This window comes from Tachypleus tridentatus, chromosome 12 (genome assembly GCF_004210375.1).
Source record: "Tachypleus tridentatus isolate NWPU-2018 chromosome 12, ASM421037v1, whole genome shotgun sequence".
Taxonomy (NCBI): Eukaryota; Metazoa; Arthropoda; class Merostomata; order Xiphosura; family Limulidae; genus Tachypleus; species Tachypleus tridentatus.
Window position 1 is genome coordinate 94,098,540 of NC_134836.1, and position 237,569 is coordinate 94,336,108.

Sequence of the window (237,569 nt, forward strand, 5' to 3'; positions counted from 1 at the left end):
CAATATTTTCGCGGTAGTATCAAAAATTATTCTTCACGTTTGTTTGTTTTTAAATTTCGCGCAAAGCTACACGAGGGCTATCTGTGCTAGCCGTCCCTAATTTAGTAGTGTAAGAGTAGTCATCACTACCAACCACCAACTCTTGGGCTACTTTTTTACTAACGACTAGTGGGATTGACCGTCGCATTATAACGCTCCCACGGCACGAGCATGTTTAGTGTAACGAGGATTCGGACCCGCGACCCTCATATTACGAGTCGAGTGCCCTAACCACCCAGCTGGCGGAAAGTATATGTGGATCTATAACATTAAAATCTAGGGTTCTATTCCTCGTGATGTACACAGCAAATAGCGCAAATAGTTTTGCTTTAAGGAAAAATAGACACCTGCGAATTTTTGTATTTTACAATATCAGTTGCACATTATGACATTATGTATAAAATAATAGATTATAATTGGACATCACGAAGTGATTCTATGCAGCTTAGGAATTTCATTTTGGTATCATGAAACTACAGAAAAAACACGATTTATACAGTCTAGCAGTCAGCTATATTTTATTTTTTCAACTTAGGAACTAAACGTACAATACATATATTATAACAGATACGTGAAAATAACACATAAGTTACATCATTTAATTAGGCATTACCAGTTTAGTCATTAGACTTTATACCGTAAACATCTGGTTGTTTACCCTATTCTACCCCTATTCCAAATCATTAGATCAATGTTTAACTCCGATGTAGTCCTACATTTTATGAATCATAGAATATCCTGCAAGCAAGTGACTTGCATAACATAATACTAGAGTGCGCCAGACTTGGAATTTGTACGTATATGGTTCTGTTGTAGAACCTGTGAACCTTTTTTTATTGCAGGAGCAGTGGGAGAAGCTTCATGAACAAAGCATTCTGGCAATTTCTTCTCCATTTCTTATCCATCACCTCACTAATGACTGAGATGATACTGCTGGGGGTCACGCCCCACGCATCCCTCTCTATAAAGCTATCTGAGAGCTACGCGTTCCATGTCGTTTATTACTCAATTAGGAAACAGTTATCTGCCGACACAGGGAAGCTTGGCCCATCCATCGACAGAGGTGTGATGTTTTCAGTGACGTATCTTACGAACATACTCTGTTGACTAGGATGACGTCATTAGAACTACAAGCCAACAATAAAGCTGAGATTTCGTGTGCTACCCGTAGAGGGAGGATTCACAGAGAATTAGGGCTCTTCCTGCTGAAGGCAAACGTATGATTGGTCTTTAAACGCACAAGTCCTATCCAACTGAACAGTAGAGGCTTTCTCGGTGAAAGTGAAAAGAAAATATTTAGACAGTGCGTATACTACTCCACGATCTATAAAGCTCTCGGTTAGGGAACTATAAGCCAGACATCACCAAGCTACCGAACAGAAGAACACATTTAATTTTTAACTTAGCTAACAGTCGACTAGGTTCATATGCAATATTGGTACAATGGCTCCTTTAAACCTTATATATGTTGTATGTATCCTGGTGGGGGGCCTAAAGCCAATTACTTTCCTCTTACTTCAACCACTGGATACTAACAATAAACAAGAAGCCATTAACAAACTGTTTAAAATATTTGACATCAACAGTCCTGGCGAAAGAAACAGACACATGAAGCCCCCACAATACATGCTGGACTTGTATAAAAGCCAGGTATCCAGCAACGGTGATATCAAATCGTCAAACCCTTACAAAGTTAGCATAGTCCGAAGTTTTTCTGACAAAGGTAATTAATTTTTATTATTTCGTATTTCTGGATGTCCTTAAAATTTGCTAATATTATATCTTGAGCCAATTTTAACTTTACTTTGCAAAAACGGGTACTTGGTACTCTAGAAGCAAGATCTTGGAAACTTGAAAACAATGGTTTATAACTTTGGTATGTAAAAAAAATCTAAATCGTAAATTCTCTATTTCTATGACGTAGGCTTTTTAATTCACCACGCACACAGTCTATCAGGCAATAATGATTTTTTTTATCAAATGTTTCTGATGGAAAAATATTTTAGAGAGTTTTGTTGTTTTTCAACTTTGCGCAAAGCTACTCGAGAGCTATCTACGCTAGCCGTCCCTAATTTAGCAATGTAAGACTAGAAGAAAGGCAGCTAGTCATCACCACCCACCACCAGAGCTTGGGCTACTCTTTCACCAACGAATAGTGGGATTGACAGTCACATTATAACGCTCCCACAGCTGAAAGGGCGAATATGTTTGGTGCGACAGGAATTCAAACCCGTGACCTTCGGATTATGAGTCGAGCGTCTTAACCACCTGGCCATTTTAAAGAGCGATGTGCATATTAATTTCAAAATTTTAAAAACTTAAAAAGACCCTAAAAAACTCGAGTTTAGATATTAAATTCAGGTTTGACACCACCTTATATTTCCTCCTATTTACCATATTTAACTTATTAAGTTGGTTACATGACATAATAAAAAATGACAATTCGTTTTCAATAGTTTATTTTAAATTATTTACTGTTTGTAGTGTTGTCTTTATATATTTTATCTTAATGGCTAGGTAAAAAATAAATGAAAGCAAATATGTAAATATTTTAGTAAATGTCTGTAGAAATTTACTTCATAATATAATAAAATTTATTAAAATTACAATTCACTGCAGATGTTTTCTCACGTGACGTTTAGTTTGTTAGTTGTGTATTTTAAATCAGATTTGTGTAAAAATAAGAATTTGGATTTGTCTTTTTACGTCCGTCAAATCACTGCCCATAAGACATTTTTTTTCGAGACCAAAACGCTTTTCTGGGCTCGGTCAATGGCTTTTAAAATTAAACCTGGAATGCTCTTTATCTATTACTTGAAACCTAAACCGGCTTTTTGGTTTTACACCAATGCATTTATTTTATTAGCATATTAAATTATTAATTTGTGGAATTTTCGTTCAAGTATCTGTGGAAATAATTTAATAATTCGTATGTAGTATTTATTACATATGTTTCTTTGTTTTGGAATGAAATAGACACGCAGATAATCTTTGGACTAAGAGTTTGAGTTACATTTCACTGAAGTTTTATTAACCCTCAAACAGCGGGAATGTTGTAGGTAGAAGCATCAATTGATGATGGCCGTCGTTTAAGGGTTAAATAGGCTAGAAGACGGCATCATCAATTACAATAAGGATAATATGACTTTGTAAATATATATTCATTCTTTTACAAAATGCGATCTTCATTTGCTTTGCCGAAAATATTAAAATAAACTTACTATTTGCCCAATTTATTGATATACTGGTTGAGTCACACAAATTTTGAACTAAAATATTATCTCAGAAACGTTCAAAGAAATGTTTCAGCAGACGATGCAATGAACACTTTGGCAATTAGAGTTAAAGTGAAAAAAGTAAAAGTCAGCCTAAATCATTATGTTGCTATAAACATATTTTGTATTCCAGATCGGAAGCATCGTTTTCATTTTTACTTCAATATCACTGGCACCGTGCCTTCTACCGAGTCAGTTAAAAAAGCAGAATTTCACTTGTACAAGATGAAACCTAAACAGACAGTGAGAAGGAAGTCTGAGAACATGAAATTCAATTTGTTGGAGGTATGGCTAGAATAACAGGAAAGGTTCCAGTTTTTGGTGTTAGAACTATAAAAGGTTAGGTATATGCTTTGAAAGAGCCAAATAGTTTATAAAATGTTAGAAAAAACATTGACGAATCCGCGTTAACTCTTGAGACAATAGATCTGCAGAGGATGAAATCAGTCTTTCAAAAGTCCTGTAATCACCACAGGTATTTCAGATGTACAGTAACGGATATAACCATGGTGACCCACAAACGGTATACAGAATAAGTACTAGTAACTAGAAGATGATGTTATTAATTATGTAAAGTATTTCCACAGAAAAAACCACTGCAAATAAATAACGTGTACTACACACTGATGTTTTAAGTGTGAGAACTTCAACCAACTCGTTTTTCCATCTTCTAATTTTCTCAGTTTTTACAAAAGTCTGTACTTCATCATGTATGTTCGTATTCGAATGTTGTACAGGTAAAATCACGACCGTGGATATTCTATGGGTCTTTTTATCATTAAAATATCGCTACACCTCAGTTTTTGCATGTTTGGGATCATTGTCTTATTGGAAGATGAATCGTTGCCCAATAAATATAATTTATAAAGAAATGGCATGATGGATCCGAATCTTCCCGCAAACATGATGCCACCAGGTTTGTGTAGATCACTAGAACTGATCAAATGCGTTCCAAAAGTTCTGTTCGTCCCCTATCGTTGACCAATATACTATTATCTTCTATCCTATCACACAAACAGTTGTTGTTGCTTACCATACAGTTTGAACTTGTACTCACCTGCGCAAAAACAAAACATGCTGTGTGGTACAATGCTCATCTTAGTCTTTTGGTTTAGGTAGCTTTCTTTCTGCAACAACTTTCAACCTCTGACTGTCCATTGAGACTAATTAGGCTAAAATGCTACTTTTGCATACCTTCTTGAAATGTTAGCACAAGTTTTAGCATAGAGTGTTATTTACTAGCCAAACTTGACTTCTCTACCCTTTGCATGAGATATTTAAGACCTGAAATCCATAATATTATTGGTGGCCTCCTTTGCATCATGCGACATAAAATGTCTAGTATTCAAAAAGCATTTATTTATTCAGCAATTATTGCACCCTAATTTGGAATTCGCACAAAGCTACACGAGGGCTATTTGCACTGGCCGTCTTTAATTTAGCAGTGCAAGACTAGAGGGAAGGTAGCTATTCATCGCCACTCACAAGGCTACTCTTTTACTAAAAAAAGTGAGATTGACCTTTACATCATAACGTCCCCACGCCTGAAAAGGCGAGCATGTTTGGTGTGACCCTCAGATTATGAGTCAGGCCGATTGATTATTTGAAATTAAGCACAAAGCTACACAAAGGTACCCCGGGTATCGAAACCCGGTTTATAGTGGTTTGAGTTCACAGACATACCGCTGTGTTACTGGGGGGGGGGGTTAAAATTAGAAATATTTTAGCAGATAAAGATCCCAACAAACGAACATTTGTATAAATTGTTACTTATTTTTGTAATTTCATTTATCTATTAAAAAGAACTATAGTAAACCATTTATTTCAAAATATTTCCTGAGATATTGGTGTTTTTCTTTTATTTTCACATGTTATCAACGAATGTAAAACCAGTTAGAGTGAGAAAATCGTCCCTTGTTTATAGAATCACACTTTTACAAAATCCACATTATATCCTTCCTATGTATAGAGAAAACTAAACATTACTGAGATTAAAATTCATTTGCTGCTTTGACATCCAAATTCTAGTGTTGCTTGACTTTAGTCAAATCCACAATTCCCAGTTACGTTTTATAAGAAGACTGATTCACTCGTAATGTTCTATTTTGTAACTGCATGTACAGCTCCGTGTGTACCAAGTAATGCAGACTTCGAACTTGAACAAAGAAAACAACAGACTTCTGGACATTCGAAACGTCAGTACTCACACTGTGGGCTGGCAAGTATTTCATGTCAAACCTGCCATAGTGGACTGGCTGGATAACCCTAAACAAAACCTTGGTGAGTAATAGAGTATTTAGTTAACGCTCATAATATAATATTACTTTGCACGTTCAAAGTTATTCAAAATGTACAAGTTTTATTTCATTTCATTGGCAAGTGATATTTATACTTTAAAAAAACAACTAAAAGTTAAATATTTAGTTAATATATTTTTGTCGATTTCAGAACTTTCATGCATAGCTACGCCAAGGGATATCTGCGCATAACCACCCCTGTTTTTGAACTGATGGACTAGAATGAAACCAACTGGTCATACTCAACATCATTTCTTGGGCTATCCTCTGTCCGATCAAATATTAGAGTTTGACCCTCACTCTTATAAAGCGCGAATGACCACTAAGTGCAGAATGTGATATTGCGGCATCAGTATGCGAACCATATACTCTGGGACTTCTTGTTTCACTCAATAACCAATAGGTCAAGCCCGGTTATTTAAGATATAGAAGTGTTTCATAATTAACTACAAGTTTCGTTAAACGAAGTTAAGAATAATAAAGAGCACTTTGATTTGCTTCAGTTCCATTTGTTTCGTAATAGCAGTAGATATTGTGATATCTGTTGTTCAAATACATTTTGCCTGTATTTTTAACGGTATCATAATAATAGCAAAGTCCTTATTTATGACAGCTCATTTGAAAGCTCTGATTCAAGAAATTTGGGTTAGCCAGAGTAATACAAGAATCTTGGTTGAGTACATAAAAGTATTTACAGTAGCGACACCTTGAATTTTGTCTGAAGCTCTCGATCATCTGAGTTGTAACAAGTCAGTTTTGGTTTGGTTTGAATTTTACGCGAAGCTACACAAGGGCTATCTGCCCTAGCCGTACCTAATTTAGCAGTATAAGACTAGAGGGAAGGCAGCTAGTCATCACCACCCACCAACAACTCTTGGGATACTATTTTACCATCGAATAGTGGGATTGATCGTAACTTTATAACGTCCCCATGGCTAAAAAGGCGAACATGTTTGGTGTGACGGGGATACGAAACCGCAACCCTCAGAAAGATTATGAGTCGAGTGCCTTAACCACCTGACCATTCCGGGACGTAACAAATCGGATTATATGAAGTTCAAAATAACATTGTTACCAAAACTGATTAACCTGTTTTTGTTTTTCACGTATTTGGTGTTTTACATCTCATAGACTTAGTAATAATGATTTGTGTGAAAAATCTACAAATATTACTAGTTAAAAAATAAATTACTACACTACATATTCAGTATCCCAGACCATCTCTTTTTGGGGTGTAAACTCTGAAACAACTATTAACCACGACTCTTGTATGTTTAGAACTAGCTTGTTTTACAAATTAGTCCATTGAATTAGAATATAGTTCCTTCTATAGATGAAAAGATATATGATAAATTGTACCAATGTTTATCGAAATGCCCCCAACATACACACAGTGGCACAGCGGTATCTGCAGAATGCCCCCCAACATACATACAGTGGCACAGCGGTATCTGCAGATTTACTACACTAGAAATCGGGTTTTGATATCTGTGGTAAGCAGATCCCAGTCAGTCCATTGTATAGTTTTGTGTTAATTTCAAACAAACAAAAGAAACAAAACTTATCGAAATTTGTACATTAACTCAAAAATGATATAAACAACTTTTGAGAAATATCAACTTCAGATTTTAAATTGGTGATGATTTAAAATGTGATTTAAAAATAATGTACCATGTGTTTATTGTTTTTTAAACATTGTCAGGCCCGGCATGGCCAGGTAGTTAAGGCGCTTGACTCGTAATTCGAGTGTCGTTGGTTCGAATTCCCATCACACCAAACATGCTCGTTCTTTCAGCCGTGGGGGCGTTATAATGTTACAATCGATCCAATTAGTCGTTGGTAAAAGAGTAATCCAAGAGTTTGGAGGTGGGTGGTGATGACTAGCTGCCTTCCCTCTAGTCTTACACTGCTAAATTAGGTGAGGCTAGCGCAGATAGCTCTCGTGTAGCTTTGTGCGAAAGTTAAAAACAAACAAACAAAAATTTTAACTACACTGCATATAATAATAAAAGAGAAAGTTATAATTTGTAACATTTCAGCTATAACAAGGCAAATCCCAAGTGATTAATGATTCAGACTACGGTTATAAACGAACATTGAACAGGTGATGCTTTACACACATTCATAGTCACGACATTTCACTTTAATACAGATTATAGTCAAACAAAAGTAACCTGGATGGATACCTAAAGCTGTAGTATCAATAAATTTATGAAGTATTCTCGACCATTTATCTGATAATGTTGTTTTTAGGGACTTTTTAATGTTCGATGTCACTTCACTAGGCACTTGGCTTTATCAAAGAGCATGCTGTACTTATTAGATGAGATTGAACTCTGATGAACGCTTAAACCGGTCTATTTGGCTATTTCTCTTGTATTGGACGTGTCGTATAGTATATCATGACATATCTGTCGAAATAATATTGTTAAATATGTCGCTCGTCTTCTGGGCACATTTTTGGCACCATTGAATACGAGCTGTTTGGTGCCTTGGTGTTAGCAGAATACACTTTATTTCATTTCACTTCAGGTTAACCTTATAAAGTTTGTTCCTAATCGTTTATATACAGAGATTTAGTATCTAGATGTGGCACCAGATGTCTAATTCTGTCTCGGAGAAAGTAAAAAAACAATCAGTCATTTCTGGTGAGTGACTCAGATTCGATAAATGGTGGTCGTCTCTGAGTTATAAATGATTGTCTGTCTTGTGAAAATGTTCGAACAATTCTGCTAATAACATAAAAGCGCTTCCATTTTCTTTTCAAACAACACCCTGAGACAATTCTAGACAACTTGCGACACCCTGCTGTTAACATCCAGTTTCCATTTGTCCACTGGTCTTTCCTAAAAGTAAAACAACCAAATCAGCCCTAAGGAACACCTTTAACTTTGTGTTTGTTTTTAAAGTAGCAACAAAGACAAGATTCTGTAATCCAACTATTTATATAGCATAAGGTAAACGACTTATCATTTGTCTTTCAGATCACATGAGTAAATATTAGAAACTGGAGCTACAAAATAACGAACTGAAAAATATGTTTGACAGTATCTCACAACAGTTGCTTTGAGTTATTTAGTTTTATTTTAGTACAATATTACAGAGTTTGTTATCTGCGCTATAACCAAAGCGGGTATCTAACCCCGAATTGTAGCGTTATAAAACAAGTCCAGCACTGAGTCACTGGAGGTACTGTGTTGTCATAATACACATATTGCATGATCTGCTTACACTTTAATTAATTGAGTTGTGCAGTTAATTTGCTTTATTATGTTGTTTCTATAATAATTGCATTTTGTAATAAAAACTTCATAGTTAAGTCATATTATACCTCAGTAATTTGATGTATTTCTTTCCATTTAGCTGAAATATTTGATTTTATAATTTTTGAATTATTTTCTCCAAGCGTCAAAAATCTATATTTTTGAACGTATCGTGTTTAACTTTTATTCTGCGGTCTGTTAAATTTTAACGTGATACATGTGTTACCTTTTAAGATTTAGAACTCAGTAAATGTGGCTTGCTTGATATTTGTGATGTAGAAAACTCGTTTGTTGTAAAAGTGGATATATTTAAATCTTTATTGCATTACGGTCAAACTGTCTAAACGTGTATTTTTCTCTTAGTGTTAAAAGTTGGGATAAAACTTTAAAAGTTTTTTTTTCATTGCTGGTTTCAGGTCTTATTATCACAGCTCGGACAATTCCTGGTAACAAAACAAAAAAAGGTATTATACGTTTCGCTAAACATCATAATCAACACGTCAATAAACAACCAATTCTGGTTCTTTTCAATGAAGAAAAAACAGCAAAGCAGAGTTCATTTCCTGGTAAGTATCTGCAATCTGAATAATTGCTAAATTAGATTAGGTGAAGTGGTGATAACACCGTAACACCGTCTTTCAAGTACAATATTTGCAATATAAAACAAACAACACAATATTCGGTACTCATTGCGACCAATGCACTAAAAATTTCGTGTGTTTTTTCCACCAGGAACCTTGAACAACTAACTTAGTTATAGCAACTAACAATTAATACCGTCTAAAGTCCCCAACTGGTCGTGAAGTTAGTTGATTTGTGGGATTTCGAATAGCGACACTGGTCAAACCTAAGTCGAACGTCAGCTGATGAGATGTGTGTGCGTGTTTTTTTATAGCAAAGCCACATCAGGCCATCTGCTGAGTCTACCAAGGGGAATCGAATCCTTGATTTTAGCATTATAAGTCCGTAGACTTACCACTGTACCAGCTGAGGACAACAATCTAAGTTATTTGGAATTACATTCTTTGGCAAGGAAAATTATTTTGCATTTAACCTCTCCCCTCTAAAACGCGTAGCAAAAAAAATAATTAAAAACTCAACTAGAATACATTTCGTTTTAATATTCTGAATGCCAATATAAAGTGGTCGAGTGCAAAAGGATAGTTTGTCCAACTATAGATCAGAAGGTTCATGGTTCGCGTTCCATTACCGAAAAAAATTATGTTTAGTGGTTTGAGACAATTATAAAAATGAAGATCGAATCACGTGATTCAATTAGAGTGTCCTGATAGTTTGACGGCGAGTGCTATTGATTAGATGACCGACCTTCTTCTAGTATATCAGTTCCAAATCGCCCCCCGCTAGTACAGCGGCAAGTCTACGGATTTACAACGCTAAAATCAGGGTTTCGATTCCTCTCGGTGGGCTCAGCAGATAGACAGACGTGGCTTTGCTATAAGAAAAAACACGCAAACAGTTCCAAATTAGGTACAGCTGGTGCAGATGTCCCTTTTTTGGTTTTCACGAATTTCCGAATAAATCAAACAGTATTTACGGTGCTGTTGTTCAATATATACAAACGTAGAAAAACCTTTTTCTTGGAAAATATTCATAAAGACGGAACAAATCAGTGAATAAATAAAACTTCCGTAGTGTCCCAAGTATATCAGAATACTTTTTGTTAGTTTAACAACATGAAAAATTACTGATCAACTCAAAATAATATTGTTTTGTTTCTTACCCCATGTTTCAGCGAACGCGTTTTTCAAGGGTCTTTGTACATCACCTATGATAAAATTGATTTCATATTATAGAAACCGAAACAATATACTTGTGAAATGATATAATAAAACGATCCTTGAAGCGTGTTAAAAGTATTGTTAATAAGTTATAATCACTCGTCATAATAATAAATTCAAATGATAAGATAAAAACAATTTTTACACAGAATGATGCTCACCAGAGGCACAGTGGTATGACTGCGGCCTTATACCGCTAGAAACCGGATTTCGATATTTGTGGTAGGCAAAACACAGATAGCCTTTGTGTATCTTTGTACGAGTACTTACTTAACCAGAAGCCCAGCATGGCCAGGTGGTTAGGACGCTCTACTCTATATCCGAGGGTCGCGGTTTCAATTTTCCGTTACACCAAACATGCTCGCCCTTTCAGACGTGGGGGTATTATAATGTGACAGTCAATTCCTCTATTCATTGGTGAAAGAGTAGCCTAAGAGCTAATGATCAGTGATGAAGACTAGCTGTCGCTGCCTTCCTCCTAGACTTTCGCTGTTAACTTAGGGACAATGGTAGAATAAATGATCATAGTCTCTTAAAGTCTGGATGTAATAAGGTGTCTCGTTAATTAGTCCATATGAATTGATGTAACGTTCAGATGTGCCATATTTATGATTAAGTTTGTTCAGCATGTTACCTAAGGAATAAAAATACTGAAAGTTTTTTTAACATACTTTAAATAACCCACAAACGTTTCTTTACAAAATCTTAGCAAATTAATTTCTTGTTTCTGAGTCCGTTTAGTATCGAAAATGTTATTTCAACATAATACTGTTTGTTTAATCATTTTTACCCAAAGCTACACATAAGTTTATCTACATTAGCCGTATCTGATATGGAACTAAAAGACTAGAGGCGAGATATTTAGTGAATTACACCCACAGCCAACTTTTGGGTCGCTCTTGCTTGGCCAACTTGTGGAATTCATCCGTCAATTTTATAACACACCCACAGCCCCAGTATGCGAAGCGCTCTTTTATTTTTCGGCAGTGAATCACGAATCATAGATTACTAGATCTAAGCTCAAGGAGCCACCCACGAGGCTAAACCCGACCAGTTCAACCTAATAATACAATGAACAGAAGATAATTTGACGGCATAGTTTAAATGTTATAGGTGTCTTATGCTGGTAAAGTTCGTGAATTAAAGAAGTAAGGTATGCTTCTCAGTAGTTCAAAATAAGAGCTATATCTCGATTTCTTCGGATGTAAAATAACATACGAATTATATTACTAAATATAATATTTAATATATTTAGTTCTCATTATGTGAAATATATAAAATTTTAAGTGACCCAACATTCTTGGTGCATTTGAATACACTCTCAGCTGATACGGCCCCGCTCATTCAAACTCACTTTTTAAAGCATTATAAGTGAAACAACATTCAGTAAAATAAAAAAAAACAACAGCACTAATATATCTTTTCGCATTTTAGGACGTCGCGGTTAATTTAATTCGTCTTAAATTTATGTATTTATGATAAACGAATATTAACTAAACACATTAGTAATTTTATTAGGTTTGATTTTTTTTTTAATTCGCACAAAGCTACTCGAGGGCTATCTGTGCTAGCCGTCCCTAATTTAGCAGTGTGAGACTAGAGGGAAGGCAGCTAGTCATCATTATCCACCGCCGACTCTTGGGCTACTCTTTTACCAACGAATAATGTGATTGGCCGTCACATTATAACGTCCCCACGGCTCAAAGGACGAGCATGTTTGGTGCCACCGGGATTCGAACCCGCGACCCTCGGATTACGAGTCGAACGCCTTAACACCCTTGGCCATGCCGGGCCATTTAATTGATTGATAAAATGTTTTCATGATCTTCAAAGAAAGTGATACCAATGATTGCGTTATGTGTATATGTATATATTATAAATAAAATGCTAGTGTTTAGTATGCGGGGATTTTTTTTTTAATTTCGCGCAAAGTTACACAATTTAGTAGAGTGAAACTAGAGGAAAGGCAGCTGAATATCATCACCCACCGCCAAGTCTTGGGCTACTCTTGCCAACCAATAGTGGGATTGACTAACACTTAAAACGCCCCCCACGGGTGAAAGAGTGAGCATGTTTGGTGTGACGGGGAATCGAACCCGCGACCCTCGAATTACTAGTCGTGCGCCTTAACCACCTGGCCATGCCAGGCCCGTATGCGGGGATAAGCCGAGAAAAAATATGGGCGCTACTTTCAATTTATTACTCTATAACGCCTACAAATAACTGCTAAAGTTAAGTTATAGCCATATACGAGCACCTACTTGCCATTATCGAGTGTATCACAGCTTGTAACATTCAGAATATCATTGAAAAGTGCTACTAAAATGAAGAACTTGAAACTAGCCAAAGTTTTCAGCTTTCTTTCTTAGATTTCCCATGCTAGACGAAGAAAGCTTGAAGTTTTCGGAATGGCTTTATACGACCAAAAGTAATTTTAGTAGCATTTGAGAACAAGCTATCACTATGCATGATAGTGATTAGCACGAAGGGATGGGACAAAAGTGGCTGCTGATAGTGCTGAGCACGAAGGGATGGGACAAAAATGGCTGCTGATAGTGCTGAGCACGAAGGGATGGGACAAAAATGGCTGCTGATAGTGCTGAGCACGAAGGGATGGGACAAAAATGGCTGCTGATAGTGCTGAGCACGAAGGGATGGGACAAAAATGGCTGCTGATAGTGCTGAGCGCGAAGGGATGGGACAAAAATGGCTGCTGATAGTGCTGAGCACGAAGGGATGGGACAAAAATGGCTGCCTCATTGAATCTATTACTCTACGATGCTTACAACTAACTGTTAAAGTTGAGTTATAGCTTTATTTAGGTAACTAATTGCCCTTATCGAGTGTTTCACAGTTTGAATAAAGATAATATTACTCTGTTCTCTTACCACATGTATTTGTGTGGGGAAATAATATAAAAATATTACTACTTAGCAGTGAATTCAGTTTATAAATCTATATTATTCACAACTATTTTATGATAACGACCGTTTGTGACAGAAACATGATACCTGCCAAAACAATTTCAGGAGAACTAAATAAATAAAGAATAATCTAAATTAAAGTTCAAGGTACCAAAGTAACCAGGTAGTTATGCAACTGACAGATCTGTGTAAACGTTATTGATGCTTGAACTCAAAAAAGTTTTTTATATATCGGATTACTTTTCTTCAAATATTCAATGGTGCCGAGACTGGCACCTGTGTGTGTATATGTAATATCATATTTCAGGGCCTGAGATCTGTATGTTGTCTTCTTTACTAATCGACATGACCCTAACATGTGGTGAAGTCGATTGTATGCACATGCAGTGAGTTGAGGTGAAGTTGTAAAGCTGTTTTGTTGTTGTTGTTTTTTTAATTTCGCGCAAAGCTACACGAGGGCTATCTGTGCTAGCCGTCCGTAATTTAGCAGTGTAAGACTAGAGGGAAGTTAGCTTGTCATCACCACTCACCGTCAACCCTCGGGTAACTATTTTACCAACAAATAGTGGGATTTTCCGTCATATTATAACGCCCCACGGCTGAAAGGGCGAGCATATTGTAAGGCGAATGCTCTGTTATTATCCTATCATATAGTGATAGCAATGTTAAAGAGGTAAGGATGAATACACAAAACCATACAAAAATCACTGCATAAGTAGCCAGTAAGTACTGAGTCAATCTTACAAGTTTCTATTTGTTAGCAACTGAAAGGCTGTATCGCACTGTTCAGCTTAAATGACTTTATTCAAACCTAAATTCATGCAGCTGACTGGAATTCAGTATTTAGTTGTAAATAAAAGATATTCTTGGAAATATTTAGCTACTTATGTAGTAATTTTTGTATGATGTTGTGTATTTGTGTTCTTCTATACATTTTGAAATTGTCCCCCCTACACCATAATTTAGCCTTCCATTAATCAGTGATGTCGAGAAACCCACTTGTTGAGAAATTTATATGGAAAACGGCTCGTTTGGGTTGAGAAAATATTTTACATAGAAGAGCGAACCACGTTCACTTTTTTTGTGAACCTGACGATGACCGAAGAAGGTCGAAACGTTGTTCGCTCTTCTATGTAAAATATTTTCTCAACCCAAACGAGCCGTTTTTGCATATAAAAATAAGCCTTGCATTGTTTGTAATATGTGCATAATTAACATTCCATTCCTTCAAAACATATTAGACTTTATTTTGAGAAGAAATATAAAATGAAATAAAATGAAAAGAATCCAAATACCCTCTCCGAAATAATATGGAGAACGTAGCGATTATCTGCGTATCATATATTAGCAGTCATGTAACTTTTGTTTGATCTCTAAATTCCAAATTCGGACATTTTAGCCGAATCTGTTTGCATTCCTGTGCGCCATCTATTATTTTCCACTTAAACTTCAAAATTTGATAATTTGTTTTTTTTATTTCTGCAAATATGCAATGCTTTTGCATGTAGAATATTCTTATGAAGCTTAAGAATTAAGATTTTTTGTGTTTTGTGAAATTCAAATAGAGATATTGTAAACATTTGATTTCAAATTCTCATGAAAGAACACTGCACCAAGTCTGCGAATCAGGGATACATATTTGGTGATTTGACTTTCCAAACAACTATTTTTGGTGGCTGGTTTCTTAGTTATTTGATGTTTTGGTTTATTCATACAAATATTATCTTGTTATAATGTTTTCATTTTAAAGTTGATGTTTTATTTTGTAGAGACTTACATCTATATCTTTTTAAAATATACTTGACAATGTGTGTTTTCTTATTGCAAAGCCACATTGAGCTCTCTGCTAAGCCCACCGAGGGGAATCGAACCCCTGATCTTAGCGTTGTAAATCCGTAGATTTACCGCTGTTCCAACGGAGAGAATTCTTAACACACAGACAATTTATTATGTTATTTACTAGCATAATTAATGTTATATGGTGTGTGCATCAATATATTTTGCCTTGAAATGTTTCTAGTTATTGAGGTTCCCTCGCAGTACGCTTAATCTTGATTGGCCGGTAAGTCTGCGCTAAAAATGAAGTTTCGATACCCGTGATAGGCACAGCACAGATTGCTCATTTTGTAGCTTTGTGTTTAACTACAACCAAACTCCTCACAGTAGTTTAATACGAAAGAGTGTTACTTAGCTGGTTGATGAAACCATAAAACTTATCTCTTAAGAATTTCCCACGTATATAATTTTTGCCGATTTCACAGAATGAGTCTCAAGATTTGAAGTACAAAGGCTAACTCGGTTAAAACTTCTGGATTTGAAACTAAATTAGAAAGTTACAAGAATAATCGGAACTATTAGAAAATCATTAACAAAATAATTCAGATCATTTGTGGGTAAAAATGGAATTTGTCGTACAGGGATGATGACACAAATATGGCAGCACTATTGTTGTAAAATCAACACAGAAGCTTTTTAAAAACAATTACTACTCATGGTGTTACAAAACTTAGGTATAGAATATCTTATTATATGTCGTATATCACGATACAGTGATTCATTTTTGTTTGTCTTAGTTGGAAAGATGCAAGGATACAAAGTATTTTGGCCTTACACAATGTAAGCCTTACAATTATTTCCCTTGGTGTTATCCAGCCCGTGTTAAAGGAGCTATATTTACATTATTGTGTGAGTTGTTTATATGCAGAATCCTGCAGAATTTTTATTCTTCAGGTAATTCACACAGTCATATTAAAACACTTGTTATTAATTTGGGTATACAACGAAGAATTGTGACAAAATTCAACTGATCTATGAACATGAAAAGCAATATTTGAATTTTTTCTTTTATACAAAACTTTGTTTGTGGAGTTAAAAGTCTCTTAGTGCTTAATTATGTTACTTTCAAAAATTTATTGGCGTGCACAACTGTGTTTTTCTTTCGTCTTTACCCTATTATTTTAAAAATCATGTGGTCATTACTTTCTCTACATCAGCCTCCAGGGACACAGCGGAATGTCTTCTGACTTATACCGCTAAAAACTGGATTTCTATACCACTGGTAGACATACCACACATAAACCTTTGTATATCTTTGTGGTAAATAAGAAACAATAATATATTCTTTACATCAACTTAATAAAATACTCCAAGTATTCTAAGTCTCAACCTACACCTTATCAGATTGCCAATACTCCTCTTCTATGGTTCCATTATTCAAACAAGAATACAGCAAAGAAAATTCTAAAAAGCACAAAAGCACAGTGTTTTTGAGGTTAGCAATGATGAATTATATTTTCTGTAATAAAATATTGCTTAATATGCGTAACTAATACATTATAATCTAAAAATGGATATAAATAATTTTAAAGAAAAAATAACTTTTGCCAACAAACTGTAATAATAATAATAATATATATATACACGTATATTTCAGATTTCAAAAGTTATGACTTTCATGGAACGCCCAAACACAATCTTTTCCCAAGTAATTATCACGATTTGGTTCCTAGTCTTGGTCATAGTATGGACTCTCAGGAAAGTAAAGATTTCATAGCAAGAACCAGAAGATCAACAGAAAACCAAGAATATCTGTTTAATGAGACCTCAACAGCTACTAACCAGTCCTTAGGTTGCAATCGTTTTGAGATGTACGTGAACTTTGAGCAAATCGGTTGGTCAGATTGGATCATCTTTCCAAAAGGCTACAGCGCTTTCTACTGTAAAGGTGGTTGTGATTTTCCTCTTGGTCAAAATGAATACCCTTCTAATCACGCCACAGTTCAGAGCATTGTTAACACGTTGAACTTAATTGATGGTGTGCCCAAACCTTCTTGTGTGCCTAATAAATTGAGTCCTTTTCTATTGCTATACCAAGACGATGGAGGCAACTTTGTGCTCAGACAGTACTCTAACATGGTGGCAGAGAGTTGTGGCTGCCATTGAAGTCCTAAAAGAGAACTCAGTTAGTTGATTTACTAGAATTGCAACTGGTCAATTTCAGCAAGCAACTGACAGGTCTTATGTTTAAGTGAACAGAACCAACTGTGTCTAGAGCTCTCGTTTCTCATTCCTCTGGTAGCTAGGCTTGCAAAATCACACTTGGACAAATAGGTTGGTATATGTTCTTCAAGTAATTCGCCTACGACTGAGAGATTTATTGATTTCAAGTCATCTCGGCTTGTCAAAACTATAAGTAAATGATATGAGTTGATAGTGATACTGGTTTGTAAGTTAAACCTCAACTCATAGTCCTTCTCAAATTAAAACAACTTATTTTGTTTTTAAAACATAAAATTTACTTAAAACTGTAAATAGCAAATCAACTGTCACAAACATTTTTGTTTTGGCATGCGTAAGAAAATTGTTTTGTAGAACGCATTAGTATAATATACTTAAAACAGTTCGTTTGCCATCGCAAAATTTTAAAAGTTAATTTTAAGGGTACAATCGAGTGAAATAATTTTAAATAGCTTACCCATTTACCAAAATTTAATATCAAAATTAAGTTTAAAAGAATATCTAAGGAAACATATTACCATCCTTTATGTCGTTAACTCTCCTGTTAACAATACATTAAACGAACATATGTGGTTACAATAAATTAGATATGCCTCTTTTGGTTGTTTTGGGTGATATAATATATCTGAAATTTGCAGAAAAGCCACAAAAGGCTAATGATTAATTTTTAATTAATTATTGCAAAGCGTGGAACAAATTGTTCTCATCTCCGTAAACATGTGACTTAATTCAAAATATGTTTATAAGTAATGTATGTATCTCTGTTTGATAGTCCAAGGGCTTACGTGTTTGCTAAACAAATTTGTGTCTAACCTAAAGCACCTATAAATATTTCTTTGTAATCAGCATTTTATGACCTTGTACTAATTTTAACCCTTTCTAACAAGCAAATTTATCGTCCTTTACGCAGCTTTGTTTGTGATAACCAATATAAGCCAGAAATAAAGCAATTTTAAAGTTAAGCTATCGAGAATAAACACGCTCTTATGTTTTTCATAAACTTTGCCTGTTTAACACTGTACCAAGCCTTATCAAGGCGCTTTGGTCCCACTCTGGTACAGCGGCAAGTCTTCGGACTTACAAAGCTAGAAACAGGGCTCGATTTCCCTCGGAGAACACAACAAGTGTGGCTTTACTATAAGAAAGCACACACATATTCAAATAGCTTTGATGCTAAATAGCTGCAGTGTTTTGTAACGAAACTATACTTTTTGAACATCTTTCTAAGGCTAATTTATCCAAACATTTTATTATTGAACAATCCCTAATCGTCACACGCCGATATTTAATCGTGTGTAAGCTAATCATTTTTATCTACCACAAGGATAAGATTTTCATTTGCACATTGAACTAATAAGACTTCGGAAGAGTAAGTTGGATTGGAAGTGGAAGAACCAATACCAGGCCTAGCTCTGTTACTAGCAAAATTAAAAAACAAATAAACTGGAATTGCAGAATGGTACAACTGAAATGTAGAATATTAATAAATAGATTTTATTTCGTCGGAAACTATATGTGAAACCTATACAATTCTATGAATAACAAATAACGTGTAGTTAGGTAAAATTAGTATTCGAAAACATGTTACCATACACCGAAATAGGACAACTCATTTGTTCTATAACATTCTTTAAACCATGGTATATTAGATGTGTTCATTATTTCGTTATACGGTTCTTTTTCCCTTTTAAAAAAATTACAATTTATTATAGACTTTTTAACATGATGTTATTAATAGATCAAAATTGATTCCAATAAAAACCAAATATAAAACATTAACCATGATCTTCTAACTTCAAGCTACAACGATGACACTATTTGTACATATATATAATAAGTTTTGGTTTGGTTTGAATTTCGCGCAAAGCTACTCGAGAGCTATCTGCGCTAGCCGTCCCTAATTTAGCAGTGTAAGACTAGAGGAAAGGCAGCTAGTCATCACCTTCCATCGCCAACTCTTGGACTACTTTTTTATCAACGTTGTAGTGGGATTGACTGTTACATTATAAGGCTCCACAGGCGAAAGGGCGAGTATCTTTGGTGTAACGGGGATTCGAACCCGCCACCCTCGGATTACTAGTCATATATAATAGGAATCACAGTGTGCACCTACTAAAGATATTAAACAAGAAAATGTCGCTTATCTACAAGTTATAAATAAAATCAATCCTTGATGAACATGGTATCACCTCAGCTCTGAGGCATCAGGTACGCTAGCAGTTATGCACTGAGTAATTTTTAACTTATTCGAAAATAAAATAATTAAGTACAGAAACTTTCTAAAATCGATATAATATGTATAAAACATTTTTTAAAATATTTATCTTGTTTAATTAGATCTTATGAATGCAACTGGACAGTTGTGCAGTTTATAAGTACAAGCGTTAGCGCAACAGATTTTGTTATTATAAACCAGATATTTCAAGAGTGGTTGAACTTATTATTCTAAACAACATTAATGACTACTTGCCCCCCAGTGACACAGCGGTAAGTCTACAAATGTACAACGCTACAAACCGGGTTTCGATGCCCATGGTGAGCAGAATACAGATAGCTTACTGTGTAACTTTGTGCTTAATTACAAAGAACAAATACCTTCTTTATTATCGGTAGATAACAAAACAAGCTGCTCATCAGATAGCAGGAGGTACACAAACATATTTGCCAATTTTTTTTCCTGGTGATTCCCAATTGACTACTCGACTCGTGATCCTAAGATTGCAGGTTCGATATCTGAACTACTGTTGGGATAATTTATCCAACTTTGTTGCACAAAGATACTCGCATATAACTTGAAACATATTTTTATTTCATTTTCTTTTAATTATACGCTTCCTTTAAGTAACATGTAAGCGCAAATGAGCTCCAATCGAAAGTGTAAAGTTCTTGTGAGTGAAAGATAATTGTTCAAAGTGTACAGTTTTTATCGTGTTTATTTTTTTTTAACTTTTAACTACATGATCTCATAATATTTCTGTTCTAAATTTTTGATCATGAATTTTTTTTTGGCACAAATTATGCACAAAGTAATCTATTGCCGAGATTTTCCTTGCTGGTTGAAAGTAGCAGATCGATAGCTGAATTACATTTCATCGCCTAATATGAATATAAGCCCTAAAATCCCATTACTCAATTGCATAAAACGTAAAAGTACCGTGGAGATTCATTCCAGTGGTATTGAGTTGATTACTTTGTTCATAGCTATGTAAAATTCTTTAGTATTGTAACCAAACAAACTACAAAAAAAAACAAACCATAAAACTTTACATACTAGGAATAAGATTTTCTGTTTTATAGTACGGTAAAAATTAAACTCTCTTCTTACCGTATCAGCGATTTAATAATATTTAATTATCATTACATGTTTGTTAAATTCAAAACTCACCCATTATTTTTGTAAGGGATTTAGGTGTAGATTTAGCAAAAAATCAAAAAAGATAAAAGTTGTGCAAAATTTATGGACTATTTTACAGATTGCTATCAGAAAGTATATGTGTGTCCAAGTGGCCTAAAGTATTTTTTGTTTGTATAAATATATATATCATCACAACAATGTTGCGAAATTAAAAGCTTATGTAAACCAGTTCCTATGGTTGAATGAAAAATATTACAGTTGCATAAACACTACTAAAAAAACTTCAAAGTACACACCAATGTATGAAAATAGAAAAAAATATATCTTATAATAATAAAATACATTCTTGTATAAGTGAAAATAAAATAATGACGTGGTAATAAAAAATAAAATACTTTTTTAAAATTTAATCGAAATAACTGAAAACAAAATTCATTATAAGAAAAAGAAAGTTAGACATTTTTGTGATTGTGTTAATTAGTCGTTTTTTTGTATTCATGATTTTGAAGATTTAAAGGAAAAAGATAGAGCCGATTCAAAACAGTAGTCATCTCATTTCTGAGGTTTATTGCATCTGCGTTACAAACAAAATTTTTTCATAATGTGTTAGTTTCATTCTTAAACACAAATTAATTATTTTGAATAATATCTGTATATCTTATTCAAAATACGCTAAAGCTCTCGTTAAGTTAATTATTTGAAATAAAAGCAATTCTTGACTTAACCAAAAATGTGTCGGTAATTCTGCGAAAATGAAAATCGAATCCAAGCTTATCTTCAGCAATGTACAAATGTATTACTCTTTAGATACCATTTTTGCCTAGGTTTGTGTCGTCTGTTTTAAATTGTTGATATATCTGATACATAACTGATACATGGAATATCAGTTCACGTGTTTGTATTTAATATAATGAGAAGAATAGCTTTAGAAGTTATCACCAAGTTAACCACGCTACTTTTACAGTGAGACTAACGTTCAGGGTAAAATTCGATCTATAGTTCTTGATGTACCAAAATCTTGCAGCTCTCTATCCTCACTCTTTGGCTGTAGTGAAACTGTAGTAATGGATATTTACTACAGCAGCAAAAGTTTGACATTCTGGAGAGGATATCTCTGAGAAATAACCATTCTCTCAGACAGTCGTCAACCCTCAATATTGAATTCCTTTTATTGGTTGTTAGTCTTTCTACTTGGCCCGGCATGGCCAAGCATGTTAAGGCGTGCGAATCGTAATCTGAGGGTCGCGGGTTCGCATCCCCATCGAGCCAAACATGCTCGCTCTTTCAGCCGTGGGGGCGTTATAATGTTACGGTCAATCCCATTATTCGTTGGTAAAAGAATAGCCCAAGAGTTGGCGGTGGGTAGTGATGACTAGCTGCCTTTTCTCTAGTCTTACACTGCTAAATTAGGGACGGCTAGCACAGATAGCTTTCGAGTAGCTTTGTGCAAAATTCAAGAACAAACAAAACAAAAACAAATCTTTCTACTTGTGGAAGATGTGTATTCTCCTTTAAATACATTTAAATCTAACCTAAACAAAAGTTCACAAAAGAACAAAAAAGTAGTAAAATGCACTCGTCAAGAAAGTATAAAACTCTACACAAAAACCTTTCAAACTCATTAGATCACAATAAACCATGAATCAATCGTGGCTCCTGTGCACTGAGATCACTCCTCAGGAGAAAAAAATCAATAAATAGTTCTGAGTACACCAGATTATGATGGCTCTCTTTCCTGCAAACGGTAGCATATTAGGTAGGGGCTAGTTAATTAATTGCACTTTCCTTAAACTAGCGGTTGATAAAACAGATTATGGTCAATACATTAAAACTGTTTACTGTTAACCCTAAAGAAAGACGATAAGCAAGGAGCGTGTGTTTCTATACCACAACAACAAATTCAGGTTTTCTATTATATATCTTGATACTTCTACGAGAAAATCTACTGAAATAAAAATAAAACTTTGTAGTTATGCAGTGTGCAAATAATATAAAGTAGTATAGAGTATGAAAAATCAAATTATTCGGTGCTGTTTAGTGAAAGCGTTACAAATGTTCTGGTAGTGTTTAATATTTATACAAATTAAACACCTGATATTTTTTCATGAGAACCAGCACAAAACCAATTGAAGCTACCCAGATAGCTATGGATTAAGGAATGTATCAAATGTTTGTTCTTTTTTCATGTTATCCCTAATTATAAAATTGTATTATATTGGTAATGAAACTGAATTTGAAGTTGTTCACTCTGTCACTAGATTTAACATTTGTCACCAAGTTAAACCAGCTTTTTGTGGATGCACACCTTTGAAATAACTCTAGACAAGAACACATCCAAAAAGACTACGAGGATTTTCCACAATGATGAGCTGTAAATTATATTCATATATGTCTTATATTGGTACACTTTAAAACGGAAAAGATAAAATTAGTAAAATTATTTACTAAATCTTTCATAATGGTATGATATATTCAAGTAAAAAGTGATTTTCCGACAAGTGCAGATAAACAGACCAGCTAGGAACGGCATATTCGTTCCAGAAATAAGGAGGGTTATTCTGAAAATGATAACTGAGTTTTCCTGGCGTGTGCGTGAAACTGAATAATAAGAATAGTTCTGATTGGTAGAAATCAATGCATTCTTTGTTATAAAACAACATGAAAACATAGCATACGTACCGGTACACGAGAAAAGGCTGTCGTTTCCACTAGAGTGGAAACTTAGATTCAAAACTTTCTTTTTCTAGATTAACTTCCGTTGAAAAAAACATGACTGCCTTGTGGTAAGCCTTTACTGGAATCTCCAAGTAGAACTGAACTATGAAATGGCACTTGAAGTTAACAAGTTTCTTCATCTAATCAACAGTGTTACTTTATGACTTTAGTTATTTCCTACAATTGATCGCCTGTTACAGTTAGACAACGATAACTTCGCCAGCAAAGAGTATTCAAACTAAATGCTATGTGTTTCTGCAATATCCTCTCGGGCAGAATAGATATTATCTACTGTAGACAAATAATTGAAAAAAAACTTTTATAAACTAATGCAGGTAGAAAACATTTAATATAATGTACATGCATATTATGATGGCTCAAGGAAACTATTTATATGATTCACACCAATAATGTTATTTTGGTTTTATACATATATTAAATGTCAATGTATTTTCCATGTTTACTTGCCTTGTTAATTTCGTTATATAACTTAGAATACATTTGCAACCAGATTATTTCAGTTCGAAAGTTTATTTAGTTTTGTAAATTTCGAATGTTTAACATCAAAGTTCAAATTCTCAAAATACTCATTTAATGTTCTTCGACTTTTATTATACACAGCTAGTCAAAATCTTAAGGCCGATGAACATAAAGAAAAATATGCATTTTGCGTTGTCAGACTCAAACACTTATTTGAGTAGAGCTTCGAAAGATGAAAATAAGAAAAGGGAAAATAAAAAACTTTTTAGCATTTCATAGGGAAAATGTGAACACTATGAAATTAGCTTAAATACTAATTAGTCAAAAGTTTAAGACCATACTGAAACAAAGCGTTAATCGGTAAACACGTAACAAAATTTAGTCATTTGTGTTCAAGCATTAGCGTTGCCAACATCTCCCACTGACATCTCCTTGTTACATTGGGTAAAAACGTGGCAAAGGCTAAAACGTTGACAGAGTTTGAACGTGGAAGAATTGTCGAGCTGCAAAAGCAAGGTCTCTCTCAACGTGCCATCTCTAGTGAGATTGGGCAGAGTAAAACTGTTGTTGCAAATTTCCTAAAAGACCCTGAGGGATACGGAACGAAAATTTCAAGTGATTGGCACAAGAAAGTTTTGCCGGCGTTGATTTGGAGGATTCGACGTGTTGTCCGGCAAGACACCAGCCGATCATCAAACTAGATTAAGGCCCTTACGGACACAGAATGCAGCTTAAGAACAATAAGACGGTATCTACGAGAGAAAGGCCTTAAAAACCGTAAACGTCTTCAAAGGCCACGCCTCCCTCCACACCACGAAACAACTCGGTTAAACTTTGCTGAGAAACACTAAACATGGGACAAAGAAAAGTGGACGAAGATTTTGTTCTTTGATGAGAAAAAAATTTAACCTGGATGGTTCAAATGGCTTCCAACGTTACTGGCACGATAAGGATATCCCACCGTAGACATTTTTTACACGACACAAAGGAGGAGGTTCCATCATGATCTGGGATACTTTCCCCTTTCATGAAACAATAGAGCTTCAGGTTATACAGGGGCGTCAAATAGCAGCTGGCAACGTTGGCATGTTGGAGACAGCATTCTTATTGACTGAAGACACTCGCTTGTGTTGAAATGACTGGATCTTTCAGCAGAACAACAATGCCTGCAGGACAAAGGACTTTTTCATGGCGAATAACGTGATTCTTTTGTACCATCCAGCGTGTTCGCCCGAACTGAACTCCATTGAAAATGTTTGGTGGTGGATGGCAAGGGAAGTTTATAGAAAAGGATGTCAATTTCAAACAGTGCATGATCTTCGTGAAGCTATTTTCACCACTTGGAATAACATTCCAACCAGCCTTCTGCAAACACCATACCAAAGCGAATGTTTGCAGTTATTTGCAATGACGGCCGTACAAGTCACTACTGAGACCTGTTGTTGGGTATTTCCTACCTTGTTTAGGACTTTTTTTTTGGTTTGGTCTTAATCTTTTGACCAGGTAGTATTTTGGCTAATTTCATAGTGTTCACATTTTCCCTATTAAATGCTTAAACAGTTTTTTATTCTTATTTTCCCTTTTCTTATTTTCATCTTTCGAAGCTCTACCCAAATAAGTGGTTGAGTCTAACAACGTGAAATGCATATTTTTTCTTTATGTTCATTGGCCTTAAGATTTTGGCCGGAAGTATATATACTGTTATCAAGATACGAAACAATTGATTCAATTTTCACTACAAATTATTTGAAATAAATTATATTTTTTTTCGATAGATAAAAAATTAAAGCCAATCGTAAGTGTCAGGAGTAAAATCTTTGTTGAATAAAACGTTTAAAGATCTTTATTGGTAATTAGTTATGATAATTTATAATTGAGATATATTTCATCTTAGAGCATAAACAAAATGTAGTAATATAAGAAATTAAAGCCTATCGCATGTGTTAGGAGTAAAATCTTTGTTGAATAAGACATTTAAAAATCATTAATGGTAATTAGTTATGATAATTTATAATTAAGATGTATTCCGTCTTGGAATATAAACAAAATGTAGTAATATAATACAAACATGTGTTGTTGTGTTTTTATCAGTTTTGTTACTGCAGGTAATACATTTTTTGAAATGACCAAAGACATAATACCAAGGTTTGATCTCTCAGTTACGTTCGTTAACTGATAATAACTTGTAGAGCTAGACATGGCTAAATAGTAACATGTTATACTATAGGTTCGATGGTTCATGGTTTGCATTCTGTTCTGAAATATCGAGGTTTCACCTTTTTTCATCAGTGAGTACGTTATAAAACTGACAGTAATTCCATTATTTGGACAGAAAATAGAAGCTCAAGAGCTAAAGGATACTGTTGACTACGTGCCTTAATATATTATTTTGTTTATTAACTTATGAATAGCTAGCACACATAGTCCTTATGTACGTTTGCTTGAGTATTCAAAAGCAAAGCAGCAAAAGTTAATTTATTTCTATTTCTGTTTTAATAGATGAATGTTGGTAAAATTAACCTTTTCAACTTTCTGAATACGGTAGATACCTTTTTAACTCAAGTAATAAATGTTCACGATTTATTTTTTAGCTAATGCTTTATAAAAGAATAAAGTTTCGATGAACAGCAATTATAATTGAACTAAAAAGAAGCTTTCAAAGTGACAAAAGCTAAAATTTATTTGATTTACGCGCCATCTACTAATCATGCACGTTCTCTCAATTCACGGTAAATAATATAACCGTGTCGGTCGGATGGTAGTGTAGAAAAAAATCTGTTTTCATCGCAATAACCACGCTTAAGAAATTATCTAAAACATGACTGAGGGACTTTATTTAAAAGGAACGTTAAGAGGACACAATGGATGGATTACTCAGATTGCCACAAATCCAAAATATCCTGAAATGATTCTATCGTCGTCTCGAGGTGAGTAAGCTTATCCTATGCGTCGTTGAGAACTTTGAGTGCTTACGCGTTGTAGTCTAGTAGTATAGGTTCACCTGTGTTACGGTTATTTTGTGATCCGACGTTAATTTAATGACTGAAGTTCTTTTAGTAATTATAGGAGAAACATTTCTAAGTAATTGTTATGTAATATTGATATTACAAAAGAGCAGTTTTTTTTATAAACAAATCACATTTGTAATTAAACATGCACTGCTAGTGACGTGGTTAGCACACCTTGTAACTGTAACTAGTGTAAATTGTATTATCAGTGTTAAATGCTTCAGTTAATTATGAGCAAAGAGTCGTCTGATTTATTGTGAAAGTTGCAGGAACTGTACGAATATGTGTGTGGAATACAGTCTGAAGTCTAAAATAAAGTATTGTCATGTTGTTAAATTTAGTAATAGCATAATTATCAAGGGAAGCATTTTGTAAGACGGATTTTTATTCCTCTCCAGGTCTGTCCACTACTCCCTGACAGAAACAGTTTTAGAGGTGGCTTAAAATGGCTGTTTTCTTTTTCTTAAGTACAACTTGAGCTTGTAGCTCTGCCATCTCTTGACCAATTTAAGATTTACTTACAGTTTTTGATTTGGGAGGTCATACCCTTTAGATTGATGTATTTGACCACACTCTGGGTTTCATAGATTAATTTTGTCTAATCTTGCGTAAATGAATTTCAGAGTGAAGTTAGGCTGGTAGTGTTCGAAATCATGTTGAGTAATAAAATTGACTGAGTATATGCTCATTCCATGGTTAGTATTGATGACACACAAAAATACAACTAATAAAAGTGCAAATACAGTACTGATAGTTTAATATGCTCTAATCCTGGCTAAAAGAATTTCAAATATTGTAGCTGTTGAAGATTTTCTTTTATTTAGAAGTCTAAAGTATATGAAATCAACCTTTTTAAAATTATTGCAATATACAGTGTTACCTATGATGAAAGAAAGCCATTTTACTTTTAAAAAATTAAAAATATGAAAAATATTACTGACACCTTAGTATGCACTAGTTCAGTTAATTGGAACAACTCTGTATTGGAGAGGGGATGTTGATTGTAGTTCTCAAATTAATGAATATATCTAAAAAAAGATGTAGCAAGACTTGTACATGAGAAACCAAATTTTAAACTTAATGCATTTGCACTCAAAATATGTTTGTAAATTTTTGACATTGGTTTCACTTGGACTGACAAATTATAATACAAACTAATGAAGTTCATCTAATGAACTAACATACCTTTTACTCATTGTATAGTTTGTAATGTGCATATACAGTTTTTCAGTACTTCTGTATATTATACCTGATATTTATTCTCTTCCAAGGAGAACTGTTGTTAAATTAGCAATGATAATTGATAATTCTAACATCATATGTGTAATGTATGCCATGTTTTTATGTTCATTATGATAAGGGGGTTTTTGGTGAATTATTTTTTTAAATAATGAAAAGAACAAAGTATTCACATTCCATTGGATTTTGCTACTAAAACTTAGTTGGTTTACGTTGCAAGCTCATTTATGTAATTCATTATTAATACAAAACAAATATTAAGCCTGTAAATCAACCTTTTGAACAATGTGAACTTCTCATTGGAATAATGTTTAGCAATATGTCAATGATAAAATATTGTTTTACCGGGTAACCTGAAACTTCATGAAACCTGTCAAGGCAAGGTAAAATGTAGTCCTAATAAAATTTATAAATTTGAAACTTGTAAATGCAGATTTATGTTGTAAACTTAAAATACTGTGATTGACAGATACGTACTGTTAGTAACCTCTACCTGTTCTATGTCATATTATGAGGTAATTGGTAAATTGTTCATACCACATTTATCACATTTTTTTTTTCCCTTTAGTCATGCCATAATGCCTAATGATGTGACCTACAGCAAACTTGTTAGGATAACATATTGTGTGTTTATACCTGATGGGGCATAAAGCAATTTGTCACCAAGTCAACATATAGTCTGTTTACAATCTCCATTCATCATTTTTTTGGTATGCTGTTGGTTCAATTTCAATAGATGTATCTTTATATTGGTTTTGCATTATATAATAAGCACCACATTGTTTATTGTGTGGCTTTGTTTCTACAAGACCAAAGCAGAGTATGAAGAGAGCTATTGTTTGTATTACTGATCCTTATTTGTCCAATCAGTTTAATCCATTGCCCTGTTTTTAGTTTTAACATTCACATGCTGGTCTCTGCAAAATGGACAAAGGTTTTAGAGATCCTCAGTATGTTTCTGAAGCTGATTTACAACTAGTAAAATTAGTTGCCTTGAAATACATCATAGACTTAGCATGTATTAGTACTGTATAGATTTTTTCATTTGTTGTTTGGTGTACAATAATTGATATTTTGTTTATGGAAGGTTTATATACTTCAAACTGTGACTTGCATTTCCAGGAACTATAATTTTCTAGGACTCTCTATTATAATTAATTGAAAATTGTTACCAGATGGTACACTTATCTTCTCACGGAATGCAAGAGATTTGATAGGCTATACATCAAACCACTTGTTTTAAGTAGAGGATAGATCTAAGAATTATGCCTCTTTTATGATTTGGGATTTGGCTCCTTTGTTTCTACGAACAACTATCTGTTTACACTAAAATATTCATCAAGCTTTCTCTTGAATTCTTCCAATCCTCTCTGAATATTATGTCCAAAAGCAATGTGTTGTGAAGGTTAACTATTCTTTTTTAAAGTATTAATGTTTTGATATCTTCCACTCTGCCAAATGTTAGGTACATATTTGTTAGTCCTAACACTAAACACAAAAAGTGATGTATTAATCACATATATTCCTTTTATAATTTTGAACACTTCCATCAAACCCCTGCAACCATTTACTACATATTTGTAGAAGTTTAAGAAAATTATAATTTTAATACCCATCCAAAACAAATATATTGATCAATCAGTTAGTACAGTGGTTTTCAAACCATCCCTTTCATTCAATAAAGAAAGGGTTGAGGGGGAAGTACTGCCAGTCACTTGCTTTCTTTATATTCACTAGATCAAGAAGCAAAGACAAATATAAATAGTTGGTAATAAGTGCTTCAAAGTAATTGCTTTTCATCTCATCATCCTGAGTAGCTTTGCCATAATAGACAGCATATCAAGTTTGATGGCAATGGAAATTAAATATGAAGCCCCAAAACCACTAAAGCTGGAACCAACTTGAATTTAAAAAACAACAAACTAGGAAGAGCACAATGATCCATTGGGTAGCTTTGTGCTTAATGGCAAACATAGCAGCAATATTTTGACTACTTGAGTTTGAATAACAACTGGAAATCATAATTTCAGTTAATAGATTATTCTAATAAACAGTAAGGGTGATTAACCAATTTTATTATAGCTTTGATCAGACAATCTGTGACCTTCAGTGTAATCCATTTCTCATCCAAATAATTTCCTTTTAAATTAAAATACATTGTATAGCAGTTATAATTTTTATGGCTTGTCCAAAAAAATCAAAGTGCATCCATTGTTTATTTTACAGAATTTAAATGCAATATATTTTCTAGTCTTTTTGAATATATTAAGATATTATAGTTCTATTTATGTATCATATTTACTTCAGAAAGTATAAATTATCTTCCATTTCTAGTATTATAAGAAATTCATTCTGTGTTAACACTTGGGTAGAAAAGGTTTTTTGTCATGTGGTTAATTTGTCTTAATTTCAGTTAGTGAGTTACCCACAAAAATTAACATACTTTTATCATTTTATGGTAGTAGTTAATTTCTTATTTGTAATACACATACAATAGTTATATTAATGTCATTAATGCTACAAGTGTGCAAAATGACATTGTAAATACAATGTTAGTCAAGATGTAAGTTACAATGTTTAATGTGTATGTATGGTCTGATAGCAAATTCATTGTAACACAATCGTTGCTAAGGTAAAAAGACAAATCCATTAAATAATAGGCTTTACAACTACAGTGTAATTTTGTAGAATCTTATGACCACTTTGTCAGCTTTTTTGTTTGCCAGTTAGCAAAGTGGAAGTATCATAACTGTTGCACTTCTTTATTCTATAAGAATTAGGGTATTGTTTTAGTAGTACCCTCCTTGAAGATTATGTGCAAAATAGTGTATTAATAACTGAGATGCTAATTTCATTTTCATTGGTTTGCTGATGCTGTACCTAGTTATAGTTTTGGCATGAATAAATATTTAATTAGGGAAGTATTTGAGTTTTTTTCTATACCACTCCATGGAGTACTATTAACATTTTATTGTTTATCCACTATAGAACAGTAGTGCAAAATATATATTGATCAGTATAATAAAGATTACTCTTATAGTTAAGGTTTGGAATATTTAACGATGCACCAGTCTTATTACAAGCAAACTCTCCTTCTGTAGGAGATTTTGTACTAGTGTAAAGGATAGTTTCTTTTTAGTATTAAAAAAATATCTTTCTGCTTTAGACAAAACTCTCATTATGTGGAAGTTGACTCGTGACGACACAAACTATGGAATTCCTCAGAAACGTCTGAAGGGTCATGGTCACTTTGTAACTGATGTGGTGATGTCTTCGGATGGCCAGTATGCTCTGTCTTGTTCTTGGGATAAAACTCTGCGTTTGTGGGATTTGTCTGTGTAAGTAAGAGAACTGTGACTCTAGGCAACTCATCGTTATGTTTTGTAAGGATTATAATAATTTTTCTTTTAGCTGTTTTTAAATTATTCTCAATATAAGCAAACAATATGCAAAAACTTGAAATTTATGCATATTGTTTGGCCCATAGATGGTGTTACCTATTGGGAAAACTGGACAATTGCCTGGAGCCTCACACATGGAAGGGTGCCCAAGTTTTCTTAATGTTATGGGGCCTCATTTACTGAATTCTGCTTGGGGCTCCAGAATGGCTAAGACTACCCCTGGTTTGACCTTTAAAAATTATGCAGAGACACTAAATACCAGTTTTGATCGTGAGATGGTAATTGTGATACTAAATTGCAATAATATTGATTATTATATCAAATTATTGATAATTTGATCACACCCTTCTTCCCTGACCAATTACAAGTTTTCAGTAAATATAGTTATCTGACAGTTGGTATTTGTATCATTTAGAGCTTGGAACAAATATATCTTCCACAAGTGATTTTTACATTTCCATTTGATACATACGGGTTTTCCATTCTTACAACAAAGCCAGAGATAATATAAATGTATCATCCTTTTAAAAATCTAATGTTTGGGAAAGTGTATGTTTTAAAATAATATCCAGATGCCAATTATTCTTATATGTGAATAACTAATGAATTCTTGGCACAATACAAATTGGAATTATTTATTATTATTGTCATCAGGGTAAATATAGTTATGTAATTAGTTGTGGCTGGCTTTCATCTTATTAAATCTGTTAAATTGTAGTTTTTAAATAAAAATGCTGTTAACATGTTAAAAGCTTATTATCTGGCCTTTTAATTATTATTGAGAGCAGGTCTAGGTATAAATATCTTGATTTGTTTAGTTTAAAGACCTGCCTTAGGGGTAGTAGCAATGACCATGTAGCAAGATGAGTGGTAATCCATGATTACGAGAAAACCCACTTGTAGAGAAAAATATATAAGTAAAAATGGCTGGCTTTACATAGAGCTTTCTCTACCCATACCTGCTGTTTTTACATATATAAGATGAGTGGTAATTTTATACAATTACTGTCACCAAGTATAAGCTACTTAATGAATTAAACTGTCAAGTGTTAACATTTCTTTAAAGTTATTTTTGCAAAAGTGATTTCAAACTATCTATTTTCTTGGATAAAACTTGCAAATGACAACAAGTCGTGAGGTTTAAACTACATAGTGAAAGAAATTTCATGGATTTGACCTAAGCTTTAATAGCTCACTGATTACTGTCGTAGTTTCTTGGAAAATGTTTATAGAAATATCGGCACCATTAGAATGTTTGTGTAAGAGATGAACATATGCAATGTATATAATATTAGTTAAGTCATTGGTTTGAATAAAATAATGGTTAATGTGAAGATAATGGAATATGAACTTTGTTCAGTTTATATGATATTGATGGCATATATAAAATAATAAACTGCCAAGTTTACTGTGCATGCAGTTACATTTTGTTTGCCAATTGTTTGTCCTCCCTTGGTAGTTTATACTCATGCTTATTTGAAAATGTATGTTGTTAATATAATCCAGAAGAATTAATACATACAAATGTACTTGGATTAATGAAGTTTTACTGTCTGTTAAATGTTGCTAGTAATCTTGGTAAATCATTGAATGAAATTTAATGATATTTACTATATTTAAATATTGTGGAAACATATTTTGGCATGATATATTCAAGACATTTATATGATTGATGAGATCAGAATCCAGCTTGTTTGTGTGTGTATCAAAGTGATTTATGCATGATTTAAATTGCATAGTGTAATTCATTTTGCTCTGTAATATTTGGTGTTTTAGGGGAAACACAACTCGCCGGTTTGAAGACCATACTAAAGATGTCTTGAGTGTGGCTTTTTCTGCTGATAACCGTCAGATCGTGTCTGGATCTCGTGATAGAACCATCAAACTGTGGAATACTTTGGCTCAGTGCAAGTATACTATTCAGGTTAGTTAGAGAAAATGGCTCTTGGGCTCTTGAAATATTAAGGATGTTTTTCATCTGAGGTTTTTATTTTTTCTTTTATAATTTATTTTTCCTATCCTAAATGTGTGTTTTTGAACATTGTAATGCCTTTTATTGTGAAAACGTGTCAAAGTTATAAGATACTTATTAATTTAAATAGTATAATGTTGCTAATTTGTAACTGTCATAATTTAAAAAATGGTGTTTAAAAGAAGTCTTAATTTTGTTACTTCTTTGTTAATAATTACTCTAAATTCAGTATAGAAGTAAAGTTAAAAATTTCTGGATTTACACAGAGTTCCTTAAATAAATCATCTATGTAGTTCAGTATTTGTGATTTATGTTTATGAATTGCAGTGTTTTATTTAATCTGTCACTTCAGTACATACACAAACTTATTTCTGCAGGATGATGGTCACAGTGATTGGGTCTCTTGTGTAAGATTTTCTCCAAACAATAACAATCCTATAATTGTATCATGTGGTTGGGATAAATATGTTAAGGTGAGTTCTTTATTTCAAAGTATTTGTATAGTCCATGGAACCAGTTCTTACCTTTACAAAATTCTGCACAATGATTATCATGTATTTATTTTTGATTATGTGTGATGACTTGTTCTGCAATGATGAGTGTAGTTTTAGTACTGGTATTGTAATTTAAAAACAAAAACAAGTGTTCATTGAATATCACCTTTCATCAAGGTATGGAACCTGACCAACTGTCGACTGAAGACAAACCATATTGGCCATACTGGCTACCTGAACACTGTGACGGTTTCTCCAGATGGATCATTGTGTGCATCGGGTGGAAAAGTGAGTCACTTTGCTTAATGTTCAACTGTAATACTGGTGTTTTCAAGATTTGTTAGATTTTCAGGTTTTACAATAAGTATTACATGGTGAAATGAGTATCTGAAATGTGTTGGCTTCTAGTTGTGAAAATAGTACTTAATAGCACATATAATCTATCTGCAACAAATATGTTTCAACATATTACTTAGTATTTAAGTAAAATGTCCTTCTTGTGGTAAAATTTTTATACATGTTCTAAATTTTTAATTTTCTTAACAGGGAAAGAGGAATGTGAACTTTAACATACCCTTTCTTGTTAAAGAATATTAATATGCATATTTCTTGCTTTTAGGTGACCTAGTGTACTTATTCACATGATCAGGACATTTTGTATGTTTTTGCTCACAGGTTTTTATTTAGGTAGAATAAATGCCATATAATAATCTGCATGTTGTCTGAACAGTATATTCAATATTAATAATAAATTACCTTCTGATATAGACGCTATTTGATAAATATGTATTTTGTCTAACTTATCTTTCTATAGTTTAAATAAACATTCATTGCTATTGCAATAGAATAAATCTCACTACCTATCTCCAACACTTTCTGTCCTGCTGTTATCAATTGTACTTTGAAGTTGCATCATCTTTCTCTCAACTATTTTGTTTTTATCTTCAGTCAGTCCTCTTTTTAACTCTCTAAACCTGATGTGATGAAAGGTCAACATCTCCAAGTCTAAAGTTGATATCTGCATTTCCAATTTCAATGAATTGTAATTCTGAGCATTTTCATAATGTTGTATTTGATATTTAAACAATGTAATGGCTTTTCCAGTTAGCTTTACAAGTGTCTGCTATTGTTTGTAGGGGTACTTGGATAAAGTCATTTCAATAAAGAAGTGCTTGAATTACACTCTAAAATAATTTGATTATTTGTATATATAAATTAAAACCTGTGAACGTAATACTTATTTTGATTTATTTTCCTGTTATTTACAATAAGTGTTCCTTTATTTGTTATTGAAATTTATTCATCATACTTAAAAAGATAAGAACATTTTTCAATCATACAGTCAGAAACAAATAGAAGCACAGAATTATTAAGAACTAGCTAATTTATCCCATTAGGATTGTAAAGCTATGTTGTGGGACCTTAATGAAGGAAAGCATCTCTACACCCTAGATCACACTGACATTATTAATAGTCTATGCTTTAGCCCCAACCGCTACTGGTTGTGTGTTGCTACTGGCCCAAGCATCAAGATTTGGGTAGGTGAAATTTGAATTTATTATTCTTTCATAAATAATCTGTTATTTATACTTAAGGTAACATTTCTTTTGCAATTTCTAAGGCTTAGTGGTATGTAATTTAGTATTCCAATTGGTAGTAACACCATAGTTGTAAATATGTGATGGTAAGTTGGTCAGAAAGTTTTTGTGACAGTAATTATGTTGACTTCTCAGTCTTGCATCATTTCTGTTAATAAAGCTTTTACAAAATTCTTGAGTCTGATTAGCATTAATTCGATATCATATTTATTAATTTACCGTTTATGAAATTCAAAAATACACTTTTGAGAGTTAATTGCTACCATTGATAATTTGTAACTGTTCTGTAACTGAATTATGTAACAAATTGCAATATGATATTTATAAAAGTTGATATATATTTTTGATACAAGTTATTCTACAATATTATTTATAACAAAATTTCAGACTAACTTCATTGCATGGGTTATTTTAAATAAAATATCTATGATATATTACTTTGTCAAATAAGGTGTAATATTTTATAATACATTGGCAGATCTTACATTTAAAATTGTAACCAATAGGTAAAGTTAATTTACTTAACTGACTTCACTGAGAACTGAAGTATTACTAAAAGGTAATTTAATAATTATGGTGCTCAACAACCATTATTTAATATTAAGATGGGTCTATTTGTGTTCTTACGAGTGAAAAAAATGAAATGTTTTTAAGATAATCTTGTGTTGGTGGTTTGTGTGTGTTCAAATAATTGCAATTGATGATTTAAAAGTTTATGCAAGACAAGTTTATAAACAAATGTTTTAAGTTACCCTATCATTAAAATACTTAACTTTGTAAAATATCTGATTAATTGCTGAGACAAAATTTAAGTATCTTTTGTTAGAGTAGAGCAGTTTGCTCTAATATGATCCATATTCCAGAACTTGCATGTTTTTTTGTTTAATTCAAAATTCAAAATTCATAAGTATATTGCATTACATTTCCAACTAATTACAAAATTATCCATTTTAAAATAGTACCTAAACTGTTATTGTCAAATGTAAAACAAGTTACTTTTGGACAAATATTTGAAAATGAACCTCTAACAATTTAATTTGAACATGAAGCAGTCAAAACAAATGCTGAAATGATGGTTCTCTATTTTTAATATCTGCACAAGTCTACTACACTAACACTACACAAAGCATATGAGAAGGTTCTTATGCAACTGTAAAGTGTTAATTTAATAGCCTAAAGATAAGTTACAAGATATTTGCATTTTAGCTAAAAGAAAATTATCCATAAACTATAGTATACATGTTACACTTTTGGCTGTGTGAGGTAACCAAATGCTTTTTAGGTGCACAGAGTGATTTCATAATTAGTGGATTAAATGTTATTCATCTTCCTTTTTCCATAAGTATTAAAAGCATTATTGTCTGAAGTAATACCAATTCCCACATGACAGTGGTTTCCCTAGTGGAAAAGCTAGAATTTCTGAAACTGTTGGCTAGTAATCTAAATGCTGAGGAACTCTGATAATGCATGACAAGTAATTTATAACTTGTGGATTCATTTTTCTTACGGTATTAAATTCACATGCATATTTTTAATCAAATTGCATTGGGTGGTTAAGTGGATACATTTATATATTCCAGAACCATATTTTAGTGAATTGCTCCTTGAAACCACAACAAAAAATATGAGCTGAACTCACAATTAAAAAAGGAAGCCTTGTTGGCTTGAGCACTCTGAAATGTCTTGCACTTTCTCTTACACAGCTTTAAGTTCTGTGCATGTTTTAGGGTCATTCCATGTCAAATCATCCAGATTTTGGAAAATTTTCCAGGTGACCTCCTCAGAATGCCTTGAAAAAAATTCACATTGCCAAAGATTAGATCAATATCTCTAATAGTTTCAGATTTACAGCTTGTAAAATTTAGTTAATTTTGTTTTATTTTTGGCGAATTCATTTTCAGGCAACTGGCTGCTTAAAGCTGCAAGAGTAATGGTGGTAGAATGCTGAAATTTGCTGCATTGACTGAATTAATCTTGCAGAATTCAAAAATGGTCTCAAACCAAGTTTATCTCTACTTAGGATTTTCATAGTAAGACTAAAATCACCTGAAAACCCAAAATCATAAAAGAACATTGGTTTATTTAATAAGCCATAGCTCTAAAACATAATATGATACAAAGCTGAATTTTGTTTTCAAATTTCCTATAACAAATCAGTTGATAAATCAGCAATTGTTGTAATTAAGTCTATTAGATCTTCTGTAAAAAAAATTAGTTGCATGCAACTTTTTATGGTGTAGCTAAAAAATAGCCCTATTTCAGGCCACAGTTTGACCATGTCACCAGTTATTCAGCCTTTTCAGGTTTTTACCGTATATTCTTACATCTCTGAATATGATCTGCAAAAAATCAGGATGGTGTTCAACCTACTCTTTGAGTTATAATTTTTAAAATATTCTCTGACCATACGTTGTTTACTTGACAAAAAACTTCAATTCAGGTGTGTTACTATGTGCAAATATATCCATACAATTTTGAAATAATTTATGAATCCCATTGAAATATTCTAATCAGCCTTTACCATATATTGTTACATCTCTAAGCATGATCTTCAAAAAAAGCAAAGTTGTGAAAAATAAATTATCAAATTTTAAGTGTGTCTGATATGTACCATTGGGCAAAGGACCACATTCAGAGCATTCAGTTCGTTTTTGTCAGTCAGGAATCAGTCCTGCAGAATTGTGTAGTTTGATCTACTTGAGCACTATGAAAAGTGCAAACCTGTGGCAGGTATTAGGTCACATCATAACTTTATTCTACCAACATATTGTATATGAGAAGGCTATCAGATGATGATGTGTACACAGTTGTAACTGTTGGTAGTAGCAGTGAAAGTGATGCTGCAGCAGCTCAAATAGGGTCTAATGATAGCAATGACAATTATCAGCCATGGAAATATGTGGCATGTATATACAATCATGAATGGTATGTGGGAAACATAAAAGATAGATCAGATGAACATTCTGATGTGTTGGTGTCATTTGTGAAGAAATCAAGAAATGAACTGTTTTCATGGCCTGCAAGGTCACGTAAAGATGAAAGCTGGATTCCTTTCCAACATATTCTTTGTCAGATAAGTGCACCTACCATGCAAGGCAGTAGTGCTTGCCACTATGTTCTAAGTCAAAGTGATCACAACATAATCAAACTCGAATTTCAGAAATTTATTCAAGCTGTCTGAACAAAGCAATGTTTATTTGATGTTGTTAAGGCTAATTTATTGTCAAAGCAGTTTTGAAACATTTCATTGTCACGATTATTGCAATTTATTATAACCATAATCTTTCTCAGTTATCCTCTATTGTAGCACTGTGCTGTTTGTGTTTGATTTACCTTTGTATTTATTATATTATGAATCTTCAACTCAGCCATATCTGCATGTAATTCATACACAATATATGTGCAATGCCATGTGATCTAACTAGTTATGCCAATAAACTTGTTCAGAAATGAATTAATTATTTCTTGTTTCTTACAACTTTATTATTTAACATTGTGAAAGGCTGGTTAGAATATTTTAGTGAGATTCATAAAATTCTGATGGGTATTTTGCAAAATTGTATGAATATATTTTCACACAGTAACACACCTGAACTGAAGTTTTAAATAAAAAACGTATGGTCAGAGGATACTTTAAAATATTATAATTTAAAACGTAGGTTGAAAACCATCCTGATTTTTTTTGTAGATCATATTCAGAGATGTAAAAATATATGGTAAAAATCTCAAAAGGCTAAATAACTGGTGACATGGTCAAACTGGCCTGAAGTAGGGCTATTTTTAGCTAAATCATAAGTTTCTTGCAGCTAAGTTTTTTTACAGGAGATCTTACAGGCTTTTAATTACAACAATTGCTGACTTATCTATCAACTTATATGTTATAGGAAATTAGAAAAAAAAATTAGCTTTGTATCATATTAAGTCTTAGAGCTATGGCTTATTACATAAACCAATGTTTTTTATGATTTTGGGTTTTCAGGTGATTTTACAGCCTTACTATGCAAATCCTAAGAGAGATAAACTTAATTTGAGACAATTTTTGAATTCTGTGAGATTAATTCAGTCAGGGTAGCAAATTTCAGCCTTCTACCACCGTTACTGTTGCAGATTTAAGCAGTCAGTGTTGTCCAAAAATGAATTTGCCAAAAAGTAAAAAGAAATTAACTAAATTTTACAGGGCCGTAAATCAGAAACTTGAAGATATTGATCTAATCTTTGGCAGTTTTTCATTATATGGGTAGATGAGCACATGTGAATTTTTTCAAGGCATTCTGTGGGGGTCACCTGCAGCCCCCTGAATGATTTGACATGGAATGATCCTTTAATAATGTTTGGTTTTTCAAACAAGGATCTAAGTACTCAGTTGTAAAGCTGTGTTTCATACTAATTACTGCACTAGAAACAAAACCTGATATTTTGGTATTTTAGGTCTTAATCATCTTAAAAGGTGCTACAAAATATGTTTCGTCTTTTTGTTCATGGCAGGATCTTGAAGGTAAGAACATGGTCGACGAACTTCGACCTGAAGTGATTACAACCAGTTCCAAAGCAGAGCCTCCTCAGTGTATTTCTATGGCCTGGTCTGCTGATGGACAAACTTTATTTGCAGGATATACAGACAACCTTATTCGAGTTTGGCAAGTGTCAATTGCTACCCGTTAGCTAGGTAAAAAATTAATGGCGTAATTCCAAATGTTTGTAGTTTATATGAATAAAACTTGGGCCTAACAATTTGTGTATGGTGTTGTTATGATTTAAATATACATATAATAATATTTCTAAAGATGTTCACCTTGTTTCTGGTGTCATGGAATAATGTTAGTCATAGGTTATTCCTGGGATGAGTGGAGGTTAATTTAAAACAACATTTTGATAAGTAATTTTGATTGTAAATACTTAAATGAGGTTATCTTTATTTAATCATTTGCTTTGAAATAATCTTATGCAAGGTATCAAAAAATTACTTTTATACACCTAGTGGCTCAATAAAATTTGGAAGTTAAGATTCATTTTAAAAACAAGTCTTGACTGTATTGCTGAAAATCTTGTAATCTCTATATAATGGTATATACAATCTACTTGGCTGTTCCAAGATTTGTAGAAACAGAATTTTTTAAAGTTGACTTGGGTTTTGGATTTTAAAGTACCAAGTTTAATGTTCTGGCACATTGATTGGATATGTTTACATCTTGGCACTTACAAACACATGAGTGTTATACTAGTCAAACTGGAAATAATGTCTCTTCTCAAAGACTTTGTAATTTTGTATGAAAAATATTAAATTTATTCATTTGTATTTATGACAGAGCTATTTGCTGCCTTCCCTAATATTGAACTATTCACCAGAGGGAAGGCACTCTTATGATGCACCTATATGTTGAAGTTTTTTATGGTATCACACATTCAAATGTTTCTTGCTAGCTCCAAAATCCTGAATTTTATCATAGGGTCTATCCATGCTCTTAATTTATTAATTACATTATTTCTTTTGATTTAAGTTTTGTGCCTCTAGTTTGTTATATCTTGGAATAGGCAGCTAAACTCATTGAATAACAACCACTTTAAAAAAAAAAAATCTGAAACTTTGCTAGTAATCTGAAAGCTGAGAAACTCTAATGCAATAACAAGTAATTTTTAACTTATGGATTCAGTTTTCTTATGGTATTAAATTCACATATACTTTTAATCAAATTGCATTGGGTGGTTAAATGGATACATTTATATTCCCCAGAACCATAATATTTTTGTGAATTGCTCCTTGAAACTGCAACAAAAAATATAAAGGAGCTGAACTCACAGTTTAGTTAAAACCAGTTAAATGCACATGCAATTTCTATTCATTATCATTTATTGAGAAAATGTATTTAAGTTAACCTCAGTAATTAAATGTAATTCTGTTACTACTTCTGCACCTTATTTACCTGTTGACACATTCGATGGTTTGTATCCATTAGTGTTTACTATTGAATGAGAAGAAATAGTAACAACCTAAAAATCACAAATGATAATTACAACATTAATCTCAACTTTCAAATAAGCTATGCAACAACATTCCCCACTTTTTTTTTTTTTTCTGAATATTATATGTAAATCAATATTCCATATTTCTAAGCTTTACTTGTACATAAGTATTAATTTCCAGTGCTTTCCTAATAATTGTTATATGCATACTTATTTTTTTGCCAAACTCCCAAGTTTTTGTGGCCAAGAAAACAAACAGTTTGCTATGAAGATAAACTATATCTTTTTCTTAGTTTAGAGAATAAATTTATTAAATATCAGTAAGATTCATTGACTTTTTAAAATAATATTTCCCTAAACTGTTACAAGGCTATGGTAAAACTCCAGTCATAAGAAATTACCCATCAGGATTGTAATTGTTAACATTTTTAGTCATGTCTTTACAATGCCTGTTTAAACAGACAAAATCATGGTAAATCTGATAAAATGTGAGTAATGAATTAATCAGTCAGATTCATAAGTTACAATAATAAAATTACATTTGGCTTTAACTTATTTCCAATAGTAATCTGAGAAAAAATTAACTGTTATTTAGTCAAATTTCTTGGATCACATTTTAATGTTTTTTTTAATACATTCCTTCATCTAAATGCTTCTGTAAATGAATATAAAAGATATTTAATCTGATAATGGAAAGCTCAAATTTGACAATTCAGCTAGAATACCCATCTAATAATAGCAGTTTGTATTTTCTTCAATGTACAAAAAATATTATTGAAACATGTCCTCCTGGTACAAGACTTTGATTTTGTTTTTATATATATAATTCTGAATTTTAGAATGACAGTAAATCCCTTATGGACACATTTTCTACAAACAGCAGTACAAAATTGGACATTCAAAATTTATTTACATCATTGAGGTCTAAAGATTCTACAGTTACTTAATATACTTGTGTTCAAGGAACCAGTTAACAGTACCAGCCACATGTATCTACTGGTAACAAAATAACTATTGTATATCATTTTTACAATATATTAGTATTTAATACAGAGCATGTTCAACAATTTATAAGTTAAAATATTTTGATACTTGAAATGCATGACTTTATCACCTTATTAGATACAATAAAGATTGCCAGTCACACACACTATGTAGGAACTTTTTTCTGTTTCTTTGCAGTGAGTTCAGTTTCTGTGAAATAGTGAATAAATTATTTTGTTACTGGCAAATATTAAAAAGCAACTTACATTTGATCTTACTTTTAAAACTATCTTTATATTTATCAATTAAAGCCACCAAGAGGAGAAAAAAATCTTCCCAAATCATATATACATGTAAATTGTTTTTTATAAATAATAATACACACTTTTTTCTACCATATAAATTCTTCTGTAGCTTAGACATCCAAATAATGTTAATTATTTATACATTTCACAAATGATATCAATTAAAACTATTGTTTTAAAGATATATACAATAATTTCAATGTTTTTAAAGTACTCCTTTGTTCTATTATAGGGTAACCTAAAAGTTATTTATTCTACATTATTATATTGATTCTTCTTTGATAAAGTATTCATGAGTTGACTGCAAAATGAGCAGAAACTGCCTATTAAAGAAACACTTCCATAAATGTATTGGTAACTATAAAATCTACTGACACAGCTTAAGTGTAGAGCAGTATTGCCCAACTGCCAGCATGCAAAGTCTTCAGCCCTAAAAATGTTTGAATGCTCATAAAAAATAAAAATTCCAAAATAATTTATAAAACTTATCTGTTCCTGAAATTTTTGTCACAGAGGTGATTCAAAATGCTCACGTTATATATGCAAAATGAATTTCACAATTAAAAATCGATGCACTGAAACAGCATTTAGCTGTTAATCTTACTAGAATAGCAAAAAAAGCTCATTTGTTCCCACCTGCTTCACAATCAACACTGGTCAACTGAGTTAAGTGTGTGATCTTTGGAAAATTATGTATGTGCTTAGCCTTGTCAGTATCTACTGTTGGCAGCAAATGTGCTTCAACCTGACTAATTTTTGTGCTTTTGAAGTAAACAATTCAGAGTGAATTTAATAATTACAATTAATAATTGTTTTTTAAAGTAATGAGTATACAGAAATCAAATGTATAAAGAGGATTATTTGTACACAAATTTCAAAGGAAAACGTGTCCTGTTTGTTTTAAATTCCACAACAAAAGACTATAACCTTTGGTGCCATTATGAAACAAACCACAGCAAAATGTATAACATTTACACTGGTGAAGCTAGAGAAACTGTGGTAAAAGACATTGTCAAAGTTGAATAAGTAGGAAAATGTCTTTCCCAAGCAATGATAATTCAAAAATCAAGTTTACAATTTTAGTTTTTCTCAGTTAAAATGAAAACAATTCAGAAATACTGATGTTACAACAGAATACATGATTTAAATGGCTAATGATTTCAAGAGATAAGAAAATGGTTAGAAAATTTTGGTGTGTCCTCTTTATCTTACCTAGCTGCTTCATGAAGAATCAATGAAGTTAGCAAAGTGCAATTCAGGTTAAAAGCATCTGTGTCAAAATCTAAATATTTCTTTCTAGAACTTGATGAAATGACAGACATAATTGACATTCATAAACTTATTGCATTGTCAATTATGAGTTCACTATTGCAGAAAAGATTCCAGGTATACCTTTAAATATAAATTAGTACTACTTTTTACAAAACACACACTTCAGTGGTTATGAAATACTAGAAGAAATGTCCTAAAGGCAGCTGTTTGTGCTAGCACTTATGGGTTTTTATACCTCATTGATAAAAAATTTCTAAAACAAGGGTTTTCCTAAGAAGTACTACACCAGAAGAGTGTTAATATAAACTGTAATGTTTTTATATACAAATAAGTGGTATGCTTTATTTGAAAATAAATATTTAAGTACTCCATTTACAAATTACATTAATAAAGATATAATCAAATCCTCACAAAAAGTCCTAGTGAAACTTGCATTCTTGTTGTGAGAATGGTACTTTTATTTAAAATTGAGTTCTGTGATAAATAAATGGTTGTTACACATACCAGCTATTTTTCTTATTGTATGAATTTTGAATATCAAAAGTGTGAAATGAAATGTTTTAATGTATTTTTGTGGTGGCATTGTATTTATTATTTTGAACATGTACCAGTACTGTGTGTGTGTGTGTGTGTGTGTATATATATATATATATATGCTACATTCATTATAGTAAGAGACAGGGTTTGAGAAGTTTTTCTGCCTTGTAACAGATGGTTATTAAATATCTTTCATTAAATGAATATATGAAAGATGTCACAAAACTTATAAAACTTAATCAAAAGTGGCAATTATGCTCAGAGTCATAGGAAATTTACCTCTTTTTCTTGAACAATTAGACATGGGGGTGTGAAGATATTTCATTATATTCTGGTATATGTTGACTTAGTAATGCTAAAATATTTTTTACAATGAGAAAGGAAATATAAGAATTTTGAGAGAAAAAAAAAAGTCGTGAATTCTGCTGTATTTGAGCTTTCTTCACAGGTATTACAGAGCAATTAAACAACCTGACCTGAATCTTAAACTTCAGGGCAAGAAGCAAATTATTGTGCTCCATTGAAGCTTTTCTTAAAAAAAAATATTTTTAAATAACTTTCACAGAAGAATTTGACAAATTTTTAAGATTCTCAAGAAATCAATAACAAATTTGAAATTGCCGAATTCAGTCATTTTCTGGGACCATGAATAAACAACTTAAAAAAAAGAAATTTTCAAATACATTGAAAGTAAAAATAAATGAACAAGATAACCAGTTTTAAATGGTGTTATGTGAACTGTAGGATAACATGTAAATTTCTGTTATGCAAGATGTTAATGGAAATTTTTTGAAGCATATCAACTGAAACTGATTTTCAAACCTTTGTAAACTTTGCTTTGGAAATACATTCAATGTTTTGTTTGGATGTGAATGCACTTTTGCTACTTTGAAACCAATAAAATTCCAGCAAAGAAACAGATTTACTGACAACAGTAGAGTAACAGTACTAAGACTAGTCACAACACAGTCGGAAGTTGCTATTTCAAAAGATCTTCCTCAGTGCTCTGTGATTTCAGATTTTGTAACTTTACTATAGTTTTTCATTGTATGTATCAGTTTCAGAATAAAATTGGTAATAGGCTTAAATTTATAAAGTTGTCTTTCAGTCTCCACTTTTCTACTATTTCACATCTGATTGTTAGGCCCATGCCTTCAGAATAAACACGCATGACATTTCAAAATGACTTCCTCTACATTTGAGCTGCACACTTACATTGTACATTCACTTGTTTCTATAAGTTGCTCTGATAGGCAGTTGATGCCCATTTCACAGTCAATTCTTTTATCGTTTATGTGTTACAATAGTGAACACTACACATGCACAGCTGTCTGGAAGCAAGATATTTAAATAAAGGAAAAATTGAACTTTTGGACAACTCCATGGAAAGTTTCACAAAATTAATTATTCCTATGAAAAAATAATTATTTATTTTAATAATTTAAACAAATTCTTTACCTGTTTACTTTTGGTAGTAATTACTTTAATTAAACTTTGATGTAATTTAAATTTCTTTAATACAAGGAAACCAGGTGATATTAAAAGAAACAATATGGCATTGAATAACTTAACAGAAATAAAGAGAATGTCTGAAGCAATTCAGTGAATTGTCTTACAAGATATACAGACAAGTATTTATATAGTTGACAACTTAAGAAACGAGTCTGCTCCTTTAGTAACAAAACAGTACTATTGTCATCAAGTTCAAAAATCACATTCAGAATAAAAGTAGGTACTGGCTATTGAAACTTACACCTCATCACACTTTCTGTTGATTATAACTTCTCATAGCAAATGCTTCAGGTCTGACTGTGCTTATTAAAATTATGTAAAGGAGATAAGGTTATAATATATAACAATAACAAGAAACAGCATGAGCTGAATAATTTGGAAGTGTACCACTTTCAGGTACATAATTTTTAAAACGTTACACATTTTTATCCTAAAACCTTTTTATTGTGTAAGAAAACTGTTTGTAAAGAACACAAATTTAGTACATTAGATAAAAATTACATTTCTCTAACACTTAACTTCACCAAACTTGCAATAATGAGAAATACAAAAAAGGGAGAACTGTCTTATTCTGTTGATCTTTGTATAATCTTATTGTTGTACAGTAAGACATGTCATTTCACACACTGTATGCATTATGTCTGTATTTATATTTATGAGGTCTGATCGTAATTCAAAACTGTAACCTTATCCATTCAATGTTAGAGATAAATAACTAAGATTATGTATTCCTACACCTAATCTCAAGTAAACAGAACACATTACACATGCTGATCACCATCATTACAATAACTATAAAAAGATACTTAAGTTTCTTATACAATTAACTCATTGTAAAATGGTGATTTTCTTGATTATTTTGTAACAACAAAATGAAATCATTTTGACTTCACTAATGATGAAGAATAACACGATAATCCAAACTCAAAAGTATTATTTGTAAGAAAAAAGATGGGAATGTCTGTAGACAATGATTTTTATGTTTGTCAATTTTTTTAAATAACTTAGTGAATGTGCGAAAATATCATCCGAATATAAAGAAAATAAATATCACATATTCTAGGTGACAGTGCTTGTCCATCAATATACAAAATAATACACTTAAAAACAAGGTACTGCACAATATCCTTTCATAATGCTTTTTTTAAACACTGTGCATTATAAAATAAAAGCTGGTTACATACAAGGATACTGAATTTATCCAGTAGTAAATATTATTTTCTGAAAGACAAGTTCTAAAAAAAAAGGAGTTAAGCTTTCACTCTAAGATGTTATTTCTCGTCAAGAATCAAGTCCTGTATCCAATCCTAAGTACTGTTTCATGAGTTCATACGTAGCAAATGAAACAGCCATCATAGGTATGGCACGTAGATAGTTGATACTCATTCCACGATAGAGTCCTTTTACGATACCATCTTCTTTGAATATGAGAAACAGTGTTGAGAACCAACTTTTACTGTAAAAAAATAAAATAAAAAAGTCATGCAATTGTGTTAATATAAACAACAATTAGATTAAAATATGCTTCAAGAAAAGTTTGTAAATCATTGCTGGTACTATATTGATAGAGTTACAAAATTTTATTATTTTTTTTAATCTTCTGTGATCATTTCAAAAAAGGATTTGAAGAATTAGTAAATGAATATTTTTAAACTACATTTGTAAATTTATACTCCTAACTCATATTTATGCTTACAAAAATAATAACCAAATTTTGACAAATATTATAGGCTACATTTTTGTAACCCTTTTGGTAACCTCTGCTAAACAAGATATTTGGAAAGTGTTCATTAATTTTAAGAAGACATGAAAATGAATGTGCACAGGCCAGTTCAATGGACCAATACTGTGCTGGAGAAGGAATATCAGATATAATATTGATTTTACTAATGGTATTTCACTGAAATGTGATAAGCTTTTAGTAAAATATACAAGTCTGTTGTGCACAAAAAATCAGATGTAATACTAATGTATTGTGCTTGAGATGTGTCTGTGCACTAACAAAATCAGACTGACGATTCACAGTGCAAGTTTCAGTGATGTCGAGAAAACCCACTTGTAGAGAATTATATATGCAAAAACGGCTCATTTGGGTTGAGAAAATATTTTACATAGAAGAGCGAACAACGTTTTGACCTTCTTCGGTTATCGTCAGGTTCGCTAAAAAACAATCTTACAAAAAGAGACATTAATTCCATTAAAAACCTAAAACAAGACAAAAACATAAAAATTCTAAAAGCAGATAAAGGTAACGCTATAGTCATAATGAACACGAATGAATACATCCAAAAAATGAAGAACATCCTCTCATAAAAGGAACAAATTTAAACCAATACACACAAATCCAACAAAGACACACGAGACACAACTGAACAAATTACTACTACAGATGAAAAAAGCCAACACAATTTCACAAACACTTTATTCCTACCTACGTAAAACCGACTCACACACACCACAAATATACGGCATCCCCAAACCTCATAAACCAGATTGTCCATTAGGACCAATAATGTCCACATATGAATCGTTTAATTACAATCTTGGAAACTACATAGCATGGGCATTCTCCAAATATGTAACATCAGCCAGCTCATTCATCAAAGACTCTTTTAATTTCAAGTCTAATGTAAATCAACTTAATCATAAAGCCTTAATGGCCATTTTCGATGTTATATCCCTCTTTACAGAAGTTCCAACCACTGAAGCCTGCAAGATGGTCTTAGAACTCTATATCTGAGACCCTAACCCAACTACAGACATTCCCAGTAACCAATTAGCAACCCTCATAGAATTCACCATGATAAAGACAAACTTCATGTTCAACAACCAAAACTATATACAAACAAATGGCCTAAGCATGGGCAACCCAGTATCACCAGTTCTAGCCAATATTTTTATGACACAAGTTGAAACACAAGCAATTAACACAGCATTACATCCACCACTATACTGGTACAGATATGTATATGACACAGTTGTGGGATTCAAATCTACAGAACACATACATAATTTTTTCAATCACATACATCCCAACATTAACTTCACATGTGAACAGGAAGAAAGCAGTCAAATATCATTTCTTAACCTCAAAATTACAAGAACCAACACACAATTCAAAAGAGAAATCCACCGAAAAATCACCCATACTGGACTATACATTCCTTGGGACTCAGCACATGAAACAAAACAAAAACTCAACATACTAAGAAACCAAATAAACACAGCCATAAAACTATGCTCACCAGATAAAATTAACGATGAATTAGACAAAATAAAACAATACTTCATCAACATCAATAAGTTTCCTCCACAAACAGTAGAAAACATTATACGCACACACCTATACACAAAGCAAAATCAACCAACAAAAGTAAATATATCTCACGAATCAAAAAATCACGAAACCATATACTGCTGTATACCATATATTCCTGACATCAGCAGACAAATAACCAACATTTGGCAAAAACTAGTAACAAAATATGACATTCCAGTTAATACCAAATTTATTCAAAAACCAGGCACAAAACTGAGGTCTATACTATGTTAAAACTACACTGACAAACACCACACCAACATTATTTATAAAATACAATGTGATAACTGCCACGACTTCTATATTGGAGAAACAAGTAGAAAAATGGAAACCAGATTCAAAGAATATAAAAAGTCACCTTCACACGTTTTCGAACACTGCAAGTCAAATAAACACAACATAACCATAGAAAACACTCAAATACTAAATAAAGAAACAAACATAAACAAATGCAAAATTAAAGAAGCCTTACTTATACAACAACTTAAACCCAAAATAAACCAATATAAGGGAATTCCTTTATACCTATATTAAATATAATAAAATAAAATTATATATTCAAACATCTAACACCGCCCTCTACATTCCGACACTCAGTTGCACAACCCCTATTTCAAACTTGTGGTCAGCTTCCGATCAGTTACCTCTTTCTTTGTGAACCTGACGATGACCGAAGAAGGTCGAAATGTTGTTCGCTCTTCTATGTAAAATATTTTCTCAACCCAAATGAGCCGTTTTTGCATATACAGTGCAAGTTTATTTTTATGTGAAGAATAAAAGTAATTTGAACGAAGTGCATATTGAACATACAGAATTTCAAGATATGTATCTAGTTTTTTCAGTATTCCTGTATATTGTATTTGGTATTTTCTCTAATACAAAAACAATGTCACTAAATCAGCAATGTAGGGTAAAATGAATAAGATAGAACTCTTGCATCAAATACATATGTTGAATGGCACTCTGTAAAACATGGCATGCACAATTTGAATCCATTCCCACATACATAGTGTTAAGCATTTGAAAGTTTAAATTGCAATATACTACAGAGACCTAATTTTTTTGTTAAATGCAATGATCCACTTAATAACTAACACCTGAAATGATTTAAATGGTACCAATGAAAAATCTATTATCATTTTATGTATTTTAAAGACAGCTAGATATGGGTATTAAAACTTCAAATGAGGTACAGCACAACATTTCAACCTTCTTAGGTCATCTTCAGGTTAACAAAGAGAGCTGGCAACTTTTTTAAATTGAAGATGACCTAAGAAGGTTGACATACTGTTCTGTACCTCAATTGAAGTTTCAATACCCATGCCAGCCATCTTAAGAATACATTTTTTTTACTTCAAGTAGGTTTCTGGTCATCATGAATTACCATTATTATTTTGCTTGTTTTCTATTAAACAAATTTGACAAACAGAATATTTATAATACTATAATGTGAATAAAGCTGTTAAAGAGTCCATAAAGGCTGTTCAAAAGAGCCATTATAAAAATATGTAGCACTGATATATATTCACCTGAACTTTTGTGTTTCTGGACTCATCATACTCAGCTGCATCCTTCGTCGGGTAACATCCAAAGGATAGCTAAAACATTAATGCAAAATGCAAGTATGGTAAACTATCTCTTTGTACAACACATTATTTGAAAAAAAAAAAAAGAAGCAAGATTAAGTTTTCAAACCTTTTTGATACTTAATATCATATGCTTAGAAACATGATCTAGTCTTGTGCAACCCATTTAAATTACACAAATCTTTTTCTTAACAATCAATTGGCTAGTCTGGATAAGTTCAAAGACATATAATAATATTCTACATCTTTAGAACTAATAAAAATGCATATAGTTTTTGTTCAGCATACCTGTATATTATGTTTGTTTTCGTTAAGAAGGGTGGAGTGCCTTGTGTTTAATTCCCATTGTCACTACACTTACTCATCCTGTTAATGTAAAGCTATTACAGCTATCTGCCACTGTTATTAATTTATGGACTGGTGACTAAAGTGAAGGCAACTAATTGGCAGCATTCACTAACTGGCTAATTAAGTATTAAATAGTGTAACTTTACATTACATATATAATTCTGTTCTTAAATAGTTGTATAAGCAGATAAGTATCTATGGGAGGGAGTTCAGACCTCCCCTCTCTTCTATTTTTCATAAATTAATAACTTTTGTGTAAAGCAGGCACAGACCTAGGGGTGGGCCAAGCACCCTCCACCCTCCATTTTTTTTCTTCCCAGAAATTAAGTATATTATTTAACGTTGTATAAACAATCACAGACACATGAGGAGGTCAAGAACATCTAATTATTTTAGCAGACAATAACTGTATTGTTTAATGTTGTTTTATGCAGAAATTAAGAAAAAGCTGCCAGTCTTCCTTCCCTAACCATAAATGACCAAACAGAAACTTTGGATATCACTGTATTTGACTGGATGGTTATATTATCGTCAAACTTTGAGGTTTACTGAAATCAATACAGGACGAGTCTTTAGTATTCCACTTATGACCTAAACCAAAATATGATTTTTTGTTTAGATAATAATGACAACATGGGCTTCAATTAAACATTGTCATGGTAATTTTCAAGCCCTGATTGTTTTCAAACACATTAATAATGTGTCAATGCTTTAGAATTAAAGTACTGCTTGAATTAAGTTAAAGTAATAATTATTTAATACTGCTTGGAGCACTGATTTGTGTTTTCATGAATGCCTCTGAAGAAGCTGTATAGCAAAACACTGACTGTCCAATTGAATAACAACATTTTTGTACAATAAGTTTGTTAATTTCTAGTACTAATATGTCTTCTACACAGCAATGTGGTGCTACAAAAATTAAATAAAACAAGATACTCTTATATTAAAACTTTAGTGAACAGTTTCAGAAATATTTGAAAGGTCTTTAAGATTTTAGTACTTTATTTTTCATTTCAGATGACAAAAGTAAATTAGGAAGTTTAATGTTTATCTCATATCACTCTTTCACTTTAGATTAGGATTGTGTTAGTTTCTTAACCACTTTGCTATAGTTTGTTTCACTGAAAAAGACAGCTCAGTAATCAATTTGACAAATTTTGCCAGCTGTTACTTGAAAGAAATTAAAGTGCACCACAGTGTGTTCCACAGTTGCTTGTCAGTTTACAATGGTGCATTCTGCAATTGCTTGTCAGTTTACATTCACACCATGTGGCATGTTCTGTAGCTAAGGGATTAATATAAGCTAATGTAGTTGTAACAATAAACCTAAAGTAAGTGAAAATATTTAATCATTTATTTGAACAAAAAAATTAACCTCATAAAGATTGGTTGGTTGGTTGATTTAGTGTTTTATGGCACAAAGCAGCTAGGCTATCTGCACCAAATATCCAGTAAAAGTTGAAAGTAAATTTAGTAAAATTCATAAAAGGAAATTAATGTAAAACAAAACAAAGTTTCTATCTAGTCTACAACTTTAAGAGAAAAACTACAGTAATTCAAGTTGTAAAGGACTTTCTGTAGTGTAACTGTAATTATCATAACTCACCAGGAAGACTAACAGGTAAGTATAAAAACCACCATCAGTCACTTGAAGTTGGCCTCTCCAGTTGAGGTTCTGAGTTATTTGATGGTATGGCAATTTTAAAAAGGTGGACAAGTGTTACTATCACCAATAACACTGTCTAATGTTATAGACAAACATGTTTAAAATGGTGCCGTTGTTGAGAGTCATAACGATGACAAGAAAGTAAACTGTGGCTTATTGTGATCTGAGTGTTACAAAACAATGATTTTAAGAACTGTGACCAATGTGTAGTCTAGTTAGAACAACTTCCTCTTTTCGATCCTTGTGGAAGCAAGATGGCCAAAGTCCAGTATAGGGATTTATTTGAAAAAGCTTTTATTCGTCTTGCTCGCTCCAAGCGTACTGACAGCTGGCACGGAGCCAAGCCTTGAATACAGAACCATAGTCCATGTATGGGACAGACACAGCACTGATAGTGCCAGATCAGATAGACTTAGCTGCGATGTCGGCAAGCTTGTTCCTGTGAATATCAACGTGGCCTGGTATCCAGAAAAACTGGACAGAAGTAGATGTTAAAGAGAAATGGACCAGTCAGTTTTAAATATCAGTGAGAACAGGGTGTGAACCAATGTGAAGCAATTCAAGGGCCAGTAGAGAACTAAACGAGTCAGTATAAAAAGTGCAGTTTGAGTACTGCTTAGCTTCTATGTGATCCAGGGCAAGAGAAATGGCATACATTTCAGCAGTGAACATAGAAGCTGTAGAGGGGATTCTGCATGCAACCACCGAACCACAATGAACCATGGCAGAGGCCATACAGTCACCTGATTTGAACCATCTGAATAAATAGAAATGGAAGGATGGTTCGAAAGATGTTCAACAAATAGCAGACAGTATTTCTAATCAGGAGTGTCTACTTTTCTCAGATGACTTAAAGATAGGTCACAACTGGGGATTGTAAGAAGCCATGGTGGGATGGGCTGACCATTGGATACAGCAATGTTATCCAAGGACAGAGCCAACTCATCCAACTGCACCTGGATACGAAGGCCAAAAGGAGCAATGGCAAACTATCTGTTCTGAAAAAGTATGGCCCATCAAGGAAGGAAAACACAACCCCAGGTGATGTGCTTTGGTAAGGAACAAAGTTTTGAAGCATATAGTAAAGACAGTTGCAAATGGTGGAGGTGCAAAGAAGGTTCATGAGACTCTATGTATAAGTTCTGAACTGGGAAAAATGCAGAAAGCCCCAGTGCAGAGCCAAAGTCCTCAATGATGAATAGGGTCTAGCATCTTTAAGGCCGATGGTCTGACAGAGCCATAGACCAGTGATCCATAGTCAAGTTTCAATTGAATAAGAGAGGAGGTTGTTTGATTTGAGAAACCAAATAAGATGAGCATTAACTATCCTCTCTAAGGTCTTAGAGAGACAGCTCATCAATGCAATTGGATGGTAGTTTGAAGGAATCTTGGGATCCTTCCCAGGCTTAGAGAAAGATAGGACAATAATCTGGCATCAGGCATCAGGAAGAACATTCTCCGCTTAGATCCAGTTAAAAACAATCAGAAGAATAGCAAGAAAAGCAGGAGATAGATGGCACAGCATATCATAGTGTATATCATCAGGTCCAACCAATGTACTGCCAGACTGATGAAGGGCCAGTTTGAATTTCACCACTGTAAAGGTAAAGGGATGATTCTAGTCATAGAGACAATCAGCTCGAAAGGAAAGAGGTGATTGCTCTGCCAGAGTCTTGATGGCTAAGAAGGTGGAAGAAGAAGCAAAAGTGCTAGATACCTAGCAAAAGCTTTCACCTAGAGTTTCGGCAATGCTCTGGGTATCAGCTACTTCCTGGCCATTAGAGAGCAGGATCGAGAGGGAGACAGAATTATATTGCCCACTGACCTTTTGAATCTTGTCTCATATGACTTTGGAACTGGCAGTAGATATGCCAGTTGTGAACTTAATCCAAGATTCCTTCTGGCTTTGACGTCTTACCCACTGAGCTGTGCATGGCCCTGCTGGAAAGCAATGGGGTTCGAGAATGTGGGATATCTACAGAAAGTATCCTAGGTCCGTTTTTGAGCCTTCAGTGCCATGTGACAGGCATAATTCCACCATGAATGAGGATATAGTGGAAAATGTGTTGAGGTTTTACGAATACATTGAGCAGCTGTTCGTATAATACAGTCAGTTACTACTGTCATACAGTTGTCTATTGATGGCAGGATCAAGTTCTGCCAATTTGAAAGAGTGAAAGAGGGCCAATTTGCCTGATCCAGCTTCCACTGGGGCAAGCAAGTCAGGTAGCATCGATTATGGCCAGTCTCTCTCAAAATGACAGGAAAATGACCACTGCCCCATGGGTTAATGTAATGTAAACCCTCCATGAAAATTGTGAGAAAAGTGGAAGGGAGCATACCAAGAGATCAACAGCAATAAAAGACTGACTAGGTGCATGAAAATGAGTATAAACACCAGTATTTAAGAGAGAAAGGTTGTGATCAGAGAGCATATGCTCTACAGAGCAACCCCTCCTATCAATATCAGCACTTGCCCAGAGGGGATGATGTCCATTAAAGTCCCCCAGATGAAAAAGGGAGACGGCAACTGTTTAATGAGAGCATCAAGGTATGATTGATTATATTTATCTCCAGGCAACAGGTAGAGAGAAAAAACAGTGATGGTATGAGCCAAGGAAACACGGATGGCTACTGCCTCCAAGAATGTGTCGAGTGGCAAAGACAGGGTGGGCACATGCTGATAAACCAACAGTGCCACCCTCCATGCAATCATCCATCACACAACCTGCCATTTCTGTGCAAAAAAAAACACTAAAAGGTGACTGTATCAGCAGGTTTCAGAAATGTTTCCTGTAAGGATAGACATACAGGATGAAAGGAAGCAATCAGTGTTTTGATGTCATCCACATTAGAATGTAAACCCCGACAGTTTCATTGTATCAGTGTGGCCATTTTTATTTACATGTAGATGAATTGGGTGGAGAACCCTTCTGCTTATGACCACGTCTTTTTTCCTTACAGTCCTTATTCGAGGGAGGTCTACTGACCTCCATGGATCCTGCCCTGGGTCAACTGGGCAGATCTTTGCTGTTGGAAGGGGATTCTAGTGACTGAGGATGTGAATGAATGAATGTTTTGTATCTTGGGTGGGAGAAGATGGATCTGAGGAAAAGCCTATACCTGGAACCAAAGGATGTGGATCTTGGGGTTTGTTTGAATGTATGTAAGGGACAGAGACAGGTGTTGAAGTAGATTCTTAAACTTTTTTAACCATGGAGGTTGAAAGACTTTTCATTTGTTTGGAGAACAAATCTTTTGGAGGCACAGAGAGATCTGTCTGCACTCCCACTGTAGTTGTGGAACGAAGTGCAGCAGCATACATTAGAGATGAGGTGGTAAACAGCAATTTTCGAGCCTCAGGATAAGTAATATTATCAATTGTTCTCAAATGCTGCACCTCTTTTTCTTCCAACCATTTAGGGCAAGAATGAAAGCAGGACAGGTGAGAGCCATTGCATCTGATGCAATGAGGGTCCGTTTTCACACTCGTAGGCATCAACAAGCACACATCAAGGAATCACGACATGACATCTTTGAGTGACCGAACTGCTGACATCAAAGAGGGTTTAGAATGCATGGCCTTACTCTGCAATTAAGATAATCTGCTTTGATGGTGGCAGGTGGGTGTGGTGGCATAAATGTGAGAATAAGGACATTGGTTAGCACCATAATTACATCTATGCAAGTGGAGATATGCCTCACTGCAGTAACTCCTTGGGTGGAGAAACCAGCAAGAATCTTTGACTCTGGGATGTTCTTCAAATCCCTCTCAACAATAACTCCTCATGATGAATTCAAAGTAGCATGAGGCATAACCTCAATAGGTATATCCCCAATTGCCTTTGAATGCAAGAGGAGTTCACTGTGTTGAGATGTGGATGTTTCCACCAATATGTCACCAGATCGAAGCTTCTTTACTGACTTTGGAGAGCCAGCACGTCCCTCCAGTCCCTTCTGAATGAAAAAGGGAAACATTTGCCATAAAGGTTTGTCTGAAAGTGAAGGCAATATAAGAAAATGAGGCATAACAGGTGGTACAGATAGTGAGGATTGCTGCTCAGAATCTTCAAGACGTGGTCATTTACCTATAGACTGTTTTTTCACTATTTTATTAAGATTTTTAATTGGAGTATCTATAATAAAGAAAGGGAAATTTTGGTGCCCACTAACCCCACCCACCATGGAGCCCTACAAGGGGATGCACTACAATGTCAAACAAGGACATTGCAGCAACACCAGGGTTTCGTGAGCACTATACCCAAACACCAGCATCAGATATAATGTCCACAACACCTGTTGAGAACATCCAACACTGGTACTTGGCTGACCCTAGCCCGACTGGACCAGCCAACTGACCCAAGGGGGAACACCCCAAGACTGTCCATCTACAAGAATTCAAGGCCAAAGTGGTGTGTTAGGGTTGGACCCCTCAACCACTAGGATCATCTCCTCCTCTTCACGGGTTACCACACATGGCAAACAGGAGTGGATGTTCAGAACCCAGAGGAGATAAACTGAAAGAGCAGAACCTTTCCTGGGAGGTCCCCTCACTACATACAGAAATCCACAACAAGGGGCCTAATAAAGAATATTTCCAGACTGTATTTTATTTTAATGGTACGACATTCACTAATCTACAAATTCAATTTAAGGTCCACAAAGATAAAACTAACAAGCCTGACTAATTAAAATAATTTAAAATACAAATTCCATGAACAGAAACATGTTAGTAGTATTTCTAAATCAACAAAACAGGCACAGAAATAGGAAGCTTATAATGTATAGAGTATGACTATTTTTATTTATACTGTCTCCTTTTCTTGAATATGGAAGTGTATAACAATAGCATATATCCTGATTATAAAAACATTTCTTTGTGATCACCTTAAAATATGTTGTGTTATTTACAAAGTAATATATGCAAAACAATTCTGTATCTATATAGTATGCATTTAGACCAGTTGGTGTCAAACTTCATATAATCTTTTACAAGATAATTTTCTAATGATTTTAGTAACTGTCTTCACACAAAATTTATCAAAAAAGTTTGAATACAAAAATCAACTTGTAATCTTTGTAAATATCAGATATAAAAGTTAATTTGATTTCTAAATTAGAAAATATGTACAAGTAAACAGTATCCTTATGTGACTTATAAGACAATATCTGTGATGATAATAATTAATTTTGATATTTCATGAAAAACAATCTCACTTTTATCACTTTTAGGAAAAAATTTAAAAAGGCATGTAAGCCATGAAAAATATTAAAGATGAGAAAGGTACATAACAAACAGTAATCTATGTTGAAAATAAAAAAATGTAATAACAGAATAACTGTAGACACAAATCCATTTCATAAAAAGCAGTAATTCAGCATATATTACAGATTATGGAAACACATCCAAGTAGGTTTCATTTCCCAGTGAACAATAATACAGAATTATGAACATGTAATAGATAAGCATCCATTCCACATATGAAAGCATACTGTGTTGGTCCAACTTGTAAGGTTTCTCTAAAACACTATCTGTGGATGGAGGGATATACGAGTGTTCTTTCCAAAGATAAATATTCAGACATCAAGATTTATATGATATACAGCCAATGAATAAAGACAGGAAATTTAAAATAACAAGATATCCACAAAACTTTATAACTGGTAGTATCTTTTAAATTGCTTATAAATATGATTGTTATTAAAATATTTTAAAAGATTTTACTTAGAACTTTTGTCAGTTTTCAGAATTTCACTGAGAACAATTTGCATGTTTATGTATGTTATTTATGGTTTATTTCCAAAATAAAACAAAAAAATTCACATTTTCAAAAACGTATTTTTTTAAAGAGGTTCAGTGAATAGCAACATAGCTACAAATGTACAAAACAATTACAAAACACAATAAGTAAACCTGTCTATGGGACAAAACTGGATTTAAAATGGAAGTGACACTTACGAAACACTCTGTGCAATTGCTCCAGCAAAGCTTCCACAAAGCAGTTTAGCTGGAACAAGAAGTACTACTCCCCCAGAGTTACGGGGACATGGACGGCCACAAGTTGTAGGAAAGTATTCTAAGCATATTACTTTCAGTCTCTCAAAGACATAAAAAGATAACCCTAATGAAAAAATAACAAGAATGTAATGAATTATTATTATAGAATTCATGACTTTGCACATATGGAGAAACAAGTCATTTCTGTCTCAATAGATAACTGAGTATTCACTAAATAAAATTGAGTGAAATTTTTGTATTAACATAAGATACACAATTGAGTATTTCAAGAATAAAAATTCATTATTAATGATACATTCCAGAATTCACTTCAATGATATTTTTTGTTAACAAGATATACAAATGTAAATACTATTTCCAAAAATCATCTTCCTTGCCAGATTCAAATTCTGCTTATTTGTAATTTATTCCTCAAATCAACTCAGAAATTTAATCAATATTTTTGTTTTCATACTCTTTCATTGTAAAGTGAGTTTAAAACTGCAGTGTAGATCAAACAATTGGATTTACATTTTCATCACTGTGCATTATTGCAAGTTGTAACATTGAAAGATCTTAATTTCCCATTAGTTATGATCTCTTATTATGACCACCTGAAAACTACAATTTCAAACAACAGTACGTTTCACCTGGAATCAGAGCCATACAGACTTGATGTAAATTACAATAACTATTATTATTAAATACAAATTTGTTTTTAATTTTTTTGTACTGAAAAATCAAAACAGTTTCACAATCTCCTTCAATTTCATATTTAAAAATTAAAACACTTAAAAACATTTTTAAAAACTGCAGTAAGTCTTACTTAAAGAAATTTCTTTAACAGATGATTTATAGATAGGTCAAAGACAGCATGTCACAGTTTTTTCAAATTACTTCCAAAATGTAATTAAACTACTTTATTAACAAGGCGTACAAATAAATTTAGTACCAAAGTGTAGTTAATAAATCAAATGTTAACATAAGTTATATGCTCTTAATTATACAAGAAAATATTTTAAAAAATCATCAACTCTCTCAGGGTGAGAATTGAGACAGTCCTCCAGTTCTTCACCCTACCCTCATATTTAATTACTACCCTTCACTAAAGTGTGAAATTTGATATAAACTACCTATTATAACACAGATATTACTAGAGCAAAGTAATTTTTGTAGCCTTCCGTCTTATAGTCATAAAACAGAAAATCAGACCAACTTGCTACACCTACCCATCACATCCTCTCTTTTACAAATTGTTAGAAATTCTCTCCATTTTTTAGTTAAATGAAAAAAAATTGAAAATATAGAAGAGCTTTTTATATTCATAACTTTTAATGAATTTTGTACAAAACCAACAAACAGTTCTGACATAACTTAATATTCCTGGTGGCTCAGCATTAAGTTCAGCAAATTATAATACTGAAAATTGGCTTTCAGTGCTCATACTACACAAACAAAACAGATCTGATGGGTTTTAGCTAAAGTAAAATTAATACATGTTGTATCTCAGTAAACTACATATTATGCAATTTTCTTTTTATCAGCTCAGCTTTATACTGATCTATCAAAACTCAAACTGGAACAAGACAACACATCCAATTAAGGTGCCTTATAGTGTTGGATTGATGGCAGCTTTTTCAAAAGTATAGTGAAAGAATGAAATTAATATTTACTCAGTATTTTTCCATGATCAACAGATAAATATATTTTATTTTTACAAACATTTGAAGACACTTCACAAATATATTATAAAATTTAAATATACAGTATTGATGTTAACCTGAAAAAAAAATGCTACTTTGATTACAAATGTTATTCCAAACATAGTTACAATTTACATGCATTCGTACAGTTACTAACATGTAACTTATTAGTGATTAAGTTATTAAAAAAATAAACAATTAACCGAGCTTGACATGCATTTTAGTTTTGTTTATATAAAGTAAGTTCTGAAAGAAAATTAAAGATGATATACTGGGACCAAGTTTGACTTCTGCTCAATTTTAATTTTCACTCCAAAAATAAATTGTTGAAGAACTAACATTAAAATATGTCAGTCAAAACAGTTAAAATGAAAATTTAATTTATAAATGTTTGTATCAAGCACATATGTATTATCAACCATTGATTTTTAATACCTGGAATGTCTATTATAAAATAGTTGTATTTGGAAAAAATCAATAAACAACAAAGCTAGTTACGGTATGACTATACGGTTAATTCTTTCAAAACATGAGGGACATCAGCGGTTTCCCTTGATTTGGTTTTTTCCTTCATAATGAAAATTCTTAGCTAAATTGTAAGAAACTTAAACTTACAAAATGGTACCTAGTTTTGGCTTAAAAATCTGTGTAGTTTGATTCAGTGTTTATATCATTTTTAGATCATGAAGCTTAAAAAAATTTTCTTGTGAAAAACAGTTTTGAAAGTTCTGTTTTGTATACTCAGTTTCATCTCAATTACATGTTCATTTTCATATTTCTTCTGTTACTTTATGTTACTGACTGCAATAGGCACCACTTTTGGCTGTAAATTAAAGATTCTCTGTAAGATGCATATTAGAAATAAAACAATGTAAAAGTATAAAGTTTTATTGAAGAACCTGGGGGTCAAGCTGTAAATGCAAAGGTTCTTTTACCAACTGTTTTGATGATAATCTTATGTCAACTGCACTTGCAGTTTCTAAACAGTAATAAACTTACAAGTAGTTACACTGTCCTCAAGGAAAACTGTTTGAAATAAATTATAAATATTAAATCAATGTTATAACTGTTCACTGGTTATACAAGTATAAGGCTATCACATTTTAATACTTGTTATAATTATAACATGCATAACATCTCTCAGAAAAAATAAAATAAACTGACAACTGCTTTGTAAGTATAATTACCATAACATTATGTCACTAGATATAAGATTTTTATGTACAGAAATAAAATACAAAAACTTTACAATACTGAATTTAATACTAAATGGCATACCTGCATAGGGTATCATACCCATGATAGTAGGAGACAGTCCTTTGTAAAGAGCTCTGATTCCACCTTCCTACATACATACATAGATGTATATACACACACATTATTGTACACAATGTTTTTGAAGACTACATTTAACATTAAAAGAAAAAGAAAAACTTGTAAAGCAAATAGTTGTTTGTAACAATTTAAAAATTAAAAGCAGGACATTATTACATACTTTTTAAAGATTATATATATATTTAACAGCACTCCAGAAAATAATATATATGTTTAACAACACTCCAGAAAATCACGTAAAAGAATTTATGAACTCATTGATATGTTAATAGAAGTATTTTTCTCCTATTAATACATTCCAAGGAATAAATTAAATATACAAACAAAATACAATCCAATATGAAAATTTAAAAAATATTGTTAATAAAATCCAATTTGATGAAACTTAATCTCCAATAATGAGAAACTTACTATAAAAATATATATATATAATTTAGCAGAATGGGAAAAATGATACTGCAATACTACTTTGTGATACTAACTAGTAAAGTACTTTACAAACAAATAAAGCATTTATCGGTAAAATGTTTTATAAAAGAATTAAAAGTACATTTGTGTATATATACTATATACACACTAAAAACGTATGGATTAAAATACTAGTACAATAACTTACTGATTTGAATATACACACTAGAGTATGCAAGATACCATTATACATATGATCTCCTGCAACTTGAAAAGCAAGTCGGGCTCTGACAATATCCAAGGGATAGGTACACAAAACAGCTGTAACTCCTGTTCAAGTAAAAATTATACTTTTGAATGAAAAAAATTAACAAACTCTACAGCCCACCTACAATTATAAAAGCAAATACATGGCATCATATGACAACATAGATTTGAGCATTTTTCTGTGAACTGGATTTCAACTTTTAACTTGTGTGCATGTGGGCTAAATAACCAGGTTCACGACCCCAAAATTCAAGTACAGCCTTCCAATATTTGTGAATATTGACCAAGAAAAGGCAGTTAGCTAGCCATTGCAGTGGTTTTTATCAAGTTTTTTGGACCAAATACTGGGATTAACTGTCATTTTTCTTGACATGCTATGAGGGTGTGTGAATGAGGTAAAGCAGTATCGACATCTAATCCACAGTCAAACAGGTCAATCACTAAACTGCATTTGGCTCAGTTTTTTTTTACATAAAATTAAAATAATAAAATCAAGTTTCACTATTACTAATGTTTTAAGAACTCTGTCTGATCCATTCCTAAGAAAAAAAAATCCTCAAAATCACCACAAATTATTTGTTTGTAGTTTTGCACAAAACTACAGAATGAGCAAAATATGTTGTACCTACCATGAGTATCGAAAACCCAATTTTTAGTGTAATAAGTCTTCAGACTTACTACAATGCTACTGACAGGCATTCCTTGAAATACTTTAGACTTTGGCAACAAGCTATGGAACTTTACTGGCAAATCCAAAGTATCATAGCCTCATTTGTTTTCAGGGAATGTTAGACAAATGAGTTTAAATACATTTACTGATCTCTGTGCATACCACATTAGTTTTGCACAACAGTCATTAAATTAATCCACAGCCTAGCAAATCCTAAAAATTACATTTGGGCTTTTAACAAAGAAATTAATCATGCAATAAAACACTGTGTACATGTTTCATTGCTTAAGGTTGTTGTTTCTATTGAAATATGACTTTGTAAAAAATAAAAGATGCAGAAACAAACTGCAAACCATATAATATATAATCCAGGGATGAGTCTCAGCCTATAAAGCCCAGGGATTAGAGAGCTTACACGCATTCTAGGCTAATTTGGGGCCCTAAATATTCACCTTATTTGCATCCACAATGATCAGCAAAGACTGGTAATTTCATAAAATATTTAGGCAGATACATGTTTCTAAGTGCAATAATTATATGATTAAAGCAGTTAAGTACCAACTGGTCATTTCATGAAATACTGAAACAATACATATAAAATGTATAAAATTGTAATACAAAATTTATAAAATAATAAAGGTGTTTGACTGATTTCTAAAACTCAACATTTTCATGATTTTTATCTTCCCACTTATAATACGACTAGCAAAATCAAAATTAATTTCAGAATCTGGGATACTTAAAACATTTGTAGTTTATCTGTAGCTGCAACAAAATGTTCTTAATTCTTGAAAACAATTTTAAGAATTTTCTCCCCTTTCCATTTCATCAGACTATGTCTATCTCTATCCACATAAATAATCTTGTACAAAAAAATGTCTGGCAAAGGAAAAATGTCTATTCTATTTAATTATGCAGAAATAAGGTGAAACTTGGGCATCAATAACATTCATGGGAAATATTTAAAATTACCATGGTAGTTTCAACATCATTAATGAATTCAAAAATAATATGAAACTCCATATTTCTTAGTACTGTATCAAGATGATTACAATATTCATTTTGATGATTGAAACAAGTACTTGTGAAGTTGATATCAACAAGCTTAAACAAGAAAATAAATCTGAAACATAAATTGCCATAACAGTAAAATGTTTTATTAAAATATTAATGGACAATTAAAGTATAAATTGTGTTGATACGAAAAAATATATAAAAAAATGCAAAATAAAAAAACTTCCATCTAACAAATTTAAGCTTGTAAAAAGAGTAGAAAATATTTATTTGCATTTCATTGAAACTAGCACAAATTTTCACACTATATAATGTACAAGACTTTGTCAATTTGATTCAGCTGTAAACTCTCCTAAAAAAATAAGCACAACCTCTCTTCTAAAATAACTTTTTCATCATTGGTTTTTAGCTAAGATTTTAAAATTATTTGAATGTACAACCATACCACACACACCTAAAGCATGGTCCTATACACTTAATTTATTCAATGTTCTTAAACCTGCACATTATTTCACTTGAATCTATAGCCATCTCATGGCAAGTTTAAAATAACCATGTTTCAAAAAAGACAAATTTATGTCATATTTAGTGAATTAATTAACAAGATTCAACCTTTTATATCTAAAATGGCATTGTAAACAACATACTGGTTTAAAAACAGTGTACATGTCAGGTCCACTGATAGGGCACTGGAGTGAGCCTTGCACCCCAAATTTCACTCTGGTTATAGTTCATTTGCCCTAGCAGTTAAAAACAAAAATCATATTACCAAGAGTATGATACATTTCTAACTATAAAAAAAGAGAGTCAATTTGGGTGGAAAAACATTTTTACTATATTACCTTTCCTGTAAATAAATATCATTGTATGACATTCCCCACCAATGGAGAGAGGCAACATTTAGGCCTGTGTTGATGCACTTCATAAAGTGAAATAAAATGCAAATTTAAGGGCACCAAACATATCATGTGTATTAGAGCTTGTTTTGGAAGGATGCAATGTGGTTATCCATTCAAATTATTTTAAAAACTATAACTATAGTCAATGTTTAACATATAAAATAGATATTTTGTGGCACAAAGCACAGGCTGAATCAACTTGTCACATAATTTGCTGTTCACACTAAAAGCACAAAACATTAAACAGCTTTAAATATATAATCAGCTGATCAAACAGACCCAAAAATAAATCACCATTGGTAAGACAAAGAACTTGTTTTAATACATTCATAGTATAGGGCAACTAAATTTTAAAACCAAAAAATTGGGACAGGTCAGATCTTACACTTAATTTTAAAAGTTATTACAAATTTGAAATTATTTAATTTTTATTTAATTTACCTTGAATTTATTGAACTATTCCACACTATTTCCAAACATACTAACATTGAAACTGTTTTTGAAATAATTTCAGTTATTTGTTTTTGTGATAGATCAACTGCTATAGTTCTGTTACAGTACCATTAGCTAAGATGTTTGCAGACCCAAGTTTCTCACCATGGACAGATGAGTAAGTGTTACAACAATGGGCAAGTCAAGGAAGCTTAAAACATTTGTGACTTGATTTGACTGATAGTTTTATTATGTCCTTATCACAAAACTTCATGTTCCGAAATATTTCTCAAGACACTGGGACAAAGTATGAAAAAAGGGATATTCTAATTCTGTGAATTATCTTGGCAAGTAGACACTTTGAAGAAATAAAAACATCTCTATTCAGAATGTAGAGTCTTTAATTAAAGGCCAGGATCTTATTTAAGAATCTTATCACAAAAAATATTTTATAACAGATAGTGATTTTCCTAATCATCTCAGTCAGGAGGAAGAATATTTTAAAAACATGTTAAACTCATTTTGATTTTTTGACAAGGCTAAATAAATGGATTTAATGGTTCTATAAATTAAAAGAAACACATTAATCATACTGAAAAAAAAAACAAAAAAATTATAAAAAATGAAACTAATTTTCAAATTACATGTGTATTTTTATAATCGTGAATTAATATTTGCTTGCTTGTAAAACAAAACATGTTAACATTTTAAATTAATTTCCATTTCATAACTTTTCATTATGTATGTTTTCACAAAACAATATAAACAGTTATCAATGTTTCATATATACATAAAATAATAATTGCATTTTGTCAGTTTGAGATGCCACAGTTTCACTGAAATTAGTTTTCCATTTGAATACACTATTATTAAGTGAAACTGCTAAATATTCCATAAACTCCATATATCACAATACTCCTGATTCAATAAATATTCAGTAGTCTCAAGATTTCCTGATCTTTCCAATTTTATACATCATATCTATAATCTTTGTTTCAAGGATTAACAGGAATGGAAACCTTGAATGGCTATTAGCATGAAGCATTAATTATAACAAATGAGATATATACCATAATCACATATGTTTTACTTTCAGCCATAGATAATACATGTACTGTTTCATCAGAGATTCAGGGCATTTTATGAAACTAAATGCATTATTGTTCTACAAAATAGCCCCATAATTATAAACATGTTTTGTTGTTTCATTTAAACACAAAGCTGTACAATGGGTTATCTTTATGTGGTCACCATAGAGATTAAACCCCAGGATTCAGTATTGGAAGTCCTCAAACCTACCAACAAGTCAGCAGAGGGCAAAACAAACACATTAACCTAGGTTGAAAAGAATTCAGTGAAAACAAAACAGGGACACATATTCTCTAAATGAATACCTTGAAACCATTACAGGTGTATGTATGTATCTTGTTTTATTAAAAATGTTATCTCTTATAGCAAAAACAAAATCTTAACACTAGAAGTACATCAATGGGTATTAAAACGTCAAGACAGAAAATTGGAATGTTTTCTTTTAGAATGGTTTTTGAAAATATGTCCTTTTTGTTTAAAAAGTTAGAATTAAGTTTCTTTATAACCTTAATTGTCTTTAGTTTTCAATAGTACATTGAAATGTATTTAAGTATTGAGCACTACCACAGGAATTGCTGTTTATTTAATACAATGTAACAATAAAACCTATCAGGCCTTTCCACATCAAACAAATATTTCTCAATAAAAACCTGTACTAATGAACATTTTCATAAGGCTTGTGTGAATTTCACAAAATGAAATATCATTATTATAAACTACCTAAAAGAAATAGTTAAAAATATACCTTAAAACTTTCACAAACACACATAAATATACCTATGTAAAAATGGTGACAAACAATGCTACAAAATTTTTTATCCATTGTTTGGACTACTGTTTTCATGATAATAAGACAGTTTCTACTACATTCAAACAATTCAGTAATGAAGAATTGACATTGAAATCTGAAACCTTACATTTCTTGCACATTAGACAAGCCAAAAAGTATTTATTTATTATTTTCAAAAGTATTTTTTACCTAACTAATAAGTTTGTAATTTATGTACACAATACTAAATGTACCATTTATTTATTACTTAAGGACTGAGGACTTTTGCTCTTAGATGTCAGCTTGAGTTTCCCTCCTGAGTTTGTCGTTCAAAGAATAATTTGTGATGCTTTCAAACATGCTTTACCACACAAACAATAATTCAAACAGTACAGAATAATTCCCAACATACTATAGTTTATCTGGTTTTCTAAGAGACCAATAGAAAAAGTAGTAAAACATTTCACTACTTATTAAAGCACCAACTTTGGTCTTCACACAACATTTTCTTGTAAAATGGTGTCTTTTACCAAAATAAATTAACATAAATAAATCATATCAATTAGTTTACAAAATGGCCTTTCTAATGATCACAAACATGTACTTATGATAAGTAAATAAGTACGAGTAAATAAATAATTATTGAAGTATGAAGAATTAGAAAGAGTTTCTGTAGTGAGTGTAATAAATTTATTGGTCTCTCAAAAAATAAAGTGTGAAGGTTTTATTTTAAATTCTGACCTATCAATATCTATAATTTTTGTTTCTAATTGGTCAACATTCTAAAACCCACATAAGGAAAAAAACAAAATCTAAAATGGAAAAATCAGAGCAAAGAGACATCATATGTCAATAAGGATGAAGGTTATGAGTTTATTCAAATATTTCTTTTTATAAATGAGAAATTAAAACTTATATAACATTAAGATTTGAATTATGAGCTACATTTTCATGCCACATTAATTAATATAAATAAATTGATAATAAAGTTTTGTAATTAAAATTTGAATGTAATGTGACATGTACACTAATCCTCATCCACACACAAGATATGTGGTGAAATACTTTATAAAAACAAACATGACATCTAAGACACAGTATACAGAGTAAAATAATAGCTTAGTTTGTTACCTGCCATAGAACCTGCAGCAAACTTGCTGAGATGAGAAGTGTGTCCAACAAAATTACGAAGTGACTAAAAAAAAAGGGACATACATGAAATTAACATACACTGCATGCATGCACTGATAAAATAAATCCAAAATATACATTGTTACTTAAAAGTAAACATTTTCTTAGGGATTTTACTTTTTAAAAAATTATATGAAGCCTAAAATTTTTTCACATGCTCAAATGAGTAAATGATGCACATTTGACAATGTTACATATGCATTTTTATGTCATTCAACATGTAAAGGTCAAAATGGCTTTGCATTAAGATGAAAAAATGTATATCACCATTCTATTTTAATAATTCATATTACAACTGTGTATAGAAACTACCACTACCTTCATACATAAATGTACAAACAGAATGCAGTGAATACCACAAAACTAGAAGCTGCATAATTTTAACTTAAACATAGCTAATAAATATACAATGAACTCTTGTTAGTCCAGATTATTCATACTACTGATGATTTTTTTCATATTAACAGAATAGGAAACAAGGTAATAATTACTGATGACAAACAACCATTACAAACAAATGACTATTTGTTGACAACAGGTTTTCTAAGAACAACCTTCACAAACAGATACACAAATGTATAACAGATATCCAAAGGTCATCAGTGTGTGTAATGTTACAGCTATGTTAAGCCACAGTTCTCCAGAACAAAGAAGCATAGAAACATTAAAATAATGAAAATATAATGTTTGTTTATACAAGAAAGCAAATTCAAGTGCAGGTAAAAAGAAATATTCTCCTGGGCTAGTCAGTCACACCTGACATTGTTTCCAGTATAGAAAAGTGGAGAAATGTTTTAGAAGTTTTATGTCAACAACAACAACAAAGAAAAAGAGCAAGAAATTCAATGTATGCAACCATGGAGCAAGATGTATCTACAGAATTCTGACATTACATCAAGAAATGTATTATTGACAAAATACTTATTGAAGAACCTTATCAACACAGACAATAGTTTAGTGTAACAAAGTTTGGATACATCTAGGATGGCTGCAACAATTCAAAGGATGTTTTGGAATAAAAAAGTTGGAAGTTAAAGCAATGAGTGCCAATCAAAAAACTATTACTGCAGGCAGATAAGATCTAGGAAATATTTCAGCAGGATATAAACTGTCAGACATATCAAAATTATATGTGGCTGGTTTATTCTACAGTTTGAAACCTAGTCATTCCTTGACAAGCCAGCATGATCAAAGTACAGAAACAAATACCTATAGGTCACATAACAGTTGTTCTGTGTGCCAAAACAAATTGTAGGAACACATTACAGCCCGTTATGATTGTGAAATCTAAGTAGTCAAGATGGTTTGGAAGTGATTCTAGCTCTGTTCTCTATGCATGATACTGGTGGAATAAGAAATTCTGGATGACATTTACATTGTTGTCAGACTGGTTGGAGGATTTGCAGATGTGCTCAAAGAAGAGAAAAAAAAAATTTTGTGGACAGCAGTGCTGGTTATACTTCACCAGAACAAAAGGTGTCTAATGTAACCAAACACCATATCAGTGATACAGCCTCTGTATACTGGCAAAAATCAGGACAAGCAAGGCTTACTAGTGCCATCAGCTGATTAGAAAAGTACACACACAGTGTTAAAAATAATGACCCACAGACTATAAATGTCTACAAGGCCTCAAAAACAGTAAGTTTTGCTTGGTCCGGTGTTACTATGGAAACTATTGTAAATTGCTTAAAAGTTATTTAAATTTTCTCATAGCCTAAGCAGGATGAAACTGTCAAGCCTGTAGAGGTGTCAGTGAGATTACTTATGGAATTCATACTTTAATCTCAAGTAATAATGATGTTGTCATTAATGACCCAACATTCAACTCAGAATTAACTGGTCAAGAGTCATCTAATGATATTATTATTTCTATCTTGTTTCTTCAAGATTGCAATGAAAGTGAATCTGATCTGCAAATGAAGCCAGTCGGTCTGAATAAATCAAGGTCTAGCCTTAGAGACATCATTCCATAGTTCAAAACAAATCAATGATTTACGTAAGGATGAGGGTGTAATGTTTTATTTTCATGTACCTGCCAAGAAGCTTCAAGATAAAAAAAAAAAAAAAAGTTCAACTGAAGGTTAATTATATCCTTCTTTGGAAAGCACTTTATTGTATGCTTGATTAATATGCTGTATTTTATATTCTGAATTGATTTGAAGAAGTTTATGTGAAGATAATGAAATGGCATTTTGATTATTCAATTTGTGTAATTACTGATGTTTAGAACAATAACCTGATAAGTTAATTCTACAGGTAGTTACCTTTTGTTTATCAAATGTATACCTATCTGTATTACTTTGAACCTTAACATTTATCAATCAATAATAATAATGTCCCCTATATTCAAAACAACCACTTTTACTATTGGGATGTCTTAATAATTTGGACAAACTGGTGTGCTACAAACGTTTTCATATTAACAAGATTTCGCTGCATATTCTTTCAAATCAAATAGTATTTACCATCCATCATACACAGGTTCTAAAGAGTTTCCCTCAACTTCCATAATTCAGTCTAACACTAAATGACTTTTAGTATAACAATTCAGGATGTTAAAAAACATTTGCCAAGACTCAGGTTTGAATCTAGAAACCAGTTCTGCCAAAGTTTCAGTTCCATACTGTTCCATCTTAGCAATGACCATACCCACTCTTCAAAGTTTTCACCTTAAGCTTACAACTGACAAACTCAATAGTCCAACAGCTTCAAACTAATAATGTAAGACACAAATTCATGACCATAGTGTAAGTGTACTCTATACATCCGAAGCTGACAACATACACAGCAAAGACTCAGTTGCTGAACCAAGGATACACACAAGACAGTTTGATTTTTTTTCATTTATTCAGATCAGTTGACTCTCAGTGATGGGATGGATGACCATTATTTAGAGCCAATGAATATAACAAATCATAATGCTACAAAACCTACCATGTCTGAGACTTGAAACTGAGACCTTTGGCCCACATTCATGTTTTGAGACAGATTCTCTACCACCATTGCTACCATGGCTCATGCCTTAAGAAGATAACTCCCCATGTACAAGCTTAATACTGTATAAAAGTAGAAGACAAAAAATGAATATAATTATCAATACAATAAATTCCATGTAAAAATACTTGATGAGGTGAGAATATTCTGAAGTTACTGACACTAACTACTGTTCACAGAACACCACAATGCTTTTCTTGAAAATGTTTTCTTCCTTTTTTTTTCCCATTAACTTCACAGAACTTTTTTCAGGATGAGTTAATAATATTTGTAGATATTTTGATCAACTGTCTGGTATTTATGACTATTTTTTGGATTAAAACTTTGAAGAAGATATTCATCGAACATTCAAGTTACATTGAATACTTAAGTTATAGACGTATTTCCACAATATACCCAAGTGTCCTATTTCAAGAGTAAATAACACCAAAATTAAGAGTAACAACTGTTTTTATTTCTTACTTCTAAAGTGTGTATGCCATGTTGTGTTGTAACATACAGGGTGCACAGTTCTTGCAACTGATATGAGTGCATGTTTTACCAATATCCTGATAGTAAATACTGATTTAAAAGTACAAAACTGCACCTGAAATTTAATTTCCAATAAATCAAACGTCTTTATTCTTGCTTTATATTATTAATATCAGCAAATAAATGATATTACAAAATATGATAAATGTTCACACCAATTCTAGTACTGAGTTTTAAATTAAAACAAGATGGCTATGAGCAGAATGCCCATTCTAATAATTTATTTTTATTAAAAGAGACAATTTTCTATTATATTTTTAATCTTTATGTAGCTGAAAGTTCCAACAGAAATATTCTACATGAAGTGGAGTAAATTAGTGTGATACTGTTGGATATACTCGACTGTTTTATTTACTATAAGAGTTATGATTTAGATATTTATTAAAAATGAGTGGTTAAATTTAGCATTTTTAAAAGTATTAATCTGTTGCAGATTTGTTTGTGTAATTGTATATGAATCATATGTTGTGGAACTGACATCACTCAAACTTTCTAAGTTTATCTTGTTTTCAGAGTATTATTAGTCTTGTAGTTTGTAGAAAGTTTGAGGCCTTAGTCAGGCAATATGTAGGCAAGTAACTGTGATAAAAAAAACAACAAAGTTAGTGAGAGGTACAGTCAAATAGAGCTAAACTGCATTTGCAAGTTTAGTCATAAAGATCGTATAGTGGTGATTTTTCAAGTGTCAAAATTCCTGTTTTGTAATAAAGAGTAAAGAAGAATAATCACTCTAATCAATAAGGATTTAAAGTAACTGAAGCTTTAAATACTAATGAGGTAACCCATGGGACAATGCAAGTTGGATTTATTTCTGATTGTATTGTAACAACAAAGTAGAGGAGAATAATATACCTTGTCCAAAGGTGTTATAAATAACCTGCTTTTAAGGACTTTGACAAAAAAACAGTGACAATTATTTAAAGCTCTACAAACAACTGTAATAACCCATTATATAGATAACTTTTTTTATATATGTTTGTCATTTTAAATAGACTATTTTAAAACAAGTAGATTGTGTGCTCTCTGTTTATTGTTGAAATTTATTGCCAACAGGTCACAGACACTTACTGTTAAAAATCATAGCCTTATAAAACCTGACAGACATCGATACAACTATGTCAAGATTCCTGTGATGCTTATAACAAATCTGCAATGGACAATAAGGTGAAAGCTAGTTTGAAGCTAATAAGCAACATATCACTACTACAATAATCTAAACAACAGATTTGAGTCTAAAGCACCAAAAACAAACAAAGACCCCCTATAACAAATATTAATCTGCTAATTATATCTAGAAATTCCACTGAATGTAAAGAAAAAAATAACAGCTTTTGAACAGACAACAGAATCACTTAATTTCAGACATCTTAGTAATTTTTGCACCAGTCTCCTTAATGATAAAATTTAAATCTTTTACCAACAATTTCAAAGTTTTTAAATAATTTTAGTAAATCAGTGCTTTGCATCAGTAAACACAGAAACTTCTAAAAATACTACTCATAAAAATTACCAGTTTCACATTAACTAAATTCTTGAAGGAAAGATATTTTTACTGAAAACACATCTGTATAATTCGGCTAATAAGCTTTCAAACAAACAGAAAGAATTTTAATAAGAAAGTAATTTCAGACAAATTGCAGGTTTATTCAGAGTGGAATTTTCATACTTTACAAGCCTGAAAAATAATAGTAAAGCTTTACACGTCAGTTGTAGTTGTAGATATATTAATGATATTCTCATACTCAATTATCACAATTTCCTTAACTCAGCAAAACATACAGATATATCTTATCACATCTGGATTTATATATCTGCATCACTAAGCAAACACTGAAGTTTGAAGTTATACAGTCCATTTGCAAGTAAGCTATATTATAATATTTATAAGTTCATGTATAGATGGCAGCACTGATCAATAGCTAATCTTGTGAGTCAAGGTAAGTACTATATTGAAAACATCTGTATTTGACAGTACTGTTGATAACATCAGAGTACTTCACTCCACACCTTAAAAATATCATGTGTTGTGGTAATCTATCTCAATGCCAAGTTCCTCTACAGTTACCATAGGAGCTGTTTAATAGGTCTTCACTGGTGACATTTTCAGGAAAGGCTGTGGAAATTTCAGTTTATATGCAGTTACATAAATGTTACACTGTTCAATGAGCATTAAATCCATAACAGTAGTTGAAGACAATAGCTAGCATATACATGTTCTATGAGTAAGGTACACTCTATTATTACATTCATTAAGAGAGCACTGGTTACAGTGTTCAGTGTATCTAATTTCATTGTTTTTTATTTTTTCTATTATATTTTTTTTACAGAGATTGGTTCACACTGTTAACTTAAATGAAAGTATTTAGGGCTAACCAGGACAAATAGCATATTATTAGATTTATGGCTGAAAATATTGTCAACAACAAGGGTACACAACTGATAAAACAATTAATTCTTTGTAAGAAAAGAAACTGGCACTGTTTGAGAAAGTGCAGGCTTAGAAATGCAGAAAGTTCTGTTCCCCCTTTATAATTTAGCTGGTCTCATAAAAACGAACAAATATTTAGCCACTTTTACAAACCTATTTAGTGTAGAATTTACATAAATTTTATAAATTGTTCTGTTACCTGTGAATGAAAAACAAAAGAAAAAACCCACAAGACTCAAGTTTTTAAACAGAAAGCTATATTTTATATATCCAACCAATATTAACTTTTATGTTTGCAATTTTTTTTATTTAGTATATATTTTTTGCTCACTGAAGTAATTACACAACCTAAACAAAAGCATAATGTTCTCGCTTAACTGATAATTTTGATAATGATTTACCATTAAATATTATTACGTAACATAATTCAGACCACTGTGTTCCTGAGTGCTAAGTATTGTTATATGATTGATTGGAGAAGTATTTTTCAACTTTCAAAATAAAATTATACAAATAAAAATTCAATATCAGAAAGACGAAAATCATCTAAAGAAACAATAATAAATTCCTATGCTTCCAATTACCTAGGAAATGGTTTTAAAATCACTGTATTCAACCTCAAAGTATGGCTTTATAAGACTACCCATTGAAAGCCTGTAAATGTTAAAACTTCCATTCTGAATGATTGGCAATTTGAACTCCTCCCATCACAGTGAAAGTTTAAAATCTGCTCACTTTAGATTATAAACCTAGAAAAGATACTTATACAGATTTTAAGTTAAAGAGCATTGTGTGCAAACTCTCTTGTACCTTACTAAAAACTGTATCATAGGATGAATATCAGATTTTGATATGTCACCATCATATGTGATATATGAAACAAAACAAAACTGCAGGTTTATTTTGTATGTATACTGGATTACAAATTGATTATCTTATTTATATTATGTATACTGTCACTAATTTTTAAAATACTAGTTTGTCAGTCATGAATGTGAAATAAATATGTATAATTTTCAAGAGCTGGTTTCATATCTATTACAAAGTTCCTTAAGTTATGACAAGGAACCTTTATTTTCCATAGTTATATAATTCAGTGCTCAGATCCTTATTATCCTCTTGCTATTACTTCAGATAACCATTCTTAAATATTCTCTTGTGTTCATATACCCAAAAATTAAAAAATATGAACTTAGAGAGTTTTGTAAAACAGAACAAAAGACACCATCAGACACTCAAGACTTTACACAGTAACTATGATTTACAACACTAAATGCGGTAGAAATGTTTAGCCTACAGCAGTTAATGACTAAGGATTATTTAGATAATTTTGACTAGCTTTTATTGGCATCCCTAACAGTTTGACATGTTGACATACGGTAAACTAAATACGATCATTTGAATGGAGTAACACTCTTTATACTTCTATAACTTTAACACATCATCACAAAAGAGGGATCAAATTGTGGATATATGAAAACAAAGTTCTTGCAAATTACTGTCTGGATTTATGAGACAATAACCAACACATTTTTCTTCACTTCCAACCAACACCCAAAGTTTATTAACACTAGACAAGAGTTCAAATAATTTCAAAGCTTTCATTTTCACATGAAGTGCCACAAAAATCCACAAGCATCCATTTTCATAAACTTCCATTCAGAATAGAATACACTATACATTTTAATAAACCTATGTTTAATTTAAATTTAATTTTCTCACCTTTTTGTAGATTTCAAAAGACAAAAACTGAATAGCAGCATATGGAAATATCCGTATCATTTGAGCCCCATTACCTTTGTACAGTCCTAGCAAACTTTCTATTTTCACAATTCTTCTAAGGCCAGTAAAAACACCTGCAAAATATTAACTGGTATCAATATTATATCATGAAATGTTTTATTACTCTTAGCTTGTTTTCAATTTCACTCAAAGTTACATGAGGGTTATCTTCTAAAGCTATCCCTAATTTAGCAGTGAAAGACTACAGGGAAAGTAAGAAGTTATCAAGACCCATTGCCAAATCTTAGACTATTCTTCTACCAAAGAATAGTGGGAGAGGGATTCAAAACCACAACTCTCAGATTGCAAGTTGAACACCCTCACCACTTTGCCAGGCCCTTTGTTAGTCTTATACTACATACTAAGTTTAAGTTTCAGAAGAAATATAGTTGATTGATTGATTGATTTAGTGTTTTATGGCACAAAGCAGCAAGGCTATCTGCGCCAGACATTTGGTAAAAATGTTAAAAAAAATAAAAAAATAAATAAATAAATGTAGTAATAGACATAAATGGAAATGAAGGTAAAACAAAAAAGTATAAAACCAATGTTGACACCTAGTCTACAATGTTAAGATAGAAGGCAGAGTATAAGAAGTTGTAAGGTATTTACTCTAACAAAAAGGTAATGATCATAACCCGCCAGGAAGACTAACAGGTAAGTTCAAGAACCACCGTCAGTCACCTGAAGTTGGTCTTTCCAGTCCTGGTTCCGGGTTATGTGTCATAGCAACCAGTATCAAAATGTAAAAGAATAGAAGTTTTAAAAGATACATAGCAAAGTTGTAACAATGAGTAGCCAAATGTCCAGTAAAAAGATAAAGTCAAGTAAATGGAGTAAAATTTGTAAAAGTAATTGAAGATAAAAGCAAAACGGCAATTAAAACAGAAAATGGCGTAAAAACCAATGTTGACATCCAGTCAACAAAGTTGTAAAGAACTACCTGTAGCAGAATGGTAATGATCATAACCCGCCAGGAAGACTAACAGGTAAGTTCAAGAACCACCGTCAATCACCTGAAGTTGGCCTTTCCAGTCCTGGTTCTGGGTTATGTGTCATAGCAGCTATTATCAAAATGTAAAAGAATAAAAGTTTTAAAAGACACTCCGCAAAATCGTAATAATGAGTAGCCAAATGTCCAGTAAAAAGATAAAAGTCAAGTAAATGGAGTAAAATTTGTAAAAGTAATTGAAGATAAAAGCAAAACGGCAATTAAAACAGAAAATGGCGTAAAAACCAATGTTGACATCCAGTCAACAAAGTTGTAAAGAACTACCTGTAGCAGGAAAACTGGATTGAAGTAGCTGCTAATGAGAAATGGGCCAGTCAGTTTCGAATATCAGCGAGAATAGGATGTGAGCTAACGTGTAGCGATTCCAAGGCAAGTATAGAACTAAGCGAATCAGTATAAATAGTGCAGTTGGAGTACTGCTCAGCTGCAATATGATCCAGGGCAAGAGATATGGCATACAGTTCAGCAGTGAACACAGAAGCTGTAGAAGGGATTCTGCGCGCAACTACTGACCCATAGCAAACCATAGCAGAGCCCACTGAATTACCTGATTTGGAACCATCTGTATAAATGGGAACTGAATGATTGTTTGAAAGATATTCATTGAGTAAAAGACGGTACTTCCAATCTGGAGTATCTGCCTTTTTTAGGTGACTGAAAGAAAGGTCACATTTGGGGGCTGTAATAAGCCATTGTGGGATGGGCCAACTTGTGGAATCTGCAATGTTATCCAAGGACAGACCCAATTCATCCAATTGCTCCCGGATGCGAAGGCCAAATGGAGCAATGACAGATCGTCTGTTCTGAAAAAGTACTGCCCACCGAGGAAGGAAAACACATTTCCAGGTGGGATGCTTTGGTAAGGAATGAAGTTTCGAAGTATATTGTAAAGATAGTTTCAAACGGCGAAGGTGTAGAGAAGGTTCACGAGATTCAATGTATATACTTTGAACTGGAGAGGTACAGAAAGCCCCAGTGCAGAGTCGAAGTCCTTGGTGATGAATGGGGTCCAGCATCTTTAAGGCCGAGGGTCTGGCAGAGCCATAGACCATTGATCCATAATCGAGTTTCGATCTAATAAGAGCATGATATACCTTTAACATTGAACAGCGATCTGCCCCCCAACTGGTAGAAGAGAGAAACACGGAGGATGTTCAGTCCTCTTGTGCATTTGACCCGAAGCTGCTTTAAGTGTGGTATAAAAGTCAGTTTACGATCAAAGATAAGCCCCAAGAACTTGGTCTCCGGGACCACTGGCAGCAAAACTTCACCGATATGAAGTTCAGGATCAGGGTGAATACCCCGTCGACGTCAAAAGTGCATGCATACAGTTTTGGAGAGAGAGAAATTAAAGCCGTTCGCCAGAGTCCACTTCCATACACAATTGAGGGCGGTTTGTAGTTGCCGCTCAATATATCTCATGTTTGACGACTGACATGAGATGTGAAAGTCGTCGACATACAGCCCATTCGCAACAGTGAGAGGGAGTTGTTCAGTGATGGCATTTATCTTTATACTGAAGAGTGTAACACTCAATACACAGCCTTGAGGGACTCCAAGTTTCTGTACAAAAGAACGGGAAAGTGTCGAACCCACACGAACTTGGAATCTCCTGTCCATTAAAATTTTTTTAATAAACATGGGTAGATGGCCACGTAACCCATATGTATGGAGGTCTCGCAAAGCGCCATACCTCCATGTTGTGTCATAAGCCTTCTCTATGTCAAAGAATATTGATACAAGATGTTGGCGGTTGAGAAAGGCTTCTCTGATAGATGTTTCAAGACGAATTAGGTGGTCTGTGGTGGAGTGCTGTCGACAGAACCCACACTGGGTGGGCGAGAGGAGGTTGTTTGATTCAAGGAACCAAACAAGACGAGCATTAACCATCCTTTCTAATGTCTTACAGAGACAGCTCGTCAAAGCAATTGGACGGTAGTTTGAAGGAATCTTGGGATCTTTCCCTGGCTTAGAGAAAGATAAAATAACAGCCTGGCGCCAGGCATCAGGAAAAACATTCTCCTGCCAGATCCGGTTGAAAACAATCAGAAGAACATCAAGAGAAGCAGAAGATAGTTGGTGCAGCATGTCATAATGAATATCATCAGGTCCAACAGACGTACTGGCAGACCGATGAAGGGCCATTTTTAGTTCCACCAGGGTAAAGGGACAATTATAGTCAAAGAAACAGTCAGTTCGAAAGGAAAGATGCTCTGCCCGAGTTTTGATGGCCAGGAAGGTGGAGGAACAAGCAGAAGTGCTAGATATCCGGCAAAAGCTTTCACCTAGAGTGTTAGCGATGTTCCGAACATCAGTCACCTCCTGACCATCAGAGAGGGGGATAGAATTGTAGTGTCCATTAACCTTTCGAATCCTGTCCCATATGATCTTGGAACTGGTGGTAGAAGATATGCTGGTTGTGAACTTTATCCAAGATTCCTTCTGGCTTTGACGTCTTACCCACCTAGTATGTGCACGGGCCCGTTGGAAAGCAACCCGGTTTGAAAGTGTGGGATATCTACGAAAAGTATCCCAGGCCCGCTTTTGAGCCTTCCGTGCTAAGTGGCAAGCAGGACTCCACCACGGACGAGGATATCGTGGAAAACGTGTCAAGGTTTTAGGAATACACTGAGCAGCTGCATGTGTAATACAGTCAGTTACCGCTGCTACACAGTCGTCTGTTGAGGGCTGATTTACGATGGCAGGATCAAGTTCTGTGAGAGCAGTGAAAGTGAACCAGTCTGCCTGATCCCGCTTCCACCGGGGCACACAGGTAGGGTGGCATTGACCACGGCCAGTCTCTCTCAAAAGGATCGGAAAATGATCACTGCCTAGTGGATTACTGTCAACCCTCCATGAAAAATGGGAGAATAATGAAGGGGAGCAAACTGAGAGATCAATAGCGGTAAAGGACTGACTAGGTGCATGAAAGTAAGTGGAAGAACCAGTATTGAAAAGAGAAAGATTGTGATCAGAGAGCATCCGCTCTACAGATCGGCCCCTCCCATCAATAATAGCACTTCCCCAGAGGGGATGATGTCCATTAAAATCCCCTAGGATTAGAAATGGAGATGGCAATTGTTCAACGAGAGAATCAAGATCTGATTGATCATATGTCTCTCCAGGGGACAGGTACAGAGAACAAACAGTGATGGTATGACCCAAGGAAACACGGATGGCTACAGCCTCCAAGGGTGTGTTGAGTGACAAAGACAGAGTGGGCACGTGTTGATCAACCAACAGTGCCACCCCTCCATGCACTCGACCATCACACAACCTGTCATTTCTGTACAGAGAAAACTGCCGAATGGAGACAGTATCAGCAGTTTTGAGAAATGTTTCTTGTAAAGAAAGACAAACAGGATGGTGGGAAGCAATCAGCGTTTTGATATCATCCAGATTAGAACGTAAACCTCGACAGTTCCATTGTATCAAGGTGGCCATTTTTAAGAACGGGTAGGTGAAGTGGCTGGAGAACCCTTCGGTTTACGACCACGTCTTTTTTCTTTACTGTCTTTAGTCGGAGAAGGTCTATCAACCTCCATGGATCCTGCTCTGGGTTGGGTGGGCAGGTTTTTGTTATTGGAAGGGGAATCCAGTGACTGAGGACGCGAATGAATAATTGTTTTGTCTCTTGTGTTGGGAGAAAAAGATGTATCAGAAGTAATGCCTGTATTTGAAACTGAAGAACGTGGACCTTGAGGTTTGTTGTAAGGTATAGGAGGAACAGAGATGGGTGTGGAAGTCAATTCATCAACCTTTTTAACCACGGAGGTCAAAAGGCTTTTCATTTCTTTTGAAAACGATTCTCTTGGAGGCACAGAGAGATCTGTCTGCACTCCCACTGTAGTTGTGGAATGAAGTGCAGCAGCATATGTCCGAGATGGAGTTGTGGACAGCAATTTCCGAGCCTCAGGATAACTAATGTTATGTGTCGTTTTCAAACGCTGCACCTCTTTTTCCTCCAACCATTTTGGGCAAGAATGAAAGTAAGAGGGGTGAGAACCATTGCAGTTTACGCAATGTGGGTTCATGTCACAGTCATAGGCATCGTGGTCCTTGCCTCCACAACGAGCACATGTCAGGGAACCACGACAAGATGTCTTTGAGTGGCCGAATCTCTGACATTGGAAACATCGAAGAGGGTTTGGTATGTATGGCCGAACCTCTGACATTGGAAACATCGAAGAGGGTTTGGTATGTATGGCCGAACCCTGCAAATGAGATAACCTGCCTTGATGGTGGCAGGTGCATGTGGTGAAGTAAATGTTAAAACGAGGGTATTTGTTGGCAGTGTAACTCCATCTTTACGAGTGGAGATGCGCCTCACTGCAGAAACTCCTTGAGTGGAGAGACCAGCAAGAATCTCTGACTCGGGAACGTTCTTTAAATCCCTTTCAACAATAACTCCTCATGAAGAATTCAAGGTAGCATGGGGTGTAACCTCAATAGGTATATCCCCAATTGCCTTTGAATTCAAGAGGAGTTCACTGTGTTGGGATGTTTCAACCAATATGTCACCAGATTGAAGTTTCTTTACTTATTTTGGATAGCCAGCAAGTCCCTCTAGTCCCTTTTGAATAAAAAAAGGGGACATTTGTCCTAAAGGTTTTTCCTAAAGAGAATGTTATATAAAAAAATGAGGTACGTGTGTTACTGATGTTGAAGATTGCTGTTCTGAGTATTCAAGACGTGGTCGCTTACCCATTGACTGTTTTTTTTACAATTTTATTTAAATTTTTTAAAGGATCCATAGGAAAAAGAAAAAATTTTTGTACCCACTGACCCCACCCACCATGGAGCCCTACAAGGGGACGCACTACAAAGTCACGCAAGGACAATGCAGCAGCGCCAGGGTTTCGTGAGCACTATACCCAAACACCAGCATCAGGCACAATGTCCACAACACCCGTTGAGAACTTCCAACACTGGTACTTGGTTGACTCTAGCCCAAGTGGACCAGCCGATTGACCCAAGGGGCCACCCAAAGGCCGCCTGTCTACAGGAATTCGAGGCCAAAGTGGTGTGTTAGGGTTGGACCCCTCAACCACCAAGATCCTCTCCTCCCCTTCACGGGTCGCCACGCACGGCAAACACGTGGGTGGATGTTTAGATCCCAGAGAAGGTAACCAGATAGAACAGAACCTTCCCTGGGAGGTCCCCTCACCACGTACAGGAATCCACACCGAGGGGCAGAAGAAATATAAAATGCATCATAAGAACTGTTTACAATCTTAGTTAGCATTACTAATTTCTCACTACTTCACTCTCCTTAAACAATCTTCCACAGAAAAGTGCAAAAATCTTTATCAGGCACTATATCAAACATCGTCAAAACTCAGATACACACCTGTAAGTTACAACACATCTAGTGTGTAATAGAGATAATTTATAACACATTTGTTTATATTTCATATGCATGCCTTATAAAAAAGTGATCTTCATTTTCATTCAATGTTAACAAATTTTTGGCAACATAAATACCGGTCGGTTTTAAAAGGCAAGATCAATTACAGAGATTAAATTTAGGTTCCCAAGCTAGATGTAAACCACATTTCTGATCTACCTTTGAACAGTACTATGTAAGTCTTTGTAACTTAAAGTTATGTTTTTGTAAACATTATAATCGGTTTATCACTTTATACCTCTGCTTCATGGAGGTTCTGTGAGTACACATGATGGTATCAAGTCTTATATCAATGGGCTGTTAACACTGGTTGATCAGTGCAAGTTACTTTTAAGGACAAGAATGATAAGAAATATCAATATTCATTGGTTATACAAAAATGGTTGTGCTGTTTTTACCTGTAGAGACAACTCTGGGAGAAACACTCTTATAGTATAAACAAAATACTGCATCCTATACCTACAATGGAAGATTCTCAGGAGGAGCAATGAAAGGTTCTCAGGAGGGCAGATGAGCCAGAATTATATAAACTGACATACTCCTGTGTCTTTAGACTCTTTCAAATGCATCTCAAATTACAAGTAAGTCAGAAAACTGGCCAAATTAGTGAGCAAGTTGGAAGACTTGAATACATATATAAAACTTTTATGGATAGGGCTAAAAAACTTAAAAATGGTGCAAAGGGAATACCAGACAAAATAAATCTGTATTTTACTTATTCTGGTCAGAACTATGTGATGCTCATTAAGTGCAGGCATTCCAATTTCAGATACTCTGATGTCACACAAGAAAATGTGAAAAAGTACATGCTGAGGTATCATCAGCCATTAAATGGCATTCTCTATCTACTTCAACTTTTTTTATATACAATGAGACACCAGAGCAGAGGGACAAATTGTGTCAAAGTAAAATACAGAGGTTTAAGGAAAATCTTAACTAGATGAATTAAATGCAGAATCTGCTGATAAGAGGAGAAATTACAAATTAGCTACACATCACAAGGACAAATCCAGGAGCAGATAATCTTCAAAAGACCCATTCTATAATGAAACATACAAGGAAATCTCAAGACAGGAGAGACTAATTTTTTTTTTTTAATATCATTCAGCTGAATGACTCTACACCCCTAGGCACCCATATAACTATTAATTGGGGTGTAGGGTATTATAGAAATATATGGATTGCCATACACATCATAAATGTTCCCCATATAGTTAAAAAAAAAAAAAAAGCAGGTAAGAGAACAACTCATTGGCTGCAGTTTTTTTGTTTGTTTTTAAAGTAAACACAAATAGCAAACATAATCCCAAAGCTGAAAAGAAGCAGAGTAGTAGAAGTATTTTGGAAATGTATTTAAATGCATACCCCACCAATACCACTTTGCATTCCAGCCTATACTAACAATTTTTACATCTGAAGAAACCACTGACTTTTTTCTTTGTATGGTCATTCTACATCTATCATACAAAATATTTTTCTTTAAAGCTAGTTATAAACCCCACATAAATATTCTTGAAACACTGTCTGCAAATCAATACTGACCCAAAAGGTATTTTTTATTTTTTCACTGAATGTTTGAGCTACATACAAAAATTGCTTCTCTATTTAATCTCATAGCACCTATATTTTACAATGTTTTTCTTGGAGTCATATCCCCAGACCCTCATTGTATCACACAATATGTGTTGGCTTCTAATCTCAAATCAGAATCCCCCGTTTCAAATACTCAGTATACAGGATTGGTCTGATAAATGCCCTGAAAAATAACAATGACAAGGATTTTATTGGAGACTATGATTTGGATTAATTTCTAACTGTTGTCTTCTACTTTACAAATTAGAATATTAGTAATAATTTTATGGATGCAATTGAATTGAATGATATAAATATTAATCCATTAATAGTAAGGGAAAGAAAATTACAGAATAAAAATAAAGCTTCAAGGCCAGACAGACAATGTTTATCAAAGAGGTCAAAGATCATAATAAATTCCAGAGATAGCTGATATGAATAATATAAACTTTTTATTGTGGAGCATATACAAGTACCCACAGAACCCCATGTTTAATTTGATGGTTCTCTATTTAATATATCTTATGATCTATTCACTTGAACTGGGTTCTTTATAATATAAAGATTGGTAATTATGGTAGGTCAATGGACATTGGACATGTGACTAAATCAACTGGTTAGTTGGATAAATATTCAACAAATAATCTTGAATTAGTAGTAAGACTAACAGAACTTAATTACATATTTATAAACACATAATAATCAGTAAAACAACTTAATTATATCTTTATACAAATCAATAACTATACTTCATTTAGAATTGTGTGCACAGTTCTGATTTTCTTATCAAACTAACAATGTTGGTTTATTGAAAATAACTAGGAGGAGAATACGATCATTCTGAAGACAGAAGGATTATGTCATGGAGTTAAGATTAAGATATCCGATTTATCTGTTCTTCATAAACGGGTGAAAGAGGAAGTTATTGAAAATAACAATATTTTCTGAAAGATCAATGTAACATAGAACTCATTTCTTTGTACTGTATCATGAAGTCAATATGATGGGATGACACAAGCTTAAATTAAAGGTTTTATTTATTTTTTAACTGGGTGCTTAGTTTATTGAATGAATTGTTATCAAGAGCAATAAAAACTAGCACCTTGTGGGACAGTCTTGCAAAATGTAAAGGTACCTTGTTATACAAACACATTATGTTACTGACATCACACTGGTGAACTGGTCTGTTACAATATGCAACTCAGAACTGGCTCAAATGTTGTGAATGAATTGTAGATGGTATGCTAATTGTACCTGCTCAATACTCACACAATAAAATTATTTCAACATATGATACAATTATGCTATTAAATTATATTTTTAATAATTAGAAATAAAACAATTTAAAAATAAGAACACTAAGGAAAATTATTTTATTTTTCATCAAACTAACTTTGCATATTTGTCTAAAAGATTATTATAAATTTAAAGAAAAACTAACATACATGAAATATTTAATTGGCAGGCAATTCTTGCCTGTAAATTATAGAATTTGAGGAATGTGATACCAAGCTATATATATCCAAATATTCAGAGTTGTCACAAAATGCCTCACTAGTAGCAGCTACAGTATTAAATATTTAGCTCAGCTAGCATACACTAGTTAACATATTAGTGAACTTGAAACCCAGAAGTTATTGGTGTTAGGATTCCAAAGAGTCCATATTTACAGCATAACACAAGATCCTACATGTATTTATCAACAGTGCATGTCTCATCATAGTAGTGAATACAATACACATCCAGACATTGATGTCACAATACAATACATTTATAAATGCAGATGTTTTACCAGCAGTTTGTTACAAAGTTTGACAATCTTATCTGTAATTCATTATCAAGATTACTAACACCGTCTTCTTTACATACTTTATATTTTACAATGATTTTTTTCAAACTCTCAGGTTTCATCAGCTAAGTTGCAGCTGGTAAGACAAGTAAAATAAAACAAAAGTTAATATCTGTTAATCAGTTTTGTTAGTGTTTACTTGTTATGCTACTTTTCATGTATGTTTTTGATAAAAGAACTGAAGACAGCATGTAGTACTCAATACTCATCTTCATTTATTTAACCAATAAATTTTAGCAATATAATACTTTATTAGAAATTCTGTTTTTTCTGTATAAACAAATTTTGTGAAGATAAGTAAATGGTATGATATTGGACAGTGTATTGGCTTCATGATACAACACAAGTACTGTATCACTCCACTACCACATGTTTAGTATTCACACTTTCTGCAAATCATTACTTTTACCTGCAATACTATAAATTTACAGGAAACTGTTTTGTAAAATAAAAAAATTGTCTTGTTTTAATATTTTTTGTCAACAATTTTGTCAAAGCACAAGAAAACATGGCAATATTTACATTGTCTTAATAGTTTACATGTTAAAAAACCAGTTTGCTTACCTAGATGTTTATAATGATTGTTGTGGGCTTGTAGAAGGATCTTAATTCTATCCAAAGGAGCAACTGCTGTCTTTGAACACATACCTGCTACACCTTTAGGAAAACAAATTCTCCTTGTTAAATGGTGGTACATTTAGAGCATATAATAAAATCTGACAATAACAAATGAAAAAAAATGAGTCTAATTTTTCTAAGAGAATAATTTATATGTACTATTGTTTGACACACATTATTAGTCATTACAACATAATGTACTTAAGACACTGTGTACCATGTGAACAACACCCAAACTACACACAGTTGATTGACCTAACTAAGCAACTGCAACATACAACTGACAGGTTCTATAGTTTGCTAATACAAAATTCCTAACCCTATATTAATGGCCTGCTTGAGGAAGAAAAGTTGTACAATCTGGGTTATTTATTTCTTTATCTCAACAAATTACAAAAAAAGAAAGAAAAGCTTTCTTGAAAACAACCAATTCTTATGGCATCATAAAATAACACTGATATTTTACCACATGAATATTTTAAGTTTCACAGAAACAGCAACCATTATAACCAACTTATTTTGAGTAACTAATATGATTTAAACATATAAACTAAAAGATGATCTTTGTAACTTACACAGTTCAAAATAAAATTTTTATACTATACAGGAAAAAGTTTAAAGGTCCTTGATAAATCATGAACTATGTTATGATCAAACCATTAAATTCCACTTCTACTGCTATTACAAGTTCAACACTATATTTCATTTAAATGTCTCACCAGTAATAGTATTATTAACCATTAAATTTTCTTAGACCAAATGATAGAATGCCATGCATTCTTGCATACCATTATATAAACTTTCCTTTGATAAATCTTATTTAGTTAAGTACATGATATATCTTCAGGAAACATTAGGTCAACACTCCAACTTTCAGTCTACAACAAGCTGATTTACCTCTCTTAATTTTACACCTTTTACAGACTTGTCTCCCATATATGACCTTTCTTTAAGAAACCATACAGCAGATTAAAAATGTAAAATTCAAAGGGAAGCATGTAAACTTGATCTTAATCTAACAAACATGCTAACTCAGATAATAAATGGATATATATATAACACTTTTTTTTTAAAGAACTTTCAGTTTTAATAGTGAATTATCATCAGGCTATTTCAAGAGTTTCCACAAAGCAAGCCTTACATTGTTATTATAAAATAATAATGACAATGTTTCACACTAGATCAGAATAATTGTTTGAAAATAGCTGAAAATGTAGATATGCTACTTTTTGTCTGGGTAATAATACTATTTAAATACATATCATGAGGATTACAGGGCATTTCAATGATGTACTTGCTTCAAAATATAAAGAATTCTTTGAAACTTATTATCCAACAGTGAGTCTGTGCAAGAAGGAATATCAACCCCTCTAGTATTACCATTAGCAAATCACAAGCACGTTAATATCAAATACTCGGATATTGGTTGCACCCTTAAAAAATCAAATGTTCAATTCATCATTTTTCATAATTTCACACTACCAAACTTAATTAAAAGCTATTTATTTCATCTGCTACATGTACTATGAGTTCACACTGACTTGCATTCAAATATTTTACTTCTAATTAATTCTATATTGTAATACACGTCATCTGCAAATAGAGGTATGCTATAAATTCTTGCATAGCAATTAAAGCAAAGTTTAAAATAATTAAAGTTAATGCAGTTCATTAAACACTGAGATACAAATTGCCTGTTGTTTATTCTGATTGATATTTAAAATATGGTCCAAAAATAACAATTTATTATCTGAATTATCAGGGATACTGTTGCCAATAGTATTGGTTAAAAACAAGATTTACCTTTGGTTTAAGCAAATTTTATTTACGTTCAATGAGGTCTGGATATTTAAGAAGTTTATCAGACCATTTTGTTGCTTCTCTGAACGTCATTTGTGATCTAACATTAAAACTATACTACAGTCTATATATACTAGTGCAGCAAATATATTTAAAAATAGATTGTAATTTTTCGTATACTTACCACCTGCTATAAATGATTTCACCAAAAAATCCCGAGATCTTCTAACGTTGCTATCCTGAATTTTGCATTTTTCTGTTAAAACCACGTTCTGATTTGTTCCTTTTTGAGTTGATACTGTCATTTCTGTAAAGAATTTATAAACAAAGAAAGCACGTGCTGCTTGTCAGTATTACTGTTAGTCATTCAAGGTCAACGGTGCAACTGACTAAATAAATCATTGATTTGCTTACTTTTAAGTCAAGACAACGCACTATTCACTAGTTTTCTGATAAAACAAAATCCAAATAATACACCACATTTTATTTTTCAGCTGCCATTTACAAGTACTACTTTTACTACTAGGCCTATTAATCGTAAAATTTTAGATACAATTTACACTATAAATACAACTATAAAATTGTTATTAACCATATTATTGATACTAGTTGAAAATGAGGTGTCATTTCGTTTTTTGCTAAAACAAAACTTATAATATCTAATACTTGTACTACTGATATTGCTCAAAGGTTGTACTGCAAAGGCCTAATAGATAGTACAAGAGCTACAGTAAAGAAAGATTGCGCATTCGGTTTGAGCATATGCCACGTTCACGATATTCAAGCAATATTTTTCTTAAAACTTGTTTCAAATGCCCCAGATAAAGTCATATGGAACTAAACGGTATTTTAACACTTCTTCCACTGTAATCTTGTAAGTTGTAACTTGTAATATTGTATGAAACTGAAAAAAATCAGAAGGATGCGAGCTACTACAAACTTGCTTTTACCCATTATCAAATACTTAACTTGTAATAATAGAAAAGGCCACCAACCTACCGTAACCCAACTTTACTGACCTAACTAATCCCGCCAAACTAAAGGGTAAATATATTTGGTAAGAACAGTTGGGGAAGCACCATTATTTTATAAATGGCAAAAAAAATCAAATAATTCATTGTATGTAAACATGTAACTACATTTCGGAAAGTAAAAATGATATATAATTCATATGTATATCGCGTATAAGTTCACTGTTGTTTTAAAAGTTAAATATCTGTCAAAGTCATACCATCCACCTAACAAACTATTCTTGCAACAGTACATGTCAGTAGTAAAGGGCTAAATTTAAAGATGATAAATTGTCATTTTATCCTTTATCCCCAGTAACGGATTAACGCTTCGCTTCTTCTTTGTGGGTATTTGGTTATGTTTAATTTTTGAATACCCAGGAGAGTCAGGTGCACAAAATCTCTTCCTCCATCCCTAACTTTCATGTCGGCTACTAGTAAGAATTTGTTGTTGTTGTGGATTTTGGGCCAGAGTATCCCACAATACTCCGGCCCTTTTCAGGGCAATGTTCATGTATTGTCTTGATTTGCCCTTTTTTTTCTTTATCCATTTTTTCTTTCTTTATCCATTTATTAATATTTTCTATTCGTTTATATATATATATATATACTTATATGTATATATATTCCCTTTTTCCATATATATTTATCGGAAAAATTAAAATAATAATAATAAATAAAAAAGCATAAAAATAAAATAAAATTAAACTAGTTTTAAGCGTCTAGTGCATGGTGGCCAGCTTGATTTATATTTCTTAAATATATATTTATAGGAGGAGGTACTTAGGACTATGTTCATCATGTACGTAGTATCTGTCGAGATCACACTAATAGTCATTTTTTGGCCAATTCTTATTAAAATAATTTAGTGCATTATGCAAGAGTCTTATAAATATTGTCTCTATGTTTGCATACTTGTGCATGAAGTACTACGTGGTACTTTATAGGCTGAAGTTAAGATTGAATTTTGTACTTTTTGTAGTTTCTGTAATTGTTTTTGTGTTATGTTTATCCAGACAGGAGATGTGTATTCTATTACAGGTCTAATGTATGTTTTGTAGATTTTTTATTATATTATCAGGTGATGTTCCTTGATTTTTACCTGAAAGACTTCTTGCGTAATTTGCTCTTTTCCAGGTTCTAATCATGATATTGTTTGTATGTTAACGGATTAACGGGAAGGTTTGTTTGTTGTTTGCTTTTGAATTTCGCACAAAGCTACTCTATAGATATTTGCGCTAGTCGTCCCTAATTTAGCAATGTAAGACTAGAGGAAGGCAGCTAGTCATCACCATCCACCGCCAACTCTTGAGCTACTCTTTTACCGACGAATAGTGGGATTGACCGTCATATTATAAGTTTCCCACGGCTGAAAAGGCGAGCATTTTTGGTGCGACGGAGATTCGAACCCGTTACTCTCAGATTACGAGTCGAACACCTTAACCCACCTGGCCATGCCAGGCCTATCGGGAGGGAAGATGGAGTTGCTGTCCAGGTGTCCCAGTATAAATGGGGAACGCAAACATTTTAGTCAAGCATACTACATATTGACATGTGTCTTATACCTCGATTAAAGTTGTTGTAATTTCACATTAACTTCGAAGTTGCACTGTGATAAAAAATGCCAAGCATTGTTATGTTAACCGTTCATTCCTATCTCTGTTTCTTACTTCCCACTTCCTAAATTTGTACACTTGTTTGAAAGATAGGACATTGTTATATGCCACTTATGACATTATTATTGTTTCTTAACATCTATTTTTATCATGGTATGTTTTGTAGTTACAAGTGCTCACACATACATACACCAGTAATTTAGTCCTGCAAGGTTATCATTGAATACAGACCTCATGTGCAGAAGCTGAGAACCACGTCCATACTTTAAATAAGATTACTTTCTTTACTGTTTTCTCAAATGGTTAAGTATGAAAAGTTGGAGTTGTGGTCATATCTTTAATGTTGAACATTTTACATAATATGAATGCTCGTTTACCTCCTATCTACTGCTAGGCTACAATAAAATAATACCTCATGCAATTTGTCAGATTTTCAAATTAAGTAATTAACACAGCAACCATGTTAAATAAGAGGGTTGCAGAAAGTGGTGGATGATTAAGATATCTCGGATTCCCGCGACAGTGAATACCATACGGCCCCCTCGTGTGTATTATTTTTGCTGTACAAATCATGAAAGGTTCAGGTACTTACTAAATCCGGTGTTAAAATTATGATTTGAAATCATATTTGAACAAATCTCGTTGAATGGGTTCTAAAAACATATAGTTTAACAAATTTTTCTATTATCTAATAAAAGATATAACAAATTTACAATACTTTTAAAGGGGAACACTTTTTTGTACACTCTCTGTAAATATGTTTATTTTACATGACCTTCATATATATTTAAGAGTTAGCATAGTCTGGTGGATAGTTTTAGACTCGTAAACTGCGAGCCGTGGGTTCGAATTCCCGACACTGAACATTCTCGCGCTTTCAGTCATGAAGGTTTCACAATTTGACGGTCAATTCCACTATTCGTTGGTAAAAAAAGTAGCCCAAGAATTGGCGCTGGTTAATGTTGACTAGTTACCTTCCCTCTAGTCCAGTGCTGTCCAATAGTTTTTCGTAATCGCCAAAATTGTGGACAATGTATTAACGCTAGCCGTTTCTAATTTAGCAGTATAAAACTGCAGGAAAGGCAGCTAGTCATCATCACCCAAAGCCAACTCTTGGGCAACTCTTTTCCCAACGAATTGTGGGCTTAATCGTCACATTATAACGCTCACATGGCTCAAAGGGCGAGTATGTTTGGCGTGACGGTGATTCGAACCCGCGACACTTGGATTACGATTCGAGTGCCTTAACCACTTGGCCATGCCGGGTCTAAGAAGAATGCTACCACTGCGAAAGCCTGACATAAAAATAACAGTATACTAAGCTTGAAATTCCATGATTAGCAAAAAATCACTATTTAGAGTTAATAACATTAACTTTTATACATTAATTTTAACTTGTGGAAGCAATTTCCCATTTTTAATAGCAAAATCGGGTGGAACTATAGAACCAGCGTTAAACAACATACTGCATGGCTTTCCTTCAGTAAGCCAGTTGATTCGTGGACTGTTCACTTTAAATAACATACTCTTATTTCTGTTGGAAGTAGACAGAGTATTTTCATTCTCAATATACCGTCATCTTGGTGTTATTAGTCTTTGATGTACCTATAGCAGTTTCTAGCAACTTGTTCTTTTTGCTATAATTTAAACATCTCTGTGGTTTACCTTCTTTGTTCTAAGTAAACATCTCTCCAATTAAAAGCTTTTTTAACACAACCTGACAAGACGTCCTTTTAATTTGCAATTCAAATACTTTCTGTCATACAATTTACTTTTTCAATCAGAGTTAACCGTTGTATTATGAATCGCGCAAGCTTTTCTATACCTTTATCAGAGTTAATGTTGTTTCTATACTATATTATTTCAAATTTTCACACTTTCTTGTTTATCTCTGACTTTAACTGATTCAAGTTTCATTACTAACTGTACAGATTCTTTTCATGAAGTATATTTATTTAGCTTTAGCCTAATTTACATGTCTTCATTCATTGTGACATTTATGGACCGGTCACATGTCATCAAATCTACCATATCAGGAGATAATAAGGGTGAGATAACTGGTTATGCCTTTTCACATCTTCTACAAGCTCAAGTAATGCCTCGTTCGTCTTCTTTACCCTACTCCTAAGCTTTAAATTGGCAACTTATTGTAAAGTGTCACTCCATATCTGTTTCATAAGACAAAAAACAATCCTTAACAGCTGTTACAGCTTAAAGAATGCTTAAAATTAAGGCTAGTCGTTCTTAATCATAACAATAGAAAGGACTGTAATCCATGATTCTACCTAATCGTAATATAATCGACACGACAATGATAATTATTAAATTGTCTTGCTATCGTTTTGGTTGTTTTCTGTCCTGTGGTTCATGGTACAAAGATTGTATTATTTCTCGTCTGAAATGGCTACAATATGTGTTCTATGGTCTTTTTCCATCATAATGTGTTGTTTTTTTCAACTGTATAATGCTGTTGAACTGGCCAACTAAATTCTAGTTTTTGATATTCGTCTGGCTGAAGAAGCCCATACAGATTCTACAATTATAAGTGATACAACAATTCTAGTGACGAAGTACTGATGGTTAGCTTGTCTGTGTTTGAATGTTTGGGCAATCCAGATTCATAGTTAGTAAAACCTATAGTGAGGTGGACGGTTAAGTCTTCTGACATTAGCTATTGAACGAACCAATGAATGATGTCTTGATTTTGAACATTTTTCTCTGAGCTGACGAGAAAAACATAATCACTCTTAGCTTTTCTAAGTTCTTTTCTAACATTCTGATTTAAAACAAGTAACACTTCACGACCCTTCTTATCAGGAAAGTAACTCAGGAATGTTTTTTTTTTTTTTCAGTTTGTTGGAGTGAACACCCCTATTCATTTTATTCTCATCTTATCTCAGGGTACTGAATGTCTCTAACATAAGACAACAAAATGCAGCAAATACTATGCTGTGGTATCCTGTTCCTTAAATACACTTGTTTATTTCACTTTCTTGCCAAGAGAGATCAAACACTAATGTTTAGTCTCTTGTGTTGTCAAGTTTCTTCTACTCAGTTTAGTTAGCACAGGTTTTTTTTCTGTACTTTGAAGACACTTTGCCTGATACAGGAATCAATCTGAAATGTTCAGGGTGTGCGAAATTCCTCTCTAGCTGAAAGTCTGTCACAGAGAAACGTGTTTCCGTTAACGGAACAGTGTGTCCCGAGCTTTGGTAGACATACATTTTTAAGACATCTGTATGTTATTTATATGATGTTTTTCTTTTCTCTGTCCACTGAAAATTTGTTCTATTGCACTTCAGGTCACAGAAGTCATGCCATTTGGCATCGTTATTTCGGGAAATTGCCTTGATGCCGTCCCCATTATCTGTTAATAACATATCTAGTGCATTTAGCAAACAGCCAATCTTGGGGAAGCCAAAGATATTTTCAACAAGAGACATGTAGCATGCTCCATCTATGCCATATCTTGAACCTGCTGGATATTAAGGCACCTCAGGTGTAGTCTTCTAACATACAAACAATATTTGTTCTAATGTGTCACACATTATATCTGATGTTCTACACTTTTCGTAGTCAAATACTTCATATACCATAGCTATCTTCATTAATGTGAAAGGACATTATACAAAAGAGAACAAAAAAGAAAACGCAGTTAGAACACAGTAACTTTAATATCAAATATATTTTGTTGTTATTTGTATTGTTAGCAGCCCGAAGTTTTCATATTAAAATCCACATATGACAGGTTTATTAAACCATAATTGAAAGACTGTAAATGACCATTGTGATTCATTAATAAATCAGAAATACCGAAAAATAAAACTATGAAATTCAGTAAACACAAAACAAATATGTCATAAAAAAGACATACTCGTAGCAGTCGTTGGTGGACATTTTGTTAAATAGCTGCCATGGCCAACATACAACATATTTTTAGTGGCCCTATAGCCTGTCCAGTTGTTTACGAAATTTCTTTCCTTTGCACTAGATGCACAGTTCTTCCATAATTGCCCCCCAGTGGCATAGTGGTATGTTTGCGGACTTATACTATTAGAAACTCGGTTTCGATACCTATTGTGGGCAGAGCTCAGATAGCTTTTTGTGTAGCATTGTGCTTAACAATAACATTTACCATAAATTTCACATATCTACTGAAATAGTTGGACAGTAGTACACTTCTGTACTAGTAATTTACAAAATCACTAGCGAATTTATAACTTATCACAGTTAGCTTCTATTCCATCTGAGTGCTTTATTTAAGACGTGTGAGTAGGGATGAAAGCATTATGGTCATTTCTCGTGCCATGATTTTGCTTGTAAAATTCTCTTTCGTTTGGTAACTATAGTTGAGGGGCATCTTTCTCTGTGGTTTTTATTATGAGACATTCTGATATATCAATTTTTCATCAAAATATTTAGTTTCCCGCTTATGGTTTTACACTCTTTTTCTATCGTAGTTCTATTGTCCAGTTGAGCGCAGTCAACCCCGAAAGCAAAATTCTACTTTTTAATGAAAAAAAAAGAATGGGAAAAGAACTTGCACATATTAAAAATTCTTCAGCCTCAAAATTCATTAAATAAAAAGTTGTTGCTTAATTTTATGAGTAAGCGTATTTAAATCACAGGCTGTGAATTTGAATCGATTTTAGCGCAATCCCAATTAAATTATTAGTATTTGTGAATTTTCTCAAATTATTCCGAGCATAATATATAATTATCTACAAGAAAAGTCATAATAGGTTTGAACAAGTTAGGTCTAATTTGTTTTTGAAAGTTGATTACAAGTATAGTTCTATTATTTTAACCGCTGACTGTTTCTCAGCATCAATGATTGTGAAGGGACTGTATATATCCGAGCTTTGAGAAGCCATACTTTTCTTTTAACAGAGTTAAACAACATGCTATTAGTCCTTTCTTCACAGCGTTGTATGCCTATAAACCTACTACTGAGGTATAATAGATTAGCGATCTAAGCAAATAATGAAAGCCTCAAGACCAGAATAAAGTGACAAACGTTTATTAACGTTGTGTCGTTAGAAGAAAAGGTATTTCTGAAAAAAAAAATTTGCAGTTTTAGTTCCGATTGTTTTTGATTTTTTTTTCAAAGTTTACGAAAAGCTTTCCGTTACTTTTGGAGACTTCTCTTCTGGAATCTCATATTTTTTTTGTTTCACTACTTCCCTTTTTCTGTCTTAATTAAGATGTTGCTATGATTGTTAAAAATCTTTATTTTCTTATGAACGTTTGACTCTAGTTCCTCTTATAGAATTCGATCTTAATAAAAAACTTACATTCAGCTTTAGACTTTTAAAACTTTATACTCAATTTTTAGAGGTATTTTATTTCTCTTTCTCTAATTTATATTTTTCCTATACTCTTATGTAGCTATTAAGAATGATGTCATTGTTGTTGTTTTTTTATATTCTTCTTTGCCATATGTTTTTCATGAATAATTTTGTATTTCCATCCCCCTTTCACTCCACATGTCTTGTATTGAGTACTTACATGATTTGTTAAATACAGTGTTTTTTTCTAAATAGAATAAATAGAAGTTTAATTGGATGAAAGGAAAGTTCCACTTGTCTTTTATGGGTTGTCTTAAGATCGTCTATGAATGGCTTATCCACAATCTCGACAATAATTGGTGATGAATAATTATCAGACCTATTAATTATTACATTTCTTAGTTTGTTTCTTCTGAGTAGTTTGAAGTTTGGGATCTTACAATGTATTGTTGCTTTCACATTTTCCATTCTCTTTTCTCTAATTTTCTTGTGTCTCTGATTCATAAGTTCAGCATAGTCTGTCCGACAAGTTAACTGCTTATTTTGGTGAGTTATGTCTAAAGGTATCATTGATTGTAAAAGGTTTGTAATTCACTGACTATAGTATTTGAAAGATATAAACCATCAAAGTTACTAATGTATAAAGTTCTGGGAGATCCTTTATGGATCACCCATCGTTTATATCTCCTGTGTCCTGTACTCTTTCTGTTTGTCACTTATAAACCTCGTGCCTTTCCATATAGCTTCTATTACAAGTTCCCAACTGTTCGGATACTTATTTATAGTGCGATATGTTTGTTGTTTGCCTAATATAAAGAGGAATTGGGATGATTCTAATACATATTGAGTTCATATCTATGTTTTATTCATCACTAGGCTATGAGGCGGTCTCCCAAAAGTGCTCGTGTGTCACAACACTATACACTACTTGAGCAATTATCTTATTCACACATTATGAAATTTGCACACCCAATGTTCAAGTAAATATTCACCTATGGATATGCACAATATATTCTTTTCTTTCCTATATTCAATATCACTAGTGACACGAAACTGTGGATTTACTGATGAATTTGTGCAGATAGATCAGAACTTTATATTGGTGGAAATCAAGACGTCTTCCAATTTGTTATAAAACTTTATAAAGTTTCAATTTTGAAACAGCATTTTGTACATTAGTTAGGTATACAATTACTTGATGTAAGACCTCAAGTCTCAAATAATTATAGGAAAGTTTATCGTAGGTAAGGTAAGAAACGATATATGTTTGTCTTGAGTTTATTTGTCTCAGCTCTGTTTTGTTTATCGTTATTACTGTCATACAAATTGAATTTCAGTGAGTATAACTCAAACTTTACTAATTTTAAGTCACACACAAACCTCATTCTAATGATGAAAATTGATTCCATTTATATTTGCCGTATAAATTTTAAAATTCTTTACATGGAATCAAGATGGCGGCGTTTGGAGTTTAGAAAAAGTAATGAAACGTGAAGTGTATAATTTTTTTCTCTATTTAGTCTTGATCGTAAGACTATCTTATATGCTAGTGCATCATCAGTGATTTTCGGGCTGGTTTTATGGCGTCCAATTTTTCTTAAGGGTCTAATTTAGCAGTGGAAGACTAGGAGTAATGCAGTTAGTTATCATTTCCCACCCTCAAACATGCTCGCCCTTTCAGCCGTGGGGGCGTTATAATGTTACGGTCAACCCCACAGTTCGTTGGGAAAAGAGTAGCGGAAGAGTTGGCGGTGAGTGGTGACAACTCGCCGTCATCCCTCTAATCTTACATTGCTAAATTAGGGACTGCTAGCGCAGATAGCTCTTGTGTAGCTTTGCGCGAAATTCAGAACAAACCAAACCCACCACCATTATTTGGCTACTCTTTTGCCAATAAGCAGTGGAACTGATCGTCACATTATTAAGCCCCAAAGAAGCAAACAAAGCTATTGACTAAAAGGTTTATCTCCCATAGGATTTGCATACTAAGAAACGTGATAAAAGATCAAATCTCAACAAAAGTATGTTTCTCCAACTGATTTATATATATAATATTATACAATATAACACAGTGGAATTAAGTATAGATCAGGTGTTGGTTACTTCAAATAATGTAAACAAATCTTCTATAAATAATAATTCTTATGGTTGACATTAAAACCGGTGAAAGGCAAACAGGTGCAAAAAACCGAGTAATTATCGTGCCATAATCACTCCACAGAAGTGAAACGTGGAACATTATAAAACTAACACCAATGTTATGAGTGAATTTCAATGTGTGGTACTAGTATTATCAGCCGTGGCATAGCGGCTCATTGAATGGCTCTAAATTGGTTTTTTTCTTGTTTTTTTCCCTTAAAATACAAACTTTTAATTCGTAGCTCCGCCATCTCTCGACCAATTTGAGATCTAATTATAGTTTTGTATTCAAAAGGTCAAGCGCTTTCGGTTGATGTATTTGATCCTTTCAAAGATTTTATAGATTAATTAACTCCTACCTAAAATAATATAGCTAATAGAAAGGATAAGAAAAGGCCTCACTGATTGATCTGCTCTAAAAGCATTTCAAGAGCCGTGCTATTGAGGATTCCATGTTCTTAACTGTAACATAGTGCTCTAGAATGGCGCTGAGTATTTTTTCAAGAACAAACTTTGAACTCCTAGCTCTATCTCTTGACCGATTTGAGATATAATTACAGCCGTGGCTATTGAGGAGTCCATCTTGTTTTAATATATATATTTTCTAGTTTGTGAATAAAATATTTAAATAGAACATTCATAGATTCAAATACAACAAAATTTATATTCATATACACAATAAGATTGTTTTATAAAATGTGTTTACCCTTAAGCAGCTATTTTCAATAGTCTTCAGAAAAACGTTTACAACTGATTCAACTAGATAATTTTGTAAGTCTTAAATCATTGGTATAAAACATATCAAATATAATCTATTGGTCAAGACGTTCAGGTTGAAACTTACCTGTTCTATAAAGTGTAGAAAAACAACTTGACATTGAAAAAAAATGTACTCTCATTCAGTTAAGAGGACTTTAACTACTTTGCAAATTAAATATAGAAAACATTTTATATCAAGAATGTTGTTTTAGGCACAGATAGGAATATATTATACATTTTAAATAGAAACGTTTTGTAGCTAAAAACAGAGAAAGAGAGAAAGAAAATCTTTGGATATACAAGACAAACACTTGATTATTTTGACATTTGTATCCTACATTTTTATGAGTCTCTTGGCACAAAATCCTGCATAGATTTGTTGTTTATAAGCAATGTTCAGAACTGCTTAACGCTTTTACTTGATGGTTTGGTCCGTATTACCTTATTTCCATTGTAATTTAAACATGGCTTTGAAAGTATATACAGTTTCTTACACACGTGAAATTAAGAGCAGTATTTGTGTGACTACTATAACAGAACAATTATTTTTTTATAGCCAAGGTCCACATTCTTTTTCTATTATTGCACAAGCATCATTACGTCCCATAAGCCTAAAGAAATTCATAAGATCAGATATCGCTGTAGGTTCTCTATGCTTTGCTTCCCAGAGATCTAGGATGTGTTCAGTCGGGCTTGATTTACTTGCAAAATAATTTAAGTACCTGAAAAGAATAAAAAAATGTAATAATAAACTACCATAAAAAGGAATAAAACAAGAAAGTTTAAAAATTCATTAGATGGAATGTAGAATGAAGACAGTTTATGTACAGTTACGACAGAAAGTGTTCGTACACCTGCGTGGTGAGTAGTTTTTTCTTCATAACTTAAAAAGTACCATGATTAGGATACGTAAAGTAAAATATATTATAAATATTATACTAATACACATCTACATAAATTTTTATATAAATTGAACGACAAATAAAGTGTTTATAAACAAATAATCAAACATAGGAGGGCAGAAAGTGTTCGTGCGTCTACTTTACTGGTCAGTTGTGTAGCCTTTCAGGTGAATTACTTGGCGCAATCTCTCCCCATAGCCCTCCATGATCATTTGACAATATTCGACTGGTATTTTTTTCCATTCTTCTTTACCGAAGGCCTCCAACTCTTGAAAGTTTTTGGGATGACGCTGATGAACCCTGGTCTTCAACTCATGCCAACGTTTTCAATTGGGGTTGAGATCGGGTGACTGCGATGGCCACTCCAGAACGCTTATATGGTTCCTCTGCAACCAGGATTGCATATATTTCGATGTGTGCTTAAGATTATTATATTGCTGGAAGATCCAACGACGCCCAAGCTGCAAGTTCCGAGCAAGTGCCTAATATATCAACGTACTCTTCTTTTTTGATGATTCCGTTGACGCGGTGAAGGCTGCCTACACCAGAAGAGCTGAAGGAACCCCATAGTACGATCGAGCCATCTCCGTGTTTAACTGTAGGGATGGTGTTTTTTGAAAGGTTACGTTACCCCTTCTTACGGAAAATATTGCGAACATCATTGTGGCCGAAAAGCTCGATTTTAGTTTCGTCTGACTAAAGAATACTCTTCCAATAGGTAAAGGGTTTATCTACATGCTTTCTTGCATACCTCAATCGTACTTCTAAATTAACAGGCTTTAAATATGGAGTTCTAGGAGGACGGCATGCTTTGAACCCAGAAGAGCGTAACATGTTCTTAACTGTAGAGGTGCTTACTTCAATCCCAGTTTCCCTTACCAGTTTCTGTATGTCATTACGGTTAAACGAGGGTTCCTACTAACTTCTCTGAGAACCTTCCTCTTGGTTCTCTCTGGAATTATCGTGGGGCATCCGGAACGAGGAAGGTTAGCAGTTGATCCTGTGAGCTTAAACTTGGTAAATATGCTTTGAACAGTAAATTTTGGCACATTAAGTTGTGTAGCAATAGTGGAAAAAAACACACGAGACTTGTATATCACAATAATTCGTTTTTTTAAATCACTGGACAGTTGTTTCCTGTTTGCCATGATGACCAAGCAAATAATGACGGAGACGGCGCTAAATTGCCGGAAGTAAATTTTTTGTTGGCTAAATTCCAATAATTATGAACCAAGTGTCTAGTTCTGGAATGGTATAATGTAGTTTATTCGCCAAACTAAACAAAATTTTCACGGGAATATCAGTTTTTTCATACATTCTGAAATGTACGAACACTTTCTGCTCCTCCTATTTTTGGCTATTTGTTTATAAACAGTTTATTTGTCGTTTAATTTACATAAAAAATATGTAGATGTGTGTTAGTATAATATTTATAATACAACATATGTCTATTAGCCTAATCGTGATACTTTTTAAGTTATGAGCAAAAAACCACTCAGGAGGCAGAGGTACGAACACTTTCTGTCGTAACTTTAAGCTGTGTTACTATTGTGTCATCAACATTTGAAACTAAAGTTTATTTGCTATTAAAATATTTTATTTGAATGATTTTCAGATATTTGAATATGCATATATATATTATTTTACTTAGAGAAATTGCTCAATGTTAACTAATTATAGAGAACCATAATTTTCCTCTTATTGTTTGTTTGTTTTTCTTTTAGCAAAGCCACAAAGGCTATCTGCTCCACCCACCGAGGGGAATCGAACCCCTGATTTTAGCGTTGTAAATCGGGAGACATACCGCTGTACTAGTGGGGGGTTTTTTTTTTTCTCTTAAGTATGTGTTATTTCAGTCTTCAGTTGCTGTTTTTTTTTAATCAATGCCTTCAAAATAACAATGCCCCTAATTAATCTCTCACTTTACTTTACTTATTTTACCAGTTTTACGGTTGATTCTAAAGGCATTTTACCCTTAAATATTGAAATAATTATCATATAAAATATCAAATATCATTTCTTATCAACCTTGGTTTATCTGAAAATCTTATTCAATAACAACAGAAATTTAAAATACCTTAAGTTCTATCACTATTCTTATGAGTTTAATGTGAAATTAATTTTTACACAACACAAACTAAATATAAGAATAAAATCTCCTGGGACAGTTTTTCCAACACTCGACTGAAAGAAGTATATTTTTATTTCGTTAAAGCATACAACTATATGAGGTGTGTCTACTGCTGGGATCAAACTTTGAATTTTGGCGTTACAAACCTTACAGATTATCGTTGAGCTACTAGTGAACCAGAATTAAAAGACCAACAGCTCCAATGGCAAGGCAATGCTTCCAAACACTATTTAATGATAGAAGGATACACCTTTAATGTATACCTTTTAGCCTCTTATCTTCATCTCCTTACTATAAGGTTTGAATGTTCTAGGTACAAAAGAAAAGTGATATTACTGTGAACGCTTAGGTACTTGATTGTTTTGGTTATTTTGGGCAAAATTACACAAGATAGATTTACGTCGTCCCTAATTTTGAAATAAAAGATTAGAAAGAAGTTACCTAGTCAATAGCATCAAATTCCAAATTTTGGACTACTCTAACCAAACAGTAGATTTGATTGTTACTTTTACAATGTGTTCATACCCTTAAAATGCGAACATTATAGCATTTTTATTTATAAATTTCTATATATTCTTATCGTGAATTTTGATAGCATCCTTGTAAAATAGTGCATATTTAACTTTAAAATCAATTATGCTTAAATACAAAACGGATAAAATACGGGATAAAAATAACAGCTACTATTGATAAACATACGTTGACACCTGTGTCATTCAGCAGTTTTGCTAGAGAAAGTTTATTTTTATATATAACATGCAACTGCAACTTCATTATATTCCCTGTTTTCTTTCAGAAATAATGGTATTTGTTAGAACATAAAAGCGGTGAGTTTGGTTTGAATTTCGCGCAAAGCTACAAAAATGCGCTAGCCGTGCCTAATTTAGCAATGTAAAACTAGAGGGAAGGTCATGACCATCCACCGCCAACTTTTGGGCTATTCTTTTACCCACGAATATTGAAATTGGGCGTCACACTATAAAGCCCCACGGCTGAAAGGACAAACATATTTGATTTGATGTGGAATCGAACCCTCGACCCTCGGTCGGATGATGAGTCGAGTGCCTTGACCACCTGGCCATGCCGTACCAAAGCGATTAGTGATGATAAATTTTACTAAATAAGATATTATATAAATCAGAATATATCATGCTAAGTTTTTTTACAGCTATCGATTTCAATGAGCTATCCATGCTGTGATCGCCACGAGTATCGAAACCCGGTTTTTAACGTTGTAAGTCGGCCGATATACCGCGGAGCCACTGCTGGGCGATTCTGTTTGAAATAATAAAGTATATAAATATAGGTAGAAATAAATTAACCTAGAATTTCGAGAGTGTGTATTTCATCCAATATTTGAAAGTTAATACAAAATAAGCTATAAACAAACATCAGTGTTATACTAAAAAAGAATTACAAACATGGCAACACAGAATTGCTGGACTGGTTCTCTTATTAAGAATTTTTTACTTATGATGGAACTACAGAAAAATATCAAATATTTTATGAAATTTCCATTAATTAGAACTTCAGAGTTGATTGCTTTACTTTTTTTATCATAATATTAAATATCATTTTATCCATAAACATTTTTTTTATTTGGCGTGATTTTTATATTGTTTTTGAGAGTGCATAACGTAATAGATTTATATTACATTTTTCACGAAGTACAGCATAATATCTAATAAACCTGTTCACTGGATTTACGATTTATATAGAATTATTCCTTACCTGTCTAACCCTAACTCTTGAGCTAACCTCCTCCAGTCATTACTTGTTGTATTAGGGGGGTCCAAACAGGCACATAGTTGTTTGCAGATTGTTAGAGAAATCCTAATAAGAAAAAAGTAGTCACCTTATTGAGTTCAAATAAAAGGACCCATATATAGCACTTTTGTACATTCACACTTCTTATACACAGGGAGGTAGTTTGGAGATTCGTATAATTTCAATAAAAATAAACCGGCATTCTTTAAAATTTTTCTTATCTTTATTTGTCATTTTGTTTTCTACTGTCAATAAAGTATGAGTTTATATGACCTTAACACCAACAAGAAGAAATTAAACTTAAAAAAAAACTTGTGAATATTAAACTTGTAATGATGTTATTCATGCGTTTGTTTGAGAACCCTAATGGACTATAACTATCCGTTGAGAAAGTTTGTTTGTTTTGAATTTCGCGCAAAGCTACTTGAGGGCTATCTGCGCTAGCCGTCTCTAATTTAGCAGTGTAAGACTAGAGGGAAGGTAGCTAGTCATCACCAACCAGCGCCAACTCTTGGGTTACTCTTTTACCAACGAATAGTGGGATTTAGCGTCACATAACGCCTCCACGGCTGAAAGGGCGAGAATATTTGGTACGACCGAAAGTCGAACCCGCGACCCTCGGATTACGAGTCGAACACCTTAACACGCTTGGCCATGCCGCGCCCCCTTGAGAAGAAGATGACGTTTCTGTTTTTATACTGAGGCCTTTAAGTATCTCTCGTTCATACGCTACGCTTTAAGTATTGGTACCTGCAAAACATCAAAGATGGCGCCACAACACAGTAAACACCTGTTTTTGGTTTCATTATTACTGATCTCAAAGCTACACAACAGGCTGTTTGTGCTCGGCCCATTATAGGCTATCTATCACTATCTTTAGCTTATACTCCTGCAGATTTATTGCTGAGCTACTGAGGAAAAGTAAAAATATCTTTGCTAAAAAGCTATTAATGAGTAATAAAATATGTTTTTACGATAAAACATAATTTAAATATTGACCGTATTTTAAGTGTACTAATGCACTACACTACCGCAAAGAATAAACTTTATTGTATCAATTCACAGACAAAACGAAAAAATAAAACAGAAAACAAAGACTGATTTATTCTACCGGCTAGAAACGACCACTCTCTTGAGAGAACTTTACATTTTTCTTAACTATTTACCCTCGAATACACTAAAAATCTTGATATCAACGTCCCTAGAATTTTTCAGTCTTATCTGATTTTAACGTATTGTTATAACCCGCAGCTTTTTCTAACTAAAAAACTAAAACAAATTATAACATTAAAATATTGCTTGCAGCTATCTAATATGCAGTTTATCCCTTAGCCAGGATTTTTCTCCCTGGGCCTAGCTAACGTCATAGCTATCTAATATGCAGTTTATCCCTTAGCCAGGATTTTTGTTCCTGGGCCTAGCTAACGTCACAGCTATCTGATATGCAGTTTATCCCTTAGCCAGGATTTTTGTCCCTGGGCCTAGTTAACGTCATGGAAAAAATTATATAGATAATTAATATGTGATTTATTTTAAGCATATATTCGTCATTGTTACCTGAATCCTTCTGAAGGGTTATCCATTGGATGAGTGAAGTTCACATCACCAGTTGTATTGACAGAAGAACAGATAGATGGTGCTAATACTGAAAGTGATTCCGCAGGATTTGAAGAAAATTTCTAGAAATATATTTAGAAATTTCCAAATAAAACTTTGCTTATGTAAATCAACATAAATATGGCGCTTATATTTAAAATAAGAAATAGTAATGACCAGTAACTCATTGAATAGCCTCGAAATTTTTGTTCGTCATTATATTTTTCACAAAAATTTAGTATTTATTGCTTTTAATTAAGTGGTACTCTTTATACCAACGCAGTTAATGATATTTTGCTTGAAAATTAAATAAATTGAGTGTAAAGATATAATTTGTAGTTAAATATAATTTATTTACAATAGGTTTTATCATTCTTAGTTTTAAAAAACAATACAACAACTTATTTCGATATATTTGAATTTCATACGTGCCAATTTGTTTTTGAATTTCACACAAAGCTACAAGAGGGCTATCTATGCTAGCCGTCCCTAATTTAGCAGTGTAACACTAGAGGGAAGACAGCTAGTCATCACTATTTGGGCTGCTTTTTTTTATCAACAAATAGTGGGAGTGACTGTTACGTTATAACGTTCCACGGCTGAAAGGGCGAGCATGTTTGGTGTGACGGGGTTTCGAAACCGCTCGGATTACGAGTCGAGTGCTTTAACCATCTGACCTACCGGACCAACTACGTGCTAATCATCAGTGGTTAGAGTTTACATGTACAAACTAACGCTAATGGCCTTAAAATTATTTTTTAAATATATATAATATATAAAAAACTTGTACAAAAGATTTCAAATTTCAAAACTTCTGGCAATTCGTGAATCATTTATTAGTCTAGTTGATGTCTAGCAGCTCACAGAGATGCTTTTACGTGTGTTTGTACTTTTCTCTTGTAAAAGGTCAGTAGGGAATAATAAAAGGTTTGAGAAGTGAAAGCACTTTGTGTATAAAAAGTGTATGATATAGGTGAATATGCTTAAGTTATGCCTTTTTACAACACTAATGTTGCAAAATACCAGTTTTGCTTGGCTGGAACTGTATTAAAAATATTTGAGCAAAATTCAAGAGAGATAAACTTTTTTTTTTCCAGCTTGAAACCTGAAACTAATTTATGGCAACCGTCCAAACTGTAAATGATCTTCGGATTCTGAAGGTCATTTTCAGCAGGAATTTTAAAACACTTCGCGGTTGATGTGAAAATTATTAGTTCTTTTCGTTTACACTTTATTTCTCAGTCGCTTTGAAAAGAATTTGCTCTTTTAATTTATTATTAAGCAAAGACCATATCATGAAATATGGCATTTCAATGTTATTTCAATTTGAACTCGTGAGATTCTGTGCACAGGGGCTTTTAGGTATCGTTAATTCGATGCACTAATGAATCAATTATATTTTAAGAGTGTGGACTCACGTCACGAAGGTCTGTATTGATTCGTAGTAACTGGCGATGTGCCTGAACTCCTCGTTGGTAAACCAAAATATGACAGCGTATTTTTTGAAGTGAGCGATCAAGGTGCTCCAACGTGAAAGAGCAATGGAGTTGGTTTTGTCTGCCGCTCCATACGTGTTGAAATGGAATTTCCTGTGCATGATAAGATGGAGTTATTGATTAATTAACAGAAAACCATAATTATAAAGGTATTTTATAACGTGTAGTTTTAAAATACCGCTGATAAGAAGAAACAAAGATAGATACAGAAAACAATTACATAAATAATGCTTATGTTAATGAAGTTAAGAGGTATGTTACTAACGAATTAGATCAAATGGAAAATAAAATACTACACAGAACTTTCTAAGGAAACGTACAATTACATTAAATATCGACTGTAATTCATATTTGAAAACTGGTTTACAAGTTCATTGACCGGTTGTTAATACCGCATTGAAAATATAAACGTATGATAATTGTAAGTACAAAGCTAAAAAAATGCACAAACTCAGAAATTAGAAGAAGCAAATTCAATATGATTTTGAGTTGGAAACATTTTCTTATTTCTTATCGTTTTACTTTTTTTATTAATTTTTATTGTTGCTGTTGCCTGATAAATCCCTTATAGAGATCTGTAATATTCATAACTCTTCTGGGATCAAAATTATAATTTTTAACTCTAAATTTGAATTAATGTATTTAAAGCACATACGTACAACTTCAATCTCTTATAGAATATGTATAAGAATTAAGTTTCTGCTCAAAATATCTGTTTAATGAAATGAGTTCGCACTTTGATATGCAACATTAAAGTGAGTGCCCAGGAAAATATCATATTTTGACGTTCATAGGTATTTAGCCCAATTTTAGGTTAATGGGTACATGTATTCTTTGCTAATTCACTCAAAACCCGGTAGTTACATCCAAGAGGACACACCTGATAGTTAGCTCCGGGTTTGCACCTCCAGCCTGGGCCTATGTCTTCAAGACACAAGCAAAGGTTCGAGCCGCCATCTTGGAACCACATTGGCTTGGGAGTGTCTAATAACTTTCCCCCCAAGTTTTTCTCAACTTCAACTACGCCCTAACAAAACAATAAAAACTCGTAAATGAACGATTATTATTGTGAAATATATAGTTATAAGTGATCATTAATAAACAACAATTTTTTACCTAAACATCAATGAGTTAAGGCAAGTAATATTACATATGTAGTTGAGCGAAAAATTGAATGTGGTTAAGACCCAAAAAATTTACAGTTAAAATATTAACAGCTAAATAATTAATGTATCTTTTATATTATAAGAACGATTTTTTCTCTCTATTGGAACATAAAAATAAGAGCTGTGTTCTTAGACTTAGTCAATGTTCACATAAATGAAAATGGTCATAAAATTAGTCTATTGAATGCATACAAAGTAATAAAAGTTTGGTGTGTCATGATTTCTTGTACCACATTTTTTTTTGTTATTGATAAGTAAAAAAATGTTTCACATTTAAGACGATAAATCAGTAATCAGTTATATGCTTTTAATCTGTTATTATATTTACAATAATGATTGAAATTTTTTGATTCACTTAAAATTTTAAAAATTTAGAATACTTTGTCCATGAAAAAAATAATTAAGTCTTTTCCTTTTTTGTCATTTCACGATACAAAAGCTTGTGTGTTATAGTCTTAAGTATTTATTACATTTCAAACAGAACGAATCAAAAGATTAAAAGAATGATCTCGATTCAGTCTTAAAAGAGATGGATTTAAAAACTCTAGAATGTTTAGAAATAGTTATAACACAGATAATTATATAGATTTAGCATTTCGAAGAACGTGCTGACTTTTAAAGATGCTGTGTGAGCTTTATTCTGTGTTTATATGTGCGTATTTTTAGGTAATTAATGTATGTCTAAGAACACTTGTAAGCCTACCAAGACCACACTACAAACCTGCAATGCAGCACACGTGTTTTCCACGCAGTAGAGACGTATGTTGTAGTCTACGGAGGAGTGCAAAGATGGCGCGAAAGCTGCCAACGTAAGTGACTTCACAGCCTTTTGTTTCGTTACTGATTCTCCAACCAACACAAAGCGGGCTAAATGATCCGTCACAAAGTGACACTGCTGTCCATCTAGTTGACAGTAAAGTGGAGTGTTGATTGTCTCCTGACTTAACGTAATGAATTCCTGAAGAAACAAAAAATTTACACATCGACATTGTTGGTACAAGAAAGAAAGCTGTTTAAGTATTCCAAATACATTACGTAACTGTATATGATGCTTTAAAATCTAACATTACTATTACAGTTTTATATACAACAACATCATAACCCATTTGCAACACATTCCTCATTAACTTTCAAGAGAGTTTATAGTTTAGCATTTAAGAGAGACCCAATCTTTGGATATCGTCCTTGCCACTGCTTCAGTGAACGCCTTATAGGAACCTTTTGTTGTAAATACGTCAGCATCTACATTATACATAAACTATTGGTCCTGCTTTTACTTATTATAATATAACTTCACAACTTGTAACCTTCCCATTTAAAGTGCCAGTTATTTTTAGTAAGGGCGCAAAAGTAAAGCCACTTATATTCTTTATTGATAATTGCAATTTTCCAAGAACTGGGAAAATCGTCTGTTTGTAGTTAAGCACAAAGCTACACAATAAGGTATCTGTGCTCTGCACATCACGGGTATCGAAACCCAGCTTCTATAGGTGTAAATCCGCTGAGCCAGTGGGAAGTAAGCTCATTATTGTGTGCTTTACAAAACATATTTATATTTGGGGTTTCAGGGTTTCCCAGAGGTATTTACGTCTGTGACATGTACTAATTACTACATTTAATAAATAAATTAATTTTAATTTATTTATTTTTATTACTTAAGTAATTTAATTGATAAAAGCAATTAATATTACACGAGTAGGAGCCAGTAAAAACGTACTCTCCATGTTAGACCTTCCTCGTCTCCAATACATGCATCACTACAATAGAGACTGACGTTCCATTTGCGAGGGGTAAGATTGGCACAGTGTTGAAAACTGATTATTAATGGTTTCTGTAAACTGACACCAGGAGGCCCAATCTGCATCACTGGACTGAGGATAGTTTGTTTATCTACGAAAGAATAGATCATTATTACCATGTAAATGTAACAATCTACCTAATTTCATAACAATAATACAACCAGAATATTTATAAATTTATTTTATTTAATCTACAAGTTTTGTGAAACAAATATTAAGTTACTGACCATTTTCTATTAATTGTTTACATTAAATAGCAAAAAAAAAAAAGGTTATATCTGTTGCAATGCAAAAAAACAGTTGCGGTTTTTATTAACAGAAACGATAATAAAACAATACGTTTTTATCTATACGCTTCTTCAAATATTAAACACTTGCACGACTCGGTTCCACAATAAACCATAAAGAAACACGCTTCGCACGTCGAAGAATACAGTGACAAAAGATAATGCTATTGACGCTTAACTACTAAAAAAGAATACTTACCACTTAACTTAGGCCGATCTTTGTCTTCTCTCAAGAGAGCCACATAAATTTCTTCTTTCGTTCCTTTTTTTACTGCACCTTTGGGTGCAGTGACAACTATTCCTGAGAAGGGAAAAAAAAAAAACCTAACAAGACACACATTTAGGAAAAACCTGTTTTTACTCTATTTTCATAAATAAAGCAAACAATAAACAACGTATAGAAAAGTTTATTATTGTTTTGGTTGAATCCTTTACAACCGAGCCAACAACATTATATATCGCTGATTTTTATGAGATTTAAAAAGAATGAAAGCAGTATATATTTTGTAATAACATTAATAGTAGAATAAACAAATCTATCTTTTTTCCAGGTAATGTGGAGAATATAGCGTAAGATTTCTGAGGAAAAACTACTAGTCGCTTTTTATATGATGATTTTAATAATACAACTTCGTGTTCCCCACAGTGTAAAGTACTAATTAGTTAGTTGAAGCTCGAGGTTATTGAAAAAAAACCCGTTAAAATATCATAAGTAATCTTACCCAGATGCGGCAGTGATATTCTAGCTCCAGCTCTTGTAACTACCTTCCATGATAAGCATTCTGTATCGACACCAGGTGGCAGCAAAAAAGATATCGTTGATTTACCGTTTGTAATTATACCTGAGTCACACTTCGAATCTGTTTGTGCTTCTGTAGTTAAATTACAAATAAATTATTTAATGAACGCTAAGAAATTTCTAAAAATACAAATTAGTTTTGTACAGTATATTGCAGTTGTGCTTTAATATGATGTTAATATGAAAAACACATACATTAAGATACAAATTATTATGGAATTAAATGCATGCTTACATATACATAAAGTTGAATACTATTCAGATACTTTTCGAATATATTCTCAAGGCTCAGCATGAGAAGGTGATTAAGACGCTCGACTCGTAATCTAAGGGTCGAGGGTTCGAATCCCCATCGCTCCAAACATGCTCGCCCTTTCAGCCGTGGGGTGTTATAATGTGACGGTTCATCTCACTATTCGTTGTTAAATGAGTAGCCCAAGAGTTGGCTGTGGGTGGTGATGACTATCTACCTTCCCTCCAGTCTTACACTGCAACGTTAGGCAAAGAGCTCTCGTGTAGTTTTGCGGAAATTGAAAAACAAAACCAAGCGAGGTTTAGCTAGGGCTATTGTCGGATGATTCCCAGTTCGGGAGGTGGTACTGTTGGTACGCACTGCATTTCAGTTGTGTGCGCAGATAGCTTTCGTGTAGCTTTGCGCGAAGTTCAATAAACATATTCACAGGCGCTTAAAGTTACTACTATTCTACATACGTTGGGTTAATATTTCACGAATTCCTCCAAAAAAAAATGATATCAATACAATACAATAGCTACCAAAGTCAAGATTTAGGTATGACAAGGGGAATCCCCCCCACCGTGTTTTATCTAATTGTTCGAACAATACATATATACTAAATGTGTAATTTGCATTATCTGTAAGGTTGATAAATCACACGGGAAATCGTAAGACTAAATGCTTTCAAGGTAAACAAATTTTTACACTTTAACATTTAAAAAATCCAATAACATCCAGGGACCTAACTCCCCTTGACCCCCAGTTAAATTTACCTCCTTTCCCTACACTGAGATCTGAAATGGTACTCTTTGTAGTATTAATGGCATATACATTTCTAAGTCTAAGCACATGTAACTTATTCTGTACCTTTTATCCCTCTTTCTAACTCAATGTAGCTCTTAGTTTCTTTTTAAATAAAACAGGCCTGCGAATTTAAACTTCATAAAGGTCGTTTTGGTTGTAAGAACTGATTTTACATAATTTAGCTACGCAGGCTTCGAAAGTAAAGGTCATTTTCTTTCTACAACATCACACCAAACATGCTTGCCCTTTAAGCTCTGGGGGCGTTATAATGTGGCGGTTAATCCCACTATTCGTTGGTAAAAAAGTAGCCCAAGAGTTGGCGATGGGTGGTTATGACTAGTTGCCTTCCCTTTTGTCTTACACTACTAATTGGGGACGGCGAAAATTTCAAAACAAACCAATCAACTACGTAAGGGTCTTTTATAAATCGGGAATAAAAACAATTATGCTTAGATTAAAGTATTATTTCGTTTACCACAATAAATATTTATTTATTATTATCTATGTTAATAAAAATACAAACAAACTGAAGAAAATGTAAGAACATCGATGTCAAACGAATGTGTATACTCATTCATCCTGATTTATGTGTATGTGTGTGTGAAATTTGTGCCTTTTAGTCTTAAAATTAAGTGTTATGTTTTTCTATTATATATTGAACCTAAAGCTTCTCGTTTGAAAGGCCATTGGTAGTATAATAAAGATCAGCCAAATCAGAAAGAAGAAAAAGAACTCTTTCTTAGATCAAATAATTACTTTGCTTACCACAATGAACATTTTTTATTATTATGTTTGTTATGTTTGGGTTCTGGAACAATCGATAAGACTCTCGCGTCGCAATTGGTCTAGAGAAATCTATAGCCTTAGTTGTCAACGTTTTAAGCATAATAAAATGGGACTCAATTTCAATAAAAACGATTCATTTGTGTAAAAATACTATGACGTTTTGTAAAAATTCTGTACGTGATGGTTAAAAGTAGATATCATTTTCGAATTCAGCGCACAGGAGTTACTGTAGAACATATAAAATATTCAAGATAATAAAACCATCGCAGACCTGTATTTCTTGTTGAAATACTAACATAGTTTCTCTTTTAATATTTTCAATTAAAACCAACTCACTCTATAGTTTAACTGAAAAAAAATATTGAGCTATCATGTGCTTACCTGAAACTGACGATAATCCAGAAAGTGGAGATTCTGTGCGAGATAGTATTTTTGTAGAACAATTGGTGCTGCATGTTTGGGAGGAGTTGAGAGGGGCCCTTGGTGTGGGGTTTTTATTGCAGGGGAGGAGGCCCAATTTTTCACCGCCGTTTAACTCATTGTGAGTTCCCTGACGTAAGTGTGGTGAAATACTTACAGCGTTCTGGGTCAAGTCAGGTTGAAGTGCAACAAATCCTGATAAATAACAGATGAAAAAAGCACACAAAAACTACAGTCTCGTGTAAAATTTTTCTATGCACTCACAAAACGTCCGATTTCTCTTGCTGAATAAAGAAAACTAATTTATTTAAGAGGATATTGTGGTGTAGAAACTGGTTAATCAAAATAATTTGATAAAATTTAAGTTCGTTTCTTAAAGAACAACTTTTCATTTCACTAGATATTTAAGAACTAATCCCTTAATTGCTATAGTGTTACTAATAAAGAAGTGTTTAAGGGAATCCTGAAAAATTTTAACGTAGACGTGACTTGGAATCTATCTGTCACCATTGGCTTGCTTTAGAAGTATTAATAACTAAATTTTACAGTTCATTCTTAATACATTATACAGCCGAATTGTTTTGTTTCTGAAAAGTGCTTTTAGACAGAGCATTTTAGGCTTACCTGTTTATGAAACCGAAGTGTGGAGTCTCGACAGTCAGAACTTTTCGCAACGTTAATCATAACGACAGAAAGAAAGAGATAAATAAAGGAAAAAGTGGATTGATTGATTCAATCTATAAACATTCTGTAGCGGTACTATACTATATAGATTGTAGCCTTTGTACACAGAGTTAGGATTAAATACCATTCCGTGTCCATCTCCTCAATCACGAGGAATAGGTGATTGATTGAAAAGCAATAATTTTTTAGCTCATTACATTTTTCGTCTCGAGATGTCAAGTATATTCATGAGAGTTCATCTTTATGCTTAGTCCATATTTCTGCCTAAACCAGTAACCTTCATTTCCTTTTTTTTTAAAAAAAAGTATTTGCGAGATTTTACATAACAACTGCATTGAATAGGCTATCATTCCGTGGTTTACTGATTTATAAATACGATCAACTTGGAAGCATAAAATCTGATTTTTTATGGTTTCAGTTTCTAAGAACAGTTCTTAATACACTGAAATACGAATATGATGTTCCGCTCCTTGGATCTGAGTACTTTGTTCCTTTTCACAATGAAATATCTACTTCTGCTGGCAAAACGCCATAAAGTAGTGTTTCAAACCAAGTAAATGACACGGAAAATGATGTAGGATATTGTAGTCGCTAGAGGGCGAAGTTAAAATACTTCTCAGGAAACTGGAAATAATATAAGTTTCCTCTGTAAGTATAAAAACGTAGCGAATTTTTTGTAACTGTCTAACATATATAGTACTGTAAATATAAATACTTTTTTAGTTTGTTTTTCTGTATTCGAATATTTTACAAGTAATACCTCGAGTAAATGTTAAACCCATTTTTGTTTCTCTTTAATTGCGGAGGCCCGGCATGGCCAAGCGTGTTAAGGCGTGCGACTCGTAATCTGAGGGTCGCGGGTTCGCATCCCCATCACGCCAAACATGCTTGCCCTTTCAGCCGTGGGGCGTTATAATGTGACGATCAATCCCACTATTCATTGGTACAAGAGTAGCCCAATAGTTAGCGGTGGGTGGTGATGACTAGCTGCTTTCCCTCTAGTCTTACACTGCTAAATTAGGGACGGCTAGCACAGATAGCCCTCGAGTAGCTTTGTGCGAATTACAAAAACAAACAAACTTTAATTGCGGAAAACGTGACCTATAATACAGATGCACCGATGATGTAAACAAGTATTTAGTTTTAATCGATGTTTAATGAACATAACAGACTCGTCTAAGAGGGAAAAACGAAGAAAGAAATATAATCACATTTGTGCTCCACAAGCTATTCTTCCCGTCACACCAAACATGCTACCTCTTTCGGCCGTGGGGGCGTTATGATGTAACGGTCAATCACACTAGTCGTTGGTAAAAGAGTAGCCCAAGAATTGGCGGTGGATGATGATGACTAGCTGTCTTTTTTCTAGTCTTACACTGGTAAATTAGGGCGGCTAGCCTTCATGCAGTTTTGCGCGAAATTAAAAAATAAACAAACAAACACAAGCTATCCAAAGCTAAGAGTGCAAACGTGCACTGATCAAGAGATAACTAAATATTATAATCAAAGTCAATGCTACTTACAATTCTTCACTTTTTCTCCGGATCAGTATCTTTTACATATCAATTTGAGATTAATAAAAATCAATTAATGTTCACCAGTTTCCAATATTAATAAATATAGATCATTTCTTTTTGTGTGTGTGTCTTATTTTTCAAATAATGCAGCCTTAGCTGGATCAGCTGTCATATCAATGTCACAAACTTTATCTATTCATGTTACATTCTGCTTTGTAACATCACAAAGTGGCTTGTTACATTTGGGTAAGCTGTCAGAAGGTTTAGGAGTGTATGCTAATACCTTACCATAAATATACGAAATCATATAGGGTGACCACATGTTATTTGTCAGATTCTTTCCCTTGACTTTTCATTGAAATTTTCAGGTGTTCTAGAACACGCACACTCGTCTATATGATACACTGATATTTCATCTTTTCCTCCCGAACCAAGACAACTCTAAAGTAAGAGGCTGATGACCAAAACTAGGTTAAAATATATTGACGACTAGCATAACTAAATAACTTGAATCTTTTTTAATCTTTTTTTTTTTCAAATTCTCTAACTTTTCCCAAGTTTTACAGGTTTGTAACCGACGAACTTTCGTTTGAACACTACTTCGAGCAATAAATGAAAGCGACACCTACCTGTTTCGCTAGTGCTATAGAAAGACAGATCTCTGCCTTTGATGCGACGAACTACAAATATGATAGTAATCATTGCCGTCAGAAACACAGCCAAGGCGACAAAAACTCCGACGTAAAGAGTGATATTGGCATTTGTTATTGCTAGAAAAAAACAACAACAATTTAAAAGTTAATACTCACGAACAGGCAGAACAATAAACCATATAAAAATGTTAAATTACTAAAAAACTAAATTGTAAAAGTAATGAAACATCCAAATAAACATTCTCATATGTGTATTATTATTTGTTCTATTTTGTATACAAAAGCACTAAAATACAAGACACAGAAATATCTCATGTTCAATGCTAAGATCGTTGTAGAGAATCATATGTTGAAATCAAAACGACGTGTGTTCCGCTTCTGATGTTCGTAGTTCAAAACAACAACAGAACCATTGTGAGCTGAAAGGCGTGTCAGCTGATGTACACCCTTTTGTTCCATTTTATGTAGTTTACGTCATAACATGAATGTGTCTACACAATAAAACAGTATACTTAACTAAGAGCTGTTCTTCTTGATGACGAGAAAACCACTTGAAATAAAAATGTATCTCAGAACAGCTGGTACGGGTATTAATTAACACTTTTATTGATAAGGAGAGAAGAATGTTTCGACCTTCCTTGGTCATCTTCATTTCAAGAAAGGTTAACCTGAAAATGACCTAGAAAGGTCAAAACGTTGTTCTTATCTTACCATTAAAATTGTTAATTCCCATGCCAGCGGTTCTGAGATACATTAAGAGCTGTTCTGAGTTGAAAACCACGTAATTTTGTATTGCAAACAAACAAATTCTGTATTTATATTGCTACAGCAGTCAACTGAGTTACAATTTGCAAACGTTTGCGTTTGAGGTGCTCAATCTGTGTTGTGGAATAACATAGTGTTTTTGTCAATTTACGACAAACGTTTTAACAGTGCGTAACAATGTACAATCTTATGTTTATCTAGTGATTTAGGAATTCAAGATTGTGCTCTGACTATTCGGTACAATCGCAAATGTTTCGTTATATTATTTTGGAACAAACCACGATGAACTAAATTTAATGGAAAATTTATATGAACAAAATCACTTAAGTCAAAAATTTGTACTGTTTGGATGTATCCTGTCTTAAATTTGTTTCATCACGTTTTTGAACATCCGAAAACTGCGTGAAATTAGGAATTTTATGTCACAGTCCAGTAAACATGCTATAACGCAACGTCACGACGCGCGAAATGAACAATCCATCATTTTAAGCACGAGCGTTCAAGAGCTGATTAAATATTTAAGTACAGGTCAAGACCCGTGTCAAAACATTGGGGACGTATAAGCTACAAGTGTTAGTTGAGGAAGTTAACTTCCCACCAGACTGTGCTAAAATTAAGCAGTCCCTTACTTACTACTGCCGGTTGGAAATAACTTTAACATATCACAGCGAAACATGCCCATAAGCCGTACTCTTGCCTATTCAATATTCAGTGATAGAAATCGAAAAAGATATCAAACTGAACCTTACTTCTGTAACACAAAGAATTCGTTTTAGTGTGAATACAAACTAGCGTTTTTAAATAATGTGTTGCATCAGCGTATACAAACGAGAGATTGAGAAGTTGAATTTGTTGTTATTGAGTTTGCAAAATTAATGGTAATGGCTGTTTAGTTTTAAAACTGTTATGATATGCCGAGTTTAAATATTTATAAATCTGCTAATATACCACAATAATTTGGTTTCATTTGAAACTTTCATGTTGTTATATGGCTTGGGAGGTTAATATTGACCGAATACTGTCACGTTTCCCTCTAGTACAGCGGTAAGCCTACGGATTTAGAACGCCTTAAAATTAGGTGTTCGTTTCTCCCCTTGGTGGACACTGTAGATAGTCCAATGTGGCTTTGCTATAACAAAACACACACACACACTACTTATATATGTGTGTGGTGGGTTTAAAGGTTTATAAAACAGTATTAAACGTATAATTCAGTAAAAATATATATAAGCATTTGACATCTTTAGGAAATATAAAACCATAATTGTCATGTGTAGTTTTCATGTCACACTGCGAAACATTTTCAATTTTTTTCTTTTTAGTTTCCATTATCTCAGCAATTAAAGCGAAAGTATATTTAGCACATACGTATAAATTACAAGAAAAACACAATGATAAACTACATTTTAGTTTTTGATGTTGTAGTTTTAGGAGAGTTGACTTTATATATATTATATGGTTTCGTCAATTCACTTTAGACACTGAGTCATCTGGTTTGGTAAATCAAAAATAATTTGATAAGTTTTTCTTTTTACTGATAAGTAATAAAAAAATAATTTTGAATTGATTTTAGACTAAAGAGTTTTAGACCGAAAATTGCAGATATTAGTCTGATGTAAAGTAATACCTTATTAGCTTAAATACTTCTATGAAACGTGGTTTGAGTGAATTTTCTTCCTCGCAATGTATCGTCAAAGTTGTCTCGAACAAGATAGTTCATGGATATCATATTCTATACTATATTTACCAACAAAATTATTTTTTTACTGGTAGGTATTAAGTAAATTCAACAAGTGAAATTACGTAAGAATTTGTGCTCTTACAGACAAAAAGAAAAACGTATGCTTCACTTCTGATACGAAATGTTTGCTTGTTGTTAAGCGCAAAGCTACACAAAGGGCCATCTGCGCTGTGTCTCTCAGCACGGGTATCGAGACCCGATTTTAAACGTCATAAACTGTCAAACTTACTGTTCAGCCACGTGGGAGTATCAATCCTGAACCTAAAATATATTAATTTAAGGAAAATTAAAAAAAATATATATTTCGTAAAATCTCGTATATGTAATATTTGATTAACTGAATTGAAAATTAAAATATAAATAACGGCTTATAAATGTGGTAACCGACAGTGGTAAGTTTACGGTCTAACAACCCCAAAATCCGTGGTTAGATTTCCACAGTAGACACAACAAAGAGCATATGGCTATATTCAAAAACTATCAAAAATTATTATGAATGTGAATACATTCCTCATTTTAAGTAGATATATTGTTTTGCTTTCTAACTTGAACTCACAAAATTCGATACTAGGACTAACTAGAAACCAGCAAGGTGAAACTTTAGAAGAGTAATTCTGACGTCATATGACCCAAGAAGACTTCGTGACTCTAGAATTACCGGTGGAGTACAGGGACCCTATCAGCCTTTCAAGTAAGATTTGTTAAACAATAGCTATTTATGCACCCAAGATGTTTAACCAATCTAACATAGTTGTTAATAATGGAAAAGTGGCGTGCGCTATCTATTCTATATCTTAGACGCTTATGGTTTAGTGCCCTGATTAGGGTTATTAGACTAACATACTTGACCGTTTTGTGGGCTGTGGGCTTTCTTAATGAAAACTATACAAGATCTGTTTTACATAGTAGGAATATTAAATTATATATATATGATGGAACAGCAGTAAGTTTATAGATTTACAACGCTAAAATCAGGAGTTCGATTCCCCTCGATGGACAGATAATCCGATGTGGCTTTGCTATAACAAAAACACGCATACATTAAATTATATAGGAATATAAACTATCAGATTCCACATTAAGTTAACATACAGATTTACTGTGGTAAGGGAGGTAGGGTTTGGCAGTAATAATATATATTCCAGAAATAGCCATGTTGGTCTCGTTTCCATGTCTACTTGTACTTATAACAAAGCAGCTAAGACAATCTGCCCGTACCTAATTGTGGGGAACAACCAGATGTAGACCAGACAGTCAACAGGACCTTGCCGATCACGCTAAAGGGTTAACTGTCATTCTTATAATAAGTAATGCATGTACGAGGAATATTTTGTGGTATCACCAGCTCCAAATTTCAGAACTCTATCACAGGGCCAACGCACGCCTTTTTAATCACGTTAACTTAAATGGAACAATAGAGCTGTACATAGATTGAAAATAAGCTACTGTATAATAGACTGGCTGTCAAAGCTTAATTTTTTGTTCACGTTGACTCAGTGGTAAGCTACGGGAATACAAAATTAAAATACAGGATTAGATCACTGCAAAGGCATAGAGCACATAGCCCATTTTGTAATTTGGGGCTAAAACAAAACGAAAAATATTTCTTCCTTTTGAAAAAAATGGATTATTTAACTGGCAAGCGTAGGCTTTCCTCCTTTTCCCGACCTCACTTAAAACATATATTATACCAGACTGTACAAGCTTATGATACGTAAGAACAATTCACTTTGGTAACGTTTTTATAACATAGATTAAAACGTGTAATAATATGAATGAGTTATTTTTACTGGCAAAAATATAAAATAATTCATTTTAGGAATAAAATTTCTGAAATGGTTTTAGTTTAGAATATTGCCATAACATAATGAACCAAAACAAATAATTAAGATATCTAAACATGAAACAATGAATGTATATAAAACATTAATTAACTGGTAGTTTAAGTTTAAAATGTTCGATATAACTTTCTTTCTGATGTGACGTCTGAAATGACAATTATTTCCAACATAAAAGACAAAAAAAAACACTCATTAGTTTGAAGTTTGTATTTCTCGATTACATCCTGACATTTCTCGCTTTCTTTTGCGGCATTACAGAGTAACGGATATGATTTTTTTTTTAATTAAATAAACAATCTCAATAGCCTTAGACTGTTACACTTTCTATATAGGCTTTTCCTGTGAATGCCTTAACTGCGGAACAAATTTTGTCATACAACTGATAGGGACACTTGAGTCACAGTTCCTGTTTCTGTAATTGACAAGCGAGTACTAATAAGACTGGGGACCTTGCTAGGCCGTAAAGTTTCGTGGAACATAAATACCGAGTTTAAGAATACGAATTAGTGAAACAAGATGTTCATTTCTGCTTTATTTTTGTGTCTCATAGGCTACAGATACAGACATTACAAGAAGAAGTACAAATAAACGCCCAGATTTTAAATGGAATTTCGAACACTAAAATATTGAATTGATAGCGAAAACTAATAGAATTTTTCTCACCTTCTTTACTGTGATTTCGATCGTATGAATGGAGGTTGTCTGTCTCTCGACCAGCTAATAATAAGCAAGATGAAATAACTTAAATACATTTTGATTATTAATTTAAAACATTTGGAGCGTTTTGCATTAATAATCAGCTTCTAGAATAGCAAAATAATTCCTCTTTTTGTATTAATACTTCTGTGCTTATAAAATTTCACCTGGAAAGAGGGTAAGATAAGTGAGATTTTTTTGATTACATTAAAGTATAAACGTAAACCTGAACTCTACGTATTTTGAAGCCAAATGATTTTGCATGTGTGATTACTTCCATTTCAAATCAACAAAAAGACATGTAACCCAGTCTATTCAAATGTATACTTGAGACAGCAATTGAAGCTTTCCGTTTCTAGAATTGCAAATATTAAGTTATTTAAAGCCGTAGAAAATATAAATCTGTCTTAGTCTAACACGTGACGAATCTGGTTATTGAATCTAGAGATCGAGTTACAGAAATGTTATAAAACTCACTTAACTATGATATACACTCCACTGTAAGGGTTTCGTATTCTTATCATATCAGAACGTTGGTTACAAACTGGTATTTCAGTTATTTGCTAAACGGCTAGTTGCTTTTTACGTTGAACACATCAAGTTTGTTTACTTGTGTCTCGCACATGTTGATTTGAAGTTTTAATTTTTAAAATCTAGATTTTAATTTGCATTAAAATACCCAAGACCGGCAACTTTGAGGTTGATTGTCTTTGATTAAATTGAGGTTGATTAAATTTTTAATATACAGTCGCGTGCAATTTTCTAATCTCTGACAAGGTGTTTAACTGTTACAATTAATACATGTATATAAATAACCTGACATCGAAACATCCGGACAATCAGTTAACTGATCAACTTATTCTATTTATCCACTTACCAATTCAAAAAGTGAACGATTTACAAAATTAAAGAAACAGGATTAAGTTCTTCTATGTAATTCCACATTAATGTATTAAAAAGACAAACGTACCTCTGCACATGCCTCCTGTGCAATTTCCTGTTGACAAATCCTTGCCCTCACAGTAACGGCCCCCATTAGCTGGCTTAGGATTGGAACAGGTTCGACGACGGTGGTGCCTGCAGTCTAGACCGCAAGTTGACCACGAGGACCATGAGGTCCAGCGACCATCAACTGCTGTAAAATTGGAAGTAGACTATGTTGGACATAAGAGTGCCCTTTACTGACAATATATAAGGATATCTCTATATTATTAGATCTGACTTTGTGACGAAAATTATATAATTTTATATGAGTATAGTTTTGTCATAAAGAAATAGTTCCTTGGAGGAAAATAGATTATCTTTTAGCGTAATTAGGAATAGCACTAATATTTTTCAATACGTTGTATCACCAACAGGAAGCTGAAGTGTTGTTGTTCTATAAATTTTTAGCCTTAGCTTTATGTGACTTGTACGGAAGAAAGTTGAAATGTGATAGCCTGTTCATTTTTAGCAGTTAAAATGTTTTACTCAGTTGTTAAGAGTGCTTCTCTTTTCTCATTCTAATGGAGCTGGAATCGAATATCATAAGATGCTGGATTTGGGATACCATAATAAAACTATAATTGTGCATTGTAGAAATTCATAACTACAGACCATTGAGGTTATCTTATGGAAAATAAAACTGATGGTTCTGTTTCCACTATTCTCGTGATGTTAATTGTGATTGAAAGTCTGTCTTATTTTTTGGGTGTTGGCGACGCACGGCCCAATAGTTTGCATACTAGGACTTGGATTTGAGAATTTAAAGTTCGCGTCTTGTTGCCGTAACAAATCCACGGAATTCACTTTGAAGCCATAAGTGTGCTATAAGTCAACTCTTACCTTTCGGATAAAAAGAAATATCCTAAGAGTTGTAAGAAGTGTTATTGATTACTTGGGTTTTCTTTAGGGGTTGCCCATGTACAGAAAACTCTTTGCTAAACTCTGCAATAAATTTCTATACAACAACAACAAACAAACAATAAGCTCTTGAAATTGTCTGTTATGGACTAGCAGTTTCAGTGATTCAACTTGGCTGTAACATTACAATGTTTATTAAGTCACTATATAAATACAGCTAGCCATCGTTATTCTCGTAAAAGTGTTCCTGAGTACCACATTAAATAACTAATCCATTGACTTACAGTTAAGACAAAAATGTGGAGTCTTTTGTGCAGCATCATTTGCATGTACGTCTTCTGTTTGTTGGGTCAGCTTTATGAGGTCTTCATTTATTAAACTCTCTCCACGTGAATTTATTAACTTCTTCATATCACCCTTTTAACTTTGTTGAAACCAACCTGTTTTGCAAGCTGTGCAAATGGTATTGTGAATTTAGGACAGATCAGGTCCAAAACTAATAAACTAATCTGCACAGTTTGGCCACAGATCCACACACACACATTTCATGCACTTAACTGTCACATTCGTCCATGACTATCCGATGTTTTTCACTGCCTTCATAAAGTTAGAACTGCATCAAAATTCCATGATAGATATGCAATTGTCACCATCAGTCTCCATTAAGCGCTGTGAAAATATGTGTAACAGGCAGTGTGCCTTGAAAACAATGATTACCCTTATCCACGGGTTGTTATATGGATGTCATGCTGAGGAAAAACAGAATTCAACTTTAATTTCTGTTGTTAAGGGGTCCAAATTTATTGAATGACTATTGGCATGGTCGAGGAGTAACAGTGCTTTCTTAGGGAAGTATTGACTTTCACAATATCGCTTAACAGTTGGGTAAAAATCACGAACAAATCGCTCTTCAAAAATATTCTGAGTAATCTATGCTTTTTGGTTTCAACACCATATTACAGGAAGTGTTTCTTGCTGTGGCTCAGTGATCAAGGATTTTCAAAAATTTAGTATTTAATAGGGAAAATGTGAACACTATGAAATTAGCCTAAATACTAGCTGGTCAAAAGTTTAAGACCATACCAAAAAGAAATCCTAAACAGGGTAGGAAATTCCCAACAAGAGGTCTCAGTAGTGAGTTGCACGGCCGTCATTGCGAATATATTTAACAATTCGCTTTGGCGCGGTCGATATAAGCGTTTGCAGAAAACTGGCTGGAATGTTATTCCAAGTGGTGAAAATGGCTTCTCGAAGATCATGCACTGTTTGGAATTGACGTCCATTTCTATAGACCTCACTTGTCATCCAGCCCCAAATAGTTTTGATGGCGTTCAGTTCCGGCAAACACGCTGAATGGTCCAAAAGAATCACGTTATTCTCCAGGAAAAAGTTATTTGTCCTGCGGGCATTGTGGATTGCAGCGTTTTTCTGCTGAAAGATCCAGTCATTTCGACACAAGCGAGTACCTTCAGTCAATAAGGATGGTATCTCCAACATGCCAATGTAACCAGCTGCTCTTTGACGCCCCTGTATAACCTAAAGCTCCATTGTTCCATGGAAAGCTTAACCGAACTGTTTCGTGGTGTGGAAGGAGGCGTGGCGTTTGAAGACGTTTGCGGTTTTTAAAACCTTTCTCTCGTAGATACCGTCTTATTGTTCTTTAGATGCACTCTGCATCCGTAAGGGCCTTAATCTTGTTCGATGATCGGCTGGTGTCTTGCCGGACAACCCATCGAATCCTCCTGCTCAACGCCGGAAAAATTTTCTTGTACCGGCTACTTGAAATTCTCGTTCCATATCCCTCAGGGTTTATTAAGAAATTTGCAACAACAGTTTAATGCGCCCAATATTACCAGCGATGGCACGTTGAGAGAGACCTTGCTTTTGCAGCTCGACAATTCTACCGCGTTCAAACTTTGTCAACTTTTTAATCTTTGCCAAGTGTTTACTCAATGTAACACAGGAGATGTCAGTGGGAGATGTTGACAACGCTAATGTTAGTTTTTGACTCACTTGTTTGGTTAAATTGATAAAATAACATAAGCAAAAGCCTTTGATATCTTTGTAACATTTTTTGTGACAAATGCTTCTTTGAGTGTACCAACAATGAAGAATGACAGAAGATGCTCGAAACGACCTTTGATATTGTAAGAAAAGAGTTTATACAACATGTTAATCACATTTTTATTGAAGTAATTTTTATATGCATTTCAATGGTGTGTCACACATGTTATTTATTTTGTTCATAGTAACTCCCAGCCTTTAGATAATGCTGTAAAGGGTAGAATTATAACTGGAAGACTGTATCGCATTCTTGTCGACAAAAATATTAATGAAGCCAGCTTGTTAAACGATGTAGAGTCAAAAAACAAACGTTTCGTAGAAATGAAAATCATATTTCTGTTTGTCATAAAACCAGAGCAATCGGGTGTGGGTGAAATTCGAGGGTAGCTTTTAAAATGTCTTCACACAAACAAAATATCTCTTTCATCTACCTACGGATTCTCTTTGTAGCAGCGCATGTATTTTCAACATATTTTTTGTCGAAAACCATCACCTCGATCGTATTTAGGCTTTAAGGGTGTTGGAGGTAGTGGAACATAGCCGATTTCTCGTTGTTTTTTTTTTTTTGGGGGGGGGGGTTGAAACTCGACCCAGAGGACAGTTTTCGACCTAAACTAGAAAACAAAAATACTTGTGGCACTACAAAGAGAGACATATTTTCGTCTGAAGGCATTTTTAAAGCTTCCTCCGATTTTTACCAATTGCTTTTTCAGCCACGAATTGTAGGTTATGATAATGGAAGAGAATCATCCTACTTAAAGAGAAGTCACTGTAGTGAAGTTAGACATATCTCCTGACATGTTAATTAAAGAATCTGGAGTTTATGGATGCTCACAAACTAACTTTTTACGAATTTCCAGACACACCTTGAAATCAGTGACAGTCTTCAGACGAAAGGTGGCCGAAAAAACTGGAATCACAGCAATCTCTTTCAACAACATACCTCTCAGGTCCTCCATTTGTACAGCGGTATGCCTGTGGACTTACTACACTAGAAATCGGCGTTCGATACTTGTGATGAATATAGCACAGATAGACCTATGTGTAGTTTTGTGTTTAACTATAAACAAAAACTTTCAGGTCCTCTGATGCAACTGCAATGAACTTGTGTACATCTGGACTGCTTAAACGTGGTCTTGTAAGCTGAATTCTATGTCAATTTGTGGCTTAAGTTTGTATTCACATGACCTTCTCGAAGCTTGTTACAATAGAGATTACGATATCGGACAACACTCTGTAACTCAGATCATCAGACTGACCAGATGACAATAGAGGAAGTAATTCATTTGGCACCAGTGTACATTACTTTTATAGAGTGAGATCAATCTTACATCACAGTAAAACAAGTACACATAACTGGCATGTATATAACCACCTATGATTTTCATAGTAGTTACAATTTGAAATAATAACAACAGCAAACAAAAGTAATACTAAGGATAAGGTACTGTATGAAAATAATGGCGACTATTTTACACCTTAAACTTTTGCCGCAACTCACCATCTACTCCCGTAAAGGAGTATTTCGCGTTGTTTACTGCAACCTTAAAATATACGTTTATAACGATACAGAAAGGGGGCGACTGGTAATGGGATTGAAAGCAATTGTGTATCGTCCCTACACTGCAGGTTGGTTTTCGTAATTTCTAATAGATCGAAGTTGTATCTTTACTAAAACGTATACCAGATGGTGGTCATCTCTTAAACACAAAAGAAAATTATCTTTTGAACTCCTTTTGAGTATACTTGGGCTAAGGTTTGGAACATAAATCGTGTAATAAGAACAATACTAATAATTTCACTAATATTAACAGTCTCGTAAAGATATGGTACTAACAACACAATAAACTAAGTTCTTGATGACTTTATTCAAGTAATAAATTAAAACTTTAAGTTTTTTTCTTGCCCAAATATTTTATGCATGGGTTCCTTTAGCACATTACAAGACTTCAAGAAGAAATGGACCTAACATAAGAGCACTCTCACAATAATAACTTCAATTATTTCTAGAAAAGCAAACAAACAATACACGAATAAAGTACATGTCCCGTTATATTAATTTTAGATCAACTTACCAGCATGAAAGCACTTGATCTAGTATATGTTCGTACGTAAAATTAAGAAACAACTCTTGTTTAGAAAGATAAAAACTCAAGAGAGAATCGAATTACCTTTAGATCTATTCCATGGTTTTACGTAAGAAATGTTTAACATGACAAGCACGGAATCGAAAAGAACATAATTCATTTAATTCCGAACTGAATCATGCACTATCAAGTCTTATCACGTGCATGTTTGAATTAATCAGTTGTAACTAACAAACAAGTTTAATTAGAATTTTAAACTTTGGTTTTTATCTCCTCGACCAAGGACTTAAGTTTTGCTTTCAGAATAGTTATTTCCACCGAAACAGTTTGTCTACGGATATACTACTTTTATCAAAGGAAAAGAGGATAGATAAATTTTCAGCTCCATGACTTATGACGCCGATAGAAGATATATATAAGCATGAATTTATTTAGTCTGCATTTCGTACAAAACTATACGAAGGTTATCTGCCCTACCTGTCCCTAAATTAGTAGTAAAATACTGGAAAAAAGGCAGTTAGTCATCTCCACCCATCCTCAACTCTAGGGCTAACTTTTTACCAACGAATAGTGGGATTAACCGTAAAATTGTAACTCCTCATGGCCGAAAGGGGGAGCATGTGTGATGACATGTGGATTCGAACCTTCAACCATCTGATTAGGTCCCTAACCACATGGTCATACCAGATTACAAGCATGAGAATGTGATATAATAATGGAAATATATCCTTAACATTATAGCTTATAAACTCAGAAGGCAAGTTGTCAAAGATCTCAGATTTATTTCGTTCTCAAAAGCTAATAAAATTTTCTGATTTCATGGTTTATATTTAATATTTTGCTTTTACTTCTTACTTGTGCTATTTCGTTAATTTATTTAGAATTATTGTATGCATGATAATTCCTAATTGGAGGAATATCATCGAAGAACTCGGGTATACTTTGTTGTTAGTTGTTTTATTTTAGGTATAAGTTGAAGAAACGTCCTGCTGATGTTTCATGTGGTTGGAAAAATAAAAATAAAAAAACTTTGTAAAAGATTTTACTTGAAGACAGCGTTAGGCTAAACATTACACAGAGATTAAATCAAATAGTATGGTAAGTATTGTTTGTTTGTTTTTTAATTTCGCGCAGTTACACGACCTGCGCAAGCTGTTCCTAATTTAGCAGTGTAAGACTAGAGGGGATGCAGCTAATCATCACCACCAACTGCCAACTCTTGGGCTACTCTTTTACCAACGAATAGTGAGATTGACCGCCACGTTATAATGCAACCACGGCCGAAAGGGTGAGCATATCTGGCGTGACGGTGACCCTCGCATTACAAGTCGAGTGCTTTAAACACCTGGCCATGCCGGGCCGTATAGTAAGTAAGCTTGTTTGCTCGTTTCACACAAATCTAAACAATGAGCTATGTGTGTTCTTTCCATCGGGAATAATCGAACCCAGATTTTAACGTTGTAAGCCTATAATCTTAACACTGACACCACGGGAAAAAAGAAAAGTAGGATAAAATATGAATGCTAGCAGTGTTAACATCGAACAGAAAAAGACTTGGAGAAAATAAATAAATAAAAACTATTATAATAACACACTAATAATGAAAACGTAAGTAAAATAGATAATTAAATAATAAAGAGTATGAGTCAATGAAACTAACAGAATTAAAATAAACAGAGGATTTTAAAATTATGTTTAAAACTTTTAAAACACTTAAATAAACTAAAAATAATTTAAAGAAATTATAAATATAAAATCACTCTTTTAAAAAAGAGGTTAACATAAAGAAACTTTTATACTAGTCATAAGACGTAAGGTTAATTATATTTCTAGACACCAAGTTCTTTTTCTAGTTTTTCTTTAAGGACTTCAGAATTAGAAGGATGTATAATAACAATAGTATTCCAACCGCACTAAATCTGTCATATGCATTGCCCAATTCAGAAATCTTCAGGCCAGCTGGGATACAACAAATAGACTAGTGGTGGGTACACTACTCATGTAAGCCATTTGAAACAACATTTGTTACGATGTGTACGCCTTTTACAAACCGGCAAAGAATGAACTGTAATCATGCTTGTTATAGTACATTATTATTAGGTCTATTACATTTTTTTAAAGAAGATATTAACATGATGCCACTTTAAATATAACATTTATATAAGGGCATTTTTAAAGATAGCGGTAATGTGAAGACGCTATGAATTGAAACAATATTTTTAAATAAAATAAAATATTCCACTAATTCCATTGGAGAATAAGGTTCCAGTAATTGTGTCGGTTGTGAAGAGTAGTAGGAGATTTTATAGTGAATATTGGGACGTCGCAGTGAATTGTTATATCAAAAATTCCATCTGGACGGGCGTTATTAAAATCTCCCTTAAACTAATTACATAATTATATCTTCTGTTTTCATTATGAAATTTGTCTTATCTGATATGAACTTCAGTCCAGGTGGTTAAGCTTTGCAGCTCTTAGTCTTTCTTTTGGATTAATTTCGTAGAGCAGCTGAGACCATGTTATTACAGATATTGGCGTCTATTAACCTGTTAAGAAGACGTAATTAAATTTTGTTAATCACGTTTCATTATGAGCTAAATATCATTAACTGTACTTACAATATTGATGACCAGACTGACGTTCGTATTTTACGTTCTTCTTTTAACATACAGAAAATAACCACTTAGGTTCATTCTATTGGATGAACTTTATCTCTAAACATGGTCAGCATAGACATCCACAGATAACACTAAAAATAGCTTTGCAGAAACATTGTGCATATTTATTCAAGTATAGAACACCAGGGTAAGTGTCTGACTGATAGCATCGTGTGGGACTCGTTCTTGTACATTTATTGAATGGAAATAAAAGAACAGCGTGCACTTATTGTTACATATTCTTTGAGATATCAATCAATAAAACATATATTACTGGTTCTTGTTTTGGTCTTTCATAGCTAACGTGTGCTTTATTAACTTTAGCACTTAAAAAAAAAGATTTTTGAGTAGTTAGAACAGAATGGCAATTCCATTCTAATTACTAATAATCATTCTATAAGTAATTACGATAGAGGTCTCTAACGTTAATACAGAAAAATCCTAAGAATTTAGTAACTTATATTTTTCTGTCTTCGGCCTCTCGGATGACTAGCTAAACAAAACATGGCGACTAGAATGAATATGCTGCTGACGAATATGTAACATAAAGAAAATGTGCCATAAATATTTGCCCCATAGAATCCTCACATACCCTCTCCTGTAATAGCGGATGGAAACATTACCAGAAAATCTACTAAAAAGGCATTTTCTTTCATCACAAATACGCAGGAAAACATAGTAAAATGGTTATTTAAACTATAATAAAATTTTTTTTAGTTATAAAATACACAGTGGTAACGTACTACAGATATAGCCTTTTAGCTAAATCTTATCGTAACACACATACATTGTGATGTTTTATGTTGAGATGTTTAATTTATCTAATGTGTTATTTTAAAGATATAACTATGCAATTAAGCTAAGAAATATTTCAACAACACTTCTTTAGATGGATTCGTGATCCTACAATCCACTGTAAAAACCTTGTGTTGATTTTTTAAAACATCTCTTTGTGATTTAAAATACCAAAAAATTAATTTATTATGGCATAATAATGGAAAACGCCCAGAGGACTAGTAGGCATATCTTGTCGGTGTGTTGTATTTTATGATCATTAGAACTCATAAGTGACGATCGAGCCGATACAACAGGTATTGACAATTTAAAAATCATATGCCTTCTTGATATTCTGTTAGCTGGTAACATGAAATCAGGGATAACAATGAGTAATGGGACATCATTTTATAAAGTACAGTCTCAGTATAAAATATGAGAGCATGAAGTTACTTCACATACAACAGGAAATTTGCGAGCACAGAGAACGTGTTAAATCAGCAACTAGCATAGGCTTAGGTAATTTCGTAATTTCTTCACGGTTTGACATCTAAGAACGACGACGCCAGTTTTAATTGGCTTACAAAGTAATGAGCACAAAGAGTTAATTTCACCTGCGAAGAAAGCGTGACATACAGATGCTGCAGTTACGATACAACAACAGAAATAGGACACTTTATAAGTAAAAAAGCAATGCCGTTATAAGAGACGTGATCATAGAGTAATATGATTTGAATATAAATGAAAGCAGTATCTCAGATTCTGCAAATTGCAGCGACATATTAAAAAGCAAAAGTAACAATAATCACCTTTTGTATGGTGTAAATTATGAAGCACAATTGCAATGATAGAAACACACTAAAAACATATACAAAAAAGCAGAAGTTTTAAAGTGATGTTAGTGCACGAGGATCGACTATACTACTTTAGTAGTATACGAACTAACGTTTCCCCGTCAGTTCAATAGTAGTTTGTTTGTTGTTGAATTTCGCCTAAAGCTACATAAGGACTGTCTGCGTTAGCCGTCCCTAATTTGGCAGTGTAAGACAGATGAAGACAGCTTGTCTTCATCACCTACTGCTAACTCTTGGGCTACTGTTTTATTAACAAAGATTGACAGTCACATTATAACGCCTCCACGGCTGAAAGGGCGAGCATGTTTGGCGCGACCGGGATGAGAACCCGTAATCCTCAGATCACGAATATAGCGCTCTAACTACTGGATCATGCCGGGGTGTTCGAGAGTACAGTTCTACCAAAATTTTTAATATATCAAACATAGATCATTTGGAAGATGAACGATACTTTGATCTTTCATGGACGTAATATTTCTACAAAATTAATAAATGTAGTAGACGTTTACACCTCTCCATGAAAAAAAATCTACTTATTAGCATATATATATATATATATATATATATATATGTACCAGTTGGTAGATAAAAAAAATGGTATTGTATGATGTACTTTTTCTTATTCTCCTGTTGTGTTATAAGTTTTCATTAAGCAGAGGGTAACAACTCACAAAAGAAATTTAGAATAAGATGTTTGAGATACTTGGATGAAACTGCTTCAGATAACGAACCCATAAAAAACCACAAGTGAAGGTAATCAACCAAATGGTTTCTAAGTTTTTTAACTTGAAATAAATCGGAAGCTCTTGTTACACATATAACAGAGAATCGAAGAATTGTAAGGTTAAGTTTTATGGTTTCCAGTTAAATTACAAGCTTGCCGTTTCTGTGAAATATGTCTAATTCACGTGAAATTTGCGAAATTTACATTTATTACTCTGTTTTTCAAATTTGGTATTAAACTACTAGCAGAATAATGTGTCATTTAACAACGTTTATAAACTCGAATAAAAACGCATCTGTTGAAATTATATAGAGGACTGATTATATAAATCAACAACCGCACAGTTTTGATGATCAAAATTAATGTACTCCGAAAGCACAGGAACAAATTAAGGAACATAACATACATTTCTGTTAAGTTGCTCGTAATGTTTAACATTCTCTTGTTAAAACATCACAAAAAGCATTCTAGAATTCCGCTGAGCGCTAACTATTAGTATAAACTGATGACTAAACAATATTTAACTTGTTATAAGTATAAATAAAAGAAATGGTTGGCTCACATACTCCTGGGGATTTAGTCCTTTCATTTTTATATGGGCATATGGGTAAACTGATACTAAACGAATAGAAAGTCTATATATATATATATACTGTTAATATTTTCGGCCTTATTGGAAATATTTCTTTTTGAAAAAGAAAAATTCAAGAGTGGTTTTCATATTTGTTTGTTCTTTCGTTTTCGTTGTCCTATGCACTTGTCAGTTGTATTGATTCAACAAAACACGTACTAACACGTATAAATACACGTCTCTATGTAAACAGATAGATATATTGTCTGAAGAAATAAGTAACAAATCTAAGACCAAGTTCCTGCCATACTAGGCCATTTTTTTATAATGCGTGACGAGCACACAAAAAATACGTTCATAAAGTTTGCTTCCAATTTTTGGAAAAGCATTTTTTAATGTTCAAAACTGAAACGTTTTAATATATCTCCTCTCCCAGTAGCTCAGTGACAATTCTCGAGGCTTATAAAAAAAAATTGAGTTTCGATATCTATAGTGGATGAGCAATGTATTATTGTATAACTGTTCTTACCAATAAAATATATATTTTATATAACATTTTTAAGTTGTCAACCACACCTACCACCAACGTACTTGTTACGGACGGTACTATTCTATTACAGGTATACTTAAGTACGTTACATTTACTTCAGAAATTAGGCAGTATATAATTCATAGTCTGTTTAAAAAATATTCCTGTATTCTGTTACGAATATGGATCAATAAAAATCTAAAAACGACGTAAATTTGCGACATTCTAGTATAATAAGTTAAGTTATTTTATAACTTATGTTTTAATGTTCTTGTTTACTTATTATGATACATTATCTTATCAAGATACCTACTGTTTTTCACTTGCGAATCTCGTTAACTGCGGTTACATCTTCAGTTATTGCCAGTCTAGGTTGTCTCTGTTTTCACATTGGAATATTTGGCCTCGACGACCAGTAAGATGACCATGTAAAGTAAATGATCTGACAGTCATTTAGGAAGACACAACTGTTGCGAAACAGGTTTACCTAATTATGACTGACACAACTGTTGCGAAACATGTTTACTAATTATGACTGATACAACTGTTGCGACACAACTGTTGCGAAACAGGTTTACCTAATTATGACTGATACAACTGTTACGAAACAGGTTTATTTAATTATGACTAACACAACTGCTGCGAAACAAGTTTACCTAATTATGACTGACACAACTGTTGCGAAACAGATTTACCCAATTAGACTGGCTCTACTAGCAGACAAGAAACCTTCTGTACGATCAGTTGGCCTGTTTTCAATCAAATTTGCTGTGGTCTTTATAGAATCTAGCTGTGTTTGACATAAAGCTGAGTTATTTATATGGTTGGATTACATTTTAGTCCATTGTATATACTTAATGGAAGGTTTCTGAATATAGTTTCCTCAAGAATTACACTGGTCGTCAAAAATATCTCAAAAATAGTTTCTTGGCACGTAGCTGGTAAATGGTTTAACAACTATTGGGTATGAAAGGAATCTAGGTTCTCTTCCGCAGTGTTTAACCTTAGTTATCTGGGGGAATTTCTAATAGGAGTTCATTTATCTAAAGAGGAACATCAATAGTGATGTTCCAAGTATGAAAACTAGACAAAATGAAGGACACGAATGGTAATGGCACCATTATTCAATCTCAAATAATTGTCAATCTAGAACTGACGAAAAGAAACAAAACAACACTTGAAAGGTGGTTATAGAAAAATGGTGAAAATCAGCTGTATAGAAAGAAGGTCTGACCTGGTATCTAAGGTGCTCGATTCGCAATTTGTCGGTCAAATATTTGAATCATGGTTACTGAATATGCTTCTTATTTTAGTTATAGAGCTGTTATAATGTTGCGGTCAATCCCACAAATGCGTTGGGAAAAAGTAGTCCAAGAGTTGGCAGTGAGTGGTGTTATTAGCTGTCTTTCATCCAGTCTATCACTGCTAAATTAGGAACGACTTGTGCAGACAGCCTTCGAGCACCTCTGCGCGAAATTCACAAGAAACCAACAAATAGATAAAAAACCATTGAGAGAGTATTAAAGCATTAAAAATAAAACTGTTGAACAAAGTTAGTTAATGAAGAATACGCTATTTATGACAGATATCATGATGAGTTAAACTGGAGAAAGAAGATCGAGCAACAGGTTCGACGCCATTGAAGATGGATTAAGGATGATAATGTTGAATTAGGATATTTATGTACAGAGAGCGAGGAATATACAACAAAAACCTATAATTGTCGACACATAAGGCTGGGTTTATTTGTTTTTGAATTTCGCACAAAGCTACTCGAGGGCTATCTGTGCTCGCCGTCCCTAATTTAGCGGTGTAAGACTAGAGGGAAGGTAGGTAGCCATCACTATCTACCGCCAACTCTTGGGGTACTCTTTTACCAACGAATAGTGGAATCAATTGCAACATTATAACGCCCCTACGGCTGAAAGGGCAAGCAGGTTTGGTGTAACAGGGATTCGAACCAGCTACTTTCATATTACGAGTGGAGCACCCTAACATCCTGGCCATGCCAGGCCGTGGGCGAAATCAAACAAAGTAAACACACCATCGTAAAATCAATACTGAGTTTTTGAGGCGATTCAAAGAATTTGAATAACTAAGAATGTGCATTTATCCATGTGAAAATTTCACAAACTGACACCTAGTGTTGCCTCGTTAATGTTGGCGAAACGTAGTAATTTTAATACGTTAATGTTGCAGAAGTGTAAGCTGCATTCAAGTTGCTTATAAATATGTGTAAAAGTATGGATATCTCTTTCTTATTATCCAAGGTGAACGTGTAGGGGAACGCGGAATCTATGTTTCGTCTCACTTGTCGTTAAAGTGGATAGACCATGTAATATGAAATTGGATTTGGCGAAACTCTGAAAATAAAATACACTACTCCTGTATTTAAAATTGATTTTAACACAAGACAACGTGTTTCTAAAATTTTGTTTTACGGTACTTCCCGCTAGTACAGCGGAAAGTCCACTGATTTACAATGCTAAAATCAGGGGTTCGATTCCCTTCGGTAGGCTCAGTAGAGAGCCCGATGTGGCTTTGCTGTAAAGAAAACACACTCTCGTTATATGGTAAACTAGATGGGCGTGGCAGGAACCCTTTTGTTTTGTTTGTTATCAAGCAGAAAGCGACACAATGTACTATCTGTGCTTTCTCTCCCCTCCCACACGGATATCAAAACCTGATCTTTAGCGTTATAACTTCACAGACATACCGTTGTTCCACAGAGCGGCAGATACTTTTCATCGTTGATTCTGATTGAAGTATTATTGTGTTGAGCACAACACTCCGAGGCCATCTGGTGCTAGAAATTTATAAACTGAATAAGGTTGGTTTGTTTTGAATTTCGCGCAAAGCTATACGAGAGCTATCTGCACTAGCCGTCCTCACACGAATGGTGGGCCTGACCGTCATAATATAACGCCTTGACGGCTGAAAGGGTAAGCATGTTTGGTGTGACAGGGATTCGAACTCGCGACCCTCAGATTACTAGCCGAGTGTCTTAACCACCTGGCCATGGCGGGTCAAACAAACTGTTAAAAGTCCCAGAGCATAAGTAACAAAGAATGTTGATGTTCATTGTGACAGAAAATAAATGTAAAAGCACAGTAATACAGTAGTTGTTTACAAAAATAAAACAACAACAATTAACACATTATTTTCTAGTTCAATTAATCTGGTTTTTAATTTCTAAGTTTTAATGTGATTATCGTTTGTTTTAGCTCATCGCTAGAGATTTATTTGCTTAGTTTTTGGCCACTTTTGCGAAGATTCTAAAGACAGTTTTAGAAAAAGAACTAGAACTTTTTGTTGAACTCTTCAGTTTTTATGTCAGTTGACGAAAAGTCAGATGTCTGTCACAGTTATACAAGAAATATATTTCCAACATCTGATTTTTATAGAGTTTAAAAAGAAGAACATGATAGAGTGAAAATTCCAGAGAGCGTCAAACACAAAGATTTAACAACCTAAATGTTATTTTTTCTGTGATTTGTATCCTGCTCGAAATAATAGGAGAGACTTTCAAAAGCATACCTCGGAGAGATGTTAGAAGGAAACTGTTTTAAACCGTATCTAAAAGATAAATGAATATGTAATCAAAGACAACATAAAATGTTTTTATCTATTAGTTTCTTGAATATTTCTTGCATATTTTATAAATTTTCTAGCCTTTTGCATCAACATCTTTTTTTGTTTTTACTTATGACATATTAAACTGACATCCTAGAATAAATGTCACCGGAAAATTTGGTTGTAAATACACCTAAAATACCATAACGAAAGATTATGACTAACATAAAATTTCTATAGAACTTAAAAACTATTTCTTCTTTTTCACATTTCATACACCCAGTACTCTAAAAACTATAGTTTTTCACCAAAGGTGTTATAGCTGTAATGTACATACGATACATTCGTAACACTGCAGACAATTCCAAGTGTAGAAATATAAATTCTTATTTAATATAATGTTCTACAATTTTTGAAAGTTAATTCAACATTCGAAATATTAACGAAATGAGCACGTGGTTGTTTATTTTCAGTAAACTTTTTTGTCTAGCGAATCAAAAACATATTTCGGTTTGAAAACTAATAAATATTTCTTGAAGTTCAAAAAAGGTACAAAATTTTAATTGTTAAGAAAAACGAAGTCACACTTTTGTCAAACTCTCATGTAAACGACATCAAAAATATACTTGAATTATGAAAATTGTAGAATTGTTATTTGAAGATAAACATTACTTGTAAATGCCAGTATACTCTCCAAGATTTCTTTGAGCATACACTGTTTGGATATAGTTATTTTGAGCCTGATTCAAATATAGTTTATTTTTCTTAATTTATAAATAATGCAACTGAATTAATATGTACAACGGAGGAGGGTAAAGCACGTTTCGCGCATGAAACTTCTTTTTTATTGTGATAGTTTATATTTATACGCACAAAGCTTATAAAATGTAAAAGCAGTGCTATGTATTTAAAATAATTCAAACAGTTAAGTGATCTGCATAAACTATTCATGTATGAAGTTGGGTATATTTATTTCTGAACGAATCGGAGGCCGTGTGAGGCATCATGAAGGCTGAGAGGTTAAATTCAAATGCATTAAACTTGTCCTATCAAACACCTCTAGTTCAAAAAGACACTTCGGATTGAAATGAAAAACAACAACAAAACACATCGATTTATCAAATCAGAGACACCAGATCTCGTTACACTCTCAAAACTTGGGTATCGGAGACAAATATTAAGATTCAACAAAAACACATTTAACGGCATTTTTCCAAAATGGTAGATAAATGAAAGGAAAATTACTTATTGACTTGGGCGTATCAGTTAAAAAACAATTTGAAGCCAACTTAGGAATTATTCTCTTTCTTTTTTGTTTGTTTACAGTTGTCATGTAAAGTAAAAAGTTACAAGAGAATGTGTCCATGTTATAGAAAATCAAAGAAAGAGGTAAACATTGTTGAAAACGTAAGGAAGACACTTGAATCACAGTAACCAACTGGCAGTTGGATCAGGAGCCTCAAGCGGGATTCACCTTAAAAATTAGCCTTCACAGTAGATGCTATTTTTACTGAAATTAAAATGATTTTGACATAGTTAAATAGTAAATTTCAACTATAATAGATATTCTTTGATAAATTGTTCGGACAGAGTATTCATGATGTAATTTTGTAGAATTGACGGCAGACCTGAAGACGAAAGGCGGAAGACTTTCGAAACGTGGTCCTCTACACTTGTGTCTCCACAACTGGCAGTTGCCGTCCATTTTACAAAGTTTTATTATAGTAGATATTATTTTACTGAAATGCTTTAGAGTAATGACACGATATTCGTGAATATATGAAGTGGGTATGTATAGTTTCAGAAAGTTTATGTCAAAACTTCTATTAATCGGATTCTATTACTCATAATTTTTTGAAGCACGGACAAGATTTACATACATAAGCGACTAGTAGATATTAAGACACATTTATATAATGCATAATAAGTAAATATCAGCTTATAACAAATAGGCGAATTATTAAAATTCTGCAAGAATCAGATGTATTTATTGACATTCCTTTTATTTAGAAGGTCGTATCCCCGTCACAGTAAACATGGTCGCCCTTTCAGCCGTGGGGATGCTATAATGTCACGGTCAATCCTACTATTCGTTGATAAAAGAGTAGTCCAAGAGTTGGCGGCGGGTGGTGATGACTGCTAAATTAGGGACGGCTAGCGCAGATAGCCCTCGAGTAATTTTGCGCAAAATTCAAAACAAACCAAACCTTTTATTTAGTCATTTCTGTGTTTTAGAATCAAAATTTTATCAGAACAAAACTGATGTTTTTCATGTCATTTTTTTACCCGTAATTGAAATACGTGTGCAGGAAACTGTATGTTTTACAGCATATTTAAAATGCTGTCTGTATGTGGTACAAGATATTTAACACAATAGAACCATTAAACACTAGTCAACAGAAAGATTAAGAATATAAAACGTCTATAGTCAACGGCAATTTTAGGCCTGAAACGCCTCAACACTTCGGTAATTTAGGCGTTTTAAACTATTAAAACTAAGAGACTTGCTTAGTGATGGAAGGAAATTGGTATTGACAATTTGGGAACTTACTGAACATGAGCAAAATTGACTTCGTATTTAAAGTCATCTGTGGCTGCAAATAAAGGATAAGAAACACTGTAATTGTACCTAATGAAGCTTTCACGATTATATTTTACCAGTGACTTAAAGGTTATTGACTAGATTAATACAACTCTTGTTAAAGTATTGTATTGCTATATAAAGTGATTAATAGAATAATTTGTTTTGATTATATATATATTTCATATGACCATAAAAAAAACGCACTAGCATAATGTTCTTCATACTAGGAATCCAATCCTCAGAGTTCCCTGAACATAATACAGTACAATCAGACCTCTTAGTTGCAGCCGGGTGGTTAGGGCGCTTGACTCAGAATTGATGGTGGCAGGTTCCAATCCCTGCCCCACTAAATATGCTCGCCTTTTCAGTCGTGGTGAGCGTTATAATGTGATAATCAATCCCACTATTCGTTGATAAAAGAGTAGTCCAAGAGTTAGTGGTGGGTGTTGATAATTAGTTTCCTTCGCTCCAGTGTTTTGATGTTAAATTAGGGACGAATAGCGCAAATAGCCGTCGTGTAACCCTGAGCGAAATTCAAACCAAATTACTGAGTGGCTTTCCCTATACACTAGTGACCATTGTGAGGAATGAGCCTATCGTGGATTCAATCCTCAAAATTATCTGGACATAATACTGTACAATCAGACACTTGAGTGACTTTTCCTTCACATTTTTGAAAATTATTGGATCAATTCTCGAACTTACCTGGACATAACACTGTGCAATCCGATCTTTGAGTGGCTTCCCCTACACATTGGTGACCATTGTTGAGTGGAGTTGGGTTAGTGCACATACGACTTCGGAGTTTCGACCCTCTACCACAGCGGCGAGTACACTCACTCCAAGGACTCCAGGTAGACCATCCTCCATTTACTGCATATTTGAACAATAATGAAGTTTGGGAATAAAAAATATGACACAAAATAAAACTGTAACGGATAATTAGTTCTCAATGTTTGGTGGTAGAAAACATTCGATACATGTTATTGTAGCTTGACAAACTTTCGATACATGTTATTGTAGCTTTACAAACTATTGGCAATTTACATTGGGTGAGGTGGGTTTTGGGTTTTCGACACGTCAGTTAGAGTTCTAAGTCCTGTTGTGGTTTTAATTTTAAGGCTTATATTAAGAACTGTTTTATATTTTACTACGTAAGAATGTAATTAAGAAACACCTAAGCTGGGCATAGACAAGTCAGGATCTACCACTCTTAGAATCGTTCATGCAATTAACTTGCTTAGTTCTCAATAACGCCATTTTGAACATCCAGAATATTATAATCACATGAATTATGTACATAATTTCTTTATACCTGATTAACTTCAACCTTTTGTCCATAAAGAAAAACAACTATTAAATACTCATAATATGAAAATGATTTGTTCACATTGGACAATAAAACTGATGACAAGTTGACATTGACCCAGACAATGTAGTAAAGGATTATAAGTATTAGTATATCGCTTCGTAGAACATTAAAGCATTTAATCAAAGACAAAACTTCCCTGTGAAGGACTGAGTGTAGTTTAATTCTTAACGTGTCGGAATCTGTCTTAAGTATCTATGGGTATTAAAACTTTTGTTAAAATAAAGTAGAGAACAACGTTTCGACCTTCTTAGATCATCTTCAGGTTAACAAGATATTTAACACAATAGAGCCATTAAACACTAGTTAAAAGAAACGTTAATAATAAAAGACATATGTAGTGAAGTGTAATTTTAGGTCTGAAACGCCTCAACACTTCGTTAGTTTAGGCGTTTTAGCTAAACTATTAAAACTATTCCTTGTTTAGTGATGGAAACTGGTATTGGCAATTTCAGAACTTATTGAAAATGAACAAAGTCGACTTAGTGTCGAAATGTGTGTCAGAATGTCCAAGATTCTAGGTATCTCGCTGAAGACACTCTGTGTTTTCAACTATGAAAGCGTTATGACCGTGAAAGTTAAGCCTAATTCACAGATATATAACTCTTAAGCGATGTGTTAGCTAGTTTGCCTCAGAAGCCTTATATTAGAAATATTCGAGTCGGCCATTTAGCTCACTTCATATAAGTTTTGTACAAGTAGGAGAAGACATATTATGAAGAAACAAATTAAGAAAATTTTATGCCAAAGCTAATTCAATTAAATCTTTTGAATTCAAATTAATGATAAAACATGTTTCACTTTACGTGCCAGGTTAGTTTCAAGTTACGCTCTCTTGTTATTGAAATTGTTCAGCTAGTAGATAAGAGCTATGAAACAGTGCTACGTTTAGAATAATACACAAGGTTGCATTTCTGTTTATATTATATACATATGAAGAACAAATGTTAATGAAATTAAGACTAAAGTTCATCTTTTGATCATCGTAAGTGATCATTTAATATTACTTTTAATATTACATTTCATATTACTTTTAATTTTACATTTAAAATTACTTTTAATATTACATTTAATATTACTTTTCATCTGAGTGTAAATGTGATATTATTCTGTTGTCGAAATTGTTTCGCAATGTAACAATTCTATGAATAACAAACCTCGAATTTCTACTAAGCCGCCAAAAGATGTACATAATACATAATATCACTGTTGAGTTGAATTTTATACACTAGTTCTCTCAGGGTAAGCGCAACTTCAGACGAAACTAAAAATAAAATTGTAATACATATTTCAGGTATTAATTATGTGTTTTCGAAAAGCTGAAATAAAAGTTCCAAGTCAACCTTTTAATGTGGTTTAAACATTCCTGACACACTGTTATTATTCCATGAGTTCCAAACTGTCTAATAAAACTTAAACATCAGAAAGAAGGTATAATAGTCAAGTTCATGTTTTATTTATATATATTATTTAGGTCTGGTATAAAAGCAATGGTACATTCTTAAGGTTAAAAGTCTTACTTAAATAGACTACAATAAAAGCAACTGATAAAAGACTGATCTTTTTTAATTTCTGGATTTCTACATCTATCAGGCCTGTCCCGACGCTGACCATTTTACTGTCTTCCAAAGCTGGTTACTAGTTGTGGCATCCACTAATGAACGTTCTAGTGTAGACAACCCGAGAGAAATAAGACCGTCTGAAGAATAGACAAAGATAGTAGGTACTTAAGTTCTAATTAGCATTTACCCTATGGGATGTAGCCCAAAGACAGACGTTCCTACCCCATACTGGGGAATATGGTTTTAGAATGTTTTTACTTCAGCAGGGTGCCCTCTACCGGCACATATCGGTTAACAAAGTGTCTTTTGTATTCCTTTATTCATATTTTAATTTACTGAAGAGTCGGCGCCCACCCAGTCTCAAAAGAAAGATACGTTTATTGGCACGACATCCCTAATTTAGAACAATTTGATTGGCTTGTTACTGTTGCGAGTTAAATTTCATACAAGCGCATTCTACAGGAAAATAAATCTCGCCTAATTACATAAACCTATCCTTGAAATCCTTCTCCCCATAAAAAGACAACAAACAAACAAATACATTAAACAGTAATTGCGCTTTTATCTATTACAATCGAGTGTGTTTTGCTTGGAAAACTGGTATATCAATTATTTTAAGTTCCTCTAAGACTTGAAACAATAAGAATAGGGCCGTCAGCACATAAAAACGTTTTAAAAACATGTGTAGAATTACTATGTACTATTAGAGAACTTAGAAGTGAAGATTTCTTTCAATGACTAACCATTACTATGCAGCCCTTTTTGTTTGTTGATACCTTCAGTGAGTCAATTGTAAACTTAAGGACTTCAAACGTTAAAATTCGGGGTTCGATATAAATTTGTGGTGGACATAAAGTAGATAGCTTATTACAAAGCTTTGGGCTAAAATAAACTTTGTATCAATACAAAATTAAAAAAAAAACATTCCTTTGACTCTTGAGATTTGTTTTCAGACAGGTATCAGCCATGGAATCAATAAATTGTTTCAGTAGGAATATTGAATTTTGAGAGACTTAAGATAGAATTAATGTAAATTCTCAGCTTACTGTAGGTAGTGCTATAAGTCAAATATTTCGCAAAAGTGAGTGAAATATTCTGAAAAGTCTATCTATTTGTGCAAGGTTTAACTTACACCCCATACGAACCTCCTTTTTATGTATCTTTGATTTGGTTTAGTTTGAATTTCGTGCAAAATTTAACCTAGATTTAGTACAATCCTGTCAGCACCGATGTTGCTCTTGGACGACTAAAATTTCACTCTAATTAACAACTGAAGTTATCTAAAATGATCCGCATGATTATAAAATAGTTGATGTGGACGTATTTTACCTTTAACTATAATTCTTATAGAATGAGTGCATTACCTAAAACTACCAGAGAGAAACGTTACATATTTACATATAAGGGGTTTAATTTTGTTTTACTTAAATATAAATTATTTTTATAACGAGAATTTTCTTTTGTTTGTTTGTTTTGGAATTTCGCACAAAGCTACTCAAGGGCTATCTGTGCTAGCTGTCCCTAATTTAGCAGTGTAAGACTAGAGGGAAGGCAGCTAGTCATCACCACCCACCGCCAACTCTTGGGCTACTCTTTTACCAACGAAAACTGGGATTGACCGTCACATTATAACGCCCTCACGGCTGGGAGGCGAGCATGTTTGGCGCGACTTGGGCGCGAACCCGCGACCCTCAGATTACGAAGCGCACGCCTTAACACGCTAGGCCATGCCAGGCCCTGAATTTTCTTTTAACGAATACTTTTTTCTCGCTTGTAAAATATTGAAAAGACTTTCTTTGTGCGAGAGTTTTGTTTGTTTGTTTTGAATTTCGCGTAAAGCTACTCGAGGGCAATCTGCGCTAGCCGTCCCTAATTTAGCATTGTAAGACTAGAGGGAAGGCAGCTAGTCATCATCACTCACCGCCAACTCTTGGGCTACTCTTTTACCAACGAATAGTGGGATTGATTGTAACATTATAACGCTCCCACGGCATGTTTAGTGCGACTGGATTCGAACCCGCGACCCTCGGATTATTTGAGAAACAATTTATCAGTTTTCATATCTTTACATCGAATTCCTTTAGAATATTCAACATTGACTCAATAGAATATTTAACATTCACTCAATAGGCTGGGAGTAATTAACCAACAGATTTTACAAAATTGAAATGAGGCTAAGTCTAATTTAGAGATCATTAGGACATTTCCTGTAGTTCATAGTGTTCACACGCAAATTTTTGCTGAGGTTGGCTTAATAGGCTCGGAGGATTTAGGGTTAAAAAATAGTGGCACAGCGGTATGTCTGCGGTCTTAAAATGCTCAAAATCTGTGGTGAGCAGAGCACACATAGCCCTTTGCGTAGCAAATATTCATATTTGTCATTTATAAAAACAGCAACTTTCGATCACACGAAAATGTTACTGTGAACAGCCTTTTAATTTATGTGTGTATGTGTGTTTTCTTATAGCAAAGCCATATCGGGTTATCTGCTGACTCCACCGAGGTGAATCGAGCCCCTGACAAATCCATAGGTTTACCGCTGTACCAGCGGGGGGCCTCTTTATGTTATACTAGGTGAAGAACTCATCCAATGGACGTATGATATGAAAAATCTTTTGCAACAAAGGACAGAAAACTGTTGCTTCCATTCTGTTTTTAATTAACATAAGAATACTAGAAGTGCAAAAAAAACTACATAAAGGTAGTAATAGTGAACTGAAAGACAATAAAACTACATAAAGGTAGTAATAGTGAACTGAAAGACATACTGTTTTCAAGAATTTTATTACAGTGGTTTCGTAGTTCATTCTAATGCCAAGGAGTATATAACATTAGTAGCCTTCCAAAATTAAAAATTAAATCAGAGGGAGGGTCCAACCCCCTTATGACCTTTCTCGTGTCATCTTGTATCACTATGTCAAGTTTGATGATGATTGATCAAGAAATGTGGAACATATAAGAAACAGATACACACACAATTATTGACGTTTATTTATATAGATTTCAAAAGGTCTAATAGTATTTTCCCATATAATTTAAAAGAACCATATTGTACTTCAAAATCTTCAGAGGCACCATTGTTTATTTATTTATTTATGTTTTACTTTGGGTTCAGAAAACCGGGACCAGTGGCAGCATGTACACTATGGGCACCAGTTTATTTGGGGAGGGTGGCGTATTTTCTAAATGGTAATCAAAATGAATTTGCTCCTATTCCCTGCTGCTACACTTCACTGTGGTCAAAGTAAACAAATCAATAAATTCCTCTGATAGCAATATTACGAGACATCCATACAGTTTTGGTTTGGTTTGAATTTCGCGCAAAACTATTTGAGGGCTACCTGCGCTAATCGTCCTAAATTTAGCAGTGTAAGGCTAGAGGAAAGGCAGCTAGTCATCACCATCCACCGCCAACTCTTGGGCTACTCTTTTATCAACGAATAGTAGTGGGATTAACCGTCACATTATTACGCCATCACGGCTGAAAGAAGGAGCATGTTTGATGTGACGAGGATTCGAACCTGTAACCCTCAGATTACAAGTCAAATGTTTAATCCCCTGGCTATGCTGGACAACCTATACAGTAGAAATTACCACAATGTATGTTTTTTTCAATTGTTTTTTGTATTTTAAATTGTTAGCAACCTGTTCGCTTAAACCGATTAAAAGAAAGACGCCCCCTCGTGGTATATCTGTGGACATATACTGTTAGAAACCGAGTTTAGATACCCATTGTGGGCAGAGCATAGAAAACCTTTTGTGTAGCTTTGTAGTTAATAACAAACAAACCAATTATTGTAAGGTAACGAATGATTATTTTGCACATAATGATTATTTTTTCAATTAACTGGACACTCTTGCTCAGAAAGATACATAAGCAGAAAACTTGTAAATAAACAACTTCATTTATATACAATATTTTTATCCATGTTAGCTACAACGTTGCTTATAAATTACTAGTTTCTCTTACATTCATGAATCAATAAATAAATGATATATATAGCAAATGATATTAAATAGAAAGATAATTGTCTAAACTTCTAACAGTTACCAATAAAAGACCAATGTAGATTATAAAATGTCATTAATCACGTCTAATGAGATTCCATAATTGGATTCTAACGTGCGGTATTACAAGTACTAACTAATTAGGATATTTAACCCCAGGAATTTTACAGAGAAGTGCTTTTTTTCGTTAATATTATTATTATTTACATAATTTTAATTTCACTGATAATTTATCATTTACCTGTTCATATCAGATTCGAACTTAAAACTGGGAGGGCAATGTCCCCTCTCAACCCTTGTTGCTAACCTTGTAGAAGACTAAAACGCGCAATGTGCAGTATAGAAGTAAAATGTTCTCACGTATAGAGAGTACTTTGTGGTCAAAGGACTTTATATGGAACATTTATGAGCTTAGAATCCTCGTTATGTTTGGAGGCGCCTGTGCCGCTATGTATCTATTATTGTTTTTAGATCGAGAAAACTAAGTTTTCAGTTTTTCTTTATCTCACCCTTTCGTAAATTACATTTAATCTGTTTTCCTTGTCCCGTGCATGGCTCACGAGTGTAGTTTATGTTTGAGAATTAACGACGTCTCTGAATAACATACTGATTAACCCTCTCCCTTTCTTTCTCATTGATTTCCACAACATCCCGCCGTTGGCGATCAAAATTCATCTAGTATCTTTTCAATAGACCAGATGCACATGAAGTCATGGAAATATCTCGATTGATTTACCAGATAAGAAAGTATTTAATCTCGTGCACATAATCTATTACTTGACTTCAAAGTACAAATCCATCTATTGCTGACAGCAGATATTTGAAGATTCGATTCTGAAACAGACAAAGGTATTTTGATCTTTTTCAGAATTTGCATGATAAGAAATTCACAACCGTCACTAAAGCTTTCAACCTCTTCTCTTGGCATTACTTTACTCATGTAAACAATAGGAAATTGTTTTATTTATCTTTGAGTAAGACATTTAGACTCACAATAACAATATTGTTATAAGTTTTCACCAGTTGACCACTAGGTGGTGTTCATACAGTTTAAAGGCTCTGATCTTCTGAATGAGCGCTTTTTAATTTCATGTCCAACTTGCGAGATATAGTTAATTCTGTGAACCATCACGAAGTACATTCGGTGGGTTCTAATGTTGTTCTTATTGGTAAAGAAAGAAAGATCCTTCATTTTCTTATTTAATAAGGGGCTGTCGTAATGTTGTTGTTCATTGCGTTTTTAACATCTCGTGCTTTCACACATCACCTTTCAAATCTTAATGCATTATTCATATTCTATTTAGCGTATTAGATTGTTCTCCTGAAAGTTTTTGAGGAAGATTATTTGATTAGAGACTTTAATGTGGACTGCATTTGCTTCAGAAGTTTTGGATGACGTTTCGAGCAGCTAATGCTTTCCTCGTGAGCATTATTGCCAAAATTCTTTGAAAAACGTGAAGTCGTATTAGTTAGTTTGAGGAGGTAATTTAGTGCTATACTGCCCCCCAGTTATTTAAATCTCTATGTGCTATGACATGGTGACGATCATCAAACAACTTTCAAGGAACCTAGGAATTACAATACATAAGGCGTTATTCAAATTATTTAATCCGTGTATAAATTTTCGAAAAAGTATTGCAGAACTACACCACTTAGCGTGTAGATTTTAACTAGTACAACAATTTAATCACGCTTTTTCCAACAAGTATGACGAAAATAAGTTTTAGAATATTAAATAGTTTTGAATTATATGTGAATTTTTAAAACTTCTATATTGTGTGATGTAAGAGCACACGGGTAAAACAATAACATTTCATGACGAAGATTTTATAGTGAAAGAATAGCTATTTATAGTTACTTCGTTTTATTATTATTTTCGGCTCGGCAAAGCCAGGTGGGTTAAGTCGTTCCACTCGTAATCTGAGGGTCGAGAGTTCGAATCCCAGTCGCACCAAACATGCTTGCTCTTTCTTTTTATCACTATTCATTGATAAAAGAGTAGCCCAAGAGTTGGCGGTGATGACCAGCTGCCTTCTCTCTAGTCTTACACTGCTAAATTACGTGTGACGAGAATTTGAACCTGAGACACTCAAGTTATGAGTTGAGTGCCTCAACCACCTGGTCATATCGGCCTAATCGCTGTATTTTGATAACTAATGATCAAACTTGTTCAGGCATAAATTTTTCATGAATAACACGCTTTATCTTTGTGCCTTTTGCATAAGTTTGGTTTGTTTTCGCATTTCACACAACGCTACACGAGAACTATCTACGCTAGCAGTTCCTACTTTAGCAGTGTAAGACTCAAGAGAAGGTAGCTAGTCCTCACTTCCCACCGCCAACTCCTGGGCTACTCTTTCACCAACAAATATTGGGATTGGCCGTCACATTATAACGCCACCATGGCTGAAAAGGGGAGCATGTTTGGTACGACGGGGGATTCGAACCCGTGACCTTCGGATTATGAGTCAAGCGCCTTAACCATCTGACCATGCCGTGCCTCCGAGTATGTGAAGATCTTTCCTGTCATGCAAAACGAGAGCGTGATATTAATATATACTCACGAGTTTATGGCCAGGAAGAACTATATCATAAACACTATAAATTATTTAAAATATTTTTAACAGCTTCAGTGATTTATTTGAATTTCTGTGTACAAATACACTTTATATAAAATTCACATTATAAACAAAAAACTAAGTTAACGCAAATATAACTCTTTCTTTCCAGATCATCTCTTAACTTCTTAACTGATAAAATAACTGAAAAATAAGAGCTACAAAACCTTAATTAGTTCATTGTATTCCAGAAACTTTCGAGTTCATACCGTCTGTAACATGTACATTGTTAACAGGCATTAACAAGGGTGGTAATTGAAATAGATGTAAATTATTGTATTTTATTTGAATCAGTTTACACTATATAAATCAACCATACTAACGTATAAAGAAAACTGGTATATTATATGCTGCTATAAACAGTATACCATAGTATATTTAACCTTTAAGATGCGATGCCTTGGATGAGTTTTTACAACTGATATATACGGATTTCAAAATAGACTGTTACATATTTTTATTTGAAATGGAACGAATATACAAAATATATTGTTGTGCAAGGCATTAAACTTATATTCCTTGTGTAAAGAAACCAAATATTAAAAGTGTTTCACATTTTGTATCCCTTAGTTAGTCTTTAATCTCATGCGAAATTGTGAAATACGCACAATATGTAGTTTCCATACCATTTTTCTGGTTTATTTTCTTATGCACTTCATTTTAAATAGATACTTATGTCCAAGAAAACTTATCGTATTATGTAGCCTTCCAATTAGTGACTTATTTATATGTCTCTGCCTTTTATAACTCTCAGTGGAATGAAGTTCCCCTTCCGGAAATGAATGAAATCACCCATTTTATACATGAAACACATTGATACTCACAGTAGTAATTAGTGCGCTTTGGAGAATTCCCTCTTATTGTTTAATATACTGCCCAATGCTAAAAACTACCTTAGTCACTGAATTTTCTTGTCGGTTTTCAATAACAGGCAGATGAATTTAAAAAAATAACAACGCGTAACAAATGTTTACTCTAATTATGATTTATTGCAACATAAATAAAAATAAATCGATAAAGATTACGATTTGCCAACTGAGTCCAATTCACACCGTAATAGTCGTCAACCGCGTAACATCTCAAACATTATTATACGTGTCGTTTCTTGGCTAGCCCAATGAGCCTTAGTGTTACGAAATCCTCATTACGAACATAGTTTGGTTGACACAGTATTATAGACTCTTTCTTTACTCTCAATTAGAAGTTATTTTCTGCACTTAACACAGGAGTTTAAATCTTTAAGAGTCAAAATGATGAAGAGAAAAGAGAAATAGCAAAATTATGTTCAAAGTTTTCAGCCTGTTATCATAAAATGTTCGCGTAAATTCATTCACTGAATACATCGAATTCAATTTCCTAACCACTCTATTTCCTGAATATAAAAGTAAAGCAGTCGTCTCCTATTTCAACTTGGTATTTGAAACCAATTTCCTGCAGAATGAGAGCACAGATTTTGTTCTCCACAGTATTTGACATTTCCAGTGTTAGTTAAACTGTGCTATATGGATTTATACACTCAGTGAGAAAAACAACAACAAAGACATTGATAAGCCACTCTAAAAGTATCAAATTTCTCCTTCAAAATCCTTCCAAAAGTAATATACAATTTTTTCGTTACAGCGTAAACATCTTTTTTTCTTTAACAACTGCAGCAGTAAGAATATTTCAAGTTTTACATAGTGAACATGGCATAAGTTACGTTGTAGACAGATATACGTGTCTAAGTATATTTCAGCGTTGTAATTATATAATAACACAGATTTGAGTGTATAAATTATAACCTCGAGGGGGAGACACAAAATACGTGATCGCATTGTATAACAACGTATTTTCATAATTTGTTAAAATAATACTTTGAAAATTAAATACAATAGATACATAAAAATACACTGAGTGAATTATATGATTTTTCTTTTTTCTTCAGGAGAAAAGCATATCCCTGTATCAATGAAAAGATTCGACTATTACAGCGAATTCTCTGGTCAATTAATAGTAACAGTAACTCTGTTACAAATATTAGTATACATTTTCTGATTTTCTTTCAATGCAGTGTATTTTAGAGTTACAAGTGTTCTAAGCTTCTCTGATGTTGTACGATGGAATTAAATATATTAATATAAATACATTATCCGAGAAAAAGAAAGTTCAATAGGTAATGCAATTCCTGAAACCATATAAAAAAATAGAAATAAGAACAGGACAGAAAAGAAAACGTTAAAGAAATGGGACTTCACTTACCATAAACAGTTACTGTGGCGGTTTCACTGAAGCGTTGATTGGCTATATTTTTAGCCCCACAAGTATAGTTACCCGAATCTGCTAATCGCACTTGGCTTATCAACAGATTACCTTCGTTCGAGATTATGAAGTTTGTTTCTCTACTGGTGTCTATAATCTCGTCGTTACGGAGCCAGAACACTTTAGGTGGTGGCACACCCTCTGGCGGCAAACAGTGAAGCGAAATCTGGCCATCTATTTCAACACTGGTGCTTAGGGGCTGGTTGATGAAATACTTCTTTAAGTCTGTCGAAAAATTTGCAGTCAAAAGAAAAGTAAGTTTTCCGATGTCTAAACACCAAAGTTAAATAAGTTGATGCGAAAGCAGAATTGAAATATGAATATTTCTATCACACACGTTAGACAATTTATATCTGAGCACGTTTTCAAAGCATAGTAACAATATGCATGTGTTTCTCAAAAGAAAAATACACCCATATCAGCACTATACTGTAACAGTTGGCAAGGTTTGACACCGACCAGGAACAATGAGCTATGCACATATGAACTTCGATGTAGATAATACAGAAATAAAGACAATGCATGTTTAAAATTGAAGTTTACTAAATATAACCAATAAAAACTAATTCACAAAAATGTATAAGGCCTCGTACATCCGTGATTTAATGCACCGTGGTTCACTTATCCATAGTGTTCTCTTTTGAGCCTTGACCAGAACGGATAACTTTCTTACTAAAGTGTTACTGATTATAGTCACGGTTAAAATAATCACAAATAGAAATTCATTTAACTGACTCATTTATCTTTATTCCACTGTCTCTTCATACGTGCACATATGGAAGATTTGTTTGTTATTAAGCACGATGTTACGCAATGGGCTATCTGTGCTGTAGCTATTACAGATATCGAAACTCGTTTTCTAGTGTTGTAAATCCGCAGAATTATACTGTGTTATAAAGAAGACACAGATATCATTCTTATGTATTACAAACATAATCATTAGTATGTACATTTATTTTTCACTAATCCCTTTAGGCGTGGCATGGCAAAATTAATAGAAAGCTAGATTCACAGTACCCGTACTACCAAACATGTTCGCTTCTTTCAGTTGCGAGAACGTTATAATTTTATGGTTAATCTCACTATTTGTTGTCAAAAGAGTAGCCCAAGAGTTGGCGATGACGAGATAACAAGTTGCGTTTTCGCTAGTTTTCACTGCTATATTAGGGACGGCTAACTCAGGTAGCGCTCTTGTACCTTTGCGCTATATTCAAACCAAACACACTAAAATCTTTAGTTTGATAGCTGGCACACAAAATATTTTATAGATATACTAACAGTTTAACACACATATTGGTTTCCCTCAGTTATTAAATGTAAGTAAATAACAATGGGAATAAAAATATAGATAACTTTATTAAAAACTTTTATGTATACACTTAGTAAAAAAAATACTTGATTATAGTAATGTTACAGTTTTATGTTTTTTCGCCTGGACAGTTCAAACAAGTGACAGCTCCCTCCATCAACCGAGTTGGTTGGGGTGACTTATTACCACTTCCCAGTAAAGCACTTTTTAACAACTCCATCTATTACATTGTTCTGCTCTCTAAAACAAGGCAGTGTCCTCGACTGATACTTTGGAATCTTTTTTTTTTTCCTTTGTGGTAATCACCAAGGCTCGGTATTGGGTCCGAAACACCAAGCGAATATTCTAGCAACTGAGTTACAGGCTTAACCTTCTAGTAGATGCTAGTAAAGGCGTTTCTAAACATTTAAAACTTCCACATTAGCTTGACGACAACGAAATTTATTATCTTTTTACTTATGTAGTGTTAAGGATTCAAAGGAATCACTTCGCATTGGTGAAAAGTATTAGAAACGTATAATTCTCAACCGATAAAGCTGCATTTTAATAGAGAAGTTTCCACCATTGCAATCATAATCATAATAGAGCGTGTCGATCACATTCTACTTCTCCAAATTTAATGAGTTACACGAGTCCAACTCCATTTTTTTAAATCCTAAAATACCTCTTCTTTTGATTGCCTGTTCCAGTTTCAGTTGAATTCAATTGCTAAAATAGACGTAAATAACTCCTAGATTTCGGCACTTTTTACGTTATATAAAAGCTTTCAATGAAGAAATGTTTATACCGAGGATTTATTTAACACCGACTGAAATTAATCTGCCGTTTGTTGTGAAGCGAAGATTCTGAGTGATGATCGAGTGTTCACAAGAAATGCAGTTTTAAGAAAACTACTGCAGTAATACGATTGATGTGGTCATTGAATGCTGAAGCAAGGATCAATGATGGGAAGAGAAACTCCATAGCTATGGTTTGAATTTCGCGCAAAGCTACATGAGGTCTATTTGCACTAGCCGTCCCTAATTTAGCAGTGTAAGACTAGAGGGAAGGCAGCTAGTCATCACCACCCAACGCCAACTCTTGGGTTACTATTTTACCAACGAATAGTGGGATTGACCGTCCCATTATAACGCTCTCACGCCTAAAAGAGCGAGCATGTTTGATGTGATGGGGATTCAAACCCACAACCCTCGGATTACGTGTCGACTGTCTTAACCACCTGGCCAAACCGGGACTCTCTACCTGAACTGTACAAGTTCCTATAATTCATCAGCAGTGAAGGCATTTTAATGACTTATTATTTCTAAGATTATTTCATGCTAATATCTATATTACCAAACATATTTAGACGTGGCATGACCTAACAGTTAAGGCGCTTGACTGACAATCTGCAGGTCGTGAGCTCAAATTCCCGTCGCCAAACATACTCACTCTTTAAACCCCAATAACATTATAATATAACAATCAATCACCCTATTCGTTGAGTAGCCCAACGGTTAGCAGCGGATATTGTTGACTAGAATGCCTTCCCTCTAGTCTTACATTGCTAAATTAGGGACGGCTAGCGCAGATAGCACGTGAGTAGCTTTGAGCGAAATTCAAAAGCAAACAAAGAATAATATCTAACGCTGAGAATGGAAAAGCATGCATAATAAATCATTTGTTCTATAAAAGTAAATTGGATGTAATGGTCACATTTCTTACGGATAGTGAGAGACCTTACTGCAAGAAAGCTCAGCGGTAACATTGAGGGCTTATAAAGTTAAGATTCGACATTTGATCTTTCAGTAAGTATATAACATAGCCTTACGTAACTTTTTATTTATTTTTGTTTAAAAACAACACCAAATAAGAACTAATAGTGAGAGACAGAACTACTTCTTCAGTTGCTTCGGTCGAATGTAATTTAGTTTAAAGAAAAGAAGTTTTATACTTTGTGGGAATATAGATTTATCTACTTCGTATCCGATAGGTCTGGAACTATAGGTGATTTGCAGTTTTTCTTAATTTGAGATACGTGACTGTTTAAGGCGCTGTAGGTCGACTTTATCCTGCTGTGTGTCCCAGCAGAAGGCTGAAGTTGAATTAAACGCACGCCATCCAGAAGAAAATAAAAACATAACTCACACTGTTGTTGGAAAATTTCTAGACAAATTTAAAGAGACTGGCAGAATGGACAATTGACATTGACACGAATATACTCAGTTCAAAGGGAATTGAAATACGAGACGTGAAAACGTTCTGTAAAATTTGTTCAAGTGCCCATAGTTCTAGACTATTCGAACCCCTGGATATTTTCAGGTAACTATTGTCACATGATAAATTACTAATTATTTTATGAATTTCCAACTTTCCAACTACTTATGTCTCAAACAATTTACTTGTAGAATATCTATAAAAGTAAATGATGGCGACTGATTCTATGAAAAGAATATAAAGAGCTGCATAAACCCAACTTCCCATGAGCGTTTCTTTGCCCTTCCAAGTCATATCAAAAACTCATTTCTAGTAATCTAGCCTCACTGTATGGTGCCTAACAATGAAGACGGTTTAATAACAAATCTCACTGGATTGTAAGCTGCGTCCGATCACAAGCCGAAAATATCTTTCCCTCAGTTACTAAATAAAATACATTTACGACTATGGCAAGAAATAGTTGCAATTATTTCCCAGAAAAAATGTACATCGTTTTTTAAAGATATTTTTCTTGCACACGTTCAACATGAATAATGTGTATTTTTAAACAGAAATCTAGACACACACGCACGTACAGCGGTATGTCTGCAGATTTACAATGCTAAAATCAGGGGTTTGATTCCCCTTGGTTGGCTCAGAATATAGCCCGCTGTGGCTTTGCTATAAGAAAACACACACACATACTCGACAAAAACATATTTAGGCCCGTCGTTCAGAGTATCTAATTTACTTGTGATTGAAAATTGGAATCTGGAAACTTCCAAAACAATTATTTTTTTGTCTTAAACTAAGCTACTGAGTACATCATTAAACATCCATATAGAGTTGTAGTTTGCCACGTGATTGAAGAGTGCACTCACTTCTAAGTGAAGTTTTGTTTTACACTTCTTTCACTGCTATTACGCTCACTTCGCCGTATGAGAACGGAGTGAAATGAGGTAACCAAACCCATCAAATACATTAGCTCCAGAATTGTATGAAATGAGTGGAGCGATGAAAAAACACTTGTTGTTGTCGTTTGAACCATTAATACACAAAGAACTACAGTCACATAAAGTTGACAAAAGATCATCTTACGTAATTATTTATAAATATTCAATTCCAGGTCCTAAAGGACAAAAATATTATTTTTCATTATGTGGTATCCATCGACGGCTTATAATTTGCATTGAGTGTTATTTCGTTTTAGTAACCTTAGGTACTTATGAGGTAGTAGTTACATTGATGATACATTTTATCAATTGACTTCAACTGACTGATTTATACGCTACAGAAGTTTGGCACTGCTCAAAAAACAGTCTCTCTTCCCTCCACCAATATTATCACTAACCAAAAAAAGAGGATCTCCTTTCTCCAATTATGGAGTACCGTAGTATTAGCGCCGACCGAAGAATAGTTTCTCTTTCCTCCAGTTGTGAAGTACAATATTATTAGCACTGACCAAAGAACAGTCTCTCTTCCTTTCAGTTACGGAGTAAAGCATTATTAGCACTGTTAAAATAAAACAGGCCCTCTTCGCTTTAGTTATGGAGTATTGTATTATTAACACTGTCCAAAAAAAACAGTCTCTCTTCCCTCCAGTTATGCAATACAGTATTATTAGCACTAACCAAAAAAAAACAGGCTCTCTCTCGCTCTAGTTATGGAGTATCATATTATTAGCACTGTCAAAAAAAAAAAACAGTCTCTCTTCCCTCCAGTTATGAATTACAGTATTATTAGCACTGTCAAAAAAAAACAGTCTCTCTTCCCTCCAGTTATGCAATACAGTATTAATGGCACTGGCCAAAAAAAACAGGCTCTCTCTCGCTCTAGTTATAGAGTATCATATTATTAGCACTGTCAAAAAAAAAAACAGTCTCTCTTCCCTCCAGTTATGAATTACAGTATTATTAGCACTGTCAAAAAAAAAACAGTCTCTCTTCCCTCCAGTTATGCAATACAGTATTAATAGCACTGGCCAAAGATCTGACTCTCCTCCACAATAATTAATTTACACGTTAGAGAAGTTTAGCACTGCTCAAAAGACGTTATTTTCTCTCCAGTTATGAAGTCTCGTAGCATTCCACCTAAAGTGACGCAATAATCAATTCCAAACGACAAACCACTCTGCTGGCAACAGCAATTTGTACTTTTTTACGTTATTATTAACCATAATATTGATCCTATTAACTTGACATCAAGTACCTAATGTAATGAAGATGACTTTGATACTATTTTAATATGACTGTTATACGTTGGAAACCTAAAATTATAAAATTTTAACTCTTTACTTATCTACTTCAATAATTTCAATAATGAATAAGTAAAGTATTTATTGGTATCAAACGTCATGCACTGTTGTGTATTGTCTACTCCAGACCTTAAATATTTGATTTATTTTAAATACAAACAGAATCATGTACACGAACACTTTAACTTATTACTTTAATTAAATTTAAGTCAAACACGTTGCTTACAAAAATTAATGCAATTTCTCTAGTGTAATTGAATAAACACACACGAAATCAATAATATGGATTTAGTTAGCTTTCTAATCAAAGGCAAAATTATCTGAACAAAGTAATATATATATATATTAGAGGTACTTATTTTGGATCGCTAGAAATTGGACTTATAATTGTTTAGTAATGTAGTTGTGATTCAATAAATGTGTTTTCACAAATGTTGTTATCTTAGTTTTCTATCTTAAACAGCTAACAATGGTTACGAAGAATTTGACAAAAATTGAAATATTTTGTAACTGTTTGTTAACTCTGTACATCACTTTAAATTATTATTCATGAACCGTGACTGGACATCAACAAAGACATTTCACTCGTACGAAAAATTCTCAGACGAAAAAAAGCCAGCTAATCAGAGGAGGGAGGCTGTTACGGATTAGCTATGAGCCACTTAATTGTTTACAAGCTAGTTATACCTTTGTTCCAATACCTGAAGAAAGCATGCGATCATTCACAATACAAGCAGACGACCGAAATCTGTCTTTTCTACTTTTCCCTCGCAATTCTGTCAGGTCGTGTTACGTGTTGTAATTTATCTCGAATGAGTTTCCAATTTATTACATTACTTACGTTTCGTATTACGATCTCAAACAGCCAGAGGTTTTAATTTTAATTTAGCAATTATTTGAATTTCGATGTGAATCAAAATTTACGATATTTGACACCAAAATTTATACATGTTATTTTCTTTCTTAACACAAATATATTTTAATATATAGACAATAATACAATTTATAATAACGGTTATTACAAATGATGATTTATATACAACAGTTTTAAAAACGTAAAGACAATACTGAGTCTTATATCTAGTCCAGAACTGAATATTTTATCGACGATTCAGGTCCACGACGAGCATATTAATTCTGAGTTGATACTGTTGCACCTCGCTTAATTAAGCTAGCTAGCTTGGCTGGCCTCACGTCATTGACTTTTTATTGACGAAGATATTTAATGTCCTCGTAAAAATGCTAACGTCCAAAATTAATTCACTAAACTTGAATGGTTTGTAATATTTGAAATCTATAAACGTTTCTGATCAAATTCTGTAGTTTTCTGTTTAATAAGCGTTATTCACAATTATAGCTTCCGAGGCTTGTAGAATACTGACTGTGATTGACAAATACTATTATGTCTCTCTGCGCGCTGGTTTATATAGTTTAAGGTGAGATTCTCGAATGTTCAACAATGTTCGAAAACACGTAAACCACATATTGTTGATTCTTGCTCTCGGGAATTTTCTACAAATTTAGAAAAACAGGCGGGATTTGCGCAATACACATCCAACACTATATGAATAAAAAACTATATTGAAACAAACGTAGGCTCTAAAATAAATGAAAGACAGTAAATATGTTACAGTCACCATTTCGAGATTGAATCAGAATTCAGATGCTCGCGGCTGTAACTAGATTCCCTACCCTTTCAGTGGCACAGCAGTATGTTTGCGGACTAACAGCGATAGAAATTTTGTTTCGATATCCGTGGAGGGCAGAGCACAGATAGCCCATTGTGTAGCTTTGTGCTTAATTCAATCAATCAAACAAACAACTAAATTTCATTTCAGAAGTTAACATGGGCTACATGTCAGACGTCCAGTGAACTACTTTCTATTTATAGTAAGGCACAATACCAGCTTGTCTATAACAGTATCAAGACCTCATCTAGTGGATCAAATGCATGAGAATGTATTTTTTACAGCTGCATTGTGCAATATAACAGACGTACACTCATTTGGAAATAATCTATAAACAGATCCAACGTTATAGCCATGTAATAACATAATGCCTGTGTAAGTAATAGAAGTATAATATGTGCTTCAATTAACCCAGAAGCTAAAGATGTTTTGGGTAAAGGAATGGCCAATGAGGTGTCAGGATTTTATCGACATTTTAGGTTTAATGATTCAACATCAGTCTTGCTCTTCTTGGAGCTCTTACTCTACATTGAAATAAAATGTCGTAAAAGTACTTTACTGAATGTTCATTTACCAACGTAAGCTGAATGGCTAACCATTCACACTTCAGATCGTTGACAGATCGCCAAATGTTTGACTTGCATAAACATTTGTGTAAGGATGTGATTAGCATTATTTTAGGCCCAGCATGGCCAAGCGTTTTAAGGCGTGCGACTTGTAATCTGAGGGTCGCGGGTTTGTATCTCCTTTGCGCCAAATATGCTCGCCCTTTCAGCCGTGGGGGCGTTATAATGTGACGGTCAATTCCATTATTCGTTGGTAAAAGAGTACCCCAAGAGTTGGCGGTGGGTGGTGATGACTAGCTGCCTTCCCTCTCATCTTACACTGCTAAATTAGGGACGGCTAGCACAGATAGCCCTCGAGTAGCTTTGTGCGAAATTTAAAAAACAAACAAGCATTATTTCATAACAGCAGTTTTGTTACAGTTCAAAATATTATGCATTTAAATTATAATTTAATTGTTTCGTGTAATGTATTTTACTGTACTGGCTCTTGGCAAATCTCAACTAAACACTTGCACTAAGTATTTTTACAGATGCATGTATAAAATTAGTGTTTTCTGGTGGCTCAGCTGTAAATCTGAAAGTTTCAAACACTAAAAAAAAAACAACCAACACGAAGCAACAATAAACAAAACATTTCCCTGTGACCAGACAAAATGCAGGCCCGGCATGGCCAGGTGGAAAAGACGCCCGACTCGTATTTTGAGGGTCGCGGGTTCCAATCCCCGTCACACCAAACATGCTCGCTCTCTCAGCTTTGGGGGCGTTATAATGTGACGGTCAATCCGACTATTCGTTGGTAAAAGAGTAGCCCAAGAGTTGGCAGCGGGTGGTGATGACCAGCTGCCTTCCCTCTAGTCTTATATTGCTAAATTAGGGACGGCTAGCGCAGATAGCCCTCGAGTAGCTTTGCGCGAAATTCAAAAATAAAATAAAATGTAACAGTTTGTGAGTAATCTGACGATAATGATTTTGAAATCCATGTTGAAAACTATTACTGACCACCTCGAGTCTTCGGATTATGATACACTTGTTCTAAGTATTTTTATCTATCGTAAAAATAACTTTTCGTTATTAGCTTTATTTATTCATTGAAAATTGTATTTACTGATGTTTAAAAGCAGTACCTAACAGCAATATGTATAATAAGGTTATATACTGAAAACATTCAGTTTATATTCAAAACTTTTATCATGCTATTGCTTTTTATTTTCTGTTATAAAACAAATACTTGACTTATTGCATCTTTTGTGTATGTTTTTAGTTTCACATTGTAAAAACCAACAGTAACCTCATATCATCACAGGATTCATCGTTTTTGATATCGCTGTTTCGTTGTAGAAATATCTTACTCATCGCTTGCTGCACCAAGATGATATGAAAAAAGAAAAAAAAACTCTGAGTGGGAGTGTAAGGATTTGATCGTTAGTGGTATACCAGATCACATTTTCTTATAGTTTTCTAGTATATCCCTAATAACAACAATATACCTTTCATCTCTGTGATTTGCTAAAAAAGAATTTGACAATCAGTTTGAATGATTTCTAGGTAGCAAGTTTTTTTTTATTGAATACTGATTCAAAATTATAACCCATCAGCATCTCTGGCCAAATAAAGGTATTTTTTGTTTCACTGATGTTTGGAAAGTTGTCAGACAGATACCTGAAACTATTACCATCTTTGTTCGTCCCTTTTACAAAATTTTTCATGAGTCCCAATATTAATATGAAGTAGGGCAGAAACACATTTTTTAGGATTCACTCCTAGTTGACATTATATTTTCATAATTGTTTCTCATTGGCCATTCCACCTTTTTGAAATGACTTTTTTATCATCTCTGCTGTTCTAGAGACACAAAATGCAACAGTGTTTGGTATACTTATTCGGCAGGCCTAGCAGGGGTGCAATAAATCTTATATCATCACATATGTTCGACCTATGATTATCATAATTGATGAACTCAAAAATAATCTACGAACTCTAATAATTTTCTTTCATGTTCACAATATGAGCAACAGGAACCAATTGTTTACTGTTCCCGTTATGCAAAAGTGCAACTTTCAGGTTAGCATAAGACGAATTCATAAAATACCTATTTCTTCTATTAGTGCATCAATATTTTTTACAGAAACACAAAGTATCTTGCATGTTGTAATGAGAAGCGAGACTTTGATGGAGACTTCGGAAAATTGAAACTCCTGTTTCTAGTGCTAATAAGTTTCATTGCATAAAACGAGAACCAAGAAGTTCCCCACAAACCTGCTTGGAAATAAACAAATCACGAATCAGATCATTTAGTTTTTTTTGTATGATCAGATAAGGCAGTTTATGTTGAGGTACCACAGGAATATAATTACTAGATGAAGATCATACATTGTCCTCTTTGCAGGATAACTCTTTTGTTTTCCAATTCGATGGTGGATATGGATTTGGAAAACCATCCCCACAAGGTACAGGTTTCACTGCAGATGCAATATCTGGATATTTCATGTATTGTTTAGTTTCGCTTGAATATCCAGAAACATTAGTCATGCAATAATAACAGCAAGTTAGATGTTCTTTTGGCTCATACCATATCATGAGAACCGTAAGTTTCATACTAGACCTTTTACTCAATCACTACAAGAACCGAATGTTTTTCTTGGTCACCAATTTTACATCGTGTGTATGTAACATATCTTCCACAAATGTATTAGAAATTAGTTGGTTTATTTTTGCACTTTCGTACTTTACTTGAACTGGAGGCAGTCGTTAGTTTAAATGGTTTTAAAATAATTTATTTATATTCACAGAAATAGAGCTTAAAAGAGTTGAGAAAACAAAGTTTTGTAGAATTTCATCACATCACATGTGTGACGCAATTCGTTAGTCAGTGTCGATATTTAGGTCGCAACGTTTTTTTTTGTGTTTTTTTGGAGGGGTCAGATTCAGTTTTGACATCTTATCCCCTCCTGTATGATCTTTAATGCTCATTGAAGGATTTCTCGAATATTCTAGTAAACTGAGCAGTTGAGAGTATTGCGTCTCCTTGACTGAGCTGGTGAGCGACGTTTATAATTGCCCCAACATAACAAGGTGGTTAGGACGCTTGACTCGAAAACAGACGGTCGTGGGTTCGAATCTTCTTTCCGACAAATATGCTTACCTTTGAAGCAGTGAGGGCGTTATAATCTAACATTCAATCCCGCTATTTGTCGGTAAAAGAAGAGTTGGCGATGGGTGGTGATGACTAGCTGCTTTCCCTGTAGTGTTTCACTGCTAATTCAGGAACGATTATCGTAGATAACCCTCGTGTAGCTTTGCGCGACAACAACAAACGTTCGTAATTTTGAATCAGTTGTTATAAACTTGAACCATAATATTTCCATAGTTTTATACATTGAAACCAAATATTTATATTACATTTAAATCTAAGGGAAAAGAAATATCATACAGAGGTATTCTCATAACTTGTAGGAAACATTAAACAATATACATGTGGTTGTCTTGGGCCCTATGTATTACGTTGAAATAAATACACATTTAAAAGCATTTCTAATTCAGGTCAATATGTGGCTTCCAATAAGCTGACTGTTATAGTCAGAATTTAAAATGATTTTAATTGTGTATCTATTTGAACGTTATGTGCTTTTTTTTTGTTCTAATACAAGTATAGTGTAAAAATTGTTTGTTTGTACTTCACAAATATATACACTCAGTTATCTATGCTCTATCAACAAAAGGTATCGAAACTCAGTGTCTAGCATTATAAGTCCCCAAACATACCGCTGTGCCACTAGGGGGCCTTATAAAAGTGGGAACGGCACACTATATTTTGTGAGAAAAATACCTATTGAAATAGAATGCATTCAATGTATAGGGAAACAGTCTCTCTGGTTGTAAGCTATATACATAAACAGTATTAATCTGAAATTATTTAAGTTGAACTTTAAGAAACTGTTGCTATATCAACAATGCCCTCCTTCCTATACTGTCATTTAAAGTCAAGAATCTTTTACAGGAAAGTAGCTGTAATAAAGCAATTTTTACTTTGTTCATAAAACTTAAAAATTCACTTCTACGATATACAAAAAAAACATACACATATATATATATAATTTTTGTACTATTTTTTGGCCATGATTACAAAACAAAGCAACGTACGTTAATTTTATTATACTACAAAACTGTAGCTTACATTTACTCGCTTTTGTGTTGTGATATACAGAAGATCGCTCTACGCTGTTTAAAGCAACCTAAAATTAATTTCTAGAATAACGGTAGCTTTTACTTTATATAGAAACTTTAACAGTTTAAAAATGGAATGGCACTATAATAACTGGGACAACTTTATTAATGATCATGGTATTAGTGCTAGGCCTAACACAAGTTAAATTAATCGATGTGAATATTAATAAGGAATGCCATTCGAATGAAGCAGCTCAGTAAAGCATGTTTTGGCGAAAAACTTCGAGCATGCTTCGTCATCGATTAATGACAAGACGTTCTTGATTTTCCAGTGGAATAGATCCCAGTTTCTCACACACATTTACGTTCTGTCAGCTTAAAGTTGAGGCTTACACGTCACGAACAGGTTCAACTTTAATTTGCCATGGCTGATGAGATCTCGATCACTAACTTTAATTAAACGAGTGTGAATGATATAAAGTGCTTTAAAAGTGTTCCACGATAGCAAATTAGTAAAATAAAAAAAGGTTGCTGTACCTATTAATATCAGAATATTCAAAGTAAAAAATACATAACATGAGAAAAAAACGTTTAGAGACGTATCATGGCATCAGCAGTAAGTAATAGAAATAATAGTAAATAATAGAAAAATATATATGTATTTATAAATCAACCACAAAATGCAGTAGATAAAGTCTGGAAGTGCAAAACGTTTCGTTTTCTGCTTTTTTTCAAAAGCTAAATATCTACCGTTATTGTATTTTTATTCCAATGGATACTTTAAATGAAAGAAACAAGAGAAAATCCTCAATAGCCATAGCACTTGAAATTCTTTCAGGCAAGACTAGAATGAATTAATCTGTGAGACAATTTCTTATTTTTTTCTTTTTATTAGTTATATTTTGGTGCCTCAGCAATACCAAGCTTGGAGCGCGCGATACCCGATTTGATTTTATTACTCAGCGAGACCTCTACCACCTACCCTCAAATTAAAATCAGTTTAGGCAGGATTAGAATAAGTTGAGCAGTAAGATCTTTTGCGTGTTCAAATGCATCAATGGAAAGGATTTGATCTCTTATGTTCAAAACTCTAACTGGATCTCAAATTGGTCAAGAGATAGTAGAGCTATGAACTAAAAGTTTTTACTTGGAAAAACAAAACAAACAACAAACAAAAAAATAAACTCAAAGTCATTCTATGAGCAGTTATGCTGCGGTTATAAAGTACAAAAATTGAATATACCAACACGAGACGATGGAACGTGATTAAATTGAATATACTGACACGAGACGACGGAACGTGATTAAATTGAATATACCGACACGAGACGATGGAACGTGATGAAATAATTTTCGAAGGAAAAGACACATTACAGGAGAAAAAATAAACTGAATACTAAGTAGAAAGGTTAAACATGTTAAAAATACTTACTATTAATATTACTACATGTACCTTAATATACCAAATTTAGTAAACAGGAAAAGACAGTCTTATGTGGTTTTGTAGCTTTTTGCAAACCTAAACAGTGGGCTAACTGTACTCTGTTTGCTTAAGGAAATTGAACCCGTATCTCAAAGTTACATGTTCGTAAAATTATCCCTGACTTAAATAGGGGAAAGATTGTAAAATAAATAAGAAATTAACTTTATAAGATCTTGTACAATGAAATGATAAGCGCGATCAAAACCACAAAGAATAAACTTGTTGAGTTAAATGGTTGTCATGTATCTAATCCGTGAGATTGTATAAATTGTCTAGCTATGACTTTCTTTTGCACGTAGGTTTTTCCAATGTGTGTCTCAGTACTGTGTATATTGTACTTTATGCATAAAGCTTTTCATGGAATAAGTGTTAGTTAGAGCCTATCCTCCGCTAGTACAGTGGTAAGTCTACGGATTTACAATCTTAACATCAGCTGTTCAATTCCACTCGGTGGACTCCGCAGATGGTCCCACGTAGTTTTGCTGTAAGAAACACACTCATTAAAACTCATGTCTACATTGTTATCTGTGTAGAGTATAGTTCAAACATCATAAGCAGCTGCATTGTTATCTATGTAGGATAAAGCTCAAGTGTCATGAACAGCTACATTATTATCTGTGTAGAGTATAGTTCAAGCGTCATAAGGAGCTGTATTGTTATCTGTGTAGACTGTAGTTCAAGTGTCATAAACAGCTCCATTGTTATTTGTGTAAAGTATAGATCAAATGCCATAAGCAGTGCATTGTTATCTATGTAGGATATAGCTCAGTTGTCATGAGCGGTTACATTGTTATCTCTGTAGAGTATAGCTAAAGCGTCAAAAGTAGTTGCATTGTTATCTATGTTGGATATAGTTCAAGTAACTTAAGCAGTTGCATTATTATCTGTGTAGAGTATAACATAAGTGGCATAAGCAGATGCATTGTTATCTATGTTGGGTATGCCTCAACTGACATACTGGTTGGCATATTTTTGTTTGGAAACTGTGTAATCGCCAATAGATTTATATTGATTAATTAATCCTAAAGTATAGTTAAAAGAATAAAAATATTATTAAAATCTTCAATATTTATATTTGTAGCTATTTTTCCTTGTGTCAAATGTTGTCAAAGTATTTAAGGTTACCTAAAATAATACTATGTTTAAGAACAGGACAGTAATGATACTCATATTGTAAAATAATAAAATTTTATATATACATGCAAGTCATAAATTATATGATTATATTCAGTAGTAGTAGTATAATTCCAGTCATTGAAAAGGGTGAGTGAAGTTGACGTTATGAAAAACAGAAGTAACTGAGATAAAAGTATAAAACTTCACAAAGGAAATGTTAAGTATCTAAGGTTACAGTGTTTATGAGACAGATAACAATTGACTACGGATCTTGCCAGCGACTTCGTTGTGAATACTGATGTGGATGCTATATTGAGAATGGTAATAATAGCATGAAGTGGTCTCAGTGGACTCGTGACTGCTTGATACCACTGTTGAGAGGATACAACAACACCAAAAGGTAGAAATGGACATCGACTCGCAAACTGTAGAATGATCACGCTAGAAACGTGTGCTCTTTACAAATGGACCCAAGTTTGAACTATTCGACAGCAATCATCAAAGTTTGTTTGACGGAAAAGAGAATGTTCTCTTAATTAATGTGCGTTGTCTATACTCAGGCTTGATTGGTGAATAGGGAAGGAGGGTGTGGTCAGTACAAATTAAGGGTTGAATTTCAAGCTGCTGTTTCAATAATTTACGGAAAACCACTGACGAGTATAACAGATTCTCATAACTTACGTACACTATTGTTTTAAGAGACCCGGCATGGCTAGGTGGTTAGGGCGCTCGACTCGTAATGTGAGGGTCGCGGGTTCGAGACCACGTCACACCAAACATGCTCGCCCTTTCAGCCGTGGGGGCGTTATAAAGTGACGGTCAATCTCACTATTAGATGGTAAAAGAATAGCCCAAGAGTTGGCGGTGGGTGGCGATGACTAGCTGCCTTCTCTCTAGTCTTACACTGCTAAATTAAGGGTGGTTAGTGCAGATAGCCCTCGTGTAGCTTTGCACGAAATCCTAAAAACAGACAAACAAACACTGTTAACAACATAACAAAGTTGGTAGAGATTCGTCTTCCATCACAGAGCAAATGTGGCAAAACAATATCTTGACGGTAAAGGTACAGTTTGGAGCTCTCACAGCTAGGATTTGGCCTGCACATAGTCTCGAAATGAACGTCATTTGGGTCATATGGACTTATGCAAGAAAGTAAGATCAAAAGCATATCAAATACTGAATTGTGGGAATTAATACACGAGACGTAGTGCAATGGTCAGCAGTCGTACATGAATAAACTGTGTTGAAGCATGAATTTGTTTGCTTTTGAATTTTAGCGCGAAGATACGTGAAAGGTTATCTATGCGCAGCTGTTCTTAGTATCGAAATTACAGATTAGAAAAAAGGTAGCTAGTCAACATCACTCAATGCCTACTCTGGGGTTATTTATATCTGATATAATGGGGTTCCAAAATTCTGATCACTTTCTTGTGCCAAAGGGATGCGAACATAGACATCCCGGTTTCACAGTCCAAATACGATAACCAATAGGTCACACCTGGTGTAGGTAACATGGAGATAAAGTGTAATGCTCTGTGTAAAGCAAATGACTCATAAAATAGTAATGTGCTGTACAATTTATTTGGCTTGGCAGGGCCTGGTGGTTGCATTGTTTGACATGCATTTTGCGGGCTTGGAGGCTCGAATCTAGTCACAGAGATGCTCGCCCTTTCAGCTGTGGGGGCGTTATAACGTTATAGTCAATTAAACTATTTTTAGTAAAGAGTAGCCCAAGAGTTGGTGGTGGATGGAGCTGTCTATCTGATTTCACCTAATCTATCACTTCTAAATTAGAGACAGCTAGCACAGATAGCCCTCGAGTAGTTTTTATTGTTTTTTTACTTTTTTTTTGTCTACGTTCATCTATGTTAAAACAGAAACTCTAAAATGATGTCTAAATTATCTTCGACAATTCTCATTTTATCTACGAGCTAAAGAAAGTAGATCCGTACACATCAACGTCTAAGGATAATATTAAATGTAATTACACAGGGTGTCATCCAAGGATAATATTAAATGTAATAACACAGGGTTTCAAAATAATATTTTAACAAAGTTTGGCAATCGAAGATCGACGAATTGCGGATCATTTGTAAGAATTATCGTTATTGTTTGATATTAAGCATAAAGCTACACATTTGTGTTCTTTCGAGATATTTGCTTATTTATTCGGATTCGTAAGCATTTGATTTCACAACAGAAGGTCGCTGTTGACATAAGCCTGCCATATAAATGCAGATCAGTTCTAAGCTACTCAAATACCAGTTACAGTTTTTTTCACTGTGACAAGGAAGCAACAGATAATTATAGGTTAAGTTCTCTTCTGGTAGAGTTACTAGAGAACAGTTGATATAACTGTTGTGACAAGTACAACATACGACACGAGTCGAGTCCTGAACTTCCGTGTTTAGAGAGTGTATAGTGTTTAATAATCGCAGTAGACCAAGCACCTTATGCCGTACGAGTTCATCTAAACAATGACCACAAAAATTACTGGACTAAATTATGATTTTTCTGTGGCACCGATGGTATTAACAACCTAGCTAAAGCCAAGAAACGTATATCACATATAGAGGAATTATACATGCTAACAGAGTGCGAAAACCTGAGGAGCGAAACTGTGTATGCTAAGTGTAACATTAGAAGTAAAGAAGTCCAAAGCAGTTGTAACGAAGAAGCGTCTGGGAAACGCTTCCAATGTGTCTCTAAAACGCTGCAAGTTGTCCATTTTATCAGAACTAGTGACCGGAATTTTATGTGGCTTTAGATATTTGTTGTGTTATAACGTATGTTATAATTTTAACTCCGTTTGATATTGTCTCATTACTGTATTACTATTTTTACTGTGTGTTGCTTTTATAATTTTCAACAGTTGTTTGCTCACTTTTTGTATTTTAACAGCTTAATATTTTGATTATCTCGTCCGTAACTTATTGTGATTATTAGTTAGTTTTATTTAAATTTTATATTATTTATTATGCCAACTCCTTTCGCTCCTTATGCCTGGATGCGGTTTTAATAACTGCATAAATTTTATAATATAATTGGTTTTAAATGAAGAAAACTGAGGACGGCGGTGAGAGGAGCTTGTGATGGGTGAAGCTGCTTTAAAGTGTGCTTTAGTCTTTCTTTCCTGTGGCCACCACACCGAACGAAAAGTGTTTGTTCTCAAAGCTAGTTCACTTCCTAGTACTACAGTAACTGCCTCTAAGTTTTTGTTTGTCCAGTCTTCCGAGTGAAGGGGCTAGTGGGGTCTCCATATAAAGATAAAAACATGTGACAACGTACATGTTGGTCTAAAAATACTCATATTTTACTTATTTCATCTCGCTAGTTTGGACAAAACCATAGCTAAAAAAACTCTGTCAGAAAAATAATAATAGAATAGGAAGACAGTTCAGAGAACGTAGAATTAACTCTTGTTGAATCAATACGATGTCAATTACATTATCAAACAGTGGAATCCAAAAACACAGGATTTGTATATCTAAAGGAGATCACTGACGACCATAGGCAAGTAAATACATTGTATTTTGAGTAACTGAACCTTTGGATTTACAAACTTGGACATACTGAAGGTATTTCCCTTTTCGTAGTTAGAATTCCATGTGTTATTGACGCGTTTTCCTTTCAGAAAAACGAAACACCTTTCCATTTTGCACTTTGTGTTTGTGGACAAACTGTTAGATTAGCACTGCAGTACCTTCATCCTGTCCACTGTACTCTCCAGATCTAAATGGAATCTTGGCTATCGGAACACATTTAGTTTATGGTTCAGACCTCACACCTAGCTAATCATGATCGCATCACTGAAGCGACTTCAGACCAAGAACATGACAATACGTTTGACAAATGACCAATACTTTTGCAGAAATGTCTTGAGATTGAGAGAGGTAATGATTATATACAAGTAGTAATAATCTTATGAGTATCTAGATCAACACGTTAATATTTATCTTCATTGAAGAGCTATCACCTTTTAAAATGTGTGTAGTTATATTCAAACTATATACATATATGTATAATTTAACACAATTAAACAGTCTCTGCTCTATTTATATTTATATTTTCATAGACCTTAGATCGATCACAGTATATTCTGGCTGCTATTCTTCTTGGAAAAAAATATGTAAAATATTACCTATTTATATATTATCCCACGTTGAAAAACTTGCCTTTTAAATACATATTATTTGTTGTTATACACATATCGATCAAACAGAACAAGTAAATAAAACTCAGTGTTGTACTGAAATATTGATAAAGAATAATACTGAAATAATATTACGAGCACTTGGTATACATAAAACAGTGGCAGTAACTCCTTAAAAACAAGACATCATTTATTAAACTTATCTTGTTTTATATCATATAATATTTTTTCAATCGTTAGTTTTGAAGGAACAGTTTAACCATTATTGTTTCTATGATTTTATTCAGCCTAATTTTAATAAGGTGCCTTCAGTTTATATTACTTTCCTTGTATTTGCGTTTCAGATCTTTGATGTAGTGTATAATCGTTTTAACATGTCAATTGTTTAGCGATTTACCTATCGAAACCTTATCACAGTGGTTGAAACAACTTTCAATTCGTACAATTGTTGTTGTTTATCTGAATATATCTAACTGACCATTTCATTTCCAGGTACGGTGTAGCATTCGTCTTTCACGACTCGATTTAATTATACACGTTTCTTGCTTTATGAGCGAATATATCAATCCATACGCACGTGTCATCTGTAGCTCGTACTACCCTCGTGGAGAAAGTCACAACGTTAGTTCTGCTACAGATTAGCAAGCATGTAGAAAACAATCCACAGAACCGACCAACAACTTGGAAACCATTTAAACCTATGGTATAACCAATAGTCTATTTCCATTAAATAATAGATGTACGAAAATATTCTCTACTGTCATGTCATGTCCAATCCGTAACGCGCCATTCGAAGTTACGTCCTCCTATTTGTCTGTGGTTTTCTGTTAAGGATTGAATTAAACCCCAATACAGATTATATAGGTTCTCTTCATATGCACAGAGATACCTCTTTAACCCAATTCACTGGAACAGAAGCTTGTAGAATTGAAACTATAAATTTGATAGTGAAACAGATCATAATTTTCTTATAAGCCTTTGTATGCCACGATGATGCGTTTGTTGTTGTGTCTTTTAAAGGAACCGAACAAACATCCATCCTTTAAATTGCACTGTAAGGCCAAATAAAATCGTTTTCTATCAGCCAGGAATAACTATGGATTTCATCTTTTTATGTGTAGTTTTTGAGGTTGTAGTGAAACACATTGAAATTATCTCAGTTATCAAACTTTTCATAAAAGTTTTGAATCAAATTAAACAGTTCTTAGCCACAAGAGTTTCTTATTAAAGGCGACTATATGTTGCAAAGACCAAATCATGGAAATTCATACACCTAAGAACATACACACAAAAATAATACAAATAATATTTTCACATTAGCAGAACCAGGGACTGCTCACTAAAGAGATATTTGCTGAGAAAATATGTCGACTGAATATTAATATGCATGTGGCTAAATATCGATTTATTTATACGACTTACAAAAATATTCCAAGTCGAACCCCAGACTTCAGCATTGTAAGTCTGTAAATTTATCACTAATGCAATGGGGACAATTTCATTAATGTTTGAATTAATATTTAAAACTTTAGAAACATGACTAGCGTGAATATCGCTATGAATTTCAATCCAGTTCTTGATAAACTGATTACAAATAATTGTTTGAAATATAACGTTATATGTCTCTATACGGTTGTTCTGAACACATTAGAAACGAATATTAAATAATTTTCTTGACAATTTAGAAAATCTTATTTTCCCCTGCATCGATTTGTAACAACTTTAATATCGAACAACAATTTGACCTAATTAACGTACACACGTTTTCAAATTTTCAAGAAGCTAGTGATGTGATCAAATATTTTATTAATTTAGTTAGTACACACGTTTATCAAGTAATCTAACCAGGTGGTGATGTTTACGCTTCAGCTGTATCATGTGACCAACCACCAGACATCGAACGCGTTTAATTACACAGCATTGATTGATTACGCCCATATTTAACGAGGTTCGAATTACACAGTGTAATATTTCAATACACTGTTGTTTCATTTAACAGTGATGATTTGTTTTTCATGACATAAACAGAAAACGTTCTGTTCTTTTTGACAGAAGCTATTTTAAAACCAAATCCTGAGATGTATTTCTATATTTCAACATACTAATTTTTTAAGCTTTTCATTTCCTTTGTTTGTTGGATTTCACGAAATGTTGCGCAAAGGGTTATCTGTACTAGCCGTACCTAATTTTGAAGTGATAGATAAGGCGGAATGCAAGCTATTCAGTACCAACAACCTCCATCTTTTAAACTACTCTTGTTAGACCAAACAGTTGAAACTGACCGCCACTCTTTCGACGCATGTTAGGGACCGAAAGTGAAAAACGTTTTATTTTACTGTAAAAGGATGCAAACTGTGGACCATCAGCCTCACAGTTCGACATGTTAACCATTAACCACTGGGCCACGTTCTACCCAAGATTTTTTCAGCATCAATCAAAGAATGTATTTTTTTGTAAATATTAGTACTCCAGTTTGGGTTGTTTAGAATTGGTTTACTCCGAGTAGCTGTACTGGGTTAAAATTTTAGCCCAGTTAGCAAAGCACTGTTGAAGTATCAAAGATTCCACGTTTAGTCCCGAACCTTGAAGATGCAAAAGTTAAGTCAATAGATAATTAACTTAATAATTAACAAATACTGGAGTTAAGCCTTTAGTTCAGTTAATATCATACTCGTTTGACAGTTCAAAATATCTTAAATTCGAATACGTTTGGTATATACGCTAAAAGTGAGACTTCTGAAGCCTTAGGCATACAAGTTGAAGAAAAACATGTTTTCTGTAATTACAGCTCCACTATTCATCATTACTGGTGCCATGATCATCAAACACCATTGATATATGAAGCTACTTTTACAAGTAAAAACAGTACCATAAAAGACGTAAAACACTATCAAACTTTATACCATCAACAAAAGCTGTAAATCGTTAATTTTATAAACATTTTTCAATCAACGGAAAAAGTCAGTTCAAAGTAAGCAAAGAACAGTAGTTAAGGCGCCAAGATACACGGCTTTCTCTCCGATAATGGAGACAATAGAAGTCTCGTAATTAGACAAGCACAAAAACACAGACTGCTAAGGTTCAGTGCATCAATTCATTAAATGAAACTAAATCCCACATAAAAAATACAGTCTATAATGACGTCCACTGTTGCAGTAACAGCTGTCTTACTTTTGACTAAGTAACTTTTATTGTATGTTGATGTTAATCATTAGGACCCTGCATGAAAAGAGGAAATACGTGTAAAAAATGGCACCTTTTTTTGTTACCTGAGGCTCAAAATCTTACACCCATACGTAGCGTTAAAAATGTACGAGATGTTTCTAAGGCTTCCCAAACGCTAAAGAAAAAAATGTTACGATTTTCTCTGAATGCTCAATTTGTAAGGTATTTTTCTGAAATTATTATTTTCCAGTTCACATAAAAAAACTATCATGATGTTTAATAATCAAGTATAAAAAATAAACAAGAGGAAATCCTCAATAGCCGCGGCACTTTTAGGTACGACTAACGTAAATTAATGCATGATATTTTTTTTTTCTTTTCATTTAGGTATATTTTTGTCTGCCACCAATGCCAAGCGTGGAGCGCGTGACACCCGATTTGATTTTATTACTCCTCAGGATCTCTATCAGCCTATCCTTAAGTTGAAATTCTTTTAGGCAGGGTTATAGTAAATTATTCAACGAGACCTTATTTCAGAACTGTAATTATATCTCAAATCGGTCAAGGGATAACAGAGCTATGAGCTAACAGTTTGTAATCTGAGGGGCGCGGGTTCGAATCCCGGCTGCACCAAACGTGCTCGCCCTTTCAGTCGTGGGGCATTATAATGTGAAGATCAATCCCTATATTTGTTGGTAAAAGAGTAGCCCAAGAGTTGGCGGTGGGTGGCGATGACTAGCTGCCTTCACTCTAGTCTTACACTGCTCAATTAGTGACGGCTAGCGCAAATAACCCTTGAGTAGCTTTGTGCGAGATTCAAGAAATAAACAAACGGAAAACTCTTGAAGAAAAAAGAATGAATCCACAAGATGGTTGATAAAACCAGATGTTATATATATATATATATATATGTAAGCAGTGTTATAAGCAGTAGACTTATTCAAAACTCATAGTCGATTTTTGGCCCTTGTGTGAGAGGAATATATTTCAAGAAAACAAAGTTTACTATTAAAGATATACATATATATAAAAACAATAAAATTTTAATTAACTTAGTCAATCAACAAAGACAGTGAAAAATTTTTTCCTTTTAATTACACTACAAGAAATGGCTTGTTTAGGTGGGTGCTAGAGGGTGGATCAGCCCCAGGGCCCATTACTAAATTTATTCTATGTAAAATTACATGGGATGTTTGGTGCACAAAAATTATTAGCCCCTGGATCCACAGAGCGCCTTAAATCTACCACTGACTACAAATTAGCAAAACAAACACTAAACCTGAAACTCACAAAAATAAATCAATTTTATTTTTGAGAAATTTTTATACGAAATTTAACTAAATTTTATAGTGACTGACTTTACCTTAAATCTCTTTTTCAAGTGTGCATTTTATCCATTCACAAAATAGTGTGTGCAAAAAAATGTTTTTTATTGTGTTGAAAATAAATGGGGCATTAAGCCTAATATAAACCTTGGTTTCAGAATTTTTATATAAAGCTTATAATACATGGCTTTAGAAGAACACAAGCGATTTTCTAATGAGTAATCTAATAATAATAATAATAATGAGTAATAAATCAAACGTATTACATACATGCTAGCATGACGAAAGTCTTTCGACTGTGTATCCGACCCGTTGACGACCATGCATGGCACACGCAATTGAATTTGTTAGGGCCTCCATAATCCTCTACCGCTTCTCTTGTGACAACTATTGAAACTTCCAATTGACGGATTCCCGTCATGGGGTCTACAAACTGTTGCAGACTATGTTGCTTATGGTGAACCAATTCTCCGTTACATTCGAAATAAACCTGGAGGGCGTCGCGGACCTTGCAGTGGAGGACGGCAGGATTGTTCCTCACAACATAACTATCTTGTGGCTCCTCCAGTAAAACCGGGATAGTAGAGTGTTCCGAATCTTCTTCTGGTAAAGGTTCTAGTAATAATCCTCCTGAATCACGAGAAACACAACTGTTAGAGAATAGTAACGGGTTTGGTTTGGTTTGAATTTCGCGCAAAGCTATACGAGGACTATTTGCGCTAGCCATCCCTAATTTAGCAGTGTAAGACTAGAGAGAAGTCAGTTAGTCATCACCACCCACCGCCTACTCTTGGGCTGCTTTTTACCAATAAATAGAAGGATTGACCGTCACATTATAACGGTCCCAAGGTTGAAAGGGCGAGCATGTTTGGTATGACTGGGATTCGAACCCGCAACCCTCAGATTAAGCGTTGAGTATCTTAACCACCTGGCCATGCCGGGCCCAATAATAACGGGGTAAATACTCCACGCATATACCTATTTATTATACTAGATATAACATTAGATACTATCTAAATTTTGAAAACAAAATATACATGAATTTATTTGTATGTACAATTATGGATACTGCAGTAGATACTGTTGGTTTAAATACAAAGGTTACGTTGCGTTAAACAGGGTAAATTCGATAAAATCCACATTTTGCATTGCTGGGCCTGGTTAGTGTCGAGCTGCGAATTCGAGTGTCCATGTTTCGCGTTCTGTTCCTGCAAAACTATGACCCACACTTTTGAGCCACTGGTGTGTTATGCGTGTAATGGTCAAGTCCTGCTATGCGATTAGTATAGCCCAAGAGCTAGCGGTGGGTACTGTTGACTAACTATTGTCACTCTATTTTTTTATCAGATTAACTTTAGAAGCAGCTAAATCATTAGTCATTGTGTAACTTCTTTACTTTGTTTTATACTATAAAAACAACAAACCAATATATAATTACGTACAAGTCAATGTAGTGCTAGCAAAATTCAAACACATATAGAATACTTTTATTTGGTTCTTCATCAAATGCATAAAAAGTAATTCCAATATATGTGCTAACGATTAATACATATCTCAAGTAATCCTATATCTGTCATAATTATCACACTTCTTTTGTGTATACTTGCTCGTTCCTAATATTACTGATTACATGCTCGTGGTTTAATTATATATTTTTAACTATTGTTATAATTAATCTCATTACAAGCCAATATGTCAACATGTTTCAAAATGAGTTATTCATGTTTTGTGGTCGATGCTGTCATATGTAACGTATTATTGTTCATAAAGCCAATTACTTAAGGTCCAGTAAGTAGCAAAGCTATATTGAAATCACTTCTTTTCAATCGAGGATCTAAAATGACACGGAAAATGTTAATGAAAGTGGAAACATTTGCACATACTTAATAATAGGTATTAGTCTCACAGCATAAAGAATGAATATAATAATATACGAACTAACAGATCACCTTACATTATTAGATAGCAATGCGGATTATAATTCGCGAACTATGCGGATTTGCTTCATGCTCTGAAAAGCAAGATACAGGTGAATGTTACAGGAGCATTTATTTCAACCAGTCTGGTAAAATTCGAATTATTTAAGATTAAAAATATTGTGGTTGATTTTGAAGAACATTCAAACTTAAACATACGTTCCCAGTACACATTTCTGTATTTAAAGTTTAAAAAACAATACGACCGTTTTTTTCATTCCTTTAGTCACCGAATTCAAATGATGACGCCATCTGTTTTCTTGAGACGTCTTTGCTGATTTTCTTTTCTGCATTTCTCAGAGCTACACACATTCGGAGACTAAGTATGGGCTCTGCTGTTATTTGCTAATGCATTTCAAACAGAAAGATTTGTTTTTATTTCACTTGTATCATTAATCTGTACGAAAGATGATCGTGGTGCTCTTTGTGTTAAGCCACCTTGCTATATATATAAATAATGCTTTAATTTAATACTATATGAAATATTATCCACAAATAATATATATTTGTATCCAGACCAAAAAGGTGATGCTCAGCGCAGTCACAAGGAACGCGGAAGTCCGACTGAGACGCGGAAGTAACAGTGAATAAAATTTTACTGTTTCCCTTTCACTCTTTCTGATGGTGGATGTAATAACAGTTCTGATAATATTAAATCAAAACGTTAGAAACTACTTGATTTACAACTTTGTTTAGTTTGGGTTCCCTAAAATATAGAAGTGTATTTAACCGTAATACTTTTTTAACTCCTGCTGTTAAAAATAGTGTTCATTTTAACTGTAAGTGTTTAATATGACGGAAATAGAAAATGGCGTTAATTGTATATAAAACTGTAATATATCAAGTGTCTAAAAGACAATTTTCGAAACAGAATTAATTGAAATTTTAAAAATTTTCATGACTTTATTTTTCAGCGAATTAAAATTAAGCTTTACAATATTAGCATCTCAAATCTTTTCAGTTTGCAGCTGACGTCATTAGCAAATTATAATGGAATATTATTTAAATTTTTAATTACATAAAAGTAAAAGTATTCTTGTCGGTTTTTGAACGGTTAGTTTTTAAGCTTAATCAGGTGATTTTTTTGTGTGTGCTGTGAGCTTATATTTATATGCACTTCACGCGGGAGCTATCCTTCACTGAATAATGACGTTATGGTTGCTTGAACGCTTACTCAAAAAACTGAAAGTGAATACAAGTGCTTAAATATTTTCTAATGTAGTTTAATGAGGCGACCACACTCACACTCGATTAAACTATCGTACTATAACGTCTGATTAATCTGCAAAAATAATTTGTTCAGTTTGATAAGGACGAAATGCTCGAAAAGTTAGTAACATGCACACAATATACGTATGTAGATACAGTCTAGGGAAAGGAAATCTCAATTTTCATTATTTTGGTAAATAAATCACTTAGATGGTGTTTGCTCTTTTTAAACTAATAGATGTGGCAAAAGCATGAACTGAATAATGATTAATAATTACACGTTTAAATTTCACGTTTTACATGTTATAACAAAATCCTTTACAATTTTGAGATTTTGTTAATTCCTAAAATAATCAATATTTTCATCTTTTATGCAGTGCTTATAGAACTTGGCATCTTGTAGCACACTCTCAGAGCTGCATCATCTCTCACTAATGAGTGGCGTGACCTAATATTAGTGTGCTCAAGATTTGGTGATAGACGCTGTTGGCTTCTTTTTACTTTGTATATCGTAGATGGCCTTTGCTCAGCCTTGTGCAAAAATTCTAAAATATTGAAAAAGCAATAACTTCAAGCATTTGTTAACGGTAATTTTGTTTAAGTTAATATAATTGCATCATAAAAATTATTATTTAAAAATGACTGCATCGCTCAAATGCGTTTTAAACGTTTCTTACGTTTTATTTCATATCAGATGTTTGACTAATCCTTTTGGTTTCCGTTTCCATTTTATCTAAAAGCAAGGCCTGCTATAGTTTAGTGGTCAGGGCACTCAAATCGCAAAACATTGAGTCCGAGGTTCGATTTCTGTCACCGATACTGCTCGCTCCTTTTAACCGTGGGGAGTATTACGTGATGGTCAATCCTACAATCAGCTAGTAAAATTGTAACACAAGAGCTGACTGTGAGTGGCATTGATTAGCCGCTTTCCCTTTAGTTCATCACTTCAAACTTAGGGTCGTAGCTTTATGAGAAATTCAGGGAACAAATAAACGTTTATCTAAAAAGAACACGCATTATTATTCAACAAGCAAAATGTTTTCTTGGGTTTAATCTTTTAGTATCTGGGATGCCTCAAAAACTATTAAGAGATTAGTTTTTAAATACCAATTTGATTTTATATTCGAAGAAAGTAGCTTTTTCTCGAATTCTAACCGTTTAGAGACAGCACTTTAGTAGCACAACTTTGACAAATCTACCAGTAATAAAAAATGTTTAATGCCCGATTTACTCAAAGCACATATTAAAAAGAAAGTTAAACACAGAAACTTAAAAAGTGGCATGACAAAGACAAAATACATTTTAATAAGTGATGACGAAAAAACCCACTTGTAGAGAAAAAATATATATGTAAAAACGGCTGGTTTGGGTTGAGAAAATTTTTTTATGCAGAGGAACGAACAACGTTTCGATTTCTTCGGTCATCGTCAGGTTCACAAAGAAAGTGGAAGAAAGTTTCGAGTGCATAAAAAATGTTCTCAACCCAAACCAGCCGTTTTTACATATAAAATACCTTTTAGTTTTTATACACACTTCAAGCAAGAAATAATTGTTTTACTTTCAAGAGCAATTAGAATAAGACTTAAGCAATACAAAGCACAAAAATTACTTCTAATTTTCTTCATGTGACGTCAGAAAAGCTCATGATCAGAAACCGCGGGAATTAGTGAACGAATAGTAACTCATTCTCTTGATTAAAAAATGTTTGATGTACTTATCACAGTCAGGTAACTGTAACGACATTTGGGAATAGAAAATCAAATATTTAAACATCACTAAACCTCCTTCAGATACCTTATTAAAAATAAATAAATTAATTACAATTGCCTTCAATTATACCCTTTGAATTGTTACTAGTGAAAACAGTTATACGAATATTTATTAAAATATGATAAGAGTACGATAAATTCCTTTAATGATCACCATTAGACAATAAATAAAACTAATACCTTGTATAAATGTCTTTACTGTTGCGTTGAAACCCTGTTTAAGAAATGTAATTACAAATACCTTTCTCTCCCCAGTGACACAACGCTATATCTGCGGATTTACAACGTTAGAAACCGGGTTTTGATACCTGGGCACAGATAGATCTTTAAATAGCTCTGTGTTTAACTAGAAATAGCCAATATAATTATGGTTCGAGGTACAGTAAAACTATGGCAGTATGTTTTTTTGTTATTCCACTAGGTGTTGGTGAAGCCAGTGTAAAGCAGACGTTTGGTTTGCTTTAAATTTGGCTCAAAGCAACACGATGGCTATCTGCGCTAGCCGTCCCTAATTTAGTAGTGTAAGACTAGAGGGAAAGTGGTTAAGACGCTCGAATTGTAATCTGAGGTTCGCGGGTTCAAATCCCCTTCACATCAAACATGCTCGCTCTTTTAGCCGAGGGAGCGTTATAATGCACGGTCAATCTCACTATTCGTTGGTAAAAGAGCAACCCAAAAGTTAGAGGTGGGTGGTGATGACTAGCTGCCTTCCCTCTAGTCTTACACTGCTAAATTAGGGACGGTTAGCACAGATAGCCCTTGAGTAGCTTTGTGCGAAATTCAAAACAAACCAAACCATGCTACACCTGTTGAGCGTAGTACTTTGTCCGCTGCGAATCTACACTATGAGCTATCTGTACTCTGTGCAACTCGCGCGTATTAAATTCTCTTACATACAGTTTTGTGGTTTTTTTATTTAATGCGCGTGCGCTTTCTTTTAAAATATAGCAATCAAAACTCGCACAAGTCAGAATTTCCTCGTGCGACAGTAATATTTCTGAATTATGTGTCGTGATATCGTTTCTGCATTTTGAAAATTTCATCTCTCGTGAAAGAAACATTTTCAGTATCTGTGAGGAAGTAATATACGAAAAACATTGTTTATGTAACCTTCATAATAATAACGTCGAATACTTAGCATATTAACGGGCACACTTCGCATTAAATTGTTTAAAATACAGATTTTTACACTTCATAGGCATTACTGTCGATTTGAAACACAAAAAATACGCAAAAAACAAAACGTGCCAGCAATGCTACTTGAAATGCAATTTCTGATTTATTTTTCCTCTTAATATTAACGTCTTAATAATAATCGTGATGCTCTTGATAAGATTAATGAATTTATTAGTAAAATGAACTCAGAAATGAATGTCAATCCGCTTTCAATGAGAATAGAACAAGAATATAAGGATTTATCAGGTAAACGGAAACCTTGTCACATTAGTTTGATAAAGCATCTAGCATCTAGGCCTTGCAAATGTTTTTTCATACTAATTTGTATGTACTTCAATGTTTCCGTGCAGCTGTCAAAACAAAAGTAAGAAATTACTTTTTCTAACATCTTTCTTGTACAGCTTACTAATTAAAACATACTCATATTGGCTTTTTTTAAATGCGTACCAGAAAACTTCGAGAACTACAAAGTCACGTGAAATTCGAGATTAGGATTTCTCTTCTACGCAACAGCATGTCGAACCGGTTTCAAATGTTCAACATTATCATTATTCATAAAGGGCGTCGCTCAATCATAGGAAAAGCCCACTTCTGATTTATATTGCATTATATTGCAATACAGAAACAACAATAGAAATGATCATTTACATAAATGAATTAAACTAGAATCTGAATTGCAATAATGTGTGTTTAATGTTATTTTAACACAAAACTGTTTAGAATGAATAGTTATCGAGAAGAAAAAATATATAGTAATTTTAAAACAAACATTTGCAGTCAGTTTAAAAAATATGAAGTTCATTGATTTTTGTTCGTTTTATTTTTGTGAATCTTGAAGTATGTTCTTAACTTGTACAGCCTAGTGTAAATACAAATATTAAAAGTACATATAATTGTGCGTCTTTAAAAATTCTGAACTAACAAATCACGAAGAGATGAGCACAAAATATCAGACATATCGAACAATAAGTGTTATTTTTACACTTATCAACTTCACTCTTCAATCATTGTTAACGATTTGCTTAGACTGTGTTAAACATAGACACTGCTACAGGTTAGACGTGTGTCTGTATGAGCGTAAGATGTATAGAATATTTTATCACTTTCCACGAACATCTGCAACCAGAGACCTACGTTCTCCTTTGTGAAACCTCAACTCGTAACTATTTATCAGTACTCTGGATCAGATATACGATTCCGAAGGTTAAACTGGTTTCATTGTTTCCACCAGTTATGTGTTGTCGATGTTACATTTTGGAACCTAACAACCGACTTATTACGAGTTTATAATTATGCATTAATATACCTATTTTTATCGGCATTTAGTAATTACAAACAGATATAAAAATTACGTATTTTAACATAAAAATAAGAATTAAGTCAAACAGTAATACCAAATACATTATATAGATTAGTTACAAATGTTAAGTCAAACAGTAATACCAAATACATTATATAGATTAGTTACAAATGTTTGTTTTTTTTCAAACAGATGTACTTATAAATTATTTTTATTTTCTGTGTTGTTGAGGGCAGAGTTACACATGACACTATCTGTGCTCTCCCCACTCTAAGCATAGAATTCAGATTTTTTTTTTTTTTGTATAAGCCCTCGAATTTAACGCTGAGACACCAGGAGGCTTTTGTTTTGGGAGAAAGTAGCTTTTCAAGCTCGTCAAGTTCAATCTCATTTAATTAACTGCTTGAAGTGTGAATTAAAATTATAGTTAAATCTTTCGTCTTATGTTGGCCCTCATTTAACTATACAAATACGTACTACGAAATGTTTGGTTGTATAATTTTTCCGAAATAGTTTCTAAAACTGCAAAAAAAAAAATCAACCATTGACGAGAAGTTTCAATATTATAACTATATATAATCTTACGTTGCGTTGTTATTAGTTTTTAAATAAGCAGTTGGTTCTCAAGATACATATAAAGTAAAAAAAAATAACAAATTGATTGTATATGCTCAGATTTGTAAATGTTCGCTGAGAAACAGTAAATTGAATTTAAACAATGACAGATTTTACAATCTAATACTAATTTATACATTGGGTAAAATTTACCAACTATCATGTTCTGTAGCGATTTATGTGTTTCTTTTCTCTGACTTTTCCTGTGTTATATCACTCAAATCGGAAATATTTTTGTTCATTGTAATAACTTGATGGTAAAAACTGTGGCTCATCTATTAAGGTAAAGTGTAATACATAGTCTCACTTTATCAAACACAACGAAGCAATGATGAATGAATAAAACAAAATTCACCTACCGTCACTGACCGTTACCTTAGTTAGGCCTAATCTCAAGGCAGCCGGTAGTATTAAAAACAAGAAGTAATGCCACATACTGGATAATGTACAGGGGATTATTTAGCTGGTCCTTTGCGTGTTCAGTGTGAGTACGGGCTTCCGTGGCTGTCAGCGTTCAGGAGCATCGTATTCAACAGCTCTATCTATATAATCTATATTTACGGATCGAACGGATAGTTCCACAATCGTCCGTCGCACCTAGGACTAATCAACAACTGTAAAATGGCTCAGCTGATTTCTCTTTTCCAACAAAAAGAAATTCCTTGATTATGACTACTTATATCGTTTTACTTGTCAATGTGATCTGTACTACTTTGACAAATCTCCGGTAACATCAGAAAGGTTAAAGGCTGTGAACCTATTCTCTAGTTTATATAATCACACAGTTAACTTTTTCGAACACAGATACATAAGGTTGAGATTCATATGGCCCTCTTAAATAAATGTTGTTGGAGAATTATATTATCACAAGAAGCTTACGTCCCCAATTACTCGTGCCAGTAGGATCTATATTATTAGTATGCCACACAAGGGCTAGGGAACCCTAAGGACAGCGCGATTCTGATCCGTTACTTACAGTCTGTTCTCCACAACTGACGGCCTGTCTTAAGAATGAGTAACAGCGGGCAAGCAGCAGTGCAGTGACTCCAGAGCCGTGGAAACTGAACTAAGACACCCTACTTTGACTCATTATTGCGATATAAGATAACTTGAGGTTCTGACTTAAGAGAAGATAAAAATCACGTGTATTTATTTTAATAATTCAAACTTATCATGTTCAACTATTTAACTGTACAGGATGCATGAAAGGGTATATCCAGTTTTGTTAGAGATTTGAATGATTTAAATATTAAATAGAGATAACAGTTATATGATCATTCTAAGCAATACTAATAATTTTAACAGATCATATCATTCTTTGTACAAGCACCCCGCTAGTACAGCGGTATGTCTTCGGGTTTACAACGCTAAAATCAGAGGTTCGATTCCCCTCAGTGGGCTCCGCAGATAGCCCGATGTGGTTTTGCTATAAGAAAACACACACTTTTTGTATAATAATACATGTTTTGGTTTAGTTTGTTTTGAATTTCGCGCAAAGCTACACGAAGCCTATCTGCGCTAATTTAGCAGTGCAAGACTAGAGGGGGGCAGCTAGTCATCGCCAACGCTTGGGCTACTCTTTTATTAACGAAAGGGCGAGCATGTTTGAAGTGATGGAAATTCAAACCTGCGACCCTCAGAGTAGGATATTAGGTTTGGGATTTTAAGCTCTTTCGAACCCAAGATGAGCACTCCATAAGAAATTATTTCTCTTTCCAGACTTTGAAACTATTTCCAAACTTTGACCCAAAACTGGACGTTATAGCTTCATTAAATAAAAGTGATGATAAATTTTTTAGGAGTAACACCATTAGTGATAAGTTTTTCCGAGTAATTTGGGGTACTGGGTGTGTTTTAGAACACCTTCTCTGTTCTCGACAGCACTCGTAACAAGGGAGCTGGCGTCAATGCTGAAAGTTTTGAGGTCTGAGTCAATGAAAAGTTTAAATAGTCATTTCTTGTTTCCCTGTTTATTTTTCTCGTACGTTTTCAACCGTAGGTTTATATATCACACGTAATCAGTATGTAGTTTATAACATGAACATTGAGTCAAGGAACGTAACTAACTCTTTATTTTTAAGCATGTAAAAGTTTGTGCCAATTAAAAATTGTTGTCTTTATCGCCTTTCCTATCAACATGTACTGGCTTGCCTGACAACACCGAACATCCGATGATAGATGTCCGCTGAAACTGAATTCTCGTCTGTCGGATCACCACTACCTAACCTAATGCCCCCCAGAAGGCGCGTAAACCAAGACGTCTTCAGTTGTAAAGACTGAACCTGGAACTCGTTGAAATTGCTGTTCATTGTTAGAGTCTACCATTACTTATACTATTATGATGATATATGTTGAAGTTTATAACGTAAAATTACAGCTTACATAAATAAAATACAGAGATTAATCTTCGTGTACTAGTTACTATAAGATATTAAAAGCAAAGTTTTAGAAACACAAGTATATTGGTTCACTAAGTTACGTTATGTTTTGAAAATTCCAAGTTTTAAAAGCAGAAAAATATCGAAAGTTGCAGATATCACTCTGGAATATATATCGATTTTTTTTCTCTTTCCAGAATTTAAAGCCATTTCGAAACTTTGATCCAAAGCTGGACCTTAAAGTTTCATTAAATTAAAAGTAATGATAAATGTTTTGGGAGTCACGCCATTAGTAACAAGTTTTTACCGAGTGGTTTGGAATACTGGGTGTGTCTTAGAACACCTTCTCGGTATACAAGGGAATGTTGGAAAAGTGTATGGTGTATTTTTCTTATAGCAAAGCCACAGCGAGCTATCTGGTGTGCCAACCGAGGGAAATCAAACCACTGATTTTTAACGTTGTAAGTCCTTAGACACGTTTGAATAGATCATTAGAAGATCAATAGGAAGACAAGATGTAGGTAGCGATGATAATATTAAAAATCATTAAACATCCATAAGTTTCCAATATGACTTATCTTGATGTTGTTGTGTGTTAACCTTATAAATGCTTACGTTTATAGCATATTTTTATGTATTATATTTCAAAGGTTTGGTTGAACGCCTAAATATCTGGTCACATGCAAGTCTGATGAAAACTATATAAAAAGAAACGACCAAAACAACAAAGCAACGAGATGAAAAACATACAAAATAAATAACTACTAAAACACAAGTGACCAAAAGCTTTATATTTCTCTTATCCTGTCTTCTTTTCCCTCCTGTTTTTGTTTTGTTTTCCCCACAAATGTCAGAATTAGTTGTGAAAATGATCCAAGACAAACCATAGAGAAGTGATAACCATATAAGTACGACTATAAGAACAAATGTTGTTGCTTTGATAAGGCAGACCACGATTTTGTAGGTGGGCATTCTGGTTTAGTCCAGTGGATGTGCGTACAAGCGATAAGAATATGGTTGAAGCTTCACTTCTACGAGCGTATAACTTTCGTTACGTTCTTAAGAACACACCAGAACTCAGTTTAACTGGCCTTTTACTGTGTTTCTGGTAGAACGTTTACACAAATTCCATAGTAAAAACACCATATACTGCCCCACAAAAATAGACCATTACGCTGTTCGAGATTCTAAGTAACTTCCTTCGAACGATGAGTTTTATGATGGCATAGATACATATATTTTTATATACGTAATTCTGCTCAAAGTATGTATTTGTACAGATCAAATGATAAAATACATCATTTCTTCTTAATATCAAACTCGATTAGCTTAAGCAAATAATGAAGAGGGAAAAAAATAAGATACAGTTAGGTACAATTTTTGTTGTTGTTGTTGTGGAATTCCACCTAAATTATTTTAATTGTATGTCGTGTCTGAAGGATCTATAGGAAGATTTAATCTGCTGATGGTAAATTATGTAATAATGAAGTTCAAATACTTATTGACATAAGCTAATTCTTTGAAGATTGTTTTATCAGTAAAGGTTGGCGTGCAATCTGTAGTTACGTAGTTGAACGATAGAGAAAAATGGGATGATTGCATGACCTGGAGAAAAAAGACAAAGAAATAACACAAGACTGACAGCCTTCGTTGTACAGACACAAACTCCAGTTCTTGCTTTCTTTGCTCTTGAGGCAGAGCAGACAATTAGCGTGAAACCAAATTCAACAGGCAGAATTCTTTCAAACAATCAAGCTATAGGGCATGCATGAACGGTAATTACGGGGCTCAAAAAAATAAACTAAACGTACCCGCCTGGGCCACGTCGAGGTAGTGCACTGCTATTTGATTTTAAGAGTTGAAAGCATTTTTCTTGCATAATGACATAAATTTGCACATTGTAGCGATTATTACCTTACTGAAGCAAAGAAGGTTTTCAATCATCAATAAATGTTTCAGAAAGAAGCACGTTTGCCTCGTGGGTTAATATTTACCTTCTTACCCTCCCAGGGGCTTCCCTCTACTCTTCAACTTTGTTGTCTCGGCTATTATTTCTAATGGGTACACTTAGCATGGAGACGTTCTTATGAGCGTCTATTGCTTATGTAATGCTAGTTAAAGAACAGTGATTTGATGTTCGTTAATATTTTCTAACGTAAGAGCAAATAACATTTAAAACTTCTTTTTTTCTTTACATTAATTTGTAGCTGTTATACTTTAAGGTTTATATTGCAATGTAAATATAGCAGATTAACGCATACGTTTTCATGATAATTGTTCAGAAACAGCTGTTGTGCTCAACTGAGTATTATCGTAATATAGTACTAGGTTATATAAGATAGAGGATATTAAAATCTATTTTCAGTACGCAAATTTGGCCACATTGCTCAGTGCATATTTCCAGAGCATTATGATAAAATAGCCATTCATTTACTCTACATACCGGTGATATTTTCAGGTCTTTGAAGAGTAACCTTACATAATTTCAGTATTTTAAATCTATATTATTGTTTGTTCTTCAGATTTGGAATATTTTTGGCTCTATGTAAACTTACACGTGATCTTAGGACTATTATTTATTATTATTATTTTAGACTTGGTGGTATTTTAGGTTTTAAAGACCTTAGGGGAGACCCTTAAGACAAACCTGGGGCGCTAAGAAACTTTTGTTTCTCTTCAGCTCAATAATAGTGATCTTAGGACTAGGTTGCTGTTGCTTTTAAGTACAAAGCTAAACAATGGCAACGACGGGTATTGAAACTCCACAGGCATACCGATATGGCATTGGAGGCTTTACAGATAGGACCTTTGTTTTATTATCTGTTTTATTTAAAAGCCAAGAGCATTGAACGATGTAAAAAAAAACAAATATATTTTAAAATATCTCATGTTATTTTGGTGTGTCTAACAATTTTTTGTAATTTAAATAAAAATTAAAAGAATTCCAGTAACTAAAAATAAATAAAACTGTCATTTATTTTGAATCGCGGTTATTACTTTTCAACAAAATAAATCACTAAAACATAATGGACAAATGATTATTTCTAACTTAATACCATATCTCTTAGAAACTGGAGTATTATAGCTTGTTAAATATTAATGAAAATGCGCTGGTCATGGTTTAATGTTTAACGTGTCGAGATTTGAACGTAAGAGTCCAGGGTTTAAGACATACTTTTGATTAACACTCTCAGCAGTTTTAGCTGTGAGCACATTATAAAAGTGAGAGCGAATATAATTATGTGGTTCATGCTGACTGCAGGTGCTGCTGGTTAGCTACTTTTTTATCAGTAGTTTAAAATTAAGAAATTTCATACTTAAGCCCTAGGTGTCTCTGACAAATACGTATAAACTGCCGTTTAGGTTGAAATTATTGCAATCTGAAATCAAAATAATGACATAACAAACACTAGGGCATGATGATTGTTTTTACAGGTCAACAAAAGCAGTAACTGTGAAACGTCAATAATAATTGGATTAGTTTTCTAAATAATAGGAATAACATATAATCTCAGTATAAAACAACTCCAAGTTAATTGTTTTGTTTGTTTAGAATAAAGCACAAAGCTACACAATGGGCTATCTGTGCTCTGCCCACCACGGGTATTCAAACCTGATTTTTAGTGTGTAAGTCCTCAGACATACCACTACTCCACTGGGGGGCACAAAGTTAATAATAACTAGATCTATTAAATTATCAAAAGATTACCAATTGTTATTTTACATATGACAAACACATATTTAGGCATTGTTATAAGTCACGTGCTAACATTTACGTGTCATATGACAACAATGTAATGTCGAGTTGCCAGAACAATAGCCGACATGAGTCAAAATATCACAGACGAAATTGCAATTACTAGCCTTTATATACATTCACATTACAAATGCATGTATTATTTATTAAGAGTTAACCATTGTACATAAGTAATTATTATAAATAATACAGTAGTTTTCTGACATAAGAATGCATTTTCCGTTTACTTAACTTTTCCATAATTTTGACATTCTAATGTCCATGAAGAATCACGTGTCCCTTAAGAGATATACTTTAAAAAATATCAACCATCACCGTTATATTACGTTAATTATAAAGTCATATATCAGTCATTAGCTATACACATACCATTGCAATATATATATATATGCAGAGACATCACCATACACGCAGTACATTAAAGATAAATACGAAAACACACAGATGATACAAAAACAATAACTGACTGTAATTAACTTGTCAGTTCATTATTAGTACAGTACATTCTCACATAAAATAGAAAATGAAGTCAACTAAGGTGTACAATGCTCTAGTATTTTGTGTTTGTTTTAAACATATCAGTACACTTTTTACGTTATCATAAAAGTAACAATGTAAAACACTTTTCCAAATGACTCTTCATAATTCCTTTTGACTTTAATAATTTTTATATAAGTCTATACAGCCTTAATGATTTTCTTTCTCAGAACTTTGTGCCGGATTGTCCATAGTATGAGTGCTGCACTTGCCTCGTTTTTCTATTTTCTCCACATTTACTGCTTGCTTAAGATCATTGTCGGATTTGGAGATAAGTTCTTTAACAATGGGTATTATTCCTGGAGATAAAAACGAGCATGTACCTGTCAGCAGTCAGGGTGCCATCAATTTTGTGTAGAATTCTAACATAATTGGTTGAGATTCCGTCCATGTTTGCACTGGTTCCTCAGTTTGCTTCACAATAGATGTTTTACCTTGATTGTGATACAGTTTTTCCTTTTTGCCATCTAACAAATCATCATTGATTATTGATTATTAAATATTTTAATGTTCGATTCGTGTGTAGAGAGCGCTTTCTCTCAGTTTTGTTTATTTTATTGTTTGAAATTTGATGCCTATTTCAGCCTATTTGTTTTGTTATTAGAGTTTTGAACAGCTGCACATCTATTTGTCGTTCTGAAGATAGCATTTGCATTAATACTTACAACTATGGATCATTGGCAAGATCTCTACTGGATTGTTGTGTATCAGTTAAAGAGTATATCCTGATTCACTTAACGTCACTTTTGAAGAGTCTGGATTCTTACATCAACATCATATATTAGTTTCACCTGTACCTTTTTCAGAGTTCCTATATAGCTCCTACTGAGACATAAGACGTTGCCTCAATATATCATACGAAGAAGCTTTGAATTCTACATATCTGTTATAAGAAATTTCTATCATGGAAGTTATGAGTGAGCTTACTACACTACTGCTGTGAATACCATAAATTTCTGTAATTTTAAACAGATTATTATGGTATGTTACTATCTTATTGAAGAGATGACAGCAATATACAGTTAAAACTATCAACACCTGTTTGTACTTTGAGATAATTCGTTTTCGTAAAATAAAAGAGGGAGCAATCCATAATATCTGCGTCTTGAACATACCATATCTGGTGTTTCTGTAACTATTTCCAATACTGCATTTATTACGAACAGAAAGTATACTCATTGCAAACAGTATCTTCATGAACATTACCAGCATATCATAGTTCTAGCTTTAAGTTTATTCACACTTGCGTTAAAAAATAAAAAAAGTCCAGAAATCTGTAACATTTGAAATCCGTAACGTTACATAACCATTTCTTCTGCATTCATGTATGCATACATACACACATATATATTCAATCACGGAAAAGAAATATTGAGATCAAGCCTTGTTAATACAGTATCATTACATTGTAGGATAAGTGTCGTTCTTCCAATAAAGAATTAGATCGTATACAAAATGGTTCAGAAGGACAACAAAAAACTAAATATTTGGGTCCATTCTTGTGTATGTTTTTCCTTTGCAATAGCATGTAAAAACCGACATTATCAGTTCTATATCTATATCCTCAATCATGCAGCCGTATTTGAAATTCGATACACTTATTAGTTTTTAACACTGCTTTTTGTTTTGTAAACCAATGACTTCCAATCCTTTACAGACCGATTAACCTTTTTCAGATTTGAAAATGAACATAAAATGTCAATAATAATAAAGGTCATGACCTATAGTTAGCGTACAGGGGTAAGAAAGCATTCTCAAATACCACCAAAGGTATACCTGCCAAAACCTGGAAAACGCTGGATTTTAAAGCAGTAAAGATAAGTAGCTGACGAGATATTAAGAAGAAAACTGCCGCTTTAGGATAAAAAAACCAAAAAACATACGCACAAAATGTTTTTGACCATCCACCATAGGCTAAAACAAGTTGTTGATATTTGCATTCTACTGCATTATATCACGAAAATAAAGCACTGATAGTGTGAAATCAGAATTTTGGCGTTACGAATTTAATAAACTGACTAGATGTGTTACTTATTCTCTTATAGAATAATAGTGAACTATTCGAAAGAGATCAAATATTTTTTAAACTTTGTTTCAAATCACAAAGTCAAATTTAACCCGATCTTATTTGTTATGAGATGTGCAGTTGTTTATTTGGAAAGAACTGTCAAAACGTTAAAGATGTTTAAACTGATGTGGAGGTAAAAAGGGAAAAACAACAAAAACTTTCCTTTTTTCAGAGAAGATTACCAGAGGAGGAAAGCACTGTGAATCCCGTACCGGAATCAGCCTTATTCTACGGTTCATTTAAATGGGAAACAAGCATATTACAGAAGCTGTCATCTTTCAAAGGAGGAAATGAAATAGACAGATAAGAATCGGTATATATGTGTAAGTCTAGACAGAAATATTTCGTCGTCTTCTTTTCCTATCATAACCGAAGTAAGATAGACATTACTGTTATAGAAACAGGATTGGTAAGACCGGAAATTGTGGCGAGACCGGCCGTGACTGGACAGTGTACTCCAAACTAACGGCCGAATTATAGTAATGACGTCATCTATGTCAAAATATTTGGGCCCGAAGCAGGAGAGGATGCACTTACTTTTAACATAAACAATAAAAGTATTTTGATGACAGTAAAGTTATTTAGTTAAAAACTCAAACGGAATTGACTTTAAAAACCATCAGCATGTATATATAACTATGGTCTGCAACCGTAAAACACGTGGTACAGGTAAAGCGATAGAATGGATCGTACGTAGATGTCATATTAAATAACCTGAACATGACATTTGAACTGCTATTTGTAGTCATTATGAAATTAATTATGGAGCATTGTTAAATTGAAGACACATTTACGAGATTCTTAGAACAGTGGTTCTCAGCTTTTGTTTAAACTCACGACCCATTTTAAACATGAATGGCTCGTCGTGACCCTGTAAATTGATTTAGTGAGAAAAACACCTGGCTTGTTAAACGCTTATTGAATAAATAAATAAATTATTAGCTACTTTAAAAGTTTTTTGGAACCCTTTCACACATCCTGACGATACAATCCATGTCGCGACCCATGGGTTGAGAAACTGTAGATTACAAATTCACAGTAATGCTGATATATATAAACAATCATATTTAACTAGATAAGAGTACTTCTGTAAATTTTATTTGGAATATTTTGTTGCCTAACAAAGAGACGTAACGTCAGTATACAGTAACGTACAGTTTTATTTCAATACTAATATAAATGAATAATTCACAGTCCCTTTGGAGGATGGAAGTAATGCCGGAAAGATCATCTGTGGTGTTTGTTTGTTTGTTTTTTAATTTTGCGCAAAGCTACACGAGGGCAATCTGCACTAGCCATTCCTAATTTAGCAGTGTAGAACTAGAGGGAAGACAGCTAGTCATCACCACCCACCGCCAACTCTTGGGCTACTCTTTTACCAACGAATAGTGAGATTGACCGTGCATTATAACGCTCCCTCGGCTAAAAGAGCGAGCATGTTTGATGTGAAGGGGATTCAAACCCGCCACCCTCAGATTACGCGTTGAGTGCCTTAACCACATGGCCATGCAGAGCCCATTGCAGATATGAACGTAATCTTCGAAGGTTATTTTGTGATACTTGATTTTACGGGTTCTTGTTTTTTTAGCGTGTTACATTAGTAAAGCCAGAATACGGCTTGTTCCTAGAATTGGACTGTACAGAGAAGGCCATATATTTTTTACAGCCTTGCTTTTCTCTAACTTAAATAATACTATATTTACTTGTATATCTACAATGTCTTTGGAACACAACATGTATAATATATATATATATATATACTGACCATTCGATACAATTAACGGATATAGAAGTTGGCCTCTAAAAGGAGCGTTATCGGCCGGAAACTTTTAGTTTACTCAACTTTTACACGAAACTCCACTCTGTCAAAATGTGTCCTAATGGACCTGCCGCCAAGTGGCGTCCTCTGATCCCATGGGAAGAAAGAACTAAACAACTGAAAGACCGGCTTATGTATGTTGGGAAATGTTCTAAAATCATCCTGTCATATGTCAGACAAAGTTTTGATGAGGGTACCACCCACCTTTAACCTATTTAAAGTGTCCCCTCCCACTTTTTTTAAAACTGGAGATAAGTCTTGGCGGGCAATAAAGGAGGGAGGAAGGAAGATAAGAAGCGGGAAATCGCATGTGCAGTATTGATAACTTCCAAATGACAGAAGTTATCTCCGATAACGTGAGGAGTAATTTGACTGTTTTGTTTAAACACGATAGAAGTTGAGCGGAGTATTTAGTGAATAGGTCATGCATTCTTCATACAATAATTGGAAAGGCATATTGTAACTTTGGAACTTTCACTAGTAAGCAAATAAGTTGGTTTGTTGTCGAGAAAACGGTAAATATGACATTACATCTATTGCTATACATAAAAATTAAGTCCGGCGCTACAAATCGAAAGCTCAAACGTAGAAATGAGAAGAGTATATTCAGTATGATATAATGATGATAGGACAAAACCTTGTACAGTTAAAAAAATGTGGCTTAAGATTCTGCAAAAATACTCATCGCGGTACATGAAAAGAAAATTTATAAAAATAAATGAATACATTTTTATGAGAGTATGTATACATAAGTATAAATGTTTTATTTCATTAAATAAAAATAATTGGTGTAAAAGTATATATGAAATATTGTACTTTTACATATAATTTTCGTAATTATCCGATTTATGGGCCTTAAAAGCAAACACTAGTTAATATTAGTCGGAGGCGTTTACATAAGGCTTGAAAAGTATTTTGTTTTTGAATTTCGCGCAAAGCTACTCGAGGGCTATCTGCGCTAGCCGTCCCTAATTTAGCAGTGTAAGACTAGAGGGAAGGCAGCTAGTTATCACCACCTACCACCAATTCTTGGGCTACTCTTTTACCAATGAATAGTGGGATTGACCGTCACACTATAACACCCTCAGAGCTGAAAGGGCGAGCATGTTTGGTTGGATGGGGATTCAAACCCGTGGCCCTCGGATTACGAGTCGAGTGCCTTAACCACCTGGCCAGGTAAAAGTTAGACTGTCTTGTTTGATTTCTAAATTTCGAGCTATCTGCCCTACCCGTCTCTAATTTAGCAGAGTAAGACTATGGGGAAAGCAGCTAGTCATAACCACCAACCCTTAACTTTTGAGCTACTCTTTTATCAATAAATGGTTGGAGTAACTGTCACGGGTGAAAGGGCAAGCACGCTTGGTGTGATGGAGATTCGAACCTGTGATCCCTCTGATTACTAGACGAGCGCCCTAACCACCTGGCCATACCAGACGTATCTAATGAATTAAGCTAATTACTCAAAAGGTAATTTATTGTCTTGGAACAATAACACATTGTTGAAATACAGTTTCTCTTGATTGCATGTACTTTACAAAAACATAATCCTCGTAGAATGCTGATTAGAGAAGAATTTAAACTGCCTTTTTATTATAATGACTGCTGTTACGAATTAAAAATTCACATCTAAGTCACATTTTTCACTATTTCTAATACCTCATACATTTGTAAACGTTTCTGTTTCTGACACTACTGGAGGAAAATAATGATGTCGTGATGCTGATGTGAGACGCCTCTAGCCTTAAAGATGACTGATAGACTCATCTTATTCGAATGTTTAGCGCCAATATTGAACCCCCTCCTTTCCTTATCCTCCTCTAGAACATCAGTCATTGACAGGTGTCAAAGGAAGACAGCGGGAAGTTTCTTCCTCCGGCCACGGTTACATAAATATATAAACAAATTTAGATGCGATTTAAGAAGAAAAGATAACTTCGTTTCGTAAGCTTGTTGAATGCTGATGTACAATATAGAATAGCTTGCACGTAAATAAATCCACCAACTTCTTCACAAAAACGAAAACACGAAAATCAGAGAAAACCAAAGTTAGTGAACCATTATTTAAGAAAAATAAATTATTAAAATTTGCAACATGGAAAAAACATTGCTGATGTTTATTTTCACATTTATTTGTTCAAATGTTTCCAAATGTTCATAAATACTTTAAAACACATACAAACTTTTTAAGCGAAGAACGATAAAGACGTGTTAAAGTAGATATTGGTCTCCAAATCCATATATTTCTTTCCAACCGAATTATTTTGACATATACCAAGATTCAAGACATTTATCATAGACAGTGCAAAAACGATAAACGTTTCTGAAAAATAAAACTCACACAGACCATCCTGAAATCAAATCTATTGTTCTCGCGTCATGCCAATTCCGACAAATCTATCATGCGTGGTCTTCATCAAATAGTATAATAAGGTGATGGCATACGCAGTTAAAAACTCAAGATGAGAGTCATCTAAAAGGAGCATTGGGTAATCCAGTGTAAGCGTATTGTGTTTTCAGGTTCTGAGAAACAATCTTCAGCAGTCTTAACGGATTGTTTCAGGTCGTTAGTCCCAAAGAGAATTATTAAAAATCGGACTGATTCGGGAAGAAAACTGGTTATGGCCATGGTATCGTTTATTTTAGTTCCATTTATGGATTTTGACAGAACTGGATGTTCGTTAATAAAGGCTAAGAGTTCTTGTAGGAACTTAAGCAATGAATCGCCTGAAATACCTATGTTAGAAAAAAAAAAAAAAAGAGTATACTTACCTCAATTGGATTCATGTTTCTCACGTGGTGATACTTTTATGATGTTAGAAAAACACGTAGATTCAAAAAATATTGAGAGAAACTAATAAAATCCCTATAACCCGACCACTTTAAATTAATTAATTAATAAAATCCCTATAACCCGACCACTTTAAATTTTTCTATAGTCGCAAATTACTTAACTTTTATTAATGGGCACCCAGTGTCGTCAAAATACGTCAGAATCTGTCCGATTTCTGATAATTAACTTTGGTACTAACGACTTGAAACGACCTTGTGTAAGTGAAGAAGTTATAACCTCAGGGTCCGACATGGCCAGGTGAGTTAAGGCGTTCGACTCGTAATCTGAGGGTCGCGGGTTCGAATCCCGGTCGCACCTAACATGTTCGCCCTTTCGGTCGTGGGGGCGTTATAATGTTACGGTCAATCCCACTATTCGTTAGTAAAAGTTTAGCTCTAGAGTTGGCGGTGGGTGGTGATGACTAGCTGCCTTCCCACTGTTAAATTAGGAACGGCTAGCACAGATAGCCCTCGAGTAGCTTTGTGCGAAATTCAAAAAACAAACTATAACCTCAGAAACTAGAGCCTTTCAAAGTAGTCCAGCAAAACTTGTGTTTGTTTGTTACTGGACAATGTTCTTGTGTCTGTTTGTTTTTTGTTTTTGGAATTTCGCACAAAGCTACTCGAGGGCTATCTGTGCTAGCCGTCCCTAATTTAGCAGTGTAAGACTAGAGGGAAGGCAGCTAGTCATCACCACCCACCGCCAACTCTTGGGCTACTCTTTTACCAACGAATAGTGGGATTGACCGTCACATTATACGCCCCCACGGCTGGGAGGGTGAGCATGTTTAGCGCGACGCGGGCGCGAACCCGCGACCCTCGGATTACGAGTCGCACGCCTTATGCGCTTGGCCATGCCAGGCCGTTCTTGTGTCATCGTGGAATAAAAATAGGGTCATAAATTTTTCGTTGCTAAACAACACAACAAGCAGTAATAGGTTTAGTTACGCATCTTACACCTTTCTGACTGATCATGTATAGTTTTGTATCTCCCAAGCTTTGGGGGAAGGCTGGCACAACTAGGTGATTATGAGCTTTTGTTTAGAGATCAAGGGTTAATACAGTTTTTAAGATTTTAAAATCAACTCAACCTTCACACTATACAAAATTGAGATCGTTCAATGACTTACTAGGGAGGACTACGAGGTTTAATAGATCATGATGAGACGTTCCTTGGTTGCTTTGCGTATTCGATGAAATAACACCCCACTTGTGTTGAACAATGAATAGATACAACTCCGAAAGCTTAGGAATTTGTTTTGTTTATTTGTTTGCGTTGAATTTCGTGCGAAGCTACACGAGGGCTATCTGTGCTAGCCGTCTCTAATTTAGCAGTGTAAGACTATAAGGCAGGCAAATAGTCATCACCAACTCTTGGACGTCTCTTTTATCAAAGAATAGAGAGATTGACAGTCACAGTATAAGGCCTTTACGACTGAAAGGACGAGCATGTTTGGCGGAACAACGATTCGAACCCGTAAACGTCAAATTGAGAGTCATGCACCCTTACCAAAGTTTGGGAGATACGAAACTATGCGTGATCATTCAGACATTTAACTGAAACTGTTTTTGTTGTATTGTTTTTCAATGAAAAACTTATGACCGAATTTTTGTTCCACGACAAAAAAGAACACTGTCCAGTGACTCATAAACACAAAGTAAATTATGGAGTAGTGCCCCGTTCTGCAACAACAAACACCAATAACACATCAACTCTCAATTGCAAGAAGAATAAAAAAAAATAAAAAAACCAGATTTATTTCTTCTTCTAGCAGTTGGTAGATTATGTGTTATTGGTGTTTGTTAGTGTTGTTGCAGAACACAGCACTACCCCATACTATACTTTTTGTTTTCGAGTCACTGGACAATGATGTCCCACTGAGCTGGTGGACTGATTGTGCTGGATCGTTACCTTAAGCACGTAAAACTTTCGAGAACTAATGTCGTTGGTGGAATGTTATCTGTGAAGAATAGATTTGAGTCTACGATTGTCATTTTACACCCAGCTACACAAGCCAACCTCAGGAATCGCATCACGGAAACAACCAATGCAACTCCAGAAAACGTGTTTTTCCAAAATATTTAACGAACAGCGGAAGACTGCGGAAGTACACCAAGGTCGATAACAGCCACTTGGAGTTGGTATGAAACTTAAGGGTGCTTTTTCTAGCATTCTATGCCTTATCGTACGTCTTTAAAAGTCATTAAGATATAAAATATGCGCACCTATTTATACAAACCTGAGTAATTTTACAAAAATATTAAAACGTATAATTGCTTTGCATAAAATGACATCAATCATCGATAAAAAGTATATTATATTTAATTTCGTTAACTACAGAAAGTTTAGAAAACCTCATTACGAAAAATAATTGAGTGATGGAAAAACAATTATTCATCACTCAATTAAACACTAGTTTTTCACGCATAACTGTACATTTTTGTAAACTAATAGACAAGGTGGAAATCACCTATTTAATAGTGTCCATCACCAACCCTAGTACTACTGTTGGGAGACCGAATAGTGAGATCTGACCATAATTATTGGGTTGAGGAATAATTCGTGAGCGTTTTTTCAAGTTAAAAAAATATATTCATAAATGAAACGCTTTCGCAAAATATTTCATGTCATTTGGTAGATAAATTTTTGCTCTAATAGATGGTGTGTTTGATTTTCATATGTCTTTAATTTTTGCTTTCATTTTCAGCTCATTAAATGGAATGTCAAGTGGACAAAATCGAGCATTTTCGACACCATCTGCTTTTCGCATTTAATTTCTTGCAATTTCGTTTAAAACAATGCATACTATATACCTAGGTATTACATGAAATAAAGTATCATAATAAATGTTTTGGGTGTAATGTGTTCATGCATTGAAGTATTGTATAGTCTTGCATGTAACTTGAATGAAATTATTTAAAAACGCTCACAAATTATTCCTCAACCTAATATTATGACGTATCCATATTGAGAAGCGTGTCTTCTCAGTAGTATATCTCAAATAATTAACTCTTGGATTCACAGTCACAACACTGTAAGCATCAGGCCACGACAGCCCCATTCTTATTAAAATTTATTCCAAACGTTATAAGTTTACCAGTATACTGTTGAAATTACATAAAGGAATAACTAAGACATGCATTTATATAACAATAGCCAACAATCGCTTTTACGAATATGATGATAAATAACTGCCAGTGTGACTTAATTTAACCACTGAAACAATGCATAACTATTACTTGAACTTTATACAGAAGTCTCTGAAAGGAAACACAACAAGCACAGACTTCTCAGTATTTGTGCTAAATACAAGAGACTTTGCATATCAGAACGTTTGTCATAATACCACCCAAATCTCACTAGTGTATAAGATCTATCAGTAACTTTGTTATAGCTCAATTTCCTTTGATATAAACACAGATCGACTACTTGATCTCGAGGTGAACTCCTGTAGATACAGCTAATGAGTAAAATATATTTTTAATACTAATACTTTATACACAGATTCTGTCCTCAAAGAATCCTGTTTCCAGTGTTCCTTTCGAAACTCGTCTGTCAACAAATTAAACGTTCTGCCTCTAATAAAGCAAAACAGGATGCAATCTACGATAACAGCCATCACCCGTTCTGTGGTCTATAACCCAACAAAAGCTGAGTCGCGAAATGAAGGTCAGGAGGTCATCCATAGCTTACTCTGGTTTGGCAGGCCATCGGTGTTCTTCCTGGCTATTTCCAGGTCGTGTAAAACTGGACACGTCATTCCTTTCTCCAGGTTTATTTACATTAACAACATATACAGATCTTTACAACGGACATTAATGTCTTATAATAAAGTGGGAAAACCTTCTGTTGAGACAATGTATCAAAATTATCAGAAGTTTGTAAAACGAATATTTATGTCAATGTTAATAAGAACGCTACAACAGGCATTTGCATTTTTTCTTTGTTTTCTAATGTTCACCTTATCATCAGTCAATAGCATAGAAATGCTTACGCCTTGCAGTTGATGTGAACATTGCTCTCTCCCACCTGATATTTTTTGCAAGCATACCTAATTCTGCCTACAAAAAATTAGAAAAAATTAAACTAGCAATGCCAATGAAACTAGATTAGTACAGTAAATCATACATACTAAGGAAACTTATAAAATCCATGAAAATATCTTAAGTTGAAACAAAAGAGGAAAGAAAAAACACGAAATCGCTGTGTGTTTAACATCCAAACAATGTGGTGCCAGCGAGACAAAACATGTAAAATAAATTTCGGTTATATGTTCAATTATAATTTTGGAAATATATGAAAATAAGAAAAGCTAGAACGAAGATATGAAACGAAAGTTCTTTTCTATTTCGAATCATCCTATTAGAATATTTTTTTAATATTTGCATAATTGTTTTGCTAACTGATTCTAATAGGATTCTGTTTTTTAACTGTGTTAGAAATTTCCCCGAAGTAAAACTGAAAATACATCTTTTTATTGTTCTAGCCATATAAAATTAAATACATTAATTAAAAAAAAACTATTAATGCATAAACCTGTGCGAGAACACTTGATCTGTATATTTTTACTAATGCACTTACGTAAGCCTGACCTGTTGGTTGGCGTGTCGTGATGCTGATTGAAGAGTCTGGAGTTCAAGACGTAATGCCATCAATCTTACTCATCACTTTTAATTGCAGGTGCATTATGAAAGTGACAATCAATACTGTAATTCTGTTTTAAAAGGCAGGGAAGGCCCTTCTGGCGGCAGGCACTGCTGTCTTACTGCTTTATTTCTGAAGAGTCGTTCAAAATTGAAGACAGATATACATGTACTTGACCATTTAGTTGAAAATTCTGTTTAAATTGACACATGACTTAGAAGCCACTCTAACCATAACAATAAAACGTAATTGTTTAAACGTAGTACTATGAAAACCAGGTATCCTGCTGTTAAACACTCACAAACAAAATGCTGAATTTCGAAAGTTTGTCATCGTGAGTTTTGTTTTGCGTTTATACTGATTTACTTGTTATAAAAAAACAAAAAAAACGCGTTTTTGCTTCATGTTCAGACATGTTTCAAAGTATATTATTATACAGATTAATGTAGCGCATAATTCCATTTTGTCGACACAAATTTGTTTAAAATATAAACATAGCGTTATGTTAATTTGTATAACTAGAAGTAAGGGGCGTATTTGTATTTCAGTTTCTGAAAAAAGCGTTTATTTATGTACCTACTTATTCAAGTAGAAAACAGACACGTTTAAAAAGATCGTTGTTACACGGTATTAAATACATTGGGTCTTCTGTGTTATGTCGTTCTTATTTCAAACACAAGTGATAAGAACCGTGGAAAACACAGACATTTGTGCCAAGTCAACACTAAGTAACATCGTGGTTAGTTCCTCGCTTATGCACTTTTGTGAAGGTCGCCGTTTAATATCTCACGTTTTACGTTTTTTGAGAAGTTGGTTCACGCACAGCTGACGAACCACGCATATTATTTGCAATATTTCGATATGAAAGGTAAGAGCCTAAAACTCGTGTATATCTTTAAAAAGCAACAAAAAACTCAAGCCGAGATTAATAGATTAATAAGAAAATTTGTTTTATAAATAGGAGTTGAATACAAATTGAGTTAATTATTTGTAAAGTCACAAAAAGTGGTTTACTATTTAGTAAAATGTGAAAACGAAAATTCGCCAGTCTTAATATAATTTAATTTATTTGGATGTGTTAAAAATTGCTATTTATATCTATTAAATTAAATCAGAAAAGAATATTGAAACTAAGTAAGACAAAATTTTATGATAGAAGAACTGGATAAGAATTGTTCCTTTTTATGATAGCATGTTCGTAAGAGGAGAGTTTTGATGCAATTGTCATTATATAACCAAAACTACTGTATACACACAGTGTTATTGAATTCTTATAAGTTGTTCATTTTTGTAGCGTGCGGCTTTTGGCAGCTAGAAACATGTTACAAATTAGGGAGGCCCAGCATGAACAGGTGATTAAGGTTCTCGATTCGTAATCTGAGGGTTGAGGGTTCGAACCCAAGTCACACCACACATGTTCGTCCTTTCAATCGTGCGGGCATTATAATTTTACAGTCAATCCCACTATTCAATGATAAAAGAGTAGTCCAATAGTAGGTGGTGGGTGGTGATGACTAGCTGCCTTCCCTCTAGTCTTACACTGCTAAATTAGGGTCCTCGCAGCTTTGCGCGAAATTCAAACCAAACTTATTTTTAACAAGCCATTTATTCATCATCTACATTTCCCTGGCTGTCAGGAAATCTGCTGTTTTGGCAAGAAACTTATATACAAAGAAAATGTGTTGACTAATTTTTTGAAATTTAATACAAATAAAATGTACTAATACCGATGACTTATGAACATTTGAAAATGTTTGTTGGCACAGCGGTATGTTTGTGGACTCACACCAATAGAATCCAGATTTTGATACCTGTGGTGGGCAGAGCACAAATAACCCATTGTGTAGCTTTGTGCTTAATTACAAACAAACATTTACCAATTAATTCAAGGCCTAGTGGTTAGGGTACTTCACTCACAAACTATGGGTCGCGAGCTAGAACCTGTCCCTCCGAAAACGCTCACCTTAACGGTGTTATAAAGTCACAGTCAATTATTATTTGTCGGTAAAAAATAGTTCGGCATGACCAGGTTGTTAGAGCGCTTGACTCGCAATTTAAAGGTCGCGGATTCGAATCTCCGTTCAACCAAACATATTCGCCATTTCAGCAAGGATGAGTATAATGTGGAGGTCAATTCCACTATTCGTTAGTAAAAGAGTATCCCAAGAGTAGACGGAAGTGGCGCTGACTAGCTGTTTTCCATCTATCCTATCACCTCAAAATTAGAAACGAAACCTTAAGCAAACTTATATTGCATTCTATTATATAAAACAGGTAAAATAAAGTGTAAAAGAAAGGTTAGTTCTGCTTTTATTGTATCGTAGTTTAATCAAAACAAAAATGAGAGAATGTGTTATCAGCAGACAAATACACAGTGTTATATTTTTATTGAAAGTGTTAACGAACTGAGTGATGGCTACGTTGCTGCGTTCCACTTGAAATGCAGTAAAATAGCGCAACTAATGGTGAGTGAACAAAATACAATAAAACACATTTTGTACATGAAATCTTTATTTTTAACATTAATAAAGGAAATTCAGTACCCTACAATTTATCTGTTCACACTTGACTGACAAATACGATAAATTAGTTACAAAGAGGCTTATTGGTCACACCAAGTGTTACCGTTTATTTTTCATACTGGAATGTTTTACTGTTGTGCAAAAAGCATTTGAAACAGAACTGAATAGTAAACAGTGCTGGTTTTGATTAAATAACAAGATTGCCTTGTGAAATTGAAATTTTTGTTACGATTTCACAAAGGTTTCCATTTGCTAAGTAACTGAGATCGCAACCCCATAAATAAAACTCTAAAATAACATATAATAGATTCTTATCAGATCTAAGTAATGTAAATAATATTCAACACCTATTCATTTTAGACAACTATCAATTGTATTAAACCTTTTGAATGCATAAGGTTTGGTTTGAACTTTGCGTCCCTAATTTAGCACTATATCACTAGAGCAGTGGTTCCTAACCTTTTTTATGCCCCGCACCCCTAAAAGTTTTAATGTTCTCGCACCCCTCACAGTAATTATTTATTTAAGAATAAGGGTGAAGGTGGCCAAAACAAATGTTATTTCGCACCCCTGGTTGGGAACCACTGCCCTAGAGGAAAGGAAACTAGTCATCACCACCAACCGCCAACTCTTGGGCTATACTTTTACCGATGAACAGTGGGAATGAAAGTGACGTTATAATGCCAACACGACCAAAATGACGAGCTTATTCAAAGAAGGAGATTCAAAATCCCAACTCTCAGATTGTAAGGCGAGTGCTTTAACAACCAGACTATGCCAGACCCGAACGTACAAGAATTTTGTTTGTTTTTGTTTTTTAATTTCGCACAAAACTACTCGAGGGCTATTTGTGCTAGCCGTCCCTAATATAGCAGTGTAAGACTAGAGGGAATGCAGCTAGTCATCGCCACCCACCGCCAACTCTTGGGCAACTCTTTTACCAACGAATAGTGGAATTGACCGTAACTTTATAACGCCCCCACGGCTGAAAGGGCGAGCATGTTTGACGCGACGGGGATGCCGGGCCTTATGTATAAAAACAAACAAACATGCACACCACGCAAGCCAAGCACAAAAAGAAATAGAAAATAAACAGTAATGGCTCAGAGTACACTTAGGGCTTATATAGTTACAACTTGGGATACGAGTCCTGTGATAAGCACAGTGGATATAACCCATTGTGTAGATTTGCACACACAAAAAATAAAACAAATAAACCAGAAATTATAATAAAAAAAACAAAAAACATGAGTTGTAGCTACTGGTTTCCAGGTCGAAATGCTTAACAAAAGTGAGAACATATAGCTATTCTTATATATTATAATCTATTATTACAAAATATTGCTACCTAATTTTCAATTTTATTTATTTTTTTTAAAAAATAGCTTGAAAGCAGATAGCTCTAACGTAGCTTCGCGAGAAATTCAGAAACAAACAAACAAAACAAAGCAGTTTGGTGGGGGAAGATGTACAAGTGAACCTGACTCTCCCTAATGATTGAGACCGAAAACCCTACAAAGAAAGAAGCGAAACGTAGCAGTTGGTAGTGAGTAGCTTTGAATAACCGTCCTCTGTCTAACGCTTGGCATGACTAGGTATTTAAGGCGCTCGACTCGTAATCAAAGGATCGCGGATTCGAATCCGCGTCGCACCAAACATGCTCGCCCTTTCAGCCGTGGGGGTGTTATAATGTGATGGTCAATCCCACTATTCTTTGGTAAAAGAGTAGCCCAAGAGTTGGTGGTGGGTGATGATGACTAGCTGTTTTCCCTCTAGTCTTACTGCTAAATTAGGGACGGCTAATTAATGTTTATGAAATATGTTGTTACAAGAAATATACTTTCTCAATAGATCCAGTTTTAATTACAAATCAATTTCGTTTTTGCTCCTTGTCAGGAAATATTTCGTAACTGTATTAAAATTCTTGACGCATAACCTAATAAAATATGTTTTTAACAATATGAGCGTCACAACTTATCATACACAGATGTACAAATTACCAAACCTGTTTCAAATTTGTAGTACTGCAGTATTATGATCGGTGATTACCACAACTTGTATCTGTAAATATATCAACAAAATGCACACACATAAACATGTAAATGAAAACTTTGTTTATTTTCGTTACGTTTTGGATTGTATACTATTCACCAGCATTGAACGTTCTTTGTACTGCTTTTAACCCTAACAGAAGCATACCCTCAAAAAGTAGCACAGATAAACGAAGTTTTCATTTAGAAGTGTGTCACTAACCTTCTTCAATAATTGTTTCAATGCTTCCCACTCTTTGGGTTGTTGATTTTTCTGTTACATTTTGATTGTTTCACATAAAGCTATTGCCCTATAGACAATGGTACCATAAACCTTACAGAGAGGCCTACGTTAAAGCTATCAACAGAAAATCTACTTCAAACCAAACCCCCCCCCCGTTTTTTTGGGGGGCTGCCACGTTATGAAAGTTATTACTATAAGATTCTTGATTTATTTCCAAAAGATCACGATGAAGATTAGTAGAATCTAAATTATATGTCACCATGGAATAGTTTCTTTTTCTTCAAACTCAGCCCTAAACTCACGTTCACTCCGGGTGTCAGGTCTGTATAACCTAATCTTGAAATGTAATGCTATATCTTCGCTGCGTGAGTGATGGTTCCTTAAGACTACATCCCAGCAGGACTTATGCAGTATTCAAGGTAAGGGAGAAGTTCCATGAAGAACGAGAAGAAAATACCAGCGAACATATATTACATATATATATAAATGCTTGTGTGTAAAAAATAAATAGTGGACTTGCGTAGTCTCTTTCATCATCATATATTTTATATTTACAGTTTGTTACAATGCTATAATAGACACAGAATTTAAGTTTCACTAACTTATGTCTGTAGATTGAATGTCAGGAGCAGAAACATAACTATATTTTAAGAGATACTGTTACCATTCTATATTCAGACACGAGTGAAACAGGACATTGCATCAGAGTGACATCTCAGGAAAAAGTTGTTGTTTTTTTTCCATTTCCTTGGTTTGAACATTTCTTCACATTTTATTATTCAAGTCAAAATAAGTTATCTTATTAATATACTTATATTTTTACCAGTAATAGTGCGGTCTACTCATTGTCCTCCAAATTGTTAAACTTGGGACATTTTCCTCGATGTAATTACAATTTACGAACTGTCTTTGGTACAGTTACAAACTATACTCTGTACTTGATACACGTACAGTCTAAACACTGTTTATTTGTTTGCTTTTTAGCGAATAACGGGATTCGAACTCAGATATTTGGCGCTTTAAACCTTCAATCTTACCTTTGAGCCATCGGAAATCTAGACACTGTTTTCAGAACAGCTACTGTCTAAAGTTGTATTCTACATTGTGTTTTTGTACAGGTCTTTTAAAAGAAAAGTTTAGTCTTCTGAGTAGAATTAACATTATCTAACATTTACCTTTTTTTTTGTGTTGTGGGTGCGATCAGATACAAATTGTCATCTTGGTAAAACTTCTCTTTCATGTTATGCTAAAATCTATTAATGTTTACATTCACAAATGAGTAGTAATTTAGCTAGGGTAATTGATTCACGAAAAAGTCTCTTTTAATTACATCAAACTATTCTCCATACAACAGTTTGCTTGTCTGTTGTACAGCACGGTTACGATGGGTTATCTTTTGTGTCCGAACCCCGGATTTTAACATTGTTAAGTCCGTAGACTTACCGCTGTATCCCCATAAGACACATAAAATAGAAATTTTAGTATTAAAATGAGAATACATAAAAGGAGTTTATGTCACAAATCAATAGTATCGAAACTCTTTGACACAATATTAGTGCTAAATGAACAACTCCAGATTGAATACTTCTCTAGAGATATTGAATACTATAAAATGTTATAATGATACTAAAGTGTAGTCAGTGAAAAATTCATGACCTGTTGTATTTACAATCTAAGTAGCTATGAAAGCAGAGATGAAATTCTTCTCGAACTCTTTGGTGGTACTCTAAACCGGTGTTTTTGTGTTTTTTTTCATTTTAAGTGTCAGACCGTCGGTTTTTTTTTTTTTTTTGGAAGGCAGTAAAAGCCTTCGTTATTTTTGTATTTCCTGACACTTTAATTTAAAACTATATGCAAATTTGCTACTCAGCACAACGTGAAACTAGGTCCTGACAACGGTAAGCTTACCTGTATTTTCTTACGAAGGATGCCACTGAAAAACTAATAATTAAATTAATGGGTGATAAATAAATAAGTGACTTAGAGTGAATAATATATCAACGTAGGAGTAAAATAAGTCACCATTGCTATATATAGTTAATTAGTAGATGTAAAAGGAAAATATTTTTCTTGCGCGTCATTATGTTATTCACACTTACGTTAATATATACACTGTTGGTCAAAATCTGAAGGCCAAAGAACATAAAGAAAAAATATGTATTTTGCATTATTAGACTCAGCCACTTATTTGAGTAGAGTTTCGAAAGATGAAAATAAAAACTTCTTTAGCATTTAATAGGGAAAATGTAAACACTATGAAATTCGCCCTAATACTAGCTGGTCAAAAGTTTAAGACCATACTGAAACGAACCGTTTATCGGTAAACACGTAACGAAACTTAGTCATTTGTGTCCAAGCATTAGCGTTGTCAACATCTCCCACTGACATCTCCTGTGTTACATTGGGTAGAAGCATGGCAAAGGCTAAAAAGTTAACAGAGTTTGAACGTGGAAGAATTGTCGAGCTGCAAAAGCAAGGTCTCTCTCAACGTGCCATTGCTGGTAATATTGGGCGTAGTAAAACAGCTGTTGCAAATTTTTTAAAAGACCATGAGGGATTTGGAACGAGAATTTTAAGTGGTCGGCCCAAGAACATTTTGCCGGCGTTCAGTAGGAGGATTCGACGGGTTGTTGGACAAGACGCCAGCCGATCGTCGAACTATATTAAGGCTCTTACGGACGAAGAATGCACTTCAAGAACAATAAGACGGCATCTACGAGAGAAAGACTTTAAAAACTGTAAACGTCTTCAAACACCACGCCTCCTTCCACACCACGAAACAGCTCGATTAAACTTTGCTGAGAAGCACCAAACATGGGACGTAGAAAGTGGAAGAAGGTTTTGTTCTCTGATGCAAAAAAATTTAACCTGGAATGTCCAGATGACTTCCAACGTTACTGGCACGATAAGATATCCCACTGGAGACATTTTCTACACGACACAGTGGAGAAGGTTCCATCATGATCTGGAGTGCTTTTTCCTTCCATGGAACAATGGAGCTTCAGGTTATACAGGGGCGTCAAACAGCAGTTGGCTACATTGGCATGTTGGAGAGAGCATCCTTATTGACTGAAGACCCTCGTTTGTGTGGAAATGACTGGATCTTTCAATAGGACAACGCTGCAATCCACAATGCTTGCAAGACAAATGACTTTTTCATGGCGAATAACGTGATTCTTTTGGACCATCCAGTGTGTGCGCCCGAACTAAACCCCATTGAAAATGTTTGGGGGTGGATGACAAGGAAGTCTACAGAAATAAATGTCAATTCCAAACAGTGCATGATCTCCGTGAAGCCATCTTCACTACTTGGAATAACATTCCAGCCAGTCTTCTGCAAACGCTTATATCGACCATGCTAAAGCGAATGTTTGAAGTTATTCGCAATGATGGCCGTGCAACTCACTACTGAGACCTCTTGTTGGGCATTTTATACCCTGTTTAGGTCTTCTTTTTGGTCTTCTTAAACTTTTGACCAGCTAGTATTTAGACTAGTTTCATAGTGCTCACATTTTCCCTATTAAATGCTGAAAAAGATTTTTTTTTTATTTTCCATTTTCTTATTTTCATATTTCGAAGCTCTACTCAAATAAGTGGTTGAGTCTAACAACGCAAAATGCATATTTTTCTTTATGTTCATTGGCCTTAAGATTTTGACCAGCAGTGTATGTATAAAGTTCAAGGCAGTTGAAACGTTTTTTTGTCAATCAAAAGCAAGGCCAGCTAATTTGATCTTTACAAAATTTTCAACAGATGGCAGAGTTACATTTAATTTTTCTTTTGTTTATTTGTTTCTTTGTTTAGAATTAAGCACAAAGCTACACGATGAGTTATCTGTACTCTGCCCACCACGGGTATCAAAACGTGGTTTCTAGCGGTGTGAGTCCACAAACATACCACCGTGCCACTTTTTTATGAAAGTTATTATTACCTCCATATAGAGTGTAACGTCTTGAACTAGCTTAAGTAGGTCAGCTATTTACGTAAGCCAGTTCTGACCAGTTACAGCCCATCTTTAATTGCTCTAAAGTCTATCAAGGAAAAAAAAAAAACTACCAGTTCACTAAACGTGATTAATTTTAACTTTGAAAAGGTTTACCTATATATATTGCGCATGTTATAAGCCGATGACTTTGTATTGTTAACTTAGACGAAGCACGTTCATCAAGTAAACGTGTTTAATAAACTAATCAAATCACGAATATACTTCTGCTCTCTTGTCTTGATATATGGTTTATAAAATCAAATAACTCAGGTTGCTCTGGTTAGATATACATAAGTTTACCATTTCTCAGATTCATAGAAACTGAGACAACTCATCATTCGTAGCTTATAGTTGTAAGCTAGACAAAGAACAAATAAATAACGCCATTGATGTATCCAGAAACAAATATTAGAAATACTATTTCTTTTGTGTACGTGGTGAAAATATACAAAAACCGTGTCGGTATAGTTCTAGATTTGCAGTACATATAAACTTTTGAATCAGGTTTTTCTTTATGTCATCAGTAATACATCTAAAATATTTTTGTTTATTTATTGCAGCCACTTGGAGGAAATGCGATGAAAATATTCACATTGCAATGTGTATCGTCAAGGGTTAGGATTGGATTTGTTAGTATACCCAGACTTTGAACAAGAGGGCTCATGACTTATGTGTTGTTGTTTTTTTTCTAAACGCCCTCTTTGCTTTGGGGCAGTGACCATACTCCAGTATTTGATCAGACAAGAGTAGATCAAAAGATGGCGTTGTTAGATGTTGACCAGTCGCCTCTCCATCTAGTGTATCAGTTCAGAATTAGAAATAGCCACATGCAGATAGTCCTTGTATAGCTTTTACTCGACATTTCTAAAATACAAATACGTATTGATACTATTCAAATATTGTACTGTTTAGGTTCTGGGTTTCATATATAAAGAAAAACTAAAAGGATCCTTTTAGCAATAATTTGACTATGCTCTGCTAAATCCCTTAAATATTAATGGCTTTATACAACGGATACTGTTATATTGAAACAGCAAAGACGAGATCTAAATAATCTTCCAACAAATGATAAATTGACCTGCATTATCACAGTAATGACCACCATTTCGTGCAGAGTCAATATCTTCCATTATTGTTAACGTTGATGAATGCTATACTTCTCTACAAGCCAAACTTCTTATAAAGTGCAGGAAATATATGGTACTGACCGCTCGTTGACCACATAAAGCACACGTGTACAACTAAAAGGTCATCGCTCATTTTCTGTCTGGATACATCATCTTAATAAGTTTTTCTCGTGGATCTTTTGAAAGAGAGAAGGATTTTGATACGCTCTTTGTTTATTGTAAAATAAAGAAAAGAAAGCAAAGTGTTCTTCGTTTAAGATAAAAAAAGGCAAATGTTTTCTTAGCATTGATTGATAAAAACAAAATTTGAACTTGTCTCAAATCGAAAAGAAAAAAATACGTTCAACGAAGCAGGAGATCCGGGTTTCCTACAGATTTTTCTTCCTTTTTCAGGAGTCATGAAGATGGAAGTCACCCTACTGCTAATAGTGTCTCAACCGTTACCATGAAATACTAATGGGTTTTTATCTGCCTTTGAACTTTTGTTTTTTACAATGCTTCACAGAAGAACTGTACTCCCTTGTTATGAAGCGGAAATATTTAATAGTTCATTGTTTAATTTAAAAGCAATGGAGTGTTAGCCTTATTTGTTAGTAATTAGGTTAGACTCTAGAACATTTTCTATATATAAAGATATAGTGTGATTTCCATTCAATTTCCACGAGAAAAATATAAAGTTGGAAACTATGAACGTTATGATAAGTCACTCGTAATTAATATGCCATAATTTCCATATTCCGAAAGCGAAGTTAAACTGGTGGATAAACTCTTGGAACAGTAAACAGTAAGAGCGTGTCTGATATTTTTATGCATAAAACTTTAAAAATTAGGGCTAGTTACCTTTATAGTTCGAAATGATCAATTGAAAATTTTCTTATTGTTATTTTGAACAAATTATGTTTACGTCACGTTGTTGAGATAAAAAAAGGAAATAGAAAAATATTGTTATAGATGGCTCTCCAGAATAGCTACGAAGTAATTATTAGGGATTAAAACGTTAAAATTCGAGATTAGATCCCTGCGACACATCCCATGAGGCTGCCTTCTACTTAACTTTAAAAAAATGTATGTAAGACTTGAAATCGATCCAGCTCTTTCATTATATTTGGCTTCGGATGAGCTGGTGGTTAGGGCGTTCGACTAGCAATCTGAAATTCGCGGGTTCGATTCCTCGTCACGTCAAAAGTGCTCGCATTTCCAGCCGTGAGGGCGTTATAACCTGACGGTCAATCTCACTACTCTTTGGTAAAAGAGTAGCGTAAGAGTTGGTCGTGGGTGGTGATGAGTAGCTGTCTAACCTTTTTAGTCTTATTATGAACAGCTAGCGCAGATAGCCCTCGAGTAGCTTTGCGCGAAATTCAAAACAACTACATACAAACAAATGGCCTAAGCATGGGCAACTCAGCATCACCAGTTCTAACCAATATTTTTATGACACAAGCTGAAACACAAGCAATTAACACAGCATTACATCTACCACTATACTGGTACAGATATGTGAATGATACGGTTCCGGGATTCAGATCTACAGAACACACACTTAATTTTTTCAATCACATAAACTCTATACATCCCAACATTAACTTCACATGTGAACAGGAAGAAAGCAGTCAAATATCATTTCTTAACCTCAAAATTACAAGAACCGACACACAATTTAAAACAGAAATCCACTGAAAAATCACCCATACTGGACTATACATTCCTTGGGACTCAGCACATGAAACAAAACAAAAACTCAACATACTAAGAAACCAAATAAACACAGCCATAAAACTGTGCTCACCAGATAAAATTAACGATGAATTAGACAAAATAAAACAATACTTCATCAACATCAATAAGTTTCCTCCACAAACCGTAGAAAACATTATACGCACACACCTCGACAGAAAGCAAAATCAACCAACAAAAGTAAATATATCTCACGAATCAAAAAATCACGAAACCATATACTGCTGCATACCATATATTTCCGACATCAGCAGAAAAATAACCAACATTTGGCAAAAACTAGTGACAAAATATGACATTCCAGTTAATACCAAATTTATTCAAAAACCAGGCACAAAACTGAGGTCTATACTATGTGAAAACTACACTGACAAACACCACACCAACATTATTTGTAAAATACAATGTGATAACTGCCACGACTTCTATATTGGGAGAAACGAGTGGAAAAATGAAAACCAGATTCAAGGAACACAAAATGTCACCTTCACACGTTTTCGAACACTGCGAATCAAATAAACACAACATAACAATAGAAAACACCCAAATACTAAATAAAGAAACAAACATAAACAAACGCAAAATTAAAGAAGCCTTACTTATACAACAACTTAAACCCAAAATAAACCAATACAAAGGAACACCTTTATACCTATATTAAAAATAATATAATAAATAATTTTAAATTATATATTCAAGCATCTAACACCGCCCTCTACATTCCGACACTCAGTTACACAACCCCTTTAAAACATATGGTCAGCTTCCGGTCTGTTACCTCTTTCTTTCTTTGTGAACCTGACGATGACCGAAGAGGGTCGAAACGTTGTTCGCTCCTCTACGTAAAATATTTTCTCAACCCAAACGAGCCGTTTTTACATATAGATTTTTCTCTACAATTGGGTTTTCTCGACATCACTGACAAAGACGTTTTGTTATAATGGAATACTTTTATTGTACAAGATAACTAATAACGTGATGAATAGCATATTGAAAATCTCTTGACCGGTTCTACAGTCTCCATACAGATACTTAAGACTAATAGATACTCAGTAAATAACGTTCTTTGTATTTTGCGCGGCATTTATCCCATCTATTGTTTTAGTTTGGTAAAGCGGATGTAGATTATTTCGAAATTCATGGAAATATTTACTGAATATTTTTTTCATTCCATCTTTTAACGACTACCTCTGAATAGCCGAGCATAAGAGTCACAGTTCAGTTCAGTCACCAGTTGCTGTCTCTGTTGTCTATGTTTGCTCTCCTATCGACAGATGGCACTTCTCTAAATTCTAGGTATGACGTTTCAAGGTCGTGCATGAGTATACGTTTTCAGGTGCAGCAAGCGGCCAGAAAACGAGTTCGTGTGTGTCAATAGCAGTATTGAAAAAAGAGAAAAGCAAAACGACTATGCGGTCGCGCGTTTCTGTATACAGTTGAAACTGAATAGGAAATTGAGATTTAACTGAATTTTATTATATGTCTCCCTTTAAAACGTACGCAAATCACTTCTTTGTGTTTAGAAGTACACGTGCCCGTGTGTGCAACTGTATGTTTATAACATAAGAAATCGAAATAAAGAAAACGGAAAATACACATGCATCGCGTTCAACACCAACAAAATATTAAGGAACTAAAAGAAATTACACATAACCAGTTATCTAACTTTTCACAGCTATTTTCATTAAAACATTCAATTTTTTTTATATTTTAATGAACGGTTGGTTTTTCATTGTACCCCGATGGGACAGTAGTAAACCTTGAACGTTACGTTGCTAAAATCAAAGGCTCCATTTCTCTCGGTGCATACAGAGTACATCTCCATGTGGCTTTGCTATAAGAAAACACACCCATGTTTTTATTAATATGTTAAATATATATATATTCATAATCATACATGCGTTATGTATTTATTTAAGACTTTATTTCTATAAACAATTTGTACGTTTTTATCTTCAAAAGTTTGAATTGTTTCCCATGAATCCAGCAAATAATGAAATCGTAGTTTTTTACTGTTAGCGTATATTCTCAAAAATTGACTTATTCTGATATCCTAGTATATACGTCTGAGTTCTAAATCGAATGTTTAGTTACAGCGCCTCATAACCTACTTCTAAGAAGCCATGAACGAAGGCAAAGGAAAATAAATTATAATATATATAAATCACAGTAAATCTGTCGTATTCATTCCTGACGAGGACATTCGTTCAATACCAGGACTCATCAAAGCGCCTGAGTTACGAGAAACATAGAAATGGCCTGGGCGCCATACGTGTCATTACTTTTCATGAACAACGGGTGTTATGGGGTGGACCATATTAAGCAAATGAACTGCAATTATTATTAATTTTATTTATAAAAAACGAGGGCAAATAATAATTGCATTTGTAGGTTATGAACCTTGACCATAAGAGTTTTATGTGACAACCTAAAGTACTCGTATGCTACATTCTGATAACACCTCATCACATACTGATTACATTTGTGTGGAAAACCTGAAATTTGTCTGTTAGTTTGTTTTGAATTTCGCGCAAAGCTGCACAAGAGTTATCTGCCATAGCCGTCCCTAATTTAGCAGTGTAAGACTTCAGGGAAGGAAGCTAGTCATCACCACCCACCGCCACCTCTTGGGCTACTCTTTTACCAACGAATAATGGGATTGACCGTCACATTATAACGCTACAACGGCTGAAAGAGTGAACATGTTTGGTGGGACGGGGATTCGAACTCGCTACCATCGGGTCACAAGCCGAGTGCCTTAACCATCTGGCTAATAAATGATATTTATTATTGGGTGCTGAAATTTTATGTAGTTATGAGTAGAGTAAGAGGCACCGCAACAGCATAATACATTAACTTAATAATGCGGTTGAAGCTCCGATAGGGGACAAAGCATTAAAAGCTAAAACACCTGAAATTTACGAAACATATCATGTAAATTGTATATCTCTCCCCACACACACATTCTTTTTAATCGGTTCATTTTCGATTCAAATTATCAATATTTACTTTTCTCTGGGTTTGAATCCAAAATGGACAATTTAAAATATATCTGAAAAAATAGGAAAGGAATGTCAACAGCTTCAATGATTTTGATCATAAGTATTAAAATAATTAGTAGTTGCCATTACATAACAATGTCGTTTTCGAGAAACGAAAACTGTAACATTTGAGTATTAACTGAAGTAATGTTTGTTGGTCTAATATGAATTACGAAATGAATTATCTTAGGCGTTTTATGTTTATAATCAAACAGTAGATTAAAATAATTAAAAAAAAAAAAAATCGGCTCTCCAGTGGCACAGTTGCACATCTGCAGATTTGCAATATTAGAAACTGTGTTTCGACACTCCTGGTGGGCAGACCACACATAACCAGTTGTGTTTCTTTGTGTTTAATTTCAAACAACAACAACAAAAAGCAGCGCGTTAGAAACAAAAGCCATTAACCCAACGCTCTTCTCTTCAAGTTTTAAAAGTTTATTTAATTAAGGCTCAGTAGTTAACAATTTATTTAAAGCACGAATGAGTGATTTACTATAAAACTTTAATAAAAAGAGAGTTAGAAAGGGAAGCTTATTGTTCTCCCGACTACTAGATGGCGCAGGTGAAATACGTAAATATCACTTAAATCCTAGCGTTTTATTTTAGTTATTTTATATGTTCTTAATTGTTTCTGGTAAATTACGCATTCGTGCATTAAATAGCTTGTTTTCTAATTAACCGAATTTAGAAGTTTGTATCTAGTTTATGAAGATGCAACGTGTACAGAGGCCACTAAACATGATGATGTAATATTAATTAGTGCTTAATTTTATGCCATAAGATTTCCTTCGCCGTGAAATTTTCATGGTTAATTACCGTTCAGTAAGTAAACTCTCATTTTGGTTCTATATTTTTATTTTTTTTACGTAAGAAATGTGATTTTTGAAACTCTAGATCTTCATCTCATTTTCAGGGTCAATTACAATTTAATAACCGAATTATTTTCATGTTTGAAAGCTGGATTAATGCTTTAAAACATTCACAGGTGTGTGTGGTGTGAATAAAAAAACAAAATCAATGAATATCACATGTTAAATTTGTTTTGAATTTCGTGCAAAGCTACACGAGGGCTATATGCGCTAGCCGTTCATAATTTAGCAGTGAAAGACTAGAGGAAATGCAGATAGTCATCAACAGCCACCGCCAACTCTTGAGCTACTCTTTTACTAACGAAAAGTGGGATTGACAGTCACATTATAACGCTCCCACGGCTGAAAGGGCGAACATGCTTGATGTAACGGGGATTCGAACCCGCGACCTTCGGATTATAAGTCGAGTGCCTTAACCACCTGGCCATGCTGGAATCTCATCAGAGAGAAGGAAGCCATTTAGCAGAGCCCTCCACCAACCATCCAACTAATGTAATTGACTGTCACAGCGCACACGCAGATTAAAGTGTAGGAAATAATTTAAGCTTCTGCTTGGAGCACGGCTCTTTAATTTTGAAATATAGAACCAATTCGCTGTCTAATAAGCTTAATAATTTATTAACAGTTTAATTAACATTATCAGTTTTTTATAACTCTTCAAGAGATAGCTTGTACTTTGAAAATTCATGACGGTTAGGCGCTATTGATACTTTGAAAATCAATTAGAAGAGATACAATTTTATTTGTATGATAAAAATTTCATGTCTATCAATGAGTTATACGTTCTAATTAGAGTCTAAAGGCATATAAGTGTAAAAGAACGGGTTTCGATACTCGCGGTGAAAACAGCACAGATAGCCCATTTTATATACAGCTTTGTGCTTTACTACAAATAAACAACCAGTCAATAAAAAAGTCTAAGTTGACGAAGTTTCAGAAATCTGACAAGCTTAGATCCTGGTGTTCTTACGTACGTGTTTTCAACTGTTCTTTGTCGTCGGTTGTTAGGTCGTAGGTTCGAATCTCATCATGGAACATTTTCACTCTCTCAGTCATGGAGGTACAATAATATCAGTAGTCACTCCCTTTCATTTGGTTAAGTAGCGCAAGAGTTGTAGGTGGATAGTGTTGACTAGCTGCTTTCCTTCTAGTCTATAACTTCTAAATTATGGACAGTACAGAAGACCCCGGCAAGCTTTGTATGAAATCCAACAAACAAACAAAACAGTTCCTTGTTAGTCTACCACGTCACTTGACTCCTACTACAGTATGTATATATATATCGTGTTACTAGCATATACATTTGTCCTGTATGTGTTGACAGCACTAAAACATCAGGCCTCCTTAGTTGTTATTTTGTGCGTTACATAATATTTCTTCTATATCCTGTTTTAGTTGTTCATACTTATTTTTAGAATTTACTACTGGAATGCCTCTAGCTTGTTAAAAACAAAATATTCTAACAGTTTTAATATCTATAACTTATTTTAGATCAACCACCATGAGCGAAATATGGGAACTTATTTTTTTAGAAAAAAGCAATTAGGTGCTGTGAAAAATAATTGTGCTACTAGATAGTACTTACTTGACTTTAAAGGCTTATCTGCTACCAAGTCCTTTTACCATATAATAATGAAAACGATTTTTCTCTATGATAAAATATTTTGTTTGTTTTTTTTCATTTCGCGCAAAACTACACGAGGGTTATCTGCTCTAGCCGTCCCTAATGTAGCAGTGTAAAACTAGAGGGAAGGCAGCTAGTCATCACCATCCACCGTCAACTCTTAGGCTACTCTTTTACCAATGAATAGTAGGATTGACCGTACCATTATAACGGTCTCCCCGCAACCCTCAGATTACGAATCGAGCCCCTTAACCACCTGAAACTCTCCATGTCTAAGAGCTGTTATATTTAGGAAAGTCAAAATAAAGATTTATAGCTTGAGGAAGTAATGTCCACAGTATGTCTCAAACCGTAAATTTTAGTCTTTTAACAATTGCATTTTCATACTAAATTTTCTTGTTTATAATTTGTTGACAATTTCCATTACTCTCTTTTTAAATTAATAATTTGTCATATTCTTATTTTCTTTTTACAATGTCCGTCATGGACACGAATATGTATAATAACAATACTGTTTGAAATAGTTTAGTTTAACTAAACATTGGTGTACGATGCTCTCTCGGGAAACAGCAACCGATAGATTGGCTTCATGTACAATGGGTGGTTATTTCTCCTAATATCATTGCCAAGATGTTATTATTGATAATGGTACTATATGTATGATCACGATGATGTACGGTGAGGAATATAACATCATTACGTATACATTTGAAAAAAGAAATATGTAAAACTACTATATTTATAACCTGTATCTAAACACTAAACTGGACGAACTACTGAACTCTCCTGGAATATTTCTTAAAATTGTTGCATTTCTTCTTCCTTCTCTTTTCTTCTTCTCTGAGCATAGTAAGACCGGCTACGGTTTTGCTGCAGCTGATCAGATTTACATTTCGAGCGATATGGAGCACATCCTTCCATGTCAAAAATGTGTTAATTACCAATTATAAGTTGATTATATTAATATAGCCCTCCCCTCGACGTTTTTGATAGAGTGACAACACTTCTTCCACCCTTTTACAATGTGACGACCCTAAATTCTGACGGGCCATCACTACTATATACTTTATCTGAAACTAAATATTTTCCAAATAAAATATAAAACCACAAAATTTCTGCCTCGCTTTCTCCTAGAATAGCCATACGTTTCGCCAGCTCCTACTTGCACAATTCTTGCCACTCATTTTAATCAGCTTCAAGGATGGCTTCACCATCTGCGGTCCCCATAAAATTCGCAATCACGCATTGTTTGCTATAATTCAACACTTGCCATCCACTATCACCGTGGTTGTTGATCCGATGCTTGAAACTGAGCTTGTTGCTGTCTCTTAAACTAAAGCTTAAAGATTTCTCTTGAGAAAAACGGCCTAGACTTTTGTATAACATGGATGAAGTCAGTAGTGCAGTGATTAGAAAATAAACTGTAATCCTATCAGCAGCGTCGTAACTGGAAGGGTAGGAACCCTATATACTGTATATATATATATATACATTTGTAACATTAAGCTAATAATCACTATGGTACATGTGTCGTGCCTCCAATATAAACACTAAGTTAAATCTACGGCTTCCACGTGGCTATATATGTATACAAGTAGTACATAATAGGATTCTATATAAACTACAGACAAATATTAAAACGACTAGGGCCAACGGTTATACAGCCACCATATTTGTTGGATAGTTAGATAAACTATCATATACAATACGTAATAATGTGTTTAGTAACATTCCCCACGTATTGTTACAATACTCTCAGCCATTTTTGGTGCAAACTAGAGGAAAAATATTAAATAACAAAGAAGAACAAATGAACAATCTCTATTATGAACCATTAACGTGGCTCGTGATAAAGAGCTGTGTGTATGTATATGTGCTGATGAATGTTTCACTTGATATACGAAATAGAGTATAAGATAAGATATAAAAAAACAACCTTTATACTCCTATGATATTAAAATAAGTCTGACAGTATTTCTAATGACATGTTTTTATGGATAAGATGAATGGATTTCGTTTAATAGAACACAGTAAACTATCTATGATCCCCTTTCAAAGTTAATTACGTTTTCTTGTTTCAATATGAGAATGTTTTCTTTACTAACATTCCGAGTTTTTTGTGAAAATTATCTTATATGAAAATTAATATTAGGGCTAATTCAAATATATTTTAAGGTTTAAATAGAGCTGAAAGAAACTGAAATTAACGTTTAGAATATTTGATGCAACTAAGTGACAAATTAATTATATACATTTTAATTAAAAATATAAGCAAAAATAATCGTTTTCAGTGAAGGAAAACTAAATTCGATTGATTTAAAACATTTTGAATGCTCCCAAAACTTATTAGAAAACGGGGAATTAAATGAATTAATTAATCAACTAATATATACAAAATATTGACGAACATACTGTGCGCGAAAATTTTATAAACAACAGGTAGATGCGAATTTTGGCAACTTCGCATATTTCTTACAGTTTTTCAAGAAATAATTGTTTCTATAGAAAGCAACTATTTTAGTAGAATGTGACGCATAATAAATCCCTTATATCTCTCACAGTGATTGTCATTCTATTAGATTTGATCAAAGTCAGATAATGGTTAAGACAGACAGACAATTTGAGATATATAAATACCTTTAGATGCTACGGTTCGAAATAACTTTTAAAGGTTTATCTACAAGCCATTTTAAATTTATATTAGTCAGGTTTAAATAAATAATGTTTGCGTGAACATATTTTTCTGGAGACTTGGTAATCTCAGATAAATCTAAAGAAGTTTAACAAACAAAAATATTATCCTGATTTTCCTGAAAAATCATGATGTCTGGGATTTTAAAAAGCAGGACGACAAACATACCTATTAATTCTTCGTCACTATCTTTCCACAGATCTAAGTTGGACTTTTTCTCTAACACTAGTAACCGAAGAACTTTTTTTTTTTTTTCGTGATTGAAACGGAATGCAGGCGACCGGATAGGTGAAAAGCCCACAAACACGCAAAAAAGATTCAGAGAAGATAAGGTCTTCAGACTGAGACAAACGGATACATTGACAACATTCATCAGATGTCCTTTGCTGACCTTCTAAAGTTTTTATAACGAAATTTATTATCTAAATTTTGTATCAGATTTGTTTCTGTTTTTATAAGCAAAAATCCGATTTTAACTGCATTTTCGTCACTTAGACTCAATGAAGAAATAACTGAGCCATCAATAAAACACAGGTGGTGTTTAGTTATATTATGACTGGGAAAAATTAATAAACAAAACTTAAATTTTATAGTTATGAAGAAAAAAGAATATTTGAATAAATAACTATGTATTAAAACAAAAGTTACTTTATTATGAACAATAAGGTCATAGCTGACGAAGGTTATTTTTATATATACCGACGTCTGTAGAATATCTGCAATAACTGGCTATGTGTGTTTCGTTTATTTGTTTTCGTATATATCACTCAAAGCTACACGAGCTACACATCCAGTTCTATTTTAACTCATGACAAGAATATTTTGATGTGTTGACAGTATTAATCGATAGTTTTTGTTTGTTTTGAGTTTCGAGCAAAAATACACTAGGACTATCTGAATTAGCCATCCTTAATTTAGCGTGTAAGACTAGAGAAAAGGCAGCTAGTCATCACCACCCACCGTCAATTCTTGGGCTACTCTTTTAGCAACGAATAGTAGGATTGACCGTCACATTATAATGCTCCCATAGCTGAAAGGGCGAGCATGTTTGGTGTGACGGGGATTCGAACATGCGACCCTCAGATTACAAGTCTAGTACCTTAACCACCTGGCCATGCCAGGCAACCGGCTATGAAAAGAGCTAACTTAGTGAACCAGTTTTTCTTCTTAAAAAACAAACAAACATGCATGTAACCCAAGCTAAATCGTGTTTATAAAGATAAAGCTAAGCCATTATTAATAGAATCTATTGCACAGAAAGTAGTTGTTGTTGTTTTAAATTAAGTACAAAGCTACACAATGGGCTATTTCCGCTCTGCCCACCACGGGTATCGAAACCCGGTTTTTAGCGTTGTAAGTCCGCAGACAAACCGCTGAATAAGTTTTATGCTTTTATATTTGAGTGATTTAAGAAACAATGATTATCACATGGATAACTATGGAGTTTGTTTTTTAAATTGGTATTTTTAAATATCGTTAAGATTATAGAAAATTTATAACAAATTTTGTTATATCGTTTATTTGTTTCAAATGTTTCGTAAAATTATATAAAGAATCATCGACGCATAGCTCCTAATTTTTCATTGATAGATAAGAGGGATACAGCTAGTTAACAATACCAAACGTCAACTCTCGGACTACTTTCATTTCACCGAAGAGATGGATTAGAAAGTTACTCATTTCGCAATCACGATCTCAAAATTCTAATTACATTTACGCGACAACGGGCAGCGAACTGGAAATCGTGGGATTCCTAATCTGCGTACACTTGTCAGACCAAATTCATTGAAGATAACACCTATTTGACCTTGAGCACTATTTATAATATCGTAAAAAAACAAACAAAACCTTTGTACACAAATTCGTGTACTGTACTCATGAGACATGGTTCTGTGGTTCGTGTCCCGTTATTGTAAAGGAAAAACAAAACGCGCTCCGCATTTTCTTCACCGTGAATGTTTATGAGATTGAAGTCTGATAAGAGTAGGCCAACAGTTAATGGTCGGTGGTTGTGCGTTTACTAATTGCATTGCCTATAATCACTCGCTTCGAAATTAGTGACAGTTAGAACGAATAGCCGTCGGGTAGCTCTGCTCATAAAAACAAACAGACACAACTTTCTTAAAAGCACATTAAAACAACCTCCTTCATAATAATGTTATTTCTCAATGTTTCAGTTCCACTGAACATTACAGAAATTAAAAACTTAAAAAAGTCTTAGCGAGAGCTATAATTGATTTTTAACTTCCGTAATCGAATAATTTCAATGAATGCACTTATATATACTTCCGAATAACAACAGTATATTGGAAATTATAATTGGATAATGCCACTGACTGTAGAGAATAACAGCAAAAAATATGTGTATATAATAATAAAAATTATTTCGAATTTAATAAAAGCTTCCTGGTATCCTGGTTTTGTTAAGGATAGCTCTTTAGGTATGTAACACTTTTTTTGTTCTCCAGAACAAATAGCTCGGTATGTGGTTTTGTGCTTAATTCTAAACAAAGAAACCGAAACAAATATTCTCTTTATTGGTTGGTTGTTTTGAATTTCGCGCATAGCTACTCTAGAGTTATCTGCGCTAGCCGTCCCTAATTTAGCAATGTAAGACTAGAGGGAAGGCAGCTAGTCATCACTACCCACTGCCAACTCTTGGGCTACACTTTTACCAACGAATAGTGGGATTGATCGTCACATTATAACGCCCCCACAGCTGAAAGGGCGAGCATGTTTGGTGCGACCTGGATTCAAACACGCGACCCTCGGATTACGAGTTGAACGCCTTAACACACATGGCCATGCCGGGCCCTCCCCTTTATTTAAGGCATAGTAATGATGTTGCAGCGGGTATTGTCATCAGATCATGATAGAAACTTCAATTTAAAACGTTTTATCCCAAACTGAATTGAATACAAATTGTGGTGTTCTGAAAAATGTTTTCTTTTCAACCCCCTCCCGTAAGAAAGGATTTAGAGCTTTTAGGAAGAGAAAGAAAAATAATAAAAAAACAAATAAATGTATTGATAAATAAAATAATAATAAAATAAAATAGAACTGAAATAATGAATAAAAATAAAATAAGAAATGATAAAACAAATTAAAATACCGATTTTTATGCCAGTTGTCTTTGTACTTTCTTATTTTACTTTAGATTGTCGTCAGGTGGTGATGCTGTCAATATATCCCAAAGCACTGTGGTCAACAGAAATTATAAACTTGAGGGCGTGTCGAGTTTTGAAAGGATTGTTCTTAAACACCCTAGTTAGAAAGAAACGGACTTTCTAGTTGTTTCTCTGTTTCCTTTCAAACTAAGTTACTGTCAAGTTTAAATGAACAAGTAAAAATACATTTTGAAATGTGATTTTTTTAAAACCAACATAAATATTTAACCTCAGAACTCCCTATATTGGCTTTTTAAACACACTTCTCAAAGTTATTAATTTAACAAGTTGTTGGTGGAACTGTGATGACATTGTTAGGTCAGATTAAATATCTAATAACATATGAATCATATTTAAAAATTTAAACTAAAGTGCCATAATTATTGCAGTTAACTTAGTTTATTACTGTTTGGGTAAGTTCACTCAGATTTCTGGTCAGAGCCTTACAACGAACGTTTTAACAAGCAAAAACGTATAATTACTTAATATGAAACTGACACGAATATACTCTGTGATAGATTTGTTTATTTGTTGAATTTCGCGCCAAGCGTTTCGAGGGATATCTGCGCTAATCTTCAATAATTTTGAAATGACAGATTAATGAGAGGGTAACTAATCAACACCACCAACCGTCAAGATTATCAACGAATAGTGGGATTTACCGTTATATTATAACACTCCCAGTAACAATAACATTTTCATAAAATTGTACAGATAGCGAGTTTTAGAAGGTAAAGTTGTAGTCTTGATACATTCCTTTCCTTATATCGCATATGGTTTTCACGTAACTTACTAAAGTGCATATTCAAAGCCATTTTAACATATATGTCCTCCGCTGTGACAGTGATAAGTTTACGTATTTACAACGCTAAAACCAAGGGTTCGATTCCCCTCAGTGGACACAGCAGATAGCTTAATGTGGATTTGCTTTAATAAAAACAAGCACATACATTTTAATATAACTTATTTCTAAACATTCATCCATTATTAATATTTAGGAAATTCAGATTCCTTATTTGTCATTTCTACCATAAAATTAATTCAGGTTATTCGTAATTTATATCAAAATAATCGTGTAAAAAATTCAAAAGTACACATAAAATATCTGTTCTTCTTCGAAATAAATTATTATATATAGAACGACTACATCTCGCTAATCTAATTTCTATTTCTATATCTATTGCTACTTTTTTTTTTTCTTATGTGAGACTGGCAAATGGAGATTAAGACTGATAGACAGTGTATCTCCACCATAATGTGGGTCCTATTCCGCAGTCACCTCCTAAACCTAAGGCACATTTTATAATCCAACATAATAATTTATACCATGGGATTTTTTTTCAATTAATGCAGCGTTTTTGTTTAACTTAGTTTTGTTTCAGATTGTTTTTGATATAATTAGTTAGAGGTTTGGGTTTGATGTTTTTAACGCAGTCTTTCCTTGAGATTTTGTTTAGTTAACTTTATCAAAATGTATTAATTTTCACTATAATACATATGTGTATATAACATAAGTCCTTGAATATTTTTACTCCTATTTTATTAACTGCTGTATTTCATGTATTCAAGAGTTCTGCATAACGGTATGCTTGTAAAACTTGGAAAAGATGACACATATACTCAATTGACCTAACGCTTCAAACCGAATCTCAAAAGTAAATGTTTTACCAAGTGCCTTTTAAGTTCTCAAAAAATATTGTACAATAATTAGTTGAAGAATAAATTTGGATACGAAATTCTATATGTTATATATTTTTTTTTCCGTGTGGACACTTAACTATATAATATCTATAAGGTAATTACATGTAGAATGTTACCACAAAGTATTCCCTGCATTTTAATCTGTGTGCTAATCTCTTAGCATGGATGATGGATAGTAGTACGATGTTGAGATGTTGGCTGGCTGCCTTCCTTCTGGTCAATAGTTCAAAATTGGGAATAGGGGCAAATAGGCTTGGTGGCTACAATGTTCAAAGTACACCACTCTTTCCCGTAGCTTTTCATAACCAATTTATTTACGAGAACAAAGTTTTTTCCATGGCAACTTTTAACAGTCCGTTTGACATAAATCATAGATAGTTCATCGGACGATATAACTGGTTTGTCTACTTATAGAATAGCAAGAATACAAGTTTCTTTCTCTAGCTACAACAGTTGGACGAATATTCGTTTAAAACAGTTTGTACTCACATGTTGTGTGGATTTTAAAACAAGATCCTTATTCTTGAATATGATGCCTACTATGGAACACGAACTGCTTTTGCTACTGACCTATCTGTTCGTGGATTATCACATATTAAAAGATGCTGCACTTAATTGCTTATCACGGATGAAATATGACTTGTTGCAGATTTTTTCTGGATGGTCCAGGCTTCCCAATTTAATTCATATTGCTTTATTTTTCCAATGTCATTTTAATTTCAAGTGATGCTCCCGTATTGAAATTATATAACCCCAATCTAAGGAAAGTTTTATAAACTGAACCTATGAATATCTTGCATCCTAAACGATACAAAAACTTCTCAAAAGCGATATATTTTTAAAGGCTTCAAACCATCTTGGTAACGTCAAACAATATCAAAATATAATTTGATACGTCCTGTTCCGCCTTTAATCGGATGTAGTTTTTACATGACTTAGATATTCAAATACGTTTTAATGTCACGTATTCAACCGACTGTATACGTATATAACACACTTTACTGAACAAGACACTAAACCTAAAGTATCACGCAAGATGGAAAGTATGTTAAATGCTTTGGCTACTGTGAAACAAATTAAAGTGGCATATACGAATACCACACAACACACTTTTTATAAAATAATCGGAAACTGACAGCACTTGATCAGGCAAAAAAGCAACAACAAAAGAACCCGACTAGTCTAGACCGGATTTTTGCTACTGAGTAGATAAAGACTTTAATGTACATTTTATCTTTCCTCAACAATTACTATGAAAGCTTTGAAATTCGATTGTCCCTCAACGCTATGTGTATAAGGATTAAGGATACAGACGCTTGGCGTCTTATTTTTTTTACCAAGTAGTAACTTGCCTTTTGTTCTGTTTCTTAAGTTAAGATTTTTGCTGATATAAAGTATTTAAAAAAAGATAAGATTTCTTTTAACGTTATTTTTTAAGAAACTAAAATATTTGTCTCGTCTTTTGTACGGTCGCAAAAGAACTACAAATGCGACTTTATTATTTACTGTTAAGAAAAATACGCATATTAATATTTACGAAACGATTTTTCTTTCAGATAAAGTAATCTTTAATACGTAAATATCATGGTTTAATGTTTTTCTACTTATTTTAAAATTCGAAGAAAATGAATAAGTACATATATTTATACACAAACAAAATTTTTCATCAAATCGAAGGATATATGAAACAGATTTACGTTGTATGGAATATTTTTGTTTGTAATTTTTCACACCAAGACTCACGACAGCTATTCGTAAATAACCTTCTTAAGTTAGAAACGACAGACCAGAGGAGTGGCTGTAGCTATTTGACATTATATATCACCTTCTTTTATACTGTACAACCAAATACTGGGATTTGCTTGTCGAGTCTAATGTGGCCCTTATGTGCAGAACGCATTTTTAAAGGAACAGGACGCAAACCATCAAATTCATAATACGGGCACGCTACAAATTAGACCACGCTTGATCTAGTATAGACTTTGGATCAGTGTTTATTTGTTTGTTTGTTTGTTGTTTTTTTTAACCTGGAAAGTTACTTTGACTCGTGTTATACATTTATCTTAAATTTTCGAAATACACAGATGTGAAAATTTAGCAAACAACAAAGACCCTCTTCTGCGTATAATAACAATGAAGATATACATATTTTTGTATCAGTTTAATTCACAGATGTTATTTAAATATTTACAGATCTAAACTGATTTTGTTTTGTAGTCTGTTAAAAGCACCCCTCCCAGTGGCACAACGGAATATCTGCTGACTCCGACCGCTAAAAACCGAATTTTGATACCTGTGGTGGGAAGATCACAAATAGCCCATTGTGTAGCTTTGCGCTTAATTACAAACAAACAAACTGTCGAAAGCAAAATATGGCGGGAAAAAAATTATGAAGAAAATATATTGTAGGTGAACTTAGAAGAACAACATGTAAAATACAAGTACACTGTTTGGTCTGATTCATCGTTCTTATTTATCGTTTCATTCTTAAAATTGTGTTGTTTTGATTACATCTTTATACACTCTTATAAATAACCGGAGAACAACTTTAACGTTTTGTGTATATACTTTGATGACAACCTCATGATACATCCATACGTCTATATACAAATGATGAAACAAACTAGAAACAAAGGTAAACATTTTCTCGTAGTTTATTATATCCCCTCGTTAGGGTAAACTTCAGATTTTATAAAGTTTGGAGTTTCATCGTCGTGGAGGACAAACACGCAGAATTGAGGCCTACGCCAGTTTATGTTTCATAATCTACATTATAGTCTATGGGAACTATTTTAAAGCATCTTCACCTACATTCGTATTATTGTAACTTCAGAGTTTATAATGCTAAACTTCGGAGCTTGATCCCTGTCTACGTCAACTGGTGTTCATAATTTACTTTATATATATAGTTTAAGTAAATTATTTTAAAGTAGCTTTACCTAGGTTCACATTATCATAGTACAACTTATTTATTTTTATTTACCTTTTAATTCTTTTTCCCCTGATCTGAGTCTTATTCGACCATTTCCTCGATGTATGGCTGTATTAACGCTGATGACACAGAGGATTAACGATCCAAGGATTATCACAAGGGATAAAAGCTTATCCTTCATCCTCGCAGACAGTGTTGAATGTTGTCCGTTATCTTCAGTTTACCTTCAATATATTTTGAATTATTTAAACATCGTAATTTAATATCTCCGTACACGTTATTGAAATTCTTAGTTGAAGTATGTGATCAAATGACTGTTGGAAATGTTATAAATATTTTAAATTCCCCTGAGTTTAAAAAAAATTAGTTTTATATTTACACAGTATAAGAACAATTTCATTTTTTATCAGTTTAGATGAAAAACTTTCAGTTATATACACTTTTAAATACGCCATTGGTAATTTTACATTTTGTTATTAATAAGTTTACCTGTTTTGAAAAGTTCCACGAAATGCTTTTTTCGTAAAACCATAAAATTCTTACACATATAAGGTAGCAAAACCGATTTTAATGAAAGTTAAGTAGATTGTAATTTTCTTTAAAATGTCTGTTAAGTGTAACAATAACATATCGTACATTCTCGCTTGAAATACGTAAAAGTTAACGTAAAACAGTGCTTACTAAAACTGGTACGTTTTCCGCGCTATCTTTGTTACTCGAATACTGATTTTTTTTTTTTTACAGTTTTCTTTTGACTGGTAAGTAGTAGCTAAAAATCTTCTGTAATAACCACTAAAACAGCTTGTCTGTACTCCTGTCAGCACGATCATCTGTAATGTGAATGGTCGTTTTAAAAACGTGTTCCACTCGCAAACCACGTGTTGACCAAGCCCAAATGCTGAATAGAAAGCTATCTGTGATTGGTTCGAAGATAGTGTGACGGTGATTGGCTGAATCAAAAAAATAATACGCTGGTGTAATAAATCTTATAAAAGAATGGATAACAAACACCAAACTATGTGAACTTAATGTTTTGAAAGGTCTGTTAAAGCGAGTAATGGACAACTAAAGTTTTCGCTTATTCCATATACCTATTCTAACAGTCGCGTTTTGGACAGTATGTACGATACACTTCGATTAATGTTTTTTTTTTGTTTATTGTTGTTGTTGATAGTACATATCTGGATGATGAAGATAACTTGAACATGAAACCTTAGCGGCGTAATCCACAAGAAACTATAAACATGTATATTTCATAATGGAACATATCTTTGTGCATGTCTAGAAAGCAATTCGAGAGTTGTGTTGCAAATGTATATATTATTTTGCAAACATAAAATGTTTAGAATTAATCGAATAAAGTGAGTTAAGAAACCAAATAAACTATAAAACTATAAACGTTATGAAAGTTACATATTCCAGTAGGGTTAAATTAAAAGAATAAATATTTTAATTTGTCCTGATCAATTAATTTAAGTAATAAGCCTTACATTCTTAGACACAGAAGTTCCAGTAACATGATTTCCAATGTACAGGTTTCCATCTTCTGGGACCCGGCATGGTCAGGTGGTTAAGGTACTCGATTCGTAATCTGAGAGTCGCGAGTTCAGATCCTCGTCACTCCAAACATGCTCGCTTTTTCAGCCGTAAGGACGTTATAATGTGGCAATCATTCCACTATTCGTTGGTAAAAGAACATCCAAGAGTTGGCGGTGGGTGGTGATGACTAGCTGCCTTGTCTCTAGTTTTACACTGCTAAATTAGGGACGGCTAGCACAGATAGCCCTCGTGTAGCTTTGCGCGAAATTCAAAACAAGCCAAATCCATCTTCTGGTTTATTTTTGGCATATGCTTCTAATTGTATTTTGCATTAGTGGAAGCTAAGCCTTGATCGTTTCTGTATATTGTCATCTTAATACTACTTTTAATAAGTAGTGTAGTAGAATAATTCATGATAAATAAAAACATACATATGATGCAAATTACCCAAATCGTGGATATAAATAAACTGTAAGGGGTTATGAGAAATAAAAATGCGTTAGATGTTTACTTGGAACCAACAGACTCATCTTAGAAGATATGTCTTTATCAACCCTGTGTCTGTTATTGGAAATGACGTGTCGAATTACTAACTCAGATTCTCAACACATCCTGATAGTGAAGATGTGTTAACAGCGCGAGACGTCGTTTCTGATAACAAACAGAGGTAAAGGAACCATTTCTTTTCAAAGACGGATCACAGATTTCTGTATAAATACGTATTGGTAAAGCCAAAAATCCAGAAGTTTATTTTAAATAATGGAAAGTTAAAAAGTTTCATTTTCGTGTGAAACACATTCAGTTTTGTGCTAAAAGAAGAGCATCCGATTAAGTTTGTGTAAACGTTTATTTTTCTCTCTGTTAACTCTTTCAAAGAACTTTTAGTATATTTTACAAAATATATACTGTTTTCGCAAAACCTTCTATTAAAAAGGTTAGAAACTTATAATTTTTATATGCAAACGAGATTTTAATAATTAACTACATGGAACTTATTATACTGACGCCTATGCCTGATTAGTGTTGGTTTTGCACATGAATGTGTCGTATTCTTGTTATTAGAAATCTTACAGCTTTGTTACTCCAGTAAGTCACTGAAGGACAGAGAACTATGTCGGTACATATTAATACGTTCTTATGTAGGTAATATATAAATGGTAATTTAAAACTTTAATAAAGACACTTCTATAAGACAAAGTGACCAGAATTAACTAATGTTATAAAATTATTAAACTGCTTGATTTAATAATGGGAAGTAAGTTAACAGTAACCACTGTAATATCATGTTACTCTTTTCTAGCCGAATAATGGGATTTGACTGTCACTCTTATAGCGCAGCCACATTCCCATGGTGCTGAGAGCATTTTTACTGGAACGGGCCATGACTATGACTTCAGATTAACAATTCAGACATTCTTATCACTAGACCACGCCCAGCCTATTGATTTCGTAAGCAAAGACATTTTAAAGAACAAATATTCAAGAAAAAATAGAATCGTCCGTGTGGCTGGACAAGGACTAACATGGACCAGAAAACCTCTCGGAGTAAACAGAGAAGAAAAAAATGACTATTTCTTTCTTTGATCCTGTAACTTTTCAGTGATCTTTACATTATTTTATTACTCTCTCTGTCTATATATATATATATATTCTTCACAATTAACACACTCCTTTACACGGGACGCAGACACAGAGTTCAAACCACCACTGTAAAAAAACTCCAACTCTCGACTTTCTGGCACACGGCTCGTAATTTGGAGGTCGCAGGTTCGAATCTTCGTCACACCAAACATGCTCACCTTTTCAGTCGTGGGGGCGTTGTAATGTTACGGTCAATCCAACTATTCGTTGGCAAAAGAGTATCCCAAGATTTCACGGTGGGTGGTGATGACTAGCTGGCTTCCATCTAGTTTTACACTGCTAAATTAGGGACGGCTAGCGCAGATAGCCCTCGTGTAATTTTGCGCGAAATTCAAACCAAACTTGACTCTCTATACTATACGGGCCAAGCGTGTTAAGGCGTGTGACTCGTAATCTGAGGGTCGCGGGTTCGCATCCCTGTCGCGCCAAACATGCTCGCCCTTTCAGCCGTGGGGGCGTTATAATGTTACGATCAATCCCACTTTTCGTTGGTAAAAGAGTAGCCCAAGATTTGGCGGTGGGTGGTGATGACTAGCTGCCTTCCCTCTAGTCTTACACTGCTAAATTAGGGAAGGCTAGCACAGATAGCCCTCGAGTAGATTTGTGCGAAATTCCAAAACAAACAAACTATACTATACGACAGACGATTTAAATCGAGTAATGTACTTACATTTTGGTACTGTAAAATAGGTCGAAATAATGCAAAGGTAAGTATGATATTAAAAATAACGCGCGTGGAAATGGCAATACTAGACATTTGAAACTGTAAAAACAAGTTTGTTTGATTTACTTCGATAATAATATTTTAAGTACGCTATCATAACCCCGAAACCTTTTCTCCTAAGAGTCTTATATATCTTACCTCAACGTTACACACTCTAATTAAAAAAATAAGACCTAAAGAATAAAATGAAGAAGAAAAAAAATTAGTTCTGTGAAAATAAACCTAAGCAGCAGAAATGGTTTTGATTTTGATTTTCTTGTATGATATTATAAGATATTATGCTGAGATGTTAATTTCAAATTATTTTAGAGTGTTTAAGGGATGAATATAATTCTCCCTGTGTTACAGCATGTTAATACGTACATGTACAAGAGGCCCGGCATGGCCAAGCGTGTTAAGGCATGCGACTTGTAATCTGAGGGTCGCGGGTTCGCATCCCCATCGCGCCAAACATGCTCGCCCTTTCAGCCGTGGGGGCGTTATAATGTGATGGTCAATCCCATTATTCGTTGCTAAAAGAGTAGCCCAAGAGTTGGCGGTGGGTGGTGATGACTAGCTGCCTTCCCTCTAGTCTTACGCTGCTAAATTTGGGACAGCTAGCACACATAGCCCTCGAGTAGCTTTGTGCAAAATTCAAAAACAAACATGTACAGGGACATTTCTGTAGTGTTGAAATTGTAGTATGGACAATCTTCACATTTTTCATATCTTTTCCTACTCGATACCATAAATTTTACTTTGGAGTAGTCCCAAGAAATTAACCTATTAGTCCTCCTAGATATCCCAATGACAGATATAATACACTATCTGTAGATGTTGCTGCCTTTGAATCCTTTTATCTGTAGTGTTTTCATGAGATTCACATCATATTATCCAGGTATGGCTAAATGGAAAGCCATTTTAGTAAATCTATACATACTGACAACAAATTATACTTATTAGGTTTGAAACCTCACTGAAAACTCTAAGTAAAGCTCCATCAGTCCTGAAACATTATATATATGTTTGTTTCTTTTCGAATCATGACAGAAAACAAATATCAGCTAGCTGTAACAACACTTCTTCTCACAACAATAAAAGTCCACTTTGGATTTTTCTTGCATGTCAGTGAAGCTACGATTTCATTACTTTAAAATGTATTTAAAATACTGGACTACTTTTAAAATTTATTAAATGATCTAGTCAAAATTTAAGCCCATTTTACTGTGTGTGTGTGTGTGTGTGTTATAGTAAAGCCTTTTCAGGATATATGCTGTCTCTATCTGAACTCTGATTCTTGCATTGTAGATCCGTAGACTTACAGTTTTTCTATCGGAGGGCCCAATCATATTGTCATCTACTTTTAAATCTAATCCAGTCTTCAAGAAAAAGACTTGTTTGTTTCAGAACCGGATAGCACTGGAGTTCCCTGCCTAAAACAATGTAATGTATAAAGTTCAGAATAAGAAATGTAAGGCATTCCATTTACGAGAGATTGCACAAATATCAAAACAAGACAGTTTGAGAAAGACAGAAAGCTTGGCACGTAAGATTGTTCATTGTTAAGCGTAGATTGACCATTTGTACTTTGCTCGTCGACTTACCATTGACGTAACCCGTAATAATATCTTATATGTATACTTAACACGCAATACAAAACAAAACAAAACATGGTGTGGTTTGGTTTGAATTTCGCGCCAAGCTACACGAGGGCTATTTGTGCTAGCCGCCCCTATTTTAGCAGATTCAATATTTCTGTTTCAATTTGTCCTTTTAAAAACCTTATTTGCGAAACGTCGTAAATAAAATATCTAGCTTGAAAAGCCTTATAGAGAAAAACACCGGAAATAAGTCTTTCAAATGTTTTCAGTTATTTTTTTAAAGAGACTTGTGTGAATTATTCGTCAGTACGCATCACATCTCTTCAAAATTATCAAATATTTCTGCTATTTTTATAAAACACTTTAGTTAAAAAATATATATATTATTTCCATATATGTATATATATATATAGAATATGATAAGACAACCGTTACACCAAACGTGTTCGCCCTTTCAGCCGTAGGGGTGTCATAATTTGACGGTCAATCCAACTATTCTTTGGTAAAAAAAAATAGCCCAATAGTTGGCGATGGGTGGTGATAACTAGGTGATTTCCCTCTAGTCTTATAATGCTAAATTAGAGACGGCTAGCCCAGATAGCTTTCGTGTAGTTTTGCGCGAAATTTCAAAACAAACCATCTTTAATTTGAGAATTGCTGGTGAAATCATTGATACATCGTGCATCTCGTTTAACTTCAACATTGCATTTATGGACACTTATTGTACCGTTAGTTTCACACAATATTGAAACTAATGACTTCTTATATATGACTCCAATTCTACTTTTGGGAAGGTATGATATTACTGTGCCCAGTTTTTTTTTTTTTTATGATTCGTTGTCAATGCAGTAATAAAATGACAAATTTGCGATTCAACTGATACGTCAAATAGATTTGAATATCTTCGAATAAGTTTTTCCCTCATCTGATCTGGACACACTGTTTAGTTTAATCGAAACACTGAAACCATCACATTTACAGCCACATTTAGAACATATCAAGCACGTTTCATTGCTACATTGATTTACTTTACGTTTACAAGGTAACTTCTCCATATTGTCTTTTATGGTCTTGGGTCAAGTTCCGGGTTCAATTACGGGTCTGGTCTAGCATCCTAGACCTCGAAAGAAGTGTCAAACGTCATATTTTTTGCTCACTTAAAGCACTGATTAGAATAATTCTGTTTTCTTTATCCATATCAAGATGCCAAACAGGTTAGTGCTGCAGATGTTAAAAATTAGATAAAATATTAAAAACTAGAAAAAAATATCAAACATAGATAAAATGTTAAAAGTAAATAAAATTTTTAAAAACTAAATAAAATGTTAAATACAGATACGTTGGCAAAATCAAACGAGAGAGTATGTAGTTGTATATTAAAAATAAAATAAGTTGTTCGTGTTTATGAAATGAAAAGAGTAACGTGGGAAAATCTTAAGAAGGTTTTTTAAACATTATTACAAAAACGAAATTAGGAGTGGATCGAGTATGGATGACGACATCACATGTGCAAAGAAAGAGTTTTGTTTGTTTTGAATTTCGTGCAAAGCTACACGAGGGTTATCTGCGCTAGCAGTCCCTAATATTGCAGCGTAAGACTAAAGGGAAGGCAGCTAGTCATCACCACCCACTGCCAACTCTTGGGTTACTCTTTTACCAACGAATAGTGGGATTGACCGTCATATTATAACGCCCCCACGGCTGAAAGTCAACCATGTTCGGTGCGACTGGGATTCGAACCCTCGACCCTTTAATTACGAGTTGAGTGCCTTATCCACCTGGCCATACCGGCCCGAACAAAGAGTAGATGGGTGTAGTTGGTACTAGGTGTCCTTCAAAAACTAACAAACAGCACTTTTTATGTGTTAAGGTTTTGTGTGTGAATTTCTTAATTGTTTACAGATAATTAAGTGCATCAATATCGTCACCATCTGGAATTTTTATCCTTGCCCCTGATATCCAGATTTTGTAAGCATCCCCCAAAATGCCTACTGTATTTGAGGTGATTGGTGAGTATTGAGTGTTGTTGAATAGGTATAATCCCGCAGTCATTGAGGCGCCCTCTATGTTCATCAAATACGTACTAAACCTTACACGTGAGTAGTGTAGACAGGTAACTTATATGTTTTAATTGCTTCAAATACATAGCATAACCTTTATATTTTATGAACTATGCACATCCAAATAAATGATATTACAATCAAATAAATGTTTCTTACGCGAAACACGGGTTTTCTCCATGGTTAAAATTATAAATCCATTTATTGCAAACCTGAGAACAAAATCTGAAAAGTCATAAAGAGAGATTTAGAAAGAACTTAAAACTTTTCCTTAAAACTTTTACTGAAATAAAGAAAGGTATAAACTTTTGAGAGCTTCTGAAAGCCTATAAAATAATATAAAATTTAAACTTCTTAATTTGTTGCTTTATGTGAAAACGGTTAGCAATACTGGTGAGGAAGCATGTAACTTACTATTCGACTTTTCTTACAGTTTTGATAATCGAATGGCTTTTCGTTTGTTAGAATAATTTGTTTGCTTGTTCGTCGGTAGTTAAGGTATTACGTTTGTATATCTTGCATAAGAATTGGGATAAACAGCAAGACAAAGTACTCCAATTTTAATCTAATGATCAGAGAAATGATAAGCAGCTTAAAGCACCAACCGCCTCAAAAACACTCCACGGATCTATGAAAGAAAAAAACCGTAGTTGACGTGGAACACATATCTCGAGTTAGCTAATCTTTGAGTAAAATAAACCAGAATTTTCAGTCAAAATACTCATGCTGG

General features: G+C 33.7%; 4 protein-coding genes and 1 long non-coding RNA gene across 16 annotated transcripts; 3 read left to right on the plus strand and 2 right to left on the minus strand.

Annotated features, from left to right (window-relative positions):
- Nucleotides 1–1,243: 1,243 nt before the first annotated feature.
- LOC143234032 (bone morphogenetic protein 7-like) lies at nucleotides 1,244–21,258 on the plus strand. Its single transcript, XM_076471045.1, has 5 exons — nucleotides 1,244–1,762; nucleotides 3,448–3,599; nucleotides 5,438–5,594; nucleotides 9,291–9,440; nucleotides 17,031–21,258. Exons 1-5 carry the CDS (start codon nucleotides 1,483–1,485, stop codon nucleotides 17,537–17,539), a joined length of 1,248 nt encoding a protein of 415 aa, XP_076327160.1. The 5' UTR covers nucleotides 1,244–1,482; the 3' UTR covers nucleotides 17,540–21,258.
- Nucleotides 21,259–26,862: 5,604 nt separating this feature from the next.
- On the plus strand, nucleotides 26,863–40,607 carry LOC143234035 (small ribosomal subunit protein RACK1). The gene is made up of 7 exons (XM_076471050.1): nucleotides 26,863–27,091; nucleotides 31,578–31,749; nucleotides 33,589–33,736; nucleotides 34,162–34,257; nucleotides 34,456–34,566; nucleotides 35,676–35,816; nucleotides 40,362–40,607. Exons 1-7 carry the CDS (start codon nucleotides 26,983–26,985, stop codon nucleotides 40,536–40,538), a joined length of 954 nt encoding a protein of 317 aa, XP_076327165.1. The 5' UTR covers nucleotides 26,863–26,982; the 3' UTR covers nucleotides 40,539–40,607.
- LOC143234036 (uncharacterized) lies at nucleotides 27,114–29,121 on the plus strand. Its single transcript, XR_013018480.1, has 2 exons — nucleotides 27,114–27,245; nucleotides 28,980–29,121. It is a non-coding gene; the product is annotated as an uncharacterized LOC143234036 (long non-coding RNA).
- A 2,120-nt stretch (nucleotides 40,608–42,727) lies between the features above and the next one.
- Nucleotides 42,728–90,173, minus strand: LOC143234033 (solute carrier family 25 member 16-like). Of its 5 annotated transcripts, none has more exons than XR_013018479.1 (10): nucleotides 89,322–90,113; nucleotides 87,284–87,376; nucleotides 76,820–76,953; nucleotides 69,082–69,145; nucleotides 63,019–63,140; nucleotides 62,346–62,412; nucleotides 59,326–59,488; nucleotides 51,296–51,364; nucleotides 46,689–47,903; nucleotides 42,728–43,031 (listed from the first exon to the last, which is right to left on the minus strand). XR_013018479.1 is itself a non-coding variant. In XM_076471048.1 (10 exons), the coding sequence occupies exons 2-10, from the start codon at nucleotides 89,440–89,442 to the stop codon at nucleotides 47,729–47,731; spliced, it is 1,008 nt and encodes a 335-aa protein (XP_076327163.1). In that variant the 5' UTR covers nucleotides 89,443–89,444; nucleotides 90,137–90,173; the 3' UTR covers nucleotides 42,728–47,728. The 5 variants fall into 5 exon arrangements, 4 of the variants coding, with proteins under 4 accessions (XP_076327163.1, XP_076327164.1, XP_076327162.1 ...); XM_076471048.1 differs by adding an exon at nucleotides 90,137–90,173 and having other exon boundaries at nucleotides 42,728–47,903; nucleotides 89,322–89,444; XM_076471049.1 differs by having other exon boundaries at nucleotides 42,728–47,903; nucleotides 89,322–89,444; nucleotides 89,804–90,113.
- An 8,900-nt stretch (nucleotides 90,174–99,073) lies between these two features.
- LOC143234037 (netrin receptor UNC5C-like) lies at nucleotides 99,074–230,114 on the minus strand. Of its 8 annotated transcripts, none has more exons than XM_076471051.1 (18): nucleotides 229,977–230,114; nucleotides 229,347–229,519; nucleotides 175,817–176,176; nucleotides 152,089–152,373; nucleotides 140,999–141,166; nucleotides 123,005–123,169; nucleotides 122,002–122,055; nucleotides 116,968–117,108; nucleotides 114,099–114,332; nucleotides 111,816–111,965; nucleotides 111,293–111,394; nucleotides 110,725–110,897; nucleotides 109,729–109,965; nucleotides 108,722–108,868; nucleotides 107,764–107,934; nucleotides 106,307–106,428; nucleotides 104,714–104,815; nucleotides 99,074–100,671 (listed from the first exon to the last, which is right to left on the minus strand). In XM_076471051.1, exons 2-18 carry the CDS (start codon nucleotides 229,474–229,476, stop codon nucleotides 100,500–100,502), a joined length of 2,913 nt encoding a protein of 970 aa, XP_076327166.1. In that variant the 5' UTR covers nucleotides 229,477–229,519; nucleotides 229,977–230,114; the 3' UTR covers nucleotides 99,074–100,499. The 8 variants fall into 8 exon arrangements, with proteins under 8 accessions (XP_076327166.1, XP_076327167.1, XP_076327170.1 ...); XM_076471052.1 differs by lacking the exon at nucleotides 229,977–230,114 and adding an exon at nucleotides 229,785–229,922; XM_076471055.1 differs by lacking the exon at nucleotides 152,089–152,373.
- Between the last annotated feature and the right edge of the window lie 7,455 nt (nucleotides 230,115–237,569).

What these genes read in the sequence shown, in the direction of transcription:
- LOC143234033 (XM_076471048.1), bottom strand. Translation starts at nt 89,442, where the DNA reads ATGACAGTATCAACTCAAAAAGGAACAAATCAGAACGTGGTTTTAACA. An exon ending in TGCTGCAGGTTCTATGGCAG is followed by an intron (nt 63,141 to 69,081) that starts GTAACAAACTAA and finishes TTACTTGAACAG; the next exon opens with GAGTTACAGCTGTTTTGTGT. An exon ending in CCAGAAACACAAAAGTTCAG is followed by an intron (nt 47,904 to 51,295) that starts GTGAATATATAT and finishes ATTTTTTTACAG; the next exon opens with TAAAAGTTGGTTCTCAACAC.
- LOC143234032 (XM_076471045.1), top strand. Translation starts at nt 1,483, where the DNA reads ATGGCTCCTTTAAACCTTATATATGTTGTATGTATCCTGGTGGGGGGC. An exon ending in CCGAAGTTTTTCTGACAAAG is followed by an intron (nt 1,763 to 3,447) that starts GTAATTAATTTT and finishes TTTGTATTCCAG; the next exon opens with ATCGGAAGCATCGTTTTCAT. An exon ending in AAAGCAGAGTTCATTTCCTG is followed by an intron (nt 9,441 to 17,030) that starts GTAAGTATCTGC and finishes CGTATATTTCAG; the next exon opens with ATTTCAAAAGTTATGACTTT.
- LOC143234035 (XM_076471050.1), top strand. Translation starts at nt 26,983, where the DNA reads ATGACTGAGGGACTTTATTTAAAAGGAACGTTAAGAGGACACAATGGA. An exon ending in GTTGGGATAAATATGTTAAG is followed by an intron (nt 34,258 to 34,455) that starts GTGAGTTCTTTA and finishes CCTTTCATCAAG; the next exon opens with GTATGGAACCTGACCAACTG. An exon ending in TGTGTGCATCGGGTGGAAAA is followed by an intron (nt 34,567 to 35,675) that starts GTGAGTCACTTT and finishes TTATCCCATTAG; the next exon opens with GATTGTAAAGCTATGTTGTG.
- LOC143234037 (XM_076471051.1), bottom strand. Translation starts at nt 229,476, where the DNA reads ATGAAGGATAAGCTTTTATCCCTTGTGATAATCCTTGGATCGTTAATC. An exon ending in AACCCGGAGCTAACTATCAG is followed by an intron (nt 107,935 to 108,721) that starts GTGTGTCCTCTT and finishes TATCATGCACAG; the next exon opens with GAAATTCCATTTCAACACGT. An exon ending in TCAATACAGACCTTCGTGAC is followed by an intron (nt 106,429 to 107,763) that starts GTGAGTCCACAC and finishes ATATATTTCTAG; the next exon opens with AAATTTTCTTCAAATCCTGC.